We start from the raw sequence: 288358 nt of genomic DNA, 5'->3' as shown, positions 1-288358 counted from the left end.
GAGGCCAGCCCTAGTCCCGGGTGGCCGAACATGCACCCTTGGCCTGAGGGGGTTAAACCCAAGCCCACATGGTTCCGAGAGCTGCCAGAGAAAGAAGGGACCATGGAATCGGTAGGAGAGGTGGGTAGGGCGCCCCACCTTTCTCTCCTCAGGTCTCAGAGGGAGAGAGAGAGACAGAGAGATTGAGAGAGAGAGAAAGAGAGATCCCTGACCTCTGAATCGCTGCCTCCACCGCTGGTACCAACTCACACGCCATCCCGCTTCCGCCTACCACCCCCACGCCCGCCCCGGGGCCACTGCCACCACAGAGAGGAGGATTGCTGGTCACCTCCGTGCTGTCCCTTCCGGACCTGACGCAGGTGCAGGGGAAATGGTTCCGACAAGACATTACATGTCCCTCTGCATGACAATTGTCTTCTTCCAGTCTTGAATTCCACATGCCCTCCCCCAACATCCTCCTTTCTCATAAGCTCAGGAGAGGATGCAAGATGAAAATCTCTACCTTTGTGTGGAGAGACTCATTTTCCCGGGTTTCTGCCATGCACTCATATTCTTCAGTTGGGTATGATTTTCTCTTGCGAACCTGTCTTGTTAACGGTTTGGCAAGCCATAAGAAACTTAAGGGAAAGGGTGGAGTGGGATTCTCTCTCTGCCCTCAACTGCCTAGAACTGGGTCCGTCCCTCAGACCTCTCCAGTGGCAGCCCATACCCAGGCGCCCTCTCCCAGGACATCCCGGGGCAGGCTAGCCGGCAGCCCCACCCCACTCGCCACTGCCACGACCTTCGTCCTCCCTCGTGAGGCCTGGGCAGGACAGGGACCCTGGTGTGGGAGGCCTCCTGATCTCACGTCTGGCACACCCGTTGCCTGGCTGCTTCCTCCTCTGACGGGGCCCAGCACACACCCCAGGAGACTTGGCAGCCATCCGCAGGGCTATGTCCTCTTGACCTTGTCCCCACTGGAAGTGGCCTGGCCCAGGTAGGATGTTTGGCTGGTTGTCCAGCCTCCTCTGGAGAAAGCAGGTGAGCCGATCCAGCCATCCTGTCGCCCTCTGCCTGGCATCTCTGCACTCAAACAGAAGGCGTCACACGTGTCCTTCATCATTCTTTTCTCCCCAGAGCCATTTCCTGGGGTACTCTTAGTGTTACGTTAGTGTTAAGTTTGGTTTCCGGTTACTGTCAGTTTTAGGGTTTGGTTTACTTTTCGGGTTTGTGTTAGGTTTATATTTAGGTATATGTTTCTGGTTAGGGTTAAGTTTTTGGTTCTAGTTAGGGATAGGGTTATGATTCGCGTTAATGGTATGTTTGAGTTTAGGTTAGTGTTAGGGTTAGGGTTGACGTTAGTGTTATAGTTCATTGTCAGGTTTGGGTTAGATTTCAGGTTAGGGTTAGGGTTCAGTTAGCATAGGGTTATCATCTGGTTAGTGTAAGTGTTAGGGTTTCTGTTCCTATTGGGGTTAGGGTTATGGTTAGCATTAGGGTTATGGTTCTGGTTAGTGTTAGGGTTTGGGTTTGGTACAGATTTGTTTTACGTGTAGGGTTAGTTTTAGAGTTTAGGGTTAGGGTTAGGGTCAGTGGTCTGGTTCAGTTTAGCATTGGGGTTAGAGTTAGTGTTTGAGTTAGATTTAGGGTTATGGTTAGGTGTAGTGTTATTGTTAGTATTCGGGTTAATGTCAGGGTCAGAGCTTGGTTTTGATATCAGTTTAGGCTTAGGGTTCTGGTTGGGTTAGGCTTCGGGTTAGTGTTAGGTTTCGGGTTCGGGTTCGGGTTCTTGTTAGGGTTAGGATTCAGGTTAGCGTTCGGGTTAGTGTTAGGATTTGGGTTAGGCTGAGGTTAGGGTTAGTATTCGGATTAGGGTTATTATTAGGTTTCGGGTTCGAAAAATGCTCAGCTTTAGCTTTAGGTTTCTTGTTAGGGTTAGGGTTAGGGTTAGGGTTAGGGTTAGGTATGGGTTATGGTTAGGGTTAGGTTTACGTTTTGGTTTCCAATTAGGGTTAGGGTTCGATTTAGGTCTAGGATTAGGGTTAGGGTAGGGTGAGCGTTGGGTTTGGATTAGGGTTAGGGTTAGCATTAGGGTTAGAAATATGTTTAGAGTTCAAGTTATGGTTAGGCTTAGCAATAGGTTTCACGTTAGGGTAATGTTTAGTTTTAGTGTTAGGGCTAGTGTTCGAGTCAGGGTTAGGCTTAGGGTTCAGGTTCGTATTCTGGTTAGGGTTAGGGTTAGAGTCGGGCTAAGATTAAGTTTAGGGTTCGGGTTACATTTCAGGCTAGGATTGCTGATATGGTTAGGGTTAATTTTCATGTTAAGTTTAGGGTTATGTTTAAGGTCAGGGTTTTTTTGGGTTAGGGTTATGGCTAGGGTTCGAGTTCATTTTCTAGTTAGGGTTAGGGTTATGTTTTGCTTCGTTGGGACAGTTAGGATTAGGGTTACTGTTAAGGTTATGCTAAGGTTTAGGGTGAGGTTAGTGTTTGGATTAGGATTAGAGTTAAGGTTTGGGTTCTTGATGGTGTTAGTGTTAGAGTCGGATTAGGCTTTGTGTTTGTGATAGTTTTAGGGTTAGGGTTAAGGTTCAGGTTAGAGTCTGGGTTAAGTTTGGGGTTCAGATTATTGTTAGAGTTTGGGTTAGCTTTAGGCTTAGGGTTAGGGCTGGGGTTGGGGTTAGTTTTGGATAAGGGATAGGACTGGGTTCAGGTTGGGTTTGGGTTCGAGTTAAGGTTAGGTTTAGGATTCAGACTTGGGTTACAGTTAGGGTTATTTTTCGTGATAGACTTAATGTTATGGTTAGGGTTAGTGTTTGGGTTAGGGTTATTGTTAGGGTTAGGGTTAGGTTTTGGCTTAGAGTTCAAGTTAGGGTTATGTTTTGCTTCGGGTTAAGGTTGGGGTTAGCGTTAGTTTTAGTGTTAGGCTTAGTGTTTGGTTTAGGGTTATGGTTGCTGTTTAGTGTCAGTATCAGGTTAGGGTTCGGGTTAGCGTTTGAGTTAGGTTTAGGTTTTGGATTCGGGTTCGGGTTAGGGTTAGTGTTCACGTTAGGGTTAGTTTTATGGATAGGGCTGGGTTCTGGTTCGGTTTAGGTCTAGGGTTCTGTTTAGGGTTAGGGTTCTAATTCGTGTTCATGTTAGGGTTAAGATTAGGGTTATTGTGAGGTTTAGGCTTAGCTTTATTTTGAGGTTTGCCTTCGGATTAGGGTAAGGTTTAGGTTTCGGGTCAGGATAAGATTAGGTTTATGTTTAGTTCGGATTAGGTTTCGGGTTAGGGTTAAATTTGGTGCCAGGTTTAGGGTTCGGCTTAAGCTTAGGGCTAGCTTTAAGGTTAGGGTTGGGTTGGGTTAGGTTTACTGTTAGTGTTCATGTTAGGGTTAGGGTTATGTTTAGTCTTAGAGTTAGTGTTCATATTAGGTTTAGGGTTAGGGTTAGGGTTGGGGTAGGGTTAGTGTTAGGCTTAGGGCTAGGGCTGGATTATGTTTAGGGCTAGGGCTAGGTAAGGTGGTTTGTGTTTCAGTTAAGCTTAGGTTTAGCAATAAGGATATGATTAGGAATAGGGCTAGTGTTTGTGTTAGGACTGGTTTAGGGCTACAGCAAGGGCTAGAGATAGGGTTAGGGTTGGATTACATGTAGGGTTATGGAGAGAGTTAGGAGTAGGTGTAGTGTTAGTGTTATTGTTATGGCAAGAGTTATCGTTAGGGCTGGGTTTAGGGCTAAGTTTAGTTATTACATTTAGAGTTAAGATTCTCTTTAGGTTTATAACTAGATTCATTTTTATGGTTTGGGACGCGGCGGGTTTTGGGGTTATGGTTAGGGGTACGATTAGGGTTAGGTCTGACGTTAGTGCCGTCTGTGCCTTAGGGTGGGGACAATGGAAAGTGTAGGAACAGGCGTAGGGATTGGGTTTGGGTTAGAGTTAGGGTTATGCTAGGGTAAGAGTTACTGTTAGGGCTAGGGCTAGGACTAGGTTTTAAGTTACAGTTAGAGTTGGCTTAAGGTTACAGTTACAGTTAGTTTGCATATGATTAGGGTTAAGGTCAGGGAGAGTTTTAGGGATTGGAGTAGGTTTTGGTTTAGAGCTAAAGTTGGGTTCGGATTCATGATACACCACCAACCCTAGCCCTAAATCTAATGTTAACATTAATCCGAACGTGAAGCCTAATTCTCACCATAGCCCTAACCCTAACCCTAACCATAGCCCTAGTCATAACCTTATCCCTAACCTTAACCCTAAATCTAAACCTACAATTACCCCTACACTAAAACTACGGTTACCACTAACCCTAAACCTGATACCTACCGCAACACAACTCCAACCCCAACACTAACATTAGCAATAACAATAATTCAAGAATTAGCACTAAGCCTAAGCATAACCCTATCCCTAACACTAACCCTAGTCCTAGACTTAACCCTAACCCTGGCACTAGCCTTAGCCCTAACCCTAACCCTAACTGTAACCCTAACCCTAACACTTGCGCTAGATCTAGCCCGAACCCAACATACAGCTGAAACTAATCCTAGCCCTAGCCCTGGTCCTAAGACCCAGACTTTACAGTAGACATAACCCTAACTCTATGTCTAAACCTAGCCTTTGTCCAAACCTTAACCTTAACCCTAACACTATGCTAACTCTAGTACACTAACTCTAAACATTAAGGCTAACACTAAACTTAAATTTAATCCTAACAATAACCCTAACACTAATACAACCCTAGCCCTAACCCGAACCCTAACTCTCACCGTAACTCTAACCCAAACCTTATCCTTATCTCTAATCTTAAATCCAAGCCTAACACAACCCTAACCCCAAGCTACCCCGCCTTCTCTCTATAAAACTAACTCTAACCGTAACCAAAACCTAACCCTAACCCTATCCTTAAACCTGGGAACAGGTTTGTATAGGACAGGGAATCCAGAGTAGAGCTGAGCCAAATCATGTCTAGCACCCATTCATGGAAATAAATTCATACCCTATCTCCCTTCCCTCCATCTAGTAAGGATCACATAATACCTAAAATACATTTGGCACAGATTGCTGTTTGGAATCCTAAACCAAAATAGTACACATACCCTAATCTGAACCCTAAGCCTAACCTTAACCGTAACCCTAACCAGAACCTGAACCCTAATCCTAACCCTAAACTGAACGCAGCCTTAACCCCAACCCTACTCCTCCTTCTCTCCATAAACTATCTCTAACTCTACCCAAACCCTAACCCTAACCCTAATCCAATCCGAAGCCTAAGCCTAACCCTACCCCTAACAGTAATCATATGCAGAACCCTAACGCTAACACAAACAATAATATTAACCATACCACTAAGACGAGACATCACCCACACCTAACATTACCCTTAACTTTAACCCTAAACCTAACCCTAACTGTGACCTTATCCCTACCCCTACTCTTAAGCCAAACACTTAGCCTACCCCTACCCATAGCCCTAACCCTAATCCTACTCTAATGTTACCCATAGTCTTAAAATAACACTTAACCTAGACTTAATGCTAGCCCTAACCCTAAACCTGGCTCTAGCCCAAGCCCTATCCCTAACCTTAACCCTAAACCTAACACAAACCCCAGCACTACCCTAACCCTATCCCTAAGCCAACACTTACCACTACCCCAGACCCTAGTCATATCCCTAAACCTAACCCTAACACTAAAACTTAGTCTAACCCAACCGTAACTCTAACTGTAATCCTGGACAGACTCCTAACACAAACTATTGCCCTAACCCTAAGCCTATTCCTAACCCTAAGCCAAACCTAAACACTAAACATAATGATAACCTGAACACTAAACCTACTCTTAAACCTAACCCTAACCCTAATATCAGCCCTAAGCCTAAGGCAATTGCTAAGTCTAACACTAGGCTTAAACAAAATGCTAGCACTACACATAACACTAACCCTAAAGCTAGCACTAACCATAACCCTAACCCTAGCACTAGACTTAACCCTACACCTAACCCTAGCACTGCACACAAGCCCTAACCCTAACACAAATCCAAGCCCCAGACCTGACCCTAAACTTAGCCCCAGAAATGACCATATACCTAACCCTAACCCTAGCTCTAGGCCAAATTCTAAACCTAACCATAACTATAGACCTAGGTTTAGGCCTAATGATAACCCTAGCCCTTTCCAAAGCCCTGGCCCTAATGCTAACAGTAACACTAGCACTATCCCTAAACTTAGAACTAACACTAAGGCTAACCTTAACCATAGCCCTAAACCCAACACTAGCCCTAGTCCTAACCCTAACACTAAGCCTAGACATAAGACTAGCCTTAACCCTAACCCTAGCCATAAACCAAACACTAAGCTTAACTATAACTCTAACGCAGCACTAACATTAACCGTAGATCTAAAACTACCCTAACACAAACCCTTATACTAACCCACCTTAACCCTAGTCCCAAACCTATCCATAAATCTAGGCCTATTATCAGCCCTAACCCTAACCTGCACTCTAACCCTAATGCTAACTCTAACACTAAACCTACCCCTAACTCTCACCATAACCCTAACCCTAACCCTGACCCTAACCCTAAACCAAACACTAACCCAACACCTACCCCTACTACTACCCCACACCAAAACTTAACCCAACACTAACCCTAACCCTACCCCTAACCCTAACCAAACCTAACTCTAACTTTAACCCTAACCCTAACCTGAACCGTAATTCTCACCCTAACTCTAGGCTTAACTTTATCTTTAACCCTAACCTTAATGCAACCCTAACACTAACACCACCCATACACCAACCCCTCCCCTAAACCTAAACCTAACCAAACACCTACCTCTACCCCTAACAATATCCGTAACACCAAGCATAACCCAACCCTAATGCTAACTCTAACACTAATCTTAGCCCAAGTTCTAATCCTATCCCTAGCTTTAGTTCTAACACTAACCATAACACTAGTCATAACTCTAAGTCTAGCCCTGTCCCTAGCCCTAAACTTAACCATTATACGAACACTAACCCTAATCCAAAACCTAACCATAACCATAAACCTAATCCAACCCCACCCCTATCCTTACGCCTACCTCTAATCTTAAAACTTATGCTAACTGTAACTGTACCTTTTATGTAACCCTAAACCTAACCCTACCGGTGTGACTAACTCTAAACATATGCTTAGCTCTAAACCTAACCATAGCCATAAACCTAAAACTAACACTAAACCTAGCCCTAACCCTCGCCATAGCCATAAACCTAACCCTAAACCTAACCATAAACCTTACCCTAAACCTAAATCTACTTCTAACCATAGTGCTAAATCTAACGTAGACCCAAGTCTTGAACTAACCCTAGCCCTAAACCCAGCCCCAACCCTAATGCTAATCCTTGTCCTCACCTGACCCCTAACACTATCCCTTGCCTTAACACTAACCCTATTGTTATCCATAATCCTAAAACGAGCCCCAGCCCTAGATAACCTTAACTGTAACCCTAACCCTAAAACTGGGCCTAAAACTTAGCCTAACCCAGATCACTAACACTAACGCAGCCCTATGCCTAGTCCTAAATCTGACACTAAACCTAACAGTAAAACTGAACCTAACCCTAGTCTAAGCCCTAGACCAAGCCCTAGCCATAAACTTAACCCTAGACTTAGCTCTAGCCCTGGCCCTAATGTTAATCTTAATGCAATTCCCACAGCTTACCGTATCACTACACCGAACCTTAACTGTAACCCTACCCTTATCCCTAAAACTCTCTTTACCCAGACCCTAAGACTTAAGGTAACACGAACCATAACACTAACCCAACTCTAAAACCAAACCTAACTGTAACCCTAACCCTAACCTTAAGCCTAACAATAACCCAATCCCTAGTGATAACAATAACACTAATATTAAGCATAATCATAACCCTAAACTTAGCCCTACACCTAACCCTAACCCTATGTCTAACTGTAACCATAACCCTAAATCTTTGATAACCCCTACCCCTAAGTCTAACCCTAACCTTAACTCTAACACTAACCCTAACACTAACCCTACTCCTACCCCTAATACTACCCTGAACTTTGACATTAACTCTTTAACCCAACCACAAAACTAACCCCAACACTAATCCTAGCATTAACCCTAACCCAAACCCTTGCCCTAAACCTAGCACTAACCCTAACCCTAACCCTAGCCCTAACTCTAAAACCAGCCCTAGACCCAGCCTTAACCCTAACCCTAAACCTAAGACAAAACCAAACTCTAACCCTAATTGTACCCCAGACCTACCCCTAACCATAAACCTACCCTTAACCCTAACCATGGCTCTAGACCCTAATGCTACTCTAACACTAGCCGTAAACCTAAATCTAACCCTAAACTTATAACTAACCCTAACCCAATCCTTACAACTACCACTGACCTTAACCCGAACCCTATCCCTAAACCTATCCCTACACCTACTCCTCCACTAACCATAACCCTAATTGAAACCCTAGTCCCTCCATAACCATAGGCCAAACTCGAATGCAACCTTAACCCCAACCCTACCAATAAACATAAAACTAACCCTAACCCTAACCCAAACTTAACCCCAACTACATCCCTAATAATAACACTATTCCTAACAATAGCCATAATCCTAACCTTCGCCCCAGCCCTAATCCTAAACCTAGCCCTAGGCCTAAACTTACCCCTAACCCTAACACTAACATTAACCCTAACACTACCCCTACATGTACCGCTCTGTTAAACCTAACCTTAAGCCAAGCCTAACACTAACCTTAACCCCAGTCCTAGCACTAACACAAACCCTAACCCTAAGTCTAACTCTATCCCTACACCTACACCTCCCCTAATCCTAATCCAAACCCTACCCCAACCCTAAGCTTAAACCTAACCCTAATGCAAGCTTAACCCCAAACATAACACAAACGTTAACCATAAAACTAACATTAACTCTGTACCAAACCTAATCTTAACCATAAACCTTACCCTAACACTAATCCAAGTCCTTCACCTACACCTACTATTAACTCTAAACCTAACCCTAATCCAAATCGATCCCTAACCCCCCCACCTCTACACTTACCCCTAAACCTAACTCGAACTCTAACCCAGCTCTACACATAACGCTATCCCTAACGTTAACCATAACCCATTCGTACACCAACATTAATCCTAGCCATAGCCCTAAACATAAAACCAACAACAGCCCTAGCCCTAAACCTGACCTAGCACTAACCCTAGACCTAAACCTAACACTAAACCTAGCACTAACCATAGTCCTACCCTAACCATTGCACTAACACTCCATCGCCACCCTGAGCCCTAACTCTTACCCTAATCCAACCCCAACCCAACCTCTACCCTAAACCAAACCCTAACCCTAGCACTATCGTTCACAGTAACCATAACCCTAGCCGTAACCCTAACCCTAGCACTAACCCCATCTGTAAGGTTAACGTTAACCATTGACCTAGACCTAACACTAACCCAACCCTACACATGAAATTAACCATAGTCCTAGTCTTAACCATAAACCCAGGTCGAGCCCTAGCCCTAAATCTAGACCTATCCTTAACCCTAGCCATGGCCCTGACCTTAACCCTAACATTAACAATATCCATAACCCTAGCACAAACACTAATACTAACCCTGAACCTAAACAAACAGTAAAAAGCCATACCCATTCCCCACTATAAACCCATCCTCATACCCCTAACACTAACCCTACCCTTAACCCTAAACCTAGCCCTAACTGTGACCCTGCACTACACCTAACACTAAAGCAAATCCTTACCCTACTATAACTCCTAATCTTACCTTAATTCTAGCCCTAGCCCTACCCTCACCCTAGTGCTAGACCTAACCCTAACCCAAACCCTAAACCTAACTCTAGCCCTAGCCCTAGCCCTACCTTTAAGCCTAACACTAGTTCTAACCCTAACACAAACCGTGACACTACCTTATGCCAAACTCGACCATTACACCTGACTCTAACCCTAACCATATACCTAACCCTAACCCTCAAAGCTAGCCCTAACACAACACAAATCCTAGCCCTAGATGTGACCTTAAACTTAGCCCTAGCCCTAGCCATAACTCGAACCCTAACACTAACCCTAACCCTAATCATAAATCTAGACCTAGTCCTAGCACTAACGCTAACCCTAACCCTGTCCATAGCCCTGGCTCTAACCGTAACCCTAACCCTAAAACTACCCCTAAACGTAATCCTAAACCACCTCTAACAACAACCTTACCCATTACCCTAAGCCTAACATTAAGCCTAACTCTAACTCAGCCCTAGGCTAACCTTGACCCTAACACTTACCCTATTCTAAGCGACAGCCCTAACATTAGTTTGATCACTAACACTAACCGTAACTCTGTCCCTAAAAAAACCGAGCTTCAGCAATTGCCCTAGCCCTGCCTCTAAACTAAACTTACCTCTAACAATAAATCTACCACTAAAAGTAAACCTAACCATAGCTCTAGGACTAACCCTAAACCTAAAACTTATCCTAACTCTAAATCTAGCTCTAGGCCTAACCCCAACATTAGCTTAGAGGTGACCCTAACGCTAACACTAACCATCACCCAACACTAATCATAACCCAACACTAACCCTAACCCTAATGTTAACTCTGCCCTAATCCTAGCCCTAACCCTAATGCCAACACTAGCCCAAGTCCAAACCCTAACCTTAACCCTAGTCCTAATCCTACTCCTAAAGATGATACTAGCCCTAAACGTGACACTAACCCTAAGTCTATACATAACCCAAACCGTAACTCTAAATATAACCCTAACCTAACAGTAAACCTAGCTGTAGCCCTAAAATTGCCCCTACCCATAATGCTAACCATAACCCTAATCCTAGCCCTACTCTTAACCCTACTCCTAATGCTAGGCCAAACCCTAGCCTTCAGCATAATCCTAGCCTTAACCCTAACTCTAGCCCTAACGCTAATTCTCATGCTACCACCAGCCCTAACACTCATTGTAACGTTAACCCGAACCCAACCGTCACCCTAACCTTAAGCCTACCACTCCTCTAACTATAACCCTAACCCAACTCCTACCACTATACTATCCCTAATCCTAACCTAACCCTTACCCTACACCTATCCCTACCTCTACCCTTAACTGAAAACCGAAACAATCCCTAACCATAACCATAACATTAATCCTAACCCTAGCCTTTATCCTAAGCATACCCTAGCCCTAACATTATCCCTAACTTAGTCGTAACCCTAATGATAGCCCTAGCTCTAGCTCTAGTCCTAACCCTAACCCAAAACTAACCCTAACTCTAAACCCAAGACCAGCCCTAGCCCTAATCCTAACTGTAGCACTAAATCTAGACCTAACACTAACTGTAGCTATAAACTTAACCCAAACTCTAAGCTTAGACCTAAGGCTAATCCAAGGCCTAAACCTAGTCCTAACACTAACCCTTGTCCTAATAGTAACCCTAACGCTAGACCTCCCCCATAAATCTAGCACTAACACAACCATAACCTTAACCATAACCATAGATCGAACCCTAACCCTAGCCCTAACTCTAACCCTACCCTAAACCTAGCTGTAACTCTAACCCTTCCCCTAAACGTAAACATAAACGTAGCTCTAGTACTAACCCTAAACCTAACCCTGACCCTAAACCTAGTCATAGACCTAGGGATAAGCCAAACCCTAGACAGAAACCTGAGCCTAACCCGAGACCTACCTGTAACCATAACCGTGACTGTAACCATAAAAATAACCATAACCCTAGCCATAGGCTTAACTTCTACCCTAGCCGTAGACCTGACCCTAACCCTAACTCTAACCCAACAGTAGCCCTAAGCCTAATGCTAACCATGACCTAATCATAGCCCTAGCCCTAACCCCAACACAAGCCCTAGTCATAACCCTAACCCTAACCACGGATATAAATCTAGCTCTAAACCTAAGCCTAACCCTAAACATAGCCTTAACCCTAACCCTAAGCCTAGCCCTAACCCATACTGTAACCCTAACAGTAACCCTAGACCTAGCCCTAGAACTAACACTAACCCTAGCCTTATCCCTAGACATGGTGCTAACCTTAACCCTACCCTTAACCCTATGCCTAAAACTAGCCTTAACACTAATGCTAACCCTAACCCTAAGCCTAACTCTAGCTCTAACCCTAGCCCTAACCTTAACCTTAATGCTAACACTAACATTAGCCCTAGCCGAAACCCTAACCCTTCCCCAACCATAACCCTAACTCTAACCCAACTCTAACCTTACACCTAACTCTACCACTACTCCTACCCATCACCTTAACGCTTACCCTATTTTTTCCCCCAAAGCCACAGTAGATAGTTGTATGTTATAGCTGCACATCCTTCTAGTTGCTGTATGTGGGACGCAGCCTCAGCATGGCCGGAAATGTGGTGTGTCGGTGTGCACCTGGGATACAAAGCTGGGTCGCCAACATCGGATCCCTTGCACTTAGCCGCTAAGCCATAGGGCCGGCCCCACGCTTACCCTAAATATAAACCTAACCTTACACATAAACCTAAAGTTAACCCTGACCCTACCCATAACCCAAACTCTAACGCACACAACATTAACCTTAACACTAACCCTAATCCTAGCCATAGCCATAAGCCTAAAGCCAGCCCCAGCCCTAGCCCTAACCAGCATCCTATCACTAAACCTAGCCCTAACGCTAACCATAGCCATAAACCTAACTGAACTCTAACCCTAAACCTAAATTTAGCTCTAACCCTAGACCTAAAGCTAAGCCTTTCCCAAAACCTAATCCTAATGCTAACCATACACCTGACCATCATCCAAACACTAAACCTACCCCAAGCATAAACCTAACCATAACCTTAGCCCTAGCCCTAAGTCTAGCCCTAAGACTAACCAGAACTCTGTTCCTAACTCAACTCCAAGCCCTAACAGTAACCCTATCCCCAACCCCAACCAAAACCGCTACCCAAATCCCTATCCTAAGCCTAAAACAACCCTAAGCCTAAACCTAGGCCTATGCCAAATCCTAACCTTAAGTGTAACATTAACCTTAACTCTTGTCCTAGACCTAATTATAACCCAACCCTAAACCGGACCCTTACACTAGCCCTAACACTAACCATAACCACAGACCTATCCCTAGCCCTAAGTCTAACCCCAGTTCTAACCGGAAACCTGGCCCTAACCCTAACCTTATCCCTAACCGTAGCCACAACACTAATGCTAATCCTAACCCTAACCATGACCCTGAACCGATCTCTCCCATTCCCAACCAATAGCCCAACCATTAACCCTAAACCTAACAGTACCCCTGCCACTAAGTCTAACACAAACCATGACCCTAAACTGAACCATGATCCTAGACATAGCCCTAAACATAACGCTAGACCTAGACTTAACTCTAACCCTAACCCTAGCCCTAACCTATACCATGGCACTAACCCTAATGTTCAATCTAGCCCTAGCCATAACACTGACACTAAACCGAACTGTAGCCCAAAACCAACACCTACCACTATGTGTAACCCTAACCCTAAACGGAGTATTAATCCTAACACTAACCCAAATCCTATCCATAAACCTAACCCTAACCCTAGCCCTAGCGCTATCACTAACAACCTTAAAGCTAACACTAATCCTAACCCTAATCTGTAACCTAACCCTAACCATAGCACAGACTTAATCCTAATCCTGACTTTAACCCTAAAACTGAACCTAAGCCATAAGCCTAACCCTAAACCTCACCGAACCAGAACCCAAACACGAACCCAAACTCTTACCCAAACACAAACCTGAATCTGAACAATAACAAGAACCCTAACCTTGACATCAACACTAGGACTAAACAAAAACATAAACTTAACCTTAACCATAGCCCTCAACCTAACTCTAACCCTAGCCCTAATGTTAGCCCTAGACCTAGACCTAGACCAAGCCCTAAATATAACTGTAAACTTAAGGCTAACCCGAGCCAGAACACTAGGCCTAGACTCAGCTCTAGACCTAACACTAGCCCTAGACTAGCACTAATTCTAAATCTAGAGCTAACAGTAGCCCTAGCCCTAAACCTAGCACTAAACCTAATCCTAATCCTAATCCTAGCCCTGGACATAACCCCAGCCATAACACTTACCCTAACCCTAACACTAACCCTAACCATAACAATAAACTTAGCCATAAGCCTAGCCCGAGCAGTAACCCTAACTCTAACCCTCACCCTCACCCTAACCCTAGCCTTAACCCTAACACTAACCCTAGCCCTAAACCTAGCCCTAAACCTAACACTAATCACAGCCCTAACACACACCCTAAACCTATCCATAACACTGGCAATAAACCTAAACCTAGCAGTAACCCTAGCCTTAGCCCTAAACCCAAACATAGCCCTAGACCTAACCCTACCTGCAAACCTAAACCTAGCCATAACCCTAACCCTATCCCTAGCCATAAGCCTAATGATAAACCTAACCCTAGCCTTAGACCCAGCCCTAGCCCTAACCCTAACCCTAACCCTAACCTTAACCCTAACCAAAACTCTAAACCTAATGCTAACACTAACCCTAACCCACACACAATTGGTTTGATTTCAACACATGTGAAAGTTGTCACACACAATAGGTGTGATGTCATAACATAAAAATGTGAATTATGTCACAAAAAAGGTGAATGGTGTCACACATATCATTGGGTATGTTTTCAATCACAAATGTCATAAGTACACCATTGGTGTGACGTCAGACACAAAATGTGTGTGAAGGCTCACACCAACCTCGCTATGTCACAGATAATGGGAGTGGTGTCTCTAAGGAAAATGAGTGAATATTCACACATAGCAATGAGAGTTACACAAAACACACCAGTGCGATATGTCAGAGTAAAATGTGAGAGATTTCACAGAAACCTGGAAGTGACGTCATACATAATAGTGGGTGTCACATCACAGTTAAGAATATGACTGCCATCACACACAATGGGAGCGATATTACACAATTTGAGAGATGTGATCGTCTATATTATTGTTAGCACACTCATGTTGTGTGATGTCCCAAAATGGAGGTGATGTCCCACATAACGATTGGAGTGATGTCAGCCACAAAATGTGAAACATGTCACAATCCATTGGAACGATGTCAAACAATATGATAGTGATGCCACACTCAATTGGTGTGATATCATACATAATACTGGGAGTGACACCACACAAAATAATAGTTGATATATCATACGGGAATTAAGGTTAATGTCACACACAAATGTTGTGGTGTGACACACAATGAGGATGTTGTCACACAAACAATTGATGTGATGTCACCAAGAAGCATGTGGTCACGCCACGCAAAATAGTGGGAGTGATATCACATGCACACAGTGGGAGTGATGTCACCCTTTAAAATGTGAATTATGTCACTAGGGACATGTCACTGATGTCACATATAGTGGATGTAATGTCACACTATTGATGTGATGTCACACATAATGAGACTGAGGTCACACATAAACATGTGTGTAATATCACAAAGGGCATGTGACTGATGTCACACATATGTGGGAATGATGTCACACTATTGGTCTGATGTCATACAACGCAACAAGCGTGATATCACACATAACAGAAAGACGTCACCCAAAATATATGAGTGAAGTCACAGAAACACCATGGGAGTGATGTCACAACACTAGTAGAGTGATGTCCTCGAGAATTAATGTGAAATCACAGAATATTGGGAGTGACATGACACTTAAGAATAGCCATTTCATATGGTAAATTCGAGTGATGTCACACACAATCAGTGTGATGTCAACATATGTGAATGTTGTCACACACACACAATAGGTGTCATGTCATACATAAAAATGTGAATTATGTCACAAAAATGTGAATGGTGTCAGACATATCAATGTGTGTGTTTTCACAGACAAATGTGAGCACTATCACACATACGCCATTGGTGTGATGTCATACAGACATTGAGTGAGGTCAGACACACAAAGTGTGTGAAAGCACACACCAAGCTGGTGCTGTCATGGACACTTGGAGTGGTATCTCTAAGGAAAATGAGTGTGAATTCATACATAACAATGAGAGTTACATAAAACACACAATCGGGATATAAGTTAGACTAAATGGGAAAGACTTCACAGAAACCTGGGAGTGATTTCATACAAACTGTGGATGTCATATCAAAGTTAACAATATGGCTGCCCTCACACAACGGGAGTGATATCACACAATTTGAGAGATGTAACAGGCTAACCGAGTTTTATCCTGCTCAAAGTGTGTGATGTCTCAAAATGGGTGTGATGTCACACATAACAATTGGAATGATATCACACACAAAATGTGAGCAATGTCACACACTGTTGGAGTGATGTCAAACACATTATCAGAGTGATGTCACAATCAAGTGGTGTGATGTCATATATAATACTGGGAGTGACACCGCACATAATAATGGTTTGAGATCATATGACAATTAAAGTTGATGTCACTCACAATTGATGGGGTGTGACACGCAATGAGGATGTTGGCACACACAAAGGGCTGTGATGTCACCCATAAACAAGTGTGTCACATCACACATAACATTGGGTGTGATATCAAATTCACACAATGGGCGTGATGTCACAATTTACATGTAACTTATCTCAGAGAGCAGTGGGAGTTATGTCACTATTGATGTGATGTCACTCTTAACAATGGGTGTGATTTCATACATAAATATGTGAGTAATCTCACAAAGGACTCATGACTGATATCACACATAACCTGTTAATAGTCTACACTCAGGTTTCTATCTAATGTATCGAAAGAGCATTTCTGCTGAACTCAGCTTGCCAGTAGCTCTAGGGAACATACTCTGAGACTTTTTATACTTTTCACTAAAACTGGTACAGATTATCTGTAACATCCTTTCAATGAAAGTACAGTGTGAAGAAAAACTCCTTTTTTAAATCTGTTTATGATCGTCTTGAAAAGTCCCTTTTCAAAGGTTGCAGTTGGTGTCTTTCATTCAGGCTTTCTCTTACATGGAACGAAAGAATGTGCTCGTTGATTTCACTTTCCCAGTAGCTGTTGGGAATATCCTCCTATGAGAGGGCTTAAACTTTTCACTACACAAGGAAGAGAATATCTATAATATCCATTTATGAAAAGCACAGTGTGGAGAAAACTCTTGCTTGTACCTATTTAGCATTTGCACTGGAAAGTAATTTTTCAAACATTTCAGCTCACGACATTTACTCAGGCTCTCTCTCACAGTATAGGAGAGAATACTCTTACTGAGCAAATGTTGCCATTAGCTGTAAGTAAGATCTTTCGAAGAGAGCTTTTAAGCTTTTCACTACTGATTGGAGAAAATATCTATAACATCCATTGAAATAACATACACGGTGGAAAAACACTCATTTTAGTTGTTGAGGATCATCTTGATGAGTGAAATTTTCAATCATTGATTTTCATGGCCTGCACTCAGGCTTTCCCTCAAATATAATGAAAGAACACCTGTTCTGAACCCAACAGGCCTGTAGCTGTAAGTCAGCTCTTCCTTGGAGGGCTTTTAAACTTATGACTACAGCTGGGAGATAGTATCTGTAACATTCATAAAATGAAAGTCAAGTGTGCAGAAAATCTCTGCCTGGTATGTCTATAGCCTCCTGCAAATTGCCTTTTCCATCATTGTAGTTAACGACCGTAACTCAGGCTCTCTTTCCTATGTAAGGCAAGAAACTACTTGCTGAACTCAGCTGGCAAGGAGCTTTAAGCAAGATCCTCCTTTGAGAGCTTGTAAACTTGCACTGCAGCTGAAAGAGAATATCTGTAACATGCATTCCATGTAAGTTCTCTGTGGAGGAAAACGCTTCCTTTTAGCTTTTTAGGATCATATTGTAAAGTGCCTTTCATTTTTGCAGTTGATTGCATGCACTCAGGCTTCCTTCCTGATATAAGAGAAAACACCCCTGCTAAACCTACTTTGCCAGTGCTGTTGGGAACACCTTCTTAGGATAGTTTCTACTTTTCACCACAGCTCGGAAAGAAGCTGTATCACATCCATGCAATGAAAGCACACTATGAAGAAAACCTCCTCTTGTAAGCGTTTATGACCATGTTCTTAAGTGGCTTTAACTACACTGCAGTTCAATCTGTATTCAGGGTCTCACTAGCATATCATGATGACCATTATTGCTTATCACAGTTTGCCAGTATCTGATAGTAACATCGTCGTATGAGAGGATTTAAAATTTCAGTAACACTGGGAGAGTGTATCTATAACATCCATAAAACGAAAGTCCAGTATGTATAAAATTTCTTGCTTCTATCTGTATATGACTATCCTGATAATTGCCTTTATCAACATTGCAGTTAACTACCTTCAATCAGGAATTCTTCCCCATGTAAAGCAAGAAAGTTCTTGCTGACCTCTTCTTCCGAGTACTTTACAGGAGGATCTGCCTCTGAGAGATTTTAAACTTTCCACTGCAGTGGGGCGAGTATTAATCTAACATCCATTCCATGAACCTACTCTGTGGTGAGCACCTCTTAAAGTTAGCATTTTAGGATATGTTAAAGTGTCTTTTCCTCTTTGTCGCTCATTGCCTGCACTGAGGCTCCCTTCCCAACCGAAAGACAACTCACCACTGTTCAAACAAATTTGAAAGTAGCTGTTAGGAACAACGTCTTATGACAGCTTTCCAACTATCACTATAGGTGGTGCAGATGATCATTATCATACATTCAATAAAAGTTGACTGTTCAGAGCAAGTCCTGCTTGTAGGTCTTTAGGATCATCTTGAGAAGAGTCTTTTAATTACTGCAGTTCAATCTGCATTTGGGGTCTGAGTAGCATATTATGATGAACACTATTGATTAACACACGTGGTCAATATCATAGGTTACATCTTCATATGAGAGGTTTTTCAGTTTCACTGCAGCTAGAGGAGAGTATCTATAACATCCCTAAAATGAAAGTCAAGTGTGGAGAAAATCTCATCCTTGCATCTATATAGAATCTTCTTGCAAATTGCCTTTTCTCTTTTTGCAGTTAACGACCTTCACTCAGGCTCTCTCTCCCAAGACATGCAAGAAAATGTTTGCTGAACTCAGCATGCAAGTATCTCTGAGGAGGATTCTCCTCTGTGATCTATTAAACAATTCACTGCATCTGGGAAAGAATATCTCCAACATCCATTCCGTGAACATAATCTGTGCAGAAAAAGTCCTCCTTTTAGGTATTAGGATTATATGGTAAATTGCCTTTTCCTCTTTGCTGTTCATTGCCTGCAATGATGTTTCCTTCACTATATAGAGACAAAACACCACTGCTCAACCAATTTTGCCAGTAGCTGTAAGGAAGATCTTCGTATTAGAGATTTCAGAGTATTACTACGGGTTTTGCAGATTATATTTAACATCCATTCCATTGAAGTTGAATCTTCAGAGACACTCCTGATAGTAGCTGTTTAGGATCATCTGGAGAAGAGATAGTTAGTACACTACAGTTCAATCCACTTTCAGGCTCTCATGAACATATCATGACAAACATTATAACAACACATGTGGCCTATATCTGTACGTAACATCTTCATCTGAGATGTTTTAAATTTTCGGTACAGCTGGGAGAGGGTATCTATAACATCCATAAAATGAAAGTGAAATATGCAGAAAATCTGTGGCTTGTCTCTTTATGGGATCAGCCTGCATATTGCCTTTAGATCACTGCAGTTAACGACCTTCGCTCAGGCTCTCTATTCCATGTAATGCAAGAAAGTGTTTCTTAACTCACCTTTGGGAATCTTTAAGGACGATCTTCCTCTGAGAGCTTGTAAACTTTTCACTGCAGCTAGGAGAACCTGTTCATTACATCCATTCCATGTAAGTACTCTGTGTAGGAAAACACTTGCTTTTAGCTTCTTTGGATCATATTGTCAATTGCATTCTCATCTTTGAATTTCATTGCCTGCCCTCAAGCTTCCTCCCGGATGTAAAGAAAAAATGCCACTGCTAAACCTACTCTGCCAGTAACGATTAGGAACACCCTCCCATGAGAGTTTACATTTTTCACCACAGCTCAGAAAAAAGCTCTATCACATCCATTTAATGAAAGTACACCATGAAGATAAATTCTGCTTATAACTGTTTAGGGTCATCTTCATAAATGACTTCAAATACACTGCAGTTCAATCTGCATTCAGGGTCTCACTAGCATGTCATGACGAACACTATTGCTTAACACAGGTGACGAATATCTGTTAGTAACATCCTCATTGGAGAGGTTTTAAAATTTCAGTACGGTTGGTAGACAGTATATGTAACATCCATAAAATGAAATTTCACTTTGGAGACAATCTCTTGTTTATATATGTATAAGATTATCCTGAAAATTGCCATTTACATCATTGCTGTTAACGACCTACACATAGGAATTCTCTCCTTGTAATGCCAGAAAGTCCTTGCTGAACTAGCTTGCAAGTATCTTTAAGGAGCACCTTCCTCTGAGAGCTTTGAAACTTTCCATTGCGGCTGGGAGAGAATATCTATAACATCCATTCCATGAACATACTGTGTGGTGGAACAGTCCTCCTTTTAGTTTTTCAGATCACATAGAAAAGTGCCTTTTCCTCTTTGTAGTTCATGTCCTGCACTGAGGCTTCCTTCCCACACGAAAGACAAAATACCACTGCTCAACGATGTTGACCAGTAACTCTTTGAAACACTCCTAGGAGAGCTTTCAAACTATCACTACATGTGGTGCAGATTATCATTACCCTACATTCAACGAAAGTAGGCTCTTCAGAGAAACTCTGCTTACAGTTGTTTGGGATCATCTTGAGAAGAGACTTTGACTACACTGCAGTTCAGTCTGCCTTCAGGTTCTCAGTAACGTATCATGATGAACACTATTGCTTATCACAGTTGGCCAATATCTGTAAGTAACATCTTCATATGAGTGGTTTTCAAATGTCAGTACAGCTGGCAAAGGGTCTCTATAACATCCATCAATTGAAATTCAGGTGTGGAGAAAATATTTTGCGTATATCTGTACAGGACTATTCTGAAAATTGCCTTTTCCAACATTGCAGTAAATAACCTTCATCCGTGCTCTTTCTCACAAGTCAGGTAAAAAATGTTTGCCGAACTCAGCTTGGAAGTATCTTTAAGGTGGCTCTCCCTCTGAGAGCTTTTAAACTTTTCACTGCAGCGGGGAGCGAATATCAATAACATCCATTTCAGGAATGTACCCTGTGGAGAAAAATTCTTCCTTTTAGCTTTTTAGGATCATATGGTAAAGTGTCTTTTCCTCTTTGTCGTTCATTGCCTGCACTGAGCCTCCCTTCCCGATGGAAACACAAAACACTCCTGCTCAATGATCTTTGCCAGTAACCATCAGAGCATCTTCTTAGGAGACCTTTCGAATAATCACTACAGGTGGTGCAGATTATTGTTATGATCAACTCAAAGAAAGTTGAAGCTTCAGAGAAACTCCAGCTTGTGGCTGTTAAGGGTCATCTTCAGAAGAGACTTTTAATAGACTGCAGTTCAAACACTAGACAGGTTCCCACTAGCATCTCATGATGAATTATATTGCTTAAGACAGGTGGCCAATATCTGAAAGCAACGTCTTCATCTAAGGGGTTTTAAATTTCAGTAGTGCTGGGAGACAGTATCTATAACATCCATAATATGAAAGACAAGTTTGGTGAAAATCTCGTTCGTGTAACTGTGTACGTTCATCATGCAAATTGCCTTTTCCCTCATTGAATTTAATGGCCTTCACTCAGCTCTCTCTCCCAAGTAAAGCAAGAAAGCGTTTGTTGAACTCAGCTTGCAGGGTCCTTTAAGAATGAGCTTCTGAGAGCTTTTAAAATTTTCATTGCAGCTGGGAGAACTTATCTATAATATCCATTCCATGTAAGTACCATGTGGAGGAAAACACTTGCTATTAGCTTCATCAGATCATATTGTCAATTGCATTTTCATCTTTGCATTTCATTGCCTGCACTCACGTTTCCTCCCTGATTTAAAGAGAAAACACTACTGCTAAACCTACTCTTCCAGTAGCTGTTAGGAACACCTTCCTATGAGAGTTTCAACTTATCAACACACCTCAGAAAGAAGATCTATCAAATCTATTCAATGAAAGTATACCGTGAAGATAACCTCTTCTCTTACCTGTTTAGGATTATCTTCATGAATGACTTTAACGCACTGCAGTTAAGCCTGCATTTAGGGTATCATTAGCATATCATAATGAACACTATTGCTTAACACAGGTTGCCGATATCTGTTAGTAACATCTTCATATGAGAGGTTTTAAATTTTCAGTACAGCTGGAGAGAGTATCTATAACATCCATGAAATGAGATTTCATTGTGGAGAAAATCTCTTGGTTGTATCTGTATAGGAGTATCCTGAAAATTGCCTTTTCCACCATTGTAGTTAACGACCTGCACTTAGGAATTCGCTCCCAGGTAAGGCAAGAAAGATCTTGCTGAACTCAGATGGCAAGTGGCTTTCAGCAGATCTGCCTCTGCGAGCTTTTAAACTTTCCACTGCAGCTGGGACAGAATATCTATACCATACATTCCATGTAAGTACTCTGTGGAGGAACATACATAATTTTAGCTTTTTAAGATCATCTTGCAAAGTACCGTTTCATCTCTGCAGTTCACTGCCTGCACTCAGGCCTCCTCCACAACATAAAGACAAAACACCACTGTAAACCTATTTTACCAGTTGCTGCTAGGAACACATTCCTATGAGATGTTAAAATTGTTACCACAACCGGGAAGAAACTCTATCACATCCATTCAACGAAAGTACCGTGTGAAGAATATCTTTACGTGTCACTGTTTAGAATCATATACATGAGTGACATTAAAAACATTGTATTTCAGTCTACCTTCAGGGTCTCACTAGAATATCATTATCAACAATATTGTTTAACACAGGTTGCAAGTATCTATTAGGAATACCTTCATATGAGAGGTTTTAAAATTTCAGTACAGATAGGAGTATCTATAACATCTATAAAATGAAAGATCATTGTAGAGAAAATTTCTTGCTAATATCGGTATAGGACTAGCCTGAAAATTTCCTTTACATCCTTGCAGTGAACAACATTCACTTAGTAATTCTCTCCCTATTAAATGAAAGAAAGACATTGCTGAACTCAGATTGCAAGTAGCTTTCCGCTGGATCTGCCTCTGAGAGCTTTTAAACTTTCCACCGCAGCTGGGACACAATATCCATAACATCCAGTACATGAAAGTATGCTGTGCAGAAAAACTCTTCCTTGTAGATTTTTGGATGATGTGGTTCAGTACCTTTTCCTCTTTGTCGTTCATTGCCTACACTGAGGCTGTCTTCCCAATGGAATGACAAAACACCACTAAGCAACCAAGTTTGCCAGTAGTTTTCAGGATCATCTTACTAGGAGAGCTATCACTACAGGTGGTGCAGATTATCTTTACCATCCATTCGATGACAGTTGACTCTTCAGAGAAACTCCTCCTTGTAGCTTTTTAGGATCATCTTGAGAATTTGAATACACTGCAGTTCAAACTACATTCAGGGTCTCACTAGCATATCATCACGAACATTTTTGTTTAACACAGGTACCCAATAAGTGTAAGTAACATCTTCATATGAGAGGTTTGAAAACTTCAGTACACTTGAGAGATAGTATCTATAGCATCTGTAAAAGGAAAGATCAGTCTGGAGCAAAATTCTTCCTTGCATCTGTAGAAGACTATCCTGAAAATTGCCTCTCCCAACATTGTTGTTAATGACATTTACTTAAGAATTTTCTCCCTGGGGCCTGCCTGGTGGCGCAAATGGTTTTGTGTGCACGCTCCACTTTGGTGTCCTGAGGTTTTCAGTTTCCCAACGCTGGGCATGCACCAACGCACAGCTTGCCAGGACATGCTGTGATGGCGTCCCATATATAGTAGATGAAGATGGGCACAGATTTTATCTCAGGGCCAAACTTCCTCAGCAAAAAAGAGGAGGATCAACATCGGATGTTACCTCAGGGCTGATCTTCCTCACAAAAGAGAATTCTCTCCCATGTAATGCCAGCAAGTTCTTGCTTAACTCTGCTTGCAAGTACGTTTAAGGAGCATGTACCCCTGAGAGCTTTTAAACTTTAAACTGCAGCTGGGAGAGAATATCTATTGTATCCATCTAATGAACATACTCTGTGGAGAAAAACATTTCCATTTAGCTTTTGAGAGTCATAATGGAAAGTGCCTTTTCTTCCTTTTGGTTCGTTGCCTGCACTGAGTCTGCCTTCTCAATGGAAAGACAAAATACCACTACTCAGGCACTTTTGCCAGTAACAACTAAGGAAATGACTTCGTGCCCTGTCTCTCTTCCTTCCAGCAAATGAGGTCCATCCTTCCTTAACCAGGTTGGGGACATATTGCCATTTCAGGCCTTGAGAATGAATATCACATTCCTGTGAGAAGACAATTTCTGATCCCGGGTTATAAGTAGAGCTCTAGGAACAAGTTAGTAATTGAATTTCAATGATTACTGGAACTTAGCTGAACTATGTATAACACCTATTGTTGGAAATAACTTCATGTCCACTATCTCTTCCTTCCATCTCGTAAAGATCAGAAATCTAAAACAGGTATATAACAGAATGCAGTTTCAGGCCTTGAGATTGAATCTCATATTCCTTTGAGAGGGCACTTTCTGACCCAGGCTTGTTAGCAAATTTCTAGAAACGACTTTGTATATGAGTGGCAATCATCACTACATCTGAGCTCATCTGTATAAAATACCCATCCCTGGAAGTATCTTTGTGCTCACTCGCTCTTCCTTTCAGCTCGTGAGAATCACCTTCCTAAACCAGGTTTAGAACATAATGCTATTTTGGTAGTTGAGAGCAAATCTCACATTCCTCTGTGAAGACACTTACTGATAACTTCTTGTAAGTAGATGTCTAGGAACAAGTTTATATTGGAGCATCAATCAGTACTACAACTGAGTAAAATGATTTATAATAACCATTCCACGAAATAACTTCATGTAAAAACTCTCTTCCTTCTAGCACTAAGCATCACTAAAATAAACCAGTTTGGGACCATATTGCCTTGTTGGGCCCTGAGAAGGATTCTCGCATTCCTTTAAGAAGGCACTTTCTGATCCCAGAGTGGAAGTAGATGTCTAAGAACAAGTTTGTATATGAGTGGCAAGCGTTACTACAGCTGAGCTAAGCTGTGTATAATACCCATTCCTGAAAATAACTTTATGCCTCATCTCTCTTCCTTCCAACTCATAAGGATCACAAAGCTAAACCAGGTTTGGAACATATTGCCATGTCACTCCTTGAGATGGAATCTCATATTCCTTTGAGAAGGCACATTCTGATCCTGTCCAGAATGTTGATGTCTAGGAATAAGTATGTATATGAGTGTTAATCATTACTAGATCTGAGGTCAACTGTCTATAACAACCATTCCTGGTAATACTTTTTGCTTCATCTCTCCTTCTTCAATCTCATAAGGATCACAAATATAAACCAAGTTTCATGCATCATGCGATGCCATTTCAGGCCTTGAGAATGAATCTCACACTACTTTGAAGGTACTTTCTGATCCCTGCTTCTAAGTAGATGTCCAGGACAAGATTCTATATAAGTGGCAATCGTTACTACAACTGAACTATTCTTTGAATAACACCCAATCCCGAAAATAACTTCATGCCCAATCTATCTTCCTTCCAGCTCGTAAAGAAGACCTTCCTCAAGCAAGTTGGGAACATATTGCCATTTCAGACCTTGAGAAGAAATCTCACATTCCTTTGAGACAGCAGTTTCTGATCACAGCCTGCACGTAGACGTCTAGGATCAAGTTTGTATGTGATTGGCAATCACTTATAGAGCGGTGCTTCTCTCTTCCTTCCATCTCATAAGGATCACAAACCTAAATCAGCTTTGGAACATAATGCCATTTCAGGCCCTTGAGAACAAATCTCACACTCCTTTGAGAAAGCACTTTCTGATCCCGGCTTGTAAGTAAATGTCTAGTAACGAGTTTCTAAATGAGTGGCAAACATTACTACAGCTGAGCTAAACTATGTATCAGAACCATTCCTCAAAATAACTTCCTACCCCATCTCTCTTCCTTCCAGCTCTAAAGGATTACATTCCTAAGCAAAGGTTTGAATGTAATACCATGTCGGGCATTGAGAAGGAATCTCACGCTACCTTGAGAAGGAACTTTCTGATCCCAGCTTCTAAGTAGATCCCTAGAAACAAGTTTGTATATGAGTGGAATCATTACTACCACTGAGCTGAACTATGAATAACACCTATTCCTGAAAATAACTTCGTGCTGGTCTCTCTTCCTTCCAGATCATAAGGCCCACCTTCCTCAACCACGTTTGGAACATATTGCCATTTCCGGCCTTGAGAAGGAATCTCATATTCCTTTAAGAAGGCACTTTCTGATCACTGCTTCTAAGTATATGTCCAGGAAGAAGATTCTATATAAGTGGCAATCGTTAGTACAAATGAGCTATTCTATGAATAACATCAATTCCTGGAAAAAAACTTCATGCTCAAACTCTCTTACTTCCAGCTCGTAAGTACCACCTTCCTCGACCAAGTTTGGAACATATTGCTGTTTCAGACCTTCAGAAGGAATATCACATTTCTTTGAGAAGTTGCTCTCTGATCCTGGGGTTATGTAGATGTCTAGGAACAAGTTTGTATATGAGTGGCAATCATTACTACACATGAGTTAATCTATGTAGAAAACTCATTCATGAAAATGTCATTGTGCCCAATCTCTCTTCCTTGCATCCAGTAAGGATCACAAACCTAAACCAGGTTTGGGACATATTGCGATTTTGGGCCCTGAGAAGGAAAGTCACATTCCTTTGTGAAGGCCCTTTGTGTTCCCGACCTGTATGTAGGTAACTTGTTCTGTGAACAAGTTTGCATATGAGTGGCAATCATGACGACAGGAGCTAAAGTATGTATACCAGCCATTCCTGGAAATCACTTTGTGCCTAATCTCTCTTCCTTTATCTCATCAAGATCAGCTTGCTCAACCATTGTTGGAACATCATGGTATTTTGGGCCTTGAGAAGGAACCTCATAGGGTCCAGCCCCATGGCGTAGTGGTTAAGTGTGCACCCTCTTTTGCTGGTGGCTCGTATTCAGATACCGGGCAGACACCGACACACAGTTTGTCAGGCCATGCTGTGGTGGCATCCCACATAAAGTGGAGGAAGATTGGGACGAATGTTAGTTATGGGCCAGACTTCCTCAGCAAATAGAGGATGATTGGCATGGACGTTAGCTCAGGGCTGATCTTCTTCACAAAGAAAAAAGAGAAGGAACCTCATATTCCTTTCAGAAGGAACCTTCTTATCCTGGCTTCTAAGTAGAAGACTAGGAACAAGTATTGTTTGGCAATCATTAGTACAGCTGAGCTAAACTGTGACTAACAGCCATTCCTGGAAATAACTTCATGCCCAAACTCTCTTCATTCCGGCTCATAAGGACCACGTTCGTCAACCAGGTTTGGAATATAGTGCCCTCTCAGGCCTTTAGAAGAAATCTCATATTCTTTTGAGAACACACTCTCTGATACCAGCTTAGAAGTAGATATCTAAGAACAAGTTTGTATAGGCGTGTCTGTCATTACTACAGCTGACAAATTTGGTATAACACCCATTCCTGGAAATCACTTTGTGCCTAGTCTCTCTTTTTTCCATCTCGTAAGGATCACAAACCTAAACCTGATTTGGACCATAATGTCATTTCATTCCTAAAGAAGGAGTCTCACATTGCTTTCAGAAGGAATGTTCTGATCCTGACTTTTACGTAGATGTCTAGGAACAAGATTGTATATGATTGGCAATCATTACTACAGTTGAGGTGAACTTCACATAACACTCATTCCTGGAAGTAACTTTGTGCCTAATCTCTCTTCCTTCCATCTCATAAAGATCACAAACCTAAACCAAATTTCGAACATACTGTCATTTTGCACCTGGACAACAAAACACACATTCCCTTGAGAAGGCTCTAAGTAGATGTCTAGGAAAACGTTGCTATATGAGTTTCAATCATTAGTAGAGGTGAGCTTTATTTTGTATAACACCCATTCCCGGAAATAACTTTGCGCCTTATCTCGCTTCCTTCAATCACGTAAGGATCACAACCCAAAACGAGGTTTGGTAAATAATGTCAATTCGGCCATTGAGAACGAATCTCACATTTCTTTGAGAAGGCAATTTCTGATTCTGGCTTGTAAGTAAATGTCTAGGAGCAAGTTTGAATATGAGTGGCAATCATTACTACAGCAGAGATGAAATATATATCACCTATTCTTGAAAATAACTTGGTTCCCAATCTCTCTTCCTTCCAGCTTGTAAGCATCACCAACCTAAATGTTTTGGAACATATTGGCATTGGGACCCTGAGAAGGTATCTCACATTCCTATGAGAAGGCACTTTCTAATCCCAGCCTATATGTACATATGCAGGAACAAGTTTGTAAATGAGTGACAATCATTATTAAAGCGGATTTAAAAGGTTTATAACACCTAATCCCTGAAACAATTTTGTGCATAATCTCTCTTCCTCCCATGTTGTAAGGATCAGTTTGCTCACTCAGGAACATAATTTGGAAAATAATGCCATTTCTGGACCTGAGAATTAATCTTACATTCCTTTGAGAAGGAAATTTCTGATGCAGGCTTCTAAGTAGAAGTCCATGAGCAAGTTTATATATGAGTGGCAATCTTCCTACAGCTTAGCAAAAGTATGTGTAACGCCCATTCCTAGAAATAAATTTCTGCTTAGCCTCTCTTCTTTCCATCTTGTAATGGTGAAAAACCTGAACCCGGTTTGGAGCATAATGCCATTTTGTGCCCTGAGAACGAATCTCACACTTTTTGATAAGGCACTATCTGAACCCCCTTGAAAGTAACAGTTTAGGAACGAGTAGCTATATAAGTGGTAATTGTTAGTACAACTGAGCTAACCTATGTATAGCACCTGTGTATGGACATGACTTCATGCCGAATCTCCCTTCCTTCCAGCTGCTACAGATCTCCTTCCAAAAGCAGGCTTGTAAACAGGGCCATGTAGGACCTTGAGGCAGGATCACTCTCAAATGCCTTGGAGAACACAATTTCTTTTCCTGGTTTGAATGTACATGGTATGAAACACCTTGGTATGTGAGAGGAATTCATTACTACAGCTGAATTGAACTATGTATTACAACCATTCCTGATAGTAACTTCATGCCCAATCTGTCTTCCTTCCAGCTCCTAAGGATCGCCATCCCAAAGCAGGTTTTGCACAGGGCCATGTAGGTTCTTGAGAGAGAATCTCACGCACATGCCTTAGAGAAGGTACTTTCTTATTCCGTTTTGTAAGTAGATGGTAAGAAACATCTTTCTCTCTGAGTGGCATCACTACTACAACTGAGTTAAACTATGGATAACGCCAGTTCCTGAAACGAAGTTCAGGCCCAATATACCTTCCTTCCGTTACATGAGGATTGCCTTCCTAAGGAAAGTGTGGAACGAGGACCATGTAGTGCCTTGAGACAATCTCACTCACAAGCCATAGAGAGCACACTTAATGATAGCAGATTCTAAGTAGATGGTTAGGAACATGTTTGTATCTGAGTGGGATGAATTACTACAGCTGACCTAAACTAAGTATAACACCCATTCCTGGAAATGACTTAGTGCCCACTCTCCTTTCCTTCCAACTCCTAAGGATTGCCTTCTCAAAGCAGGTTTGGAAACAGGACTGTGCATTGTCTTGTGACAGCATCTCACTCATAAGTTATTGAGAGCGCATTTTCTCATACTACATTCTAAGTAGATGGCTAGAAGCGTGTTTGTATCTGAGTGGCAGGCATTACTACAGCTGAGGTAAACTAAGTATAACTCCCATTCCTGGAAATTACTATGTGCCCAATCTCCCTCCTTCCAGCTTCAAAGGATCACTTTCCTAAAGCAGGTATGGAAACAGGGCCTTGTAGTGCCTTGACACAGGATCACTCTCAAATGCCTTAGAGAACGGAATTTCTTATCCTGGGTTGGAAGTAGATGGCTAGAAATATCTTTGTTTGTGAGTGACAATCATTACTACAGCTGAGTTAAACTATGTATGACACCCATTCCTGAAAACAACTTGGTGCCCAATCTCCCTTTCTCCCAGCTCCTAATGATCCCCATCCAAAACTAGGTTGTGCACAGGGCCATGGAGGGCCTTGAGAGAGGATTTCACACACATGTCTTAGGGAAGGCACTTTCTTATCTCGACTTGTAAGTAGATGGAAAGGAACATCTTCCTATCTGAGTGACAATCACTACTGAAGCTGAGTTAAACTATGTATAACACCCATTCCTGGAAAACTCTTCTTGCCAGATCTCCCTTTCTTCCAGTGCAAAAGGATCGCCTTGCCAAAGCAGGTTTACACAGGCCCATGAAGGGCCTTGAGAGACAATCTCATCCACATGATTTAGAGAAAACACTTTCTTATCCTGGTTTGTATTTAGATAGCAAGAGACATCTTTGTATCTGAGTGGCAATCACTACTACAACTCGGATAAACTATGTATAGCACCCATTCCTGGAAGTAACTTCATGCCCCATTTCTTTTCCTTCCCACTCCTAAAGATCGCCTTCCCAAAATGGTTTTGCACAGGTCCACATAGCACCTTCAGAGAGAATCTCACTCACTTGCCTTAGACTGGGCACTTTCTTATCCTGGACAGTAAGTAGATGTTATGAAACATCTTTCTATCTTTGTGGCAATCACTACTAGAGCTGAGTGAAACGATGGATACCAGCCATTCCTGGAAGTAACTTCATGCCCAGTCTCCTTTCCTTCCAGCTGCTAAGGATGGCCTTCCCAAAGAAAGTTGTGCACAGCACCATGTAGGGCCTTGAGACAGAATCTCAGTCAAATTCCTTAGAGAAGGCACTTTCTTATCCTGGCTTTGTGAGAAGATGGTAAGAAACATCTTGGTATATGAGGGGCAATCACTACTACAGCTGAGTTAAACTATGGCTAACATTCATTCCTGGAAGTACCTTCATGCCCCATCTCCCTTCCTTCCACCTGCTAATGATCACCATCCGAAAGGAGGTTTGGAAACAGGGCCGTGGAGTTCCTAGGGACAGGAACACTCTCAAATTCCTTAGAGAACACACTTTCTTCTCTCTGTTTGTAAGTTGACAGAAAGAAACATCTTTGTATCCAAGTGTGAATCATTACTAGCTTTCGGGTTATGGTTCGTGTTAGAGTTTGTGTTAGGGATCGGGTTAGGTTTAGGGTTTGGGTTCGGGTTCCGGTTAGGGTTAAGATTAGGCTTAGGGTTCAGATTAGGCTTTGTGTACTGGTTTGGTTTAGGTTTATTGCTAGGGTTACATTTAGGATTGGGGTTAACGTTAGGCTTAGGATTCTGGTTAGTGTTAGGGTCGGGTTAGGCTTTGGGTGAGGGTTAGAGTTAGGGTTCAGGATTGAGTTAGGGTTAGGCTTAGGGTAAGTGTTACTGTTTCCTTAGAATTTGGGCTATCGTTGCCTTCCCATTAGGGTTAACGTTAGGGTTATGGTTCCGGTTAGGGTTTAGTTTAGGGTTAGTGTTAGGGTTAGGGGTGGGGTTAGGATTAGGGTTAGGGTTCTGGTTACGGTTGGAGTTAGGATTCGTGTACTCTTTTGGTTTAGGTTTAGGGTTAGAGTTAGCCCTCAGGTCAGTGGTCGGCTTAGCATTAGTTTAAGGTTTGTGCTAGGGTTCAGCTTAGGGTTAGGGTTAGGTTTGGTGGTCTGTTTAGTGTTACAGTTAGAGTTAGTGTTAGGGTTAGTGTTAGGGTTAGGGTTGGGGTTAGGATCGTGTCCGTCTTCAGGTTAGGGTTAGTGTGAGGGATCGGTTTAGGGTACGAGTTAGGGTTAGGGTTCATGTTAGGATTAGGGTTAGGTTTAGGGCTATGCTTGGGTTCGTGTTCGGGTTAGGGATAGGGTTCGGGTTATGGTTAGGGGTCAGGTTCGGGTTCGGATTAGATTTAGCATTAGTGTTCACGTTAGGGCTAGAGTTCGGGTTCTGGTTAGTGTTAGCATTAGGGTTAGGTTTCAGGTTAGGATTAGGGTTAGGCTTAGGGTTAATGTTAAGTTTGTGCTTAGGTTTAGAATTATGGTTCGATTTCGGGTTAGAGTTAGGGTTAGGATTCATTTTAGGGTAAGGGCTATGGTTTGAGTTAGCATTAAGTTTAGTTTTAGTGTTAGTATTTGGATTAGGGTTATGGTTATGTTTCAGGTTTGGTTTAGGGTTAGCTTTAGCGTTAGGGTTCACGTTAGGATTAGGATTACAGTTGCCTTCAGTTTAGGTTTGGAGTTAGGTTATGTATAGGGTTATGTTTAGTTTTCGGATTAATGTTACGATTAGGTTTTAGTTTCGGTTTAGGGTTAGCCTTAGCTTTAGGGTTCGGCTTAGTGTTAGGGTTAGGGTTAGGTTTGGATTCGGGTTAAGGTTAGGGTTAGAATTAGGGCCGGATTTAGGGTTATGGTTTGGTGTAGTGTTAGGTTTAAGGTTAGGTAAAGGGTTGGGGTTAGGGTTAGTATTGGGTTTAGTGTTAGAGTTAGTGTTCAGGTTAGTGTTAGGGTTAGGGTACAGCTTCAAGATCATGTTAGGGTTAGGGTTAGTGTTGAGCTAGGAGTCAGGTTAGGGTTAGGGTTACGGTTCAAGTTAGGGTTTCTTATAATGTTAGGGTTAATATTCATGTTAGGATAATGGTTAGCTGTAGGGTTAGGGTTGGGTTCATTTTAGGGTTAGATATGGGGTTCAGGTTAGATTTAGGTTTCAACTTCTTGTTCGGGTTAGTGTTAGTGTTACGTTTTGGGTTATGTTTAGGGTTAGGATTAGGGTTACAGTTATTGTTAGTGTTACATTTAGGGAGAGGTTAGTGATCTGATTATGGTTAGGGTTAGGGTTCGGGTTCCGGATTGTGTTAGGGTTTCGCTTATTGTCGGGTTCGGCTTCGTGTCAGGGTTAGGTTTTGAGTTCAGTTTAGCTAACAGTTAGGGTGAGGGTTAGCGTTAGCCTTTGGTTTCGGGTTACTATTAGGTTTGGGGTTGGGGTTAGGATTAGGCTTCGGTTTAGTGCTAGGGTTAGTGTTAGAGTTGGTTTGGGTTTGGGTTAGAGATTTTTAGGTTTAGGGGTAGGAATGGGTTAGGGTTAGGGTTCGGGTTTGGGTTAGGATTAGGGTTAGTGTTAGAGTTTGGGTTAGGGTTAGGCTTCGGGTTAGAGCTAGGGTTAGGGTTAGGGTTGGGTTGGGTTACAGATAGCATTAGGGTTCAAGTTTAGGTTAGGTTTAGGGTTATGGTTCGGGTTAGTGTTTGGGTTGCTGTTGGAGTTCGAGTTATGGTTAAGCTTAGGGTTAGGGCTAGGTTTACTCTTAGGCTTTGGTTGGGTTAGGGTTAGGGTTAGCGTTTGGGGAGTATGTTAAATAGGAGTGGTGACAGTCGGCATCCTTGTCTGGTTCCTGTTCTTAGAGGGATAGCTTTCAGTTTTTCACCATTGAGGATGATATTAGCTGTGGGTTTCTCCTATATGGTCTTTATTATGTTGAGGTACTTTCCTTCTATACCCATTTTATTCAGAGTTTTTATCATAAATGGATGCTGTATCTTGTCAAATGCTTTCTCTGCATCTATGCAAAGTGAAATAAGTCAGAGGGAGAAGGTTAAATACCGTATGATTTCCTTCATTAAGTAGTAGATAATAACAACAATAAACAAACAGTTAGGGACAGAGATTGGATTGGTGGTTACCAGAGGGGACGGGGGGAGGGAGGAAGGTGAAAGGGATAATTCGGTACATGTGTGTGGTGATGGGTTGTAATTAGTATTTTGGTGGTGAACATGATGTAATCTATGCAGAAATAGAAGTACAATGATGTACACCTGAAAGTTTTACAATGTTATAAACCAATGTTACTGCAATAAACAAAATAATAATAAAAAAAAAAGGGTTAGGGTTTGGGTTAGTGTTTGTGTCATGGTTAGTTTGGTTAGGGATAGCGATAATGTTCAGGTTATTGTTAGGGCTAGAGTTCTGTTTAGGTTTGGTTTTGGGTTAAGGTTAGGGTTCGGATTAGGTTTATGTTTAGCGTTAAGTTTAGGTTTCGGGTGAGGATTAAGGTTAGGGTTAAGGTTACAGTTAGGGTTAGTGTTAGGGTTAGGGTACAGGTTAGGTTTAGAGTCAGAGAAAGAGTTAGAGTAAGAGTTAGGGTTAGTTTTATGATACAACTTCAGGTTAGGGTTTTGATTAGGTTTCGTGTTAGGGTAAGCCTTACAGTTTGGGTTAGGGTTAGGTATAAGGTTAAGTTTAGTTTTAGGGTTAGTGTTGGGATTAGCGTGAGGGTTCCATTTCAGGTTAGGGATTGTTTATGGTGAGGGTTAGGCTCGGGTTAAGCTTCAGGTTAGGATTAGGGTTAGGGTACAGGTTGAAGTTTAGGGCTAGGGTTAGTGTTCCGGTACGAGTTAGTGTTAGGGTTAGGCCTAGGGTTAGTGGTAGAGTTGGGTGCAGGTTCAGGTTAGGGTTATGGATATGGTTACTGTTAGGGTTAGGTTTATGGTTATGGTTGGGTTCCGGTTAGGTTTAAGGTTAGGGTTCAGGTTAGGGTTAGGTTTAGGATTAGTGTTAGGTTTCAGGACAGGGTTATGGTTAAGGTTACCGTTAGGGTTACGCTTAGGCTCTGTTTGGTTTACAGTTAGGTTTAAGGTTAGGGGTCAGGTTAGGGTTCTGGTTAGTGTTAGTGTTAGGGTTCAAGTTAGGGTCTGGGTTAGGGTTCAGGTTAGGGTTTAGGGTTTGGGTTGTTGTAAAGCTAGGGTTAGGGGTCTGGTCAGTGTTACGGTCAGGGTCAGCACCCGTTTTCTTTGGGCTTAAAGTTAATCTTAGGGTTTAGGGTTAGGTTTCTTATTAGTGTTAGGGTCATTGTTGGGCTAGTGTTGGGGTTAGGCTTCGTTTTGGGGATCTAGGAAGTTTTAGGGTTAGGGTTGCCATTCGGATTAGTGATAAGGTTACTGCTATGGTTTGGGTTATGTTTAGGCCAATGTTTATGGCTAGGTTTAGGGGTGGGTTAGATTAGGGTTAGGGTTAGGGTTATGTTTTGGGTTAGATTTAGTGTTAGTTTTCAGGCTAGGGTTAGGGTTAGGGTTAGGTTTAGGGTTACGCTTAAGGTTAGGGTTAGTGCAAGAGTTAGGGTTCGGTTTTGGTTTAGGGTTATGGTTAGGTGTAAGATTAGAGTTAGTGGTCTGATTGGGGTTCTGGTTCCAGTTTGGGTTCGGGATTTGGGTTAGGGTTAGAGTTAGTGTAGGATTAGGCTTCGGGTTAGGGTTAGGGTTAGGGCTCGCGTTAGGATTAGGGTTAGTGTTAGGGTTAGAGTTCGGGTTCGGGTTTGGGTTACATTTAATGCTAGGATGGTGTCATGCTTTGGATTACAGTTACCATTTGGTTCAGGCTAGGGTTTGAGTTAGGATTATGCTTAGGGTAAGAATTCTGGTTAGGTTTAGGGTTAGTGTTCAGGTTAGGGTTTAGTTGGGTTAGAGCTAGTGTTTGCTTTAGGTTTAGGGTTAGTTTTAGGGTTAGGCTAAGGGTTCAGTTTAGAGTTATGTTAAGGTTAGTGTTCGGATTCGCGTTAGTAATTGGGTTCAAATGTGGTGTAGGGTTAGGTTTTGGGTTAGGGTTTGGGTTAGATTTAGGGTACCGGTTAGGGTTAGGGTTATGGTGCGGGTTAGTGTTAGGGTTAGGGTTTGGGTTAGGGTTTGAGTTAGGGTTAGCTTTAGTGTTAGGGTTCAGGTGTGTTAGGGTTAGCATTCTTGTTAGGGTTATTGGTAGGTAGAGTTTTAGGGTTAGGTTTGGGGTTAGGGTAAGGGTTCATGTTAAGTATACTGTTAGGATTAGGGTGGTTTCATGTTAGGATTAAGGTTGAGTTAGATTAATGGTTAGGATTAGGGTTATGGTTTAGGTTAGATTTAGGGATAGGGTGAGTGTTAAGGTTACGGTTCGGTTTCAGGTTACGTTTAGTGTTAGATTCAGGGTTTGGTTTCAGTTTAGGGCTAGGGTTGGGTTCACGTTAAGGTTCTGGTTAGGCTTATGGTTTTGCTTAGGTTTAGGTTTAGTGTTATTGTTAGTGGTCACATTTGGGTTAGGGTTAGGGTTCGGGTTCGGGATCCGGTTAGGGTTAGGGTTAGGCGTCTTGTTAGCATTAGCACTAGGGTTCAGGTTAGGTTTAACGTTATGATTAGGTTAAGGTTATTGTTAGGTTTATGCCTCAGGTTATGGATAGGTTAATGATTCATGTTAATGTTATGGTTAGTGTTAGGGTTAAGGTTAGGGTTGGGATTAAGGTTAGGTTTATTGTTGGTGTTAGGTTTCTGGTTAGTTAGGATTCAGCTACATGTTAGGTTAGTGTTCAGATTCAGTTTAGGGTTGGTGTTATGATCAGGTTAGGGTTAAGGTTAGTGATACTGTTGGGGTTAGAGTTAGCATTAGGGTTCTGTTTCGGGAGAGGCATTACTAATCTGGTTAGTGTTAGTGTTAGGGTTAGGATTCAGTTTCAGTTTACAGTTAGGATTGCATTCGAGTTAGGTATTAGGGACAGGGTTAGTGTTCGTGTTAGCTTTATGGTTTGGATTAGGTTTCCGTTTCAGTTTAGAGTTGGCATTCAGGCTCTAGTTAAGGTTAGGGTTAGGTTTTCAGTACTGTTTAGACTTAGCATTCAGGCACGAGTTAGCATTACTGTCCTGTTTACGCTAAGGGTGAGGGTTCTGGTAAAGGTTAGGTTTATCACTAGAGGTCGGTTCAGTTTGGGGTTACAGGTAGGCCAGGTCAGTGTTAGCTTTAGGCTATGTTTTGGGTTCTGTTTAGGATTAGGGTTAGGTTTCAGGTTCAGTTTAGATTTAGGGTTTTTTTGAGTTAGTGTTGTATTTAGGGTTAGGGTTCAGTTTAGGCTTAGTATTGGCATGCGGGTTAGTGTTAGTGTTAGGTTTAGAGTTAGGGTTAGGGTTTGAGTTATGGATAGGGTTTGGGTTCGGGGTTCGGTTACGGTTAAGGTTAGAGTTAACCCTAACCTTGGGCGCTTAGACGGCCCGGGCTTCACTACTCCAGAGAGGAGGCTGGGACCTGTCGCCTGAAGGGCACACCAAGGGTGGCCCCAGATCCTTAGGCCTCTGTCCTGCTGGGGCCAAACTCACTGCATTTCCATATGCCTGTCTCCGCACTTGTGACTCTACAGATGCTTTCCACTACCAGGATGGAATTGAAAAGTGCGGGGGGGTGGTGATGACATGATTTGGTCATTCCAGGAAGAAATGAGGCCCGGGACGATGAAGCTGGCTGAGGCAGAGCCTTGACCTCGCACCCCCGTCCGCCTTGGCAGCCAGGGCCAGACTACCACTTCCAAAGAAGGGAAGTGGCTGGCGAGCTGAGTGGGTGTGGGGTCATAGGAGGGAGACAACAGCTGAAGCCAAGTCAAGAAAGGCAGAGTTCCTTCTTCACCTGCACATGGCAGGTGCGAGAAAGCGCCCCAGTTGGTCAGAGACCAGCAGGCTGGTGAAGCGTTCAATGAGGACCCCCGAGGCCTGGTGGCCGTGCCTGCGCCATTGGCCTGACACATTGAACCCAAGCCCACAGGGGTCCCTGAGCGGCCAGAGAAAGATGGGCCCATGAGAGAGGTAGGCAACGTGGGTAGGTTGAGTCCACATCTCTCCTCAGGTCCCTGAGGGAGGAAGAGAGAGACACAGAGAAACAGAGAGAGAGAGAAATCTCTGAACTATGAGTCACTGCCTCCACCACTGGTTCCAACTCACACACCATCCCACTTCCCCCCGCCACCCCCATGTCCGCCCCAGGGCCAGCCCCACCACAGAGAGGTGTCTTCCTTGTCATTTCCATGCTGTCCCTTCGGGACCTGATGCCAGAGCAGGGGAAAACTTTCAGACAAAGCTTTCCATGTCCCTATCCATGAGAATGGTCTTCTTCCCCTCTCAAATCTGAAAACGTCACCCCCAACATCCTCCTTTGTCTTGAACTGAAGATAGTATTGAAGAGGAGAACTCTGCCATTGTGTTGAGAAACTCAGTTTCCTTGTTTCTCCCATCTACCCATGTTATTAAGCTTGAGGTTATTTTCTTCAGCTAACCTGTCCTGTTAATGATTTGGCCAGCAAAAAGAAATTGAAGGGAAAGTGTGGAAGGGGGCTCTCTCTCTGCCGCTGAGACCCCTGTGCTTGGTCCCTCCCTCAGACTTGGCCAGGGACAGCCCTTACCCAGAGGCCATCTCCCGGAGCATCCCAGAAAAGGCTCACCACAAGCCCCCACCCTCTCACCACTGTCAAGTCCATCGTCCTCCGTCGGGATGCCTGGGGAGTTCAGGGACCCGGGTGTGGGAGGCAGATAGATCCCAGGTTTGACACACTGGTTGCAAGGCAGCTTCCACCTCTGACAGTGTCCAGCACACACCCCAGAAAACTTGGCAGCAGGCCCCAGGGCTCTTTCCTCCAGAACATGTCCCCTTGGAAGTGGCCTGGCCGAGAAGTATGGGCCGGCCGGCCAGCCAGCTGACTTAGGACAAAGCAGGTGAGCTGAGCTATCCTTCCAGTTGCCCTGGGCTTGGCACTGGCGACCTCAGGAAGAGGGCCTCGCTGGTGCCCTTCTTCGTGGATTTCTCTCCAGAGCCATGTCCTGGGCACTAGGAAGGCCAGGCCCTCCCGACTCCAGAGAAGAGGCTGGGACCTGTTGCCAGAAGGGCTTTCCCAGTGTGGCCACAACTCCCCGTGCCTGCGGCCTGCTGGCGCCACACTCAAAGCTTTGTCATATGCCTATTTCAGGTCTTCTGACTCCACAGAGCCTCTCCTCCACCTGGCTGGAGTCGACAAGTGGAGGTGTGGGGTGAGGCCATGCTTTTGTTTTTCTAGGAAGAAATGAGGTCTGGCATGAAGCAGCTGGCCCAGGCAGAGCATTGACCTCGCACCCCAGTCCGCCTTTCGCTAACAGGGCCAGACCACCACTTCTAAAGAAGGGAAGCATCCAGCGAGCTGAGTGAAAGTGGTCGGATGGGAGAGAGACAACAGCTGAAACCAATTCAAGAATGGTGGTGTTCCTTCTTCCCCTTCACCTGGCTGACGCAAAAGAGTGCCCCACCAGGTCTGAACCTCACGGGTGGGCGGGGCCTTCACTGTGGACCCCTAAGTCCCGACGGCTGTGCATGCGCCCTTGGCCAGAGTGGTTGAACTCAAGCCGCAAGGCTCCCGGAGTGGCCAAAGAATGGCCCACGGGAGAGGTAGGTGAGGTGGGCAGGGTGCGCCTCCTCCCCTCCTCAGGTCCTCGACAAAGGGAGACACAGAGAGAGCCAGAGAGATGGAAAGACAGTGAGATCCCTGACCTCTCTAGATTTCAGGTTAGAGTTAGGGTTCACTTTAGCTTCGGGGTGTGATCAGGTTATTGTTAGGGTTAGTGTTACCTTTGGAGTTGGGGTTAGGGTTAGAGTTAGGATTAGGGTTCTGGGTAGGGTTAGGGTTTGGGCTTGGTACGGGTTTGTTTTACATGTAGGGTTAGGATTAGAATTTAGGGTTACAATTAGGGTTAGGATTAGGGTCAGTGGTCAGGTTCTGTTTAGTATTAGAGTTATTATTAGGTGTCGATTAGAGTTAGGGTTAGTGTTAGGTTTAGTGTTAGTGTTAATTTTCAGGTTAATGTAAGGGTTAGTGTTTGGTTTCAGTATCGGTTTAGGCTCAGGATTATGGTCGGGTCAGACTTCAGGTTAGGGTTCGGGTTAGGTTTATGTTTAGGGTTAGTATTTAGATTAGGGTTATGATTAGGTTTCGGGTTCGGGAATGTCTTAGCCTAGCGTTAGGTTTCTTCTTAAGGTTAGGGCTAGGTTTAGGTTTAGGGTTCAAGTTGGGTTCAGATTTTGGTTAGATTTAGGTTTAGGTTTTAGTTTCGGATTAGGGTTAGGGTTAACTTTAGGGTTCAATTCAGGGTTAGAGTTAGGGCTAGGGTTAGGGTTATGGTTGGGTTTGGATTAGGGTTTGGGTTAGGGTTAGTGTTAGCATTAGGGTTAGAATTATGATTAGAGTTTTGGTTAGGGTTAGGGTTAGCAATAGGGTTCAGGTTAGGGTAAGGTTTAGTTTTAGTGTTAGGGCTAGTGTTCGAATTAGGTTTAGGGTTAGGGTTCAGTTTCAGGATCTGGTTAGAGTTAGGGTTAGATTCGGGCTAGGATTAGGGTTATAGTTAGGATTAAGTTTCGGGTTAGGGCTCCTGGTAGGGTTAGGTTTAATGTTCATGTTATGTTTAGGGTTAGGTAACGTCAGGGTTGTTTCGTGTTAGTGTTAGGGCTGGGTCTCTGTTTTATGGTCCAGATAGAGTCAGGGTTATGTTTTGCTTTTTTGTCATGGTTAGGATTAGGGTTATGTTAACTTTTAGGGTGAAGTTCGTGTTTGGCTTAGGGTTAGCGTCAGGGTTTGGTGTCTCGATGAGGTTAGCATTACGGTTGGATTAGGCTTTGGGTTTGTGTTAGTTTTAGGGAAAGTGTTAAGGTTGGGTTTAGAGACAAGGTTAAGGTTCGGGTTCGGGTTAGGGTTAAGGTTATTGTTAGGGTTTGAGTTAGGTTTAAGCTTAGGTTTAGGGCTAGGTTTAGTTAGTTTGGGATTAGGGATAGGGTTGGGTTCAAGTTAGATTTGAGTTTGAGTTAGGGTTAGGTTTAGGATTCGGGTTCGGGTTATGGTTAAGGCTAGTTTTCATGTTAGAGTTAGCATTATGGTTACAGTTAGGGTTCATTTTGGAGTTAACGTTAGGGTTAGGGTTAGGTTTAGGGTTAGGGTTCAGTTTCAGGATCTGGTTAGAGTTAGGGTTAGATTCGGGCTAGGATTAGGGTTATAGTTAGGATTAAGTTTCGGGTTAGTGTGCTGGTAGGGTTAGGTTTAATGTTCGTGTTATGTTTAGGGTTAGGTAACGTCAGGGTTGTTTTCGTGTTAGTGTTAGGGCTGGGTTTCTGGTTCATGTTCCAGATAGAGTTAGGGTTATGTTTTGCTTTTTTGTCATGGTTAGGATTAGGGTTATGTTAATGTTTAGCGTGAAGTTAGTGTTTGGCTTAGGGTTAGGTTCAGGGTTTGGTGTCTCAATGGGGTTAGCGTTACGGTTGGATTAGGCTTTGGGTTTGTGTTAGTTTTAGGGAAAGTGTTAAGGTTGGGTTTAGAGACAAGTTTAAGGGTGGGGTTCGGGTTCGGGTTAGGGTTATTGTTAGTGTTTGGGTTAGGTTTAAGCTTAGGTTTAGGGCTAGGTTTAGAGTTAGTTTTGGATTAAGGATAGGGTTGGGTTCAGGTTGGATTTGAGTTTGAGTTATGGTTAGGTTTAGGATTCAGGTTCGGGTTATGGTTAAGGTTAGTTTTCATGTTAGAGTTAGCATTATGGTTACAGTTAGGGTTCATTTTGGAGTTAACGTTAGGGTTAGGGTTAGGTTTAGGCTTAGGGTTCAGGTTAGGGTTATGGTTAGAGTTAGTGTTCGTTTTAGGATCACAGTTAGATTGAGGGTTAGGGTTGAGTTCGGGTTAGAGTTAGGGTTAGTGTTATGTTTAGTGTTAGGGTTGGTGTTTGGTTTACGGTTATGCTTAGTGTTTGGTGTCAGTATCAGGTTAGGTTTACTGTTAGGGTTGAGGTTAGCATTTGAGTTAGGGTTAGGTTTCGGGTTTGGGTTAGTGTTCACCTTAGGGTTAGTTTTAGTTTTAGGGGTAAGGTTGGGTTCTGGTTCGGTTTAGGTGCAAGTTTCGGTTTAGGTTTACAGTTCCAGTTCATGTTCATCTAGGGTTAGGGTTAGGATTAGGGTTACTGTGAGGTTTAGGCTTAGGTTTACTGTGCGGTTTGTCTTCGGATTAGGGTTAGGTTTAGGTTTTGGGTCAGAATAAGACTAGGTTTAAGGTTACCATCAAATTAGGCTTTGGGTTAGGATTCCTTTTGGGCTCCTGGTTAGGGTTTGGGTTAGGGTTAGGCTTATGCGTAGGGCTAGGTTTATGGTTAGGGTTGGGTTGAGTTAGGGTTACTGTTAGGGTTCATGTTAGGGTTAAGGTTATGTTTAGTCTTAGAGTTAGTGTTCAGATTAAGGTTAGAGATAGCTTTCAGGTTCACGTTAAGGTTAAGATTATTGGTAGGGTTCTGGTTAGGCTTAGGACTAGGGTTCAGGTTAGAGTTGGTTTCGGGTCAGGGTTCGGGTGAAGATTAGGGTTAGTGTTAGTGTTAGGGTTAAGGTTGATTTTATGGTTAGGATTAGGGTCAGGGTATGGTTACGGATTCAAGATTGGATTAAAGTTAGGTTTAGGGTCGGGTTAATTTTAGAATTAGGGTTTGGGTTATGGATTGGTTTAGGGGTAGTGTTAAGGTTTGGGTTATCATTAAGGTTTGGGTTAGGGTTAGGATTGGTTGGCTTATGATTAGGGTTAGGCTTCATGTTCGCGTTAGTGTTAGGTTTAGGTTTAGGTTTAGAAGTAGTGTTCAGATTAGGGTTAGGTTTCAGGTTCAGGTTAGGGTCGGATTAGTGGTAGGGTTCGTGTTAGGGTAATGGCTAGGTTTCATGTTAGGGTTGTGTTTGGGTTAGGCTTAGGGTTCGGTTGAGCATTATGGTTAGTGTTAGAGTTAGGGTTAGGGTTGTGATTATGCTTAGGATAAGGTTTAGGATTCGGGTTAGGGCTAGGGTTAGGGTTCAGCTTAGGTTTAAGCTTAGAGTGTGGCTCAGTGTTAGGGCTAGTGTTCTGGTTAGGTTTAGGTTTAGGATCATGGTGAGGGTTCAGGTATAGTTTGTGGTTAACGTTAGGTTTCATGTTAGTGTAAAGTTTAGGGTTAGAATTAGGATTAGGGCTAAGGTTAGTATTAGGTTTGGGTTCGCTTAGGGTTAGCATTAGGGTTAGGGTTAGGTTTAGGGTTAAGTTTTGGGTTCGGGTACGGGTTAGGCTGAGGGTTACTGCTAAGGTTTGGGTTATGGTTAGGCTTAGAGTTAAGGCTAGGTTTAGTTTTAGGGTTGGGTTGGGTTAAGGTAAGGGTTAAGGTTCTGGTTAGGTTTATGGTTAGTATTAGTGTTAGGTTTCAGGATAGTGTCAGGCTGAGGGTTACTGTTAGGGTTAGGGTTAAGCTTATGTTTGGATTCCATTTAGGTCTAAGGTTTGTGTTCGGGTTAGGGTTTGTTTGAGGGTTAGTGTTAGGGTTAGATTTCAGGTTACAGTTAGGTATAGGTTTCAGGTTAGCGTTAGGGATTTGGGTTGGAGTTAGGGCTAGGGTTATGGGTATGGTTAATGTTAGGGTTAGGGTATGGGCACCAGTTTTATTTAGGGTTAGTGTTAGTGTCAGTGTTTAGGGTTATGGTAGGATTAGGGTTAGTGTTAAGGTTATGATTACGGTTCGGGTTCAAGTTACATTTAGCGTTAGGGTGGGGTTATGCTTTTGGTTATGGTTATGATTTGGTTTGGGTTAGGGTTAGGCTTAGGGATAGGGTTAATGTTAGGGTTAGGTCTAGTGGTCGGGTTAGGGGTTGGTTGTGTTAGGTGTAGGGTTTGGTTTAGGTTTAGGCTTAGTTCTAGTGTTAGAGTAAGTGTTCGGCTTAGGCTTAGATTGGGATTAGAGTTCTGGTTAGGGTTAGTATTTGGGTTTGGGTTCAGTTTAGGGTTAGCATTCAGGTTAGTGTTTGGGTTAGGGTTAGGGTACATGTTAGGCTTAGGGTTATGATGTGGGTTAGTGTTGTGGTTCGTGTTAGTGTTAGGGTTCATGTTCGAGTTTGATTTATGGTTCGTGTTTGCGTCAGGGATACAGTTCTCGTTAGGGTTTGGGTTAGGTTTAGTGTTTGGTATTGTGTTGTGTTTAGGGTGCGGGTTACTGTTAGTTTTAGGGCTTGTGTTAGGGTTAGGGGTAGATTTAATGTTATGTTTAGGTTTAGGGCCATTGCTAATGTTAGTGCTAAGGCTAGGATTAGTTCTAGAGCTTGGTGAATGTTTACGGTTCGCTCTAGAGCCAGGGTTAGGGTCAGGTCTAGGACTGGTTTAGGGTTAGGTCCAGAGCAAGGAGTAGACTTACTGTTACAATTAGGGTTAGGGTTATTGTTGGTTAGGGCTAAGGTTAGGGTTAGCGTAAATGTTAGGTTTATGGCCATTGCTAGGGTTAGTGCTAAGGCAAGGGTTAGATCTAGGACTTGGTGAAGTTTCATGCTTCCTTCTAGAGCCAGGGTTAGGGTCAGGTCTAGGACTGGTTTAGGGTTAGGTCCAGGGCAAAGAGTAGGCTTGGTGTTACAATTAGGGTTAGGCTTATTTTTGGTTATGGCTAAAGATAATGTTAGGGTTAGTGTAAGGGCTGGGTCATTTCTAGGGTTAATGTTAAGGTTAAGGTTATGTCTAAGGCTTCGTCAAGCATTAAAGTGTGGGCTAGGGCTAGCGTTAGCGTCATGTCTAAGACAATATGAGGGTTAGGATTAGGGTTAAGGTTATGTTTAAGGTGAGGTTTACCGTTTGGGTTAGGGTTAGTGTTGCTTAGGGCTAGGGTAGGGTTACTCTTAGGGCTAGGGCTGCGTTATGATTAGCTATGGATGGGTTATGATTACATATGGCTAGAATTAGTGTTATTGTTATTATTAGTGTTATGGTAGGTTGTTTGTGTCAGGGATGGGGCTGGTTTTGAGGTTATGTCTAGGGGTAGGATTAGGATTAGGTCTGACGTTAGTGTTGGGTGTGCCTTAGAGTTGGGACAATGGAAAGGGTAGTAGTAGGCATAGGGCTTTGGTTTGGCTTAGGAGGAGGGTTAGAGTTAGTGTTATGCTAGTGTTAAGGTTACTGTTAGGGCTAGGGCTAGGACTAGGGTTAAAGTTAGGGTTAGAGTTGGTTTAGGGTTACAGTTACACTGAGTGTTAGGGGTAGGCATACTATTAGGGTTAGTGCTAGGGCTAGTGTTAGGGTTTGTGATAAGCTTAGGCTTAGAGCTAAATTTGGGTTCATCTTAGCTAAAGTTGGGTTCATCCTAACCCTAAAAATAAATCTAGCCATAAACTTAAAGAGAAACCTAACCTTAAATATAATAATGAAACCTAACCTTAATCCCAGCCCTAATGATAACTCTTGCCATAACACTAACCCTAACACTACCCCCACACCTAAACTTCACCCTAACCCTACACGTAACCCAAGCGTAACCCTAACCCTAACCCTAACCATTGCTGTAGCCCTAAACCAGTCCTAACACAAAACCTAGCCCTATTTCTAATCCTATACCTACCGTTAAAGCTAAGCTTAACCGAAACTCAAACCACTTCCCCTATCACTAATAATAACCATAACACTAATCCTAGACCTATCTAATCATAACCCAGCATTAGCTAATCATAACCCAGCCCTAGCCTTAAGAGTAACCCTACCCTAGCCCTAAGCAACACTAACGTGACCCAAACGGTAAACCTCACCCTAAACCTAACCTTAACTCTAAACTTAACCGTCACATTGTCCTAGACGTGATGCTATTGCTAGCTCTAGCCCACACCTTAATGCTTGACCAAGCCTTAAACATAACCCTAACCTTAACATTAAGCCTAGCAATGGCCCTAACCCTTACACTAACCCTAACACTAACATTAGCCGTAACCAACACTAAGCCTAACCCTAATTGTAACATCAAGCCTACTCCTTGCCCTGGACCTAACCCTAAACCAGTCCTAGACCTGACCCTAACCCTGGATCTAGAAGGAAACGTAAACCTTCACCAAGCCCTAGATCTAAACCTTACCTTAGCATTAACCCTAGCAATGGCCATAAACCTAACATTTACCCTAACCCTAACCTTAGCCCTAACCAACAATAACCCTAACCCTAATTGTAACACCACTCCTACTGCTTGACCTGGACATAACCCAAAATCAGTCCTAGACCTGACCCTAACCCTGGCTCTAGAATGAACCATAAAAATTCACCAAGCCCTAGAACTAATCCTAACCTTAGCACTAACACTAGCAATGGCCCTAACCCTAAACATCACGCTAAATCTGTCCCTAACCCTAACACAAACCCTAAAACTAACATTAACTAGCACCCTAAGCGTAACAGAAAATCCAATTCTAAACCTAACACAAACCCTAACCGGAAATGTATCCCTGACTCGAACATGAACCTTAACTTTAACCCAAACATGAACCCTAACATTAACTCGAACCACAACATTAACCCACACTATAACCCTAAGCTTAAGACGTACCCTAACCCGAACACTAACTTGAATGCTAACCCTAAACTTAACCCAAACCCAACACTAACATTAAGCCGAACTCTAATCCTAATCTAACCCTAACCCGAACACTTATTCTAACCCTAGAACTAACCCTAAACCTAAACCAAACCCTAACCCTAACCCAACCATCTCCTAACCCAAACACTAGCCCTAACCCTAACAGTAACCTTCACCCTAACACTATCCTGAAACCTAACATTAATCCTAACCATAAGACTAACCAGAACCCTAACCCAACCCACCCGTAACCCAAACCTAGCCTTAACTCTAAGCCTAATCATAAACCAAACCCTAGCAGTAACCCTAACCCTAACCCGAACCCAAACCCTAACTAACTCTAAACCTAACCTGAACCCTAAATCTAACACGAAACCTAACCCTAACCCTAATCCAACCCAATCCTAATGCTAACCTTAGCCCTAACCCTAATTCTAACCCTAAACTGTACACTAACAAGGAAACCTATCATTAACTGTAACCCGTAACCTGAACCATAACCATGATACTAACATTAAACTAACTAGAACACTAGGCGTAACACTAAGCCACACTCTAAACATAACCCTGAGCTGAACCCTAACCCTAGCTATAAACCTAAGCCTAACCCTAACTCGAATCCAGAATCTAATCCTAAGCATAATCCCAATCCTAACCCTAACCCTAACACTAATCCTAACCATAAGCCTAACCAAAACCCTAACCCTTACCCTAACTCAACCGAATCCTAACCCTAAACCTAGCCTTAACTCTAAGCCTAACCATAACCCAAACCCTAGCAGTAACCCTAACCCTAACCCTAACCCGAACCCGAACGCTAAATCTAAACCTAACCCGAACCCTAAACCTAACCCTAACGCTAATGCTAACACTAATCCAACCCAATCCTAACCCTAACCTAGCACATTGGTGCTCATCTAGAGCGGGACTTGGCAAACTATAGCCTGTGGATCAGAAACCACATGACCCTCAAACCTGTAAGTCTGCTTCACACACAGCTGGAGGCCCTCACTGACCATCTGGCCAAGTGGCTTTCAGTGCAGAGATAAGGAAACAAAAGTCCAGAGAGGGGAGGAGACTAGCTTGAGGTCACAGAGCTGTCTAGGAGAAGGTGACGACCTCTTATATTACACTGGTGTCCTTTTCTCTCTCTCAATGGTGGGTAAAGACTGGGGGACTACGCCACCTCCTGCCAGCCTGAGAATGTTCAATGCTCTCTCAGCCCCAGGCATCCAGAGTCCCCAGAAAGGCCTCACTTCATTTCCCAATGACCAGGGAGCCTTAACATCCCCAAGGACACTCTTCCTGTCCAGGGTCAAGTTCTGCAGCTGGGTCCATGCTTGGTCAGATGCAGGAATTCCTCCTAGATGGCAACTCTGTCCAGTCTCTGTGCCAAGGCGGCAAGGTACACAGGGAGTCCACTCCAGCGTGGTTATTGTGAGGGACAGACGTGGAAGGGAACAAGGGATGAACAAGGGTGTCTAGAATTCTACCCTGATTCTAGATTCCCTGTTTCTGGGTCCTGTCCAAGATAACTTTCTGCAATAATGTAAACATTTTTCTGCACTACCAAATACACTCATTATTAGCCCCATGTTTTTATCAAGCACTTAAAATGTGGCTAGTGTGTGTGAGTGAGGAACTGAATTTCTCATGTAATTTAATTTTAAGTAATTCATTTATAAATAAATAATCACAGGGAGAACATTTTTGAAATATTTGAGAAAGGACTTCTTCAAATGCAGAAATGCATAAAAACAATGAGAACACTGGTAAAAATGGTCAAAATCAACTTTTCAGGAGTCTAGAAATTAATCAAGGGCTTGTAAGAATCTGAGGAAGGTTTAGTGAAGAAACATGGTGGAATCTTGATAACGGGAGCAAAATTTGTGGCATTAACTTGCACTATTCCCATCCTGCTCTCACAATATCCTCCATATCTTTGAAAACCATCAGTCTCAGAACCATGGTAGCTGAGACAACCAGCAGCCAAGCAGCCATAATGGGTTTGGAGCTCTGAAAAGACCCATCCCCACCGAACTGTCACTAGCTGACCTGTCTGGCAGCTTCCCGAAAAAGCCCCATGTTCAGGGCTTGAAGTTACTTGACTCAGAGCTTGCCCAGGGAGGAAAGTCTGTCCCCAGGGCACTTGCTAAAAATATTCAGGGCTAATTGTTTTCTATTGTAGTGGCCTGAGGGAGTGATACCAGCTGAGGCAGGCAAGAGGTGAGCCAAAAACTTAGAAGAAAAATTGGGGGAATGAGATGTCCACAGGGGGCTTTGAAAAGCTCCAGTGTATTTGCGGGCATCTAGAAGGCCACAAGGGCTCAGGGCTGTGGCACGCCCAGGAAAGACTTGAGAACATCTTAATCTCTCACCTCTAGTTGAAGGGTTGGCTTAATATCTGAAAACTTGACTATGTATTACACAACATTAATAGAATAAGGGCCAATACCACGCAATCTCGACCACATATACAGAAAAGAATTTCACAAAATACAACGCCCTTCATGTCTAAAAAAGAAAACACTCAACAATTTAGGAATAGAAAAAGCTTTCTCAACCTATAAACAGCATCAATGAAAAACCCACGGCTAACACCATATTCAGTGGTGAAAGACTGAAAATTTCCCCCTAAGACCAGGGACAAGACAATGATGTCTTCCCATATCTCGTATGTTAATCACAGGTACTAGAGGTTCTAATGAGGGCAATTAGGCGAGAAAAAGGACTAAAAGAAACCCAGACTGGAAGGGAATAGGTAAAACTATTTGTTTTGCAGATGAGAAGATATTGTATATAGAAAAACCTAAAAATACACTCCTCCCCACACATAATATGTGAATCGTATCCTAATAGGTGTATAAAAAATTTAAATTGCCCCATGTGGTTAGTGGCTCCACTATTGGAGAGCACAGTTAGACTGCTGATATTTGTTGAAAGTCTCCAGAAGAGGAGGAGGAGCAGGATGCTGGAGATTGGTGGCCCAAATTTTAATGCTTTTCTCATCCCCCGGAAACCTATGGAAGGGGATGTTAGGATTAGCTGACAGGGATGTGGGGCAGAATGGGCACAATGTAAGTGACTTCCACATCAATGATGTGTCACGGGAGCTCAGAGTCATCAGCCGCCAGCTCAGCCAATGCTTCCAATCTCCTCAACCTACATCAAGTCGGTGACCAGGCAGGAGTGGAATATGTCTCAAAGCTGGCTGCCTCTGTAGAGCTTGGTGACGTAGAACAAACGCAAGGGAGAGTGGGTGAGATGGAGGTCTCCCGGGGACCCAGGTGGCCACTGGAGCCAGTGAAAGATCACAGACCTTGGGGCAAGGGAGACCTGACTTCAAATCCTTGCTCTGTCCCTAACTCACTGTGTGACTTTAGGCACAATACTCCCCTTTCTGAGCTTCAGTTTACCCATGTGAGAAATGGGGAAGGCAGCTAGGACATCACCTCTGGACACTGAGAGAACCCAGACATGCAGGGAAAGCGAAGGGTTGAAACAATCACATAACAGATGAAAGTCAGATGGAGGAATGACGGTGCCCTCAGGGCAAGGAGAGAGGGGAGAGGGAGACCCCACCTGGTCCTGGGTGTCTCTCAGCAGGGTGGTGTACTCCGAGGATGTGGGCTCCGAGTTGCTGAGGTTCCAGCTGATGATGCGGAAATGTAGCTGGTGTTCTCTCTTGATGGATAAATTCTGCGCTGCAGAGTCTGGAGCCACCGAGAGGAAGAGCAGACAGGTGGAGACATTCAGCTCCCAGCACAGAGGTATGGTGGCCCACGGGGTCAGGGTGGTGGGTGCAGACAGCGTCCACACAGGTGGCTGCCCCATCCTTCTCAGGCCTGGGGAGAGAGGGATGTGGGGATTCTAGAGAGAGGTCCTGAAACCTCTGGGGGTGGGGGCCAGAACAGGAAGGGCGAAATGGGAGGACAGTGGGGAGACAGAGAGGGGTGGTCACAAAAGTAGTCATTAGGGTCAAATGCTCAGGGGAGGGTCTCACATGAGGGAGACCAGTCTGCAACTTGAGTAGAAGGGGCCCAGGCTGCTCTTCTTGAACAATGATCGAGCTGGGGAGGAAGGAGTAGGAGGAGGAGCAGGAGGGACAGGGGTTGGGGGAGGGGCTGGGTGGGACTTAACCCACCAGGAGCTGCTGGGACCAGGGTCTCACCAGGCTCTGCAGGACCCTCTCAGTGAAGTTGAACGTGGCCTAGCCGTTGCTCATGTGTGATGAATACCGGAGGGTGGAGATGGTTACGTTGACTGTGAGGGTCTTCAGGTTGTGCCCCAAAGCCGCAAGACGAGAGGGAGAGTGATGTCCATCTCTGAAAGCTGGCCTGAGACCAGACCAGAGTCCTTCACTCATTATAATCTGTCGTCTTCTGTCCCAGTGTCACCACCACCCACCCGTGTGGTCACCCAAGTCAGAACCAGCATATCTGCTCAGCTCCTCCTCCCTCCCAGTAACACCCATTCACCTTGCACACTGGTCCTCACATGCACTCCCTCTCTCCCTCCCTGTCCTAGCTCAGGTCTTAACTTCCTTCACCTGGACCAACACCTCAGCAGGCTCACTGGATGCTCTGTCTAAAGGATGTTCTACATGGACTACTAGAAGAATCTTTCTGAAATTAATACCTCACTATGGCCGCCACTGCTCTAGTACCACCCATGGTTCCCTATGGCCTTCAGTGTTTAGTTCAACCTTCTTGACCTGGCACTCAAGGCTCTACTCAATCTGGCTCCTGCTGAACTTTCAGTCTCATTTTATCCATCTACTGCGGGTTAAACATTATGCTTCATGCAAATGTTTCAATTCGTTTCAATTCTCCCCCTACGGCATGTTGTTTCTGGCCAGAGCCTTTGCTCATGGAATCCACTCTGCCAGGAAAACCCTTCATCCTCTATTTGCCAGGGTCCCTCCTACTCATTCTTAAAGACTTCATTCTGGTGAAACTTTCTCTAGCAAGCTCCTCCCCTCCAAATTATGCCAGGTGCCTCTCCCCGAAATATTCCACATTGTATTATAATGGTGTGTTTATTTCACAAGACTAGGGGCTCTCTGATGGCTGGCCTTAGAATGAATCGTTGGTATAATCTTTGTGATCAGCATGATTGCCCTAAAACCAGAATTTCACACCCTGGCTTCCCAGCTCCTGGATCACACCTGGCTCATGGGGAGTGGGGCCAGAGAGCTTCTCTTGGGAAGGAAAAGGGAACCCCCAGATACCTGTGGTGGCTTCTGGTGGAATAGGTGGTGATCAAGTATGCAGGGACGTGTTGGCCGGCTCGGGAGCTGTGGATAAGTCTGTCATCAGGGAGGGACAGGGTGGGAGGAGCACCCAGGCTCACACGGGCTCCAGCACTGGCTGTCTCAGGACCACCATTCACAGTTGAAGCATAAATGAGAGTGAGGGGATGGCTGACTCTGTGAACAGAAGGATGAGCAAGCCTGTGGATGAGAGGAGCCCAAGAGAGAGAGATAGGTGAACAAGAGTGACTGAACTCGGAGGAGAGACAGATAGGCAGAAAAATGGGCAGATGGATGGGATACCTGGAAAAGGAGGACCAAGGGCGGGACTTTAGGAGAATTAAAGTGAAAACCACGTGGGGTCAGAATGTGGTGGAGAACATGTCTGTGTCTAAGGCTTTCTCACACTGGGCTGGGACTCTCCACCAGAACCCAGGAGGGAGAGAAGGGATGAATTAGGGCACTTCCAGGTCCTTCCCTCACCAAGGACAGCAGGTGAAGGAGAAAAAGTGCTCCCAAACCCCAAATGCAGACGGGACACAGGAGATCAGGGCCAGGAATACTCACTGTTGGTAGTCGGGGCCACGGCTCCATAGGTGTAACCTGTGGAGAGAAGGCGAGAGGAGCTGAGCAAGAGTTGGGGTGAACATATAACATTAGGGGAGAGGAAGGATGTAGGGACCTTTGTGGGAACAGCAGAGGGGATAAGTGGAGGGGTGTTCAGGGGGAAGGCAATGAGATGGAAAGTGGCTGGACCCAGTGATCACACAGTGATGAGAAGACTGAACCCAGACCAGGAGGATAGAGTGATGGATCATAGCTCACTTTAGAGCAACGGAGGGAACACAGAACTCAGACTGGGAGAGACTGCGTGGCTGTAGCACAGCCCCTCACCACTGACATAGAGGCTGTCACAGTCCAGGGTGAAGGAGCCCAGGTGGGTGACGCGCTGAGTCTCATGTCTCAGCTCCCAGTAGAGTCACTCTCTGTCCAGCCCGGGAACTGCCGGGGTCAGAGTGGAAGGTGCAGATGATGTCCACTCCAGTGGCTGCCCCACCCTTCTCAAGCCTGGGGGAGGAAGATCATGGGGATGTGGAATACTGAGCAGGGGTCGTTCTGGGTGTGGAAAGCGAGAGAGGGGAAGGGAGGAAGGTGATGGAGATGCTGAAGGGGCTGCTCTGATGCCTGCAGGGGCTCTCCTAGGTGTCTCCCGTCTGAGACAACCCCCTCACAAGTAAGGCCTGACTTCTTTTAGGATGTGGAGGGGGGCATGTGAGTGGCAAAGAGGGGTGAACTCACAGACCTGGGTGAGGGGGCGCCTGCAGGTCTACACGGACAGCAGCGAATACAGTCAGTGCCCTGTGCCATCTGATACATGCAGGCAAGAAAGTACCTTTATGTTCTCTCGGTTCTACACTCCATGGTCTTTTCTTTCTACTTCTTTCCTACTCCACAGCCATCACTCAGGCCTAGGGAACAATCATCTTATTCCTAATCTTATTGCCAGCACCTCCCATCTTGCCTATTAAGTCTTCCTTCTTAACCATGAAGTCCATTTTAACCCACATGCTTAGACCAAACGCTAATCTTATCATCCTTCTACTCGCATCTCTCCAGAGTCTTCCCACTGGTCTTAGAACAGAGTTCAAAGTCACCTCTCATCTGGTCCTGCCTGTCCCCCCTCGCTGGTGAGGCTCACACCCCTCCCCCTGTGTTGACTCGGCCCAGCCATTCTTCTTCTCAATTCATGGACACACCAGGCTCTCTGCTTCAGGGGTGTCCTCATGCAGGTCCCTCTGCCTGAAACGCTCTCTTGAACACACTCCCATACCCTCACTCCAGTCTAACCCTCCGACCAGCTAAATCCAGTCCCAACTCCAGCTCTCAAGCTAAATATCAGTCCTTCTCAAGAGGGCTGCTCTGCCCCCTCAGGTGGATTCCCCTTGTGCCAAACTCCCACATCACTCTCATCATTAATTTTTCAAAATCCAAATTCCCAAATACAATGTAAATTCCATGGAGGTGGGATAAGGTTTCTGTGGTTCTCCAAGTCCACATGCATGTGGCCCAGGGCCTGGCTCATGAGATGAGGAACCATCCCGGTTTGTCTAGGACTGCCCTGGTTTGAACACTAAACGTCCTGTGTCCTGGAAAACCCCACTGTCCTGAAGAAACGAGGATGGTTGGTCCCCATTAATTATACACTCAGAGAATATCTATTGCATGACAAGCACATATTCCCCTCAAGAACATCACAGGAAAGCTGGAATGAAAAAGGCACACACATATACACACACAATTAGTAGAGGCCAACAACTAAATACAAAATTACTTAACAAGATTCTCTGCAACGTGAATCACCAGACCGTTATTTCAGAAAAGTTTCAGAAACAAGGTTAATACCCTTTAGAAGGCAAGGTGGAGAGGACAGTCTTTTTGGAGACTAGCACCCTTCCCTTCAATCTACAGTGTTGCTTAGTACTCCTCCAAATGATGTGAAATGTCATAAAGAAAAAAATGCTCAAAATAAATCTGGTTACTGGCAAATTCAATTTTAAATTTGTTATTAATACAAAGAAGTTCAAATCATCTTTTTCCCTGAATGTTCCTTTATTTCAAATTTATGTGGAGGATTTATAGGACTTTAGAAATCAAATTGAATGGGTCTAAGGAATGTTGCTGAGTATCCCTGCTAATATTTCATGGGATGTCTTCTAATACTACATACACACGCAAAACATTTCTGTATTTATATTTTATATAAATCCTGACTTTTGAGTATTATGCAATGCAAGTAAATCTATATTTTCTACTATAATACACATTTGCAGTTATTTATGTTTGTTTCATGTGTTTTTATTTGCATATAACTGTACTTATTGATATATTTACCACACAGAACCACACACAGCTTACCATCTTTCCATCCATCAAACATCAATAATTTTTCTCAAGATACTTTCACTCTCAGTGACTCCAGGTGGTGACAACCCGAGCACAGGAAAGCCCACTGGCAGGTCTTCTGCACAGCGGAGGCTGCCAGGAACCTGTTGGTACTAGGTCCACAGGGTACTCACCTGGTCACACAGAAATCCATGGATCAGCAAGGACAGGTGGACCCTGAGCCTGGTTTCACCTCAAACTTGAGCTCCACGGATGCTTTTCGTGTCTGAGGGGGGGAAAAAAAGCGCAAACAAGCTTTTGAGGCCTTTTATAGGGTGTTGGATGGAAAGGCCAACCCCATTCACTTTTGTTTTTTTGTATTTACTGATTTAACTGTAACTATTGGCTGTGGCTGGATTTTCCCGATTCCTCTCCAGCCACCTGCTGCTCCCCGAGATGGGAGAAAGCAGCTTCGTGCCTTGTGCACTTGAGTCGCTCAACTCACTTGGCTGGACAGAGACATTTTGGTGACTCTGGACCCTTTAAAAAAGCTTGTCATTTAGGGACCCTGTAAGTGACTCGCTGACTTGTCAACAATTTCCACATTTCATTCAGGGCTCGGGAGATTTCCAGACCCTGGAGCAGAATTCCAACCTCGGCACAACTGACATTTGGGGCCGGATAATTCTCTGTCGTGCCGTCCTGAGCCCTGGAGGACGCTGAGCAGCATTCCTGCCTCTCCCTCTAGATGCCAGGAGCGCCCCCATTCGTAACAACCCAAACATCGCCTCCAGAAGCGGCTAAAGCCCCCTGGGGACAAAATCACACGGAGGACGGTGACGGGGACGTTGAGGAGGGGACGGCGGCGCCCGGAGCCAGGAGGAACAGCAGCCTCGGGGGCCCTGAGCGAACAGCCCAGGGGAAACGGGGCTCCGGGGTGACGGAGGGACGCCGGGCCCTGACGGGGCTGCCCGCGGCTCAGGCCCCTCCCTGGACCGCAACTGGAGCCGGGACCGCCCGCCGCTCACCGAGCCCCGCCGCTGAGGGCGAACGTCCACGGGAATGCGGTCCGCGCCGAGAAGACGGAACACACCGCGCAGAACGCCGGCTCTATCCAGGCGCCCCCCGCGCTTCCGGTTCCCGTCTCGGGCGGCCGTTCGGGGAGGACGAACGTTTGGGGACTGTGGGTTGAGGGGGCGGGCGGGGAGAGGCCGTGCACCCCAGCCTCGGTGTAGGTGTCTCGTTTCTAGAGTGAGTGAGAAGCTGGAAAGCGGGCTGGGTCAGCATCAGGGACAGGGATAAAATCTAGGGGCGTGGCTGTGGGCGGGTACAAGGCTGTGAGTGACAGCAGGCCGGGAAGGCAGTTCTATGGGCGGGAATAAGGGTGCAAGCAGGGCAATGAGTCCCGGCCAGGCTGTGGGCGGAGGCAGGCAAGAACATTGTGGGCTGAGACCAGTTCCAGGGGCAGGAAGAGGCGGGGGTGTGGCTGGAATAATTCAGGCGGACTTCACAGGGGGAGGAAATCAGCTCCAGGGCCGTGGCTGGAGGCGAGGCTTTCCGTGGACCAATAGACTGTACAGGTAGCTGGATGCTGAACAGCTGTTCTTCATTCCTTTCCCCACCTTTACACAGCCTCATAGAATGATGTGTCCATATTTAGAATTCTAAATTTTTTGTGCGTTTGCTGTTCTTAATTTCGTTAAAAAATTGGATCATATATTCACATTTCTCTACAACTTGCTGTTCCAAGCCAGTAGATAAGGATATAACGCTATTTTAATTTTAAAAATCTGGGGGGAGGGAGGCCTACGTCATAGGTGCACGTATTGGAAAACTTCAAATATTCTCTCTCTACCACTGTCTCCCGGTACTTTTGCACAGAGATAAACATCCTTTCCTCCTCATCTTTCCAGACATACTGTGTATATGTGGGACTGTGTATATGTTCAAGCCCAAGAGGGATGTCCCCAAGCAAAACCTGAAGCCCAAGAATTGTCTCATGCATCAGAAGTTAATGAGAAGAGATTTAATTTTCTGGTGGAAGGAGATGAACCAGTGATGAATCCATAGGAAGACAAAAAAGAAACAAGAGAATTTTACCATTTAAAAAGTCAAAGGAAAAAGTGAGAAAGAAAATGTATTCATACTATCTGACGTAGCACATCTCTGGATAAGATTCATATGCTATAAAATGGTAAGCACTGATGTCATAAAACAGTAGACATTGAATTCTGATTTATCCTAATTCATTAAATAGTTATATTGGGCAAGGGGAATTATGTTTTTAACATAGGTAAGAACTCTTCATGCTGATTTTTTTAAGAGAAGAAATAAACTATAAATAGTCACAAGCTGAACAATGAAAAAGCTGTATGAGTAGCTAATTTAGAAATATAGATTTTAAACCAGAAAATTAAAGAAGTTGTTTTTGGAACCAGAGTCAAGAGTGGGGAAGGTAGCTTTTCATTATAAGCCTTGGAGTATTATTTGAGAGATGTGCGTATACATACACACACACGCACACACACGGAAGCCTGAATTTGTATTCCAAAGGGATCATCTAACTCTACAAAGAATTTGTAAAAAGGATTCACTTTACAAGAGTAGAACGTATTTTGAAAACTACAGACTTCAAGCATTAAAAAAGCTGTCATCATCCCGGTGGAAAAATGAATGGGGCATCACTTTCCAACCCACATGTTGATAAGCCTTTTACATACATTACTCTTGAGTATTCTCACAGCAACCCATAAGGAAGATGGTATTATCTATCTCCATTTTGCAGATGAGGAAATTGGTGACAGCATATTGCTAAAATTTTCATATAAGTTCTCAATAGATATTGTTTTATGTTAAAATTGTTTATTGAATTTTCTTTTCATTAATAAAATGATATGTGTCACTCTTAGAAATAAGCAAAGGCTGTGTAAAAACAATTTAGCAAAACTACAGTTTTCTTTTTTTTTTTAAAGATTTTATTTATTCATTTTTTCGCCCCAAAGCCCCACTAGATAGTTGCATGTCATAGGTTCACATCCTTCTAGTTGCTGTACGTGGGACTCGGCCTCGGGTTGGACGGAGAAGTGGTGCCTCGGGGCACGCCCGGGATCCGAACCCGGGCCGCCAGCATCAGAGCGCACGCACTTAACCGCCAAGCCACGGAGCCGGCCCTACAGTTTTCTTTTGATATAATTAAATATAACAATCACTTCATTATTTTTCTGCTGTCTGCCTCACATCTACGAAGATGTTTCCTATACCAAAGGGTTACTAGAAAACTTGACTAAAAATCAAGAATCAGGGAATGCCCATATTATGCAAGGTTCCTGAATACATGCAAAAAAAGACATTAGAACAATTTTTTGTACAAAAATCTTAGATCATTCATGAACTGATAACAACACAAATCATGATTAGGCAAGGTATTTCTGTAGAATGACAAATATTTAAACTTCAGACATTTAGAAAGGTAATTCATTACAGTAACTAATGTGTATAAGAATTTTTTCAAACTCACTAAGTGCCAGGAAATCATTTGACAAAATGCACTGCAATATTATTCACAATAACCAAGAGATGGAAACTACCTAATTGTACACCCGTGGGTGAAAGGATGAAGAAAATCTGGGGCATCTATACAATGGAATATTATTCAGCCTTAAAAAGGAAGGAAATCCTGTATTCAGAATTGCTTGCCTGGATAATTTCAGTAGCCATGTGTTTTCTTCCTTAATCCCCTCTGATCCATTCGCCAACCAGGAACCAGGGTGATCCTTTTACAATGTAAGCGCCACAACCTCTAATGGACCCCTAAAAGAGATTTTGGAGATGGACTGGCTGGGTACCAGCTGTGTGAGTTGGTCAATTATATAACCTCTAATGTTCCTCATCCATACAATACAGGTTAATAGTATTGTCTCCATGGCATTGTTGTGAGGATTCGATGAGTGAATACATGTCAGATGCCTAGAAAGTGCCTGGCACATGATAAGGCATCATGAAAAATTTAACTGTAATTATAACCAAATTAAATATTGTGATGGCCTATTAATTAAGTTGAACCATATGAAATTTCTAATATTCAACCATTTTGACCCATTATTATTGTTGAATAAATGATAAAAGTCTAGGCAGGTTTGTTAGAGTGAAAAAGAATTTGAAAATGAAAATATTATTAGAAAAAATGAGCTGAAATAGATTGCTTTGCAATTTACAAAGCAGTTTCTCATACTTTGTTTCATTTAATCTCTATAGAATGCTTTTCAGGGTATTATTACCACTGTCTCTGAAAGAGTAACTGACTTTCCCTAAATCACACCACATTAAATAACACAATTAGAGTGGAAACATCATTTCAAGTATAAATCACATATGATATTTTTTTCCCCTTCATAATATCATCGGTTGTCTCAAGAAAGTGATGAAATAATGCTGATTCATAGGAACTTAGTCTTAAAGAGAAATACTCTCAGATGATAAACACTATGTCTTTGAAACAGGGGTGTTGTAAGGAGAAACTTGGGACCCATGCTTTCTGGGTTTTCAAGTCCATGATTAGACTTCTGGTAAACAGCCAAAGAAGGGAAAGGGTGAATAATAGTCCAGAATGAAAAAGGTTTGACGTATATGTAACTTTATTGATAACCTCAAGATTCTCTTTTAGTTTATGGTCTGTGTCACCCTATTAGAATATAAATGCTCTTAGGGTAGATCACTGCTATCGTGCAGCAAGTGGTAGGCACTGAGTAAATATTTATTAAAGGAATGAAAGTGGCCTTGAATACATCTGCTCTTTACTCACCAGAGAACAGCCCCATAGCAGGCAAATGGCATCATTAACAAAATTTTAAAAATCATATCCTTATTAGCTCGTAACCATGGATACAAGGCTCCCATTTATTTCATACTTTCTAAATACAGAAGAATTCTGGTGTATTAGGGAGTGTTTCCACAGCCTTTCTGTAAAATAAAGCAAGACTTTTTGGCCCATTGATTGCTGTTTCCAGCAGGGCCCATCTCTATACTTACCTCTAAACAATGAACTATAGATTTGTTATCCCAATGAACAGTGATATGGTATGGAACTTGTTTTCTCAGTGTCATGCGAAAGTAGACATTTGATATGTCTTTAAGGGGTGATATGGATAATAATGTTGATGCAGAAGAAGACAACTAAAAATTGTCTCTGGTCTTTGTCAAGTGCATCTGGGTGAGGGGTATCTTGTTGTCACTGGATTTCAGAACTCAAAAAGACTCGTCCAACTCTTCATGTTACAGGTGAAGAAACTGAGGTCTAAAGAGGTTGAGAGATTTGACCAAGACTAACCCCTGGGACTAGAGAAAGATCCTCTGATTCTCAGCTGGCCACATTGTCATAAGATCTCCAGCTCCAAACAGCCACGTGAAGCAAGTCTGTTGATTTCCAGGCAGATATGATTTCCCTTCACGTTTTTACTTTTTCTCCCTTAGATGCCTGCTCTGCCCTGACAAGGAATTTATCTGATGTTTACGCTAAACTTAAGAAGAGGAAATGCTCCTGGCAAACACTTGTGATTTAGTGTGGCAATGGAGAGCACAGTCATGAAAAAATGAGAATGAAAAGAATAAGAGTTAAATAATATTAGAGAAGAAGAGAAAATCTATTATTTTAGTGGGACATAACTTATAAAATTTAGCACTGGTAAATAAGTGCAGTAATGTATAAGGAAGCTAGATTCCTATATGAAACATCAAAAATACTGTTACATGAGCAAGAATTAGTTTAAACATGTAAATAATTATACCATTCATAAGAGCAATGAATTATTTAAGATGAGTAGTTAAGGGCCGGCCCCGTGGCTTAGCGGTGAGGTGCGCACGCTCCGCTGCTGGCGGCCCTGGTTCGGAACCCGGGCGTGCACCGACGCGCTTCTCTGGCCACGCTGAGGCTGCGTCCCACATAAAGCAACTAGAAGGATGTGCAGCTGTGACATGCAACTATCTACTGGGACTTTGGGGGAAAAAATAAATAAATAAAAAAAAAAAAGATGAGTAGTTAAAATAATTGGAACTACACATTAGTTATATGAAGAAGATTATAGAGAGATACAAAGCATGTAAAAGCTCTGATTAAATGGAGAGATATACTATACTTGTGACCGATAACAGTGTTTCAAAGATATCAATTTTCCAAACATTATTCAGATTCCATGTGCTTCAAATCAACTTTTAAAATGATGTAGTGTTTGTTTTATAGACTAAAAGATATCCATTTGTAAAATAAAACACTGGACCATCAACTAACATTATTCACAAGTAAATCATTCCAAATGGATTATAAGGGCTAAAATTAAAAGTAAAAATCCTCCACGTATAACAGTGGTGGATGACAATATAGAAGAATATCCATAATCTTAAAATTAGTGAAGATATTCTTAATATATATGCTTAAAGATGTCTGGTTGAAAAGAGGAAGGAGAAAAAGTAAAATGGAAGGTGATATGGTCTCTGATTTTCTTTCAGTGACTTAATCTAGAGAAAAATATTCCAGTCTACGATATTGGATAAAGAAATAGAAATCTGTGATAATTACACAAATAATGAGAAGACATATATAAATGGTAGCATAATGTATCAGTTAGCTTCTGCTGTATAACAAACCAACCTAAAATTTGGTGGCTACAAATAAGAATAGTTTATTTTTTCTCAAGATTCTCTGGGCTAACTGGGCAGTTATTTTGATCTGGACCTATTGGTGGCTCAGCTGGGATTGGCTGGTCTAGGTTGGCCTTACTCACGTATCTGATTGTTGACTTGAAGTCACCTGGAGTAATAGAGATGTGCAGTCTATCTAGACTCATTCACATATTGATGGCCTCAGGCTTCCCAAGGGCAGACAGAGAAGGACAAGTACCAACAAAGAGCAAGTGTTTTTCATGCCTTTGTTTATGTCATTTGTTAATGTCCCATTGGCCAAAGCAAGTTACAAGGCCAAGTCTACCCAGAGTCAACGTGGGATGCTACGACCAAACAGACAGTAGGAGAAGACTAATGTGTCGCCATTTTCGCAATCTTTCACACATAATTTTAGAGGAGAATTAGTATGAATGTTTTTATATTTGTTCATTTGAATGCCCGAGGAAAATTGTACAAAGCCAAAACAAACATAAAGCAAAAAATTAAGTGGAGATGTAAGGTAAGTTTAGTTGGTACTTAAAGTGGATCTGCAAAAATGTGGTAGTTTATTTTTCAAGTGTAGGCAAGTTCTTGTGACCTATGAAAATAACTTACATTTCAATTATTTTCTCGCTGAATGTGTTTTATTCGTTAACACATTTGATGTGTTTCTCTCTGGCCTTAGGAAAATAACGTAGCACTTGGGAGCGAAGATACAGCCAAATAGCCCCACACTGGAGGCGAAGATGGAGCAGACATCCACGGCCACCATGACCTTGCCCTTGATGCTGTGGTAGACGGGGAGGAAGGTGACCAAGACACTACAGAACACCAGCATGCTGAACGTCAGGATCTTGGCTTCATTAAAGGTGTCAGGCAAGTTCCGGGCTAGGAAAGCCACAGTGAAGCTGCCCAGGGCCAAGGAGCCCAGGTATCCCAGGACACAGTAGAAAGCAGTGACCGAGCCCTTGCACATGATGAAGAATTGGCCGTGTTCAGAGTGTGCATCTGTGTCAATGAAGGGAGGATACGTTCCCAGCCAGATTCCACAGAGACTCAGCTGGATAAAGGAGCAGATGGGAATGATGAAGTTAGGATCTTCTGACACCAACCACTGCCTCATCCTTCTCCCTGGTGCAGTGACCTTGAAGGCCACAGCCGCAGTCATAGTTTTGGCCAACACAGTGGAAACAGCCACAGTAAATACAACTCCAAATGTGATTTGTTGAAGAATGCAGGTGGCTGTCTTGGGACGACCAAAGAAGAGTAAGGAGCAGAGGAAGCAGAGGGTGAGGGAGATGAGCAGGATCTAGCTGAGAGTCTGATTATTGGCCTTGACTATGGGAGTGTCTTGTTGCTTCACAAAGACCCCCAGCACCACAGCTGTGAGGACAGAAAAGCACAGAGCTGTGCAGGCCAGGGCCATCCCTAAGGGGTCCTCATAAGCCAGAAAGGTCACAGATTTTTGGAGGTAGCAATCACACCCTCTGTTGGCATACTGATGATCTGGACACTTCACACACTAATCCATGTCTGGGGAGAGATGCAAAGTGTCCTCAGCCCAGGTTCAGTCATTCTGTCTCATTCGCATGCCCCCAGAGAAGGCATTGGGTAAGTTTAGCCAATTGTCTTCCTTTGTTGCTCCAAGCACCAAATAACAGAATGCTCTGCAGAGAACCATTCCTAGTTAATACTGCCCATCTTATTTATGGTTAAGTAAACAAAGCTATTATCCTTCTCAGTATTTATCTTGCATATTCAGGAAAGCACTTTTTTCTCAGCAGAAAACCAAATGTCCTCCTTGTCTCTCTGAGCTATACTCTTGTAAGATATGGCCTAGATTTACTCATTCAATGAGCAAGCAGTTATTGGAAACCCTCCATGAGCCAGATAATATGCTACAATCTAGGGAAACAGAGATGACCAAGCCATAGACCTCACACCTCGGGAGTTTCAAAATGAGACCGTTTCTAACATCTAAAATGATCTCCAAAGCATTTCATCTTGATTTCACTTCCACCACTTCTGTTAAGATTTTAGTCACTTCTCTCCTATGTTATCATAAGATCCTTTTACTCTGGTTCCCTGCCCTTGTCCTGCATCTCAAGTGATACTTCTACATGTAAGTGGGATCATGTTTATCCTCCATTAAAAAATCCAACAAACTCTTGGGAAGACCAAAAATACTGTGTAACGTTGGTCTTGCCTACCTCTACTACCTTTGCTCTGATTTTTAAGATTCCCAAATCTTCATGTGGTTCTGAATCTGTTCCGTGCCCACTCATCCCTGCAGGTATCAATAGATGCTTTTTCCTTCTACAGGGGCATTGCTCCTTCCTCTTTATGTCCCTTTAAATTCTCTCACTTTTCACGTTTAGAAGTACAATCTGCCTGATAACGTTTTCTGTGGATGGTGTGAGTTAGGGTTGGCGAGTCATTGTCTTCTTCATGAAGACAGCCAATTTACCCAACATGGTTTATTGAAAAGGCTTTCATTTTCCCACTCCTCCTCAGTGTTTCCTTGTAAATCAGACGTGTATACGTGAGTCCCTATATGAGCAGCTTGTATCTGAACTTACCATTTGGTTCCGTTGATTTTCTTGTTTATCTTCTTGATGAACCTCCTCTATTGAGATGCTATAATACTTGATGTCCGGTAGAATAAGTCCTCCCACTCTATTCATTGTTTTCAAGATTTTCTTAGCTAAGTTTTTCCTTTATCATTTCCATAAGAATTGTATCAATTGTAATTTCCACAGAATGGGTCATCATTTTAGCTGCAATTTTGTGGAAGCTGTAGATTAATTTGGACAGTTTCGATATCTGTAGAATTTTGAGTCACGAATTTGATTTATCCCTCCACTTCTTTCAGTCTTCCTCCATTTTTCTAAATGCTGTTCTATAAATTTATGGAAAGAAATCTTTTGAAAGTCTCATTAAAGTTATTTCTAGGTACTTCATACTTTAAGATGTTGTAAATGTCATTTTTTTAAAGTTAAATTTTGAATGCTTATGACGGGTAGATGGAAGCAAAACTTTCTATATTAACCTTGCATTCAGCCACCGATAAACTCAGTTAATACCTTAATTTATATGGATTTTACATTTATACCATAATATCATCTGAAGATAACATCAATTTTATTTCTTCCTTTGCAGTAAATTATTCCTTTTATCTCTTTTCCTGCCAATATTGTATCAGGCAAGACCTCCAGCCTAACGGCTTATAGAGGCAGTGATGTTGAACATTTTTCTCTTATCCTTGCTTTCAACAGTGCACCATAAAGTTCCATTCTGTGAATACTGTGTATGGGAGTAAGAGAGTTTCCTTCTGTTCCTGATTTGGTAAGTGTTGTTTCTGTCGTTGTTGTTTGTTTTGAAATAGTAATAGGTGTTTAATTTTACTAGTTTTTCTTACAGTTATTAAGATTATTATTTCTCTTTTTTCAGAGATTAGTGTGCTGAATTACATTTCATGAACCTAATTGGGTCATGATATGTCCTTCTTATAAAATATGGCTAGATTTGGAACCTTGATTTGATTTGATTTTTTTTTAGGATAATTGAATTTAATCCAAGAATGAGAGTAGCCTGTAATTTCCTTTCCTGCAATGATTTTGTTAGATTTTGGTACCAATGTTAATCTCGTCTCTCAAAGTGAGTGAAAAAGTCTTCAGTTTTTCCTATTCTCTGAAAGAGTTTGAGTAGATGTATATTATTTTTTTCTTGAATATTTGGGCAGATTCATCAGCTTTGTACCAAATAAATAGCTTACAATAAAATTTTGTAGAAATGTTTTAAAGGATGGTCTCAATTTCTGTAATAGGTATGGCAATATTCAGCTTTTTCATTTTTTCTTGAGGCAGTTTGGTAACTTTTATTTGCCTAGAAATTTGTAAATTTCCTCTAAATTTTCATTGTATCAACATGATGTTATTTATGTTTTCTTCATGTTAAAAATTTTCCATATGATCTGCACAGATTACTCCCTTTTCAGCCTTGGTATTATTTTGTTGCAATTTTTCTCTTTCTTTGAACACTAGTACTAGGATTTTATTGAGCATATTTGTCATTTATTAGAATCTAATTTAATTTTATTTATCCTTTGATGTTTGTCTTTTATTTTGTTAACACTTCCTCTAGTAGTTATCATTTTGTGTTTTCTCTTTTCCTTGTGTTTACTTTTCTGCTTTTTTTCTAGTTTGTGATGAGTGCTTAGAACTTAGAAATTCAACCTTTCTTTATTTAAATATACACAATAATATATAAATATATATAATCTAGGATTATACATTTCTCTTTAAGGATAGATTTAATTCCACCCCATAAGATTTCATGAATAGTATTTTTAATTGGAAATACATTCTAATTTCCATCATAGTTTACTCATTAATCATCAGTTGTTTACAAGTGTATTTATTAATCTCCAAGCATGTAGGAATTGAAGTTAATGGATGTAGTGTTCTTTAGATGTGCATATGGAACATATACCAAAACTTACCACACGCCAAATGTGCACGTGGAAGCTTTATCCAAATTGACGATATGCCAGACTAGATCATCAATCTCAGTACATTTCAAAAAAATTGAAATGATACAAATGATGTTGTGAAATTAAGCTTCATATCAATCACAAAAATAAAATTAGAAAATGCCACCATTGAGGGGATTCCAGCATTGCACCGTTTAATATCATAAATCTGAGTAATTCCAAGATGTTAATTATTGTATGAAAAATCTACACTGATGGTTTTCTGTCCGTCTTCTACTTCATGACCCAACTCCCAAACCCACATTGTCTGTGTTCTACTCATGTTGAACCTTTTCTCAGCTCCCTAGAATATTAAATGCAGGTCTAATTTGCCAGTTTCTGCCATTTCTAAGAATTCCACCAAGAATTTAATGCACCTTCATTAGTCTGATATAATACTAATACTACTGCCTTTATGAAGAAGTCTATGACACTTCCCTCCCCACAAACATATATACTATCACTTATTTCATCCCATGGATCTCTGCATACCTATATTGCAGCCCTATGTCACCACCTTGAATTCACATCACTGCATGTTGTCTCCCCTACTCACCTGTGAACTCGAGGAGATCAGAAACCAAGCTGTACCATAAGCTTATTGTACACTATGGAAATACTTACTTCTTAAATCAAACACAACCTTTCTGAGCTCCTGCTCTGTGGCAAGAACAGCACCAGACATTGGAAAGATAAGGATTTGTCAATGTGATCTAAATGTAGCTTTAAAGAAGATGAAAAGTAAGGACTTACAAAACCATGTGTTAGATTCCATGAGATAGATTTAAGTTAGTTACTGTGGAGTGGTCGTAAAGGGTTTCCTTGAGATGATAATGCCTGTAATGATACTAAAATCAGACAAGCAAGCTAGTTCAAGGTAGAGAGAGAGAGTATCATTTTGGGAGGAAATATTATTGGCTATAAAAGTTAAATTACTAAATGGAGGAAGGCAACATTTGGACCCTGCAGTCCTCATCACAGCTTTTCCGTTTCTTTGGGAGAACGGTGCATACAAAAGAGAGGCGGAGAGCCAGCCCTGATAGCCTAGTGGTGAAAGTTCAGTGCTCACCACTTCGGTGGCCCATGTTGGTTTCCTGGACATGGAACCACACCATCTCTCTGTGAATTGCCATGCTATGGTGGTGGCTCACATAGAAGAACTAGAATGATTTACAACTAGGATATACAGCTATGTACTACAGTTTTGAGGACAATAATAAAAGAGCAAGATTGGTAACAGATGTTAGTTAGCTCAGGACAAATGTTTCCCTTTAAAAAAAAATAGAATTGGAGAATGTCACTGCAAGGCATATACTCACCTATCTCATTGGAAATCTCATTCTCTGGGCTGGGAATGCAAGCAAAACAACAGGCAGCATTGCTCTCTTGAGGGCTCTTCCTGAATCCCGGACTGCAACTCTCACTGCATGCAGAGTGTGGAGTTTGGAGAAAATCAGATAACACTTGGTAACAGCTGTGACTTTTACCTAATTTTCAAGTAACTAGAGTGTTTTAGATTATTGAACCTCAACAAACTTAATCTTGAAATACCTAAATCCAATTCATTGGTAAGACGCCATGCTTATTGTATGATATAAAACACTGGTACACCTCAGAAATACTGTGGGTTTGTTTCCAGAGCACCGCAATAAATCAAATAATGCAATAAAGTGAGTCACACCAATTTTTTGATTTCCTAGTGCATAAAGAAGTTATGTTTACACTATACTGTAGTGTACTAAGCGTGCAATAACATTATCTCTAGAAAACATGTACATAACTTAATTTAAAAAAAAAATTATTCCTGAAAATTACTAACCACTTTCTGAAACTTCAGCAACTTGCAATCTTTTCCTTATGAAGGTCAGGCTTCCATCTTGGATTGTTGGTAAATGAAAAAATTACTTCAGTTGGAAGTGAATTGTTAAATTCCCATATATGGCCCTTTATGAAGCTCTGAGGGGACACAAAACTCCAACAAGATTTTGATTATTCATTTGTGGTGTAAGTAATTGTAATTGAGTTCAACCCACCTCAGTAGTTCCCGTGTCCCACTCAATCACCTCCTCAGATAAAGACAATTCTTGACCACGTGGAGCATGTTGGGAATATTCTCCTACTTTCACCTTAAGTCCAAGACCTACTGGAAAATTCCCAAAGTTGAGAATGGTTTACTCTGAATCTGATTTTCCTTCATCAGCCAGATTCACTGAGTCACCAGCAGGATTGTTAAATTCTATGTTCCTCAGAAAGGGGTGCAGCTAGAAGAGACACATCATCCTGTGGTGAAGTGGGCCCGAGTGTTAAAGAGAAAAACCCTGAATTGGGGACAGCCTTTCATTGTCTGTAATCCTTGCTTCATAATGTACCTTTATTACAAGTGTCCAATGAAGTAAAGCAAATGAAATCATATGGAGAACTACAATATCATAATGTTTCTAAAATATCAGTTAGTTTCAAGAGAAAAATGCCTAAAGACAAGAATATCAAGATGATCAGTGGTGATAGGATTCAGACAAATCTTGAGTACAAAGTCCAATCTAGCCATCCTCATGCACTCTCTGAATTTTCCCAGACCATCAATCTGCATAATGATGTTAGTGATACCTAAAGTTGTTGCAGAATTAAATGAGATCATTTATCTAAAGTATTCACTATGATGTTCAGCACCAGATAGGCACATAAAGGACAAGTTCTCTTCTTCTTGTCATTGAGGAGCTTCATGGGAGAAGACAAGATATTCCCTATTGAAACGTTAGGCAGGCAGGATGTTGGGATCCTTTGTAACACAAAGAATTGATATTGACTCATAGCTCACTTCCTCGTTGCCACTAGAACCTTCTTGTAGATGACTTACTACCCAGGACTAGATATAGCTCCTAGAGAGTGAAACAAGTATAGAAACTCTTGTGCTTTTCTTGGAGAAAGAATCCTAACTGCTTGGTTTGAGCACCTGTGGAACCATAAGAAAGTCATTTTTATGAGTGTACATTCTGTTAAGTCGAAGAGACTTTACCTGCCAGGGACAAAACACCAAACCTTCCCCACTTCTATTGGTTGCATTTCTGTATGTTGAAGAAGCAGCTTGTGAAGGTTCCAGGCCACAGCATACACAGCATTTTACATACTGTAACTCCATTCAGTCATGCTTGTGTCAAAAATCTGCCAAGGCAGCCATCCTAAGTAGGCATTAGGTGGACAATTCTCCATTGTTTTACAGTAAAACTCAGAAATCGTGCAAGGAATAAAAGGAAACCACAACATAGTGAGGTAAATGTCTTCTGGATATTTGGAAGGGTTAACTGTCTGGATAAAATTTTCAAAGCCAGGGACCTCACTACGGTGGTGTGAAAAAATGAGAGTCCCATGGAATGAGTCAAGAATGAAATCTCTCTCACTGTGGATAAAATTCCACTCTGATGTCGTGACCCAGACTTTCCATATCACTAAATACTCCCAAGTAGAAAATCTCAAGCTTATGAGAGAGTTGGTATCACCACAAATGATAACCACATTCCCTTCTGTTTCCTATACTTGCAAATCCTATGGCCATGTCTTTGAGTAATATGACCTTTCAGTCACAGGAATCATTTCCACAAAGGCTGCACAGATTCCATTCCGGTCCATGTCTCCTCTCAAGTCTGAGAGAAACTCAACACCTTTCTTGTCTTCCGAGATGAGCAGCCCCACCCAGATCCAACTGAAATGAAGCAACAAAGAGTCCATGCCAAAGGCAAGAGATGTGTCCCTGGGGGCCATCTAATAGAGAAATGGAAACTGTTCATCATCATTCAGGGTAAGATCAAAAGGACCATAGGTAAGCTAAAAGGAAAAGATAATTGGAAGCAATATGAGGAAGGGAATTGGCAAAAATCACACTCTCAGTCCTGAAGGCTGTTCAGCAACACCTGGATTGGTAGAAGGGGACAATTACTCATTTCATTTTCCAATCATTTTGCACTCCCTGAAAGCTTTCTATAAAGTAAGATCAGTCAGAGTTCCAGGAAACTGCTTTGTCTCCTTCCCCCTCAACCTTCTCTCTACTCCAAATAAAAGAAATGTCATACTCCGTCGAGGTCCTTTACACGGACCCTTTGAGATCATATCCTTTGAGAGATGCACAAACCCAGTCTCCTCCTCTCTTCATTTTTAAACCCCTGACAATAGCACCAAAGGAGACATGGTTTCATTTCTCCCCATCCCACCCAGTCTTACCTGTAGAAATTTGTACAGTTCCAGCAGTGTTCCAATCTGGGCAGAAATTGCCCAGATGTTTCCTGTAAGGACCGCTAGAGACTTACTCTCTCTCCTGCAGTCGTAATTAGGGATGTCCTTGCCCAACCCTGAGAGCCAAATCAGGGAACTTTCCAATGTCCTCCTTTCACTGGGCAGGGCATTATAGAGATCAAATCCCAGAGACATGTTGGGCAAGATATGAGGGTTCCTGTTGATTTCCTCAATGGCAAAAACCAAGGCCAGAACATACTGGTAGTTCTTGTACTGAAACCTGCATAGAGGGATAAGGATCCTTAGGGAAAATACTCAAAATGATTTCCTTCAAATGCAATACAATGACTTTATTAAAATGAATTTGCTATTGACTCGAATGTCTGTGGCAACAGATGGCACTCCTGAAGTCTTAGAATTTATAACTAAAGAAAATATCATGACTCCAGCTGTGGAACTTCCTTACTGAATTCCACACTCATGAAAGAAACTGGTTAAATACACAGAAGAAAGTACAATGAATGAAAAAACAGATCACATTCAGAGTAGATTTGTAAATGGCTCTTTGGTTCAGGATCCAAAATGCTTGTTTATATGAGCACACCATTAAATCTTTCCTAGAAGAGCAACAATATTAGCATGATATTGGAGAAAGCCCTGGGGAGGAAGAATAATTGCAACTGAAAGATACATGACAAGCATAGACGCATGACATGTGCACGATGAGAATGGTGCAACAGAAGGCTGTCAATCAAATTGCCTAACCTCTGTCCCCTCAAACTTGTGCGTCTGCCACCATCAAAACCAGGAAACTAAGGTGAACTTCAGAGATCCAATGAAGGAGGAATCATCAATAGGCAGGAACAATTGAAAGAATCAAGAAGGACTGAAAGAACTAGGAACACTTAGGAGTCTAAGAGAGAGAGCATTGTAAAGTTTAAAAAACTTCTCATCCATTTCTTATTTTAAAAATGTAAAATTAAAATTAATCATTAACATCTTTAACGGTACCTATTCCTGATAGCCCATATTGTCTTCTTCTTTTCTACAGACTTTCTAAACACAAATAACACCTAAGCCAAAGAAAATTCTCTGCATTTCTATTGCCTGGGATTTGTAATGGCATCAAGAATAAAATAGAGCAGTCACTTGTACTTATTTCAAGTGTTCTATTATTTGAGGATTGATTAGTACCCTAGTTCATGCTCACTGCTTGTTAATGCTCCCCGTGGGCTTGTGAAGAATAGGTGTTCTTCACTTGTTGGGTATAGGGTTCGATGTGTATCCATTAAATCCAACTTGCTAATTTGTTTTTCAAACACTCTATTATTAGATATATGTTATTCTTTGTCTCAGAGGAAAGTTGAAATTCTTCACTATGATGATATATTATGTCTACCTCTCCTCTGCCTCTGACTCCCTCTCCTGGACTTCCTCCTCTTCCTCCGATTTTTTCTTCTTGTCTTCTCCTTCTTCTCTTCTTCCTTCTCCTCCTTCCTTTCCTAGTTGAGGCTATATTACCTTCACATGACATCGTGTGTAGTATAACGACTATATCTTCATGTTAAGTTGAACTTATATACCATTGGGGATTAACCACTTAATTCCTAATGTTGCTTTTCTCCTCATCTGTTTTATCTCATATTATTATAGCTACCCTGGGTTGATTTTTGATTGATATTTTCCTAGCATATCTTTCTATCTTCTATTCTGTTTTGAATTTCTAGTTTTCCATGTTTTTTAGTTTTCACAAGTCTTGTAAACAAAATACAGCTAAATTTATCATTGTCGCCTCAAATTTAACAATCTGTATTTAACTCGAGAATTTATTCCATTTACTTTTGTTGTGATTATTTATATCCTTCTTTTGCTCCCACTATCTATATGTTTTCCTTCTATTTTTTCCACAAGTTTTATTATGTTATTTCCCTTTAAAATTTATTGATTTATACTTGTTTTCCATATTCTATTGTATCTCCTCTATTTGGGTGAGAGTTATATTCTCTACTTCTATTTTACCACCAGCCCACATTGCCTGAAGTGGATATAGTTTCTCATCTCCTGAGAAATTTATAGACCCTTTAACTTTCAGTTTTACCCTCATGACTCACTTGTTTTTGTTGTACAGTACTTTATTTCTCCTTTTTCTTTACTTTCTCTCATTATCTCCATATCGAAATTATCTTTCATGTTTTTTAGTTCCTTGTCTTTCTATGCTGCATTCTATTTCCTTCAGAATTCAAATTTGGTTTTCTATTTGCTTTTCTGTTGTAGAACCCATCTATGAAGTTTTAAAACTCAACAGTTATGTATTTTTCCTCTCTTAAAGTTCTATAAGGCGTTTTGCCAAATATGTCATATCATTTCTAGAGTCTCCTGTTTGATTTTGTTATTCCATTTTTTGTTGTTCCATTTTTTATACACAGTTATTTTATATCTTGAAGTTGGTAAGTCTAACAGTGAAGGTTTTAGTGTTTAAATCTATTGTTTTACTTTTAATTTTCTTATGTCTTATGACTCTTATCGACAATGACATGTATTCCTTATTTGTTTAGAGAACTTTGATTATAAGCTCATATTTGTCTGATTTTAATGTGTACAGAATGTAAGGCTTTAGTTTAGATTCTTTCCTCCAGAGAAGAATGTCACTGGTTTCTGCTCACAATCATGTGAGATGACACCAAGCTAAGTGCCTTTTTTGTGTGACTCACAACTCATCTGTGACTCCCAGATTCATTCCCTCAAGTCACTGGTGACTCAAACACAAATCCTTTCATTAGAGGATCATACTGGCCTTTGACCACTGGGTGAATCCAAATTTGTCTAGTGCTTACAATGTCCTTCTTCTGTCCTTTGAGACTTGGCTTACCTCATGTGAACTCAAGAATGCAATAACATTTTATTTTATGGAAGATAGTGTTATGTGGAGGGAAACCCCTTTGAGGTATCTAGTCCTTCATACTCCTAGTATTTCATTCTTTTGGATACTTCTTTGCATTTCTTTCTTTTAATAAAAATTCTTTCTTTAACTTGAAAAGAAAATAAAATTTAAAAGCAAACGTGTGAGCTTGGGGGTATAGAAATAATTTACATGTTATTCAACAAAATAAGTTTAAGATATAGAAAATTTTACAGTAATGTATGTATGGATTAGGTACATTTAACTGAAACTAAGAACCTCTATTTAGAACATATTTAATCAAATTTTAGGAGAAGAATCATTGAGATGCACACTCCAGGAACATTCTGTTTCTGTGAGGTGCACACATACTACACATATACCTGATCGTCATGTGACAAGCCATGATATGGCCAACTTTAGTTCAACTTAGTTCAGGTGTGATATGATCAATTAAACTTGGAGAAGGGAGAGTGTCCAGAATGTCCAGAAGCCCCATGTGTTTCCAATGTTAGAGCCTTAAATACTGAGAACAAGGAAGAATCGTGCAGGTGTTGTATAAGTAAATTGCAATGTCTAAAGAGCAGAGAACAGCATCCACATTAAACTTATTGCAGATTGTGTCACATTTTGAAAATAAAGCACTCCTTTCAGAAGAAAAATGAAGAACGTTTTTGTGTCAGTTGGGGCCTCCAAATTCTGAGGTGGAGTTAGGAGTACAAGAAGATTATTGTGGCATAACACCTGTGAAAAATCAAAGGATTGGGTACAGGCAGCCTGCACACTCAGGTACGGATTTTACTGCCTCTGAAATGAAAAAAATAAGGAATGTTAGGCAGAGGAGCTTTGAATCACAATGTGGAGATGGTAGTCTCCACCCGAGACCTACTAAATCAGAATGTTTGGGGCGGGGTACAGCAAACCTTCTGTGTTTTAACAAGCCTTCCAGATAATTCAGATCCATAAACAAGTTTCAGGTTGAGGGGTTTCAAAAAAAGCACCGTACCAAAGAAGTGAACACTGAAAAATTAGAACAATTGTCTCAGTATTTTGTGTTAATGTGATTTTTAAAAAATACAAAACACAAACTACTTTAAAGAATGTGCATAAAATTTAAAACCATCTTGAACCAAGAGCTTAATCTATACTGGATTAGGAGAAAAGAGACACTGGATTTGGAGAAAAAGAAAAGAAGTAAAATACTAATTAATTTTTCATCTAACATTGAGGAGGCAGAGAGGCAAGATTTCAGATTCTGGGTTCTTCTTATTTCTCAAATTAAAAATATTATAAAATAAGGGCCCGCCTGGTGGCATAGTGGTTAAGTTTGCACGCTCTGCTTTGGTGGTCTAGGGTTCGTGGCTTCGGATCACAGGTGCGCACCTCTGCACCGCTCATCAAGCCATGCTGTGGTGGTGTCCCATATAAAGTAGAGGAAGATGGTCATGGATGTTAGCTCAGGACCAATTTTCCTCAGCAGAAAAAAAAATTCTAAAATAGAATGTGAAAAAGATGTATATATCCAACATCGTGGAGAAAAGTTTAATAAGGAAAATTACTTTAAATGGAGCAAAACAAGGAAAAAAGCAAAGTACACAATTTAAAAATAGAACCACAGAGATAATGCTACATATAGCAGTTATACTATACTGAAGTTACTTAAATCACTTTTTCAATATTGTATATTACTCTACATTCCACGAAGACATAGGAAACTAACACTGAACCTAGATGCTGAAAGAAAGGGGATTGTCAGTGATATTCCATACACGTGCTCACAAAAGTAAAGCCACAACTAATATGCAACTTTTATATATGAATGTGTATAATGGTACACATATCTGAAGGCAAAATATTTAGGGACTAAAAGGTGGTTAGCAGTCAAAATGTATATGTTCAATTATAGTATCATATATTTAAAAAAGGATTTTAAAAATATGAAGTAAAGTGAACCTAACTACAACCAAAGCAAGAGTATTCAATTAACTTCTCAGTATTTGTCCAAAAAAAAGTCAATATAGGAATCATATATATTGTTAACCTTGATTTATCATTAAATATGTTTGGAGCATACACACACACGTGCCTGCATATAAATACCAAACATCCTACTCCAAAGCAAAGAAAGCATATTATTATAAAATTAGGTCCTATCCTTGCAAGCAATTTCGACATAGCAATCAATTCCTGAAGCCGCCAGAAGAGAGATAAATGGCCAACCACAGACATTCTGACTCAGTAGCTCATCAGAGGAACGGGCAGATTTGAAATCCAGTTCATTAACCAACTTGCACGCAAAATGTTCATTAACTGCCAACATATCTTAAACAAATCAGAAAATTTATAAGCCAATAAAGACTCTCATGAATAACTGTTTGGTCAAGCAGGAAATCAAACCAATGATTAGGAAGGAGTGGTGATGATTTGTAATTGGTATTTGAGTAGCGAACACGATGTAATCTATGCAGAAATAGATGCATAATGATATACACCTAAAATTTATACAATGTTGTAAACCAATGTTACTGCAATAAACAAAAATTAATAAAGAAATAAAGAAATAAATGAAGCATTAGAGAGGAGCCCTGGAGAGTGAGGAGAGAGAAAGGAAGAAGATAAGAAAACTGTCTGCTCTGTGAGAAAATATCTGAGCAAGGGAGGGGGAGAGACAGGGGGAGGAAAGGGGGAGGGAGAATCCCCCTCTGCCCTTTCCCTGCAGGTTCTTAGGGCTGGCCAAATCATTAACAAGACAGGTTGTCTGGATAAAGTCAGACCCAGCTGAAGAACATGTGTCCATGGGGGAAACCCGGGAAACTGAGTCTCCCCACACAATAGCAGAGATTCTCATCTTGCATCCTCTCCCGAGCTAATGACAAATGTGAATGTCGTGGGTGGGCCTGTGGAATGGGAGAGGGGAGGAAGTCTATTGTCATGCAGAGGGACAGGTAAAGACATCTCTGAACCTTTTCCCCTGCACTGGGGTCAGGTCCGGAAGGGACGGCACAGATGCTACCAGGAACTGGCCTCTCTGTGGTGGGGCTGGCACCGGGACAAGCGTGGGGGTGATGGGTGGAAGTGGGATGGCCTTTGAGTTGGCACCAGCCAGAGGTGGAGGCAGAGACTCAGAGGTCAAGGATCTCTCTCTCTCTCTGCATTTCTCTCTCTGTCTCTGTCTCTGTCTGTCTCTCTCTCTCTCCCAGGGACTTGAGGAGAGTAAGGTGGTGCCACCTGCCCACTTCGACTACCTCTCCCATGGGCCCTTCATCCTCTGGCTTCTCCGGGAGCCCTGTGGGCTTGGGTTCAACCCCCCATACCCCCGCACAAGCCATGGGTGCATGCGCAACCACCAGGGCCTAGGGCTGGCCTCGGGGGTCCTCAGTGAAGGACCCGCCCTCCCTCCAGGCTCTGACCGCTGGCGCCACCCAGCTGCAGCTATTCCATTGCTGCCCTTCTTGACTTGGCTTCAGCTGTTGTCTCCCTCCCATCCCCCATTTGCAATCAGCTGGCCGGCCGCTCCTCTTCTTTGGAAACAATGGTCTGGACTTGGTGGCCAAAGGCCAACTGAGGTACCAGGTCAAGGCTCTGCCTCGGCCAGCTGCTTTTTCCTGGGCCTCATTTCTTCGTGGAAAGGCAAAACCACGGCCTTACCTCACGCCCGTACTTCTCGACTCCAGCCAGGTGGAGGAATGGCTCTGTGGAATCAGAAGTGCCGAGACAGGCTTATGGCCAAGCATTGAGTTTGGCCCCAGCTGGCCGCCGGCTTGGGGAACCGCTGCCACATGGGCAGGCCCTTCCGGCGACGGGTCCCAGCATCATCTCTGGAGTCAGGAGGGCCTGTCCTTCCTAGTGCCCAGGCCACAGCTCTGAGGAGAAGTCCACGATGGAGGTCACGCGTGAGGCCCTCGGCCTGAGGGCACTGGTGCCACGCCGAGGGGGACTGGAAGGCTGGCTCGGCTCGCCTGCTTTGTCCAAAGGAGGCTGTCCAAACAGCCCAACAGACCACCTGGGCCAGGTCCCTTTCAAGTGGACAAGATCTGAGGGAAAGGGCCCTGGGGCCTGCCGCCAAGTCTCCTGGGGCGTGTGCTGGGCCCCCTCAAAGGAGGAAGCAACCCGGCAATCTGTGTGCCAGACCTTAGATCTGGCAGCCTGACACACCCAGCTCCCTTCCCTGCCCAACCCAAGCCTGCCTCCATCGACTCCATGGAGGACAATGGTGTTGGCAGTGCGAGCGGAGATAGTCGTTAGAGACTTCACTTGGAGTTGTAGTCAAAGAGCATAACATAAGAGCACCGAGCTTGCGCTCTGCCATTTAACCGCTTTGTGCAGAGTCCTGTGACTCTTTGGCTCCCCTCCTGGCTCCCTCCATAGTTGGCATTGTCTGCACGGAGGAGCCCAGCTCGTTACAATCGAATTGTTGAAGTCTCTAGAAGCCGGCTGAAGGATAAGACTGGCCAGAAAGGACATCAGCAAGCAGTGTGCTCCAAAAGTGGGTGGCAGAATCACTCAGAAGAAGAAAAAAACCTTTCCGTTTAACCTGTATTCTCTTTATCTTCTCTCCCTTTCTTTTCCTTTCCTTGGATGGCACAAAGCCTGTCCACCCTCATGGTGGTTGTTTTTCTCCTCAGAGCCCCAGGACAGAGCTGTATCTCTTAGTTGTAGGTCAACCCATGGGGGTTCTTTTCCTGGAGTCCCACGGCAGTTTATTCATATCTTTCATTCAAATTATTTCTGTAGTGTAATTTATCTGTTTAGACACATCTGTCTTCCTTGCAGACCCCCAACATTGTAAGACCTTTGGTGACATGGTAGATACTTAAGGACTTGAGTGAATCAGTGAAGATCTTTTGTTGAATAAGATCTACATAAATACAATACCTACTCAGTACACGAATGCAAGCACTTGAGAGAGAGTTTGGTGTCTGCTGAAGCAGGCTGTGGACCAGTTTAGGGGCTCAGTGCCAAAGTGAACCAATTGATTTAGAACAAAGGAAGGAGATAATTAACTTCAATTTCACAATTCATGGAGAACAGGAGCAGGCTATCTAGGTGTGACTCAGGACTTGATCATTCTTGTTGCATCTTTGGAAAACCCAGTCCTTTTTCTTTCTATGGAAATGTGACTGGCCAAGAGAGTGAACAGAGGACTGGCTTTTAGAAAGGCAATTTTGTCACAGGAAGTCCGGAAGGAAAATATATGGAAGGAGAGCTGCTAGAAACATGGCAGAAACGTTTTGTGTAGAAAGTATAAAATTTGGGTTTACATGCTGGCGGATGAATTGTAACCCAACATTTCTCCATTATAGATTCGAGCAGCTTTCAAATATCTAGGTATACAAAAGGATTAGAAAGGAAATTAGATCCAACTGAAAGGAATTTAGGATGGAACAATGAAATGAAGCTGAAGTAAGCCAGAGCACTGAAAAGTGTTTCAGTAAGACGTGCAGTTTCTAAAGGCAATCGGCAATGTATCCATCAGGTTTAAAGTAGAAAGGGAAATGGGAACAACTCTCTATCATCTCATGTCCAGGAGATGAAAAGCAACAGTCTCTCAGAGAAGACAATTATTTCTTTCCAACCGGTCAAACCAGCCACCTGGGCCAGGCCCCTTTCAAGTGGACGAGTTCCGGAGGAGAGAACCCCAGGGCCTGCCGCCAAGTCTCCTGGGGCGTGTGCTGGGCCCCCTGAGAGGAGGAAGCAGCCTGGCAACCTGTGTGCCAGACCTGAGATCTGGCGGCCTCCCACACCCGGTTCCCTGTCCTGCTGCGTCCTCCCAAGGGAGGACGATGGACTTGGCAGTGGCGAGTGGAGCGGGGCTGGCTGTGAATCTTTCCTGGGATGCTCCAGGAGAGGGCGCCGGGGGATGGGCTGCCACTGGCCAGGTCTGAGGCAATGAGCCAGCTCAGGGCTGTCAGCGGCAGCGGAGACGGAAAGAGAAACCCCTCCGCCTCTTCCCTGAAGCTTCTTATGGCTGGCCAAATCCTTAACAAGACAGGTGAGCTGGAGAAAATAATACCCAGCTTAAGAACACGTGTACATGGGGGAAACTGCATCTCTCAACACAATGGCAGAGATTCTCCTCCTATCTTCAGCTACAGACAAAGAAGAATGTTGGGGTTGTGGTTTGGGCATGTGAGACTGGCAGAAGACAATTCCCATGGAGAGGGACATGTAGAAGATTGTCTGAACCGTTTCCCCTGCACTGGGGTCAGCTCCAGATGGGATGGCATGGAGGTGACCATGAAGGGGCCTCTCTGTGGTGTGGCTGAAAACACTACTGCTAAACCTACTCTGCCAGTAGCTGTTAGGAACACCTTCCTATGAGAGTTTCAACATTTCAACACACCTCGGAAAGAAGCTTTACCAAATCCATTCAATGAAAGTATACCGTGAAGAAGACCTCGTCTTGTACCTGCTTAGGATTGTGTTCATGAATGACTTTAAAGGCACTGCATTTCAGTCTGCATTTAGGGAATCATTAGCATATCATGATGAACACTATTGCTTAACACAGTTTGCCAATATCTGTTAGGAACATTTTCATATGAGAGGTTTTAAATTTTCAGTACAGCTGGAGAGAGTATCTATAACATCCATGAAATGAGAGTTCAGTGTGGAGAAAATCTCTTGGTTGTATCTGTATAGGAGTATCCTGAAAATTGCCTTTTCCACCATTGCAGTTAACGACCTGCACTTAGGAATTCGCTCCCAGGTAAGGCAAGAAAGATCTTGCTGAACTCAGATGGCAAGTTGCTTTCAGCAGATCTGCCTCTGCGAGCTTTTAAACTTTCCACTGCAGCTGGGACAGAATATCTATACCATACATTCCATGTAAGTACTCTGTGGAGGAACATACGTCCTTTTAGCTTTTTAAGATCATCTTACAAAGTGCCTTTTCATCTCTGAAGTTCATTGCCTGCACTCAGGTCTCCTCCACAACGTAAAGACAAAACACCACTGTAAACCTATTTTGCCAGTGGCTGCTAGGAGCACATTCCTATGAGATGTTAAAATTGTCACCACAAAAGGGGAATAAACTCCTTCACATCCATTCAACGAAAGTACCGTGTGAAGAATATCTTTACTTCGCGCTGTTTAGAATCATATTCATGAGTGATATTAAAAACATTGTAGTTCAGTCTACGTTCAGGGTCTCACTAGCATATCATTATCAACACTATTGTTTACCACAGATAGCAAATATCTGTTGGGAATACCTTCATATGTGAGGTTTTAAAATTTCAGTACAGATGGGAGTATCTATAACATTTATAAAATGAAAGCTCATTGTAGAGAAAATTTCTTGCTAATATCAGTATAGGACTATCCTGAAAATTTCCTTTCCATCCTTGCAGTTAACATTCACTTAGTAATTCTCTCCCCATTTAATGAAAGAAAGACCTTGCTGAACTCAGATTGCAAGTAGCTTTCTGCAGGATCTGCCTCTGAGAGCTTTTAAACTTTCCACCGCAGCTGGGACACAATATCCATAACATCCAGTACATGAACGTACGCTGTGCAGAAAAATTCTTCCTTGTAGATTTTTGGATGATGTGGTTCAGTACCTTTTCCTCTTTGCCGTTCATTGCCTGCACTGAGGCTGTCTTCCCAATAGAATGACAAAACACCACTAAGCAACCAAGTTTGCCAGTAGTTTTCAGGATCATCTTACTAGGAGAACTATCACTACCGGTGGTGCAGATTATCCTTACCATCCATTCAATGACAGTTGACTCTTGAAAGAAACTCCTCCTTGTAGCTGTTTAGGATCATCTTGAGAATTTGAATACACTGCAGTTCAAACTACATTCAGGGTCTCACCGGCATTTCATGACAATCATTTTTGTTTAACACAGGTACCCAATAAGTGTAAGTAACATCTTCATATGAGAGGTTTTAAAGTTACAGTACACTTGGGAGATAGTATCTATAGCATCTGTAAAAGGAAAGGTCAGTCTGGAGCAAAATTCTTGCTTGCATCTGTAGAAGACTATCCTGAAAATTGCCTCTCCCAACATTGCTGTTAATGACTTTTACTTAAGAATTTTCTCCCTGGGGCCTGCCTGATGGCACAAACAGTTTCGTGTGCACTCTCCACTTTGGTGTCCTGGGGTTTTCAGTTTCCCATCCCTGGGCACGCAACAACGCACAGCTTGCCAGGACATGCTGTGGTGGCGTCCGATATAAAGTAGAGGAAGATGGGCACAGATGTTATCTCAGGGCCAATCTTCCTCAGCAAAAAAGAGGAGGATCAGCATCGGATGTTGCCTCAGGGTTGATCTTCCTCACAAAAAAAAAAAAAGAGAATTCTCTCCCATGTAATGCCAGCAAGTTCTTGCTTAACTCTGCTTACAAGAACGTTTAAGGAGCATGTACCCCTGAGAGCTTTTAAACTTTAAACTGCAGCTGGGAGATAATATCTATTGTATCCATCTAATGAACATACTCTGTGGAGAAAAACATTTCCCTTTAGTTTTTGAGGGTCATAATGGAAAGTGCCTTTTCTTCCTTTTGGTTCGTTGCCTGCACTGAGGCTGCCTTCTCAATGAAAAGACAAAATACCACTGCTCAGGCACTTTTGCCAGTAACAACTAAGGAAATGACTTCGTGCCCTCTCTCTCTTCCTTCCAGCAAATGAAATCCACCTTCCTTAACCAGGTTGGGGACATATTTCCATTTCAGGCCTTGAGAAGGAATATCACATTCCTTTGAGAAGGCAATTTCTGATCCCGGGTTCTAAGTAGAGCTCTAGGAACAAGTTAGTAATTGAATTTCAATGATTACTGGAACTTAGCTGAACTATGTATAACACCCATTGTTGGAAATAACTTCATGCCCACTATCTCTTCCTTCCATCTCTTAAAGATCAGAAACCTAAAACAGGTATATAACAGAATGCAGTTTCAGGCCTTGAGATTGAATCTCATATTCCTTTGAGAGGGCACTTTTTGACCCAGGCTTGTTAGCAAATGTCTAGAAACGACTTTGTATATGAGTGGCAATCATCACTACAGCTGAGCTCATCTGTATAAAATACCCATACCTGGAAGTATCTTTGTGCTCACTTGCTCTTCATTTCAGCTAGTGAGAATCACCTTCCTAAACCAGGTTTAGAACATAATGCTATTTTGGTCATTGAGAGCAAATCTCACATTCCTCTGTGAAGACACTTACTGATAACTTCTTGTAAGTAGATGTCTAGGAACAAGTTTATATTGGAGCATCAATCAGTACTACAACTGAGTAAAATGATTTATAATACCCATTCCACGAAATAATTTCATGTAAAAACTCTCTTCCTTCTAGCACTAAACATCACTAAACTAAACAAGTTTGGGACAATATTGCCTTGTTGGGCCCTGAGAAGGATTCTCACATTCCTTTGAGAAGGCACTTTCTGATCCCAGAGTGGAAGTAGATGTCTAGGAACAAGTTTGTATATGAGTGGCAAGCGTTACTACATCTAAGCTAAGCTGTGTATAATACCCATTCCTGAAAATAACTTTGTGCCTCATCTCTCTTCCTTCCAACTCATAAAGATCACAAAGCTAAACCAGGTTTGGAACATATTGCCATGTCACTCCTTGAGATGGAATCTCATATTCCTTTGAGAAGGCACATTCAGATCCTGTCCAGAATGTTGAAGTCTAGGAATAAGTATGTATATCTGTGTTAATCATTACTAGATTACTAGCTCAACTGTCTATAGCAACCATTCCTGGTAATACTTTTTGCCTCATCTCTCCTCCTTCAATCTCATAAGGATCACAAATATAAACCAGGTTTCATGCATCATACCATGCCATTTCAGGCCTTGAGAATGAATCTCACACTACTTTGAAGGCACTTTCTGATCCCTGCTTCTAAGTAGATGTCCAGGACAAGATTCCATATAAGTGGCAATCGTTACTACAACTGAACTATTCTTTGAATAACACCCAATCCTGAAAATAACTTCATGCCAAATCTATCTTCATTCCAGCTCGTAATGAAGACCTTCCTCAACCAAGTTGGGAACATATTGCCATTTCAGACCTTCAGAAGAAATCTCACATTCCTTTGAGACAGCAGTTTCTGATCACAGCCTGCACATAGACGTCTAGGATCAAGTTTGTATGTGACTGGCAATCACTAATAGATCTGTGCTTCACTCTTCCTTCCATTTCGTACGAATCACAAACCTAAATCAGATTTGGAACATAATGCCATTTCAGGCCCTTGCTAACAAATCTCACACTCCTTTGAGAAAGCACTTTCTGATCCTGGTTTGTAAGTAAATGTCTAGTAATGAGTTTCTAAATGCGTGGCAATCATTACTACAGCTGAGCTAAACTATGTATCAGAACCATTCCTCAAAATAACTTCCTACCCCATCTCTCTTCCATCCAGCTCTAAAGGATTACATTCCTAAGTAAGGTTTTGAATGTAATACCATGTCGGGCATTGAGAATGAATCTCACGCTACCTTGAGAATGAACTTTCTGATCCCAGCTTCTAAGTAGATCCCTAGAAACAAGTTTATATACGAGTGGAATCATTACTACAACTGAGCTGAACTATGAATAACACCTATTCCTGAAAATAACTTCGTGCCAGTCTCTCTTCCTTCCAGATCATAAGGCCCACTTTCCTCAACCACGTTTGGAACATATTGCCATTTCCGGCCTTGAGAAGGAATCTCATATTCCTTTAAGAAGGCACTTTCTGATCACTGCTTCTAAGTATATGTCCAGGAAGAAGATTCTATATAAGTGGCAATTGTTAGTACAACTGAGCTATTCTATGAATAACATCATTTCCTGGAAAAAAACCTCATGCTCAATCTCTCTTACTTCCAGCTCGGAAGTACGACCTTCCTCGACCAAGTTTGGAACATATTGCTGTTTCAGACCTTCAGAAGGAATATCACATTTCTTTGAGAAGTTGCTCTCTGATCCTGGGGTTATGTAGATGTCTAGGAACAAGTTTGTATATGAGTGGCAATCATTACTACACCTGAGTTAATCTATGTAGAAAACTCATTCATGGAAATGTCACTGTGCCCAATCTCTCTTCCTTCCATCCAGTAAAGATCACAAACCTAAACCAGGTTTGGGACATATTGCGATTTTGGGCCTTGCGAAGGAAAGTCACATTCCTTTGCGAAGGCCCTTTGTGTTCCTGACCTGTATGTAGGAAACTTGTTCTGTGAACAAGTTTGCATATGAGTGGCAATCATGACGACAGGAGCTAAAGTGTGTATACCAGCCATTCCTGGAAATCACTTTGTGCCTAATCTCTCTTCCTTTATTTCATCAGGATCAGCCTGCTAAACCATTGTTGGAACATCATGGTATTTTGGGCCTTAGAAGGAACCTCACAATGTCCAGCCCCATGGCATAGTGGTTAAGTGTGCACCCTCTGTTGCTGGTGGCCTGCGTTCAGATACCGGGCACACACCGACACACAGTTTGTCAGGCCATGCTGTGGTGGCATCCCACATAAAGTGGAGGAAGATTGGGATCGATGTTAGGTCTGGGCCAGACTTCCCCAGCAAATAGAGGAAGATTGGCATGGACGTTAGCTCAGGGCTGAACTTAGTCACAAAGAAAAAAGAGAAGGAACCTCATATTCCTTTCAGAAGGAACCTTCTTATCCTAGCTTCTAAGTAGAAGTGTAGGAACAAGTTTTGTTTGGCAATCATTACTACAGCTGTGCTAAACTGTGACTAACAGCCATTCCTGGAAATAACTTCATGCCCAAACTATCTTCATTCTGGCTCGTAAGGACCACCTTAGTCAACCAGGTTTGGAACATAGTGCCCTCTCAGGCCTTTAGAAGGAATCTCACATTCTTTTGAGAACACACTTTCTGATACCAGCTTCTAAGTAGATATTTAGGAACAAGTTGGTATAGGCGTGACTGTCATTACTACAGCTGACAAACTTGGTATAACACCCATTCCTGGAAATCACTTTGTGCCTAGTCTCTCTTATTCCATCTCGTAAGGATTACAAACCTAAACCTGATTTGGACCATAATGCCATTTCAGTCTTTAAGAAGGAGTCTCACATTGCTTTCAGAAGGAAATTTCTGAACCTGGCTTTTACGTAGATGTATAGGAACAAGTTTGTATATGATTGGCAATCATTACTACAGTTGAGGTGAACTTCACATAACACCCATTCCTGGAAGTAACTTTGTGCCTAATCTCTCTTCCTTCCATCTCATAAAGATCACAAACCTAAACCAGATTTCAAACATACTGTCATTTTGCACCTGGACAACAAAACTCACATTACCTTGAGAAGGGTCTAAGTAGACGTCTAGGAAAACGTTGCTATATGAGTTTCAATCATTAGTAGAGGTGAGATTTATTTTGTATAACACCCATTCCCGGAAATAACTTTGTGCCTTATCTCGCTTCCTTCAATCACGTAAGGATCACAACCTAAAACGAGGTTTGGTAAATAATGCCAATTCAGCCATTGAGAACAAATCTCACATTTCTTTGAGATGGCAATTTCTGATCCTGGCTTGTAAGTAAATATCTAGGAGCAAGATTGAATATGAGTGGCAATCATTACTACAGCATAGATGAAATATATATCACCTATTCTTGAAAATAACTTGGTGCCCAATCTCTCTTCCTTCCAGCTTGTAAGCATCACCAACCTAAATGTTTTGGAACATATTGGCACTCGGACTCTGAGAAGGTATCTCACATTCCTATGAGAAGGCACTTTCTAATCCCAGCCTATATGTACATATGCAGGAACAAGTTTGTAAATGAGTGACAATCATTATTAAAGCGGAGTTAAAAGGTGTATAACACCTAATCCCTGAAACAATTTTGTGCATAATCTCTCTTCCTCCCATGTTGTAAGGATCACTTTGATCACCCAGGAACATAATTTGGAACATAATGTCGTTTCTGGACCTGAGAATTAATCTCACATTCCTTTGAGAAGGAAATTTCTGATGCAGGCTTCTAAGTAGAAGTCCATGAACAAGTTTGTATATGAGTGGGAATCTTCCTACGGCTTAGCAAAAGCATGTGTAACGCCCATTCCTAGAAATAAATTTGTGCTTAACCTCTCTTCTTTCCATCTTGTAATGGTGAGAAATGTGAACCCGGTTTGGTGCACAATGCTATTTTGTACCCTGAGAACGAATCTCATACTCCTTTGATAAGGCACTTTCTGAACCCCCTTGTAAGTAACAGTCTAGGAACGAGTAGCTATATGAGTGGTAATCGTTAGTACAACTGAGCTAACCTATGTATAGCACCTGTTTATGGACATGACGTCATGCCCAATCTCCCTTCCTTCCAGCTGCTACAGATCTCCTTCCAAAAGCAGGCTTGTAAACAGGGCCATGTAGGGCCTTGAGGCAGGATCACTCTCAAATGCCTTGGAGAACACAATTTCTTTTCCAGGTTTGAATGTAGACGGTATGAAACACCTTGGTATCTGAGAGGCATTCATTACTATAGCTGATTGAACTGTGTATTACAACCATTCCTGATAGTAACTTCATGCCCAATCTGTCTTCCTTCCAGATCCCAAGGATCGCCTTCCCAAAGCAAGTTTTGCACAGGGCCATGTAGGGCCTTGAGAGAGAATCTCACGCACATGCCTTAGAGAAGGAACTTTCTTATCCCAGTTTGTAAGTAGATGGTAAGAAACATCTTTCTATCTGAGGGGCATCACTACTACAGCTGAGTTAAACTATGGATAACGCCAGTTCCTGGAACGAAGTTCAGGCCCAATATCCCTTCCTTCCGTTACATGAGGATTGCCTTCCTAAGGAAGGTATGGAAGGAGGACCATGTAGTGCCTTGAGACAATCTCACTCACAAACCATAGAGAACACACTTAATGATAGCAGATTCTAAGTAGATGGTTAGGAACATGTTTGTATCTGAGTGGCAAGAATTGCTACAGCTGAGCTAAACTAAGTATAACACCCATTTCTGGAAATGACTTAGTGCCCACTCTCCTTTCCTTCCAACTCTTAAGGATTGCCTTCTCAAAGCAGGTTTGGAAACAGGACTGTGTATTGTCTTGTGACAGCATGTCACTCATAAGCCATTGAGAGCGCGTTTTCTCATACTACATTCTAAGTAGATGGCTAGAAGCATGTTTGTCTCTGAGTGACAGGCATTACTACAGCTGAGCTAAACTAAGTATAACTCCCATTCCTGGAAATTACTATGTGCCCAATCTCCCTCCTTCCAGCTCCAAAGGATCACTTTCCCAAAGCAGGTATGGAAACAGGGCCATGTAGGGACTTGACACAGGATCACTCTCAAATGCCTTAGAGAACGGAATTTCTTATCCTTAGTTTGAAGTAGATGGTTTGAACCATCTTTGTTTGTGAGTGGCAAACATTACTACAGCTGAGTTAACCTGTGTATAAGACCCATTCCTGGAAACAACTTGGTGCCCAATCTCCCTTTCTCCCAGCTCCTAAAGATCGCCATCCAAAACCAGGTTGTGCACAGGGCCATGGAGTGTATTGAGAGAGGATTTCACACACATGTCTTAGGGAAGGCACTTTCTTATCTCGACTTGTAAGGAGATGGAAAGAAACATCTTCCTATCTGAGTGGCAATCACTACTGAAGCTGAGTTAAACTATATATAACACCCATTCCTGGAAAAAACTTGTTGCCAGATCTCCCTTCCTTCCAGTGCAAAAGGATCGCCTTGCCAACGTAGGTTTACACAGGCCCATGAAGGGCCTTGAGAGACAATCTCATCCACATGATTTAGAGAAAGCACTTTCTTATCCTGGTTTGTATTTAGATGGTAAGAGACATCTTTGTATCTGAGTGGCAATCACTACTACAACTCGGATAAACTATGTATAGCACCCATTCCCTGGAAGTAACTTCATGCCCCATCTCTTTTCCTTCCCACTCCTAAAGATCGCCTTCCCAAAATGGTTTTGCACAGGTCCACATAGCACCTTCAGAGAGAATGTCACTCACTTGCCTTAGACCGGGCACTTTCTTATCCTGGACAGTAAGTAGATGTTATGAAACATCTTTCTATCTTTATGGCAATCACTACTAGAGCTGAGTGAAACGATGGATACCAGCCATTCCTGGAAGTAACTTCATGCCCAATCTCCTTTCCTTCCAGCTCCTAAGGATGGCCTTCCCAAAGAAAGTTGTGCACAGCACCATGTAGGGCCTTGAGACAGAATCTCAGTCAAATTCCTTAGAGAAGGCACTTTCTTATCCTGGCTTTGTGAGAAGATGGTAAGAAACATCTTGGTATCTGAGGGGCAATCACTACTACAGCTGAGTTAAACTATGGCTAACATCCATTCCTGGAAGTACCTTCATGCCCAATCTCCCTTCCTCCCACCTGCTAATGATCACCATCCGAAAGGAGGTTTGGAAACAGGGCCGTGGAGTTCCTAGGGACAGGGACACTCTCAAATTCCTTAGAGAACACACTTTCTTCTCTCGGTTTGCAAGTTGACAGAAAGAAACATCTTTGTATCCACGTGTGAATCATTAATAGCTTTCGGGTTAAGGTTCGTGTTAGAGTTTGGGTTAGGGATCGGGTTAGGTTTAGGGTCAGGATTAGGGTTTGGGTTCGGGTTCGGGTTAGGGTTAAGGTTAGGCTTAGGGTTCAGGTTAGGGTTTGTGTACTGGCTTGGTTTAAGTTTAGGGTTAGTGTTGGGGTTAGGGCTAGGGACAGGGTTAGGGTCAGGCTTAGGTTTAGGGTTAGCTTTCGGGTTCGGGTTCAGGTTAGGGTTAGGGGTAGTGTTGAGTTCCGCTTAGGGTTAGGGTCAGGGTGCAGGTTAAATTTCAGGCTGGTTTATGGCTAGGGTTACATTTAGGATTGGGGTTAATGTTAGGCTTAGGATTCTGGTTAGTGTTAGGGTCGGGTTAGGCTTTGGGTGAGGGTTAGATTTAGGGTTCGGGATTGAGTTATGGTTAGGCTTAGGGTAAGTGTTACTGTTTGCTTAGAATTAGGGCTATCGTTGCCTTCCCATTAGGGTTAACGTTCGGGTTATTGTTAGGGTTAGGGTTATGGTTCCGGTTAGGGGTTAGTGTTAGGGTTAGGATTGGGGTTAGGGTTAGGGTTAGGGTTCTGGTTAGGGTTGGAGTTGGGGTTCGTGTAAGCTTTTGGTTTAGGTTTAGGGTTAGAGTTAGCCCTCAGGTCAGTGGTCGGGTTAGCTTTAGTTTAAGGTTTGTGCTAGGGTTCAGCTTAGGGTTAGAGCTAGGTTTAGTGGTCTGGTTAGTGTTAGAGTTAGAGTTAGTGTTAGGGTTAGTGTTAGTGTTAGGATCGGGTCCGTCTTCAGGTTAGGGTTAGTGTTAGGTATCGGTTTAGGGTACGAGTTAGGGTTAGGGTTCGTGTTAGGATTAGGGTTAGGTTTAGGGCTATGGTTGGGTTCGTGTTCGTGTTAGGGATAGGGTTCGGGTTATGGTTAGGGGTCAGGTTCGGGTTCGGATTAGATTTAGCATTAGTGTTCACGTGAGGGCTAGGGTTCGGGTTCTGGTTAGTGTTAGCATTAGGGTTAGGTTTCAGGTTAGGATTAGCATTAGGTTTAGGGTTAATGTTAAGTTTAGACTTAGGTTTAGTATTATGGTTCGCTTTCGGGTTAGAGTTAGGGTTAGGATTCATGTTAGGGTAAGGGCTATGGTTTGGGTTAGCATTAAGTTTAGTTTTAGTGTTAGTATTTGGATTAGGGTTATGGTTATGTTTCAGGTTTGGTTTAGGGTTAGCTTTAGCGTTAGGGTTCACATTAGGGTTAGGATTGTGGTTGCCTTCAGTTTAGGGTTGGAGTTGTGTTATGTATAGGGTTATGTTTAGTGTTCAGATTAATGTTACGATTAGGTTTCAGTTTCGGTTTAGGATTAACCTTAGCTTTAGGGTTTGGGTTAGTGCTAGGGTTAGGGGTAGGGTTGGATTCGGGTTAGGGTTAGGGTTAGAATTAGAGCTGGATTTAGGGTTATGGTTCGGTGTAGTGTTAGGTTTAAGGTTAGGTCAAAGGTTGGGGTCAGGGTTAGGATTGGGTTTAGTGTTAGAGTTAGTGTTCAGGTTAGTGTTAGGGTTAGGGTTCAGCTACAAGATCACGTTAGGGTTAGGGTTAGTGTCGAGCTAGGAGTCATGTTAGGGTTAGGGTTACGGTTCAGGTTAGGGTTTCTGATAATGTTAGGGTAATATTCGTGTTAGGATAATGGTTAGCTTTAGGGTTGGGTTCATGTTAGTGTTAGATATGGGGTTCAGGTTAGGTTTAGATTTCAACTTCTTGTTCGGGTTATTGTTACGTTTCGGGTTATGTTTAGGGTTTGGATTAGGGTTACAGTTATTGTTAGTGTTACATTTAGGGAGTGGTTAGTGTTCGGATTAGGGTTAGGGTTCGGGTTCTGGATTGTGTTAGGGTTTTGTTTATTGTCGGGTTCGGCTTCGTGTCAGGGTTAGGTTTTGAGTTCAGTTTAGTTAATGGTTAGGGTGAGTGTTAGGGTTAGACTTTGGTTTCGGGTTACTATTAGAGTTGGGGTTGGGGTTAGGATTAGGCTTCGGTTTAGTGCTAGGGTTAGGGTTAGGGTTGGTTTGGGTTAGGGTTAGAGATTGTTATGGTTAGGCGTGGGACTGGGTTAGGGTTAGGGTTCGGGTTTGGGTTAGGATTAGGGTTAGTGTTAGAGTTTGGATTAGGGTTAGGCTTCGGGTTAGAGCTAGGGTTAAGGTTAGGGTTGGGTTGGGTTACAGATAGCATTAGGGTTCAAGTTTAGGTTAGGGTTAGGGTTCGTTTAGGGTTACGGTTCGGGTTAGTGTTAGGGTTGCTGTTAGAGTTCGAGTTATGGTTAGGGTTAGGGTTAGGGTTAGGTTTACTCTTAGGTTTTGGTTGGGTTAGGGTTAGGGTTAGGGTTTGGGTTAGTGTTTGTGTCATGGTTAGTTTGGTTAGGGTTAGGGATAGCGATAGTGTTAAGTTTAGTGTTAGGGCTAGAGTTCGGTTTAGGTTTGGTTTTTGGTTAAGATTAGGGTTCGGATTAGGTGTATGTTTAGTGTTAAGTTTAGGTTTTGGGTGAGGATTAAGGTTAGGGTTAAGGTTAAAGTTAGAGTTAGTGTTAGGGTTAGGGTACAGGTTAGGTTTAGAGTTAGAGTAAGAGTTAGAGTAAGAGTTAGGGTTAGTTTTATGATTCAACTTCAGGTTAGGGTTTTGATTAGGTTTCGTGTTAGGGTAAGCCTTACAGTTTGGGTTAGGGTTAGGTATAAGGTCAAGTTTAGTTTTAGGGTTAGTGTTGGGATTAGCGTGAGGGTTCAATTTCAGGTTAGGGATTGTTTATGGTGAGGGTTAGGCTCGGGTTAAGCTTTGTAAGTAGATGGTAAGAAACATCTTTCTATCTGAGGGGCATCACTACTACAGCTGAGTTAAACTATGGATAACGCCAGTTCCTGGAACGAAGTTCAGGCCCAATATCCCTTCCTTCCGTTACATGAGGATTGCCTTCCTAAGGAAGGTGTGGAAGGAGGACCATGTAGTGCCTTGAGACAATCTCACTCACAAGCCATAGAGAACACACTTAATGATAGCAGATTCTAAGTAGATGGTTAGGAACATGTTTGTATCTGAGTGGCAAGAATTGCTACAGCTGAGCTAAACTAAGTATAACACCCATTTCTGGAAATGACTTAGTGCCCACTCTCCCTTCCTTCCAACTCTTAAGGATTGCCTTCTCAAAGCAGGTTTGGAAACAGGACTGTGTATTGTCTTGTGACAGCATGTCACTCATAAGCCATTGAGAGCGCGTTTTCTCATACTACATTCTAAGTAGATGGCTAGAAGCATGTTTGTATCTGAGTGACAGGCATTACTACAGCTGAGCTAAACTAAGTATAACTCCCATTCCTGGAAATTACTATGTGCCCAATCTCCCTCCTTCCAGCTCCAAAGGATCACTTTCCCAAAGCAGGTATGGAAACAGGGCCATGTAGGGACTTGACACAGGATCACTCTCAAATGCCTTAGAGAACGGAATTTCTTATCCTTAGTTTGAAGTAGATGGTTAAAACCATCTTTGTTTGTGAGTGGCAAACATTACTACAGCTGAGTTAAACTGTGTATAAGACCCATTCCTGGAAACAACTTGGTGCCCAATCTCCCTTTCTCCCAGCTCCTAAAGATCGCCATCCAAAACCAGGTTGTGCACAGGGCCATGGAGTGTATTGAGAGAGGATTTCACACACATGTCTTAGGGAAGGCACTTTCTTATCTCGACTTGTAAGGAGATGGAAAGAAACATCTTCCTATCTGAGTGGCAATCACTACTGAAGCTGAGTTAAACTATATATAACACCCATTCCTGGAAAAAAACTTGTTGCCAGATCTCCCTTCATTCCAGTGCAAAAGGATCGCCTTGCCAACGTAGGTTTACACAGGCCCATGAAGGGCCTTGAGAGACAATCTCATCCACATGATTTAGAGAAAGCACTTTCTTATCCTGGTTTGTATTTAGATGGTAAGAGACATCTTTGTATCTGAGTGGCAATCACTACTACAACTCGGATAAACTATGTATAGCACCCATTCCCTGGAAGTAACTTCATGCCCCATCTCTTTTCCTTCCCACTCCTAAAGATCGCCTTCCCAAAATGGTTTTGCACAGGTCCACATAGCACCTTCAGAGAGAATGTCACTCACTTGCCTTAGACCGGGCACTTTCTTATCCTGGACAGTAAGTAGATGTTATGAAACATCTTTCTATCTTTATGGCAATCACTACTAGAGCTGAGTGAAACGATGGATACCAGCCATTCCTGGAAGTAACTTCATGCCCAAACTCCTTTCCTTCCAGCTCCTAAGGGTGGCCTTCCCAAAGAAAGTTGTGCACAGCACCATGTAGGGCCTTGAGACAGAATCTCAGTCAAATTCCTTAGAGAAGGCACTTTCTTATCCTGGCTTTGTGTGAAGATGGTAAGAAACATCTTGGTATCTGAGGGGCAATCACTACTACAGCTGAGTTAAACTATGGCTAACATCCATTCCTGGAAGTACCTTCATGCCCAATCTCCCTTCCTCCCACCTGCTAATGATCACCATCCGAAAGGAGGTTTGGAAACAGGGCCGTGGAGTTCCTAGGGACAGGGACACTCTCAAATTCCTTAGAGAACACACTTTCTTCTCTCGGTTTGTAAGTTGACAGAAAGAAACATCTTTGTATCCAAGTGTGAATCATTACTAGCTTTCGGGTTAAGGTTCGTGTTAGAGTTTGGGTTAGGGATCGGGTTAGGTTTAGGGTCAGGATTAGGGTTTGGGTTCGGGTTCGGGTTAGGGTTAAGGTTAGGCTTAGGGTTCAGGTTAGGGTTTGTGTACTGGCTTTTTTTAAGTTTAGGGTTAGGGTTGGAGTTAGGTCTAGGGACAGGGTTAGGGTCAGGCTTAGGTTTAGGGTTAGCTTTCTGGTTCAGGTTCGGGTTAGGGTTAGGGTTATTGTTAGGGTTAGTGTTGAGTTCCGCTTAGGGTTAGAATCAGGGTGCAGGTTAAATTTCAGGCTGGTTTATGGCTAGGGTTACATTTAGGATTGGGGTTAATGTTAGGCTTAGGATTCTGGTTAGTGTTAGGGTCGGGTTAGGCTTTGGGTGAGGGTTAGATTTAGGTTTCGGGATTGAGTTATGGTTAGGCTTAGGGTAAGTGTTACTGTTTGCTTAGAATTAGGGCTATCGTTGCCTTCCCATTAGGGTTAACGTTCGGGTTATTGTTAGGGTTAGGGTTATGGTTCCGGTTAGGGGTTAGTGTTAGGGTTAGGGTTGGGGTTAGGGTTAGGGTTAGGGTTCTGGTTAGGGTTGGAGTTGGGGTTCGTGTAAGCTTTTGGTTTAGGTTTAGGATTAGATTTAGCCCTCAGGTCAGTGGTCGGGTTAGCTTTAGTTTAAGGTTTGTGCTAGGGTTCAGCTTAGGATTAGGGCTAGGTTTAGTGGTCTGGTTAGTATTAGAGTTAGAGTTAGTGTTAGGGTTAGTGTTAGTGTTAGGATCGGGTCTGTCTTCAGGTTAGGGTTAGTGTTAGGTATCGGTTTAGGGTACGAGTTAGGGTTAGGGTTCGTGTTAGGATTAGGGTTAGGTTTAGGGCTATGGTTGGGTTCGTGTTCGTGTTAGGGATAGGGTTCGGGTTATGGTTAGGGGTCAGGTTCGGGTTCGGATTAGATTTAGCATTAGTGTTCACGTGAGGGCTAGGGTTCGGGTTCTGGTTAGTGTTAGCATTAGGGTTAGGTTTCAGGTTAGGATTAGCATTAGGTTTAGGGTTAATGTTAAGTTTAGACTTAGGTTTAGTATTATGGTTCGCTTTCGGGTTAGAGTTAGGGTTAGGATTCATGTTAGGGTAAGGGCTATGGTTTGGGTTAGCATTAAGTTTAGTTTTAGTGTTAGTATTTGGATTAGGGTTATGGTTATGTTTCAGGTTTGGTTTAGGGTTAGCTTTAGCGTTAGGGTTCACATTAGGGTTAGGATTGTGGTTGCCTTCAGTTTAGGGTTGGAGTTGTGTTATGTATAGGGTTATGTTTAGTGTTCAGATTAATGTTACGATTAGGTTTCAGTTTCGGTTTAGGATTAACCTTAGCTTTAGGGTTTGGGTTAGTGCTAGGGTTAGGGGTAGGGTTGGATTCGGGTTAGGGTTAGGGTTAGAATTAGAGCTGGATTTAGGGTTATGGTTCGGTGTAGTGTTAGGTTTAAGGTTAGGTCAAAGGTTGGGGTCAGGGTTAGGATTGGGTTTAGTGTTAGAGTTAGTGTTCAGGTTAGTGTTAGGGTTAGGGTTCAGCTACAAGATCACGTTAGGGTTAGGGTTAGTGTCGAGCTAGGAGTCATGTTAGGGTTAGGGTTACGGTTCAGGTTAGGTTTTCTGATAATGTTAGGGTTAATATTCGTGTTAGGATAATGGTTAGCTTTAGGGTTGGGTTCATGTTAGTGTTAGATATGGGGTTCAGGTTAGGTTTAGATTTCAACTTCTTGTTCGGGTTATTGTTACGTTTCGGGTTATGTTTAGGGTTTGGATTAGGGTTACAGTTATTGTTAGTGTTACATTTAGGGAGTGGTTAGGGTTAGGGTTCGGGTTCTGGATTGTGTTAGGGTTTTGTTCATTGTCGGGTTCGGCTTCGTGTCAGGGTTAGGTTTTGAGTTCAGTTTACTTAATGGTTAGGGTGAGTGTTAGGGTTAGACTTTGGTTTCGGGTTACTATTAGAGTTGGGGTTGGGGTTAGGATTAGGCTTCGGTTTAGTGCTAGGGTTAGGGTTAGGGTTGGTTTGGGTTAGGGTTAGAGATTGTTATGGTTAGGCGTAGGACTGTGTTAGGGATAGGGTTCGGGTTTGGGTTAGGATTAGGGTTAGTGTTAGAGTTTGGATTAGGGTTAGGCTTCGGGTTAGAGCTAGGGTTAAGATTAGGGTTGGGTTGGGTTACAGATAGCATTAGGGTTCAAGTTTAGGTTAGGGTTAGGGTTCGTTTAGGGTTACGGTTCGGGTTAGTGTTAGGGTTGCTGTTAGAGTTCGAGTTATGGTTAGGCTTAGGGTTAGGGTTAGGTTTACTCTTAGGTTTTGGTTGGGTTAGGGTTAGGGTTAGGGTTTGGGTTAGTGTTTGTGTCATGGTTAGTTTGGTTAGGGTTAGGGATAGCGATAGTGTTAAGTTTAGTGTTAGGGCTAGAGTTCGGTTTAGGTTTGGTTTTGGGTTAAGATTAGGGTTCGGATTAGGTATATGTTTAGTGTTAAGTTTAGGTTTTGGGTGAGGATTAAGGTTAGGGTTAAGGTTAAAGTTAGAGTTAGTGTTAGGGTTAGGGTACAGGTTAGGTTTAGAGTTAGAGTAAGAGTTAGAGTAAGAGTTAGGGTTAGTTTTATGATTCAACTTCAGGTTAGGGTTTTGATTAGGTTTCGTGTTAGGGTAAGCCTTACAGTTTGGGTTAGGGTTAGGTATAAGGTCAAGTTTAGTTTTAGGGTTAGTGTTTGGATTAGAGTGAGGGTTCAATTTCAGGTTAGGGATTGGTTACGGTTAGGGTTAGTGTCGGGTTATGCTTCAGGTTAGGATTAGGGTTAGGGTACAGGTTAAGTTTAGGGCTAGGGTTAGTATTCCGGTACGAGTTAGTGTTACGGTTAGGCCTAGGGTTAGTGTTAGAGTTGGCTGCGGTTGCGGGTTAGGTTTAGGGATATGGTTACTCTTAGGGTTAGGTTTATGGTTATGGTTGGGTTCCGGTTAGGTTTAGGGTTAGGGTTCAGGTTAGGGTTAGGTTTATGTTTAGTGTTAGGTTTCAGGACAGCTTTATGGTTAATGTTGCTGTTAGGGTTACGCTTAGGCTCTGTTTGGGTTACAGTTAGGGTTAAGGTTAGGGGTCAGTTTAGGGTTCTGGTTAGTGTTAGTGTTAGGGTTCAGGTTAGGGTCTGGGTTAGGGTTTAGGGTTTGGGTTGTTGTAAAGCTAGGGTTAGGGGTCTGGTCAGTGTTACGGTCAGGGCCAGCACCCGTTTTCTTTAGGCTTAAAGTTAGTTTTAGGGTTTAGGGTTAGGTTTATTATTAGTGTTAGGGTTATTGTTGGGCTAGGGTTGGGGATAGGCTTCGTTTTAGGGATCTAGGAAGTTTTAGGGTTAGGGTTGCCGTTCGGATTAGTGATAGGGTTACTGCTACGGTTTGGGTTCTGGTTAGGCTAAGGTTTATGGCTAGGTTTAGGGTTGGGTTAGGGTTAGGGTTAGGGTTAGGGTTAGGGTTTGGGTTAGGGTTAGTGTTAGTTTTCAGGCTAGGGTTAGGGTTAGGGTTAGTTTTAGGGTTACTCTTAAGCTTAGGGTTAGTGTTCGGTTTTGGCTTAGGGTTATGGTTAGGTGTAGGATTAGAATTAGTGGTCTGATTGGGGTTCTGGTTCCAGTTTGGGTTCGGGATTTGGGTTAGGTTTAGAGTTAGGGTAGTATTAGGCTTCGGGTTAGGGTTAGGGTTAGGGTTCGCGTTAGGGTTAGGGTTAGTGTTAGGGTTAGAGTTCGGGTTCGGGTTTGGGTTACATTTAATGCTAGGATGGCGTCATGCTTTGGATTACAGTTACCATTTGGTTCAGCTTAGAGTTTGAGTTAGGATTATGCTTAGGATCAGAGTTCTGGGTATGTTTAGGGTTAGTGTTCGGGTTAGGGTTTGGTTGGGTTAGAGCTAGTGTTTGCTTTAGGTTTAGGGTTAGTTTTAGGGTTAGGCTAAGGGTTCAGTTTAGAGTTATGTTAGGGTTAGGGTTCGGATTCGCGTTAGTAATTGGGTTCAAATGTGGTTTAGGCTTAGGTTTTGGGTTAGGGTTTGGGTTAGATTTAGGGTACCGGTTAGGGTTAGGGTTATGGTGCGGGTTAGTGTTAGGGTTAGGGTTTGAGTTAGGGTTAGCTTTAGTGTTAGGGTTCAGGTGGGTTAGGGTTAGCATTCTTGTTAGGGTTATTGGTAGGTAGAGTTTTAGGGTTATGTTTGGGGTTAGGGTAAGGGTTCTTGTTAAGTATACTGTTAGGATTAAGGTTAGCTTTCATGTTAGGATTAGGGTTGAGTTAGACTAATGATTAGGATTAGGGTTATGGTTTAGGTTAGGATTAGGGATAGGGTGAGTGTTAAGGTTAGGGTTCGGTTTCAGGTTACGTTTAGTGTTAGTTTCAGGGTTTGGTTTCAGGTTAGGGCTAGGGTTGGGTTCACGGTAGGGTTCTGGTTAGGCTTATGGTTTTGCTTAGGTTTAGGTTTAGTGTTATAGTTAGTGTTCACATTTGGGTTAGGGTTAGGGTTCGGGTTCGGGATCCAGGTAGAGTTAGGGTTACGGTTAGGCTTCTTGTTAGTGTTAGCACTAGGGTTCAGGTTAGGTTTAGCGTTACGATTAGGTTTAGGGTTAATGTTATGGTTAGGTTTATGACTCAGGTTATGCATAGGTTAATGATACATGTTAATGTTATGGTTAGTGTTAGGGTTAAGGTTAGGGTTGGGATTAAGGTTAGGTTTATTGTTGGTGTTAGGTTTCTGGTTAGGGTTAGGGTTAGGATTCAGCTACATGTTAGGTTAGTGTTCGGATTCAGTTTAGGGTTAGGGTTATGATCAGGTTAGGGTTAAGGTTAGTGTTACTGTTGAAGTTAGAGTTAGCATTAGGGTTATGTTTAGGGCGAGGCATTACTATTCTGGTTAGTGTTAGTGTTAGGGTTAGGATTCAGTTGTAGTTTACAGTTAGGATTGCATTCGGGTTAGGTATTAGGGACAGGCTTAGTGTTCGGGTTAGCTTTATGGTTTGGGTTAGGTTTCCATTTCAGTTTAGAGTTGGCATTCAGGCTCTAGTTAAGGTGAGGGTTAGGTTTTCAGTACCATTTAGACTTAGCATTCAGGCACGGGTTAGCATTACTGTTCTGTTTACGCTAAGGGTGAGGGTTCTGGTAAAGGTTAGTGTTATCGCTAGAGGTCGGTTCAGTTTGGGGTTACAGGTAGGCCGGGTCAGTGTTAGCTCTAGGCTATGTTTTGGGTTCTGTTTAGGGTTAAGGTTAGGTTTCAGGTTCAGTTTTGATTTAGGGTTTTTTTTTTGAGTTAGTGTTGTATTTAGGGTTAGGGTTCAGTTTAGGCTTAGTATTATCATGTGGGTTAGTGTTAGTGTTAGGTTTAGAATTAGGGTTTGGGTTTGAGTTATGGATAGGGTTTGGGTTCGGAGTTTGGTTACGGTTAAGGTTAGGGCTAACCCTAACCTTGGGCACTTAGATGGCCCGGGCTTCACTAATCCAGAGAGGAGGCTGGGACCTGTCACCTGAAGGGCACACCAAGGGTGGCCCCAGATCCTAAGGCCTCCATCCTGCTGTGGCCAAACTAAGTGCCTTGCCATATGTCTGTCTCCGCACTTGTGACTCTACAGATGCTTTCCACTACCTGACTGGAATTGAAAAGTGTGTGGGGGGGTGGTGATGACATGGTTTGGTCATTTTGGGAAGAAATGAGGCCCAGGACGAAGAAGCTGGCTGAGGCAGAGCCTTGACCTTGCACCCCAGTCTGCCTTGGCAGCCAGGGCTAGACTACCACTTCCAAAGAAGGGAAGCGGCTGGTGAGCTGAGTGGGTGTGGGGTGATAGGAGGGAGACAACAGCTGAAGCTAAGTCAAGAAAGGCAGCGTTCCTTCTTCACCTGCACGTGGCAGGTGTGAGAGAGCACCCCAGTTGGTCAGAGACCAGCAGGCAGGTGAAGCGTTCAATGAGGACCCCCGAGGCCTGGTGGCCGTGCCTGTGCCATTGGCCTGACACATTGAACCCAAGCCTGCAGGGCTCCCTGAGCGGCCAGAGAAAGATGGGCCCATGAGAGAGGTAGGCAAGGTGGGTAGGTGGAGTCCACATCTCTACTCAGGTCCCTGAGGGAGAAAGAGAGAGACACAGAGAAACAGAGAGAGAGAGAGATCTCTGAACTATGAGTCACTGCCTCCACCACTGGTGCCAACTCACAAACCATCCCACTTCTCCCTGCCACCCCCATGTCCAACCCTGGGCCAGCCCCACCACAGAGAGGTTGGTTCCTTGTCATTTCCATGCTGTCGCTTCGGGACCTGATGCCAGAACAGGGGAAAACTTTCAAACAAATATTTCCATGTCCCTATCCATGAGAATGGTCTTCTTCCCCTCTCAAATCTGAAAACCTCACCCCCAACATCCTCCTTTCTCTTGAACTGAAGATCGTATTGAAGAGGAGAATTCTGCCATTGTGTTGAGAGACTCAGTTTCCTTGTTTCTCCCATCTACCCATGTTATTAAACTTGAGGTTATTTTCTTCAGCTAACCTGTCCTGTTAATGATTTGGCCAGCCAAAAGAAATTTAAGGGAAATTGTGGAAGGGGGTTCTCTCTCTGCCGCTGATTCCCTGAGCTGGGTCCCTCCCTCAGAGTTGGCCAGGGACAGCCAATACCCAGAGGCCATCTCCCGGGGCATCCCTGGAAAGGCTCACTGGCAGCCCCCACTCTCACACCACTGTCAAGTCCATCGTCCTCCCTCGGGATGCCTGGGCAGTTCACTGACCCGGGCGTGGGAGGCAGAGATCGATCTCAGGTCTGACACACTGGTTGCAAGGCAGCTCCACTTCTGACAGTGTCCAGCACACACCCCAGAAAACTTGGCAGCAGGCTCCAGGGATCTTTCCTCCAGAACATGTCCCCTTGGAAGGGGCCTGGCCAAGAAGTATGGGCCAGCCGGCCAGCCAGCTGACTTAGGACAAAGCAGGCGAGCCGAGCCATCCTTCCAGTTGCCCTGGGCTTGGCACTGGCCACCTCAGGAAGAGGGCCTCGCTGGTGCCCTTCATCGTGGATTTCTCCCCAGAGCCATGTCCTGGGCACTAGGAAGGCCAGGCCCTCCCGACTCCAAATAAGAGGCTGGGAACTGTTGCCAGAAGGGCTTTCCCAGTGTGGCCCCGGCTCCCTGTGCCTGCGGCTTGCTGGGGCCACACTCACTGCTTTGCCATATGCCTGTTTCAGTTCTTCTGACTCCACAGAGGCTCTCCTCCACTTGGCTGGAGTCGACAAGTGCAGTCGTAGGGTGAGGCCATGGTTTTGTTTTTCTAGGAAGAAATGAGGCCCAGCATGAAGCATCTGGGCCAGGCAGAGCCTTGTCCTCGCACCCCAGTCCACCTTTCGCTAACAGGGCCAGACCACCACTTCTAAAGAAGGGAAGCATCCAGCGAGCTGAGTGAAAGTGATTGGATGGGAGGGAGACAACAGCTGAAAACTAGTCAAGAATGGTGGTGTTCCTTCTTCCCCTTCACCTGGCTGACGCAAAAGAGTGCCCACCTGGTCTGAGCCTCACGGGTGGGCGTGGCCTTCACTGTGGACCCCCTAAGGCCCGACGGCTGTGCATGCGCCCTTGGCCTGAGTTGTTGAAATCAAGCCGCAAGTCTCCCGGAGTGGTCAGACAAAGAATGGCCCATGGGAGTGGTAGGTGAGGTGGGCAAGGTGTGCCTCCCCCCTCTCCTCAGGTCCTCGACAAAGGGAGACACCGAGAGAGCCAGAGAGATGGAAAGAGAGCGAGATCCCTGACCTCTCTAGATTTCAGGTTAGAGTTAAGTTTCACTTTAGCTTCAGGGTGTGATCAGGTTATTGTTAGGGTTAGTGTTACCTTTGGAGTTGGGGTTAGGGTTAGGGTTAGGATTAGGGTTCTGGGTAGGGTTAGGGTTTGGGCTTGGTACGGGTTTGTTTTACATGTAGGGTTAGGTTTAGAATTTAGGGTTACAATTAGGGTTAGGATTAGGGTCAGTGATCGGGTTCTGTTTAGTGTTAGATTTACTATTAGGTTTCAAGTAGAGTTAGGGTTAGTGTTAGGTTTAGTGTTAGTGTTAGTTTTCAGGTTAGCGTCAGGGTTAGTGTTTGGTTTCGGTATCGGTTTAGGCTCAGGGTTATGGTCGGGTTAGGCTTCAGGTTAGGGTTCGGGTTAGGTTTATGTTTAGGGTTAGTATTTAGATTAGGGTTGTGATTAGGTTTCGGTTTCAGGAAAGTCTTAGCCTAGTGTTAGGTTTCTTGTTAGGGTTAGGGTTAGAGTTAGGACTAGTTTTAGGTTTAGTGTTCAAGTTAGGTTTAGATTTTGGTTAGATTTAGGGTTAAGTTTTAGTTTCGGATTAGGGTTAGGATTAAATTTAGGGTTCAATTCAGGGTTAGAGTTAGGGCTAGGGTTAGGGTTATGGTTGGGTTTTGATTAGGGTTCGGGTTAGGGTTAGTGTTAGCATTAGGGTTAGAATTATGATTAGAGTTTTGGTTAGGGTTAGGGTTAGCAATAGGGTTCAGGTTAGGGTAAGGTTTGGTTTTAGTGTTAGGGCTAGTGTTCGAATTAGGTTTAGGGTTAGGATTCGGTTTCAGGATCTGGTTAGAGTTAGGGTTAGATTCGGGCTAGGATTAGGGTTATAGTTAGGATTAAGTTTCGGGTTAGGGCTGCTGGTATGGTTAGGTTTAACGTTCGTGTTATGTTTAGGGTTAAATAACGTCAGGGTTGTTTTCGTGTTAGTGTTCGGGCTGGGTTTCGGGTTCATGTTCCAGATAGATTTAGGGTTATGTTTTGCTTTTGTGTCATGGTTAGGATTAGGGTTACTGTTAAGGTTATGTTAACGTTTAAGTTGAGGTTAGTGTTTGGCTTAGGGTTAGGGTCAGGGTTTGGTTTCTCAATGGGTTTAGTGTTACGGTTGGGTTAGGCTTTGGGTTTGTGTCAGTTTTAGGGAAAGTGTTAAGGTTGGGTTTAGAGACAAGGTTATGGTTGGGGTTCGGGTTCGGGTTCGGGTTATTTTTAGGGTTTGGGTTAGGTTTAAGCTTAGGTTTAGGGCTAGGTTTAGAGTTAGTTTTGGATTAGGGATAGGGCTGGGTTCAGTTTGGATTTGAGTTTGAGTTAGGGTTAGATTTAGGATTCGGTTTCGGGTTATGGTTAAGGTTAGTTTTCATGTTAGAGTTAGCATTATGGTTACAGTTAGGGTTCATTTTGGAGTTAACGTTAGGGTTAAGGTTGTCTTCAGGTTAGGGTTATGGTTAGAGTTAATATTCAGTTTAGGATCACAGTTAGATTGAGGGTAAGGGTTGGGTTCAGGTTAGAGTTAGGGTTAGCGTTATGTTTAGTGTTAGGATTAGTGTTTGGTTTACGGTTATGGTTAGTGTTTGGTGTCAGTATCAGGTTAGGTTTACTGTTAGGGTTCAGGTTAGCGTTTGAGTTAGGGTTAGGTTTCGGGTTTGTGTTAGGGTTAGGGTTAGTGTTCACCTTAGTGTTAGGGTTAGTTTTAGGGGTAGGGTTGGGTTCTGGTTCGGTTTAGGTGCAAGATTCGGTTTAGGGTTACAGTTCAAGTTCATGTTCATCTAGGGTTAGGGTTAAGATTAGGGTTACTGTGAGGTTTAGGCTTAGGTTTACTGTGAGGTTTGTCTTCGGGTTAGGATTAGGTTTAGGTTTTGGGTCAGGATAAGATTAGGTTTAAGGTTAGCGTCAAATTAGGCTTTGGGTTAGGATTACTTTTGGGGTCCGGGTTAGGGTTTGGGTTAGGGTTAGGCTTATGCTTAGGGCTAGGTTTAGGGTTAGGGTTGGGTTGAGTTAGGGTTACTGTTAGAGTTCATGTTAGGGTTAGGGTTATGTTTAGTCTTAGAGTTAGTGTTCAGATTAGGGTTAGAGTTAGCTTTCAGGTTCACGTTAAGGTTAAGATTAGTGGTAGTGTTCTGGTTAGAGTTAGGACTAGGGTTCAGGTTAGAGTTGGTTTCAGGTTAGGGTTAGGGTTAGGGTTAGGGTTCGAGTGAAGATTAGGGTTAGTGTTAGTGTTAGGGTTAAGGTTGATTTTATGGTTAGGATTAGGGTCAGAGTATGGTTACGGATTCAAGATTGGATTAAAGTTACGTTTAGGGTCGGGTTAATTTTAGGATTAGGGTTTGTGTTATGGATTGGTTTAGGGGTAGTGTTAAGGTTAGGGTTATCATTAAGGTTTGGGTTAGGGTTAGGATTAGTTGGCTTATGATTAGGGTTAGGCTTCATGTTAGCGTTAGTGTTAGGTTTAAGTTTAGGTTTAGAATTAGTGTTCAGATTAGGGTTAGGTTTCGGGTTCAGGTTAGGGTCCGATTAGCTGTAGGGTTCGTGTTAGGGTAATGGCTATGTTTCATGTTAGAGTTGGGTTTGGGTTAGGCTTAGGCTTGGGGTTCAGTTGAGCGTTATGGTTAGGGTTAGGATTAGGGTTGTGATTATGCTTAGGATTAGGTTTAGGATTTGGGTTAGTGTTAGGGTTAGGATTCAGCTTAGGTTTAAGCTTAGAGTGTGGCTTAGTGTTAGGGCTAGTGTTCTGGTTAGGTTTAGTTTTAGGATCATGGTGAGGGTTCAGGTACAGTTTGTGGTTAACGTTAGGTTTCATGTTAGTGTAAAGTTTAGGGTTAGAATTAGGGTTAGGGCTAAGGTTAGTTTTAGGTTTGGGTTCGCTTAGGGTTAGGGTTAGTTTTAAGGTTAAGTTTTGGGTTCGGGTACAGGTTAGGCTGAGGGTTACTGCTAGGGTTTGGGTTATGGTTAGGCTTAGAGTTAAGTCTAGGTTTAGTTTTAGGGTTGGGTTGGGTTAGGGTAAGGGTTAAGGTTCTGGTTAGGTTTATGGTTAGTATTAGTGTTAGGTTTCAGGATAGTGTCAGGCTGAGGGTTACTGTTAGGGTTAGGGTTAAGCTTATGTTTGGATTCCATTTAGGTCTAAGGTTTGTGTTCGGGTTAGGGTTTGTTTGCGGGTTAGTGTTAGGGTTAGATTTCAGGTTACAGTTAGGTTTAGGTTTCAGGTTAACATTAGGGTTGGGGTTGAGGTTAGGGCTAGGGTTATGGGTATGGTTAATGTTAGGGTTTGGGTACGGGCACTAGCTTTATTTAGAGTTAGTGTTAGTGTCAGTGTTTAGGGTTTTTGTAGGATTAGGGTTAGTGTTAAGGTTATGCTTACAGTTCGGGTTCAGGTTACATTTAGCTTTAGGGTGGGATTATGCTATGGGTTATGGTTACGATTTGGTTTGGGTTAGGGTTAGGCTTAGGGATAGGGTTCATGATAAGGTTATGGCTAGTGGTCGGGTTAGGGGTTGGTTGGGTTAGGTCTAGTGTTTGGTTTAGGTTTAGGCTTAGTTCTAGGGTTAGAGTAAGTGCTCAGGTTAGGGTTAGATTAGGATTAGAGTTCTGGTTAGGGTTAGTATTTGGGTCTGGGTTCAGTTTAGGGTTAGCATTCAGGTTAGTGTTCGGGTTAGGGTTAGGGTACATGTTAGGCTTAGGGTTATGATGTGGGTTAGTGTTGTGGTTCGTGTTAGTGTTGGGATTCATTTTCGAGTTTGAGTTATGGTTCGTGTTTGCGTCAGGGATACAGTTCTGGTTAGGGTTTGGGTTAGGTTTAGTGTTTGGTTTTGGGTTGGGTTTAGGGTGCGGATTACTGTTAGTTTTAGGATTTGTGTTAGGGTTAGGGATAGATTTAGTGTTATGTTTAGGGTTAGGGCCATTGCTAATGTTAGTGCTAAGGCTAGGGTTAGTTCTAGAGTTTGGTGAATGTTTATGGTTTGCTCTAGAGCCAGGGTTAGGGTCATGTCTAGGACTGGTTTAGGGTTAGGTCTAGAGCAAGGATTAGGCTTGGTGTTACAATTAGGGTTAGGGTTATTGTTTGTTAGGGCTAAGGTTAGGGTTAGGGTAAATGTTAGGTTTATGGCCATTGCTAGGGCTAGCGCTAAGGTAAGGGTTAGCTCTAGGGCTTGGTGAAGTTTCATGCTTCCTTCTAGAGCCAGGGTTAGGGTCAGGTCTAGGACTGGTTTAGGGTTAGGTCCAGGGCAAAGAGTAAGCTTGGTGTTACAATTAGGGTTAGGCTTATTGTTGGTTACGGCTAAGGTTAGTGTTAGGGTTAGTGTAAGGGTTAGGGTCATTGCTAGGGTTAATGTTAAGGTTTGGGTTATGGCTAAGGCTTGGTCAAGCATTAAGATGTGGGCTAGGGCTAGCGTTAGCATCCGGTCTAAGACAATATGAGGGTTAGGATTAGGGTTAAGGTTATGTTTAGGGTGAGGTTTACCGTTTGGGTTAGGGTTAGTGTTGCTTATGACTTGGGTAGAGTTACTCTTATGGTTAGGGCTGGGTTATGATTAGCTAGGGATGGGTTATGATTACATAGGGCTAGGATTAGTGTTATGGTTATTATTAGTGTTAGGGGAGGTTGTTTGAGTCAGAGATGGGGCTGGTTTTGAGGTTATGGTTAGGGGTAGGATTAGGATTAGGTCTGACGTTAGTGTTGGGTGTGCCTTAGAGTTGGGACAATGGAAAGGGTAGTAGTAGGCAAAGGGCTTTGGTTTGGATTAGGAGGAGAGTTAGAGTTAGTGTTATGCTAGTGTTAGGGTTACTGTTAGGGCTGGGGCTAGGACTAGGGTTAAAGTTAGGGTAAGAGTTGGCTTAGGGTTACAGTTACACTCAGTGTTAGGGGTAGACATACGATTAGGGTTAGTGCTAGGGCTAGTGTTAGGGTTTGCGATAAGCTTAGGCTTAGAGCTAAAGTTGGGTTCATCCTACCTAAAGTTGGGTTCATCCTAACCCTAAAAATAAATCTAGCCATAAACTTAAAGAGAAACCTAACCTTAAATATAATAATGAAACCTAGCCTTAATCCCAGCCCTAACGATAACTCTTGCCATAACACTAACCCTAACACTACCCCCACACCTAACCTTCACCCTAATCCTACGCATAACCCAAGCGTAACCCTAACCCTAACCATTGCTGTAGCCCTAAACCAGTCCTAACGCAAAACCTAGCCCTATTTATAATCCTATACCTGCCGCTAAACCTAATCTTAACTGAAACTCAAACCACCTCCTCTATCACTAATAATAACCATAACACTAATCCTAGCCCTATCTAATCATAACCCAGCATTAGCTAATCATAACCCAGCCCTAGCCTTAAGAGTAACCTTACCCTAGCCCTAAGCAACACTAACCCTGACCCAAATGGTAAACCTCACCCTAAACATAACCTTAACACTAAACTTAACCCTCACATTGTCCTAGACATGATGCTAATGCTAGCCCTAGCCCAAACCTTAATCCTTGACCAAACCTTAAACATAAACCTAACCTTAACATTACCCCTAGCAATGGCACTAACCCTTACACAAACCCTAACACTAACCTTAGCCGTAACCAACAATAAGCTTAACCCTAATTGTAACACCAAGCCTACTCATTGCCCTGGACCTAACCCTAAACCAGTCCTAGACCTGACCCTAACCCTGGATCTAGAAGGAAACAAAAACCTTCACCAAGCCCTAGATCTAACCCTTGCCTTAGCATTAACACTAGCAATGGCCATAACTCTAACATTTACCCTAACCCTAACCTTAGCTCTAACCAACAATAACCCTAACCCTAATGGTAACACCAAGCCTACTGCTTACCCTGGACATAACCCAAAATCAGTCCTAGACCTTATCCTAACCCTGGCTCTAGAACGAACCGTAAAAATTCACCAAGCCCTAGAACTAATCCTAACCTTAGCACTAACACTAGCAATGGCGCTAACACTAAACATCACACTAAATCTGTCCCTAACCTTAACACAAACCCTAAAACTAATAATAACACGCACACTAAGCCTAACACAAAACCCAATTCTAAACCTAACCCAAACCCTAACCAGAAATGTATTCCTGACCCGAACATGAACCTTAACTTTAACCCAAACATGAACCCTAACATTAACCCGAACCACAACACTAACCCACACTATAACCCTAAGCCTAACACGTACCCCAACACTAACCCGAACACAAACTTGAATGCTAAACCTAAACTGAACCCAAACCCAACACTAACACTAAGCCGAACTCTAATCCTAATCTAACCCTAACCCGAACACTTACTCTAACCCTAGAGCTAACCCTAAACCTAAACCAAACCCTAGTCCTAACCCAACCAAACCCTAACTCGAGCACTAGCCCTAACCCTAACCGTAACCTTCACCCTAACACTATCTTGAAACCTAACACTAATCCTAACCATAAGCCTAACCATAACCCTAACCCTTACCCTAACCCAACCCACCTGTAACCCTAAACCTAGCCTTAACTCTAAGCCTAATAATAAACCAAATCCTAGCAGTAACCCTAACCCTAACACAAACCCGAAACCTAACCGTAACCCTAATGCTAACACTAATCCAACCCAATCCTAACGCTAACCTTAGCCTAACCCTAATTCTAACCCTAAACTGTACACTAACATGAAACCTATCGTTAACCGTAACGCGTAACCTGAATCCCTAACAATGATACTAACATTAAACTAACTAGAACACTAGGTGTAACACTAAGCTGCACTCTAAACTTAACCCTGAGCTGAACCCTAACCCTAGCTCTAACCCTAAGCCTAACACTACCCGGAATCCAGATCTAATCCTAAGCATAATCCCAATCCTAACCCTAGCACTAATCCTAACCATAAGCCTAACCAAAACCCTAACCCAACCGAATCGTAACCCTAAACCTAGCCTTAACTCTAAGCCTAACCATAACCCAAACCCTAGCAGTAACCCTAACCCTAAGCCGAACTCGAAGCCTAAATCTAAACCTAACCTGAACCCTAAACCTAACCCTAACCCTATTGCTAACACTAATCTAACCCAATCCTAACCCTAACCTTAGCCCTAACCCTAATTCTAACACTAAACTGTGCACTAATATGAAACCTAATGTTAACTGTAACACGTACCTGAACCCTAACCATGATACTAAACTTAAACTTAACTAGAACACTAGCCTTAACACTAAGCCGCACTCTAAACTTAACCCTAAGCTGACCCTAACCCTAGCCCTAACCCTAAGCATAACCCTAACCCGAATCCTAAACCTAATCCTAAACATAAGCCCAATCCTAACTCTAACCCTAACACTCAAACGAATCCTAACCCTAACCCAAACGCAACCCTAACTTGAAACTTAGCCATTACCCTAACACGAACCCTACCGCTAATCCTAACCCTAACCTGAACCGGAAAACTAATCCTGACCCTAATGTAAACACTAACTCTAAGACTAAACATAACCCTAAGGCTAACATGAACCCTAACAGTAACCCTAACCCAACCCAACCCTAAGCCTAAACCTAGCCCTAAGCATAAGCCTAACCCTAACCCAAACCCTAAACCGAACCACAAAAGTAACTCTAACCCGAAGCCTAATCCGACACTAAACTTAAACCTAATCTTATCCCGACCCAAAACCGAAACCTAACCCTAATCCGAAGGCAAACCTCGCAATAAACCTAAGCCTAAACCTCAGAGTAACCCTAATCCTAACCCTAATTCTAACATGAACATGAACCGGAAAGCTAACCCTAAACCGAACCCTAGCCCTAAACCGAACCAGAACCCAACCCTACCCCTAAAACTAACCCTAACCCTAAGGTGAACACTAACCCTAACCCTAATCCTAACCATAACCCTAACCTAACCCTAACCTTGACTCCAACTCCACCCTTAACCCTTTCCCTAAAACTAACACAAACCCAAAGTCTAATGCGACCGTAACCCTAAATCCATCGAGAACTCAAACCCTAAACCTAACCCTAAACCAAACACTAATCTCACCATAAACGTGAACATAACCCTAACAGTAACCCTAATCCTAACCATGACAAAAAAAACAAAACATAACCCTAACCCTATCTGCAACATGAACCCGAAACATAGCCCTAACTCTAACCCAAAAACAACCCTAAGTTTACCTAACTGTAAACATCGCAAGAAAATTAACCCTAACATTACCAGCAGCACTAACCCGAACCGTAACCCTAAATATAACCCTAATCCTAGCCCGACCCTAACTCTAATTCTCACCTGATCCTGAAACCGAACCCTAAACCTAACCCTAACTCAAACACTAGCCCTAACACTAAAAATAACATTAACCTAACCTGAACCCAATTGCTAACCCTAACCCTAACCCTAACCCGAACTCTAACCATAATTCTAACCCTAATGTTAACACTAACCCTAACCGAAACACTAATCCAAACCCAATCATAACCCTAACCCTAACTCTAACCCTAAATTGAACCCTAATGTTAACCCTAACCCTAATCCAAAACAAAACCTAACACTAACCTTAACCATAATCTGAACTCAACCTTATCCCTAAACCTAAACCTAGCCCTAACTCTAAACCTAACACTAACAAGAAACCTAATGCTAAAGCTAAGACTTTCTCGAACCCGAAACCTAATCATAACCCTAATCTAATACTAACCCTAAACATAAACCTAACACGAACCCTAAACTGAATCCTAACCAGAACAAGAACCCTAACACTAACCTGAAGCCTAACCTGACCATAACCCTGAGCCTAAACCGATACCGAAACCAAACAATAACCCTGACCCTAACCCAAAAACTAACACTAACACTAATCCTAACTCTAACTCGAAAGCTAATACTAACTCTAACACTAAACTGAACCCGACCACTGACCCTAATCCTAACCCTAAATTCTAAACCAAACCCTACATGTAAAACAAACCCGTACCAAGCCCAAACCCTAACCTTAACCCTAACGCTAACCCTAACCCTAACCCCAACGGTAATACTAACCCTAACAATAACCTGATCATACCCCAAAGCTAAACGGAACCATAACTCTAACCTGAAATCTAGAGATATCAGGGATCTCTCTCTCTCTCCATCTCTCTGGCTGTCACTGTGTCTCCCTCTCTCGGGGCCCTCAGGCAAGGAGGGAAGGCGCACCCTGCCCACCTCACCTACCTCTCCCATGGGCCATTCTTTGGACTCTCCCGGAGCACTGCGGCTTGAGTTCAACCACTCAGGCCAAGCGCGCATGCACAGCAGTTGGGCCTCAGGCGTCCACAGTGAAGGCCCTGTCCGCCAGTGAGACTCAGACCAGGTGGGGCGCTCTCTTGTGCCGGCCAGATGAAGGTGAAGAAGGATCATCACCCTTCTTGACTTGACTTCAGCTGTTGTCTCCCTCCCATCCGACCACTTTCACTCAGCTCACTGGATGCTTCCCTTCTTTGGAAGTGGTGGTCTGGCCCTGGTAGCCAAAGGCGGACTGGGGTGCGAGGTCAAGCCTCTGCCTGGGCCCGCTGCTTCATGCCGGGCCTTATTTCTTCCTGGAAAGACAAAACCATGGCCTCACTCCATGCTTGCACTTGTCGACTCCAGCCAGGTGGAGGAGAGGCTCTGTGGAATCAGAAGGAGCGAAACAGGTATATGGCAAAGCAGTGAGTGTGGCCCCAGCAGGCTGCAGGCCCAGGGAGCTGGGGCCACACTGGGAAAGCCCTTCTGGCAACAGGTCCCAGGCTCTTCTCTGGAGTCAGGAGGGCCTGGCCTTCCTAGTGCCCAGGCCATGGTTCTGGGGAGAAATCCACCATGAAGGGCACCAGTGAGGCCCTCTCCTTGAGGTGGCCAGTGCCAAGCCCAGGGAAACTGGAAGGATGGCTCAGCTCGCCTGCTTTGTCCCAAGTCAACCAGCTGGCTTGCCAGCCCATATTCCTCGGCCAAGCCCCTTCCAAGGGAACAAGTTCTGGAGGACAGAGCCCTGGGGCCTGCTGCCAAGTTTTCTGGGGTGTGTGCTAGACAATGTCAGAAATGGAAGCGGCCTTGTTACTTGTGTGCCAGACCTGGGAATTGGCTGCCTCCCACACCCGGGTCCCTGAACTGCCTGGGCCTCCCAAGGGAGGATGATGGACTTGGCAGTGGCGAGAGGGTGAGGGCTGGCAATAAGCATTTCCTGGGATGCCCTGGGAGATAGCCTCTGGGTAAGGGCTTTCCTTGGTCAGGTCTGAGGGAGGGACCCAGCTCAGGGCTCTCAGTGGCAGAGAGAGAACTTCCTTCTGCCATTTCCGTTATATTTCTTATGGTTGGCCAAATCATTAACAGGACAGGTTAGCTGGAGAAAATAATCTCAAGCTTATTAACATGGGTAGATGGGAGAAACAAGGGAAACTGAGTCTCTGAACACAATGGCAGAGATTCTCCTCTTCAATACTATCTTCAGTTCAAGATAAAGGAGGATGTTGGGGGTGAGGTTTTCAGATTTGAGAGGAGAAGAAGACCATTCTCATGGATAGGGACATGGAAAACCTTTGAAAGTTTTCCCCTGCTCTGGCATCAGGTCCCGAAGGGACAGCATGGAAGTGACAAGGAACCAACTTCTCTGTAGTGGGGCTGACCCAGGGTTGGACATGGGGGTGGCGGGGGGAAGTGGGATGGTGTGTGAGTTGGCACCAGTGGTGGAGGCAGTGACTCATAGTTCAGAGATCTCTCTCTCTCTCTCTGTTTCTCTGTGTCTCTCTCTTTCTCCCTCAGGGACCTGAGGAGAGATGTGGACTCAACATGCCCACCTTGCCTACCTCTCTCATGGGCCCATCTTTCTCTGGCCGCTCAGGGACCCCTGTGGGCTTGGGTTCAATGTGTCAGGCCAATGGCGCAGGCACGGCCACCAGGCCTCGGGGGTCCTCATTGAACGCTTCACCAGCCTGCTGGTCTCTGACCAACTGGAGCGCTCTCTCGCACCTGCCATGTGCAGGTGAAGAAGGAACACTGCCTTTATTGACTTGGCTTCAGCTGTTGTCTCCCTCCTATCACCACACACCCACTCAGGTCACCAGTAGCTTCCCTTCTTTGGAAGTGGAAGTCTGGCCCTGGCTGCCAAGGCGGACTGGGGTGTGAGGTCAAGGTTTTGCCAAAGCCAGCTTCTTCGTCCTGGGCCTCATTTCGTCCTGGAATGACCAAACTAATGGCCTCACCCCACGTCTGTACTTTTCAACTCCAGCCAGGTAGAGGAAAGCCAATGTAGAGTCACAAGTGCAGAGACAGGCATATGGCAAGGCACTGAGTTTGGCCACAGCAGGACGGAGGCCTAAGGATCTGGGGCCACCCTTGGAGTGCCCTTCAGGCAACAGTTCCCAGCCTCTTCTCTGGAGGCTGGTGAAGCCCTGGTCCTCCAAGTGCCCAAGGTTGGGTTAATCCTAACCTTAAACCTTACCAGAACCCAGAACCCAAATCATATCCATAACTCAAACGTTAACCCTAACTCTAAACGTAACACTAACACTAACCCGCATGCTAATACTAAGCCTAAACTGAACCCTAACCCTAACTACAACCCTAACTGAAACAAAACCCTAAATCTAAACTGAACCTGAAACCTAACCCTAACACTAAAGAAAGCCCAAACCATAGCCTAAACCTAACACTGACCCGAGCTGCCCATAACTCCAAACTGAACCGAACTCTAACGATAAACCTAACCCTTACCAGAACCCCCACCATTAGCGTAAACAGAACAGTAACACTAACCCATGCCTGCATGCTAATTCTAAACAGTACCGAAAACCTAACCCTAACCATAACTAGAGCCTGAATGCTAAATCTAAACTGAAACAGAACCCTAACCCATACCATAAAGCTAATCTGAAAAATAAGCCTGTCCCTAATACCTAATCGGAATACAATCCTAACTGTAAACTGAAACTGAATCCTAACCCTAACGCTAACACTGACACGAATACTATGCCTTGCCCTAAACAGAACCCTAATGCTAACTCTAACCCCAACAGTAACACTAACCCTAACCCTAACCTGATCATATGACTAAACTTAAACTGAATCTGAACACTAACCTAAAATGTAGGTGAATCCTCATCCTAACCCTAACCAGAACCCTGACACCAACAATAAACCTAACCTTAATTCCAATCCTAACCCTAACACTAACTCTAACATTAACGCGAATCATTAACCTATCCATAACTTGAGCTGTAAACCAAACCATAAGTCTAAACCTAAACGTGACCATAATGCTAAAGCTAACCTGAATCCTAGTGCTAACCCTAACAAGAAGCCTAACACTAACACTAAACCTAACCAGATCCAGAACCGGAACCCTAAGCCTAACCCTAACCCTAACCCTCATCTGAAAACTAACTATAACACTAAACCTATACCTAACCCAAACCATAAGCTTAACCAGAACTCTAACGCAAACACAACCCTAGCCCTAATCCTGAACCCAAACCCAGAATCTAACACTAAATATAACCTGAGACTGAACCCTAACCTTAACCCTAACCCTATCCTTAAACCTAACCTAAACCACAACAGGAACGCTAACCCTAACCCACCTGAACACTAACAATAAAGATAACCCTATCCCAAACCCTAAACGGAACCCTAACCCTAACACTAACCTGCACCATAAACCTAACAATAACCGGTAACCTAAATCTAACCCATACCCTAACGCAACCTAACCCTAAACTGCATTCGAGCACAATTACTACCCAGAACCCAAACCCTAACTCTAACATACCTCTAACCTGAACCCTGGCTTAACCCTAAACCTAACCATAAACATAAAGTAAACACTAGCTCTAACCCAACTAAACTCTACCCGAGCACTAACCCTAATCTAACCAGCACACTAACCCTAAGCATAATGCTAACCCAAACACTAAACTGAACCAAATGATAACCTTAACCCAAAGCATGAGCCCATCCTACAGTTAAATGTAACCCAAACACGAACACGAACTAAAACCCTAACACTAATCCTAATCCTGATGCGAAGCCTAACCCTAACCCTAACCCGAAGCCTAATCCTACCCTAACTCTAACCCTAACCTGAATCATGAGCCCGAACTGGAACCAGAACTGCAATCAGACCACTAACTCTAACCCTACACCTAACCATAAACCTAAGCCAAAACCGAACCCTAACCCTTGCACTAACCCTAACCTTATGAGTAACCCTAAAACTAACCCTAACCCTAACCCTAGCCTGAAAACTAACACTAACCCTAACCCGAACCATGACCCTAACCCTAACCCTAACCCTAATCTAACCCAACCCTAAACCTAGCCATAAACCTTAGCCTAACCATAACCCAAAACATAGCAGTAACCCTATCACTAATTCGAACCCCAACCCTAAGCCTAAAACTTCCTAGATCCCCAAAACGAATCCTAACCCCAACCCTAGCCCAAGCACTAACCCTAACACTAATCATAAACCTAACCCTAAACCATAAGACTAACTTTAAGCCTAAAGAAAACTGGTGCTGGCCCTAATCTTAACACTGACCAGAGCCCTAACCCTACCTTTAACCACAACCCCAACCCTAAACCCTAACCTGAACCCTAACCCAGACCCTAACCTGAACCCTAACACTAACACTAACCAGAACCCTAACCTTAAAACTAACTGTAACCCAAACAGAGCCTAGGCATAACCCTAACGATAACCCTAACCCTAACCCTGTCCTGAAACCTAACACTAATCCTAACCCTAAACATAACCCTAATCCTAACCTGAACCCTAACCCTAAACCTAACTGGAACCCAACCATAACCATAAACCTAAACCTAAGAGTAACCATATCCCTAACCCTAACCCGTACCCACAAACAACTCTAACACTAACCCTAGGCCTAACCCTAACACTAACTTGTACCGGAACACTAACTCTAACACTAAACTTAACCCGTACCCTAACCCTAATCCTAACCTGAAGCCTAACCCGACCCTAACCCTAACCATAACCAATCCCTAACCTGAAACCTAACTCTCACGCTAATCCAAACACTAACCTTAAAACTAAACTTAACCTCATACCTAACCCTAACCCAAACTGTAACGCTTACCTAACATGAAACCTAATCCAAAGCCTAACCTGAAGTTGAATCATAAAACTAACCCTAACTCTTACTCTAACACTTACTCTAACTCTAAACCTAACCTGTACCCGAACCCTAACACAAACCCTAACTGTAACCTTAAACCTAACTTTAATCCTCACCTGAAACCTAAACTTAGAGGTAAACATAAACCTAATCCGAACTCTAACCCTAACCCAAAACCAAACATAAACCGAACTCTAGCCCTAACACACACTTGAATACTATCGCTATCCCTAACCCTAACCAGAAACTGAAACCTAACCATGACACAAACACTAACCCAAACCCTAACCCTAACCGTAACCCAACCAAACCCTAAGAGTAAACCTAGCCCTAACCCTAAGCCTCACCCTAACTCAAACTCTAACAGCAACCCGAACAGTAACCCAAACCATAACCCTAACATGAACCCTAACCCTAACTTAAACTTGAACTCTAATGCTATCCGTAACTCAACCCAACCCTAACCCTAACCCTAGAGCTAACCTGAAGCCTAACCCTAACCCAAACCCTAACACTAAACCTAATCCTAACCCAAACTTGAACCCTAACCCTAACCCAGTCCTACCCCTAACCTTAACAAATTCTAACCCTAACCCAAACCAACCCTAACCCTAAACCTAGCACTAAACCGAAGCCTAATCCTAACCCCAATCCTAATAGTATCCTGAAGCCAAACTCTAACCCTCACCCTCACCCTAACCTTTAACTAAACCGAACCCAAACCCTAACCCTGACACGAAGCAGAACCCGACAATAACTGAAACCCTAACACAATCCAGAACCCGAACCCTAACCCTAACCCTAATCCGAACACTAACCTTTCCCTAAATGTAACACTAACAATAACTGTAACCCTAATCCTAACACTGAACATAACCCGAAACGTAGCACTAACCCTAACCCGAACAAGAACTTGAACCCTAAAACTAACCTGAACCCCAGATGTAACCCTAACCAGAACCCAACATTAACCCTAGAGCTAACCATTATCCTAACATGAATATTAACCCTAACACTATCAGAAACCCTAACCTGAACTGTAACCCTAACACTACCTTGACTCGTAGTCCGACACTAACCCAACCCTAAGATGAACTTGAAGCTGAACCCTAACCCTAACACTAACCTGAACACTAACTCTAACACTAAACCCAATCCTAACCTTAACCTAACCTTAAACCTAACACTACACTGAACCATAACCCTAAATCCAACCCTAACCCTAAACTAACCCGAACCCTAAAGCTAAGGCTAACCCTAAACCGAAAGTGTAACCTAATTGTAACATTAATCCGAACACTAAACATAACCCTATACATAACCCAACTCCTAACCCTAAAGTCAAACGAACCGTAATCTTAACCCTAACGTGAAGCTTATGGCTAAAGCTAACCCTAAACCAAACCTGAAACCTAACCATAACCCTCATCTAAATACTAACACTAAAACTAAACTTAATGCTAACCCAAACCATAGCCCTTACCGTAACATGAATCCTAACCCTAACTCTAACACGAAATCGAACCATAATACTAACCTTAATCCTAAAATTAACATTAACCCTAACCCTAACCCCAATCCTAACCTGAAACCTAACCCTAATGCTAACACTAACCCAAACCTGAACCCTAGCCCTAACATGAACACTAACATTAAATCTAATCCGAACACGAACCAGACGGCTAAACATATCCCTAACCCTATCACTAACCCAAACACGAACCCAACCATACCTCTAAACCTAACTCGAAGCCTAACCCTAACTCGTAAAGTAAACCGATCCCTAAGCCTAACCCTAACCTGAAGACCGACCCGACCCTAACCCTAACACTAACACTAACTGTAACTTTAACACTAACCAGACCACTAAACCTAACCCTAACCTGAACCATAACAAAAGCTTAAACTAAAGCTAACCCGAACACTGACCTGAAGGCTAAATCTAACCCTAAACCTAAACCAAAACAGTACACGAACCCTAACTCCAACCTAACTAGATCCCTAACCCTAATCCTAACCCCAATCCTAACCCTAACTAACCCTAAACTAAACCCTAACCTGAACCATAACCCTAACCCTAACCTGAACCCTAACAATAACCCGGACGTTAACCCTAATGAGAAGGCAATGATAACCCTAATTCTTAGCAACCAGGAACACTTACCATAAGCCTAACCATAACTCAATCCTGAACCCTAACTCTAACCCTCACCCAAAGCCTAACCCGACCCTAACACTAACCAGAATCCCAAGCTTAACCTTTATGCCAATGCTAAATGTAACCCTAACCATGAACCAGCCTGAACTCCAACCTGCACCCTGACCCTAAGTGTAAGCGGAACCAAACCATAACCCTAACACTAACCCTAACAGTAACCCTAACCCTAACCCGAACCCGAAAGCTAACCCTAAACCTAAACCTGACCCTAACCCTAATCCTAACCCTAGCACTAACCCTAACCCTAAACATAAATCTCTAAATCATGTGAGTGAGATTGTCTCTCAAGGCCCTTCATGGGCCTGTGTAAACCTGCTTTGGCACGGCGATCCTTATGCGCTGGAAGGAAGGGAGATCTGACAAGATGTTTTTTCCAGGAATGGGTGTTATATATAGTTTAACTCAGCTTCAGTAGTGATTGCCATTCAGATAGAGAGATGTTTCTTTCCATCTACTTACAAGCCTAGATAAGAAAGTGCTTCCCTAAGACATGTGTGTGAAATCCTCTCTCAAGGCCCTCCATGGCCCTGTGCACAACCTGGTTTTGGATGGCGATCTTTAGGAGCTGGGAGAAAAGGAGATTGGGCACCAATTGATTCCAGGAATGGGTTTTATACATAGTTTAACTCAGCTGTAGTAATGATTGCCACTCACAAACAAAGATGTTTCTAACCATCTACTTCCAACCCAGGATAAGAAATTCCGTTCTCTAAGGCATTTGAGAGTGATCATGTGTCAAGGACTTACACGGCCCTGTTTCCATACCTGCTTTGGGAAAGTGATCCTTTGGAGCTGGAAGGAGGGAGATTGGGCACATAGTAATTTCCAGGAATGGGAGTTATACTTAGTTTAGCTCAGCTGTACTAATGCCTGCCATTCAGATGCAAACATGCTTCTAGTCATCTACTTAGAATGTAGTATGAGAAAACGCGCTCTCAATGGCTTATGAGTGAGATGCTGTCACAAGACAATACACAGTCGTGTTTCCAAACCTGCTTTGAGAAGGCGATCCTTAGGAGCTGGAAGGAAGGGAGATTGGGTACTAAGTCATCTCCAGGAATGGGTGTTATACTTAGTTTAGCTCAGCTGTAGCAATTCTTGCCACTCAGATACAAACATGTTCCTAACCATCTACTTAGAATCTGCTATCAAGTGTGCTCTCTATGGCTTGTGAATGAGATTGTCTCAAGGCACTACATGGTCCTCGTTCCATACCTTCCTTGGGAAGGCGATCCTCATGTAACAGAAGGAAGGGATATTGGGCCTGAACTTCGTTCCAGGAACTGGCATTATCCATAGTTTAACTCAGCTGTAGTAGTGATGCCCCTCAGATAGAAAGATGTTTCTTACCATCTACTTACAAAACAGCATAAAAAAGTTCCTTCTCTAAGACATGTGCGTGAGATTCTCTCTCAAGGCCCTACATGGCCCTGTGCAAAACCTGCTTTGGGAAGGCGATCCTTGGGACCTGGAAGGAAAACAGATTGGGCATGAAGTTACTATCAGGAATGGTTGTAATACATAGTTCAGTTCAGCTGTAGTAATCAATGCCTCTCAGATACCAAGGTGTTTCATACCGTCTACATTCAAACCCAGAAAAGAAATTGTGTTCTCCAAGGCATTTGAGAGTGATCCTGCTTCAAAGCCCTACATGGCCCTGTTTACAAGCCTGCTTTTGGAAGGAGATCTGTAGCAGCTGAAAGGAAGGGAGATTGGGCATGATGTCATGTCCATAAACAGGTGCTATACATAGGTTAGCTCAGTTGTACTAACGATTACCACTCATATAGCTACTCGTTCCTAGACTATTACTTACAAGGTGGTTCAGAAAGTGCCTTATCAAAGGAGTATGAGATTCGTTCTCAGGGCACAAAATGGCATTATGCTCCAAACCGGGTTCAGGTTTTTCACCATTACAAGATGGAAAGAAGAGAGGTTAGGCACAAATTTATTTCCAGGAATGGGCGTTACACATACTTTTGCTAAGGTGTAGGAAGATTCCCACTCATATACAAACTTGCTCATGGACTTCTACTTAGAAGCCTGCATCAGAAATTTTCTTCTCAAAAGAATGTAAGATTAATTCTCAGGTCCAGAAATGGCATCATTTTCCAAGTTATGTTCCTGGGTGAGCAAAGTGATCCTTACAACATGGGAGGAAAAGAGATTACGCACAAAGTTGTTTCAGGGATTAGGTGTTATACACATTTTAACTCCACTTTAATAATGATTGTCACTCATTTACAAACTTGTTCCTGCATATCTACATATAGGCTGGGAATAGAAAGTGCCTTCTCATAGGAAAGTGAGATACCTTCTCAGGGTCCGAATGCCAATATGTTCCAAAACATTTAGGTTGGTGATGCTTACGAGCTGGAAGGAAGAGAGATTAGGCACCAAGTTATTTTCAAGAATAGGTGACATATATTTCATTTATGCTGTAGTAATGATTGCCACTCACATTCAAACTTGCTCCTAGACATTTACTTACAAGCCAGGATCAGAAATTGCCTTCTCAAAGAAATGTGAGATTCGTTCTCAATGGCCGAATTGGCATTATTTACCAAACTTCGTTTTGACTTGTGATCCTTACGTGATTGAAGTAAGCGAGATAAGGCACAAAGTTATTTCCAGGAATGGGTATTATACAAAAGAAAACTCACCTCTACTAATGATTGAAACTCGTATAACAACGTTATCCTAAACATCTACTTAGAAGCCAGGATTAGAAAGAGCCTTCTCAAGGGAATGGGAGTTTTGTTGTCCAGGTGCGAAATGACAGTATCTTCGAAATCTGGTTTAGGTTTCTGATCTTTATGAGATGGAAGGAAGAGACATTAGGCACAAAGTTACTTCCAGGAATGGGTGTTATGTGAAGTTCACCTCAACTGTAGTAATGATTGCCAATCATATACAAACTTGTTCCTAGACATCTATGTAAAAGCCAGGATCAGAACATTCCTTCTGAAAGCAATGTGAGACTCCTTCTTAAGGACTGAAATGGCATTATGGTCCATATCAGGTTTACGTTTGTGATCCTTACGAGATGGAAAGAAGAGAGACTAGGCACAAAGTGATTTCCAGGAATGGGTGTTATACCAAGTTTGTGAGCTGTAGTAATGACAGTCACGCCTATACAAACTTGTTCCTAGATGTCTACTTAGAAGCTGGTATCAGAGAGGGTGTTCTCAAAAGAATGTGAGATTCCATCTAAAGGCCTGAGAAGGCACTATGTTCCAAACCTGGCTGACTAAGGTGGTCCTTGCGATCCAGAATGAAGAAAGTTTGGGCATGAAGTTATTTCTAGGAATGGCTGTTATACATACTTTAGCGCCTGTCATCATGATTGCCACTCATATGCAAACTTGTTCATAGAAATCTACATACAGGTCGGGAACACAAAGGTCCTTCACAAAGGAATGTGACATTCCTTCTCAGGGCCCCAAATCGCAATATGTCCCCAACCTGGCTTAGGTTTGTGATCCTTACTGGATGGAAGGAAGAGAGATTGGGCACAATGACATTTCCATAAATGAGTTTTCTACATAGATTAACTCAGGTGTAGTAATGATTGCCACTCATATACAAACTTGTTCCTAGACATCTACATCACCCCAGGATCAGAAAGTGACTTGTCAAAGGAATGTGATATTCCTTCTGAAGGCCTGAGCAATATGTTCCAAACTTGGCGAGGAAGGTGGTACTTACGAACTGGAAGTAAGAGAGATTGAGCATGAAGTTTTTTTCCAGGAATTGATGTTATTCATAGAATAGCTCAGTTGTACTAACGACTGCCACTTATATAGAATCTTGTTCCTGGACATATACTTAGAAGCAGTGATCAGAAAGTGCCTTCTTAAAGGAATATGAGATTTCTTCTCAAGGCCGGAAATGGCAATATGTTCCAAACGTGGTTGAAGAAGGTGGGCCTTATGATCTGGAAGGAAGAGAGACCGGCACAAAGTTATTTTCAGGAATAGGTGTTATTCATAGTTCAGCTCAGTTGTAGTAATGATTCCACTCATATACAAACTTGTTTCTAGGGATCTACTTAGAAGTTGGGATCAGAAAGTTCATTCTCAAGGTAAGGTGAGAACCCTTCTCAAGGCCCGACATGGTATTACATTCAAAACCTTGCTTAGGAATGTAATCCTTTAGAGCTGGAAGGAAGAGAGATGGGGTAGGAAGTTATTTTGAGTAATGGTTCTTATACATAGTTTAGCTCAGCTGTAGTAATGATTACCACGCATTTAGAAACTCGTTACTAGACATTTACTTACAAGCCGGGATCAGAAAGTCTCTCTCAAAGGAGTGTGAGATTTGTTTTCAAGGGCCTGAAATGGCATTATGTTCCAAACCTGATTGAGGTTTGTGATCTTTACGAGATGGAAGGAAGAGAGAAGCACAGCTTTATTAGTGATTGCCAGTCACATACAAACTTGATCCTAGACGTCTACGTGCAGGCTGTGATCAGAAACTGCTGTCTCAAAGGAATGTGAGATTTCTTCTCAAGGTCTGAAATGGCAATATGTTCCCAACTTGCTTGAGGAAGGTCTTCATTACAAGCTGGAAGGAGGATAGATTTGGCATTAAGTTATTTTCAGGATTGGGTGTTAGTCAAAGAATAGTTCAGTTGTAGTAACAATTGCCACTTATATGGAATCTTGTCCTGGACATCTACTTAGAAGCAAGGATCAGAAAGTGCCTTCAAAGTAGTGTGAGATTCATTCTCAAGGCCTGAAATGGCATGATGCGTGAAACTTGGTTTATATTTGTGATCCTTATGAGATTGAAGAAGGAGAGATGAGGCAAAAAGTATTACCAGGAATGGTTGTTACAGACAGTTAAGCTCAGATCTAGTAATGATTAACACTCATATACATACTTATTCCTAGACATCAACATTCTGGACAGGATCAGAATGTGCCTTCTCAAAGAAATATGAGATTCCATCTCAAGGAGTGACATGGCAATATGTTCCAAACCTGGTTTAGCTTTATGATCCTTATGAGTTGGAAGGAAGAGAGATGAGGCACAAAGTTATTTTCAGGAATGGGTATTATATACAGCTTAGCTCAGCTGTCATAACGCTTGCCACTCATATACAAATTGTTCTTAGACATCTACTTCCACTCTGGGATCAGAAAGTGCCTTCTCAAAGGAATGCGAGACTCCTTCTCAGGGCCCAACAAGGCAATATGGTCCAAAACTGGTTTAGTTTAGTGATGTTTAGTGCTAGAAGGACGAGAGTTTTTACATGAAGTTATTTTGAGGAATGTGTATTATAAATCATTTTATTCAGCTGTAGTACTGATTGATGCTCCAATATAAACTTGTTCCTAGACATCTACTTACAAGAAGTTATCAGTAAGTGTCTTCACAGAGGAATGTGAGATTTGCTCTCAACGACCAAAATAGTATTATGTTCTAAACCTGGTTTAGGAAGATGATTCTCACGATCTGAAAGGAAGAGTGAGTGAGCACAAAGATACTTCCAGGGATGGGTACTTTATACAGATGAGCTCAGCTGTAGTGATGATTGCCACTCAAATACTAACTTGTTCCTTGACATCTACTTACATATTGGGATGAGAAATTGCATTCTCAAAGGAATGTGATATTCCCTCCTAAGGCTTGAAATAACAATATATTCAAAACCTGTTTTAGGAATGTAAACCTTCAGAACTGGAAGGAAGAGAGATTGGGCATGAAGATATTTCCAGAAATGGCTGTTAACCATAGATTAGCTCAGCTGTATTAATGATTGCCGCTCATATAAAAAGTCGTTTCTAGACATTTGCATACAAGCCTGGGTCAGAAAGTGCCCTCTCAAAGGAATATGAGATTCAATCTCAAGGCCAGAAACTGCATTCTGTTATATACCTACTTTAGGTTTCTGATCTTTACGAGATGGAAGGAAGAGATAGTGGGCATGAAGTTATTTCCAACGATGGGTGTTATACATAGTTCAGCTAAGTTCCAGTAATCATTAAAATTCAATTACTAACTTGTACCTAGAGTTCTACTTAGAACCCGGGATCAGAAATTGCCTTCTCAAAGGAATGGGATATTCCTTCTCAAAGCCTGAAACGGCAATATGTCCCCAACCTGGTTAAAAAAGGTGGACCTCATTTGCTGGAAGGAAGAGAGACAGGGCACGAAGTTCTTTCCTTAGTTGTTACTGGCAAAAGTGCCTGAGCAGTGGTATTTTGTCTTTCCATTGAGAAGGCAGCCTCAGTGCAGGCAACGAACCGAAAGGAAGAAAAGACACTTTCTATTATGACCCTCAAAAACTAAATGGAAAAGTTTTTCTCCACAGAATATGTTCATTAGATGGATACTATAGATATTCTCTCCCAGCTGCAGTGGAAAGTTTAAAAGCTCTCAGGTGTAGATGCTCCTTAAACGTACTCGCAAGCAGAATTAAGCTAGAACTTGCTGGCATTACATGGGAGAAAATTCTTTTTTTTTTTTTGTGAGGAAGATAAGCCCTGAGGTAATATCCGATGCTGATCCTCCTCTTTTTTGCTGAGGAAGTTTGGCCCTGAGCTAACATCTTTGCCCATCTTCCTCTACTTTATATGGGACGCCACCACAGCATGTCCTGGCAAGCAGTGCGTTGGTGTGCCCAGGGTTGGGAAACTGAAAACCCCAGTCCCCCAAAGTGGATCTTGCACACGAAACTGTTTGCACCACCGGGCAGGCGCCAGGGAGAAAATTCTTAAGTAAATGTCGTTAACAGCAATGTTGGGAGAGGCAAGTTTCAGAATAGTCCTGTACAGATACACGCAAAAGATTTTCTCCACACCTGAATTTCAATTGATGGATGTTATAGAGACCCTTTGCCAGCTTACTGACATTTGAAAACCACTCATATGAAGATGTTACTTACAGATATTGGCCAACTGTGATAAGCAATAATGTTCATCATGATACGTTACTGAGAATCTGAAGGCAGACTGAACTGCAGTGTAGTCAGTCTCTTCTCAAGATGATCCCAAACAGCTGTAAGCAGAGTTTCTCTGAAGAGTCCACTTTCGTTGAACGTAGGGTAATGATAATCTGCACCACATGTAGTGATAGTTTGAAAGTTCTCCTAGGAGTGTTTCAAAGAGTTACTGGTTAACTTCGTTGAACAGTGGTATTTTGTCTTTCGTGTGGGAAGGAAGCCTCAGTGCAGGACATGAACTACAAAGAGGAAAAGGCACTTTACTATGTGATCCGAAAAACTAAAAGGAAGACTTTTCCACCACACAGTATGTTCATGGAATGGATGTTATAGATATTCTCAACCAGCTACAATGGAAAGTTTAAAAGCTCTCAGAGGAAGGTGCTCTTTAAAGATACTTGCAAGAAAGTTCAGCAAGGACTTTCTGGTATTACAAGGAGAGAATCCCTATGTGTAGGTCGTTAACAGCAATGATGTAAAAGGCAATTTTTAGGATAATCCTACACAGATATAAACAAGATATTGTCTTCAACGTGGAATTTCATTTTATGGATGTTACATATATTGTCTCCCAGCCGTACTGAAATTTTAAAACCTCTCCAATGAGGATGTTACTAACAGATGTTCGTCACCTGTGTGAGCAATAGTGTTCGTCATGACATGCTAGTGAGACCCTGAACGCAGATTGAACTGCAGTGTATTTGAAGTCACTTATGAAGATGACCCTAAACAGTTATAAGCAGAAGTTATCTTCACGGTGTACTTTCATTAAATGGATGTGATAGAGCTTTTTTCTGAGCTGTGGTGAAAAGTATAAACTCTCATGGGAAGGTGTTCCTAATCGCTACTGGCAGAGTAGGTTTAGCAGTGGTGTTTTTTCTTTACATCGGGAAGGAAGCCTGAGGGCAAGCAATGAAATTCAAAGATGAGAATGCAATTGACAATATGATCCAAAGAAGTTAAAAGCAAGTGTTTTCCTCCACAGAGTACTTACATGGAATGGATGTAATGAATAGGTTCTCCTAGCTGCAGTGAAAAGTTTACAAGCTCTCAGAGGAAGATCGTCCTTGAAGATTCCTGCAAGGCGAGTTAAGAAACACTTTCTTGCATTACATGGGATAGAGAGCCTGAGCGACGGTCGTTAACTGCAGTGATCTAAAGGCAATATGCAGGCTGATCCCATAAAGAGACAAGCCACAGATTTTCTGCATATTTCACTTTCATTTTATGGATGGTATAGATACCCTCTCCCTGCTGTACCGAAATTTTAAAACATCTCAGATGAAGATGTTACTTACAGATATAGGCCACATGTGTTAAGCTATAATGTTTGTCATGATATGCTCATGAGAGCCTGAAAGTGGATTGAACTGTATTGTATTAAATATCTCTTCTCCAGATGATCCTAAACAGCTACTATCAGGAGTTTCTCTGAAGATTCAACTTGAATGGAATGGATGTTATATATAATCAGCAAAACCTGTAGTAATACTTTGAAATCTCTCATACGAAGATTTTCCTTACAGCTACTGGCAAAATTGGTTGAGCAGTGGTGTTTTGTCTCTATATAGTGAAGGAAACATCATTGCAGGCAATGAAAAGCAAAGAGGAAAAGGCAATTTACCAAAAGATCCTACTACCTAAAAGGAGGACTTTTTCTGCACAGAGTATGTTTACGGAATGGATGTTGGAGATAGTCTCTCCCAGATGCAGTGAAATGTTTAATAGATCTCAGAGGAAAATCCTCCTCAGAGATACTTGCATGCTGAGTTCAGCAAACGTTTTCTTGCATGTACTGGGAGAGAGAGCCTGAGTGAATGTCGTTAACTGCAAAGAGGGAAATGGCAATTTGCAAGAAGATTCTATATAGATGCAAGGATGAGATTTTCTCCACACTTGACTTTCATTTTAGGGATGTTATAGATACTCTCTTCTAGCTGCAATGAAACTGAAAAACCTCACATATGAAGATGTAATCTATGATATTGGCCACCTGTGTTAATCAATAGTGTTCATCATAATATGCTACTCAGACCCCGAATGAGGATTGAACTGCAGTAATTAAAAGACTCTTCTCAAGATGATCCTAAACACCTACAAGCAGGAGTTGCTCTGAACAGACAGTCAACTTTTATTGAATGGATGGTAATGATCATCTGCACCACCTGTAGTGATAGTTGGAAAGCTGTCATAAGACGTTGTTCCTACCAGCTACTTTCAAACTTGTTTGAGCAATGGTGAGTTGTCTTTCAGTTGGGAAGGGAGCCTCAGTGCAGGCAATGAGCGACAAAGAGGAAAAGGCACTTTAACATATCCTAAAATGCTAACTTTAAGAGTTTCTCACCACAGAGTAGGTTCATGGAATGGATGTTAGAGTAATACTCGCCCTACTGCAATGGAAAGTTTAAAGGCTCTCAGAGGTAGATCCTCCTGTCAAGTACTTGGAAGAAGAGGTCAGCAAGAACTTTCTTGCTTCACATGGGGAAGAATTCCTGATTGAAGGTGGTTAACTGCAATGTTGATAAAGGCAATTATCAGGATAGTCGTATACAGATAGAATCAAGAAATTTTATACATACTGGACTTTCGATTTATGGATGTTATAGATATACTCTCCCAGTGGTAATGAAATTTTAAATCTTCTCATATGAAGATGTTACTATCAGATACTGGCAAGCTGTGATAAGCAATAATGGTCATCATGATATGCTAGTGAGACCCTGAATACAGATTGAACTGCAGTGTAGTTAAAGCCCCTTAAGAACATGAGCATAAACGCTTACAAGAGGAGGTGTTCTTCATGGTGTACTTTCATTGAATGGATGTGATACAGCTTCTTTCCGAGCTGTGGTGAAATATGGAAACTCTCCTAGGAAGGTGTTCCCAACAGCCACTGGCAAAGTAGGTTTAGCAGGGGTGTTTTCTTTTATATCAGGAAGGAAACCTGAATACATACAATCAACTGCAAAGATGAAAGGCACTTTACAATATGATCCTAAAAGGCTAAAAGGAAGTGTTTTCCTCCACAGAGATCTTACATGGAAGGGATGTTACAGATATTCTCTTGCAGCTACAGTGCAAGTTTACAAGCTCTCAGAGGAGGATCCTGCTTAAAGCACCTTGCCAGCTGAGTTCAGCAAGTAGTTTCTTGCATTACATAGGAAAGAGAGCCAGAGTGACGGTCGTTAACTACAATGATGGAAAAGGCAATTTGCAGGAGGATCCTATAGACATACCAGGCAGAGATTTTCTGCACACTTGACTTTCATTTTATGGATGTTACTGATACTTTCTCCCAGGTGTAGTGACAAGTTTAAAAGCCCTCAAGGAAGAGCTGACTTACAGCTACAGGGCTGTTGAGTTCAGAACGGGTGTTCTTTCACTATATTTGAGGGAAAGCCTGAGTGCAGGCCATGAAGATCAATGATTGAAAAGTTCACTCATCAAGATGATCCTCAACAACTAAAATGAGTTTTTTTCCACCATGTATGTTATTTCAATGGATGTTATAAGTACTTTTTCCCAGCAGGAGTGAAATGGATCAAAGCTCTCATGGGAAGATCTTACTTACAGCTAATGGCAGCCTTTGCTCAGTAAGAACATTCTCTCCTATAATGTGAGAGAGAGCCTGAGTAAATGTCGTGAGCTGCAATGTTTGAAAAAGTACTTTTCAGTGCAGATGTTAAACAGGTACAAGCAAGAGTTTTTCTCCACACTGTGTTTTTCATAAATAGATATTAGAGATATTCTCTTCCTTGTGTAGTGAAAAGTTTAAGCCCTCTCATAGGAAGATGCTCCCTAACAGCTACTGGCAAACCAAGCTCAACAAGCACATTCTTTCGTTCCATGTAAGAGAAAGCCTGAATGAAAGAAGCAAACTGCAACCTTTGAAAAGGGACTTTTCAAGACGATCATAAAGAGATAAAAAAAGGAGTTTTTCTTCACACTGTACTTTCATTGAATGGATGTTACAGATAAGCTGTACCAGTTGTAGTGAAAAGTATAAAATGTCTCATTAGAGTGTGTTCCCTACAGCTATTGGCAAGCTGAGTTCAGCAGAAGTGCTCTTTCAATACATTGGATAGAAACCTGAGTGTAGACTATTAACAGCATATTTGTGATATCAGTCATGTGTCCTTAGTGAGATTACTCATATATTTATGTGTGACACCACTCCCACTGCTATCTGTGACATCAGTGACATGTAACTTGTAACATCACACCCATTGTGTTCACGTGATATCACACCCAATGTTATGCGTCTTGTGACACACTTGTTTATGGGTGACATCATACCCCTTGTATGTGTGACAACATCCTCCTTGCGTGTCACATCTCATCAATGGTAAGTGACATCAACCTTGTCATATGATATCAAACCATTAGTATGTGTGTTGTCACTCCCAGTATTATGTATGACATCACACCAATTGAGTGTGGCATCACTCTGATAGTGTTTGACATCACTCCAATGGTGTGTTACATGGTTAACTTTTTGTGTCTGACATCACTCCAATCGTTATGTGTGACATCACACCCATTTTGGAACATCACACACTTTGAGCAGGATAAAACTAGGTTAGCCTGTCACATCTCTCAAATTGTGTGATATCACTCCCGTTGTGTGAGAGCAGTCATATTGTTAACTTTGATATGACATCCATAGTTTTGTATGAAATCACTCCCAGATTTCTGTGAAGTCTTGCGCATTTTACTCTGACTTATATCCCTACTGTGTATTTCATGTAACTCTCATTGTTATGTATGAATTCACACTCATTTTCCTTAGAGATACCACTCCAAATGTCCATGACAGCACCAGATTGGTGTGTGCTTTCACACACTTTGTGTGTCTGACCTCACTCAATGTCTGTATGACATCACACCAATGGTGTATGTGTGATAGTGCTCACCTTTGTGTGTGAAAACACACACATTGATATGTCTGGCACCATTCACATTTTTATGACATAATTCACATTTTTATGTAGAACATCACACCTATTGTGTGTATGACAACATTCACATGTCGAAATCACACCGATTGTGTGTGATATCACTCAAATTTACCATAAGAAATGGGTATTGTTAAGTGTCATGTCACATCCAATATTCTGTGTGATGTCACATTAATTCTCGAGGACATCATTCTACTAGTGTTGTGACATCACTTCCATGGTGTTTCTGTGACTTCACTCATATATTTTGGGTGACATCTTTCTGTTATGTGTGATATCACGCCTGTTGTGTTGTATGACATCAGACCAACAGTGTGACATCACTCCCGCATATGTGTGACATCAGTCACATGTCCTTTGTGATATTACTCACATGTTTATGTGTGACCTCAGTCTCATTATGTGTGACATCACATCAATAGTGTGACATTACACCCGCTATGTGTGACATCATTGACATGTCCTTAGTGACATAATTCACATTTTAAAGGGTGACATCACTCCCATTGTGTGCATGTGATATCACTCCCAGTATTTTGCGTGGCGTGACCACATGCTTCTTGGTGACATCACATCAATTGTTTGAGTGTGACAACATCCTCATTGTGTGTCACACCACAACATTTGTATGTGACATTAACCTTAATTCCCGTATGCTATATCAATCATTATTATGTGTGGTGTCACTCTCAGTATTATGAATGTCATCATACCAATTGATTGTGGCATCACTCTGATAGTGTTGACATCATTCCAATTGAGTGTGACGTAGTTCACATTTTGCGTGTGACATCATTCCAATTGTTATATGGGACATCACACAACATGAGTGTGCTAACAATAGGATAGACGGTCACATCTCTCAAATTGTGTACTATCACTCCCATTGTGTGTGATGATAGTCATGTTCTTAACTGTGATGTGACACCCACTGTTATGTATGTGACACCCACAGGTTTCTGTGAACTCTCTCACATTTTACTCTGACATATCGCACTGGTGTGTTTTGTCTAACTCTCATTGTTATGTGTGAATATTCACTCATTTTCCTTAGAGACACCACTCCCGTTGTCTGTGACATCACCAGGTCGGTGTGAGCCTTCACACACATTGTGTGTCTGACATACACCAATGGTGTACTTGTGACAGTGCTCACATTTGTGATTGAAAACATATCCAATGATATGTTTGACACCATTCACTTTTTTGTGACATAAGACAAGACACTTTTTATGTATGACATCACACCTATTATGAGCGTGACAACATACTCAGATGTTGACATCACACCAATTCGTGTGACATGAATGTAATTTAGCATATGAAATCGCTATTGTTACGTGTGATGTTACTCCTAATATTCTGTGTGACATCACACTAATTCTTGAGGACATCACTCTACTACTGTTGTGCCATCACTCTCATGGTGTTTCTGTGACATCACTCATATATTTGAAGTGACATGTCTCTGTTATTTGAGACAACATTCCCGTTGTTTTTATGACATCACACCAATAGTGTCACATCATTGACACACATGTGTGATGTCAATCACGAGTCCTCTGCTGTATTACTCACCTGTTTCTGTGTGACATCATATGAATGGTGTGACAACACTCTCACTGATATGTGTGACATCATCGTGTCCCTTTTGACACAACTCACATTTATTGTGTGACATCAATCCCACTGTGTGCATGGGATATCACTCCCATTGTTATGCGTGACATGACACACGGTTATGTGTGACACCACACCACTTGTGTGTGTGACAACATCCTCATCTTGTGTCACATCACATCAATTTTGTGTTTCACCAACCTTAATTAGGATAGGATATTCCAACTGTCGTTATGTTGTTGTCACTCCCAGTATTATGTATGACATCACACCAATTGAGTGTGGTATCACTCTGATAGTGTGTTTGACATCACTCCAACGTTGTGCTTGCGACATCATTCACATTTTGTGTGCGACATCACTGCAATTGTTATGTGTGACATCACTCCCTTTTTTGGACATCACAAACCTTTATTGTAATAACACTACGATAGCCAGTCACATCTCACAAATTGATATCACTCCCATTGCATGTGACGGCAGTCTTATTGTTCAGTGTGATGTGACATCCACTCTTATGTATGAAATATCACCTAGGTGTCTGTGAAATCTCTCACATTTTACTCTGACTTTAATCCCACATGTGTGTATTGTGTAACTCTCATTATATGTGAATTCACACTCATTTTCCTAAGAGACACCACTCCCGTTGTCTGTGACTTCACCAGGTTGGTGTGTGTCTTCACACACATTGTGTGTTTGACATCACTCAATGTGTGTGTGACATCACACCAATGGTGTATGTGTGACAAGACTCACATTTGTGTGGGAAAACACACCCATTGATATGTGTGACACCAGTCACATTTTTTGTGATATAATTCACATTTTTATGTATGACATCACACCTATTGTGTGTGACAACTTTCACATATGTTGAAATCAAACCAATTGTGTGTGGGTTAGCGTTAGTGTTAGCATTAGGTTTAGAGTTTTGGTTAGGGTTAAGGTTAGGGATAGAGTTAGGGTTAGGGTTAGGGCTAGGGCTGGGTCTAAGGCTAGGGTTAGGTTTAGCACTAGGCTTATTAACCCAAGATATAGGGTTAGCGTTATGGCTAGCGTTAGGCTTGCAAGTAGGGTTAGGTATAGGGCTATGTTTAGGTTTAGGGCTAAGGCTAGGGTGAGGGCTAGGTTTAGGGTTATTGCCACGGTTACGGATAGGTCTAGGGTGTGGGTTGGGACTATTATTAGGGTTAGGTTTAGTAACGGTTTAGGGCTAGGGTTAGTGTTAGGGTTAGGGCTAGGGTTAGGGTGAGGGTGAGGGTTAGAGTTAGGGTTACTGCTAGGGCTAGGCTTATGGCTAAGTTTAGTGTTATGGTTAGGGTTAGGGTAAGGGTTATGGCTGGGGTTATGTCCAAGGCTAGGTTTAGGATTAGGTTTAGTGCTAGGTTTAGTGCTAGGGCTACTGTTAGTTCTAGACTTAGAGTTAGGGCTAGTCTAGCACTAGTGTTAGGTCTAGAGCTAAGTGTAGGCCTACTGTTGTGGCTAGGGTTAGCCTTAAGTTTGCAGTTATATTTAGGGCTTGGTCTAGGTCTAGGTCTAGGGCTAGCATTAGGGCTAAGGTTAGAGTTAGGTTGAGGGCTATGGTTAAGGTTAAGTTTATGTTTACGGTTAGTCCTAGTGTTGGGGTCAAGGTTAGGGTTCTTGTTAGTGTTCAGATTCAGGTTTGGGTTCGAGTAAGGGTTTGGGTTCGTGTTTGGGTTCTGGTTCGGTGAGGTTTAGGGTTAGGCTTATGGGTTAGGATCAGTTTTAGGGTTAGAGTGAGGGTTAAAATCAGGATTAGGATTAAGTCTGTGCTATGCTTAGGGTTAGGTTACAGATTAGCGTTAGGATTCGTGTTAGCTTTAAGGTTATGTTAGTCATAGCGCTAGGTCTAGGGTTAGGGTTAGGTTTATGGATAGGATTTTGGTTAGCCTTAGGATTAATACTCTGTTTAGGGTTAGGGTTACACATAGTGTTAGGTGTTGGTTTTGTGCTACAGTTCGGTTTAGTGTTAGTGTTATGGCTAGGGCTAGATTGAGCATTAGGGTTAGTTCCATGGTTCAGGTTAGGGCTAGGTTTAGGGTTAGAGTTAGGTCTAGGTCTAGCGTTATGTTTAGGGCTATGGCTAGGATCATGGTTCAGTTTAGGGTCAGGGTTTGTTTTAGACTTAGTGGCAGGGGTACTGTTAGGTTTAGGCTTAACGGTTGGGCTCTTGGTTGGGAATGGGAGAGATCGGTTTAGGGTCATGGTTAGGGTTAGGATTAACATTACTGTTGTGGCTACGGTTAGGGATAAGGTTAGGGGTAGGTCCAGGGTTCGGGTTAGGACTGGGGTTACACTTAGGGCTTGTGATAGTCTGTGGTTAGGGTTAGTGTTAGGGCTAGTGTAAGGGTCCGGTTTAGGGCTGGGTTAGAATTAGGTCTACGACAAGTGTTAAGGTTAACGTTACACTTAAGGTTAGGATTTGGCATAGGCCTAGGTTTAGGCTTAGGGTTGTTTTAGGCTTAGGTTTGGGATATGGGTAGCAGTTTTGGTTGGGGTTGGGGATAGGGTTGCTGTTAGGGCTTGGGGTTGGTTTAGGAACAGAGTTCTGGTTACTCTTAGTGTTAGGCTTAAGGCTCGGGCTAGGGTTAGAGTTAGGGTTACTCTTGGGATAGGTTTAGTGTTTGGGTGAGGGTCAGGTGTATGGTTAGCATTAGGATTAGGTTTTGGGAAAGGCTTAGGTTTAGGTCTAGGGTTAGAGCTAAGCTTAGGTTTAGGGTTAGAGTTCAGTTAGGTTTATGGCTATGGTTAGCGTTAGGGCTAGGTTTAGTGCTAGGATGCTGGTTAGGGCTAGAGCTGTGGCTGGCTTTAAGCTTATTGCTATGGCTAGGATTAGGGTTAGTGTTAGGTTTAAAGTTGCGTGCGTAAGAGTTTGGGTTATGGGTAGGGTCAGGGTTAACTTTAGGTTTATGTGTAATGTTAGGTTTATATTTAGGGTAACCGTGGGTTCGGCCCCATGTCTTAGCGGTTAAGTGCGTGGGATCCGCTGTTGGCGACCCAGCTTTGTATCCCAGGAACACACCGACACACTGCATTTCCGGCCATGCTGAGGCTGCGTCCCATATACAGCAACTAGAAGGATGTGCAGCTATAACATACAACTATCTACTGTGGCTTTGGGGGAAAAAATAACGTAAGTGTTAAGGTGAAGGGTAGGAGTAGTGGTAGAGTTAGGGGTAAGGTTAGAGTTTGGTTAGAGTTAGGGTTATGGTTGGTGTAGGGTTAGGATTTGGGTTAGGGCTACTCTTAGTGTTAGCATTAAGGTTAAAGCTAGGGCTAGGGTTATGGCTAGATTTAGGCTTAGGGTTAGGGTTAGCATTAGTGTTAAGGCTAGTGTTAGACATAGGGGTAGGGGTAGGGTTAAGATTAGCACTAGGTCTAGGGATAAGGCTAAGATTAGTGTTAGTTCTAGGGCTAGGTCTAGGGTTACTCTTGGGGTTACAGTATGGGTTAGGGTTAGGCTTAGGGTTAGGGTGTGGGTTAGGGTTAAGGCTATGTTTAGGTTTAGGCTTAGATTTAGAGCTAGATTTCTATCCGTGGTTAGGGTTAGGGTTAGGACTAGGGCTTGTGTTGGGGTTAGGGCTAGGTCTATGATTAGGTCATGGTTAGCATTAGGCTTAGGGCTACTGTTGGGTTAGAGTTAGCGTTAGGGTTGTGGTTAGGGTCAGGTCTACGGCTAGGGTAGAAGTTAAGCCTATGGCTAGGGTTATGGTTAGTTTTATAGTTACAGTTACGGTTATGGTTAGAGGTAGGTCTCGGGTTAGGCTCAGGTCTCTGTCTAGGGTTTGGGTTAGCCTTAGGTCTATGGCTAAGTTTAGGGTCAGGGTTAGGTTTAGGGTTAGTACTAGAGCTACTTTTAGGTTTATGTTTAGGGGAAGGGTTAGAGTTACAGTAGGTTTAGGGTAGGGTTAGAGTTAGGGCTAGGGTTAGGGTTAGATCTATGGTTATGGTTAAGGTTATGGTTGTGTTAGGTTTAGATTTAGTGCTAGATTTACGGGGAGGTCTAGCATTAAGCTTACTGTTAGGAGAAGGGTTAGTGTTAGGGCTAGGTTTAGGCCTTGGATTAGCCTTAGGTTTAAGCTTAGGGTTTGGGTTAGGTTTATAGTTACAGTTAGGGTTAGGTCTAAAGTTAGTGCTACAGTTAGGATTAGGGCTGGGGCTGGTCTTCGGTTTAGGGTTAGGTTTAGGGCAAGGGTTAGGATTACTGTAGGGTTAGAGTTAGTTTTGGGCTAGGGTTAAGACTAGAGCTAGTGTTAGGACTATCATTAGGGTTTCGACTATGTTAGGGATAGTATTAGGGCTAGGGCTATGCTTAGGATAAAGGCTAGGGTTAGGATTAAGGTTATGGTTATGGTTAGGGATTGTTTCGGTTTTCAGTTAAATGTAGGGGTAGGGGTAGGTTAATGGTTAAGTTAGGATTCAGTCTAGTATAGTGGTAAGAGTTGGGTTAGGGTTAGAGTTAGAGGAGTGGTAGGCTTAGGGGTAGGGTGATGGTTGGGTTCGGGTTAACATTACGATGAGTGTTAGGTCTGGTTGTAGCATGAGTGTTAGCCTTAGGACTAGAGTTAGGCTTTGGGTTAGGATTATGCTGAGGGCTAGGGTTGGGCCTAGCATAAGGAGTAAGGTTAAGAGTAGGGTTAAGATTAAGGTTATGGTTAGCATTATGGGTCGGGGCAATTTTAGAGCTACAGCTAGAGTTAGTGGTAGGTTAGGGTTATATTTAGGGCTGGAGTCTCGGTTACGTATAGACTTAGGCTTAGTATCAGGTTTAGGGCTAGTATCATGGTTAGGAGTAGTATTAGGAATAGGGTTAGGGTTAGGGATTGGACATGGGCTAGTGTTGGCATTAGGGTTAAGGCTAGGATTATGGCAGAGTTAACATTAGGGGTAGGGTTAGTGTTGGGTTATGATTAGTGTTGGGTGATGGTTAGTGTTAGCATTAGGGTCACCTCTAGGCTAGGCTTGGGTTTAGGCCTAGAGCTAGAGTTAGAGTTAGGATAAGTTTTAGGTTTAGGGTTAGTCCTAGTGCTAGGGTTAGTTTTACTTTTAACGGTAGAGTTATTGTTATAGATAAGTTTAGTTTAGGGGCAGGGCTAGGGCAATTGCTGGGGCTCGGGTTTTGTTAGGGACAGAGTTACGGTTAGTGTTAGTGATCAAACTAAGTTTAGGGCTGTGGCTTAGACTAGGGTAAACGTTAGGGTCAAGGTTAGCCTAGGACTGAGTTAGAGTTAGGGTTAATGTTAGGCTTAGGGGAATGGGTAGGGCTGGGGTTAGAGATGGTTAAGATTAGGTTAACGTTTGTTTTAAGGTTAGGGTTAGTGATAGGGCTAGTGTTAGGGTTACGGTTAGAGCGAGGTCTATGGACACGGTTAGGGTTAGTGTTAATGCTAGGACTAGGTCTAGATATATGATTAGAGTTAAGGTTAGAGCTAGGGTTAGTGTTAGGGTTCGAGTTATAGCTAGGGTTAGGGCTAAGTTTAGGGTCACATCTAGGGCTAGGATTTGTGTTGGGTTAGGGCTCGTGTTGAGGGTTAGTGTTAGGGATATGGTTAGGGTTAAAGTCAGGTGTAAGGGTAGAGTTTGGCATAGGGTAGTGTTAGGGTTTGTGTTAGGTTTAGGACTCGTGTTAGTCTTAAAAGTAGGGCTAGGTCTAGGGATAGGGTTAAGCTTAGTGTTAGGGTTAGTGTTAGGACTAGCACTAGCATGAGGGTAGGGCTAGGGCTAGAATTAAGGTAAGATTAGGAGTTATGGTAGGGTAAGGATTTGGTTTATGGTTAGGTGTAGTGCAGGGTCACGGTTAGGGCTAGTTTTAGGGTTAAGGGTAGGGTTAGTGTTAGGGGTATGGTGATGGGTCTATAGTGGGGAATGGAGATGGCTTTTTACTGTTTGGTTGGGTTCGGGGTTAGCATTAGTGTTTGTGCTAGGGTTATGGATAGTGTTATTGTTAGGGTTAAGGTCAGGGCCATGGTTAGGGTTAAGGATAGGTCTAGATTTAGGGCTAAGGCTAGGCCTGGGTTTAGGTTTAGGACTAGGACTATGGTTAATTTCATGTGTAGGGCTCGTTTAGTGTTAGGTCTAGGGCAATGGTTAATGTTAAAGTTACAGATGGGGTTAGAGCTTGGGTTAGGGTTACGGCTAGGGTTATGATTACTGTGAGCGATAGTGCTAGGGTTAGGGTTAGGTTTAGGGTTGAGGTTGGGTTGGGGTTGGGTTAGGGTGAGAGTTACGGCTCAGGGTGACGATGGAGTGTTAGTGCAATGGTTAGGGTAGGACTATGGTTAGTGCTAGGTTTAGTGTCATGTTTAGGGCTACGGTTATTGCTAGCTCAGGTTTCGGGCTAGGGCTGTTGTTGGTTTTATGTTTAGGGCTATGGCTAGGATTAAGGAAGGGGTACGAATGGGTTAGGGTTAACATTAGGGGTAGCGTTAGGGGTAGAGCTGGGTTAAGGTTCACGTTATGTTTAGGAGTAAGGGTTGTGGTGGGGGGGTTAGGGGTCGGTTTGGATTAGGGTTAGGTTTAGAGTTAATAGTAGGTGTAGTTGAAGGACTTGGATTAGTGTTAGGGTAAGGTTTAGGGTTAAGGTTAGGTTTGGTACAGAGTTAATGTTAGTTTTATGGTTAACGTTAGGGTCATGTTTGGGGTTAAGCTTGCATTAGTGTTAGGTTTAAGCTTAGAGTTGGGGTAGGGTTTGGATTAGGATTAGGGGAGGTGTAGGCGTATGGGTAGAGTTAGGCTTAGGGTTAGGGTTTGTGTTAGTGCTAGGACTGGGGTTAAGGTTAGTGTTTGTCTTGGCTTAAGGTTAGGTTTAGCAGAGCAGTACGTGTATGGATAGTGGTAGATTTAATATTAGTGTTAGGGTTAGGGGTAACTTTAGGGCTAGGGCTAGGTTTAGGGTTAGGGCTGGGTCCAAGGCTAGGATTATGACTAGTGTTAGGAATACTGTTATTATTAGGGATGGAGTTGGAGTTAAGTTTGGTTTAGGGTTAGGGTTAGTTTTAGGGTTAGTGGTAGGGTTGGGGTTAGGGTTGCATTCGAGTTTCGCCTATGGTTATGGACGGGCTAGGGTTTCGATTAGGGTTATGGTTAGGGGAGGAGTAGGTGTAGGGATAGGTTTAGGGTTAGTGTTCGGGTTAAGGTCAGTGGTAGTTGTAAGGATTGGGTTATGGTTAGTTTTAGGGTTAGGGTTTGATTTAGGTTTACGGCTAGTATTAGAGTTGGCATTAGGTTCTAGAGCCATGGTTAGGGTTAAGGGTAGGTTTATGGTTAGGGGTAGGTCTGGGGTACAATTAGGGTTAGGGTTTGGGTTTGTCTTAGGTTTAGGGTTAGGGTTAAGGCTGGGTCTATGGCTGGCTTTAGGGTTAGGGCTAGGGTTAGGGTTAGGGTTAGTGCTAGGTTTAGAGCAAGGGTTTGGGTTAGGGTTAATGCTAGGATTAGTGTTGGGGTTAGGTTTGTGGTTGGATTAAAGTGTTAATGTTAAGGTTCAGGGTAGTATCAGGTGTAGGCATAGGGTTAGTGTTAGGGTTAGCGTTATAGTTAGGGAGAGGGTTAGACTTAGGGGCAGGAGTTAGCTAAGATTTAGGGTTATGGTTACAGTTAGGCATAGGGTTAGGGTTAGGTGTAGGGGTAGGTTTACGGTTATGAATATGCTTAAGATTAGTTCTAGTGTTATCACTAGGGATTGGGTTATTGTTAGGCTTAAGGTAGGGTTAGGATTACAGTTAGGTTTGGGTTTAGTGTTGGGTTAGGGTTAGGGTTCCTGTTACCTTAAGTCTTAGGGTCTGGGTAAAGAGTGTTTTAGGGATAAGGGTAGGGTTACAGTTAAGGTTAGGGGTAGTGATACGGTTAGCTGTGGGAATTGCATTAAGATTAACATTAGGGCTAGGGCTAGATTTAGGGCTGGGGTTAAGTTTATGGCTAAGGCTTGGTCTAGGGCATAGACTAGGGTTAGGTTCAGTGTTACTGTTAAGTTTAGTGTCAGATTTAGGACTAGGCATAAGGCTGCATTAGTGTTAGTGTTCGGGGTTGGGCTAAGTTTTAGGCCCAGTTTTAGGGTTAGGGTTAGAGTTAAAGTTAGGTCTAGGGCTGGGGCTCGTTTTAAGATTATGGATAACATTAGGGTTAGCGTTAAGGCTAGGGACAGTGTTAGGGGTCAGGTGAGGACAAGGATTAGGGTCATGGTTGGGGCTGGGTTTAAGGCTAGGTTTAGTTCAAGACTTGGGTCAAGGTTAGAGTTAGGTTAATGGTTAGAAGTAGATTTAGGTTTAGGGTAAGTGTTATGGTTAGGGTTAGGGTTAGTGCTAGGGTTAGGTTTATGGCTATGGCGAGGGTTAGGGTTAGGTTTAGTGTTAGTTTTAGGTTTATGGCTATGGTTAGGTTTAGAGCTACGCATTTGTTTAGGGTTCATCACAGTGGTAGGGTTAGGGTTAGGTTTAGGGTTACATAACAGGGTACAGTTACAGTTAGCATAAGTTTTAACATTAGAGGTAGGCGTAAGGATAGGGGTGGGGTTGGATTAGGGTTATGGTTATGGTTAGGTTTGGGGTTAGGGTTAGGGTTCATTTAATGGTGAAGTTTATGGCTAGGGACAAGGTTAGGTTTAGAGTTATGACTAGTGTTATGTTTAGTGTTAGAACTAGGGCCTTTGGTTAGGATTAGAACTTGGGCTAAGATTAGTGTTAGAGTTAGCATTAGGGTTGGGTTATGCTTGGTGTTACGGAAATTGTTGGGGTAGGGGTAGGTGTTTGGTTAGGTTTAGGTTTAGGGGAGGCGTAAGGGTAGTGTTAGGGTTAGGGTTGCATTAGGGTTAGGGTTAAAGATAAGGTTAAGCCTAGAGCTAGGGTGAGAATTAAGGTTCAGGTTAGGGTTATGGTTAAAGTTAGAGTTAGGTTTGGTTAGGGTTAGGGGTAGGGTTAGGGTTAGTGTTGGGTTAGGTTTAGGGGTGGGGTAGTAGTAGGTGTAGGTGTTGGGTTAGTGTTTGGCTTAGGGTTAGGGTTAGGGTTAGGGTTAGGGTCATGGTGAGAGTTAAGGGTAGGTTTAGTGTTAGAGTTAGCATTAGGGCTAGAGTTCAGGTTAGGGCAAGGGTTAGGGTTAGGGATGACAATAGGCCTAGATTTATGGATAGGCTTAGGACTAAGGTTAGGGTGGGTTAGTAGAAGAGTTCGGGTTAAGGGTAGTTTTAGATCTATGGTTAAGGTTAGTGTTGCGTTAGAGTTATAGTTAAGCTTAGTGTTTGGTTTAGGGCTAGGGTTTGTGTTAAGGCTAGTCTTATGTCTAGGCTTAGTGTTAGGTTTAGGACTAGGGCTAGTGTTGGGTTTAGGGCTATGGTTAAGGTTAGCCTTAGTGTTAGTACTAAGTTTAGGGTTAGTGCTAGTGTTAGAGTTAGCGTTAGGGCCAGGGCTATGGAAAGGGTTAGGGTTATTATTAGGTCTAAGCCTAGGTCTATAGTTATGGTTAGTTTTAGAATTTGGCCTAAGGTTAGGGTTAGGGTTAGGGATATGGTCATGTCTGGGGCTAAGTTTAGGGTCAGGTCTGGGGCTTGGATTTGTGTTAGGGTTAGGGATTGTGTGGAGTGCTACGGTTAGGTGTAGGGTTAAGTCTAGTGCTAGGGTTAGGTTTATGGTTAGTGCTAGCTTTAGGGTTAGTGTATGTGTAGTGCTAGCAATTTGGTTAAACCTAGTGTTAGACTTAGCAATTGGGTTAGGCTTAGGGCTGATATTAGGGTTAGGGTTAGGTTTAAGAGTAAGTTTAGTGTTAAGGTTATCATTATGTTTAGTGTTTAGGTTTGACTTCTGGTTAGGAATAGGCTTAGGGTTAGGACAAGAGTTTGTGTTAGGATTCTGTCCAGGATTACGGTTAGAGTTACGGTTGGGTTAGACTAAGTTTTAGTGTTAGGGTTAGGTTTAGGGCTATGACTAGGGTCTGGGGTAGTGGTAAGTGTTGGCTTAGGGATAGGGTTAGGGTTTGGGTTAGGGTAGGGCTAGAGTTTGTGTTAGGTTTAGGGTTAAGGTTAGGGATAGGGCTTGGGCTAGAGCCAGGTTTAGGGTTAGGGCTGGCATTAGGTCTAAGTTAAGCGTTATTTTAAGGCTATGGGTAACATTAGAGTAGGATTAGGGTTAGGGCTATGGGTAGGGGTAGGCTAAGTGTTTGGGTTAAGAGTGGGGGTAGGGAAAAGATCACAGTTAGGGTTAGGTTTAGGGTTAAAGTTAGGGGTAATGTTAGGGATGGGTGATGTCTAGTCTTAGTGTTATGGTTAATATTATTGTTTGTGCTAGCGTTAGGGTTCTGCATATGATTAGTGTTAGGCGTAGGGTTAGGCTTAGGCTTTGGATTGGATTAGGGTTAGGGTTAGGGTTTGGGTAGAGTTAGAGTTAGTTTATGGAGAGATGGAGGGGTAGGGTTGGGGTTAAGGCTGCATTCAGTTTAGGGTTAAGATTAGGGTTCAGGTTCTGGTTAGGGTTAGGGTTAAGGTTAGGCTTAGAGTTCAGATTAGGGTTCGTGTAATGTTTTGGTTTAAGATTCCAAACAGTAATCTGTGCCAAATGTTTTTTTAGGTATTATGTGATCCTTACTAGCTGGAAGGAAGGGAGATAGGGTATGAATTTATTTCCAGGAATGGGTGCTAGACATCATTTGACTCAGCTCTACTCTGGATTCCCTGTCCTATACAAACCTGTTCCCAGGTTTAATGATAGGGTTACGGTTAGGTTTTGGTTACGGTTAAAGTTAGTTTTATAGAGAGAAGGAGGGGTAGGGTTGGGCTTAGGGTTTCGTTAGGCTTGGATTTAAGATTAGGGATAAGGATAAGTTTTGGGTTAGAGTTACGATGAGGGTTAGGGTTAGGGTTAGGGCTAGGGTGGTATTAGTGTTAGGGTTATTGTTAGGATTAAATTTAAGTTTAGTGTTAGCCTTAATGTTAAGAGTTAGTGTACTAGAGTTAGCATAGTTTTAAGGTTAGGGTTAAGATTTGGGCAAGGGTTAGGTTTAGACATAGAATTAGGGTTATGGCTAGTGTAAGGTCTGGGTTTTAGGGTTAGGGCTAGGATTAGTTTCAGCTGTAGGTTGGGTTAGGGCTTGATCTAGGGTATGTGTTAGGGTTAGGGTTACAGTTAGGGTTAGGTTTAGGGCTAGGGCTAGTGCCAGGGTTAGGGTTAAGTCTAGGAATAGGGTTAGTGTTAGGGATAGGGCGAGGCTTAGGCTTAGTGCTAATTCTTGAATTATTGTTATTGTTAATGTTAGTGTTTGGGTTTGAGTTGTGTTGTGGTAAGGGTTAGTGGTAACCCTAGGTTTAGTGTAGGGGTAATTGTAGGTTTAGATTTAGGGTTAGAGTTAGGGATAAGGTTATGTCTAAGGCTATGGTTAGGGTTAGGGTTAGGGTTAGGGTTAGGGCTATGATGAGAATTAGGCTTCACGTTTGGATTAATGTTAAAATTACTTTTAGGGATAGGGTTGGGGTTTGTATCATGAACCCTAACCCAACTTTAGCTCTAACCCTAAACCACTCCAAGCCCTAAAACTCCCCCTAGCCCTAACCCTAATCATATGCACACCCACTGTAACTGTAACCCTAAGCCAACTCTAACCCTATCTTAAAACCTAGTCCTAGCCGTAGCCCTAACAGTAACACTAACACTAGCATAACCCTAACTCTTACCCTAGTGTTAACCCAAACAAAAACCCTACGACTATTCCTACACTTTCTGTTGTCCTCACCCTAAGGCACACACGACACTAACGTCAGACCTAACCCTAATCATACCCCTAGCCCTAACATCAAAACCTGCCCCGTCCCAAAACATAAAAATAAATCTAATTATAAACCTAAAGAGAATCCTAACTCTAAATGTAATAACTAAACTTAGCCCTAAGCCCAGCCCTAACGATAATTATTGCCATAACACTAACACTATCACTACACTTACTCCTGACTGTCAACGTAACCCTACATGTAATCCAACACTAACTCTATCTGTAGCCCTTGCTGTAGCCCTAAACCAGTCCTAACACAAACACCAGCCCTATTCCTAATCGTATCCTTACTGCTAAACGTAATCTTAACTGAAACACAAACCACCTCATCTAACTCTAATAATAACCATAACATTAATCCTAGCCCTAGCCCTAAACATAACCCAGCCCTAGCCCTAACCCTAAGCCTAACCCTACCCCATCCCCTAACCCCAACCCTAATCTGAACACTAACTCTAAGACTAAACATAACCCTAACCCTAAGATGAACACTAACAGTAAACATAACCCAATCCAACCCTAACCTTAAAGCTACCCTAAACATAAGCCGAACCCTAAACAAAACCCTAAATCGGGCCCCAAATTTAACCCTAACCGGAAGCCTAATCCGACGCTAAACATAAAACTAATCTTATCCTGACCCGAAACCTAAACCTTACCCTAATCAGAAGACAAACCTCAAAATAAAGCTAAGCCTAAACCTCAAAATAAGCCTAATCCTAACCCTAACATGAACACGAATCAGAACCCTAACCCTAAACAGAACCTTAGACCTAAATCGAACCAGAACCCAACCCTATCCATAAAACTAACCCTAACCCTAAGGTGAACACTAACCCTAACCCGAACCCGAATCCAAACCCTAACACTAACTCAAACGCTAACCCGAACCCTAACAATAAACCTAACGTGATACTGACACCAAACGCTAACTATAACACTAACCCTAACACTAAAACTAACGCTAACCCTAACCCTAACCCGAACCAAAACATAACCCTAACTTGAAATCTAAGCCAAAACCTAATCCTAACCCTAACAATAACCCTAACCCAAACACTAACCGTAACCATAACGCTAAGTCTAACACGAAAAATAACCCTAACCGTAACCCGAATCTGAATCCTAAACCTAACCCTAACTCGAACCCAAACCCAATCTGAACCAAGCCCTATCCCTTATCCAAAACTAATCCCAACCCCAACCCTAACCCTAAGCCTAAAGCTAACCCCAACTCTAACAATAACCTGAACCCCAAACTTAACCCAGACTCTAACCCGAAACTTAAAACTACCACAAACACAAAGCCAAATCTGACCCTGACACTAACACCATCAAGAACCCAAACCTTAAATCTAATCCTAATCCAAACACTAACCTCACTCTAAACCTTAACAGTAACCCTAATCCTAACCGTCCCAACAAAGCAAAACATAACCCTAACCCTAACCAGAAAATGAACTCGAACCCTAACCATATCCCTAACCCAAAAACAACCCTGACCTTAAACATAACCCTAAACTTAACGTGAAAATTTACCGTACCCATATCAACAATCCTAGCCTGAAATGTAACCCTAACCCTAAACCTAATCTTAGCCCGACTCTAACACTAACAATAACCAGAACACGAACCTGAACCCTAAGCCTAACCCTGACTGGAACACTAACCCTAACACTAAAACTAAACATTACCCTAACGTGAACCCTATTGATAAGCCTAACCATAACCTGAACTCTAAACATATTTCTAACCCTAATTCTACCCCTAACCCTAATCCAAACCCAACGCTAACCATAACTCTAACCCTAACCCTAGACCTAAATCAAACCCTAACGCTAACCATAACCCTAATCGGAAACCAAAACGTAAACCTAACCCTAACCATAACTCAAACCCAACCCTAACCCTAACCCTAACCCTAGCCCTAACCCTAACAAGAAACCTAAAGCTAAAGCTCAGCATTTTTCGAACCTGAAACCTAATAATAACCCTAATCCGAATATTAACCCTAACCTCAGCCTAACCCAAATCCTAACACTAACCCGAACGCTAACCTGAATTCTAACACTAACAAGAACCCGAAACGGAACCCGAACCCTAACCCAACCACAACCCTAAGCCTAAACTGATATCAAAACCAAGCCCTGACAATGACATTAACCCAAAAACTAACACTAACACTACACCTAACCCTAACGCTAAATCTAACTCGAACCCTAACACTAACCCCAACACTAAACTGAACCTGACCACTGACCCTAACCCTAAGCCTAACCCTAACCTCTAAAACTAATCCTACACGTAAAACAAATCTGTACCAAACCCAAACAATAACACTAAACAGAACCATAACCCTAACCCCAATAGTAACAGAAACCCTAACACTTACACTAACCAGATGATAACCCTATGCCAACTGAACCCTAACCCTAACCTGAAATCTAACCCAAACCTGGCAATCAACCACAACACTAACCTCAACCCTAACCTTAACACTAACCTAAACTCAAACATACCATTAACGTGAATCATGACCCTATTCCTAACCAGAACCATAAACCTAACCCTAACCAGAAACATATACCTAAATATAAACCTAACACTAACCAGAAAACTAAACCAAACCCTAAAACTGACAGTAACCGGAAACCAAACATAACACTAACGTAACACTAAGAGTACCCCAGGAAATGGCTCTGGGGAGAAAAGCATGATGAAGGACACGTGTGACACCTTCTGTTTGAGTGCAGAGGTGCCAGGCAGAGGGCGACAGGATGGCTGGATCGGCTCACCTGCTTTCTCCAAAGGAGGAGAGACAACCAGCCAAACATCCTACCCAGGTCAGGCCACTTCCAGAGGGGACAAGGTCAAGAGGACATAGCCCTGGGGATGGCCGCCAAGTCTCCTGGGGCATGTGCTGGGTCCCGTCAGAGGAGAAAGCAGCCTGACAACAGGTGTGCCAGACGTGAGATCAGGAGGCCTCTCACACCCGGGTCCCTGTCCTGCCCAGGCCTCACGAGGGAGGAAGAGGGTCATGGCAGGGGCGAGTGGGGTGGGGTTGCCAGCTGGCCTGCCTCAGGATGTCCCAGGAGAGGGTGCCTGGGGATGAGCTGCCCCTGAGATGTCTGAGGGACCGACCCAGCTACAGGCAGTCGGGGGCAGAGAGAGAATCCCACTCCGCCCTTTCCCTTAAGTTTCTTATAGCTTGCCAAACCGTTAACAAGAGAGGTTCACAAGAGAAAATCATACAGAACTGAAGAATATGAGTGCATGGCAGAAACCCAGGAAAATGAGTCTCTCCACACAAAGGCAGAGATTCTCATCTTGCATCCTCTCCTGAGCTTATGAGAAAGGAGGATGTTGGGGGAGGACATGTGGAAGTCAAGACAGGAAGAAGACAATTGTCATGCAGAGGGACATGTAATGTCTTGTAGGAACCGTTTCCCCCGCACCGGGGTCAGGTCCAGAAGGGACAGCACGGAGGTGACCAGCAACCCGCCTCTCTGTGGTGGCGCTGGCCCCGGGGAGGGCGTGGGAGTGGTAGGTGGAAGTGGGATGGTGTGTGAGTTGGTACCAGCAGTGGAGGCAGCTATTCAGAGGTCAGGGATCTCTCTTTCTCTCTTTCTCAATCTCTCTGTCTCTCTCTCTCTTCTCTCCCTCGGAGACCTGAGGAGAGAAAGGTGGGGCACCCTACCCACCTCGCCTACATATCCCATGGTCCCTTTTTTCTCTGGCAGCTCTCGGAACCATGCGGGCTTGGATTCAAGACCCTCAGGCCAAGGATGCATGCTTGGCCACCCGGGACTAGGGCTGGCCTCGGGGGTCCTCAGTGAAGGCCTCATCCTACCGCCAGGATCTGACTGGCTGGGGCATCCCTCGGCGACTACCAGCTGCAGCTGAAGGAACCCTGCCCTTCTTGACTTGGCTGCAGCTGCTGTCTCCCTCACCTCCCACAATTCCTCAGAGATAGCAGGCCACATCACTTCCTTGGAAGGGTGGATCTGCCCAGGGTGGCCACAGTCAGACTGGGGTAAGAGCTCAAGGTTCTTCCTAGGCCAGTTGCTTTGTCCCGGGGCTCATTTCATTCTGGAAAGACAAAGCCATGGCCTCACCCCACGCCTAGACTTGACGACTGCAGCCAGGTGGAGGAAAGGCTCTGTGGAGACAAAAGGGCCGAGGCAGGCATATGGCAAAGCAGGAAGTGCGGCGCCAGCAGCCCATAGGCGTTTGGGAGCCTATGCCACACTGGGCAAGCCCTTCTGGGGACAGTTCCCAGCCTCGTCTCTGGCGTCGGGAAGGCTTCGCCTTCCTAGTGCCCAGGCCATGGCTCTGGGGAGAAATCCGAGATGGAGGACACCCATGAGGCCCTCTGTCTGAGGTCTCCGGTGTCATGCCCAGGGCCACTGCATGCCTGGCTCGGCTTGTCTGCTTTCTCCAAAGCAGTCTGGCCAAACAGCTGAACCTGGCACCTGTGCCAGGCCCCATCTGAGGGGACAAGTTCCAGAGGGTATAGCCCTGGGGACGTCTGCCAAGTTTCCTGGGGCGTGTGCTGGGCCCCGTCAGAGGAGGAAGCAGCCCAGGAAGCGGTGTGCCAGACCAGCAATCAGGTGGCCTCCCACACCCAGGTCCCTGTCCTGCCCAAGAATCCAAAGGGAGGACGATGGTCTTCGCAGTAGCGAGAGGGGTGGGGCGCGTGCTGAGCCTGCACTTGGATGCCCTGGCAGAGGGCGCCGGGGAATGGGCTGCCCCAGGCCAGGTCTGAGGGACCAACCCAGATAGGGGCTGTTGGGGGCAGAGAGAGAATCCAGCTCCGCCATTTCCCTTCAGCTTCTCATGGCTGGCCAAATCATTAACAAGACAGGTTCGCTGGCGCAAATCAGACCTAGCTGAAGAACATGTGTCCATGGGAGAAACGCAGGAAACTGAGTCTCTGCACACAATGGCAGAGATTCTCACCTTGCATCATCTCCTGAGCTAATGACAAAAGTGGATGTCGTGGGTGGGCCTGTGGGATGGAAGAGGGGAGGGAGACGATTGTCATGGAGAGGGACATGTAAAGGCTTGTCTGTACAGTTTCCCCTGCACTGGGGTCAGGAACGGAAGGGAAGGCATGGAGGTGTCCAGCAACCGGCCTCTCTGTGGTGGGGATGCCCCCTGGGCAGGCGAGGGGGTGGTGGGTGCAATGGGATGGCTTGTGAGTAGGCACCAGCCAGCGGTGGAGGCAGCGACTCAGAGGTCATGGATCTCTCACTCTCTCCCTCTCTCTCTCCCCCTCGGGGACCTGAGGAAAGGAAGGTCGCGCGCCCTGCCCTCCTCATCTAACTCCCCCATGGGCCCTTCTTTCTCTGCCAGCTCCGGGACCCCTGAGAGCTTGGGATCAGGCCCCCACACCCCCGCACAGGCCAAGGGCGCATGCGCAACTGCTGGGGCCTAGGGCTTGCCACGTGGGTCCTCAGTGAAGGCACTGCCGTGCCGCCAGGCTCTGACCGGCGGGGGCGGACCTCTGGTGCCAACCCGTTGCAGCTGTTCCATTGCTGTTCTTCTGTACTTGGTTTCAGCTGTTGTCTCCCTCCCCTCCCCCACTCCCACTCACATGGAAGACTGCTTCCCTTCCTTGGAAGCATTGCTCTGGGCCTGATGGCCACAGGCGTACTGGGCTTCAAGCTCAAGGCTCTGCCTGGGCCAGCTGCTTCGTCCAGGGGCTCATTTCTTCCTGGAAAGACAAAGCCATGGCCTCATCCCACTCCTGCACTTTGTGACTGCAGCCAGGCCAGGTGTAGGAAAGGCTCTGTGGTGTCAGAAGGGCTGAGACAGGTAGATGGCACCGCAGCGCTATGGAGCCAGGGCCAAACTGGGCGAGCCCTTCCGGCAACAAGTCCCAGACTCCTCCCTGGAGTCGGGAAGGCCTGGCCTTCCTGGTGCCCAGACCACGGCTCTGGGGAGAAATCCGCCATGGAGGGCACGGGTGAGGCCCTCTGCCTGAGGTCGCAGGTGTCACATCCATGGCCACTGCAAGCCTGGCTCGGCTTGCCTGCTTTCTTCAAAGGAGGTTGGCCAACCAGCCGAACCTGGCACCTGGACCAGGCCCCTTCCAAGGGGACGACCTCTGGAGGACATAGCCCTGGGTATGGCTGCCAAGTCTCCTGGGGTGTGTGCTGGGCCCCCGTCAGAGGAGGAAGCAGCCTGGCAAGCAGTGTGTCAGACCTGAGATCTGGCGGCCTCCCACACCCGGGTCCCTGTCCTGCCCAGGCCTTCCGAGGGAGGACGATGGTCGTGGCAGTGGATAGTGTGGTGGGGCTGGCGTCGAGCCTGCCCTTGGATGCTCTGGGAGAGGGCGCCAGGGGATGAGCTGCCCCTGGCCAGGTCTGAGGGACCAACCAAGCTCAGGGCTGCTGGAGACCAACCACAGCATGTCCACAGCACTCTCTGCAGATCCAGGCACCAGGTGAGCACCTGCCATGGCTGATCCCATTATTCCCTACAAGATCAACATGAAATTTATCTCCCCCCCCCCACTTTTCAGAAGAGCAAAGTGAGGCTCAGAGAGATGCGGAGATTTGCCCAAGGTACACAGCTGGCAGAGGACAGAGTCACCACTGTGCTGAGGAGGGAGTGGCTACTCACCTAGTAAACAGCTGGTCAAGGACCCGGTGGGATGTGTCTGAGGCCGAGTAGTTGATCATGAAGGTGGTGAAACTCTAGATGTTCCTACTCAGGAAAGCTGGTGCAATGGACTCTGTCAGCTTCTCCATCATGACTGCCTGGATGCCACGCATCCTGCAGTCTTCATTTAAATTCACAGTGGACTCACCCTGACATGGGGGGAGAGGAGGAGGAACATACAGTCAGTGACATCATGGTGAACCACCAGGCGGACTGAGGTGACTTTCTATCCTCCTGTGTAGCTTGTGGGGAGGAGTGGAAGTCCAGATTCCTTTGGGAGTGGGACTTTGGGGCACTGTAGTGAGAAAATTCTGGGGAAGCGGGTCTCAGGGGAATCTCAGATTTGAGTCTGGATTTTACTACTGCCTTGATCATCTCAGGGCCATGGGTGTGAAGACCCCTCTGCACCCACACTCACCTCAGAGCAGCCCTGGTCATTGATGGACTGGTGCACCTGTGTCCACTCCAGGGAGATGGCAAACTGGAAATCCACCAGGAACCACCAGCTCCTCGACCATCTCCTGGGTGCAGCTCTGCAGTGACAGTGCCCAGCAGTCAGGCCAGGAGGGATCAGGGGACTGCCTGGACTTTGCCACAGTGGGAAACCCTACCACAGATGAGGCACAGAGGGGCATCTGCATACACTCCACCAGGGAAGGAATGCGAGGACACCTTGAGGGCCCAGCATTCACATGCGGATAGAGGAGCTTGGTCCCCAACACTCACCTTCCTCTCCTGCAGCCAAGATCTTGAGCATGAACATGACACACTGTCAGACTCCCACCAACAGGCTTCCTGTTCCTACTCAGGCTGGATCCTCCTCATCTCCAGCTTCCCTAACTCCACCTCCCCCCCACACACACAATGAGGGTCAAGGGGTGTGGGGCTGTCCTTTTGGGATCACGGTTCTGGCCTGACCTAGAGTGGCCTGCCCTGGCTTACACTGTTACCTCATGGTTCCTCCTGCCAAAAGGCCACACACATTCGAGGTGAGGGTTGAGCCAATGTCTAAAGCGACTTAACACGCTCTCATTCTGGGCTTTCCGGGGGCCAGAGCCTTGGAAAGTCACGGGACAACACGAGAACTTCCTGCTGTGTCAAGTGTCTCCACTCAAATGAACTGGACAAGAGGCTGTGATTACAATGTGGGTGCCTGGTAACCAGAGTTCTAAGTTCTGTTGGGCGCTGTCACCAAGGAAGTGAGGTCATTTCTTCAAGGTTCCATTACATAGCCTTTTCCTTCAATGAGATCCACCCTAATCACCCGCTAGCCTGTTGGCTGCTCTCCCTCCTTGCCCGTGTCATCTCCATCACTGTAGACAAATACTCATCACCACCCTCCCCACAGTTCCTTGGGAGTGGATCCAGGCCCCAGCATTGAGGAGACAGAGCTGAGGTCAGATCTCTTTTTTCCTACCAGTTCTGTGTCCTGGAAAAGCTGTTGTGCCTCTCAAGATCTCCCCAGTCTCCCAAGCTGCACAATGAGGGTTGGGCTAAAAGCAGCTTCCTAGAGACCTCTTCAGGTGTATATGTAATAATACGTACAACGCCTATGAGCTGGTGTCACATGTGTCTAATGAACACACTTAGAGATGGAGGAAGTACAAAGAGTAGGACATCACATAGAATACCAGTCAGAAATTCTCTAGGTCCCAGATATGTGATCTTTGGTAAGTTACTGCCGCTCTGAGCCTCATTTTCAGGTCTGCATCCTGAAGGGGTTGAAATTAGAGGAAAATAAGACATTGTGATCCACTGGCATTAAGCCTTCCATGGTCCCCTGTTTTACTCAGTATCAGTCCCAAGAGCCTCATGTTGGCCTATGTGGTGGGATCCTTCAAAATGTTCCCATTGCTCCCTGCCTCCTTGAGTGCACATCCTTATGTCATCACTAAGTGGTCAGTACCTGGCTTCTGAACAACAGAACACAGCCAAGGTGATAGGATGTCATTTCCAAGTTTTAATTACAAAACGTCTGTCACTTCCCAATTACTGGTTTACTTAGGTTCCCTACTTACCTCTCTCCTTGTGTTTCCATCTCTCTCTCTCTCTCTCTCTCTTGCTCGTTCTTACTCTCGCTCTTGCTCTCTATCAAATCACCAGAACTGAGAGAGCAAGTGCTGATGTTTTCAGTTGCACTATGTAGAGGCTCCATAGGAGAGAACTGAGGGAGTGTCCAGCCAACAGACAGACAGGAGCTCAAACTCTCAGTCCAAATGGATCCTGACAAAACCCATGTGAGTGATCTTGGGTGGGAATCCTCCCCCATTGGAGCCCTGTTGAGACCACAGCCCCTTCTAAACAGAGACTTTGAGGCAGAGGCACCCAGCTAAGCCATGCCTGATGCTTGGCTAAAAGAAATTGTGAGATGTTAAATATTTGTACTTTATAGGTGGCAGGTTTTGGAGTAAAGTTGTCACAGAGGAACAGAAAGTAACAGTCTACCATGTCCCAGGATCCAGCCTGATCACCCGCCTCTCTCCACTCCTCTCTCTTCTCAGGCTCCTTCCAGCCACACTGGCCGCATTTCTGACCTTCTCTGGTCAAACTTGCTTCTTCCTGTGAGTCTCTGCACCAGGGAGCCTTCTCCTTGACACACTAACTCTTCCCAGACATAGGCAGGGGTGTTTACACTTGTCATTCTGGTCACAGCAAAGGTCAGGGAAGCCTTTCAGAACCTCCTAGCACAGTCTCTACCATCACAGATCTCACATCCAGAAGAGCATTACATGATTTCCTCCTCCTTCCTCCCATTCAGATAAAATGAGTGCATGAGGAAGGGCTGTCTGCTTTTGCTGAAGCAGAGGCAACTCCTTCTGGTTATAGCAGGCACACGACTGTCTCTTCTAGGCCAAATTTTCGGACCACGAGTCCATTGTTTAAGGAAACCGTCATTCCCTCTCTTTCATGGGTCTGTTTTACCCAAGAACACAGTGAGCCATCCCCTCTCCCTGTGCTGCATCACCGTAAACCCACAGCCAGAAGATAAGCACCAGGTTAAAACACCACCAGATCCTGAACCCAGTCACTGCTGAGACTCACCCATCAATGTTGTCATTCAATGGTGACTCCTGAGGACACCTTTCCCCTGAGACCCACTCCCAGCATGTCCTCATCTTCTTATAGCAATACTGAGATTTCCTCAGAGTCCTCCCAACCCGGGCAAGAAACATTCTGAAATGTTCTCTGTATTAATTTTCAGGGACTGGAGAAATAGGTAGATATAATTTGAGCGTGTATGTGCAGTAGTTTCTACGCATGTATTCTATTTTTCAGACAGATAAAATAGTGTGGCTACTCAATGCACCAAGAAAATGGATAACTGATCAAATTTTTTCATGATGTGAAGTCTTTAGAGAGTAAATGTCATGGTTAAGAACACAGAGTATGGAGCTAACTCCTCACGTCAAAATTCCAGCTCAATCCCTTATTAGATACTTGTATTGCCTGAGTTATTTACCTGATTGGTGCCTCAGTTTCTTCATATCTCAGTTGACAATAATGAGCAGCATACCTACTTTGTAGGTTTATGGAGAATAATAAAGGAGTTAATGTTTGAAAAATGCTTGGAACACCTAGTGTATTACCAGTGCTGTCCCTATATATTAGAAATAAAATTTAGAAATTCTTCTGACACTGCCTGTGAGCCCCAGAGGGTGAGACTGTTGCCTGGACGTATGTAGAAAGCACTCCATGACATACGATGAATAAATGAGTGAACAACATTGGCGAATGCATTACCAATGTGACTTATATCACCCTACAGGCATACCCAAGCCGAACCACACACAGACATTCCTGCACTGTCCTGCATCACATTCCCTGGAGGAATCACTGGGGCTTCTTGGACCCTGGTAACCGTGCACACTAAAGGTTCTTTTCTGTCAGCAAATCCCAGTCTTTGTCCTATTGCTGCAGCTCACAGGGTCTGCGCTGTGATCTTTGTCTTCACTAGAGGGAGAAGTGCCATCCACAGAGCTGGGCACACACAGAGCCTGAGCCTTGGAGAAAATGATTCCCTGGCCCTGGGGCAGGTAAAAGAGCGCAGGGACAGAGTGGGATTTGGGGAAAATCCTCCAGGTGTTGTCACAAGGGATGGAGGCAGGGGATGTGTCAGCAAGGACTGGTCTGGTTGGTGGGCCTTGGTGGTTAAATAGTAGGGGGGCTGGGAAGTTTCGTAGGTTCTAGCATAATACAATCAATATGACAATCATGAAATCAAAATCAGCCTAATTAAGGCCAAATTAACCCAATGTCAGCTGTTCCCTGACTCTCTAATCCAGTAGTGACTTATAATAAGGGTATTCGTGATCTATCATCTCCTTTCATTGATTGGCTAGAGTAATTATTCTTTACATAGCCTGTCTATTTTTACATAGTAAAGAAAAAGTGAGTTTTAAAACAACCCTCCTTGGAAAAGTCTCCCTAACATATTGAATTAATAACAGAAACCACGACAGGAAATTCACCACATATCTTGAGCTTTATTCTCTGGTTTTAGATCTTCCTAACTGGTAATTTACCTACACTTCTGCCTTCTTTCTTGAGATTAGTCCACTTAGGATTAAGTAAGAGTGCAACCTCATAACGTGAGAAGTGGTGGGACTCTAGGAAGAGGTTTGTTTCATTCTGTCAGTGTGTGTGTGTGCGCGTGTGTGTGGGGGTGTATGAGACTTTTTGCTGCATCTGGCAGTGTGGGCCAGTGTAGACTCCTTTTCTAGGGAAAAATTTTCCCTAATCACTTTCTCTGGACATTCTTTTCAATGATGGCTTCGCCAACACTGTCCAATAGTAACATTAAGCACTCTATATTATGGAATTTAAATACTTTTTAGTAGCCAGATTTTAAAAAATGAAAACAAACAAGAAAAACTAACTTTAATAGTATATTTTAACCCACTATAACCTAGATATTATCAATGTGGGTGCAGTCTATACAAAATTTAATAATGAGTGAGTTTACATTTTTTTTCTGTGTTTCATAAATCCAGTGTGTACTTTCCACTTACAGTACAATCTCCATCTGTAAGTCGAGTTTTTTCAGACATACATTCTCTGCATTGAGATTTAATGTTTACGTTTGTCAAATAAGAGTTACTAGGAGTGGTGTGGATGATAATTTCACTACTGATTTAAGCACTAAGGGAGCTATGAACACCAACTGGTCAATGGGTTAATCAAATGAATAGTCATATAGTATAGAAGAATGGTATGATTTGGGATTTAGAAAAAGACTGGGGACTGTGGGTCCTGACAGAGAGCACCAAGGATTTTGTTGTTGAGAGAGACAAGGACAAAAAGAGAATGAAGTCATACACATAAGTGTCTAACAACATGGGGGAGAAGAAATGACCTGCCATAGTCCTGAGTTTTGACCTCGTGGTTTCTCTTCTTGACCCAAATCTCTTTGATGATGTCCCAGGACAAAGGTCAGATTAATCCCCACAGGGAGAGAGGGAGGGTAGAAGTACAAGGCATCTGACATAATTGTCCTGGGAAGGCAGGCTTCATTTATAACTCTGATCCACTTTCAAAATTTATTTTTATAGGGTAAGAGGAGAAGAAGTATGATGGTCAAATCATCACAGAGGAAGTGACAAGATTGTGGAAAGCAATCTAAACCACAGCCTGGTTTGAGCATCTCCATCTCTTTGAGGATGTCCAGTTACATATTCAAGAGGCCAGTTACTAGAATCACATCCTATCCTGGTAATGAGGTCAGATGCCATCAAAGGGAGGAAACCTTGGAGCAGCCCCAACAACTCTGCTGGCAGAAGAGACTGCAAGGTCTCCAGGTCTGCAGAGTGCAGGAGAACTGTTAAGTGCTTTGGACCTTCCCAAAGCCCTGCTGAATCTTGCACCTAGTTGCACAAGTGTATCCCTGCCAGGTGAGCTCGCAGGTGTTCTGAACTCCAGTCCCATGCCCACCCCTGCCTGGTCTCCAGATTCGGCAGAGATAATCCCAGGATATGGTCTGTACATCCCACAGCTCTTTTGCAAACGTCTTCTGGTGACTGAGGAAGATATCAGGAAACAGGAAGGGAAAGTGAAGACGGCAAGAGACAGACTGGCGGTAGCACTGATGCAGACAGACTCGCTAGCGAGGCAGGGAGAGTGAGGGGCTAAGAAGGACAGCCCGACAAACACGATGAAGAAAACAGAAGACGGCGCAGATGACATGGAGCTCAGACTACATTAATGCCCCTTCAGGGGTCCTGATGATTTCTTTCTTTGAGCTCTTGAAACTTTAATATATACCAATAATTTCCTTTTCTTTGACTCCTTTGCATGACAGAGAAGATACAGACAGTGATCCTTCGGAGGTGAGATATTGGGTTTCAGGTGAGGAGAGAAAGGAAATCTTTCCTTCTCATTTTGTTCTCTCATTTTCGTTTACTGAGTGTTATCTATTTGTATTTTAAGACCAAGAGTTATCACAGTCAGGGGATTCTTTAGAGTTTTGTCCTCACAGTCACAGAGAAAACATACTTAGTCCAAATGGATTGTCCTTTTTGTGTAATATTGCAATAGATTCCAACATAATATTTCACAAAAGAGCTGTTATATCTGTCTTTTCAAAAAAGACATCTACTTCTGGGTCTCTATTTTTCTGGTATTTGTTGCATGTTGAATCACAGTTGCATATAATGAAATACTGGCTTGTCCCGTTTTTTAGATTTATATGTGTTGGAAATTTGATTCATGAAAATTGATATGCCATTGTGGTAACATGTTGTCAGGAGAATGACTGTTTTCAGCATCACAAGTCACACAATAAGCCAGTGTGTTGGGATTTGTCTATTTGCCTGATCGAGTATGTTGCACTCTTCAAATCCTCTTTATCATTACTTACTTTTGTCCCACAGATTTATCAGTTTCTGAGAGCAATGTGTTAAACAATAATAGAGTATCTTAGTATTTATATCTTCCCTAAAAAATGAGTTACCTTTATCTAAATTTTCTCTCCTCTATTCTTCCATGTGGTAATCATCTGGAATTTTCGTTTGAATGTTTTTAATGCCTTGTTTTAAAACTAATACTAAATTAGACAGACGGTTTTTTCCTTTCCTCATGACTCCTGCTATGTTTTCCTGGGTTCACATTTCTTCTTCCTGATGTACATTCTTTACCGGTTCTTTCACTGCACGCCTGTGGAAGGTCAACTTTGAATCTCTTTGTAAGTCAGAAAAAGTCTTTCTTTCTTTGACACATAGTTTGAATAGGTGTTTAATTTAGCTTTGTAGTAATTTTTTTCCTTCTTTGTCAAGTTATTTAATATTTCTGAGCCTCCACATCTTTAGCTTAAAATGGAAATAAATCCCTAAAATTGTGACTTGTAACTGAGATAATATATGCAGAGTTTTCCAGTCATGTTACTTAGCAGAAATTAGTCAATAATGATAACTATTATCAATCATTATAATGATATTATAATAATTATTATATAATAATATATTAATGTATAAGAATGATTATACATTAATTTATAATTATAATGTACAATATATAATGTATAATGTATGCAATGTATAATAATAATATATTAATATTATTAATCATTAGAATCTTCATGGTGTGCATTCTCGGAGAATGACTACTTCAGATTGAGAATTTGAAGCTCATACACAAAAAGTCTGAGAGAGTGCCATGACTTTGACTTTAGTTCTCAGCCCTTGGGTATCTTCACCTGTGGTCGTCTGCACAGTGTGTACAGATAATGTAATCTGTTCCAACAGACACACTGCAGAACAGTGCAGCCTGCCTCATGCCTGGGATGCTCTGGGCTGCTTGTTGGGCAGCCTCTGCTGTGAGGCTAGTTGGACTCTGTACAGAGAAAGATGAAAAAAGACTCTTTCTTTTCCCTCAGATTTCTCCTGCCGAATATTATTCACGTTTACATCCAGAGTCGACACTCTCTTTCCAGAGCCTTGGTCTTTCTCTGGGATTCAGGCTTCCCAGACACCTAGTCATTTCAGCTCCCAAGGCCCAAGGGGACTGCAGAATCATGTCTCACCCACTCCTCCCATCTTGGCCTGTTTCCCGTTACGGAGGACCCATGAGTGGGGAGAGGAGCGATCAAGGGAGATTGATCTGGAAGTCCTGGTGAATCTGAGCTTCAGAGAATGAAGCAGAAAAGGGGAAGTTGAGACTGCCAGGCCTTCAGTGGGGGAGGAATATGGAGGAACCGAGAGGGGTGTGATGGCTGCACAGAGTGAAGGGGAGGGATGTTCCAAATTTTCCTAAGAAGGGAAACCTTGCACTGAAGTGGGCATTCGACTTTACATGATGGCAACGTCTGTGCTGGTTTCACCAATTCTGGTGTCCCTGAGGGATGAACTAGTGTGACACCACAGGACAGAAGTTGCAGTCACTTTCAGGACTTAAGGAAGGTGAAACCTTTCAGCTTAGTCCCCTGTGAGCCAGTCAGGGGCCAATTCTAGAAAGGCTCAGAACCTGCATCCATCCAATGTGGTTTTGTTCTGTTCCAGTTAAGCTCCTCTGGAGCCCTGCTGGGCAAAAGGGATCTCAGATATACTCAGATCTAGTCATCACAGCTTCCGTAGGTCACCATGAGGCAGGTAATAGCCCAGGTGTCGTCAGTGGAGATCATAGTTGCCCTCCTTCTTCCACCAGCAGACAGTGACTTGTGAGGTGAGGAGAGCACATCAGAATGGTCCAGTCAGCTGCCCAGTATGGGAGCCTCCAGGGGAAGGAGATGCCAAAGCCACAGAGACCCGATCCCTCCTGTGTCTCCCTCTTCCTTTTTTCCACTTAATTTTCACCCTCAGTCCTTCTTTCCTTCCCTTTTCCCTCGTTTGGCGCTCTCTCTCTCTCTTTCCCCTACATGTTCTAGCTTAATTGAGGTATTCACGACATACAGAAAACTGCATACATTTAAAGTGAACAATTTGATACATTTTGATTATAACTTATTGAACCATCACCACAATCAAGAAAAGGAACGCTATCTTCCCCAAATTTCCTCATGCTCATTTTAATTCCTCCTTCCCTGCCGTTTGCCAACACATTCTCATTCCCAGGCAACGAGTGATCTGGTATATGTCCCTATAGATTTTCCTGTATTTTACAAAAATGATTATAAATGGGATCATATAGTATGTACTCATTTTTTACAGGCTTCTTTCACTCAGCATAATTATTTTGACATTTATGCTTGTCATTGCATGTACTATGAATTCATTCATATCCCCAACCATTCCCTGGCAGCACTGTGCACACGCCCGAGCACTTCCCATATTGGTGTGAGCCAATAATAATGCTGCATCCCCCAAAGTAGGAATGCGCCTTGGTGCAATTCTGGTAGGGGTTCGGGGCAGCCATGGACCGGCACATGAATGCTTTCCTGGATGGTTGGAAAGCGCATCATGTCACTGCAGTCCCAATGATTGACCAATGCTCAGAACCCATGAAGAAGCCCCACCCACCAAGCACAGAGACTGGCATGAGCATAAGAAAAAGCAGCAGCAGATATACGTGCACATATCTGCTTTCGCAGGTGACACAAATACCCATAGTAGTGCTGCGGTCTCACAACTGTGTACGTGCCTCCATGTGGCGGCAGCTCTGAGCCAAGTGGGGATGCTTTCCCAGCGAGTGGAACACCCACTGTACCCACACAACTTCCAGCATATGGGGTGGTATCAGAAACACAGCTCATGCTTTCCTCATAGTGGTAGCAGGTGGAATCTGCGAGCTGATACTACCACAAATACACAGGAAAGAGTTTAGTTCATCAAACAGCATAAGAAACTACAGTAACAATTCAGAGCAGAAGGAAATGACAAATCTCCAGAAACGATACTTGAAGTCACAGAAATTTACAATCTAAATGACAAAGTTAAATATAACTGTCATAAAGTAACTCACCAAATTACAAGAGTGTTCAGACAGTTTGATGAATTCAAGAATAAAATTAATGAGGAAAAGGAATACTTCATCAAAGAGACTGAAACAATTAAAAAAAACAAGCAGAAATTCTGGATATGAATAACATAATTAAAAAGATAAAAAAGAATCTAGAATCCTTAAAAAATAAAGCTGATATTATGGATGAAAGAATTAGTGATTTACAGGAGAGAAAAATAGAAATACTTCCAGTGGACCAGGAGAGAGAACTCTAATTTTTAAAAAAGGAAGGAATTTCTGTAGAAATATATGACTCAATTATAAAAGCAACATAAAAATTATATGTATTCCAGATGGAGAAAAGAGGGAGAAAGGAGCAGAGAGCTTGTTCAAAGAAAAAACAGCTGAGAACTTCCCAAACCTGGGGAAGAACCAGACTTACAAGTACATGAAGCCAAGAGAATGCCTAATAACAGCAATGCTAAAAGACCTTCTCCAAGGCATATAATAGTAAATTTGGTAAAAGCCAATGACAAAGAAAAAATATTAAGGGAAGCAAGAGAGAAGAAAATAACCTACAAAGGAACCCCTATCAGGCTTTCAGCATATTTCTTGGCAGAAACTTTACAGGCAAGGAAAGAATGGAATGATATATTACAAATACTGTATCAGCCAAGAATACACTATCCAGTGAAATGATCCTTATGATAAAATGGAGAAATAAAAGTTTTCCCAGATAAACAAAGGCTGAGGGAGTTCAACGCCACTAGATCTCCCATACAAGCAATGATCAAGAACATCCTCATACTAGAAATAAAAAGATGGCAAATGTCTACAAATCTTTGACCAGAATGATAAATAGACAGACAAAATCAGAAAGCTACAGCTTTGTTTCACAACAGGGTAGCAAATACTTAATTATAACTTAGAAGAAGAAGGGAAGGAAAGCATCAAAAGTAACTATAAACACTTCAACTTAGTCACAAACGCACAACACAAAAATGAATAACATGTGACAACAATAACTAAGCAGGGGAAGAGGAAAGGGATGGAACCTGCTTAGACTAATGGAGATAAGAGCCTATCAGAAGATGGACTATCTCATCTATGAGATCTTCATACAAACCTCGCAGTAACCAGCAAAGAAAAAGTCAGAACACAGCCATAGATCATAAAAAAAGAGAAAACCTCCACAGAAAACCCCCAAAGTGAAATGGTAGTCAGAAACACAAAGGAAGAGAAACAATGGAAATATAGATTAGGTGGGATTAAGCCCTCATGTATCAATAATCACTCTAAATGTAAATCGATTGAATTCTCCAATCAACAGACACAGAGTGGGGAGGTGGATTAGAAAACAAGACCCAACAATACCCTGCCTCCAGGAAACACATCTCAGCTCTAAAAACAAACAGGCTCAGAATGAAGGGATGGGAGACAATACTCCAAGCAAATGGCACATAAAAGAAAGTAGGTGTTTCCATACTTATATCAGACAAAGCAGACTTCAAGATAAAAAAGACTATGAGAGACAAAGAGGGTCGGTATATAATGATAAAGGGGACTTTCCACCAAGAGGACATAAAACTTATAAAGATGTATGCACCTAACACAGCAGCACAAAAGAATCTAAAGCAGCTATTAATAGACCCACAGGGAGAATTTAACCGCAACACAATAATAGCAGGTGACCTGAACACCCCACTTACATCCATGGATAGATCATGCAGAAAAAGGCAACAAGTCAATAGTGGAATTAAATGAAACATATGATCAGACAACTTGATCGATATACATAGAGCATACCCTCCCAAAACAGCAGAAAACTCATTCTTCTTAAGTGTACATGGAACATTCTCAGAGATAGACCATATGTTGTGAAACAAGACAAGCCTGAATAAATTTAAGATTGAAATCATATCAAGCTTCTTTTCTCACCACAATGCTATGACACTTGAAATCAACTATGAGAAAAAAGATAGGGAAGTCACAAATATGTGGAGACTAAAGAACACATGACTGAAGAACCATTGGATCAATGAACAAATCAAAGAAGAAATCAAAAAATACCTGAAGACAAACAAAAATGAAAAGACAACAAAACAACTCTTATGGGATGCAGCAAAAGCAGTTCTAAAAAGGAAATTCATAGCAATGCAAGCACAGCTCAACAAACAAGCAAAATACCAAATAAGTAACCTTAAACTACACCTAATAGAACCAGAAAATGAAGAATAAATGAAGCTCAAAGTCAGCAGAATGAGGTAAATAATAAAAATTAGAGCAGAAATAAATGAAATAGAGACTAAAAAAAGAGTAGAAATGATCAATGAAACAAAGAGCTGGTTCTTTGAGAAGACTGAAACAAAATTGACAGACACTTAGCCAGACTTACTAAGAAAAAAAGAGAGGAGGCTCAAAGACATAAAATTAGAAATGAAAGAGGAGAAATTACAACAGATACCACAGAAATCCAAAGGACAATAAGAGAATACACTGAACAACTTGCATACCACCAAAGTGGATAACCAAAAAGAAATAGATAAATTCTTAGATTCACACAACCTTCCAAAACTGAATCAAGAAGAAATAGAGGAAATGAACAGACCAATCACATGTAAAGAGAACGAAATGGTCATCAAAAACCTCCCAAATAACAAAAGTCCAGGACCGGATGTCTTCTCTGGAGAATTCTACACAATATTCAAACCAGATTTAATACCTATGCTTCTCAAACTATTTCAAACAGTTGAAGAAGGTGGAACACTTCCTAATTCATTCTATGAGGCCAATATCACACTGACAGCAAAAGCAGGCAAGGATAGCACAAAGAAGGAATATTACAGGCCAATATTTCTGATGAACACAGATGCAAAAATCCTCAACTAAATATCAGCAAATCGAATACAGCAATATATTAAAAGGATCATATACCATGATCCAGTGGAATTCATACCAGGGATACAGGGATGGTTCAACATCTGCAAATCAATCAATGTGATACACCACATTAACAAAATGAGGAATAAAAATCATATGATCCTCTCCATAGATGCAGAGAAAGGATTTGACAAGATCCAACACCCATTTATGATAAAAACTCTCAATAAAATGGGTATAGAAGGAACGTACCTCAACAGAATAAAGGCCATATATCACAAACCCACTGCCAACATCATATTTAATGGTGAGAAACTTAACGCCATTCCTCTGAGAACAGGAAGAAGACAAAGGTGCTCACTATCGCCACTCCCATTCAACATAGTACTGGAGGTTTGGCCAGAGCAATTAGGCTGGAAAAAGAAATAAAAGGAATCCAAATTGGAAAGGAAGAAATGAAACTCTTGCTGTTTGCAGATGACATGATTATAAATATAGAAAACCCTAAAGAATCCATCAGAAAACTATTAGAAATAATCAAAAACTACAGCAAAGTTGCAGCGTACAAAATCAACTTACAAAAAGCAGTTACATTTCTATACTCTAATAATGAGCTAACAGAAAGAGAACTCAAGAATACAATCCCATTTACAATTGCAACAAAAAGAAAAAAGTGTCTAGGGATAAATTTAACCAAAGAAGTTAAAGACCTATACAATGAAAACTGTAAGACATTATTGCAAGAAATCAGTGATGACCTGAAGTAATGGGAAGATATTCCATGCACATGGATTGGAACAATAAAGACAGTTAAAATGTCCATATTACCTAAAGTAATCTACAGATTCAATGCAATCCCAATCAGAATCCCAATGACATTCTTCATAGAAATAGAACACAGAATCCTAAAATGTATACGGAATAACAAAAGACCTTGAACAGACAAAGCAATCCTGAGAAGAAAGAACAAAGCAGGAGGCATCACAATCCTAACTTGAAAATATATTACATAGGTATAGTAATCAAAATGGCATGGGGCTGGCACAAAAGCAGACTCATAGATCAATGGAACAGACCTGAAAGCCCAGAAAGAAAACCACACATCTGTGGTCAGTTAATCTCTGACAAAGGAGCCAAGATCATACAATGGAGAAAGGAATGTCTCTTCAATAAATGCTGTTGGGAAAAGTGGACAGCCACATGCAAAAGAATGAAAGGAGATCATTATCTTCCACCGTACACAAAAATTAAATTGAAATGGATAAAAGACTTGACTCTAACACTTGAAACCATAAAACTCCTAGAAGAAAATATACACAGTACAGTTTTTGACATCGGTCTTAGTAGCATCTTTTCCAATACCATGTCTACTCAGGCAAGGGAAAGAAAAGAAAAAATATACAAATGGGACTACATGAGACTAAAAGGCTTCTTCAAGGCAAAGGAAATTATGAACAAAACAAAAAGACAGTGCCGGCCCCGTTGTTTAGTGGTTAAGTGCACGCGAACCGCTACTGGCTGCCCAGGTTCGGATCCCAGATGCGCACAGACGCACCGCTTGATTGGCCATGCTGAGGTCGTGTCCCACATACAGCAATTAGAAGGATGTGCAACTATGACATACAACTATCAACTGGGACTTTGGAGGGAAAAATAAAAGAGGAGGGTTGGCAATTGATGTTAGCTCAGAGCCGGTCTTCCTCAGAAAAAGAGAGGAGGATTAGCACAGATGTTAGCTCAGGGCTGATCTTCCTCACACACACACACAAAAAAAACGAAAAGGCAGACCACTAACTGGGAGAAAATATTTGCAAATCATATATCTGACAAGGAGTTAATCTCCAAAATATATAAACAACACATACAACCCAACAACAAAAAAACAGGTAATCCAATCTAAAAATGGGCAGAGGATATGAACAGACATTTTTCCAAAGACGATATACAGACGGCCAACAGACACATGAAAAGATGTATATCATCACTAATTATTAGGGATATTCAAATCAAAACCACAATGAGTGATCACCTTACACCTGTCAGAATGGCTATAAATCCCAAGACAAAAAATAACAAATGTTGGAGAGGATAAGGAGAAAAGGTCACCCTCACACACTGCTGGTGGGACTGCAAACTGGTGCAACCACCAGGGAAAACAGTATGGAGATTTCTCAAAAAATTAAAAATAGAAATACCATACCTTCCAGCTATCCCACTACTGGGTATTTATCCAAAGAAATTTAAATCAACAATTCAAAGAGATTTATGCACCCCTGTGTTCATTGCAGCATTATTCACAATAGCGAAGACATGGAAACAATCCAAGTGCCCTGCTACAGATGAACAGATAAAGAAAATATGGTATGTATTATATACAATGCACTACTACTCAGCTAGAAAAAAAGACAAGATCTTCCAGTTTGCAACAACCTGGATGGACCTTGAGGGTATGATGATAAGCGAAATAAGCCAGAAAAAGACACTTAGCATTATTTCACTCATATGTAGAAGATAAACATACACAGGGATAAAGAGAACAGATTAGTGGTTACCAGAGGGGAAGGGGGCTCGGTGTTGAGTGAAAGAGTTAAAGGTGCACATATGCATGGTGATGGATAAAAGTTAGACTACCGCTGGTAAGCACGATGCATTCTATACAGAAATTCACAAATAATAATGAACACCCGAAATTACACAATGTTAAAACCCTTTATAATTTCAATAGAACAATTAAAAACGAAAAAAATGTAATTCATTCCTCTTTATGGGTGAATAGTATCTCACTGTGGGGATAAACCATACTTTCTGTATCCGTTCACCCATAGATGGACATTTGGGTTGTTTTCCATTTTTATCTACTATATATAGGTTGTTATCAACATGTGTGTACAAGTCTGTGTATAGACATACGTGTTTATTTCCCTTGGATGGATTCCTAGGAGAGGAATTCCTGGGTAGACATATGTAATTTTTAAAGACGCATCCAAGCTATTTTTCACGAGCACTCGATCAGAGTTTCAGTGAGTTGACATCTTCAACAACACTTGCTATAGTCAGTCTTTTTAATTTTAGCCATTTTCAAGTGTGGTGGAATCTCATGATGACTGTCGCTTACATTTCCCCAATGACTCATGTGGTGAAGGAGAAGGCAAGCCACGCACAGATTGGGAGAAAACATCTGCAAAACATATCTCTAGAAAAGGACGTGTGTTTATAATATATAAAGAGCTCTTACAACCCACTCGTAAGAAGACAAGCAACACGTCATGGCTTACCAAGACACAGCAGATCAGGTCTGTGATGAGCATCAGGAGTCCCGCCAAGCAGATGAGGATGAGGGCCCAGAAGGGGAGGTCTGGGGAGACATGTGGTGGGATGAGCCACGTCCTGTCATCACCCCAGGACTCCTGGTGACCCCACTGTGCCTCAACCGTCCTTGACAAGGGTTGGCCAACTTTCCTCATCATCCAAGACCCTGTGCACATGGTTTTCTTCGATGAGGAACAGCATCATGATACACTGCCCCTACCATGGGCTGAGGCTTCCTACAGGTTTGCCTGGCTTCTCAGTCAAGGCATCATCTCTGTTGGGAGAATATTCTGGAAGTGAATGAAATGGAGAATGCATGTGAGTGTGTTTCACTCTTTTTAATAAAACTTTTTAGACACAGCAAAATAAAGGGAACAGTCTCATAAACATCCATCATCTAGATTTAACAATGTATATTCCCTCTAATTAAAACAATATTGAATCAATGTATAAATTATTAACACTTGCCACCCTTGATTCATCCCATGTTTTCAATGAAATATTAAAACCAAGTAGACATCATGATGTTTCACACCATTTATTTTCCATCTCTAAAAAGTGAGCACACTTTGCTACAAAATACAAGACCATTATCACAGAACAAAACTGTAATAAATTAAACCAAATTCATACCTCTGGGCACAGTGGACTGAATTTGGGATGGACTTTCTTATGACAGCCGGGGGCAGAATGGGTCATCACTGTTGGCAAGCCTACGGGACCTCTCTAAATTTGTAAAATCCAACACAAAAGTGTTCTTCCGTGCCTAGAAACACATCATCCCCTTCTCCTTTATCTATTTGCTTAATATTAATGTTCTAGGATTAACCTACAATGTAATTTCCTGCAGGAAGTCTTCTCTGATTTTCGCCTGCAAGTATGAGTTTGTTCACATTAAATAATTGATAAGTTTCAATTCTCTATTCTTGTTATTGCCAGCTACAACATAAACTCGAGGAGGGTAGGACACACAACACCCAGTGGGCATGGGGGGAGGGGTGCAGGTCCCCCTACTTGTAGCTCGCAGACCTTGGGGCAAGGGAGACCTGATGTTAAAACCTGGCTCTGCCCCTAACTCACTGTGTGACCCTAGGCACAATACTCCCCTTTCTGAGCTTCAGTTTAACCATGTGAGAAATGGGCAAGGCAGCTAGGACATCACTTCTGGACACTAAGAGAACCCAGACATGCAGGGAAAGTGAAGGGTTGAAACAATCATGTAACAGATGTAAGTCAGACAGAGGAATGACGCTGCCCTCAGGACAAAGAGAGACGTGAGAGGGGAGACTCCACATGGTCCTGGGTGTGTCTCAGCAGGGCGGTGTACTCTGAAGATGTGGGATCCAGGTTGCTGAGGTTCCCGACGATGATGCGGAAATGTAGCTGGTGCTCTCTCTGGATGGACAAACTCTGGGCTGCAGAGCCAGGAGCCACCGAGAGGAAGAGCAGACAGGTGGAGACTCTCAGCTCACAGCACAGAGGCATGGTGGCCCACGAGGTCAGGGTGGTGGGTGCAGACGGCGTCACACTGGTGGCTGCCCCATCCTTCTCAGGCCTGGGGAGAGAGGGATGTGGGGACTCTAGAGAGAGGTCCTGAAACCTCTGGGGGTGGGGGCCAGAAGAGGAAGGAGGAAATGGGAGGACAGTGGGGAGACAAGGAGGGGTGGTCACAAAAGTGGTCATTAGGGGCAAGTGCTCAGGGGAGGGTCGCACCTGAGGGAGACCAGTCTGCAGCTCGAGTAGAATGGGCCCAGGATGCTTTTCTTGAACAAGGATCCAGCTGGGGGGGAAGGAGGAGGAGGAGGAGCAGGAGGGACAGGGGTTGGGTGAAGGGCTGGGTGGGATTTAACCCACCAGGAGCTGCTGGGACCAGGGCCTTACCAGGCTCTGCAGGATCCTCTCAGTGGAGTTGAATGTGGCTGAGCTGTTGCTCCTGTCTGATGAATACGGGAGGGTGGAGATGGTGACGTTGACTCTGAGGGTCTTCAGGTTGTGCCCCAAAGCTGCAAGATGAGATGTAGAGCGATGGCCATCACTTAGAGCTGGCCTAAGACCATACCAGAGTCCTGCACTCATTATAATCTGTCCTCTTCTGTCCCAGTGGCACCACCAGCCACCCATGTGGTCACCCAAGTCAGAACCAGCATATATGCTCAGCTCCTCCTTCCTCCCAGTAACACCAATTCCAGTTGCACACTGGTCCTCACCTACACTCCATCCCTGTCACAGCTCAGGTCTTAACTTCCTTCACCCAGACCAACACCCCAGCAGGCTCACTGGATGCTCTATCTAAAGGATGTTATACATGGACCACTAGAAGAACTTTCTGAAATGAATACCTCACTAAGGCCACCACTGCTCTAGTACCACCCATGGCTCCTTATGGCCTTCAGTGTTTAGTTCAACCTTCTTGACCTGGCACTCAAGGCTCTACTCAATCTGGCTCCTGCTGACCTTTCAGTATCATTTTATCCATCTACTGCGGGTTAAACTTCATGCTTCATGCAACCCAAATTCATTTAAATTCTCCCCTTACGGCATGTTGTTTCTGGCTGGAGCCTTTGCTCATGGAATCCACTCTGCCAGGAAAACCCTTCACCCTCTATTGGCCAGGGTCCCTCCTATTCATTCTTAAAGACTCCATTCTGGTGAAATTTTCTCTAGCAAGCTCTTCCCCTCCAAATTATGCTAGGTGCCTCTCCTCGAAACATCCCACATTGTATTATAGTGGTGTGTTAATTTCACAAGACTAGGGGCTCTCTGAGTGCTGGCCTTAGACAAAATCGTTGGTATAATCTTTGTGATCAGAATGATTGCCCTAAACCAGAATTTCACACCCTGGCTTCCCAGCTCCTGGATCACAATTGGCTGGTGGAGGAGTGGGGTTGGAGAGCTTCCCTTGGGAAGGAAAAGGTGTCCCCAGATACCTGTGGTGGCTTCTCGTGGCACAGGTGATGATCAAGTATGCAGGGACGTGGTGGCTGGCTCGGGAGCTGTGGCGATGGCTGTCTTCAGGGAGGGATAGAGTGGGAGGAGACCCCAGGCTCACCCGGGCTCCAGCAGTGGCTGTCCCAGGACCACCATTCACAGATGAAGCATAAATGAGAGTGATCGGACGGGTGACTGTGTGAGTAGAGAGATGAGCAAGCCTGTGGATGAGAGGAGCCCAAGAGAGAGAAATAGGTGAACAAGAGAGACTGAACTCTGAGGAGAGACAGATGGATGGGCAGAAAACTGGACAGACGGATGGGATACATGGAAAAGGAGGACCAAGGGTGGCGCTTTAGCAGAATTAAAGTGAAAATTACATGGGGTCAGAATGTGGTGGAGAACATGTCACTGTCTAAGGCTTTGTCACCCTGGCCTGGGACTCTCCACCAGAACACGGGACGGAGAGAAGGGATGAATTAGGGCCCTTCCAGGTCCTTCCCTCACCAAGGACAGCAGGTGTAGGAGAACATGTGCTCCCCATCCCCAAATGCGGACGGGACCCAGGAGATGAGGGCCAGGAATACTCACTGGTTGTAGTCGGGGCCACGGCTCCATAGGTGTAACCTGTGGAGAGAAGGTGAGAGGAGCTGAGCAAGAGTTGGGGTGATCATAAAGGATTAAGGAGAGGGAGGATGTAGGGACCTTTGTGGGAAAAGCAGAGAGGAAAACAGAAGGGAAGAGGGGAGGGGTGTTGAGGGGGGAGGCAACGAGATGGAAGGTGGCTGGACCCAGTGATCACACAGTGATTCCAAGAGTGAACCCAGCCTGGGAGGATAGAGAGATGGATCACAGCTCACTTTAGAGCAAAGGAGGCAACACAGAACTCCGACTGGGAGAGACAGCATGGCTGTAGCACAGCCCCTCACCAGTGACTTAGAGGCTGTCCCCGTCCAGGGTGAAGGAACCCAGGTGGGAGAAGCCCTGGGTCTCATGGCTCAACTCCCAGTAGAGTCACTCTGTGTCCAGCCCCGGACCTGCACGGGTCAGAGTGGAAGTTGCAGATGATGTCCACCCCAGTGGCTGCCCCACCCTTCTCAATCCTGGGGGACTAAGAACATTGGGAAGTGGAATACTGAGCAGGGGTCCTTCTGGGTGTGGAAGGTGAGAGAGGGGAAGGGAGGAGGCTGAGGGAGATGCTGAAGGGGCTGCTCTGATGCCTGCAGGGGCTCTTCTAGGTGTCTCCCGTGTGAGACAACCCCCTCACAAGTAAGGCCTGACTTCCTTTAGGATGTGGAGGGGGGCATGTGAGTGGCAAAGAGGGGTGAACACACAGACCTGGGCAAGGGGTCACCTGCAGGTTTGCACGGACAGCAGCAAGGAGCACAGTCAGTTCCCTGTGACATCTGGCACATGCAGGTGTGGGAGATCAAGATTTGGCCACCTTGAAATCTATCTCTTTACCTTGGTTGTTTTCTCTAGGGACATTTGACCTCCCCCACTAACTGCCTAAAGAATTTGACATGGTGGCTTCTTCCTAGAACAGATCTATCATGATGGCTGCATAGATAACGTAGGGTAAATATTACAATAGGAAAGGCACCAACAAGCCCCTCTTATCAGAAGTTCTGTCTCTCTGGTCGCATTCTCTGGATGACCCTGCGAAGAGTTGCCAGACAATCATTTACATTTATAAGGGAAATCTCCATTTGTAAAGGTATCTCCCTCTCTGTTTGGAGAAGAGAGGGGGATGAGCTCATTTCTAGTGACTTATCAATGTGGAAGGTGAGTCCTTGAGCTACATAATAAACCTTACTCTTGTTTACTGTGCTTTAGTGGTAATCTCCTGTAACTGACTCCCCCACCCCCAAAATCCTCCTTTGTCATTCGCTAAAAATGATATTTAAGACGAGAATTTCTGCTATTGTGTTGAGAAACGCAGTGTCCCTGCTTTCTCCCATGTATACATGTTATTAAACTTGGTATTATTTTCTCTTACTAACCTGTCTCGTTGATTATTTGGCCAGCCAGAAGAACCTTAAGGGAAAGGGCAGAGGGAGAGTCTCCCTCTTCCCCTGACAGTTTTGGCGTAGACTGCAGGTTCCACACTGGCTGGCAAGTTGCCTTCTCTGGCTGGAAGACCTGCCTTCTCCCTGGACTACTGCAGATGGTGAGATACGGGAACGCCTGACGAAAGCCGGCAAAAAGGTAAGACTTCTTACCACGTCAGCCTCCCGGAATCTCTATCTGCGGAGTCCGGCGGAAGGAAATGGTGAGAATTTTTTCTCATTCTAAATTTAGATTGGCAGGAAAAAATATTTGGGAAACTATTTTCTTGGGTTTTTAGTGACTCTTCGTTTAAATTTGGTAGAGTACTCTTGGTTTTGATATTGATCCCTTTTCCTCCCAGAGTAGTCTCTGTCTTGTTCTGTGTCCTGAGAACTTGCCTTTGTGACCAGTGAGAATCTTCTCCTTGGTCTCCACCATACGGAAGGTGCATTTACTGGGGTTCACCTTGGTGGCCAGTCGAGTAGCCTGGGGTTCCGAACTGTCTCTTTGTCCGGCCGTGCCAAGCTCTCAGGGGAGTTTGTCATAAAAGGCCCAGTCCATAAGGGCTTTTGTTGTCTTTACCTTCGTTGCTTGTTAGTGCTGGAAAAATCCCATTCCAGTATCGCCTGCCCAGTGTCACAGATTAGCCAGTCTGTGACTGGAGGCGTCCCACACTATTGTGGGAGACCGGAGACACCGTTTTCACTACACCATCCTTACCGCCTGTGCAACGAAGGTCTTTACTTTCTCTGAATATCTTTGGGAGTGAATTCTGTGGATCATGGGGGCTACATCATCTGCGCCCTCACCAGAGACGCCTCTTGCATCCATGGTAGATTTATTCTAAGCGTGGAAAGTTACCTCCGGGTCTTTCCTTAAAAAGGCTTATTGGTTTGAGTCACTATTAGAATAAATATGCAAATGAAGATCTTACTCGTCAATGGCCAGACGACGGATCCTTTAAATTGGAAAAACTTCTAAATTAGGAGGAAAAAAATTGTTTTGAGAGCTCTCACATAATTATTTATTTGGTACCTAAGAAAAGGCCAGATAAAGGAAGGAAAACATTTAACTAGCCTTAAGACCTTGACTCAGGTTACAATTGAATCGAGAACATGTAAAAGAGTAAGTGTTGATAAGATTATAAAGGTTGAATTGTTTGAGCTAATTTTATATAAAGAGGTTACATCAACTTTGCCTGAGCATGTTTTAAAATGTCTGACTGGAAATGCTTCTGTTGTCCAAAATTAAAAGACCAAGACCTATTGATAAAAATCATAATGATAACTATGTTTAAAGATATAAGAGGTGATAAAATTTACATAAAATTTTGTAGAAAAAAATTGATGTTATTTCTATTACAGAACTGGTTAACGAAAATAGTAATTTAAATGATGGCTAATTTTATCTAATGTCTTATGAAGTCTTGTAGGCAATCTAAATATTTATTGGGAATAAGTAACTAAATAGTTGTGAAAAAGATGAATGTTAGATGAACTTTAAACAATAATTATGTGTTATGGTGCTTACAGCTTCCAAACTCTTTTTGGTGACTTAAAACTTTAGAGTTTTGCTGAATTTTATGATAAAAATTCTCTGAGTAGATCATTTCTAAATAAAATAAGATATTAGACATTGATTGCTAAATGTACATTTGTCTACTTTTGGCTTTTCATTACAGGAAAACTAAAAGGTGTTTTGGGTCTATTGGTAAACATGTGTTTTATTAAAAGATTGTACTATAAAGTAGCATGTTTCTAGAAATGATGAAGTGTTCATAAATTTGCCAAGCCACAAGACACTAATGTAAAAGAAAGTTTAAAATCGTTTGCTTGATTTTTATTTACAAATTGGGGTTTCTAAGAGTTAAAATTTCTAATTAGTGTATGTGATTGAAGCTACTAAAAATTAAGAAAAATATGTCTGTGTACAAGGAAAATAAGATATATAAAGAAAGAACAAAGAATGGAAATATTTTGTTTGGTTAAAAAAGATAAATTTGTCCTCAAGTACTAGGAGGGAAAAGAAAGACATGAGACAAATTCTGAATGTAAAAAAAAAAACTATAGAAGATTTGTAGAGAGAATTCTGGAAAAAGAGTTTTATACATAGTCAAGTTGGTTAAGATTAAAATGAATATAATTAAGTAAATGAGTTTTAATATCAAAAGTAAGCTGGTACAAAATTATAATTTGGTCTTATTTCTCTTAAAAGGATGATTTTCTTAAACTTGATAAAGAGGTTACAAATGATTTTTCTTTATCTTTGAATAAGTCTACCTAAAAGACAAAAAAAAAAAAATGTTAAAATAATTTCCTACGTTCAAAAGACTGAGGTCTCTCTATTAAGGCTTTTTGGACTGTTAATACTCTGTTTGCTTTGATTGTTTATATTTGTGACAAGCTCCCCAAAATTCATATCTTAAATAAAGTCTTTTTTTTACTTTTTTCTTTGAGAATTTTCAAAGGGCCCTGGAACTTCTCAAAGAAATTTGCTCTCTTCCTATAAAGAAAAAGATACTAAACTTATTAGGCTGATTCAGTATGTTAAATTACATAAAAAACATTGTCAGACAAGTGATGATAAGCCTGCTTAGGTGGTATTTTGTGGGCAAATGTTATTGACATAGGCGTTTTAAAATTATATAACATTACTGAAATTCTGATCTGTCCTGGTTATCAGTCATAATTCTGGTTATTATTATTTTAAAATGTTGTATGTCACAAAATTAACCAAATTTCTCTGTCAATTGCCATTTTGAAGTCTTGTTCTTTACAGACTTATTTCTTTACTCTAATGCTTTTACAAAATGTTTCAACTTCAGAAAAATTCATAGAAAGGACTCTGACATTTACACTAGAGTACAGGTTTCTGACAAACCTTCTGATCATAAAACTGAACTGGGTAAAAAAATTATAGAAATCTGATGGAGAGACTGATAACTCCATGAAGCTGCTAACCAAAAGATTGAGATCAAGAATAGATTACACAGGACTGAATGAACTGATAAGTATGACTATAATTTTTATGATTGTTCATTTGAAGTATTCTTAAATTTTTAATGTTTTGTTTTTTCAGATTTAAAAGAAAACTTTTTCTCTTTTCTCCTGAGCTAGCTATGATTTATAACAATTTAGTAAATGATACTTTTGTAAGTAAAATTAAAATATTTATCTTTTTCTCTCTACCTGACCCCTCGAATTTAAAAACTCTTAGTAAGTAAATATTGTCGTTTTCATGACAATATAGTTATTTACATAAGTTCAATAAAAATCTGTTCTCCTTATAACAGGACACAATTAAAAACACTGGTTCTATTACCAAGGTTGTGACTAGAACATCATATTTGCAATATAACCATACAACATTTGAAGAATAAAGATTGGACTTTATAGAATAAAGCCACCTAGAACTATTGGCCTGGTACCTTATGTTCCAAGCAACACTTACCAAGATAAGTAAAGAATGTCACTTATCTGACAGATACAAAGAATCCCGAAACATTTTGAGAGAACCTCAGAAAAAAATAATTCACCCAAATCTGTAAGTATTACAGGTGAAGTCTGATGACAAACTACTTGACTTGGCTTTCTTGGCCTCAAGAGGCCTTTAAAGTTCAATCTGAGATTCCTTATTAAAAATTCCAGCAAAGCAGATTTAAAAGAGCCTATGTGATCAATTACTATTCTTGCTGTACTTATGTAAATAATTAAGCCAACTTTATTAGAACTAGACTTATTTTGCAATCTAGTTAGTTTTAATTTGGCTATTTTAATAAAAATGAGGGTGAATTTAGAAAAAAAATTATATTTCAATAAAAACTATAGTATACATTTGCTGATATTAGATCCTAGTTTTGTTAATTGTCTTTTGAGGTTTTTGTTTTATATCTGTTGACGGGACTAGATGCTGATTTCTTCTAGTCTCCTAAAATATCTGGCTACAGATGTCCAAACTAACGTTTTTGCTAACGTTTTTGATTTTTTCCATCATTTTCATTTGAAATCACTAAAAACTGAACCTGCCATTTTTCCTGAAGCCTTACAAACTAAAGCTGATAGACTTGATACAAACTTAAGAAATTACTTAATGACATCATCAGAGACATTTTAAACTACAAAAGATGCTTTGACGCTGACATCTAAAATTCTTCTTCACTGGCTGTCCTCTAAACTCAAAAACTGCTTTACAACGTGCTCTAACCATTAACCTTGTTTTTCTTTCGTTTACACAGAAATGCTTCTTATTAAATACTTGATTGCTTGCTTCCACAATATAGGTTTAACCTTGAGAGCCCACCTACATGACCACCTTCTAAAATGAACTTAATTGAACTGATCTATTATCAGGACTAAAACATGTGTTCAGTGAGATGAAACAATCTACCAACTCAGCTTCTGGACTATAAAACTTCTTTAAGTTTCAAAAAGATTGTAAAACTTATAGTTTCAAAGGCGGGACTGTGGGACATCAAGATTTGGCCACCCTGAAATCTATCTCTTTACCTTGGTTGTTTTCTCTAGGGACATTTGACCTCCCCCACTAACTGCCTAAAAAATTTGACACGGTGGCTCCTTCCTAGAACAGATCTATCATGATGGCTGCAAAGATAACGTAGGGTAAATATTACAATAGAAAAGTCACCGACAAGCCCCTCTTATCAGAAGTTCTGACCATCTGGCCACATTCTCTGGATGACCCTGCGAAGAGTTGCCAGACAATCATTTACATTTATAAGGGAAATCTCCATTTGTAAAGATATCTCCCTCTCTGTTTAGAGAAGAGAGGGGGATGAGCTCATTTCTTATCAATGTGGAAAGTGAGTCCTTGAGCTACATAATAAACCTTACTCTTGTTTACTGTGCTTTAGTGATAATCTCCTGTAACTGACTCCCCCCACCCCCAAAATCCTCCTTTGTCATTAGCTAAAAATGATATTTAAGACGAGAATTTCTGCTATTGTGTTGAGAAACGCAGTGTCCCTGCTTTCTCCCATGTATACATGTTATTAAACTTGGTATTATTTTCTCCTACTAACCTGTCTCGTTGATTATTTGGCCAGCCAGAAGAACCTTAAGGGAAAGGGCAGAGGGAGATTCTCCCTCTTCCCCCGACACAGGTAAGAAAGTACCGTTATGTTCTCTCGGTTCTACACTCCAAGATATTTTCTTTCTACTTATTTCCTACTCCACAGCCATCACCCAGGCCTAGGGAACAATCATCTTATTCCTAATCTTATTCCCAGCACCTCCCATTTTGCCTCTTAAGTCTTCATTCATAACCGTGAAGTCCATTTTAACCCCGGTGCTTAGACCAAACGCTAATTACATAATCCTTCTACTCGCATCTCTCCAGAGTCTTCCCACTGGTCTTAGAACAGAGTCCCATGTCACCCCTGATCTGGTCCAGCCTATTTCCCCCTCGCTTGTGTGGCTCACACCCCTCCCCCTCTGTTGACTCGGCTCAGCCATCCCTCTTCTCAGTTCATGGACACATCAGGCTCTCTGCTTCAGGGGTGTCCTCATGCGGGTCCCTCTGCCGGAAACGCTCTCTTGAACACACTCACACACCCTCATCCAGTCTAACCCTCCAACTAGCTAAATCCAGGCCCAACTCTAGCTCTCAAGCTAAATATCAGTCCTTCTCAAGAGGACTTCCCTGGCCCCTCCGGTTGATTCTCCTTGTGACAGACTCCCACATCACTCTCATCATTAACTGTCTAAAATCCAAATACAATATAAATTCCATGGAGGTGGGACAAGGTCTCTCTGGTTCTCCAGGTCTCCATGCATGTGTCCCAGGGCCTGGCTCATGAGATGAGGAACCATCCCGGTTTGTCTAGGACTGCCCTAGTTTGAACACTAAACGTCCTGTGTCCTGGAAAACCCCTTTGTCCTGAATAATCGAGGATGGTTTGTCACCATAAATTATACACTCAGAGACTATCTATTGCATGACAAGCACACATTCCCCTCAAGAATGTCACAAGAATGTTAGAATGAAAAAGGCACACACACACACAATTAGTAGAAGCCAACAACTAAATACAAAATTACTTAACAAGATTCTCTGCAACGTGAATCACCAGACCGTTATTTTAGAAAAGTTTCAAGAAACAAAGTTAATTCCCTTTAGAAGGCAAGGTGGTGAGGACAGTCTTTTTGGAGACTAGTGCCCTTCCCTTCATTCTACAGTGTTGCTTAGTATTCCTCTAAATGATTTGAAATGTCATAAAGAAAAAAATGCTCAAAATAAATCTTGCTACTGGCATATTCACTTTTAAATTTGTTATTAATGCAAAGAAGTTCCAATGATCTTTTTCCCTGAATGCTCCTCTATTTCCAATTTTTGTGGAGGATTTATAGGACTTTAGAAGTCAAACTGAATGGTTCTAAGGAATGTTGCTGAGTATCCCTGCTAATATTTAATAGGATGTCTTCTAATACTACATACACATGCAAAACATTTCTGTATTTATAATATATATAAATCCTGACTTTTGAGTATTATGCAATGCAAGTAAATCTATATTTTCTACTATAATACACATTTGCAGTTATTTAGGTTTGTTTCATATGTTCTTATTTGCATATAACTGTACTTACTGAAATATTTACCACACAGAACCACACACAGTTTACCATCTTTCCCTTGAATATAATCCATCAGACATCAATAATTTTTCTCAAGATACCCTCACTCTCAGTGAGTCCATGTGGTGACAACTCGAGTCCAGGAAACTCCAGTGACAGGTCTTCTGCACAGCGGAGGCTGCCAGAACCTCTTGGTACCAAGTCCTCAGGGTACTCACTTGGTCAAACAGAAATCCATGGATCAGCGAAGACAGGTGGACCCTGAGACTGATTTCACCTCAAACTTGAGCTCCACGGATGCTTTTCGTGTCTGAGGGGGGAAAAAAAAGGCAAACAAACATTTGAGGCCTTATATAGGGTGTTGCATGGAAAGGCCACCCCATTCACTCTTCTTTTTTTGTATTTACTGATTTAACTGTAACTGTAGGCTGTGACTGGATTTTCCCGATTCCTATCCAGCCACCTGCTCCCCGAGATGGGAGAAAGCAGCTTCGTGCTGTGTGCACTTGAGTCGCTCAACTCACTTGGCTGGACAGAGACTTTTTGGTGATTCTGGACCCTTTAAACAAGCTTGTCATTTAGGGACCCTTTTAGTGACTCGCTGACTTGTCAACAATTTCCACACGTCATTCAGGGCTCAGGAGATTTTCAGGCCCTGGAACAGGTCTCTCAACCTTGGCACCACTGACATTTGGGGCCGGCTAAATCTCTGTCTGGCTGTCCTGGGCCCTGGAGGATGCTGAGCAGCATTCCTGCCTCCCCCTCTAGACGCCAGGAGCACCCCCATTTGTAACAACACAAACACCGCCTGCAGACGCGGATAAGCCCTCTGGGAACAAAATCACATGGAGGACTGTCACGGGGACTCTGAGGAGGGGACTGCGGCGCCCGGAACCTGGAGGAACAGCAGCCCCGGGGACCCTGAGTGAACAGCCCTGGGGAAAGGGGGCTGCAGGGGGACGGAGTGACGCCGGTCACTGACGGGGCTGCCTGCAGCCCTGGTCCCTCCCTGGACCCCTACCTGAGCCGGGACCGCCCACCGCTCACCGTGCCCCGCCCCTGAGACCAAATGTCCACGAGAATCCGATCTGCGCCTAGAAGACGGAACACACCGCGAAGCCCCCTTGCTCGATCCATGGCGCCGCCCGCGCTTCCACTTCCGGTCTCGGGCGGGCATTGGGGAGGACAGAAGTTCGGGGAGGACGGACGTTTGGGGGCTCCGGGTTGAGGCGGCGTGCGGGGTGGGGAAGGGCCACGCACCCCAGCCTCGGGGGAAATGTCTAGTTTCTAGAGTGAGTTAGAGGCCGGGTCTCGAGCTGGGTCAGCACCAGGGACAGGGAACAGGTCTAGGGGCTGGGCTGTGGGTGGAAATCAGCTCTAGTGGCGGAAATGTGGGTGGGGACAAGGGTGTGGGCGGAGACCAGGCTGTGGACGGAGCCAGGCCCGAACGTTGTGGGCGGAGACCAATTCCAGGGGGAGGAAGAGGCGGGGCTCGGGCTGAAATAAGTTAGGCCGACTTCACAGGGGGAGGAAATGAGCTAAAAAGGGCAGGGCTGGAGGTGAGGCTTTCCCTGGACCCTTAACTGTAAAGGTGGCTGGATGTTGAACAGCTTTTCTTCATTCCTTTCCCCACCTTTACACAGACTCATAGAATGATGTGCCCATATTTAAAATTATAAATTGTTTGTGCGGGTTTGCTTTTCTTAATTTCGTTTAAAAATTGGATCATATATTCACATTTCTCTACAACATGCTGTCCCAAGCCAGTAGATCAGGATATAACGCTATTTTAATTTTAAAAATCTGGGGGGATGGAGGCCACTGCCTCGTAGATACACGTATAGGAAAACTTCAAAGAGTGTTGCAAAGTCACTAAAATATTCTCACTCTACCACTGTCTCCCAGTCCTTTTGCACAGAGATAAACATCCTTTTCTCCTCTATCCTTCCAGACATACTGTGCATATGTGGGCCTGTGTATATGTTGAAGCCCAAGAGGGATGTCCCCAAGCAAAACCTGAAGCACATCAATTGTCTCATGCATCAGAAGTTGCTGGAAAGAGATTTGAGTTTCCTGTGGAAGGAGATGAACCAGTGATGAATCCAGAGGAAGACAACAAAGAAACAAGGGAATTTTCCCATTTAAAAGGTCAAAGGAAAAAGTGAGAAAGAAAATGTATTAATAATATCTGATGTAGCACATCTCTGGATAAGATTCATATGCTATAAAATGGTAAACATTTATAAAACAGTAGACATTGAATTTTGATTTATCCTAATTCACTAAATAGTTATATTGGGCAAGGGGAATTATGTTTTTAACATATGTAAGAGCACTTCATGCTGATTGTTTCAGAGAAGAAGGAAAGTATAAATAGTCAAAAGCTGAAAAATGAAAATGCTGTATGAGTAGCTAATTTAGAAATATAGATTTTCAACCAGAAAATTAAACAAGTTGTTTTTGGAACCAGAGTCAAGAGTGGGGAAGGTAGCTTTTCAATATAAGGCTTGAAGTATTATTTGAGAGATGTGCGTATAGACACACACACACGGGAGCCTGAATTTGTATTCCAAAGGGATCATCTAACTCTACAAAGAATTTGTAAAAGGATTCACTTTACACAGTAGAACATATTTTGAAAACTACAGACTTCAAGCGTAAAAAAAGCTGTCATCATCCTGGCGGAAAAATGAATGGGGCATCACTTTCCCACCACCATGGTGATAAGCATTTTACGTACATTACTCTTGATTATATTCACAGCAACCCATAAGGAAGATGGTATTATCTATCTCCATTTTGCAGATGAGGAAATTTGTGACAGCATATTGCTAAAATTTTCATATAAATTCTCAATAGATATTGTTTTATATTAAAATTGTTTATTGAATGTTCTTATCATTAATAAAATGATATGTGCCATTCTTATAAATAAGTAAAGGGTGTGTACAAACAATTTAGCAAAGCGACAGTTTTATATCCTTTTGATATAATTAAATATAACTATCATTTTTATTATTTTTCTGCTCTCTGCCTCACATCTAGGAAGATACTTCCTATCCTAAAGGCTTACTAGAAAACTCTACTAAAAATCAAGAATCAGGGAATACCCATATTATGCCAGGTTCCTGAATACATGAAAAAAAAAACATTATAACAAATTTTTGTACAAAAATCTTAGATCATTCATGAACTGATAACAACACAAATCATGATTAGGCAAGGTATTTCTGTAGAATGACAAATATTTAAACTTTAGACATTTAGAAATGTAGTTCATTACAGTAACTAATGTGTATAAGAAGAATTTTTTCAAACTCCCTAAGTGCCAGGAAATCATTTGACAAAATACACTGCAATATTATTCACAATAGCCAAGAGATGGAAACTACCTAATTGTGAATCTGTGGGTGAAAGGATGAAGAAAATCTGGGACATCTATACAATGAAATATTATTCAGCTTTAAAAAGGAAGGAAATCGTGTATTCAGAATTACTTTACTGGATCATTTCAGTAGCCACGTGCTTTCTGCTTAGTCCCCTCTGGTCTATTGGCCAAAGTGATACCAGGGTGATCCTTTTACGATGTAGGCGCCACGACCACTAGTGGATCTCTAAATGAGATTTTGGAGGTGGACTGCCTGGGTACAAGCTGTGTGACCTTGGACAATTATATAACCTCTAATATTACTCATCCATACAAGAGAGGTTAATAGTATTGTCGCCATAGCTTTGATGTGAGGATTAAATGAGTGAATACATGTCAAATGCCCAGAATGTGCCTGGCACATGGTAAGGCAACAAGAAAAATTTAACTGTAATTATAACCAAATTAAATATTGTGATGCCCTATTAATTAAGCTGAACCATATGAAATTTCTAATAGTCAAGCATTTTGACCTATTATTATTGTTGAATAAATTATAAAACTCAGTCTAGGCAGGTTGTGTAGAGTCAAAATGGATTGGATAAATGAAAATATTGGTAGAAAAAATAAGCTTAAATAGATTGCTTTGCAATTTACAAAGCAGTTTCTTATAATTTGTTTCATATAATGTCTATAGAATGCTTTTCAAGGTATTATTACCACTGTCTCTGAAGGAGTTACTGACTTGCCCCAAATCACACCACATTATATAAAACAATTAGAGTAGACACATCATTTGGAGTATAAATTCAATATGATATTTTGTTTTCCCTTCATAACATCATCCGTCATCTCAAGAAAGTGATGAAATAATGCTGATTCATAGGAACTTAGTCTTAAAGAGACATACACTCAGATGATAAACACTACGTCTTTGAAACAGGGGTGTTGTGAGAAGAAACTTGGGACCAATGCTTTCTGAGGTTTCAAGTCCATGCTTAGAGTTATGGGAATCATTCAAAGAAGGGAAAGGGTGAAAAATAGTCCAGAATGAAAAAAGTTTGACGTATATGTAACTTTATTGATCACCTCAAGATTCTCTTTTTATTTATGGTCTGTGTCAACCTACTAGAATGTAAATGCTCTTAGGGTAGATCACTGCTATCTTGCAGCAAGTGGTAGGCGCTGAGTAAATATTTATTAAAGGAATGAAAGTGGCCTTGAATACATCTGCTCTTTACTCACCAGAGAACAGCCCCATAGCAGGCAAATGGCATCATTAACAAAATTTTAAAAATCATGTCCTTATTGGTTCGTAACCATGGATTCAAGGATCCCATTTATTTCATACTTTCTAAGTACAGAAGAATTCTGGTATATTAGGGAATGTTTCCACAGCCTCACTGTAAAATAAAGCAAGCTTTTTTGGCCCATTGATTGCTGTTTCCAGCAGGGCCCATCTCTATACTTACCTCTAAACAATTAACTATAGATTTGTTATCCCAATGAACAGTGACTTGGTACGGAACCTGTTTTATCAGTGTCATGCAAAAGTAGATATTTGATATGTCTTTAAGTGGTGATATGGATAATAATGTTGATGCGGAAGAAAACTAAAAACTCTCTCTGGTTTTTGTCAAGTGCATGTGGGTGAAGGGTATCTTGTTGTCACTGGATTTCAGAACTCAAAAAGACTCGTCCAACTCTTCATGTTACAGGTGAAGAAAATGAGGTCTAAAGAGGGTGAGACATTTGACCAAGACTAATTACTGAGACTAGAGAGAGATCCTCTGATTCTCAGCTGGCCACATTGTCATAAGATCTCCAGTTCCAAACAGGCAAGAGAATCAAGTCTGTTGATTTCCAGCTAAAAATGATTCCCCTTCACTTTTATACTTTCTCTCTGTTAGATGACTGGTCTGACCTGACAAGGAACTTATCTGAGGTTTACACTACACTTAAGAAGACAAAATGCTCCTGGCAAACACTAGTGTGATTCAGTGTGGCACTGGAAAGCACAGTCATGAAAAAATGAGAATCAAATAATAAGAGGTAAATAATATTAGAGAAGAAGAGAAAATCTATTATTTTAGTGGGACATAACTTATAAAGTTTAGAACTGGTAAATAAGTGGAGTAATGCGAAAGGAAGCTAGATTCCTATATGAAACATCAAAAATACCGTTATATGAGCAAGAATTAGTTTGAACATGTAAATAATTATTCCACTCATAAGAGCAATGAATTCTTTAAGATAAGTAGTTAAAATAATTAGAACTACACATTAGTTATATGAAGATTATAAAGAGATACAAAGCTTGTAAAAGCTCTGATTAAATGGAAAGATATACTATACTTGTGACTGAAAACAGTGTTTCAAAGATATCAGTTTTCCAAACATTATTCAGTATCCATATACTTCAAATCATCCTTTAAATTGATGTAGTGATTTTTTTTTATAAACTAAATGATATCCATTTGTAAAATAAAACACTGGAACATCAACTAACATTATTCACAAGTAAATCATTCCAAATGGATTATAGGGCTACAATTAATAGTAAACCCCCACGTATAACAGTGCTGGATGAAAATATAGAAGAATATGCATAATCTTAAAATTAATGAAGATAATCTTAATATATATGCTTAAAAATGTCTACTTGAAAAGAAGAAGGCGAAAAAGTAAAGTAGAACATGATATGGTCTCTGATTTTCTTTCAGAGACTTAATCTAGAGAAGAATATTCCAGTCTACGATATTGGATAAAGAAATAGAAATCTGTGATAATTACACAAATAATAAGAGGGCATATTTAAATGGTAGCATAATGTATCAGTTAGCTTCTGATGTGTAACAAACCATCCTAAAATTTGGTGACTTCAAATAAGAACAGTTTATTTTTTCTCAAGATTCTGTGGGTTAAATGGGCAGTTATTTTGATCTGGACCTATTGGTGGCTCAGCTGGGATTGGATGGTCTTGGTCGGACTTACTCACATACCTGATTGTTGACTTGAAGCCACCTGGAGTGATGCAGATGTGCAGTCTATCTAGACTCATTCACATATTGATGGCCTCAGGCTTCCCAAGGGCAGGCAGAGAAGGACAAGTACCAATAATGAGCAAGTGTTTTTCAAGCCTTTGCTCATGTCATTGGCTAATGTCCCATTGGCCAAAGCAAGTTACAAGGCCAAGTCTACCCAGAGTCAACGTGGGATGCTATGGCCAAACAGACAGAGGGAGAGGACTAATGTGTGGTCATTTTCGCAATCTCTCCCACATAATTTTAGAGGAGAATTAGTATGAATGTTGGTGTATTTGTTCATTTGAATGCCCGAGGAAAATTGTACAAAGCCAAAAGAAACGTAAAGCAAATAGTTAACTGGAGATGTAAAGTAAGTTAATTGGTACTTAAAGTGGGTCTGGAAAAATGTGATAGTTGATTTTTCAAGTGTATGCAAGTTCTTGTGACCTATGAAAATAACTTACATTTCGATTATTTTCTCCCTAAATGTGTTTTATTCCTTAACACTTTTGATGTGTTTTATCTCTGGCTTTAGGAAAATAACGTAGCACTTGGGAGCAAATATGCAGCCTAATAGATCCACATTGGAGGCCAAGATGGAGCAGAACTCCACGGCCACCATGACCTTGTCCTTGGTACTGTGGTAGAGAGGCAGGAAGGTGACCCAGAAACTGCAGAACACCAGCATGCTGAACGTCAGGAACTTGGCTTCATTAAAGGTGACCGGCAGGTTCCGGGCCAGGAAAGCCACAGTGAAGCTGCCTAGGGCCAAGGAACCCAGGTGTCCCAGGACACAGTAGAAGGTAGTGACCTAGCCCTTGTTGCACACGATGAGGATGTGGCCGTGTTCAGAGTGTGCATCTGTGTCAATGAAGGGAGGAGGGGTTCCCAGCCAGGTCCCACAGAGACTCAGCTGGATAAAGGAGTAGATGGGAATGATGAAGTTAGGTGCCCCTGACACCAAACATTGTCACATCCTTCTCCCTGGTGTGCTGACCTGGAAGGCCAAAACCACAATCATATTTTTGGCCAAGACACTGGAAACAGCCACAGTAAAAACAACTCCAAACGTGATCTGTTGAAAAATGCAGGTGGCTGTGTTGGCACGACCAATGAAGAGAAGGAGCATAGGATGAGGGAGATGAGCAGGATGTAGCTGAGAGTCCGATTATTGGCATTGACTATGGGAGTTTCTTGGTGCTTCACAAAGACACCCAGGACCACAGCTGTTATGACAGAAAAGCACAGAGCTGTGCAGGCCAGGGCCATCCCCAAGGGGTCCTCATAAGCCAGAAATGTCACAGCTTTTTGGAGGCAGCGATCTCGGTCTCTGTTGGCGTTCTGATGATCTGGACACTTCACACACTGATCCATGTCTGGGGAGAGATGCAAAGTGTCCTCAGCTCAGGTTCAGTCACTCTCTTATTCGCATGCTCCCAAAGAAGGCATTGGGTAAGTTTAGCCAATTGTCTTCCATTGTTGCTCCAGGCACCAAATGACAGAATGCTCTGCAGAGAACCGTTACCATTTAATACTGCCCATCTTCTTTATAGTTAAGTAAACAAAGCTATTATCCTTCTCAGTATTTATCTTGCATATTCATGAAAGCCCTTTTTTCTCAGAAAAAAAACAAAAGTCATCCCTGTCTCTCTGAGCTATACCTCTGTAAGCTATGGCCAAGGTTTATTCATTCAATGAGAAAGCAGTAATTGGAGAACTTCCATGAGGCAGATAATATGCTACATTCTAGGGAAACAGAGATGACCAAGTCATAGACCTCACTCCCAGGAAGGTTCAAAATGAGACCCTTTCTACCATCTAAAATGATCTCCAGTACATTTCATCTTGATTTCACTTCCACCACTTCTGTTAAAATTTTAGTCACCTCTTTCCTATGTTATCACAAGAACTTTCTACTCTGGTTCCCTGACCTTGTCCTGCATCACAAGTGATAGTTCTACATGTAAGTGGGATCATGTTTATCCTCCATTAAAAAATCCCACAGACTCTTGGGAAGACCAAAAAGACTGTATAACCTTGGTCTTGCCTACCTCTACTACCTCTGCTCTGATTTTTAAGATTCCCAAATCTTCCTGTGGTTCTGAAACTGTTCCGTGCCCACTCATCCCTGCAGGCATCAATACATGCTTTTTCCTTCTACAAGGGCATTGCTCCTTCCTCTTTAAGTCCCTTTAAAATCTCTAACTTTTCACGTTTAGTACTACAATCTGCCTGATAATGATTTCTGTGGATGGTGTCAGTTAGGGGTGGCGAGTCATTGTCTTCTCCATGAAGACAGCCAATTTACCCAACATAGTTTATTGAAAAGTCTTTCATTTTCCCACTCCTCCTCAGTGTTTCCTTGTAAATCAGTCGTCTGTACATGAGTCCCCATATAAGCAGTCTGTATCTGAACTTACCATTTGGTTCCGTTGCTTTTCTTGTTTATCCTCTTGACGAACCTCCTCTATTGTGATGCTACCATACTTGATGTCAGGTAGAGTAAGTCCTCCCACTCTATCCTTTGTCTTCAAGATTTTCTTAGCTAAGTTTTTCCTTTATGATTTCCATAAGAATTTTATCAATTGTAATTTCCACAGAACAGGTCAGCATTTTAACTGCAATTTTGTGGATGCTGTAGAATAGTTTGGACAGTTTTCATATCTGTAGAATTTTAAGTCTGTTCAGTCATGAACTTGGTTTATCCTTCCACTTCTTTCAGTCTTCCTCTATTTTTGCAAATGCCATTCTATAACTTTACGGACAGAAATCTTTTGAAACTCTCATTAAAGTTATTTCTACATCCTTCATACTTTTAAGATGTTGTAAATGTCATTTTTTAAAATTTAACATTTGAATGACTTATGAGTGGTAGATGGAAGCAAAGCTTTGTATATTAACCTTGTATTCAGCCACCGCTAAACTCAGTTAATACATTAATTTATACGGACTTTACCTTTATACCATAATATCATCTGAAGATAACATCAACTTTTTACTTCTTCCGTTGAAGTGTGCTGAATTACATTGCATGAACCTAATTTGGTCATGATATGTCCTTCTTATAAAATATAGCTAGATTTTGAAGGTTGATTTGATTTGATTTTTTTTTTAGGCTAAATGAATTTAATCAAAGAAAGAGAGTGGCCTGTAATTTCCTTTCCTGCAATGAATTTGTTAGATTTTGGTACCAATGTTAAGCTAGTCTCTCAAAGTGAGTTAAAAAGTTTTCTGTTTTTCCTATTCTCTGGAAGAGTTTGAGTAGATGTGTATTATTTCTTTCTTGAATATTTGGTAGGATTCATCAGTTTTGTACCAAATAAATAGCCTACAATAATATTTTGTAGGAATATTTTAAAGTATGGTCTCAATTTCTCTAATAGATATGACATTATTCAGATTTTTCAATTTTTCTTGAGACAGTTTGGTAACTTTTATTTGCCTGGAAATTTGTTAATTTCCTCTAAATTTTCATTGTATCAACATGATGTTATTTATGTTTTCTTCATGTTAAAAATTTTCCATATGATCTGCACAGATTACTCCCTTTTAAGCCTTCGTATTTTTTTGTTGCGATTTTTCTCTTTTTTGAACACTAGTACTAGGATTTTATTGAGTATATTTGTCATTTATTAGAATCTAATTTAGTTTTATTTATCCTTTCGATGTTTGTCTTTTATTTTGTGAAATCTTCCTCTAATATTTATCATTTTGTGTGTTCTATTTTCTTTGTGTTTAATTTTCTGCTTTTTTCCAGCTTGTGATGAATGCTTAGAACTGAGAACTTCAACTTTTCTATATTATACACAATAATATATAAATATATATAATCTAGGATTATACATTTCTCTCTAAGAATAGTTTTAATTCCACCCCATAAGATTTGATGAATTGTATTTTTAATTGGAAATACATTCTAATTTCCATTGTAGTTTACTCATTAATCATGGGTTGTTTACAAATGTATTTGTTAACCTCCAAGCATGTAGAAATTGAAGTTAGTGGACTTAGTGTTCTTTAGATGGGCATATGGAACATATTCCCAAAATTACCATGTGCCAAATGTGCACATGGAAGCTTTATCCAAATTGACTATATGCAAGACTATATCATCAATCTCAGTACATGTCAAAAAAAATTGAAATGATACAAAAGATGTTGTGAAATTAAGCTTCATATCAATCACAAAAATAAAATGAGAAAATGCCACCATTGAGGGGATACCAGCATTGCACCATTTAATATCATAAAATATGAGTAATACCAAGATGTTAATTATGATATGAAAAATCTTCAGTGTTGGTTTTCTGTCCCTCTTCTACTTCATGACCCAACTCCCAAACCCACATTGTCTGGGTTCTAGTCATGTTGAACCTTTTCTCAGCTCCCGAGAATATTAAATGCAGGACTAATTTGCCATTTTTTGCCATGTCTAAGAATTCTACCAAGAATTTATTCCACCTTCATTAGTCTGATACAGTACTAGTGCTACTGACTCTATGGAGAAGTCCATGACAATTCCCCACCCACAAACATATATACTATCACTTATTTCATCCCATGGGTCTCTGCGTACCAATATTGCAGCCCTATGTCTCCACCTTGAATTCTCCTCACTGTCTGTTGTCTCCCCTACTCACCTGTGAAGTCTAGGACATCAGAGACCAAGATGTATGTACTCATTGAAGAAAGCTGTACCGTAAGCACATTGCATACCATGAAAATACTTACTTCTTAAATCAAACGCAACATTTCTGAGCTCCTGCTCTGTGCCAAGAACAGCACCAGACACTGGAAAAATAAGGATTTGTTCAATGTGATCTAAACGTAGCTTTAAAGAAGCTTAAAAGTAAGGACTTACAATACCATGTGTTAGAATCCATGCGAGAGATTTAAGTTAGGTTACTGTAGAGTGGTCAGAAAGGGTTTCCTTGAGATGATAATGCCTGCAATGATGCTAAAATGAGTCAAGCAAGCTAGTTCAAGGTAGAGAGAGAGTGTATCATTTTGGGTGGAAATGATAAAAAAAGTTGGCTTTTTTGGCTATAAAAGTTAAATTACTAAATGGAGGAAGGAAACATTTTGACCCTGCAGTCCTCATCAGAGCTTTTCCGTTTCTTTGGGAGAACGGTGCATACAAAACAGAGGTGGAGAGCCAGCCCTGATTCCCTAGTGGTGAAAGTTCAGTGCTCACCGCTTCGGTGTTCCAGGTTGGTTTCCTGGCCATGGAACCACACCATCTCTTTGTGAATTGCCATGCTGTGGTGGTAGCTCACATAGAAGAACTAGAATGATTTACAACTAGGATATACAACTATGTAGTAGAGTTTTCGGGCCAATAATAAAAGAGGAAGATTGGCAACAGATGTTAGTTATCTCAGGACAAATGATTCACTTCAAAAAAAAAATAGAAGTGGAGAAAATCGCTGCAAGGCATATACTCCCCTATCTCATTGGAAATCTCATTCTGTGGACAGGAAATACAGTCAAAACAACAGGCAGCCTTGCTCTCCTGAGGGCTCTACCTGAATCCCAGACTGCAACTCTCACTGCATACAGAGTGTGGAGTCTGGAGAAAATCAGATACCACTTGGTAACAGCTGTGACTTTTACCTAATTTTCCAGTAACTAGAGTGTTTTAGAGTATTGGGCCTTAACAAACTGGAGATTGAAATCTCTAAATGAAATTCATAGGTTGGATGCCATGCTTACTGTATGATATATTACACTGGTAAACCTCAGACGTATTGTGGGTTTGTTTCCTGAGCATCGCAAAAAATCAGATACTTCACTAAAGCGAGTCACAACAAGTTTTTGATTTCCTAGTGCATAAAGAAGTTATGTTTACACTATACTGTAGTGTACTAAATGTGCAAAACATTATCTCTAAAAAACATGTACATAACATTTTTTTAAAAAAATTTATTCCTAAAAATTACTAACCACCTTCTGAACCTTCAGCAACTTGCAATCTTTTTGCTTGTGAAGGTCTTGCTTAGATCTTGGATTATTTGTAAAAGAAAAAAGTACTTAAGTTGGAAGTGAATTGTTAAATTCCCATATGTGGCCCTTTATGAAGCTCTGAGGGGGCACAAAACCCCAACGACATTTTGGTTATTCATGTGTGGTATGAGTAATTGTGATTGGGTTCAACACATCTCAGTAATTCCTGTGGCCCACTCAATCACCTCCTCAGATAAAGACAATTCCTGACCATGTGGAGCATGTGGTGAATATTCTCCTTCTTTCAACTTCAGTCCAAGACCTTCTGGAAAATTCCAAAAGTTGAGAAAGGTGTACTCTGAATCTGATTTTCCTTCTTTCGCCAAATTCACTGAGTCACCAGCAAGGATGTTAAATTCTATGTTCCTCAGAAAGGGGTGCAGCTAAAAGAGACATATCATTCTGTGGTGAACTGGGCCCGGGTGTTAAAGAGAAAAATGCTGAATTGGGAAAAGCCTTTCATTGTCTGTAATCCTTGATTCATAATGTAACTTACAAGTATCCAATGAAGTAAAGCAAATGAAAGCATATGGAGAACTACAATATCATAATGTTTCTAATATATCAGTTAGTTTCAAGAGAAAATGCCCAAAGACAAGAATATCAAGACGATCAGTGGTGATAGGATTCAGACAAATCTCAAGTACAAAGTCCAATCTAGCCAAGCTCATGCACTCTCTGAATTTTCCCAGACCATCAATCTGCAAAATGATGTTAGCTATACCTAAAGTGATTGCAGAATTAAATGAGATCATTTACATGAAGTATTCACCATGATGTTCAGCACCAGATAGGCACGGAAAGGACAAGTTGTCTTCTTGTCATTAAGGAGGTGCATGGGAGAAGGCTGGATAATCCCTATTGAAACATTAGGCATGCAGGATGTTGGGGTCCTTTGTAACGCAAAGCATTGATATAGACTCATAGCCCACTTCCTCCTTTCCACTAGAGCCTTCTTGATGACTTACAACCCAAGACTAGGTTTACCTCCTAGGGAGTGAAACAAGTACAGAAACTCCTGTGCTTTTCTTGGACAAAGAATCCTAACTGCTTGGTTTGAACACCTGTGGAGCCCCATAAGAACGTCACTTTTACGAGTGTACATGCTGTTATGCAGAAGAGACTTTACCTGCCAGGTAGAAATTACCAGATCTTACCCTCTTCCAATTGGCTGAATTTCTGCACGTGGAAGAAGCATCTCATGAAGGCTTTGTCTCCCTCCCCCTCAACCTTCTCTCTACTCCAAAGAAAGGAAATGTCATACCCCATCAAGGTCCTGTACACGTACCCTTTGAGATCATATCCTTTGAGACACGCACAAACCCAGTCTCCTCATCTCCTCCTATTTAGGCACCTGAGAATGACACCAAAGGAGACATGGTTTCATCTCTCCCCATCCCACCCAGCTTTACCTGTGGAAATTTGTACAGTTCCAACAGTGCTCCAATCTGGGCAGAAATTGCCAATGTGGTTCCTGTAAGGACCTCTAGAGACTTGCTCTCTCTCCTGCAGTCTTAATTAGGGATGTCCTTGCCCAACCCTGAGAGCCAAATCAGGGAACTCTCCAATGTCCTCTGTTCACTGGGCAGGGCATTATAGAGATCAAATCCCAGAGACATTTTGGGCAAAATATGAGGGTTCCCGTTGATTTCCTCAATGGCAAAAACCAAGGCCAGAACATACTGGTAGTTCTTGTACTGAAACCTGCATAGAGGGGTAGGGATCCTTAGGGAAAATACTCAAAATGATTTCCTTCAAATGCAATACAATGACTTCATTAAAAGGAATTTGCTATTGACTCGAACGTCTGTGGCAACAGATGGCTCTCCTGAAGCCTTATAATTTATAAGTAAAGAAAATAACCTGACTCTAGCTGTGGAAGGTCCTTTGTGAATTCCACACTCGTGAAGGAAACTGGTTCAGTACACAAAAGAAAGTACAATGAATGGAAAAACAGATCACATTCAGAGTAGATTTGTAAATAGCTCTTTGGTACAGGAGGCAAAATGTTTGTTTTTATGAGCACACCATTAACTCCTTCTTAGAAGAGCATCAATATTAGCATGAGATTGGAGATAGCCCTGGGGAGGAAGAATAATCGCAACTGAAATACACGTGACAAGCATAGACGCATGACGTGTGCAGGTTGAGAATGGTGCAACAGAAAGCTGTCAATCAAATTGCCTAAGCCTCTGCCCCCTCAAACCTGTACATCTGCCACCATCAAAAACTAGGAAACTAAGGTGAACTTCAGAGATCCAATGAAGGAGGAATCATCAACAGGAAGGAACAATTGAAAGAATCTAGATGGAATCAAAGGACTAGAAACACTTAGGAATCTAAGAGACACAGCATTGTAAAGTTTAGAAAGCTTTTCATTGATTTCTTATTTAAAAAATATTAAATTAAAATTAATCATTAACATCTTTAAAGGTACCTATTCCTGATAGCCCATATTGTCTTCATCTTTTCTACAGACTTTCGACACACAAATAACTCCTAAGAGTAAGAAAATTCTTTGCATCTCTATTGCCTGGGATCTGTAAGACCATCAAGAATAAAATAGAACAGTCACTTGTACTTATTTCAAGTGTTCTATTATTTGAGGATTGATTAGTACCCTAGTTCATGCTCACTGCTTGTTAATGCTTCACATGTGCTTCTGAAGAATAGGTGTTCTTCACTTGTTGGGTATAGGGTTCGATGTGTATCCACTAAATCAAACTTGGTAATTTGTTTTTCAAATACTCTATTTATAGATATATGTTATTCTTTGTCTCAGAGGAAAGTTGAAATTCTTCACTATGAAGATATATTATTTCTACTTCTCCCCTTCCTCTGCCTCCGTCTCCTCTACTTGCCCATCCTACTCCTTCTTTTTCTTCTTGTCTTCTTCTCCTTCTCCTTCTCCTCCTTCCTTTCCTAGTTGAGGATATATTATCTTCTCATGACATCGTGTGTAGTATAACAACGACTATATGTTCACGATCAGTTAAACTTATATACCAGTGAGAATTAAACACTTAATTCCTAATGATGCTTTTTTCCTCATCTGTTTTATCTCATATTATTTTAGCGACCTTGCGTTGGTTTTTGATTGGTATTTTCCTAGCATATCTTTATATCTTCTATTCTATTTTGAATTTCTAGTTTTCCATGTTTTTTATTTTTCACAAGTCCTGTAAACATGACACAGCTACATCAGTCATTGTTCCATCAAATTTAACAATCTGTATTTAACTAGAGAATTTATTCCATTTACATTTGTTGTGATTATTTATATCCCTGTTTTGTCCCCACTATCTATATGTTTTCCTTCTATATTTCCACAAGTTTTATTATGTTATTTCCCTTTAAAATTTATTGATTTATACTTGATTTCCATATTCTATTGTATCTCCTCTATTTGGGTGAGAGTTATATTCTCTACTTCTATTTTACCACCAGCCCAGATTGCCTGAAGTGGATATAATTTCTCATATCCTGAGAAATTTATAGAGCCTTTAACTTTCAGTTTTACCCTCATGACTCATTTTTGTTGTACAGTATTTTATTTCTCCTTTTTCTTTACTCTCTCTCATCATCTCCATATCTACCTTATCTGTCATGTTTTCTAGTTCCTTGTCTTTCTCTGCTGCATTCTGTTTCCTTCAGAATTCAAATTTAGTTTTGTATTCTCTCTTCTGTTGTAGAACCTATCTATGGAGTTTTAAAACTCAACAGTTATGTCTTTTTCATATCTAAAAGTTCTATAAAGCCCTTTGCCAAATATGTCAGATCATTACTAGAGTCTCCTGTTTGATTATGTTATTCCAATTTTTCTGGTTCCATTTTCTATAAACAGTTTATACACAGTTATTTTATATCTTGAAGTTGGTAAATCTCATATTTGAGGTTTCACTGTTTATATCTATTGTTTTATTTTTAATTTTCTTATGTGTTGATGACACTTATCGACAATGGCATGTATTCTATATTTGTTTGGTGAACTTTGATTATGAGCTCATTTTTGTATGATTTTAATGTGTACAGAATGTAAGGCTTTAGTTTAGATCTTTTCCTCCAGAGAAGAATGTCACTGGTTTTGGCTCAGTGTCGTGTGAGCTGACACGAAGCTAAGTGACATTTTTGTGTGACTCACAACTAATCTGTGACTCCCAGATTCATTCCCTCAAGTCACTTGTGACACAAAGACAAATCGTTTCATTAGAGGATCGTACTGACCTTTGACCACTGGGTGAATCCAAATTTGTCTAGTGCTTACAGTTTCCTTCTTCTGTCCTTTGAGATTTGGCTTACTTCATGTGAACTCAAGAATGCAATAAAATTATATTTTATGGAAGATATTGTTATGTGGAGGGAAACCTCTTCAAGGTATCTAGTCCTCCATATTCATAGTATTTCATTCTTTTGGGTACTCCTTTGGATTCCTTTCATGTAATAGAAATTCGTTATTTCATTTGAAAAGAAAATAAATGTTAAAATCAAATGTGTGTGCTTGGGGGCATAGAAATAATTTACATGCTATTCAACAAAATATGTTTATGATATAAAACACTTTACAGACCAGTAATGTATGTATGGATTAGGTACATTAAACTTAAACTGAGAACCTTTATTTAGAACATATTTAATCAAACTTTAGGAGAAGAATCATTGAGAGACACACTTAAGGACCATTCTGTTTCTGTGAGGTGCACACATACTATACATATACCTGATGGTCATGTGACAAGCCATGATATGGCCAAATGTAATTCAACTTAGTTCAGAAGTGATATGATCAATTAAACTTGAAGAAGGTATTGTGTCCAGAATGTCCAAAAGCCCCATGTATTTCCAATATTAGAGCGTTAAATGCTGAGAACAAGGAAGAATGGTGCAGGTGTTGTAAAAATACATTGCAATCTCTAAAGAGCAGAGAGCAGCATCCATATTAAAATTATTGCAGATTGTGTGAGTTTTCTGAAAATAAAGCACCCCTTTCTGAGGAAAAATGAATAACTTTTGCATGTCAGTCGGGGCCTCCAATTGCTGAGGTGGAGTTAAGAGTACAAGAAGTTTATTGTGGCATAACACCTGTGAAGAATCAAATGATTGTGGAGGGACAGCCCTCACACTGAGACACGGATTTTACTGCCTGTGAAATGAAAAAAAATAAGGAATATTAGGAAGGGGAACTTCCAATCACAATATGGAGATGTTAGTCCTTCGGCCCCACCCGAAACCTACAGAATCAGAATATCTGGGGTGGGGTCCAGCACTCCTTCTGTGTTTTAATAAGCCATGCAGATCATTCAGATCCTTAATCAAGTTTGAGGGTGACGGGTTTCAAAAAAAAGCACCACACTTAAGAATTGAATACTGAGAAAGTAAAACCATTGTCTAAGTACTTTGTGTTAATGTGATTTATAAAAAATGCAAAATACAGACAACTTTAAAGAATGTGCATAAAATTTAAAACCATCTTGACCCAAGTGCTTAATCTATACCTAGAGACACTGGATTTGGAGAAAAAGAAAAGAAGTAAAATACTAATTAATTTTTCATCTAACATTGAGGAGGCAATGAGACAAGACTTCAGATTCTGGGTTCTTCTTATTTCTCAAATTAAAAATATTGTAAAATAGAGTCCAGCCTTGTGGCGTAGTGGTTAAGTTTGCATGCTCTGCTTTGGTGGCCAAGGGTTCATGGGTTCGGATCACTGGTGCGGACCTATGCTGCGCTCATCAAGCCATGCTGTGGTGGTATCCCATATAAAGTAGAGGAAGATGGGCATGGATGTTAGCCCAGGGCCAATTTTCCTCAGAAAACAAAATCTAAAATAGAATGTGAAAAAGTTCTATATATCCAACACAGTGAAGAAAAGTTTAATAAAAAAAATTACTTTAAATGGAGCAAAACTAGGAAAAAAGAAAAAAAGCGAAATACAAAAAAATAGAACCACAGAGATAATGCTACGTATATCAGTTATACTATACTAAAGTTACTTAAATCAATTTTTCAATATTGAATGTTACTCTACATTCCACGAAGACGTAGGAAACTAACACTGAACATAGATGCTGAAAGAAAGGAAATTGTCAGTAATAGTCCATACACGTGCTCACAAAAGTAAAGCCACAACTAATATGAAACTTTTATATATGAATGTGTATAATGGTACACATATTTGAAGGCAAAAGATTTAGGGTCTAAAAGGTGGTTAGCAGTCAAAAAGTATATGTTCAATCATATATTAAAAAAAGGATTTTAAAAATATGAAGTAAAGTGAACCTAACTACAACCAAAGTAAGACTATTCAACTAACTTCTCAGTCTTTGTACAAAAAAAAGTCAATACAGGAATCGTATATATTGTTAATCTTGATTTATCATTAATTATTTTTGGAGTACACACACATACATATGCCTGCATATAAGTCTCAAACATCCTACTCTGAAGGAAAGAAATAATATTATTATAAAATTAGGTCCTATCCTCGTCCAGCAAGCAATTTCTACATAGTAATCATTTCCTGAAGCCACCAGAAGAGAGATACATGGCCAACCACAGAAATTCTGACTCAATAGCTCATCAGAGGAACAGGCAGATTTGAAATCCAGTTCCTTAACCAACTTGCACGCAAAAATGCTCATTAACTGCCAACGTATCTTAAACAAATCAGACAATTTATAAGCCACTAATCACTCTCATGAATAACTCTTTGGTGAAACAGGAAATGAAACCAATGATTAGAAAACAGTAGCAAGGAGCCCTGGAGAGAGAGGAGAGAGAAAGGAAGAAGTGAAGAAAACTGTGTGTTCTGAGAGAAAATATCTGACCATTAAATATCTTGAATAGTAAATAAAAATGAAAGTGAGTGAATTAAACTCTCAACTCAAAACAAGGAGAACGGAGAAAGAAATCATAAAAAAGTAATTTGGAAAAAGAGACTGAAGCAGAATTAAGAGTATAAAATAAATATAAAATAAGTCCAGAGGAAAAGTAATCAGTCACTCTGATTCTTTGGGAAGCTCAATAAAATAGACATCATTCAGACAAGTCTGATAAAGAAAAACTATTTGGGGAAGACAAATATCAACAACATTAGGTGAGAAAATGTGACCAGGAGCGAAGTCAGAGAAAATGTTGTGCATCTGCACATGGAGATGCCTTTTGGGATCTCAGTAATAAAGCTGTTTTTTTAAATGAAACTGGAATTACTCAAACTGGCTCAAATAGAAAATAGAAAGTTATACAAATGTTCTTTATGGGTTCCAGATAGTTTTTAAGAAAGAAAACTACAAATATATGGTGGGTTGGATGTATTTACAGATGAATTATTTCTAAAACTTAAGAATAGATATTTACTCTACCAGGAAACTCTTCCAGAATATAGAATAAGAAGGTTTATCTCTATTAATTATGAAGTTAACATGAGCCTGTTACCAGCATCAAAAAGAAGATGTGAGCAAGGAATCATCTTAAACAAACTTTAGAAATTAGATAAACTTTTAATATCCTCACATTTAATGTCCTCACCTTTCTGCCAGGAAAAAAACACAATAAGCTCATGAAGTATGTAAAGCATTTGATAAAATTCAGGTTCCACTTCTCTAAAACACATTCTTTTTGTAGGACACTTCCTTAACATGCTTTTGTAAAAATAACTAACACCAAAACAAAAGCCCTCTCGAGTCCTTGCTTAAAGCAAATACATTAAATCACAACTACAGACGGGTGAGGGGTAGGCACACAGGATCACCCTCACCCAGGGGCTCCTCTGTACAGGCTAGGATTCTCCCCCCAACAGATCTGAAGTTAGAGCAGTATACAGCGGCAGATGAGGCAGAAGGAAGGGCAGAGACGGTGGAGTATGTTGGTGGAGAGTGCTGTCTCATAAGCTTCCAACCCTAAAAATTGGACACTAAAAGGAAGAAAACTGGAAAATATAAAAACACTGTTCTTCTCTTTGAAGTAAGCAACAAAGTCAGTGGGACGAGACAGAGATAATAATGGACAGTTCTGGGAAGGTGGGGATGCCGGGGAAAGACAGGACAGGTGATACAGAGCGCCTTGGTGTATCCATCTACAGATCCCATAGGCATCATTCGTCATAATAATCAAGCAGAATGTAAATAAAGAGGCACTTACCGCTGCAAAGTGACACCCTTGCTAGGCTTCTTGATCCCTCTGTGTAAGAAATAAGTATAAAGGGGGAAAAACCCACCAATAACCACATCTCCATCCTTGTATGCACTGGGTTACATTCTCAAAAAGCTGTCAGGATAAGCAAAATGATACACAAAGAGAGGAAACTGCAGCAACAGAAGAAGAAAATCAAAAGGAACATCTTAGAAGCCTCTGCAAAGCCCTGTGTCTGCGTGAGGTGTGAGGCAGCAGAAGCAGACGTGGAACATGCAGCCTAAGGAGATATCTACACATGTCACGTATAGTAACACACACACATGCACACACATATGTGTATATGTGGTTTTTGTGGACTGAAAAAGCAATTCTACATGTCCTCTGACTCCTTTCAGCAGTCTCTTCCTCTCCCCTGGTGAGATCCAGACCCCACTCTGCTGCGGGGCTCTGCATCTGACGTCCTGTGTCCAGTTGAAAAACACCAGTTGGAAAACATGTTTGAGGAACATCCTCTCCAGCCTTAGGCACTATGATTTCATCCACGTCCATGGATAGTAAGGCTCCAGGGACCACCTCCTCTTGTGCAGAATGGGTCCCAAACCTTTGTCAACAAGCTATCCACATGAATGCCATTTGTGATGTTGCAAAATAACTGCATCAGAGGATGTGATACGAAGTGTAAGGTGAAAGGTTCAGAAAGTATCCATGTCAGTCAGGGCTCAGCCAAGGATGTTCCAGCATCTCTCCTTCCAAAGTCAAAGATAGGCAGGGGCAGCTTCATACACCCAGGGCCGAGGGCAGCCACAGGACATTCCATGTGGGACCCATGCAGGGATGCACACCAATCATGAGTGCAGAAACACCACAAGCACATGAGTCCCTGCCTGGGGAAGCAATAGTCAGGCTGAATTCAGAAAATTCCAAATCCATAGCTCAAGATCAATGCAGAAATAAAGCTACATTTTTAATTCTTAAAAATCTTCCTCCTTTCCTCTTCCTCAGTTCTTTTAACCTTGTTAATGCCAGGGATCAATATGGTGTGATCATCCACTTCCGCACCTTTGGCATTAGTTTCCTCCACTATTTATGCTGTTATGAGAATATGGGACTATGTGGGAAATTCCTTTATTTTTTCATCCTAAATTGGAGGATACAAGCTGGAACACACCTATGTTCCCATCACCTCAAACATCAATGACAAGGGCCACATCTATACATCTATCTGGCCCTGGAGCACAGGGCACTTTTATGGCAGGAAAATGATTATTCTGTATGATACTGTAATGGTGGGCACAGGATACATTCCCCAAAACCCACAGAATGTTCAAGACAAAGAGTGAACCCTAACGTAAACTATAGTTCTTAGTTAACAATAACGTATTGATGGTGCTCAGGGCAAGCTACCACAGGAGGCACCACTCTGGTATGCAGATTGTTTTGAGCTGAAGACAATAAGGACTCAGAGAACTCAGGAAGAATATTTGAGTTTCCCCTCCCAAACTGCCTAAAGTATTTAAAATGAAAGATCTGTTTCAGGAAGGAGTCATTATCATGATGGCTGTAAAGATAATGTAGGATAGAGGTTACAATAGGAAAGGCACCAAGCCTCTTTTATCAAAAACTCTGTCTCTCCCTGACCACATTATCTATAGATGACATTGAAAAGAATTGTTTTCCTGGCCTCTGAAGTCCCAGACCACTACCCACCCCCAACACTTTCCTCGCCTTTAGCTGCAATACTTAAGCGGGCAGCTTAGACAGAGGGACGAGTTGCTCATTTCTGAGTTTCTCCCATGTATACATGTTATTAAACTTGGTATTATTTTCTCCTGCTAACCTGTCTTGTTAATTATTTGATCAGCCATAACAACCTTAAGGAAAAGGGCAGAGGGTGATTCTTTCTTTTCCCCCGACAGTATCAATCTTGGTTCCTGAATTATAGCTGATATGCCACGCTAATGCAAGATGTTAATAATAATGGAAACCGTGCGTGTGAGCAGGGAGGCGGAGTATATGGGGACTCTATACTTTCATCTCAATTTTTCCGTAAATCTAAAACAGTTCCAAAAACATAACATCTATTAAATATTCTGTTTACCAATCTGGTAGCCACTGGCCATATGTCATTATTGAGCATTTAAAATATGAGTAGTCCAAATTGAGATATGTTATGAGTGTAAAATATACATGGATTTTAAAAAAATTTGTATGACAGAGTGAATATAGAACATCTCAAAGATAATGTTTAAACTGATTATATATTGAGATCATAATATTTCTTGACATACTGGGTTAAGTAAAATATATTATTAAGATAAAAATATTAAAGTTACATGACTACTGAGCTGGGAATTGCAAAATGCATCCAATACATACAGACATGAGACTCTGGCTGAGACAAGGGCTTCTAGATTTTGCAACCGCCACATAAACTTATGACTTACCACACTGAAACCCACCTCCTCTGACTTGAGACAACTCTACTGTTATGGGTTGAGTTGGTCCCCCCAAAATGTGGAAACATATACAGAAACATGTATAGTGAACAGAAATGCTACTGATTTTGATGTTGATTTTGTATCCTTTACTGATTTCATTGATTAGATCTTAGTTTTTTGGAAAAAAACGTCATGATGTCATCTGCAAATTGAGACAATTTTAATTTTACTTTTCATATTCTGATGTCTTTTATTTTCTTTTTCTTCCCTGATTGCTCTGGCTAGCACTTCCAGTACTATGTTGAATAGGAGTCGTGAGTGTGGGCCCCTGACAATCTGTAAGAACCTGTTTTAGCTCCAAGTCCACCTAACAGTCCATCTCAGGACAGAGTTTGTCTTATTCAACCAAATAAAAATTCACAAACGCTAATTTCACCTCTCACCTTACCATACCAGGATTGGGCACTCAGACCCATTCAAACTACAGCTTAGTGGTCCCCAGGCCTCAAAGATCCCCTCCGCTCAGTCCTTACATCAAACACACAACTCCAGTTTCCTGCCAACTGCTGGCACACACACATTCTACATTAAGATAGTACCACTTGCCACACAATTCATCCTGGTGAGAGCCATGTTCCACATCCCACTTGCAAGCCTGTGTTCACCTTCTGTTGCTGATCTCGGTCCACTTCCAGTGCACGTCTTGGTTCACTGCTGGTGCAGTCACAAGTGCTCCATTGACGGCCTGACTCTGAACCACCAGGAAGTCCAGCATCTAGTCTGTTGAAAAGATGCCAGGACAGCGGCTAAGATTTTGAGATCCATGGTCTCCCTACCTATACCCCTTGTCTGAAGTCTAGCACACTCTTACCCTTAACCTCACGATGACAAGTCAAAGGATTTTGTGGAAACCCTCCAGGTTGGGCAACAGCTGGACCTGGGACTTTTGGGTCGCTAGAATAACCCAAAGCTGATCCCTTGTTGGGTGGAGGAAGTGAGAATTTGGGCTCAGGGTTTCATTGTCTTTGAAGAAGTCTAGCCTAATGCTATGTATGCCAATCGAATATATAGTGGGTTTTTTTCTTCTTTGTATGTGTAGATGTATTAGTTCTAGATGTATCATGTTGTCATGTCCTTCCTTGGCACAGCCACGTTAAGTTTCCATCTAGATATTAACATACAAAGACATATTGCAACCATGTAACCTCTTTTTCCATTCTTGCAGACAAAATTCCTCTATGAAATATCTATTTACAAACCATAGTTAAGTGTTTCCATACATCCATTTCCTCAGACAAAAATAATATTGGGGCCTGCCCATATGGCGTAGTGGTCAAGTCTCCGCGTTCTGATTTCGTGGCCCTAGGTTCACTGGTTCTGATCCCGAGCACAGGCCTATGCACCACCCAACATTTACTGTATCACTCCTCAAGCCATTCTTGAGGAGTGGTGCATCCCACAGAGAAAAATTAGAGGAGATTTGGCTCAGATGTTAGCTCAGGGGCATTCTTCTTCCCTAAGTGATGATAATGTGGATATCAATGTTGATGGAGAAGTAGATAACTGAAAATTCACTCTTGTCTTTGTCAAGTGCATCTGGGTAAAGGGTACCTTGGAATCATAGGACATTAAAACTCAAAAACACTTTTCAAGCTCTTCATAATGAAGATGAAGAAAATCTAAAGAGGTTAAATTATTTGACCAAGATTAATTCCTGGAACTAGAGTGAGATCCTTTAATTCTCAGAAGGTACATTGTCATAACATCTCTAGCACTAAATAACCAAGAGAGGGAAGTGTGTTGACTTCCAGGTAGAAAAGGTTCCCCTTCACATTTTTGTTTTCTCTCTCTTAGATGATTGCTTTGCCCTGACAAAGAATTTATCTGGTGTTTATGCTACACTTCAGAAGAGGAAAATGCTCCTGGCAAACATTATTGTGATTCAGTGTGGCACCAGAGAGCCCAGTCATTTAAAAATGAGAATAGAAAGAATAATGTAAATAATATTAGAGAAGAAGAGAAAAATCTATTATTTTAGTGGGAAATAACTTATAAAATATGGAATTTTAAATAAGTTGACTAATGTGAAAAGATACTAGATAACCATATAAAAAATAGCTTTATATTAGCAAGAACAATTTTAAACCTATAAGTAATTATTCTAATCTTAGGAGAAATAAAATATTTAAAGTAATTGGATTTATGCAACATGATGCCATGTGTAGTTATATAATTTATAAGTTATGTAAGATAAATGAAGAAGATTATAAAGATATACCAAAGGACATAAAAGCTCTGAAGAAATGGAGAGATATACTACAATTATGAATGAAAATAATATCCATTTTTCAAGCATCATTCAGATTCACTGTATTTAAAATCAACTTTTAAATTGATACAGTAATTGTTTTATAGACAATAAGATATCCCTTTGCAAAATAAAACACTGGATCATCGACTAACATTTTTCACAAGTAAATCACTCCAAATAGATTATAAGGGCTAAAATTAAAATTAGAAATGCTCAGTGCATAACAGTGGTGGATGACAATACAGGAGAATATCGATGATCGTAAAATTAGTAAAGTTATTCTTAATATATATTCTTAAAGATGTGTTGTTGTCATTTACTAGTGTCCAATTGACCAAAGCAAGTTAAAAGGCCAAGTCCACACAGAGTCAAAGTGGGAGGGTTCTACCAAAACACACAGATGGAGGGAGAGAACTGATGTGTGGGCATTTATGTAAGATACCACAGATAATTTTAGAGAAAAATTAATCTGAGGTAATATTCATATTTGTGTATTTGTGCATTTGAATGCCCGAGGATCATTGTACAAAGCCAAAAGATATGTAAAGCAATAAATTAATTTGAGATGTAAGTTAAATTTTCTTGGTATTTTTTTTGTGTGTGAGGAAGATCAACCTTGAGCTAACATCCATGCTAATCCTCCTCTGTTTGCTGAGGAAGACCGGCTCTGAGCTAGCATCTATTGCCAATCCTCCTCCTTTTTTTCCCCAAAGCTCCAGTAGATAGTTGCATGTCATAGTTGCACATGCTTCTGGTTGCTGTATATGGGACACGGCCTCAGCATAGCCAAACATGCGGTGCGTCGGTGCACACCCGGCATCTGAACCCGGGCCTCCAGTAGCGGAGCGCACGCACTTAACCGCTAAGCCAAGGGGCTGGCCCTTTACTTGGTACTTAAAGTCTGCTTGCAAAAATTTGGTAGTTTATTTTTCAGGTGTATACAGATTCTGGCGAAAAAATATATATATTGATTACTTTCGCCTGAACCAGTTGTATTCCTTAAACCTCTTGATGGGTTTCTCTCTGGCCTTAGGAAGTTAATGTAGCACTTGGGGGCAAAGATGCAGCCTAATAGCTCCACACTGGAGAACAAGATGACAGGCTCTTCACGGCCACCATTATCTTGCCCTTGGTGTAGTGGCAGACGGGGAGGAAAGTGACCCAGATGCTGCAGAACACCAGCATGCTGAACGTCAGGAACTTGGCTTCATTAAAGTTCTCAGGCAGGTTCCAGGCCAGGAAAGCCACAGTGAAGCTGCCCAGGGCCAAGGAGCACAGGGATCCCAGGACACAGTAGAAGGCAGTGACTGAGTCCTTGTTGCACACGATGATGATGTGGCCATGTTCAGAGTGTGCATCTGTGTCAATGAAGAAGAAGAGGTTGGAGCGTCTCGGTGCTTCACAAAAACCCCAGGGACCACTGCTGTGACAACAGAGAAACAAGGAGCTGTGCAAGCCAGAGTCTTCCCTAAAGAATCTTCAAATGCCAGAAATGTCACAACTTTCAGCAGGCTGCGATTTCGCTCATTGTTTGCATACTGGCTTCCTGGACGCCCTATACATTGCTCTCTATTCGAAAAGGAAAGGAAAGTCTTGGTGTTTCAGTCAGCCACTCTTCCATATTCCCAAGACAAAAAACAAAATCTCATTGTCATTATAGGGCCCACAGCCCACACCATATTTGGTTGTGAGACACAAAGTTGCAGAGACTTACGTTAATAATATTCACATTAAACAGTCCTGTCCTATGTCAGAATGCTTTTAGTTCAAGTAAGTGATAATCCACCTCCAAAAGTTCCAAGTTTGGGTCTTGTGCTAGTTGGATGTGTCCATAAACTTGTGGGTTTAGGGGCGAATATTTTCGGTGGTGGGGATTTTGCAACACACCAGTGAGGTACTGGGAAAGTGAAGCAGGGAAAGGACGGCGGAGCATCAGGGACATCAAGTGCTTTACCACTGTGCTCAACTAAAGCTCAATCGCTCTGTGGGGCACTGTGAGACAAGAATAACACATGGGAACAAGTCATCTCAGCTGAGGATGAGGCAGCTGCAACACATACACAGGCATGCCCATCAGCCATCATTCAAGGGCTGCACCCTGGGCTATGAATTTGTATTTGGCAAACTTTTCCTGTAAAGTGACAGAGGACAAATATTTTAGGCTTTGTGGGCCATAGGGTCTCTGCCACAACTACTCAACTCTGACCTCGGAGCATGAAGCAGCCATTCTTATTGTTGAAAGTGGGCATTCTTTTCTCGTCCTTATTTCTACAAATAATATTAGAACAATGCAATTACCGTAATTACAGCTTTTCTTTTTGACTCACTTTTCTATATAAATCTTGTTTCTCGATTTTTCTAACTCGATCTTTGTTTCATAAAAAATGTAGTAAAATTTGTAACTTTCAAAGTAATTTCCTTTGATAAAGTGGTTTGAACTGCGTTAAAGCTAAAAATTATTTAGGAAAGGATACAGACTTTTGTAATATTCAGACATTTCATTTGGGAAATTTAATGGCGCTAAATTTATTCATTTTCTTTTGAATTTCTCAAACACATTTTTAGCCAAAATTAAAACTATACTTCGCATAGCATACAGTAACTACCTACTCAGTACACTTCCTCCATTATGCCTAGCTATTAGAACCCCAATTTTGAGTGAACTAAGCCAATTGTGACAGATCTAAGCTAATTTTTGCAAGAGTGTGCTCCACCTCACTTGTAGGTTATGCGCCACGGACATAAATCAATGACAATCTGATTGTATGGTCTCTTTCTTGCACTAAATTAAACGTGCATCAAATAGGATGCTATAGCCGATTCTTCCTCTTTCTTTCCCATGTGGATGATGAGCAGTGGCAGACAATTGTAAAAATAAAATCCAACACACTAAGCATATTGCAGCAAAAGTTATATGGAGACTGAGTCTTTGTTATCAAAAGGTTGATAGAAAAAAGAAAACTTTGCATCTGTCTATTTCTGAAATTCTTGTAACAAATAACAAATGTCATGATTTAAGGCCACTATGAGGTTCTCTATCACTTTCAGCTGAACACATTCTAATTAATGTACTTTGTTCATTACATTTTACTGTTTTTGTGAGTGAGAAATGAGATTTTAATACTGCATTATCAAACACTTTACTATTGATATGTAGGAAAATCATTACAAATTGAAACATTATTTTATCTTTTATCTTTTATTTATTTATTTATTTATTTATTTATTTATTTATTTATTTATCTTTTGATTGAGGAAGATTAACCCTGAGCTATCATCTGTGCCAGTCTTCCCCTATTTTGTATGTGAGTTGTTGCCACAGCATGGCTGCCGAGTGGTGTAGGTCTATGCCTAGGATTTGAACCCATGAACCCAGGCCACCAAAGTGGAGCACGCTGAATTTTAACCACTACACCACAGTGCTGGCCTGTTATATTATTTTAGATCCCCCTAATTCATTAGATATTGAATGAGTGAATGAAATAGTTGAAAATAAAGAAGAAATGTGATGCTATTGGTTAATCCCAGACCCTTTACATTTTATTTGGAGACAAAGAAGCTCTGAGAGAAAGTGATTGTAATTATGTAATTTTGCCAGTTCATACCTGTCTGATTACATTTTTCTCTCTCTCGGCAAATACACATTCAAAGCAGCAGGTAGCTCTCTTCCTGAGGGATTTTCCTGAATCCTGGCTGACAGAACATCCTACACCCATAGAGGGGAGTTTGAAAGAAGAGAATTATTGATAATACTGAACAATACTATATAATTGGATGATATTTTATTATTTTATAATATTGAATAATTGATAATATTGTTTAAATTATCTCACAAACTATCCTAAAGATCACCTCTAAGATGTGACATGGTTGATGCACCCAGGGAAAGCAAAATAAAATCAAGGTCAATCTGCAGAAAAGAGTTCCCAACGTGAAGATACATAATGATTTAAAAACTTTTCCATCTCAATGACTAGGACACTTATTTGTTTTAAGCAAATGGGGCATTTGAACATGAATCATATTTGTTATTGTCAAATGTGATTCTGAATATGCTATTCCTGGATTACTTTTTTGAACTATAAGCAGATTTTACCTTAATAATAAATAATATTTAAATTCATACAATACATTTACATGAGAATTTTTTGATTAGTACAAATTGCAATTATTGAATTTATTTAGTAATATATTTAATATCAGGTAGATTCTACACCGAAGACACATGTACAGGCTTGAATGATATAATACAGCATCTTGAGGGATGGCTTTCAAGACTGAGTTTTAAAGTGAAATCCCATGAAGAGGAAGAATGTAGTTCCTGGAAGAGCAAAAGGAATCTTTTTTTCTGACGGTGAATTTTTCTACAAGGATGTATAAAGGTGGGATGAAGAAATGGAAATATGAGGAATATTAATAAAATATTGAAATATTGAAAAAGAAACCTCAATGTCAATTATTTTGATTCTAGTTAAAGAGAATAAAATCTGTTATCTGGAAGAAAACCATATGGCCAAAGACAATTTGAATTGTATCTACAAGTCATCAAAAGTCTAGCTTGTCAGCATCTGTTATGTCTTCGAGGCACAATCCATGCAGAGCAATAAATTTGCAAGCAATGAGATTGACACTTTTTCAGCTGAAATGGGAAGTTAAATCATCAATTTTTTATCAGCTCATCCTATTAAATTGGTAGCCTCACTGTCCTGCCTGTAGTATATAAAGCATTTAAAAATTCAGGAATATCTCCTTAGTTAAAAGTGTCCTTTCAATATCTCTAGGACAGTAAGAAAACTTATATCAATTGATTGGGATTTTGTTATGAGTTAAATAATTTCACCGTTGTTTTCATATGTGGTCTCCATCTTGTGATGCAGATGAAGAATTAATCCAAGATTGAGTTTTCTGCAACCTTTTTGAATCCCACAGCTCAGTCTATCAGCTCCTCATGTATAATGAAACCTTGACCACGTGGATCTGGGGGAACAAACTACCTTACTTTCACCTGAAGTCCAAGGCCTTTAGGAAAATCATATAGTTCAGAATTTCATGCTGTGACACAGAGTTTCTTTTCTCATCCAGTGACACATGAACTCCAGTGCTGTTTTGTTTTTTTTCATTTGTATTTATTTATTTATATTTTATTGATGTTTTAATAGTTTTTAACATTGTGAAATTTTGGGTTGTACATTTTTGTTTGTCCATCACCATATATATGTCTCCTTTCACCGCTTGTGCCCACCAACATTGCCCTTGGTAACCAAAATACAATTTTCTCTGTCCATGTGTTGGTTTATATTCCACATATGAGTGAGATCATACAGTGTTTGTCTGTCTATTTCTGGCTTACTTCACTTAACATAATACTCTCCAGGCCCATCCATATTATTTCAAATGGGACGATTTTGTCTTTTTTTTTGGCTGAGCAGTATTCCATTGCGTATATATACCACATTTTTGATCCAGTCGTCAGTCGAGGGACACTTAGGTTGCTTCCACATCTTTGCTATGGTGAATAATGCTGCAATGAACATAGGGGTGCCTAAGCCTCTTTGGATTGTTGATTTCAGGTTCGTTGGATAGATTCCCAGTAGTGGGATGGCTAGATCATAGGGCATCTCTATTTTTAATTCTTTAAGTAATATCCATACCGTTTTCCATAGAGGCTGCACCAGTTTGCATTCCCACCAGCTGTGTATGAGGGTTCCTGCTTCTCCACATCCTCTCCAACATTTGTTGTTTTCTGTCTTGGTGATTATAGCCATTCTAACGGGTGTGAGTTGATATCTTAGTGTTGTTTTGATTTGCATTTCCCTGATGATTAGTGATGTTGAACATCTTTTCATGTGCCTATTGGCCATCTGTATATCTTCTTTGGAGAAGTGTCTGTTCATTTCCTCTGCCCATTTTTTGATCAGGTTGTTTGTTTTTTTGTTGTCCAGTTGTGTGAGTTCTTTATATTTTATGGAGATCAATCCCTTGTCAGATATATGTTTTGCAAATATTCTCCCCCAGCTGGTGGGTTGTCTGTTCATCTTGATTCTGGTTTTCTTTGTCTTGTAGAAGCTCTTTAATCTGATAAAGTCTCACTTGTTTATTTTTTCTTTAGTTTCCCTAGTCTGGGTAGGCATGTCATCCAAAAAGATTCCTTTATAACCAATGTCAAATAGTGTGTTGCCTATATTTTCATCTATGAGTTTTATAGTTTCAGGTCTCACCTTCAGGTCTTTGATCCATTTTGAGTTAATTTTTGTGACTGGCGATAGCAGATAGTCCACTTTCTTTCTTTTGTGTGTGGCTGTCCAGTTTTCCCAACACCATTTATTGAAGAGACTTTCCTTTCTCCATTGTATAGTCTTAGCACCTTTGTCGAAAATTAGCTGTCCGTATATGTGTGGTTTTTTTTCTGGGCTTTCAATTCTGTTCCATTGATCTATGTGTCTGTTTTTGTACCTGTACCATGCTGTTTTGATTACTATTGCTTTGTAGTATGTTTTGAAATCAGGGATTGTGATGCCTCCTGTTTTGCTTTTTTTTCTTAGATTGCTTTAGCTATTCGGGATCTTTTACTGCTCCATATGAATTTTAGTATTCTTTTTCTATTTCCATGAAGAATGTCATTGGGATTCTGATTGGGATTGCATTGAATCTGTAGATTGCTTTAGGAAATATAGACATTTTAACTAGTTTTATTCTTTCAATCCACATGCATGGGACATCTTTCCATTTCTTTATGTCATCATCGATTTCTTTCAATAATGTGTTGTAGTTCTCATTGTATAGGTCTTTCACCTCCTTGGTAAGATTTATACCTAGGTATTTTATTCTTTGTGATGCAATTGTAAATGGTATTATCTTTTTGAGCTCTCTTTCTGTTAGTTCGTTATTAGCATACAGAAAGGCAACTGATTTTTGTAGGTTGAATTTGTACCCTACAACTTTGCTGTAGTTGTTGATTATTTCTAATAGTTTTCCAACGGATTCTTTAGGGTTTTCTACATATAAAATCATGTCATTTGCAAACACTGAGAGTTTCACTTCTTTGTTACCTATTTGGATTCCTTTTATTCCTTTTACTTGCCTAATTGCTTTGGCCAAACCCTCCAGTACTATGTTGAACAGGAGTGGTGAGAGTGGGCAGCCATGCCTCATTCCTGTTCTCAGAGGAATGGCTTTCATTCTTTCTCCATTGAGTATGATGTTGGCTGTGGCTTTGTCATAAATAGCTTTTATTATGTTGAGGTACTTTCTTTGTATTCCCATTTTGTTGAGAGTTTTTATCATAAATGGATGTTTTATCTTGTCAAATGCCTTCTATGCATCTATTGAGGTGACCATGTGGTATTTATTCTTTGTTTTGTTGATGTGATGTATCTCGTTGATTGATTTGCAGATGTTGGACCATCCCTGCGTCCCTGGTATAAATCCCACTTGATCATGGTGTGTGATCTTTTTAATGTAGTCCTGTATTCAGTGTGCCAATATTTTGTTGAGGATTTTTGCATCTATGTTCATCAGCAATATTGGCCTGTGATTTTCTTTCTTTGTACAGTCTTTGTCTGGCTTTGATATCAGGGTGATGTTGGCCTCGTAGAATGATTTAAGAAGTGTTCCATCTTCCTCTATTTTTTTGGAATAATTTGACAAGGATGGGCATTATATCTTCTTTGAATGTTTGGTAAAATTCACTGGAGAAGCCATCTGGTTCAGGACTTTTATGTTTTGGGAGGTTTATGATTACTATTTCAATCTCTTTACTTGTGATTGGTCTATTCAGATTCTCCATTTCTTCTTGGTTTACTTTTGGGAGCTTGTATGAGTCTAAGAATTTATCCATTTCTTCTAGATTGTCCAATTTGTTGGCATATAATTTCTCATCGTATTCTCTTATAATCCTCTGTATTTCCATGGTATCCATTGTAATTTCTCTTCTCTCGTTTCTAATTTTATTTACTTGAGCCTTTTCCCTTTTTTCTTAGTAAACCTGGCTAAGGGTTTGTTGATTTTGTTTATCTTCCAAAAGAACCAACTCTTTGATTCATTAATCCTTTCTACTGTTTTTTTGGTCTCAATTTCATTTATTTCTGCTCTGATTTTTGTTATTTCTCTCCTTCTGCTGACTTTGGGCTTTGTTTGTTCTTCTTTTTCTAGTTCTGTTAGGTGTAATTTAAGATTGCTTTTTGGGCTTTCTCTTGTTTGTTAAGGTTGGCTTGGATCGCTATGAGTTTCACTCTCAGGACCACTTTTGCTGCATACTATATGGTTTGGTATGGCATATTTTCGTTTTCGTTTGTTTCCAGGTAGTTTTTGATTTCTCCTTTAATTTCATCGATGATCCATTGGTTGTTCAGTAGCATGTTGTTTAATCTCCACATTTTTGTCACTTTCCCAGTTTTTATTTTCATGGTTCATTTCCAGTTTCATAGCATTATGGTCTGAAAAGATGCTTGTTATGATTTCAATCTTCATAAATTTATTGAGGCTTGCTTTGTTTCCCAAAATATGGTCTATCCTTGAGAATGTTCCATGCACACTTGAGAAGAGTGTACAGTCAGCTGTTTTTGGATGGAGTGCTCTGTGTATGTCTAGGTCCACCTCATCCAGTTTTTCATTTAAGTTTACTATTACTTTCTTGACTTTTTGTCTAGATGATCTATCCATTGATGTAAGTGGGGTATTAAGATTCCCTGTTATTATCGTGTTGTTGTTAATGTCTCCTTTTAAGTTTGTTAGTAGTTGCTTTATGTACCTTGGTGTTCCTAGGTTGGGTGCATATACTTTTATAAGTCATATGTCTTCTTGGTGGAGTGTCCCTTTTATCATTATATATTGCCCTTCTTTGTCTCTCTTAACCTGTTTTATCTTGAAGTCTACTTTGTCTGATATGAGTATGGCAGCACCTGCTTTCTTTTGTTTGCCATTAGCTTGAAGTATCATCTTCCATCCTTTCACTCTGAGGATGTGCTTGTCTTTATAGCTGAGATGTGTTTCCTGGAAGCAGCATATTATTGTGTCTTGCTTTTTAATCCATCCTGCCACTGTATCTTTTGATTGGAGAGTTCAATCCATTTACATTTAGGGTAATTATTGATATATAATGGCTTAATTTTGCTGTTTTGTCACTTATTTTCCGGTTCTTTTGCATTTCCTTTGTTTCTTGTCCCATTTGTTTCGGACTGCCATTTCAGTTTGGTTGTTCTGTCTTATGACTCTTCTAGTTTTCTCTTTGTTTATCATATGTGATTTTGTTTTGTTTATTTGTTTAGTGGTTACTTTGAGGTTCGTGTAAAAAATCTTGTGTATGAGATAGTCCATTATCTGATGGCTTCTTATTTCCTTATACTAAGTCAATTCAATCACTTTCTTCTTCCCATTCTAAGTCATTCTTGTTATACCTTATTCTGTCTTGTGTTGTGGGTGTGTGTTTACAGTGATGAGGTTAAATTTATTTTTGGTGAATTCCTTCCTTTGATCTTTGATTTTGGTTTTAAGTGGTTGTTAACATATTCCGGTAAAGACTTACTATTTTTCTGAGTTTGTCTACGTATATTTTTCCTTGCTCCAAGCTTTGTATTCCCTTTCTCTTCTTTTTTTCAGGCCTGAGGGCCTTCTTGAGTATTTCTTGTAGTGGGGATCTCGTGGCCATGAACTCCCTTAGTTTTTGTTTATCTGGGAGAGTTACTAGTTCTCCATCATATTTGAAGAATATTTTTGGTTGATAGAGTATTCTTGGCTGAAAGTTTTTGTCTTTCAGTATTTTGAATATATCATTCCAGTCTCACTTAGCCTGTAAAGTTTCTGTTGAGAAATAGACTGAGAGGCTGATGGGAGTTCCTTTGTACGTTATTTTTTGTTCTTATCTAGCTGTCCTTAATATTGTTTCTTTGTCATTGACTTTGGCCAGGCTTACCACTAGGTGTCGCGGAGTGGGCCTTTGCCTGTTGATGTATTTAGGTGATCTGTTGGCTTTGCTTGCTTGTATTTCCTGCTCCTTCCCCAGATTTGGGAAATTCTCAGCTATTATTTCCTTGAATAGGCTCTCTGTTCCTCTTTCGCTCTCTTCTCCCTCAGGAATACCTATAATTCTTATGATACATTTACTAATAGAGTCAGATATTTCTCGGAGACTTTCTTCATTTCCTTTCAGTCTTAGTTCTTTCTCCTCTTGCATCTGGAGCATATCTGTATTTCTATCCTCTATAATGCTAATTCTTTCCTCCATATTGTCAGCTCTGTTCTTTAAAGATTCCAGATTCTACTTTATCTCCTCCATTGTGTTCTTCATCTCCATCAGCTCTGATTGGTTTTTCTTTATGATTTCAATCTCTTGTGTGAAGAAACTCCTAAGCTCATTGAATTGTTTGTCTGTGTTGTCTTGTATTTCATTGAGTGTTTTTATGATAGCTATTTTGAAATCTCTGTCGTTTAGGATATGAATTTCTGTGTCATCATGGTTGGTTTCTGGGTGCTTGTCATTTTCCTTATGGTGTGGTGATTTTACTTATCTTTGAATTGTGGTTCTTGTATTGGCTTTGTTTTTCCTCATCCTGGAAATATCTGGTTGCAATTTCCACCGTGCCACTGTGTGGGGGTAAAGGGCTGTGTAATCTGAGCCCCCTGCATTTTGCAGTGGCTGTTCCCTGTGATTCACAGGTCGCTTGGTGTGGTCTGGTCTGCTGGGCTGCAGGGTCCGGTTTGTGGGGAGGGGGGGCTCTCTCTTTTGCCCACTGTGTCCCTGGCATAGGGGGCTTCTCATTCACCCCTCGTTATCCACTCTCTGGGCTGCTCAGATGTTGATGGTACCCCATAGCAGTTCTGATTCCTCTGTGTGGGAGTTTCCCATTGGCTGAGAAAGCCCGAAGAGCTATGGTTTCCCAGTAGAGGGCCGCCCCTCCCCCCTCTCTGGGAACCCCAAGGACTGGTATTGCTGATCTGATGGGGAGGGAGAGGAGATTTCCTTACCTGTCCCCACTTCCTTGCAGGGCCCAGTATGGTCCACTGTCAGAAGTGCGGCAGTTTGGATCTTTCTGATCTTGCTTTTCACTGTCTAGGATTTTGTTGTTGGTCTGTGACTGTTCCTTTAGTTGTATCTTATCGGGGGAGGAGTTTAAGGGAAAGCTCACTCCGCCATGACGCTGACCTCACTCTCCAGTGCTGTTTTTAAATTGGGTGTTTTTTAGGCATTTGTGGAGCTGAAAGGGAGACTAATTTGGGAAATGAAATGAGCATGGAAATTGGAGGCAGAAAACCCAGATACGAACTGGTGGGGATGCCCACCAATTCGATTTTTTCCCCTCTATATTAATCATCCTAGGAATAAGTTCAATTTAGGGTGTGTTTACTCTTCTGCATGATTAAGGAAGAAGGCATCCTTGTCTGCCCTCAGAGAGCACATGGTGATTTGTTTAAACCATTCCTGAAGATTCCATGTCCAGGGAGTGCTGTAGGGCTAAACCTGAGCTGCACCCAGAGCAATGAGGTTTGCTTTAGGAGTTTCCTTGAACTCAAGAAGAGATAAGAAAGAAAGACATCTTGCTTCTTACTACCTTTGAACAAAATATTTTATTAAATGAGAGAGAAGAGATGAAAGCTCCTAGTAAACAATATTCATGCATTAATTGATATAATTTATATGTATATGTATAACTAATATTTATATAAAATATAACTATATATGGTTATATATACACATAAATAAATATATATTCACAATAAATGCGTGTATTTAGATCTGACATGACATTCACTTCCTTGTACCTGAAAGCAAGAGTTTCAAGACACATTATTCATAGATTTTGGATTTATGAAAGTCTAAGTTCCTCTAAGTAGAATTGATAAGGACTTGGGGAAATTAAAACATATTTCAAAGTATTGGCGTTCTCATCTGTAAAAAGGGGATCAAACTCCTTGCTTCCAAAAGTCATTTTAAATTTCAATGAGGAAAAATTTATTTAGCTATCATTAGCCTTTCTAGAAAAATGCAGGAAGTTCAAATAAATTGTCTTTCCCCAGAGACATTTAAGATATCATGGGATAGGGCCAGAACTACAGTTTGCAAATCACTGAGTTTTAAAATTCCCTAAGATGAATTGTCATTAAGTCTTATCTTAAAAACTTACCTCTCACAGTGAAAGTTTTTAATTGATTATTTCTAGTTAAAAGAGTTGACACTGTTGCCAATTAGACCCTACAATCATTAGAGATTTACTTGCAACCTGTAAGAAAGAACAACAATTTATTATGCTCAAGTGACTGCTGATCTGTTACAATGTCACAATCACAATTCTGTACTCAAATAAAATAACACTCTGATCCTTAAAAAACAATAATGGTAATCATATTTAAGGGAGAAGTTTTACCTGCTAAGGGAGAAACATGAGCTGGCCTGTATCCATTATGGACAACAATTCTGCTTTCATAAAAAGCATTTCAGGGAGGGATCAGGCCACCACATCCACAATATGATAGGTGTAGTAGCTGGATCTAGACATGGTCATGTCTAATTTGTCCTTTGGCAGAGACTCCAGGGAGGCATTGAGCGGATACTCCAAAATTTTCCACATTCAGTACCTGCAAATGAGCAGTTGAAAATTTCAAGCCATAAGTTGGTAAAGAAAAAGTCTTCTGGGTATTTAGAGGGGCTAACTGTCCATAGAGAGTGTTTAAATCCAGATATCTCAAAGATCTGGTGTGCAACGGAAAGACATCCATAGTAAGTATCTAAAAAGTGGTAAAGTGGAAAAAAAGAAGCATTCCATTGTGGTGTAGTGATGCACACCTTCCAATTGGTTAAGTAGTACTTTCCTGCAATGCTCACACTTATTTATATACTTGTCTCACCATACATGGTAAACATATTGACTGATGAGCCTGATTCTGGCTATGTAGGTCCAATCTTTTGAAGTGTATGTCCTCTTGGTCACAGGTATCTTAGTCACAGGCAGGCACTGTTCATAGTCACCTCTCATCTAAGTTCCCAGAGGACTGCTCACTTTTTATATCAACTGACACTAAGATTCCCACCCAAGTCCAGCAAAAATGTATCAACAATGAAGCCCTTCTGAAGACTAAAGATATGACCTTGGAAGCCATCTGATAAAGAGGAAAACTAGTCCTTACCTTTCAGTACAGGATCATAATCTCCATAGGTTATCTGAATCAAAAGAGAAAAAATGTTCCATTTTGAGTCTCTGGAAGCAAAATAAAGAGAATTTCAGCAAAATTCATATGATCAGGTAGCTAAACTTATATTCTTGGTGCTAACACTGTGAATATGAAGCAATATTATCTGATGGTACATGTGATTGAGGGGGAGCTTGGCTTTGAAGCCAGACTGCCTGGGTTCAAATTCTGACTCTAATATGACTAACTTAACCATCTTGAGAAGGTTATATAACCTCTATCCATCTTAGTTTCTATGTTTCTAAAGATTCCCATAATAATGGTACCTTTTCGTTTATTTTATTAGGATTAATTTTGTGACTAATTTGTAAAGCAGTTGACGAATGTAAAATGCTTTTAAGTACATATTTACATACAAAATTTTACTAACTATAAGATAAATAACTAAGGTGTGGTTATTTGAGAATATCTAGCTTCCATTCCTTTGAGAGAATTTGGGCAACCACATTTCCAGAAGCTACTGTGGTCTGCTTTAGCCAATGATGCTAGCCTCTGGCTACTTCATCTCTTCTCAGCTTCACACACCAAAATAATGTGTCCACCATATCAAGAACTATCTGTGGTAGGTATTTTCCTATTAGGGAGACATGAAAACCCACTTTCTTCTTTTCCACTTGACTGGCCAAAGATCTTCACCAAGGAGGAAAACTTCTGTCCCTCCAGCTCCATCCCCCCACCATGCTCATACCTGTGGTATTTGTAGAGCTCCAACAGCATCCGTATCTGAGCAGAGAATGCTGGTGTGGTTATTGCAGTGACAGCCACAATCTTGATCTGTGCCTGGCAGGTGTAATTAGGGATCTTCCGGCCCCGTCTTAATGATCACCTCATGGTGCTCTCTAACGTGCTGACTTCATTGTGGAAGAAATTGTAGACATGGAAACCCAGAGACAGGTTGGGGAGCAGCTGGGGACTCCCGTTGATCTCCTTGAAGGCAAAAACAAAGACCAGGACATAACGATAGTTTTTGTAGTTCGACCTGTATCAAGGCAATAGTATTAGAAATAAAGATCAAGTCATACACTTCAGGAGTAACTCTTGTGGGAAAACAAGGAGGAAAAGCATGGCATTTTGACTCAAGCAACTTGTTCATTCCAGAGAAATTACTGTCTCTTCATGACTTTGGATTCCAAAGCACATGCACAGGTGTTCACAAAGCCTTGGAAGATCCAGCACTACTGCTCTGCACTCAAAAGACATAGATCAATGTCCTAAAATGAGTTACTTGGAAGGGTGCTTAAGGGGAAAAGACCAACTTACATATTTATTTACAAGTCAAGCACTATTTCATGCAGTGACAGCAACATGAGGTTGATCATGGCCAAGTGTTGATATAACAGGATGAAGCAAAAGTTCACGATCCATACAAAGAAACTAGGTAGGACAGGGATGTGCAGAAGAAAAGCTTGGAGGAAGGGCAAGTCGAAAATAGAATGGTGTCATCAAAACTTTTGCAATATACCTTTCTAAAACTGCCTGCCTCACAGACTTAGGAAAAACATACTACCAGAAGCAGGGAAACTGCATCATAATAAATAAGGAGATAGTCTTAGGGAGAAAACAAAGAGAAAGGCAATTTATGACTCTATGTTTTTCTAAAAGAGTAAAAATTATTCAGAGTCCAAGGAGCAGTGTAAACTTGCAGCTTTTCATCTATTTCTTTACAGATTAGAAAGCCATCATAGGCAGTGAGCTTTAGAGTTTATCTTTGGGTTGATTACGCTCTTGCACATCTAAGTTCAATCCAATGTTAATTTTCAAACAATTTAATTGAGAAGGTACAACACACAATTCCAGAAGATTGCACAATAGGACATAGGCTTTTGTTGCTCTAATATTAAAGTATTTTCACTGGTGAATATAGCTTTAAAAAACAAAATGTTGGGATACTGTAATTCTGAGTCACCCAGAGACACTCAGATTGGATTAAAAGAGGACTTGTATTCATTTCCTATTGCTACTCTGGGAATCTACCACAGATTTAGAGGCTTAAAACAACACAAATCTATTATCTTGTACTTTGGTAGGTCAGAAATCTAAAATGAGTCTCACTGGTGAAAATCAAATTGTCAGCAGGACTGCATTACTCCTGGAGGCTCTAGGGAAGAGTCCTATTTCCTTGCACATTCTGGCTTCTAGAGTCTGCCCACTTTCCTAGGTAATAGCCTCGTATCACTTCAATCTCTGTTTTCATTGTCATAACTCCTTCTCTGACTCTGACTTTCTTGACTTACCCTTTTACATGTAAGGACCCTTGTGATTATATTGGACCCATCCAGATAATTCAGAATTATCTCCTCATCTCAAGAACATTTACTTTATCACATTTGCAAAGTCTCCTTTCTATGTTAGATAGTATATTCACAGATTTGAAGGATTAGGACTTGGTCACCTTTGGGGGCACATTCCACCTACCTCAGGACCCAGCTACATGCTTTCCAAAACTTGAAGCAAAACATAGAAGAGATTAAAGTAGATAGAAATGATATTCCATTTAAATATGAACCAAAAAAAAGCATGGGTGTCCTTGTTAATATCTAATAAAATCAGAGTTCAAAGCAAAAACATGTGCAATATCAAAGGTGGTGACCATATGTCACATGTGACATATGTGATGACAATATGTGGTGAAAGGAAGAAAAGATCGAGTGCTAACAGTCAATATATATATCCCCCCAAAGTAAGATAAAGCTATTAATTATAAACCCATGTACATAAGTACATATATGTACAACCAGATTTGGAGATTTAACACATCCTCCAGATTAAAGACAATAAAAAATATGCAAAGATATGGAAGAGTTAAGCTTAACAGATATTTACATAAAAATGCAAATAACGCTGGTATATTATGAACACCAAAGAATATAAATACATTTGACAATGCACTGGGCCATCAAGTAAGCCTTTGAACATTGAAATTATACTCAGTGCATTCTGTGACCACAGTATCATTAGGGTAGCAATTAATAAAAGGACATCTGTAAAATTCTAATACATATATATAATATATTATATACATATTATATATATATGTTAAACACTTGATCTTTGATAAGTACTAGGGATCTAATGTACACCATGACTATAGTTAACAACACTGTATGATACATATGAAACATGTTAAGAGATAAAACCTGAGTTCTCATCACAAGGAAAAAAATATTCTTTTCTTTTTTTGCTTTTTCTTTTTATTATATTTATATGAGATGATAGATGCTAACTAAACTTATTGTGGTCATCATTTTACCAAATATATAAGTCAAACCCTTATGCTGTACACCTTAAATTTATACAGTGATGAACGTCAATTACATCTCATAAAAACTGGAAAAACATCTTTTTCAGAGAATACTCCAAATTATTTTAGACCATAAAGGATACTGAGTAAATGCATTTTGAAGAAAAATGAATATCATCTTAATAAAAAGTTCGTTTTTGAATTATCTATATATTTTGATGAATCTTGCTCTTAGCACTAACTTCTAGCAAATGTATGGTTTGCCCAAGGATTCTCTCCCCTCCCACATTATGTGTCAGGAGCAGGATGGCATGTGGGTCACTGCAGTGGGATCTTGGTGTTTTTTGCCTGCAACTTGTATCCTTTAGGCTTTCAGAAATTAATCACTAATGGAGATTATTCCAAGGTAGGTGAAAATAAAAGATGCTTATTTCTGTCTTCTGTTTGGAAGGAAAATATTCCAGAAGGGAAAAAGAAATGAAGCCACAAATAATTATTAAAGGAAAAGAAAGGAGCTGATGATTCACAGTTTATGGGAGATTCTCAACACAACTTTTATATTCAACTCTCATAACTGTCAGAGGGATTCACACACACACATGAACTTACAAGTAAAATGTGACATCTTTGCTTGGACGAATCACAAAGAAATTTCTGCTGCATTTCTGAATCCTGAGTCAATGTATAGAAGGGAGAAAACCCACTGACCACCAAGTCCCCTTCCTTGTAGACACTGGGCCTTATGTAATCAAAGACGTCCAAATAACTCATCATGCACATGGAATATGGAAATTTCCCAAGGAGGGGCAGAAGAAGTAGAAAGAACATCTCAGCTGACTCACCAGTTTGAGGCAAGGCCTCTAGTCAGTTGTGACTGGGGGAGCAGAGCTGGAAGGAGACCTGCAGTGTAGCCCTCTGCAGGGAAATTTTACTCCTGTGCAGGGTACACGTGTCTAAAAGTGCTCTGCCATTCAAGACCATGGAAAGAAGATCTGTTATTGATCAGAACTAGGGCATTTTCAGAAGTGATATATACTGGCTCAGACCTTCCTTCAATGTCCTGTGGATCAGAATTGCTTCTGGTCTCTTCTCTCTGTCACTCCCCCAGTCCAGGCCTAATTAGTCACTGGTCTCATAAAGGAGCTCTGGGGTCCCCGTGGCCCTGGGTCTCTGCACCAGTCACTTTCTGCCTTGGTAAGGACAAAGGTGAAAAATCTGTTTGGGTAACATCTTCCACTGCATCAGGGCTGGGGGTCATCAAGGCTCTGGGAACTACTCCATCCTGAGATGATTAGATTTTTTCTTTCCCAGGCAAACATTCTGTTTCTTGCAATTGACTGAGAGGTGTTGCATCCAGCAAAACACAGTATCAGAAAGAGCTGGTATTGCAATCAGCAAAAACAGCCCAGCATGATTCCTGTGATACCCAAGGAGGAGGTCATTGACCATGCCTTGGGTAACCCTCAAGGGTACTTTACAGCCTATATCGCCAACCTCACACTTAGGTCTATGTGACCATTGTCTGAAGAACTGCTCAGTTCAGGGAATAGATATCCATTTTCCAGTTCATATCAGTTTGGCATGAGATAAAGTCTAAAATCACATATATTTACACCTAACCTATTCCTTAGACCTACGTCCTATGCCAGGACTCCAGCACTTAGTTACTACATGTTCCAGTATCTTCCATTTAAAGTCAGTCTCTCCTAAACCCAAAGTCTCTCTCAACAGATATTTTGCCATTTATCTGCTAATCTTCAAGGCAAATATTTGCAAGGATTGCTAGTATACTAATATTCCTCTTTCTCTAGTCCCATTCTTTTCAACCAACTTCAATCAGGTCTGTCCAAGTATGTCACTCAATCTGCTCTTCTCAAGGACATCAGCAACTTCTATGAGGCCCAAATCAGTGGTTATTTTTTACCCCTATTTTACTTCACCACACAGCATCATTTGACCCGGCTGACTGCTCTATCCTTAGGACACTACTTTCTAAGTGTTTTCATTTTTCTAAGTTCTCCATATTGTTCCTACCTCATGTGTAACTCTCTCCTGATCTCCTGTACTGTAGCCTCTTTATTTTATTCACCTTTAAATGCTTGATATTTTTTTGCATGGATCTTGTGTTTGCTCCATTTAAGAGTATTTTTATTCCACCTCCAACAATGAATATATTTGCTATATTCTAAAGTTTTGTTGTTTTACCTTCTACTTTTAGATCTAAAATCCACTGTGAATTGATTTTTATGTACGTTGCAAAGTAGGAGTTAAGATTCATTTTTGAATAAAAACATCCAACTAGTGGAGCACTACTGATTAAAAAGACAGTCCTCTGTCTACTTCTCTGCAGTGGTGTCTTTGACATAAATCAGAGTTCCATATGTCAGCATGTCTGTTTATGGACTCTATGCTCAGTTCCATATTTTGTATCACAATGCCAGGCAGTGTTAATTACTGTAGCTTTATGGTAAGTCTTGATATCTGGCAGTGTATATCCTCCAAAATACTTCTTCCTTAAAGAACACCTTGGAAATTCTTGATCCTCTTCATTTCCTTATAAGTTTTATCATCAGATTATCAGTTTCTACCTATCATCCTGCCAAGATTTTGATTGAGATTATTTGGAATCTATAAATCAATGAGGGACAATGTCCTTAAATAAGTGATCCTAGCAATGCATGATGTTGGTATTTCTCTCCATTTATTTATATTTTCTTTAATTTCTCAGAAGCATTTGGTACTTTTATTTGGAGAGGCCTTGCACATCTCTTTAGATTTAATTCTATTTCACAGTAGTAAATGTTGTTGATCCAGCCCTTGTCATTGTATGACACATGTCTCTAATCTTCTTTATTCTGTAATTTCTATTTGCTTTTCTTTCTGCTTCAGTTTTGGGTATGTTTTATTTTCTCAAATTTTTAGCCTCTCATCTGCTATTAAATTCATAAATCAGTATATATTGGCTCAGTGCTCCCCTCAAAGTCACTATGAATCAGAGTAGCATTTTATAAATGCTCCAAGTTTCTTTGAAAGCAAAGTGTATTCTCTTACGTTTGGTTATAGAATACATGCCCAGTAACTCAAGCTAATTTTGTTTTTGGATATAGTATTACATTCAGATTTTTCCCTCAAACTTATTTAGTGATAGAGGTGTATTGAAGTCTTCTACTACGGGTATAGATCAACAAATTATTTTTTGTTATCCTGTCATTTTTTCTTTATATATTTGGATGTAATGTAAATAAGTACATACAGGATTAGGTCTTTTCTTGTGAATTGTTCCTTTATATAATGTGGCCTTATTTTTTCATAGCAAAGTATTTCAGTACATTAATAAATGATCAAACATTTCTTCTGATAGACCAGGCACTCTTCCAAATGCCTTATGAATATTAACTTAGGGAGTGCTAAATATAAACTTAAGAAGTGTGTACTAGTATCATCCCCACTTTAGATATGAGAAAACTGGCATGTCACTTGCCTGAGCTCTCTGGCTAGCAAGTGGTAGAGCCCGGATTTGAGCCCAGTGTCTCTGAGTGCCATAAGTGGTGGACCATCATGGAAACAGTAGTATATTTTCTAGATTCTTCTTTCAGGACTGTCACTCGTTCTTGTAGCTGCAGAAAGTCTTCTAAGAGCTCATCCTGCCAACCTCTCTGGGAATTTCCTTGGGCCAAAGGAAAGTGCCACACCTAAGATTATGACCACTCCCAATGGCAGCCCACTTCCAATGACTGGTTCACGGGGGGATACAAAGGCCCAATTCCTCTGCCTCAATTTGAGAAAGCCCTGAAGGGCCACCTCAGCTCCAGAGCTCCCACTGGGATAAACTCTTGTCTCCGTTTTTAACTTATCATAGTTCAACCTCTTCTTCTGCCAATCTCAGTTCTCTTCTTTACAGATGGTTACCTCAAGCAAGTAACAAACTTTTTATGCCAAAGTTTATTCATCTGTATAATGTGAACCATGAGAGTGCCTACTTCACAGACTTGTATTAAATATTCAATCAGCTACAATATGTAAAGCATTTATGAGACTCCCAGCATATAGGAAACATTATATATTACATCTTTTATTGTGAATTAATTTAAATCCATTGTAGGATTATACTGAGAAAAATGAGCCACACACAAAAAAGAGTAAATATTGTATGATTCTATTTGTATGAGTTACAAGAACAGTCAAAAAATAATCTGTGATAGGAAAAATAATCAGAACAGTGGTTGCATCTAAACTCAGATTGTGGAGAAGGGGTGAGGCAGGAGCAAGGATTGACCGAGAAGGGACATGAAGGAACTTTATGGGGTGAGGAGAACGTTCTATATCTTGAAAAGAGTATGCATTACATAGGTGTATGCATTTGTCAAAATGCATTAAGTTCTACACCTAAGATCTATGAGTTGTGCTATATTTAACATATACCTCAATTTAAATCAGATTCATTTTCCTAAGTGAAAGAAGCCAGAGACAAAAAGCCATTTATTGTATATTCCATAGTACGCCATTTGGGGAAAAGCAAAATTGTAGTGAAGGACAACAAATCAATGTTTCTTGGGGCAAAGAATAAGAAAGGGGGATGACTACAAAAGGGCAGCAGAAAGGAATTTGGGAGAGATGGAATTGTCCTATCAAGACTGTTCATGTGTGTATCATGTTCGATCACGACTATGTTGATGGATACACAACTCTATGCATTTGCCAAGACCCATAGAACTGTACACCTCAGAGTGGATATAACTGTAGGTTAAAAACTTTAATACACCAGGTAGTGAAGGGAACATAAAATGGAAAACAAGCTATAACAAATGAATCAAAATGTTGTGGAAAAGGAATAACACAGCCACAATGAAAGCTATGAAAAGGAAACCAAATTTACTTTGGAAAACTAGGTTTTACCAGATCCTGTAAGCCTGGATCAAAAGAAGTGACCAGAAATCATGTACTCTAGTTCATACATAATGTTTCTCAGAATGGTATGGGTTAGCAATTCTGAAACTAGTTTATGCATATACTAGATCTGAAAAACTAAGTAAATATATTGTAGATGATGAGAGCCAGTGTATCACAGTCAAAGAAAGATGTTATAAACAAGGAAAGAGAGAAGGCTAGCTCTTATTCAACTCCAACTGAGGCGTTTGGTTGGAATAAGAGCTACCGTTATCAATTCCTGCTTTTTACGGATGGATGGGTAGATAAAGAGAGAGAGAGAGAGAGATAATGTGTGTATGTAGAGGATAGTATAGATTCATATCTTTCCAAGCTCTGTCAGCTCAGAAGACATAGAAGAACGACATTCCAGTAATAATGAGAATACCTATCAACCACCCAGAAATTGGTTTCTAAGATACTATTCTAAAGAAACGGAAGAAACCAGGGCTCTCTGGAGGAATAGTGGATTCCAGGGCTATGGTAGAGGAAATACAACCTGATCCTGAAATATCACTGAAGGATATTCTAGTGGAAAATAAAGATTCACAAAAAGAAGCCCCTAAAATCTGCTTAAAAATCCCCCCTCAGCTCTTTGAATAGCACCTAACTTGTGCATGTGCAGGGAATGAATTTAGGAGACTTAGAAGAGAAAAGCCACTGAAAACTGAATATTGTGCAGAAATTTCGGAGATCACACATGCCAGGATTTGAAGGTTGGTTTTTGGAGTCATCTGGAGTGGAATGAACTTGATAAAAAAAAAAAAGACCTGGCTTTCAATTATGACCCTAGAAATGTCACAGCCTGAGAGTCAGTGCCACACACTAACAGTAAGATCTACATCTCGGGAGTCAGTGCAAAACTGAAATAAATATGTCATCTTAGGTTCTCCTTCAGAGGCTCAGCGTGATGCATTCGTACTGGAAACCAAATCTTTAGAGGAAGGAAACATGATTAAGAGCTTCTACAAGGTATTGTTCACAAGATCCAGCACACAATAAAAGATTAATAGACATGCAGAGCAGCATGAAAATGCTCTCAATTATGAACATATAAATCAGTAGAAGCAGACCCAGAGACAATCCAGATACCGGAGTTAGCAGAGAAGGATTTCAAAATAACTATGAATGAAAGAAACATGGACAATTGTAGAAAATGAAAGACAAACTAGAAATCTTTAAAACAACCAAAAGAAAAGGACATGTTTCATTCAAAAGAGCAATAAGAAGTCTGGTAACTTTTCAAAAGAAACTGTGGAAGCAAGAAGACATGAATGACATCTGACAGCTAAAGGGTTGAATGGGAGGGAAAAAAAAAAACCTGCCTATTTAACATTCTTTGATTTAAGAAAAATATTCTTCAAAAATGTAGACAATTTAAAGATATTTTCCAAAGGCAGTTTCAAAAAACAAGCTAAAACAATTAAACAACAGCAGAACTGAAATTCAAGAAACTCTAAAGAGAGTTTTCAGGCTGAAGGAAAACAATTACACCCAAAGACACATACTGTTAGGAATGATCATCGGCAGGAAACAAAATGTAAGTTTTTATAATGAATATTGACTTACTAAAACAATCCTGTATACTTTTACAACTTTTACGTAAGTCTAAACATTTTCAAAATAAAATGTGTTTAAAAACACGTTGAGCTGATACCCGAAAACTAGCGATGATGGAATCCCTTCCAAGGGAATCCCCACTCCACCCCCCAAGACGAGAGATTATGGAGCCCCAGCAAATGGTGCTCACAATCTTCATCCAACAGCAGATGTGACAGAAGCCCTAGCGAGACACCACCTGTTCTTTCCAAAACTAGAGGCAACCGGAACTCAGATAACATCTGTCATCCGCAAACACAAATGCTGGGGCCTGAGCAAGCAAGACCTACATCCCCTCAAAACTAGAAATTATGAGACTCCAGCAAGAACCCCCTAGTAACTTCCAATTCTAGAAATGACAGCAGCCCCATAAGTCACACACTTACCTGCTCCTCAACACTAGAAAATGGGAAGCCACAGCCCAGTGACCCACCCAATCTATGCCAACAATATCGACAAGGGCAGACCCAGAAAGAGAGACTTCTGATCTCCCCCAACACTAGAAGAAAGGAGTTCTATAAAGACCCCTCCAGAGCCCCCTGACTAAAGATAAGTCGAATCTCATGCAATTATCCCAATCCTCTCCCTGAATTAGAGACAATGGCCCTCCATCCAGTGACCGCTCCATGTCACCGCAACACTTGAGAAGTGTGAGCCCCATACAAGCAGTGGTCCTCCAGCGTCCAAGCACCAGAGTGGAACCGCACTCTCATACCTCCCAGTTATCCCCAACATCACGAGGACACCATCAAATGATCTAAGCTTCAGCAAGTGATCTTCTATATTCCTGCAAGATTAGAGATGTTGGAAACCCCAAAAAGCATCTTAAAACCCCCTATACACCAAGAAGAAGGGAGCCCCAACAAATACCACACCATTTTAACCAAAACAAACGCCAGCTTGCCTCTTTACTCCTCAGACTAGATATGAGTATACCCAGCGAAGAGTAACCCAGTGTCCCCGCCCAGAAAAGAAATGACCAGAGTCTCCCTAGGCAACACACCAGGCTCTCCAATGTAAGTGTCAAACAGATCCCAGCTGCCAGCTCGTCAGCGTCCTCTTGCTATGTAGATGTCTCTGTCCCCAACTGTAGTGGAGAGATGGAGCCCCATCTAATATCCCTTGCCCTGGGGAATGTTGAGGACCCAGTCTCAGAATAAGGAACACAGAAGTTGTCCTTACAAGCCACCAAACACCCCCAAGCTCCCCTTCTACAGAAGGTGACAGGAGCCCAGGAAGCAGACTTTCCCCCACCATTTTCTACTCCAGCAAACCCCTCTTATCTGTTGCACATCCTGCTGACCATTAGAATATCCTTTACTGCTTAAAGAGTCACTAGGAGCCAAGGAAGGCTGGAGCTGGGGGAGAGGCTGAGAATGATAGAGAGGGGAGAGGAGCAAGAGTAAGGGAAAGATGAGACTTTCCATGTTGGCCCAAACACAGCCATGAATTCCAGAGGTCCCAATCAGCTCCAATCAAACCAGGTTCTCAGGGGTGAGCTGGAGCAGAAGAAAAGGAATTCTAGATTGATGAGGATAGATCGCCTGGAGGAAAGGTGGGTGTGTAGGCTAGCAGCCAACATAGCCACCTATGCTACTTTCCACCTGTATTTAGGCCCTGTGCAGTCTCCTCTCACATCCGATTAGCTGTGAATTGTCATGAACACAAATGATCAATACTGTGCTGCAGAAATGACAGTGTCTCACATCTGAGGCTACATCCTAAAACACACTGAAGCTTCCTCCTTGGTCTCGTTGATTGCTCCCTCTCTAGGGGAAGCCATCCACCATGCAATGAGGATGCTCAAGTAGCCCTGTGGAGAGGTCCACGTGGAGAGGAATCAACTTGTCAGCACCAATTGCTCACCATTCAGTGAGCCACCTGGGAAGCTCATCCAACCTCAGTCAAATTTTGAACTTCAATGACTATGTATGCTAGCATGTTTAGGAGTTAAGTATACTGCTGTCTGCAACCTACTTGAAAATGCATTAAACAGAGATGGATTCTTGGGTCATAAATGGATGGAGGTGGCAAAGTAAATATAGTAAATTGTAACTGATGGAATGTAGGTGTGGGCTGTCTTCATTAGGGCTGCCATAGGAAAGTACCACAGACCGGGTGGCTTAAACAGCAGAAACTTTCTTTCTCATAATTCTGGAGGCTGGAAGTCCAAGATCAAGGTGCCTGCAGGATTGGTTTCTCCTAAGTCCTCTCTCGTTTTCTTCCAGATGTCCATCCTTCTGCTGCCTCTTCACGTGGTCATCCCTCTGTGCATCTGTGCCCCTGGCATCTCTTGGTCTATATGTCCTAATCTCCTCTTATAAGGACAGTGATCAGATTGGATTAATGTCCACCCTAATGGCCCTATTTTATCTCAGTTGTTTTCTTTTAAGTCACAGCATCCAAATAAAATCACAATAAGAGGTACTAGGGATTAGCGGTTCAACACATGATTGTTGCGGGGACAGAATTCTGTCCATAACTTGACTATTCAACTCTTTCAAATTATCTCCATGCCTGAACATTTTTCCTAAGAAAGTGGGTGCATGTGATGTTCTAAGGCAGGAAAGAAAAAATGAATTGTTAACAAAAAAATTAAGTTGGAACCCCCAGTTGTTCTGTGGAATAGGGATTATCATCGATTTAATATAAATATTAAAGCTGTGAAAGTCCTAGAAAAAAATCAAGGGATAAGTATTTTATATAGACTCTCAGAGAAAAGATGGTCTTTTAAAAGTATAACATAAAACAAGAAACGAACTTAACATGTTTGATTTCCTTTAAAAAATCTGCATGGCAGTCGTTGCATGGCAGCACCGACTAGAGGCAAAGACGAAAAAAAAGAAAAGAGGAGAATGTTGGCAACTCATCACAAAAATCTAATTTATTAACATTAAGGAACACTTACCAACCAAAAACGAACAAGAATCCGTTGGAGAAATGGACCAATTACAAAGAACAGTTCACAGGAAACACAGAATGCTCTCAGTATAAGAGATGATTCTCAACTTCACCCACCAAAGGAAAAATACAAAGTAAAACACCATGATTCTTGTTTTTATTTATCAGATTAGGAACCTTTACTGTTTGTTTAATATGTTGATCTATTAGGATGTAAAGAAAGTGGCACTCTCATACCACAGTGAAGAGGGGGTGAATTTGAACAACCTCCGCCCCCGGACATGAGGACCTTGACAGTCAGAGAGAGCCCAGCTGAGCCCAGGACTTGGCGGGAAAGAGCCGAACTGTGGCAGTGAACTCGGAGAAAGTCTAAACCAGACGGAGAGAGACGAACCCGATTGCTGAGCCAAGGAGCGGCGGGGAGAGGCGGAGGGAGCCTAGGCAGGCGGAAAGAGCCGAAGAGAAATGGAAAGAGCCGAAGATGTGAAGACACAGCGGAGGCCAGGCGGAAGGGCCCGAAGCGTGGTTGGAGGAGCCAAGCCCAGCCGAAAAGCGGCGAGAGGTGGCGGAGAGAGCCGAGCCCAGGGGCCCCTGAGAAGAGCTGAGAGGTCGTGGGCGGCGGACAGAGGACAGGCTGGCTGCGCCGCAGAAGGAAGCGGAGGCGAGGACGGCGGAGAATGAAGGTGACAGCGCTGGATGGGAGCCCGGAGCCTCCCACGCGCCCAAGCTGCCCCAAGTGCCCCGCAGGAGGGTCGTCGACCCGGTCCCCGCTGCCCTCCTCCCCGCTCCTCCGGCCCCGCCGCCGCCCACGGCGCGGGGCTGTCTGGCCGGACAGTGGCGTGTCCTCCGCCCACGACGAGGACGCGCGTGTCCCCACGGCTGGATCCTCCAGACGTGATGGCTGCATGGAGTCTGGTGCCGATGTCCGCTGCAGGGACTGACCCTGGGGGTGCAGAGTCTGACCCGCACTGAGCCCGGTACCCAGCCCGTGGGGAAGGCCGCTGGGGGGCAGTGACCACGCTGGCTGACCAGAGGTCTGGGAAGAGGCTCCCATCCTAGACCGAGGCTGGAATGCGAACTGTGGGCCCCTCCTGACCTTCTCCCCACTTCCAACACCAGCGCCAGGCTCTCATTCAGGGCTCTTGTTTGTGTCCAGCAGAGGATTTTTAGAGCGATCGCTCACGGAGCCTCTGGGAGGACAAGGACGGGCTGGAGCCCCACTGACGCTGCTTCTATTAGCTGTTGTCCAAATCCATTGTCATCAGAGCATTGCTCCCACCTCCTGGTTCAGAGTCTGTGTGGATGCTTCTGATCCACAAAACTGTTACACTGGCTGCAGTGTGGAGGCTGCAAATGGACGTATATGGCATTTTCTGCTTTTGAATCAGGAAGCTGGTGTTGTCTCCCCCCAGGATCACAAAGTGAGAGAAGCCAACAAACCTAGGATAGGGGTTCAGTGGCTGAGAAACCAAGAAGGATGACAGATGTCTACTAGGAGGCCCTGTACTTGACGTTTTTTAAGAGGAATCACTGGAGACCACATGTGTCAACAACCTTGGGAATTTCCACTCTAATTGTTTATGTTAAAGTTGCTGCAGCTGGAAAGCATGTATTGGACTTGGCAGTCTTCAGCGAGGTGACCACTACTGGTCCCAACCTCTGCCTTTTAGGGCCCTTGCTAAAGGCTCCACCAGTGTTTACATTGAGGAGACCTGGTGCCTAAGCAGACCTGAGCTGACTGGATGGCAGTGAATACGAAGGGTGATGGGAGACATTGATGTTAGGCCACTGAAGGTGAGAGTGGGACCAGCAAAAGGTGGACCAGAGCAACCCAAATATCATCATCTGATGAATGTATAAACACAATGTGATCCGTATCTCTGTACACTGTATGTTCTTCAGCCATAAAGATATGAAGGACACGTGCTACACCATGGATGCACCTTGAAGACCATCTGCTAATTGAAAGCATCTAGTCAAAGAAGACTACTTATTATATGATTCCATTTACATGAAATGTCAAATATGGGCAAATCTGTACAGACAGGAAGTAAATTTGTGGTTGTTTAAGGTTGGGGGTGGGAGAAGGAGGTGCATGGGTAATACTCAATTATTTCTATTTGGTTCTTATTACAATTTCTATTTATTGATATTCTGTGTGAATTGAGACATCATTCACTTTATTTTCATTGGTCCTTTGTCCCTACTTTCCATTAGCCCTTTGAGCGTATATAAGAGAGTTGTTTTAAAGTCTTTGTCTCATGAGTCCAATGCCTGGGCGTCCTCAGGAAACACTAATGTCAGTTTCCATTTTATTCATATGAACCGGCTATACTTTCCTCCAGCTTCATATCATTTGTAATTTTGTAGTGGTAACTGGACATTTTGTGTACTAGAATGTGGTCGTTGTGAGAATCAGATTCTTCTCTCTCTCCAGGTTTTGCTGTTGTGGCTTTTTAGGAGCTGCAATAATCCTTTTTTTTAGTGACTTTTCAAAGTATTTTTGCAAAGACTATGTTCTTTGATGTGTGTGGTCACTGAAATCTCTTTTCAGTTATCTTAACAATCAGCAAGTGACCTGACAGAGATTTCTTTAAATGCAAGGATCCAAAAGAACACATTTTAACAAAAGAAAAACTTAAAATATCTCCAGTCTTTTTTTTTTTTGTGAGGAAGATCAGCCCTGAGCTAATATCCATTGCCAATCCTCCTCTTTTTTTTTTTTTTTTTTGCTGAGGAAGACTGACCCTTGGCTAACATCCATGCTCATCTTCCTCTACTTTATATGGGACGCCATCACAGCATGGCTTGACAAGCGATGCATTGGTGTGCACCCGGGATCTGACCCTGCGAACCCTGAGCAGCCAAAGCAGAGCGTGTGCACTTAACTGCTTGCGCCACTGGGCCGGCCCCAAAATATCTCCAGTCTTTGCAGCTGGGCCCCCTGTAGCTCTTCCTTAGAATTTACCCCCTACCTGCATGGAACCCACATATCTGCCAGAGATGAAACTCAGGTCTTCTTAGTTCTTCTCTGAGCACCCGTCCATCCTGGGCATGCACATTACACTCCAGCTTCCCTGGTAGATGCAGTGGCCATTCTAAGCCTTGATTCCCCAATAAACTTCCTACTCAGATGCCTCTTTTCCAGATTTTTATGTATCACTCCTGCCCCAGCCATCATCCCTCACCCAGACATCTACCAGTAACATAGACCTTTAAATCTTTCATCAGACAATGACACCACCTGGAAAGCCCCTCCTGCCTGAGGGGGAGAAATACTTGTCACCTTCTGCGCTGGTCCCTCAGGGACCAAAAAGACAGATCACTACCACCCAGTCACACAATCACCATATTTGAAGAAGCATGTTAGTATTTGTCATCTGTCATGAGGGAGCCATGCAAGGAATCTTGGCTCCCATCCTCTCACATCCTCCGCTGTACCAGGGTATGGCAGCGGGTAGGCATTAACCAAAAACACCACAGTGCTTTCTTACCCAAATTCAGCCACGTTTTCCTTCATTAATCATTCCTCTGGATGCTGTAAGATTTTTATTATAATTCAGAGTTCTGAAACACTTGATTCTGTCAGTTTTGTCCAACTGAACGGTTGCTTCAGTGGAGAGAATGATTCTGTGAGCACATTAATTTGCCTTTGTTGTTAACGGAACTGGGGAAATGTTTTGATATGTCACTTTGTCCTTATTCTCCTTCATGTTTATTTTGTTTGGTGGTTGGTTCTCAAAAATTCTTCTTTCATTTCATAGACTTTCTCTTCCATATGAATTTAAGAATCACCAACACGATTTCAAAAAAAGTTATTTTTAAGTTTATTATGTTGAATCAAGTACTTTTGAGGAAAACAACTCCTCCAATATTGTTATTGAAAACAACTCCTCTGATATTGTTACCATTCATATCTGCCTGAGCCAGCTCCCAACCTCAACTTGAGGGTAGAGGATGTAGTCGGTTGAATAACGCCTCCCAAAGATTCAAGTTCACCCAGAACCTCAGAATATGACTTTATTTGCAAACAGGGTCTTTGCAGATGTGATTAAAGATCCGCAGATGAACTCATACTGGATTTAGGGTGAGCCCTCAATTCAATGACTGGTGTCCTAATAAAAGGACAGGACACAGAGACATGGAGGGAAGAAGATCACGTGAAAAACATAGGTATAATTTGGAGATCTGCTGCCACAAGACAGGGAAGCAGGTACCACAAGGAGCTGGAAGAAGTGAGAGAGGATTCTCTGCTGTTGATAAACTGAATCAATTGTAGGGCTCCCCTTTGTTCTCACTCAAACCATCAGATCCTAATAGTACCTTGTCTTAAAAATTCTGATTATTACGTGGCTTATCATATGGATGTCCTGAAGATCATGGACCACGCCCGATGTCATCATTTAAATTTCTCATGTCCACACTTATCACATATGAACACCTTCGTTTTTCAATGTAACTCATTGAAATCATGGTCTACATCTAAGAATTCGTCAAGAATAAATTAAAGGTATGGGAAAGAAAACCCAACTAAAGTTAACTTAAAATAATTTAACAGAATATAAGAGGGAAGAAAACATGCAATGAGGGAAGAAATCAGCTCATGGTAACGAGACTTCAGGAGTAGATTGTGTCCAGGCACTGAGATGCAGCATACAAATGAGGGGACAGGTTTTGTCCTGACAGTCCACCAAGCCCACCCCTACTCTGCTGTCCACCCAGGTGGCCTCAGACCCTGTCAGTGGCTCCTACACTGTGACCTCTCTCAGCTCCACTCCCCAGTTCTCTATGTCTGGCAGGTAAGAACCCCATGTATACCCAGCTCTACCTCCTGTTAGATAAAGGGTCCTGTGCCTGGATCCTATTGGACCAGAGAGGGCCATTTGACACCCTCTGTCCCAGGACATCAAACGGCTTGGAATATGCAGATTAGCTCACACTGAAGAATTAGAACAGCCTAATCCTAGGGAGGAGTCAGCCCCACACCAAAGCTGTGGGCTCCAGGAGGGAGCCATCGTTGTGTCAAATCCAGAGGCCATTGTCAGGAGGCACAAGGCACAGCTGTCCACCTCCACTCACTCTCTGCACTTCTGTTTCTCAATCACTATGAACTTCTGAAATAGGCTTCCTTCCCCATGGATGCTAAGACTGCTCTATCAAAGCTCTTCAAGAAAGTCCAGAAAATTCCAGATCCTTCCAAAACTACATCAGTCCTTTTCCATCCTGACCCAGTAAAAGAGTCATACAATCTTACTTCTGTAACTTTACCCATTTTGCCACCAAATATTGTTCATCACATGTTTATTGAATAATTATGGTGTGACCTACTCTGTCAGCAGGTGGACAAGTATCGTTGACTCAGGACCTAGTGTCAAGGTGAAGGCAGGGAGCCTGCTGCCAAGATTCACTCAGTGCAAAATGCTCCCAAACAACATTTTCCTTGTTAAGAATCTAAGGTGAACTCTATTTGAAAAAAATCACCGAGGTTATTTTAGGTAACAGATAAGGCTGTAACAGGTAGACTAAGGGCTAGTTAAATTATATGAAAATGGCTTGTATTTGAGTTAGCATTTGGCAAAGATAAGGATACAACTTATGTTAGAACGAGATATAAAAGCAAGCTTAGTAAAGTAAGACTTTTATGGAATCAAATTAATTTAACGTTAAACAACGTTAAGGCTCTTTACAATAGGTATCATCTTTTCCTGATTGCAAGTATTCTAAAAAAATATAACTAAAAATACTAAATGATCCCTTAGTCCAAATTACCTTTAATATACAAGTGAATAAGAATCATGGTAAGCAGAAAGTGCAGTATACAAGGACAAGTAAAGATCTCCTTTCCTGTCACATGAAACCCGATCTTTCACCCACACAACTGTCGACCCTTCACATTTATATCTTTCAAAAGAGTTTAATAAAGTACAATTATAAAACGACAAAGCATCACGGTCCATAGCAAGAAGAGAGGTTGACATTAAATGAGGCGAATGAAACTGGGGACTGTTCATGGGGAACCACTTCCCCAGGGCCACAATTCTTGGTTTCTTCAGCATGACCTTCTCCTATTTTCCATCAGGTCCCAGAACATCGTTCCTGGCTCCTTGCTCTCTCTGCCTCCCTGTCAAACCTGTCTGCCCTCAGGGCCTCAGTCAGTCTTTCCTTTGCTTTTTTCAATTTCTGACTCTGTCTCCGGATGTCTACATAAGTTACGGGCTGTGTGTAGAGTGGTTGAGGGAGACTGAGACCCACTCCTGGGATCACCTCTGCCCAGTCTGAAGACTGTGTGGCACTGGGGTTGAGGCTGGTGTTTAGAGACCCAGCACCAACACAGCCCAGGGATTCACCTGGGCCACTGGTGCAATTATATTTAAGGTATTTGTGATATAGAAAGTACTTAAAATTTCTCCTTCACTGCAGCAGGCCCGGAGTCCCTGCAGTCTCCTGTATGCACAGACTTACTGAGGGTTCTGCAAGGTCTCCTCCCGTTGACTGTACCTGACCTCATTGCCAGGGTGGAAAGTTATCCTTGTAACTGGTCTCTTGATAATGCAGCTGGTGAGTCTTATAGGAAGTACATACCTTTCACGATGTCTCCACTTGCTCTTGGTTAAATGGACCTGTCTTTTCTTCTCTGAATTCAGCGGCATCATATTTCTTTTGAGCTTCCTCTTTGAAAACAACATGAAATGTGAAATCTGAATGAAATGGGGGATGCAGACTGCCAGCCATGGAGAATGTTCTCACCTCATTTGGATCTTCCATCCTCCTGTATCCTGGATTAATATCTCTCAAACTGCCCTGTGCATCACAATCATCTGGAGAGTTGTTAAAACACAGATTGCTGGACCTCCACCCAAGGAGCCTTGGGGAGGTCTAAGAATTTGCACTTCTCGTTGTTCCCTGATGATGCTGATGCTGCTGGCACAGGCACCACACACTGAGAACTAGATCCTTGGACATCAAGATGATATGAGTCAAGGGCAGAGAGGACTATGAAAACTAGATGGTCGTGTGCCCAGAGCATAGTAATTTAGTGCCTCATCTCTAATGAAATCACGTTCCCCTCAGCAATTTAATGCTCACTTCACTTGCACACTCAAGTCCCATCTTCACTCAAATATTCTCCTGTTCATAAGTAAATAACTCTCACATACCATATTCCCATCACACAGTCCTATCCACTGTAAATAACCATTTTTCCTCCCCTGACTCTTCCTCTCTCCTCCTACTCCTTCCTGTTAATCTGGGCTACACCATCTGACTAAACACAATTGACGCTTCTTAGAAGTCAATCCTGCTCTCACATTTGTTCCACTTCCACACCCTCTTCTAGGCCATCGCATCCATTTCCCTGGCTTCAGATACCAGTAATGAACTAGAAATGCCCATAGAGTCAGCACAGATCTGGCTTCAACCTTGAGACCCAAATACCCATCTGCCCACTCACCACATCAGTGATAACTCGATGACTCAGCTTGCAGTTAGCAGGTCCCAAGTTGAACAAACCAGTTCTCCAAATAATCACCCGTATCTCAGGGTCCCCTAATCTCACTTGTTTGTACTGATATCCTGTCTACACCTGAGTGTCATTCTGGACACCCTGCCACTCCACACTTGTACATCAATGAACCATCCGTCCTCCCTCCTGAATCCACCTAAAAATTCTCCATTTTTGAATAATTCTTGAGCACCTTTCAGATTTCATACAAAATGCCATTTCCACAGAGTGGCATTTCCTGATCCAGCCATCAAAATTAATGTCACAGTGTCTCTGTTAATTTTTAAAATTTTTAATTGTACGTGTATTATCATTTCTTTCTCTCATAGTGTTTTTCTCACTGAATTGGATACTCCATGAAGTGAAGACTAATGTGGACTGTAATGTTTTACACTACCGTATTCACTCATTGCTGTGCCCTTAGAAGGTACTCAATATATTTATTGAAAGAAATTATTCAAACTCCAATAAATACTTTCTAAAATTTTCAAACAAATTCACTCGACTGAAGTTATACAAGGATATAACATGTTTTGTGGTATACTGCAATAAATTATCACTAATATTGCAAATCCTTTCTGTCTGTAATTTATTTTAAGACTCTAGCCACAATAATCTATTTGAAATGTAAACCTAATCAGTGCATCTTTCCTTTACAATCTCTCATTTCTGTCTTCAGATACTCTTTTTTTCTGTGTGTGTGAGGAAGATCGGCCCTGAGCTAACATCTGCCAATCCTCTCTTTTTTTTTTGCTGAGGAAGACTGGCCCTGGGCTAACATCCATGCCCACCTTCCTCTATTTCATATGAGATGCCGCCACAGCATGACTTGACAAGAGGTGCGTTGGTGCACCCCGGGATCCGAACCGGCGAACCCTGGGCTGCCTCAGCAGAGCGCACGCACTTTATTGCTTGCGCCATCAGGCCAGCCCCTCAGATACTTTTTAACAGTGAAGTCATAAATCTCGTTTCATCCCTGTTGTCTTGCCATAATGATTAATACCATCCCTTTCATTCTCCAACATGTCCCAGTTTGGAGGGAAAGTTATTTGATCCTCCCATTTAAAGAGCACCTATTATAAGCCAAGTTATGTACTAAAACCCATGATCCAGAATTTAACTTAAAAAGTCACTGCCCCTGTTTATTTTAATCTTAGTGAAAGGGATGAGTTAATAAAGAGACAAATGAATGTGTAATATAGTGTTAGGTATAATTAGATCCTGTAACAAACAGTAAGGGCTACGCAGAGATACAGAGACAGAGGGAGGGATGGAGGAAGAACAGTAAAGAGGGATAAAGGGAAAGAAATTACCTACAATTATTTCATTTATTTATTTATTTTGTGAGGAAGATCAGCCCTGAGGTAACATCCATGCCAATACTCCTCTTTTTTTTGCTGAGGAAGACTTGCCCTGTGCTATCATCTGTGCCCATCTTCCTCAACTTTATATGGGATCCCGCCACAGCTTTGCCTGACAAGTGGTGCCTTAGTGCGTGCCCAGGATCTGAACCCAGGCCGCCAGCAGAGGAGCATGCGCACTTAACCGCTACGGCATGGGGCCACCCACCTACAATTATTGATGATGAAGAGATTATGGAAGGACTAACTGATAAGGTGATATTTGAGCACAGAACTGAATATTTTTTAAAAAATACCAATCACATTGTGGGTAAAAAATTTTCCAGAGATGGGAACAATGTGAAAGGTGCAGGGTTGAATACTAATTCCACTTCCCAGTGATTTTGTTGGTTAAAACAAAACAAAACCAATGTCTGGCCTATTAACCCAAGAAAGCTCCCTCTACAGAAAAGTACAATACCTTGAACATTACCTAACAAACATTAACACCTAAGAAACAACTTTCAGTAAGGTTTGTTCTTGTTTTAAGAGCTACTGCCTGCTCACTTAAAGAGGTTTCACAGAAGGACAAAGTGTAGAAATGGACATTCTTGCCGTCCATATGGATTCCACGCTTACCAGAATAGGCTGGCTTGGAAAACAGAACAATGCAGGTTCCTCCATGGCTGCAAAGTTGTCCTGCTGACCCCACTCCTGATGCACAGACAGCCTGTGGATTGCTGGGAAATGCAGGGACTTCTGCCTCTGATTCCCCTTTTATGGAGGAAGGGAGTGGATAATCCAATCAATGGATGATCCAGAGGAGACATCCCGTCTCTTATCAATGGGATTTGAGAGATTCCTAAAGATTTATACCCAAACACATAAATGTTGGATTATTGACACTGTCAGATACTGTTGGTAGATGAAAAAATTTAATACAATTTGTGGGGAGGTGGTATTTGCAGTTTCTATCAATATTTTAATGTTTCCTTTTTCTTCCACTATGGATACCTTCTGTAAAATTAGAAATGGAAGTGTATATGCACAGAATGTCCATACAACTTATGTTTTAATAGGAAAAAATAGAGACTGTGTAAACGTTTATCAATAAAAGAATGTCCAAAATTTTTATTAAAAAGTCTCTAGAAAATAGCACACAGTCATTAAAAAGAAATTAGTATTTTGTGCATTAACATCTCAGGTAATTTCCAGTAAACTTGTAATTATTTCAACAATCTTACTCTTTCTCTTCCCTTTGACTTGTATAATTAATGTTCCTTTACTCTCTCTACTTCACTGATGTTGATTTAACTCTTTTATTATTCCATTAATTCCTCTATAAACTTATTAGTTGAAATCATATAGAAATCTTTGTTTAATTACACTAATGGTTAAATCCTGAATCCTAAATAAAGTCTAATATGAATAATTACTTTTACCATCTCCCCCAAATGCTAATACCTTCAACACTTTCAATTCTATTTTTAACCTTCCTGACATTTGTATTACTGTTTTCATGTATTTTATTCTACATATATTTTAATCTCCATGAGAGATTTCTAGAATTACTTCACAAAATAAAATTCATTTATATTTATTTATAAATTATCCTTTCCTTTCCTCTTCAGTCCTTCCTGCATTCCTGGTTTTCAACCTGGGATCATATTCCTTTGGATGTGATAACTCACTGCAGTATTTTGTCTAATTCAAGGCTACTAACAATGAAAAGTTTCACTTTAAGTTTTTCTAGAACATTGTAATTTGGGGCACTATTGCTGCTGGGTGTAGAATTCTGGTTTGACATGAGATTTCTTTTAGCATTTTAAAAATGCTGCTCTGTTGATGTCTATCTTATTTTCTTTATGGGTAGAAATCACCAATTGGCCTTTTTCTTGCTTATTTGGTCTCTCTAGTCCCTAAAATCCTTTACATTAACTTTGGATTTTAGACCATAGTTTATTTCATTAATATTTCCTGTATATGCACTCTGCTTAGGGTATCTTGAATTAATTGAACCTATGGATTGATGTCTTTCATCAACTGGGAACATCCTTGTGTATTTTCACTTCTGATATCAATTCCTCCCCACGTTCTCTCTACTGCCCTTTTAATCACACCCCATGTTTCTTCTAATCCTACCCTGAATTTTCCAATGTCATTGACCCTATGGTTTTCTTGAGAGATTTGCTCTTGAACTGTCTTCCACTTTAGTAAACTAGCCTTTTGCTGGACTCAATTCCTTCTTAATTACTTAAATTCTTAATTTCAATTCTAACATAAACACAATATATAACTTAAATTTTTTTAAAAAAGAGATAGCAGAGCAGTTTGACAATAAGGAGAAAATGATTTCCTTTTGATACAATAAAACTTAAATAGATGGGAGAAAATTATATATTGGATCATATTAAGATATATGAAGAGCCAGTATTCATTTAAATTCACCAGTAAGACAGAGTGGGTGGAAAACCTGAATATCTAGTTCTTTGCACTGATGTGGACTACATTTTGAAATGATAATATTTAGATTTCTTGGGTTTAATAAAAATGTTATAAAATCCAGTTTCATCTGTTTGTATTTACTTCTTTAACATGTGTTCTGGAAAATTTAAATGACATAGGTCACGTTGTGATGTCTCTGTTGCTCTTGTTTGGATAGAGCCATGATGTGATGGTTAACTTTAGCTGTCAACTTGACTACACTCAGGGATACCCAGAAAGACTGCGAAGCATTATTTCTGGGTGTGCCTGTGAGGATGTTTCTGGAAGAGATTAGCATTTAATTCCATAGTCTACATAAACAAACCCACCCTCACTAGTGTGTGTGGGCATCATCTAATCTGTTGAGGGCTCACTAGAACAAAAAGCAAAGAAAGGCTGAATCCACTATCTCCTCCTGACCTGGGATGTCCCTCCTTTCCTGCCCGTGGACATCAGATGTCCTGGTTCTAAGGCGTTCAGACTTTGACAGAATTATATCACTGTTTTTTCTGATTCTCCAGCTTGCAGATGGCAGATTGTGGAACTTCTCAACATCCATAACCTTGTGAGCCAATTGCTACAATAAATCTCCACTTCTATATGTTTATATATATTCTATGATTCTATTTCTCTAGAGAATCCTGACTAACACACATGGATAACAAAGTGTATATTAAGTGCAGCTGGAGGAAATTTCCCAAGGCGTAGGTGGCTCCCCCAACCCCCAGGAGGAAGCAATTCATCCCATCTAGGCAACAGGCATGAGCACGTGCACACACACACACACACAAAAAGACAAGTAATTTGAAAATGTGCTCAAGCTTAAACTCTCAGTCTCTGCCTTATCGTTCATCACAGCAGTGATTTCTACATGGCATGTTATACATCCTTTTCCATTTATGATCTCTTTCCTCTCACTAAGACTAAATCAAACAGGGGCAGTCAGTCTGTTTAGTTATTTTGTAGATCACGGGTTTTATACTAGAGCTTTGCATGTAGTAAGTGCTTTACAAATAGAATGAGCAAATAGTTTTCCCTCCAAACTGGAACATATCAGGTAATGAAAAGGGTAGTATTAATATTTATGATAAGACAACAGGAGAAATATGTGCTGAAGATAGAAATGGAGGATTTAAAATTTAAGATAAACCGATCACTTTTGCATTTTAAACAGATCATTGTAACTAGAGTCTCGTGATTGTATTACCAGGAGAAAGGATTTGGAATCTTAAGCTACTCTTGCTAATTTATTGCAGTGTACCACTATAAAGGTGGTATATTTGCACAAGAGTAGTTAAGTGGAGGGGCCGGCCCCGTGGCTTAGCAGTTAAGTGCATGCTCTGCTGCTGGTGGCTGTGGTTCGGATCCTGGGTGCACACCAATGCACTGCTTCTCTGGCCATGCTGAGGCCGTGTCCCACATACAGCAACTAGAAGGATGTGCAACTATGACATACAACTCTCTGCTGGGGCTTTGGGGAAAAAAAGGAGGAGGACTGGCAATAGATGTCAACTCAGAGCCAGTCTTCCTCAGCAAAAAGAGGAGGATTAGCATTGATGTTAGCTCAAGGCTGATCTACCTTGGAAAAAAAAAGAAGATTAGTTAAGTGGATGGATTTAAAATATTTCATGAAGCAAAGTTTTAGTGTTTGAATTTTATATGTATATAAATATAAAATATATATTGTGCACATAATATATGTGAGACCTTTTTGTGTGCAAAGCCATATGTGAACACTATTGTGGGAAAATTTGGAAAATCCATATTAGTCTTGTCTTCATGGAATATCTAATTTAGTGAGAAAGAACCAAATCTTGAAAGAAATAGATAAAAATGCACATAGAACTAAAATAGAAAAAAAATCAACAAAGAGGAAAAATGAGGTTTTGTAATTTAGGTTACTAGAGCAAGAGAGTTCACTGTGTGGAAATGCTAATTTGTAGGAGACCTGAAAGTTGATTAGAAATAAATCAGAAGTGGATAAACTGTAGGTAGATTCAGAAGGGTGGATGGATGGTTCATTGATCTGTGAGTGTGGGGTGGCAGGGTGTCCAGAGTGACAGCCAGGGGTAGACAGGTTATTAGCACAAATAAGTGAGTTTGGGGACACTGAGAGAGAAGCAAATTATTTAGGGAAGCGATTTGTTCAACTTGGGACCTGGTCATTGTGAGTTGAGTCATCACTGATGTGGTGAGTGGGCAGGTAGATAAATGGGTCTGGGGATCAGAGTTAGGTCTCTGTTGATTCTTTGGATATGTTTGGCTCATTAGTGGTATTTGAAGCCAGGGAAATGGATGGGGTTGCCCCAGAAGGAGGGTGCAGATGGGGAACAGTTGTCAGAGCAGTGCTGACTTCTGGGAAGCATCAGTCGTTGTGGGGTGGTCATAAAGAGAAGCCAGGAAGTTGCTCAGGAAGTTTAGACAGGCAAGAACAGGACAGTGTATGGTGGTGAATCCCAAGGACAAATGGTCTTTTAAAAGGACATTGGAGTCCGCAATGTCACATGCTACTGCAGAGCGTGTCAGATCAATCATGAAAAGTCCCTAGTGGATTAGTAAGAGACACGGCTTGTGAGGTTAACAAGAGAAGCATCTGCAGAACCTGAGTGGGATTGGGTGGGCACTGTGGAAACAGAGACATTGGGATATATGTGAACTTTTCACAATGGATCCCTGGCAGGAGGAGGAGAGGAGGGGTGTGGAGGGTGAGGAGTATTAAGAATGCTGGATGAAAGACTGGTTTGTAGATGGTAGAGATTTGTGCATATTTGAAACTTGAGGGATGATTCCAATAGGGAAGTTATGGAAAGCACAACAAATATTGAGGGCATAATGTCCTTGAAATGGAAGGAAAAGATAAAAATCAGAGTGGTTTCAGCCAAGAAATCAATTTCTTTGCATATAACAACAGAAAAGGTGTGAGAAATGAATTTCTCATGAGGAATATTTGCAGATCTGATGACTAGAGAGTGAAATAGTTCTTGTCTGGGGGTTAACAATTTATCTGTGAAATATGGACGAGGTCAGAATATAGAGATTTATGGAACTCAAGAAATGGAAAGAATTGAGTAGAGCATTCAGGAAGCATTAGAATAATGCATACAGGTCCATTGGTTGCTGTTGATTCTTTGTTGGGATACACAGACTTCTGGTGCATTCTCTGTTCAGTGCAAGTGTCAACATGGCATGGCAGGTATTTGAAATCATCTAAAGTGTGCAGGGTGGATATGATGGCAATAAAGAATCTGGGAGTATGGTCAGTGGATGATTGAAATGATGGACTGTGGCAACTGAGCTTAATAGACAGGAGTATGAGAAGAAAAGAAAGAGAGGCTTGTGAAGATATTCCTGCTGGAGTAATCTAGTTTATTAAAGAATGATTATTTAGATTGGATTTCTTTGTGTAAGAACTGGAAATGTGGAAATTTGTGTTGGGAATATGGTGTTTCTGAATTACTGATTTGCGAGCAGGAGAATTTTGGGTGAAGATAGGATCGGGGTGTGGAAGTGAATGACTAGGGATGGAATAGTGAATAATGTCATTAGAGATGAGGCACTAAAAGGAGCTATGGAGTCCTTGGAACTTGTGTGTCCCAATAACAGTGGGCTGTGGGGCACCAGCATGTGTGTATTTGACCATGACAGAGAGAGGAGGAGAGGAACGTCCTGAAGCAAGATGGCGGACGGCAGCTGGTCTGGATTTGACACTGGATAATGACCTTGAGCTTTCTGTCCTTGTCTCACATCAGCTTGATGGTGTCACTGAATCCTGTTCTCCACGTGTGGTCCCTGTACCAGCAGCATCAACATCACCTCTTAGAAATGAAAATTCGCCATTCCTTCCCCAGACCTACTAAGGTTGAGGTCCAGCAATCTGAGTTTTAAAAACCCTCCAATGATTGCGATGCACTGTGGGATGTGAGACACGTCTCCAGGGATAGAAGGAAGGTGGAATATCCACGTGAGCGGAGAACGTTCTCCGTGGATGGTAATCTTCATCCTCCATTTTGTTCAAATTTCACATTTTATTTTGTTTTGAAAATGAAAGATCAAAAGATATGCCCCGACATCGTAGTGGAAACTGTAAGACCATGAAACTAAGCACAATCAGAAAACTGAAGTTCTATGCACCCTGAAGCCTAAGGAGCTGCATATTCCAGAGGCCAGTTACTGCAATAACTTCCCAACCTGGCGATGAGATCAGAGGCAGTCAGTGGGATGAGACCTTGGAGAAGCCGCAGCAAGTCTGTGGATACAATAGACTGAAGGGACTCCAGGCCTGCAGCAGTGAAGGAGAACTCTTAAGATCTTTGGAGTCACAAATATCTTTGAAACAGTCACACAGGCTGGTCCATGTGAATCCCTGGACCATGTAGGGGCCGAGGGGTCTGCACACCAGCCCTGATCCCACCCAGGCCCACTGTCCATATTGGGCAGAGGTGAGTCCAGGAATGGGTCTGGATCACTCACAGACACTCTGCAGGCAACAGGCATCTTCTAGAGATATCAGGAGACAGACACAGAAAGTGAAGAAAAGCATGCGAGAGACTGTGGTCTCGAGGACAGACGAGATTGCCGGGTAGGCAGACAGAGCAAGGAGCCAAGAAAGGCATCCTGAAAACACAGTGAGGAGAGCAGCTTCAGTGCTGAAGAAAAGGTGAGTGGTGCCGTTGAGAAATTCCGCATGAGACAGGCTTGACTCTCACAGCATCTCTTTGTAACGTCCATCATGATCTTGACCTTTCATGGTAAACCTCAATATTTACTTATTTGAGTATACTTGCTGAGTTTTTTCCTTTTTATATTAAAATTTATAGGACAATTGAAACTGAGGAATTAGTGTTTTGAACTTACATTTGTTTTTTTCTAGAACTTACACTCAATGAAGAGATGATACATACTTGAATGAGATTTGTCTTTTAATGTATATTAAATCCGATTCCATACATTTTTATTGTCATTTTGCTTTTTTTTTTTTTTTTTTTTGCTGAGGAAGATTCACGGAGATAACATTTGTTGTCAGTCTTCCTCTACTTTCTATGCAGGTCACCGTCACGGCATGGCTGCTAATGAGTATTGCATGTCCGAGCCTGGTAACTGGACCTGGGCCACCAAAGCACAACATGCCAAACTTAACCCCTCGGCCAGGGGCCAGCACTATGATTTTGCATCTAATTATAACATAAAATCCATCAATCTTTTTCTTCATTGTCACCTGGTCATTCAGACATAGGTGATTTCTATATCATGAATTAAGTATCTCTTCTCTGTTACCTGGCAAATTTGTGTAGTTTTGATTTTGGAATCTAAACAATGAGCATACCCCCTGGGGACATTATGTTCCACTCAGAGAACCTTGCAGCAGGCTCATTGCCTTCCTTCCCACATTAGATCTAGAGTCGTGGAAATGAGTTTGCCTTGCACACAGCACAGAATACATAGGAATTACTCAACAAACATGGGATAAGTGAACAATTGGTGGCATCATCAGGTCATTCACAGAAGCCAGACTGAGAGAGAACTTCCTTAGGTCAGCAAGGAGAAGTATTCCTTTATATTTGTGATGTTTTAATTTGTAACATTGCAATGTGAACACCAAGTATACTACTTTTACCAAAAGTGTGTTCTGAAGGTTTTCAAAAATCTCGAAATCTCAGAGTAGAGATAAATCAATCTCTGTGAACCTGTTACTTGCTTCAAAGATTGTCAACTCGTATACCATCTGACTTTGCTTATCCTCACACCAAGACTCTAAGAATTAACCAGCTGAGATGGCTGAGAGAACATCATTTCAGCTGTAAATATTTCAGTTTCTCTTACAGCTGAGGGATTTTTTGAACACAAACACAATAACGTTATCACATACAAAAATAAAAATGTCATTCGGATAATCAGCTATCTAGTCAGTATCTAAAGTCTCCCAGATTTGTCAAGGTTAATTCTTGGTTTTACATTTTATTTGAGTCAGGATCTTAATGAAACCCTTCTTTTGCAATTGGTCGATCTGTTTCTGAAGTCACTTTTAATCTCTTAGTAGTTCATGCATCTTGGGATTTGGGTGGGATATGAGTGTGTGTGTTTGTGTGTCTACACGGATGTGTGAATTCTTTCTTTCCAGGATGACAGGGCCCTGGAAAGAAGGGCCTGCTCTCTGGGAACCAGGATTTCTACTCTGCTTCTGGCTGAACTGAAAAGGCCTCCCTGGGTGACACTTGCAGCCTTCAGAATGGATGGGGAAAAAGTATCAAGGAAGTCAATACAATGGCCCTTGTCTTACAGGGTGTTTCCAGGGCATGATGTTCAAAACGCTGGGTGGTAACACTTTAGCTCCTGGTCGTGGGGTGGGTTCTTGGGGTGAGCTCTCAGCAATGTCTGTTCACCACTCACGCGGGGAGCATTTCAGTATTTTAATTGGTAAGGTTGTGTCTGTTGTGTCTGTGGTGTTTAAGATTGGTGATATTCCCCTGCTGGACCCACTTCTATACCTGCCCCTCTCCTGCCTCATCTTTCAAAACTCCCTACAGGAAAGTTTCACATCCCTGTAACACAAATCCACATAACCACAGCACAGACTGGAGAAAAGAACACAGATGTCCCAGGGGCTATGTGCTCTATGCGCTCAGGCCCAACTGTCCCTTTGGGACAAGTCAGCAACAACACGACTGAGTGTGTAAACTAGTGATTGTCTGAGACCATGGACCTCAGAAACACACGGGCCCAGATGTCACCCTGGGGAGAAAGGGACAGTGTGGGTCATTCAGTGGACAGGATTAAGGTCTATTGTCCTGGCAAACCAGAGCTCGCCCCTGATCCATCAGGCACAGTCGGGGAGGAATGGCCACAATGTACCTGACAGAGAGGCTGGGGGCCTTCTAGCGAATTTCTGCATAAAGAGAATCATAAAAGGATGTGCGGGGATGCTATAAATCCTAGTTCACAGAGAGCAGTGAGGTTTATGGAACAAAGTCTGATTGTACCTTTAAAAGCTGCATCTTGAATCTTTCCCTCTGGATAAGAAACAAGCAGGAAAAGGACTTCCAAGTGCATGGGGCAGGATACTAGGAGGATTCCAATCGAGGTGAAGGGTGAACAGGGAGCCCTAGAGGTGGCCTGAGGTGGATGTCCTTTCGGCCCTTAGTCCATCTGCATAGGGTCTTCCTCTGGCCTTGTCCCTTCCACAGGCAAACTTTTCTCTTTCTACTTTTTTTCCTCATTTAGTGTAGATGCAAATCGAGAGACTGATTAGAAAATGGCAAGTTCCAATATCTGATCAGAAGAAACCTCAACAAGAGAAGCAAAAAAATTCCTTCTTCCTTGAAAGCTGTAGAAAGACAGCCACTATCCTAGGGAAGGACATGGTCCTGGTAAGTGCTATTTGAAAAACACCCACATTTCAGTGGTTGTTGCTCTGCCTGGGAAAGTCCCTCCAACCTCTACTTCCAGGGAGATCTGAGGGGCTGTCTCTGCTCCTGTCCCAGGCGAACAACACTGAAATGCACCTGTCTTCTGAGGAAGGGGACTTCAGGGTGTCATTCAGTAGCCAGGGAGGAGACTGGTCCTCCCCCCTCCCTTCTGCCACATACAATAAGCTGTAACCATACACGAGTTCTTAATTAAAGGAGGAAAGTGAGATTCTGTGTCTTGTTTACATGAGCATAAGCAGTGAAAGAACCACACCACAACACCCAGGCTGTGACAGAAGCAGGATATAATGTAAGAGTCAAATCTACCATTTACTATTAAAGAAATGATATCGCTCCTCACCAATGGGTTAACAGTCTCTGGGGTGCAGATGTCAGGGAGTTGGAATGGGTGGGGCCCTCCCTCTGGGGCTTTAGGGGAAACCAGGGAAAGTCTTAGGATGTCCTCCTTCACTCAGATGGGAAGAGCTGCCCCGGTGCACCCCAAGGGCGCCAGTGTCCCCGCTGCTCAGGAGGAGCTGAACTTGTGGTCTCCAGAATGTTATGGCTCCTTGCCAAGGGCACGGTGGCTGAAGAGAAGAAACAGACTATTTTGGGGTGTCTCCCTGAGATTCACGGCACACCTCCCTGCCCCCCTTCACTCTGATCCAAACCCTGTGCCGAGTGCACAGTCCATCAACAGCACTCCGTTTGTCCCTGATGCGGGAGGCATCATTTAGCATCACCCATTTCAGAGGAGGCAACCGAGTCCCAGAGAGGAGAGGGGAGCAGACTTTACAGGCCTGGTTAGCAGTGGAGCTGGGATCCAGGCCCATGCTTAGCCCGAAGATATACTGAGCCCCTGGATTCAGTCGCTGCTGGTCCCAACACTCACTAGCCCCTGAACTGGAGGATGGCCAGTTCTTTCTCTTGAAGAGGCGCATTTTGCTCGCCTTCTGGTGTATGTGCTCCAGCCGGCAGGAGAGGCAGTATCTACAGGATGGAGCGGCCTGTGAGCTACCAGGAGCCGCACCTCAGGTGTCCCTCCCAGAGCCTGTGGGCAGCTGAGTCCCGGTGCTCCATGGGTTACCATGCATTGAGGTCTGGGGCTGATCAGGGAGCCAGGCCACACGCTCTGAAGCCAGCCATCAGAGAGAGTCTGGCCTGCCCTCACCCAACTCCTGTACCCTCACCTCTCATCAACACCCAAATCGCTCTTCAGGCTGCAGGTCATACTTATTTGCAGACTGCTGGAGCAGCTGGATCCTCCTGATGACTTTGCATTTCTGGGAGGAAGGACAGGGTGCAGACAGGGCTTGGGTGGGGAAACCTGCCAGGGACTTGTGGGGAGTGAGGATCACTCCTCACTCGGGATCCCTCCTACTTTCCCACTCAATTCAGGACTTGCCTGTCCTCACAGTTGGCTTGAATTAGTTCCTCATCCAGGAAGGTGTCCTTGATGCCAGCCCCTCCCGCACCCGCCAACGTGATGGGATTCCCAACTTTGTGGATCTAACTCATCCAATAAATGTAAGACCCGAGGGATGAGGACACGAAACATCTTGCCACGTGAGGTCTGTGATTTACACTTCCCCACCCTCCCCACAGCTGCTCACCTCATGCCATTTCTGGGGTTCACCAGATTTCCTTGGAAAGGAGACAGCGAATGTCCATCAGAAACAGCCCCCCAAGCCCATAACCAGCCCCTTCCCACCCCTTCACAGGCTGCAGGACTGTCAGTGCCCAGCAGAGGGCAGAACTTCCACAAACAGAACTTGACACTGGGCCAGGCTCTGGGCTCCAGAACAGGAGGGACAGGGGAGCTGAAGCCAGAGTCCTTGTAGCCCACCCATTTCTGATGACAGACGAGAAGACTGAGGTCTCAGGCAAGAAGTGACAACTGGACCACAGATGTGCTTCCTGACTTGCAGGGACTGATGGCACTCCCCCACGGGCAGGGCCTGATGGGGAGGCTGAGTGCAGCTCAGACAGAGCCTCCTGCAGCTCTGCAGGCAGGCAGCTCTGAGCTTCCCCAGGCTGGGGAGCCTCGTGGGTGGCTTACGTGGAGCCTCCGTTCCCGCATCGCTAAGATGAGCCTGACTACCCAGCTCCCAGGGGTGGCCGTGGGGCTCTCATGAGAGGAGGTTTGCCAGGTACTGAGAGCTCAGGGGCCAGTGCAGCGCTTTCTCATCCCAAACCTCAGGTTCCTGCTCCATGGCCCACCTCCATGTTCACTCACTTCCAGATCATCCTCCATCCCAATGTTCAGCAGCTTCAGGTGATAGAGGTACATGCCCAGGAAGGAGATGACACACTGTGAAATCAGGGTGGGAGGGGTGATGAATCCCACCTCTCATGTGCCCCCATGGACTCTCCCCCAAATCACTTCACCCCATCCTCCTGCCCACCACAGTCTCCCACAGAGAGCAGCCTAGGACCCTCAGCAGCCTCCTCCCAGTTGCCCCCTCCAGGACCACCCAACGTCCCCTGTCAGCTACCAGGGGCGGCTTTTGGCAAATCCCAGGTTGTGCGATCCCTGCCACTCCACCCCCAAATCCGTCCTCGGCCCAGCCATTCCAGGACTCCTCCTGGTCACTTCCAGGGCAGGTATTTCAAGCTCTGGGGCTCTAGGAGCTGGGCTGGAGGAGGAGGGACCCCTCTCTTGGGTAGGCCTCCAGCCATGAGGGAGGAGACCCCCTCCTCTGACACCTGGACCCTCCCCCTCAGGCCCCCTCACCTGCTGCTACCTCTCCTGGGCTCCCTGGGGGTCCATCTCCAGGGTGGCCCTCACAGAGGTCACATCCTGCAGGGTCCAGGACAGGCTCCGGAGGCCATGCTCCCTTCCCCGAGTCTCCCAGGCCCCTGATCTTGGACCCTGGACATCTGGTGTCTATGGTTGCTCCCATTCTAGAGTGCTCTGATTCTAGTCAATCCCAGCTCCAACACTCCCTCCTCTGTGCCTTCAGGCCTTCCCAGACGCTTAAGCCTCTCTCCTCATCAGGAAAGTGTGAGGAGTACTCCCCATGCCTCTCAGGGTCCCCTGAGGACTGAGTGTCATCTGACTGTCACCAGTACCCTCCCCTCGCCCCTCGAGGAGGAGCACAAAGCTCCTGCACATTCCTCTCCCCCTTGTACTTCATCCCCCCTGTGAGGCCTGCACCACAGATCATCTCCCTCCATTTCCCAGATGAGGAGACCGAGGCCCACAGAGGGGCGATGACTTGCTCAGGGGCCCACAGAGGAGAGACCGCTCCCCCTCCCAGCCAGAGGTCCTGTCCCCCGGCCTTCACTCCTCCTCCATACACACGTCTGACCAAGGTCCTGTCCTCTGGACTCTCGGGGTGTGTCTAGGTGCTTAGTCAGGCTGAGGCATGGATGGGGAGGCAAAAGGTGTCTCAGGGGGCATATCCAAGTGGCTTCTGCCTGTCCCAGCCCCTGGGATTTTCTGACTCCAGGCTGGACCTGAGGCCATGCCAAATGCCTCAGCTCCCTACAATCCCCTCAGGCTTGTCCCTGCACAGAACTCCTCCTTCATTCACTCAGGAAGGGGACCCTTTTCAGCCACATCTGAGTGACAGTGTTGGGGGTGACCAGGGTGCTGTGTAATGGTGACATTTGCATCCTTTTTTACTTGGAAACTTCTAATGTCCTGCTAGGAAGGTCCACTCAGAATCTGTAGGTTCCCCGATAATTCTTATTGCCATCTGGGGAGTATCCTTGTCAACAAGGCACCAGGGTAGACTCTCACTGGGTTGTCAGCAATGACCACTATCGGGATAGAGTGCAGAGTCCCAGAGAGCACACAGTTCTGTCCCAGATCCACCATACGTTCCAAGGCTGGGCAGCCCGTGTGTCCACCTGGCCTGTGTGACCACACAGTGCCCGTCCCTGGGGCAGGCAGGGTGCTCTTCCCTGCGAGGTGCAGTGAAGACCGAAGGAGCAGCAGGGGCCTGGCTTCCTGAGGACAGCCTGGGCTGCTTTAGGAAGAAAGGAACCCCCACCCACTCCATCCACCCACTAGCCTGGAGGATGAGGGCCAGCTGATGGGCCCGCATGGAAACCAGAGACCTGCTCATTCTGCCAGCTCCTCACCTCCTGGAACAGTCCAACCAACACCACTCTACGCCATGACAAAGGCCTCCTACCCCAAACAGTCCCCACCTGCCCCTGCAGCTCACGCCCCCCGCTTCTTGTCAATCTTGACAAGACACACCGTTATTTCTCAGGTAACCTTAAGTGAAAAACTTACGAGAGAACATCCTGCCTGGTCCCTCCTCTCCCTTCACCTTCCCTCCTTCCAGATCTCGAGCCTCCACTCACCTCCATGAGCAGTTTCCTCCTCTCCCACTGGTCCATTCTGCACAAGGTTTTAAATTTTTGGCAGTTCCTCCTGAGGAGGGAAAAAAGGAATGAAACACTGTGGAGTGGTTTAAAGGTAAATCTCTTTTGTTTGAAAACGCAGAATTATACAGACAGCCTGGATGAACGTTTTCAATGTGTCCTCTGAGCCCAGAGGTCTCTGGGACTGAGGAGGGGTCTCTCCTGTTGCCACCTGGGGCCTTCAATCTCTTATCTACTGAACAAACCTGTTTTAAAGTGTTTTGATTTCAGGTGGATAGAGAGTTCTGTTGCTGCAAAGCAAACACTTGAAAATCTTCAATTTGGTTCAAGCCAGGGTCTGGCACTTCGGGAAACTGATTCCTGAAGCAGAACCACTGGCCTAAGTTTCCACAAAGTCTCCATGCCTCCCAACCAAGTCAAACCCTGTCCCCGGGGTTCATTGTCTCCCAGGAGGTCCCAGCTTACTGGAGGGCAATGGCAGCCCTGTGGGGGGTGTCTGGTCCACACAGGTGGTGCCTCTCATGGAGAGAGGTCTACCCACCTGGACACCCGTCTCCATGTCTTTTTTAAATGCTGAATGGAGGGGCTCTGCATTGCCCAGAGGATGGCATGGAGTGAAGACAAGTTCCTCAGGCCGTGGCACGTCTGGGGAAGGGAAGAGAATGTGTTGTGAGGGGGAGCTGGTGCCCTGCTTCCTCTGGCTTCTGTCCCCTCATGGATGTCTCCTGTCCTGGATGAGACAGAGGCTCAGGAAACCCGGGAAGAGCACAGCTGGACCCTGATGAGGAACACTCCCAGGGAGGAGGATTTTAGCTCAAGCCAAGGAAGGAGCCCAGGATGGGGTGAGCTTCCTACCACTGGGACCAGGAGTCAGGTCATCGAGGCCCTGGCAGGAGGAGCCTAAGGATTGTGCGAAGGCTCAGACCACAGACTTCAATCCTGAGAACTGAGTAAGGAGAAGGAACTGTTCCCATGACTCTAGAGAGGGGTTCCCAGAGCCTCCAACATCTTACCTTCGCCACCTGGATCCAGAGCTCCACCACCTTGACCCTCTCCTGGGCCGTCATGCTCGGGTCACCAAGGCAGGTGGTGATGACATATTTGACCACTCTGCTAAAGTGGGTCATGGTGGCATGGATAGTGGGTGCAAGGTGCTCATTGGCCCTGTTGTGCCACTGGGACCAGATGGAGTCCAAGAAGTCATGGGGTATCACTTTCTTGAAGAGCTCCTGGGGAGGACAGGGAGTGTCACGCAGCCCTGCCACAGCCCAGCTCAGCGTCTGCAGCCCCCAGTTCCAGGCCAGGTCAGTGATGAGAGCTGGAGTTCAGGATGCTGAGAAGGCGGCCTGAGGCTTGTGGGAGTCCCTGGGTGTTGCCTGTGTCCCCTGAGGGTACCCAGCACAGGATGACTCAGGACCCGATACTGTGGCCCAGGGAAGTGGCATTTGCTCACCGCCCAGTCTCACTTCGTCCAAGCACCAGAACTTGGTTCCTGCTTGACCATCTGTAGGGGCATCTTCCACCCATTCTGATCATCCTGGGGTCTGACTCCTCTTTCAGATGCACATTCCCCCAAGGGAGCAACAACCACGGGCTTTGATTTTCTGCCATGTAGTCATGTACACATGAGGTGCCTAATAAGTGCTGAGCCTGTTGAGGCCTCCTGGGCAAATGAGTGAACTACCCAAGGACCAGACAATACTTCAGTGTGCTCCCCTCCCTCACCAAAGCACAGACTCTGCCCAACTTCCTCTCTGCTCCACCTCATCCATCTGTACAGCCACTCTGCATGGCAGCTGCTCTCAGTGTCCATCTCTACTGTCCACATGAGGACAGCAAAGGCTTGGGAGTTAAGAAGGCTGCTCAGGTTACATGAGGGTAAGCAGGGAAGCTGGACCGAGATCATGGGATTCTGGATCAGGAAATGGCAGGTGTGGGGCAGCTCATGGCACAGGGAAGGCCGGCCCCACCTGCCCTGAGAGCCCCACTGCTCACCACATCCATCAGTGTCAACTGCTCTGCCACCAGCCAGGGAGGGAACTCCAAGAAGTCAGCCTTCTCCTCCCTCAGAAGGTTCTTGGTGGTCACGTCCCGGGGCAGGTGGGTTCTGGGGCTGGATCTGGCTCTGCTGTTATCTCTCCAGGTGGAAGGAGGATTCTCCCTGGAGCCAATGGTCCATCTGACTCCTGCTCAGGAGCTGGCACTGGGGCTGGAACTGATGTTGGTGGTGGCTCTGGCCCTGGAGGGACTGATGGAGGTTACACTGGCTCCAGCTCTGACAGACGTGGTGGAACTAGAGCTGGAGCTGGATCTAGCCATGGAGCTGGCCCTTGCTCTGGCTCTGGAGCTGGGGGGAGCTCTTGAGATGGTACTGCAGCAGGAGAAAGAAACAGTGTCATTCAGGTAGCTGACTTCCCCTGTGCCTGTCAAAGACAGAAAAGACCCCACTGCCTTGAAGGGAACAAAGCCTCTGAACACTCAGCAAGTTTTCTTCCCAGACTGCTGTCACCTCACCTTCCAGCTCTGCCTCAATGAGCCGTTGATGCTCCAGCTGGACCTGGAGAAGGTAAGCGTGGCCCTGCAGCCCTGAGCCAGGCAAGCTGACATGCAGAGAGGCCAGCTTCACCCTGAAGCAGGGATAGTGGAGGGGCTCCCAGAAATCCTGCCCTGGGTCCAGGCAGGTTCATACCAGAGAAGAGATGGCACTGGGGGAGGCAAGTGAGCAACAGAGTCAGAGGCCTGGCCTTTCCTTCCACACTTCTCCCCCAAGGCACCTGGCTTGGGACTGGGCCCCTATGCCTGCCCCTTCCCATCCAAGGGAGAGCCCCACGGCAGCAGTGGTCCCTGTGAGGCTATCCTGGCAGTGGCAGGTCTCCTTATACAGCAGGTTGAACACAGATTCTGTCGTGACTCTCTTCTTGCTGACACTCTTCTCCCAAAGGGCTGGGACACAGCCCAGCCCAGCCCTCCATGCACTTGTACAACTGGACTGAGCACTGAGGCAGATTTGTGAGCAGGTTTCTCACACATCTCCTGTCTTGGGCCTGGAGGTTGATTTCAGGAGAGGTGGATGTGGGGAGGCAGATTTTGATGGGTCTGTGGTGGGAATGGGTCTCTTGGGGACAACTCAGCCAAGCCACCCCTCGGATTCCCAGGGGTCCTGACACCCATCCAAGCTCTTTGAGTCCTGCCCTCTTGGATTGGAAGCCACCAGACCTCGGCCTTCCCATGGAAATCAAAAGATGCATGAGATGTGGGTTCTGAAAGGCCCGCCCCAGCCACAGCCCCCATCTCTCCCTCCACACCTTGTTCTGTAGAGACAGGAAGCCGTTCTTCGGGACCCAAAGACCACTCACGTTTTCAGATGGTCCTGTGCTCTCCCCTCCTGGCTGGAATAAGGAAAGATGTCTCTAGATTGAATAAATAATTGAAAGCATGATTTTTCCAAACAATCATAATATTGACCATGTATAACTGATGGAGTTAAAAACTAATGACAAGGGAACTTCTCTTTTAGAGTAGAGAGGACAGGAAAGCACTCGCTGCAAAACTGGACAAAACCAGATAAATTATAGATATATTTTTAGAGCATCAGAGAACTTCAGAATCAACCAACTAAAATTCCAGAAAGAAGAAAAAGTTTTTTATGTGAGCCCTGCAGGCGTTTTCTGATTCTGGGTGGTTGCCGAGGATCTGGCTTGCTCATTCAGATCCTCAGCTAAGGAAGAGAAACTAGTCAAACTTGTAGTGATTCTGCAAGACTGGTGTGGCAGATGAAACCTGAGAGCTTTCAGACACACAACCTCTCTTTCTCACAGCACTTGTGCTAAGTTTCAATGCCACACAGGAATCTGGGGAACTAGGCCAAAAGCTTCCACAAAACAAAATGGAACCTCCAGAAGTGGTGGAAGTCGCCTAAGTCCAACATACCGCTAGTCTGACCTTCAGGGAATTTCCCTTATTGTGAAGCGATATCAGGTAGGAGGCTGGAGAGCTGTGCTGAGATGTCTGAAGGGTGTAGCTGAATTGTCTATGGGCTCCCAAACTTGAGGAGACAGAAATCTACCAGACTTAGAACCAGACACCTGTGTAGGGGAGGGGAGCACAGCAAACAGGAACAGGGAAAGTGGAAGGGCTGGGTTTACTAAAAGTGAGACCCAGCCCCAAATCTGTTCAAGGTCTGATTGGACTCAGGTGCTCCAACCTCACTCTTTCTCAATGAGGGAAAATAAAGTCATGTGGAACCTCTTGAGTTATGTTACACAGACCTTCCAAAGACATGGTGAGAGGATGGAGAAGGCAAGCCACAGACTGGGAGAAGACCTTTGCAAATCACATATCTGACAGGACTATAAGGAACGCTCAAAACTCGGCAATAAGAAAATCCTAGTTTATAATGGGCACAGTTTCGGACACTTCACCAAAGAAGATACACAGATGACAAATAAGCACATGAAAAGATGCTCAACATCATTAATCGTGAGAAAGATGTACATAAAAACCACATTGAGATCCTGCTATGTACCTATTAGAATGACTAGAATTAAAGAAGTTGAGCATACCAAGTGTTAATGAGGATGGAAAGTAACTGGAACACTCCTACATTGCTGGTGGGAACACAAAGTGGTTCAGCCTCTTTGGAAAACAGTTTTATTTGTTTATTTACTTTTTTGTGAGGAAGATCAGCCCTGAGCTAACATCCATGTTAATCCTCCTCTTTTTGCTGAGGAAGACCAGCTCTGAGCTAACATCTATTGCCAATACTCCTCATTTTTTTTTCTCTCCAAAGCCCCAGTACATAGTTGTATATCATAGTTGCACATTCTTCTAGTTGCTGTATGTGGGACTCGGCCTCAGCATGGCTGGAGAAGCTGTGCGTCAGTGTGCACCCGTGATCCGAACCCGGGTTGCCAATAGTGGAGCAGACGCACTTAACCATTAAGGCACGGGGCCGACCCCTGAGAAAACAGTTTTAAAGTGGAGTTTGTTATGCTGCTGTAACAAATTAGCACAAATTTCATGGCTTAAAACAACTCAGATTTATAGTTTTACAGTTCTGTAGGTTAGCAGTCTGACATGGGTCTCCTTGGGCTAAAATCAAGGTGTTGGCAGAACTAGGTTCTTTTGGGGGGACTATAAAGGTTAATCCATTTCCTAGCCCTTTAAAGCTTCTAGAGACCACCACATTCCTTAGCCTATGGCGCCCCTCCGCCACCCTCAAAACCAAGAACTCTGCATCTCTCTGGCCCTGCTTCCCTTGTTGCATCTTTTTTCTATTCTACTGCTTCTCTTTCCCTTTTAAGGGCCTTTGTGATGCACTGAGCCCACCTGAATAATCCAGGGTAATCTCCCTATTTTAAAGGTAGTTGTTCAGCAACCTTAATTCCATCTGCAATTTTAATTCACCTTTGCCAATTAAACTAAAGTATTCCCAGGTTCAGAGATCAGGACATCTTTGTGGACCATGACTTTGCTACCACAAACAGTTTTTAAAATAAAGTTAAACATACACATACCATGTGACCCAGCAATTTCACTTCTAGGTGCTTACCCAGGAGAAGACCAATGTTCACACAAAAACTTGTTTGCAAAGATTTATAGTAGTTTTATTCATAGTCAAAAAAGACAAAACCGAAAATAACTGAAACCTCCTTTAACTGGTGGGTGGATAAACTGTAGTACATTCATAAAATGAATACCACATTCAGCAATAAAAGAGAAGGAACTGCTGATACAGTCAACAACATGGATGAACACTCAAATATACGTATTGCGCTAAATGAAAGAAACAAGGCTCAAAACACTGAATACTGTAGGATTCCATTTATATGATATTCTAGAAAAGACGAACCATAGGGCAAGACAACAGATCATTAGCCACCAGGGGTTAAGGGTGCGGGAAGAGTTGACTACAAAAGAGAAGCTCAAGGGAGTTCTGGGTGCTGGAACAGTTCTGTATCTTGATTTTGGTAGTTGCACAACTCTATGCATTTGTCAAAACTTACGTACAAAGAGGAAAACAAATACATCATTTCTCACCCATCAGATTGGCAAAAAATTAAAAATCTGACAATGCTGATCTGACAATTCCCAGGGCAAGGATGACTCAGACACCGTTGGCGGGAATGGAAATTGTTAAAACTTCAGAGGGTGATTTGGCTGCAGCTCGTCAAGTTGCAGATGCACATCAGCCTCTGGCCCAGCAATCCACTCACAGGCAGGTGTCCATTCTAAGGAGTCAACGTGTGCTCGAGGAGACACACACACACAAGTATAGTCATTAAACATGGTAGGGGAATGAATTAATTGTGGTTAGTAGTTATTTAAAAAAGAAAGAAAAAAATGCATATGGGAAAGAATCAACCCTGCTGGCTACATATATGATCTGGGAAGGTAACTCCCTTCATAATTCCCAGATATGTACTTAATAGTACATATCACAGACAGCACTGTACTAGGAATCTGGAGACAAGCATCTGAGAATTTAGTTCCAACTCTGCCACTAAGTAGCAGTCAGACTACGAATGACTTAACTTGAGAAACTTCACTTTCCATTTCCTGGAAAATGAAGAGATTAGGCTCTACTACCACTAAAATTATTTCCAACTCCACAATTCTATGATTCAATAAGTCAACAATCAAAAATTATATTCCAATTTACCTATGTTGAGAAACTGGTTTTCCCAGACACCCTGAAATCAGAAACTATCAGGGAAATAGGACATCTTAAAATATTGATACATAAAATGGCACAAATTTATTGGTACATCTATGACTAGCTGTTTAATCAAGATCGTAACTCAGAAAGAGTATATAAACAGTGAAAACCACCATATTGACTTGGGTCACCCTCAGGTAACACATATGTCCTCTCCCATTTTAACATTCCAAAACAAATTCACAATACTAATGAGTCAATCTTGTCAAGTTCAGGTCTATCGAGCCAAAAGTCATTCATGTATATGGCAAGATTTACTTCATTTTTTTAACAAAGTTAAAATGATGAATGGCTTTTTGTATTTTTGCCTGTTTCATCTATAAAGATATTACATTACAATTTAATAGCTTCAGCCTGCTACAATAATTTAAAGAGCCTTTTGAAGCTTGTAATATGCTACGTCCAACAGGATCTAGTAAAAAAATCAGTAGTTCACAATCCGAAAAAGCTCATTTATATTCATTACCAACAATACTTACACTTCAAAGACACTAATAAGTAACATATCATTTGTTCCTACTGCAGAATTTAATAGGTTGTTAAATTCTCGTATCATCCAAAAGCATAATTAGGATGCTATCATTAAAATGTATTTTTTTAATCAGAAATATTAAAACTAATGATTAAACTAAATGATTAACTAAATATTAAAACTAATGGCAACTAACGACCTGTTTTATTTCCCTATGGTTTATCTTTTCTAGAATATCATATAAATGAAATCCTACCGTATTTGGCCTTTTGACTTTTCATCCTATCAGTCAAATCAAAATTTGAAAATTCCTGTTCTATGAGCTTTCCAAATCTAAATTCTTACAATTGTAAATGAATATGGAGACAAAACACACACTACATACTACTTCTAAAAACCTCCTCCTTATCCGATTTTAATTCTATCACCAACTGCCAAGAAAAGTCTTTCCATTGATACCAAAATTCCCTACACATTATGTCAATCATCAATTGATCAGTCATCAGTCTATATTAACAGAATGTGAGTTATTATTAGGAAGCTACATAATTTGCACCAAAGATTATTTAAAGCTCCTTTCATTAAATGCAGTTTACAATAACTCACAGGCTTCAAAGTTCGCCTTGCAAATATACAGTCAATTATCAGAAACTATTAATGGGATTAGGCTTTTCTATAAAAGTGGTCCCAAGGAAGTAGGAATATTTATTTGTTTAAAGAACGCAATGAGGAGCCCAATAGCCTGAACAGAGTCAGACAGAGGAGCGCTGACCACAGGCCATCTTATGAAGGGCCGTGTTCACCGGGAGATATCCCAACCTGGCCTAGACAGGGTCCCGGGTGGCAGGAACTCAAGAGCTCGTGCAGAGGGCAGGCGACTCCCTGCCGCTCCCTGCACCTCCACTGGGTGGGCAGGAGGCCCCGCTGTGGTGGGGCCCCGCCAAGGCAGAGGGACCAGCCTGCCAGGCGGCGCTCCTCTGCTCCTCCAAGGGACAAAGTTGGGCTCCCCCGCCTGGAGCAGCCCACCAACAGCCCCGGCCCCCGCCCCCGACACTGCGCTCCCGCCATCTGCAGCGGACATCTCCACACCAAGCCCGCTGCCCACCGCCTACCTCGGCGCCGCTCCTGGCCAGCGTTCCGCCACACTACAGAAAGGAGAGCTCCCCAGCGCTGAAAATCTTGGAGGAAGGATCCAGAAATGACCAATCCCACCACACAAACCTCCGAGGCAGCCACGTCCACACCAAGGACCTCGCCTCCAGTGCACTCGCTCCAGGGCTCTTCAACTCGCCAGCCCCTCTGCTGCTTTGAGCGCCCGTCCTGCGCATGCTCGGGCGTCACCGAGGATAAAATGGGAAGCGCTGGGGTGGGCGCAGGGAGGATTTGGGGACTGAGGTGTCCCTGAGAGGGAGAGTAGGAGCGGGCTGTCCCTCTGCAGCTCTTGACTCTGCTCTTCCTGGGTGACCCTCAGCTCCTGGAGAAGATCTACCTTCCCTTGAGGCGGCTCCTCCTGTCCTGAGAAGTGTGTCACATTAACTAACATTTGTTTCAAAAAGAATGATGACATCCTTAACACCTGATGTGTCGTGACCCCAGAAGAATTCTCTGCTTCCCCAGACAACTAGACAGCGAGCAGCTGGGGCCGTGTTCTGACCCAGGAAGGAAGGATGCTGAGGGCACAGCTGTCTCCCCTCTGCCGGCTCCTTCCCCTGATTTGTTGCCCTGATGGGGCTATAGCGTTGGGGACTCGTGCAGGTGACAATGCTCAAGTGTTTGCCAATGGTATTACGTTTCTTATGATTTAGTAGTTAAAACGGGAAGCTAGCTGTCAGTTTTTCTGACGATTTCACTCGCAGAAATGTCTTTGGACAAAGAAGTTTGTTTGCTTAATTTCTGATTTTTATAATCAATAACAATAATTAAAATACTTATTTTCTTAATCTCATTGGCATGCTAAAACAAACAAGTCACTTGGTTTTCACCAAATTGGCCACATTTTCATTAAAACATTGGGAGTATCACTGTTTGAGGTAAAGAAAGCATTTGGGAAGAACAATTACCCTTAGATAATATCTTCCCAGATAAAGGTACAAACACATAGTTATGAGTCATTTTGAGGGGCCTGGGAAATCCAGTTTGAGTTCTACAATGGATCATCTGAAGGTTAAATTAGTAATTATCTGAGGAATTTGCAAGTAAATGTTCATGTCACCTTCATCAAATAGGTCTGGTGATTTAAATGAAGGTTGAGCTTAATGATAAAAGTTTTCAAGAGACTGAGAAATATTAAGTAAATGTACTAAAAACAAAAAGGTGCAAATCAAAGTAAAGCCTGCCATTATCCTCTTTAAAACAGAGTCACAGTAGCACTATTGTCAAGGTATGAGAAGGAATAGAAATGCTTTATAAAGTCAATTCTTCACTTCCAAAGGACCTAACGTGACATTCTAGAAGTCTCCATAGTCTTTCACTCATATAGATTAAAATTGCTCAATTTATATTTTAAAGAGTAATGAATCTGAGGGCAAAATATTCAAGGTCAATGTTTAATTGTTTTTCATTGTTGCAAAGTACATGGGTATAAAGTGTGGCTGAAATCCTTGGTCTTGGAGAATAAAAATATATAGAACTTATTTATCACTCTCACAGCATGTCCTGACTTAATCCTACAAATGTCCCAAGAGTAAAACCTCAGTGAATTCCGTTCTGTTCTTCGATATGACACCTTTCATCCATAATGAATATTCTCAAATTAGGCTCTAGCTAGTAATTATGTTCCTGATGCAAATATGCAATAAAGAAGAATCCATGTGTGATTAAATTTGACTCAAGAGGACTACTTAGAACCGAAATTTGTTTTTTGCTTTGTTTTTCTTTATCGATTTCTTTCTTTCTCCTCAGTGGAGTCGACAGATAGATGACACAGAAAGCTGAGAGACTGGAGGGCAGAGTCTTGAAGAATGTGGGATTTCCCAATCTTCCAGATATTTTTTACCCTTAAAATTCTACGATTTTTCTATTTATATAGGGGTTCATTTTTTTTCATTATTCTAATAGTGATCATAATAGTGAGACTAACAAAACTTAGCACTTGTGGAACATTTTTCATCATAAAAATTTACGTTATTCTGACAATTATTAATATATTAAAAAGCCACTAAGAACTAATCTGATGCTCAGAGGATTTTTAGGGTAGTGAGACTGTTCTGTGCATAATGGTGGCTACATGTCACTGTATGTGTGTCAAAACCCATGGAACTGTACAACACAAAGTGTGACCCTTAAACTAGAGACTGTAGTTCATAACAACGTTTCAATATTGTTCATTCATTATAACAAACGTATCACACTAATGCAAGGTGTTAATAATAGGGGAGATGGGGCTTGGGAGAGAGGAGAGAGGCAGTGCGGTGGGTGTATGGAGCTCTATGTACTATCTGTTCAATTCTCTGTAAATCTAAAACTGTACTTTTAAGAATAAAGTTTTTTAAAGTTTTTTTGAAAGGCACCGAAAGGTACGCTAACACTGTAGGGCATCTATTTTGTGCAGAAGGGCAAGGAAGAAGTTGAAATGATTTAAAAAGTTCACCTTGTGAAGGTTTGAATTGTGGTGTGTTTCTGAAGCCTTAGACAAGGGCAGGACATAGAATTTGAGACATGGATGAAATAAAGGAGAAGGAAGACATCAGAGTGATCAGACCTGATCAATTAAATTTAGGACAAATTACTAAATTGGATGGATTTGTTTTTATTTTCTTTGCTTTTTAGAAACCTTACACCTTTCTATGAAAGCCACACGTGCACAGTATCAACAGGTGTGTTTCCTACCGAGCGGCACCTGCTTCTCTCCCTCGGCATTTTCTATTCCTTTCCCCCTCCTCTCACTACCTCTGACTGATGGTCGCTGTTTCTATCTCCTTCCTTACTCTACCCCTCTCCTGTTTATTTTTTTTTTCTTTTTTTATCTTTATGTTTTCTTTCTCCTCTAACACATCAGACTAACCATAACCTTCCTGGTCATTGTTTAGTTCCACTGAAAGATCTCAGTGGTTTCCATCAAGAAATGACAGATCAGTGTTCCGGGAAACATTTCTCTATTTCAGCTACTTCACCCTCAATCTGAAGCAGGAAAATTTCTTGAATGTTGAATCAATTTTTTATATTTTTTTCTTTTTCCAATCCAAATTTCAGAGCTCCTGGTCATATTGGAAAAATTCCTGGAGACGGCTGCCTGGAGTTGAGTCATAGGAGTTCTTCCTATGGCCATAAAGGGGAATCCTTATTTTGGCCATGGGGCCTCAGGAGAAGCCCTCGTGAGAGAGCAATATTTGCTAACCCTATGTTGTACCTAGGACTGGCTTCTCTTAAGACAGTGGTTCCTGAACTCCAGTGTGCATTAGAACCGTGTGGAGGTCCCCTACAACACAGAGTGCTGAGCCCATCCCAGAGTTTGTGATCCAGTAGGATGGGGGGACCCGAGAATTTACGTCTCTGACCGTTTCCCAGGTGATGCTGCTGACCAGCCACACATTGAGAACCACTGGCTTAGAAACCCTAGGTTTCAAAGGATGCTTTGCTTGAGCAGACAGCCAAAAGTATCAAAATCGTAATCAAGATTCACCAACAACTTGAATGTGTTGACATTTGGATCTAGAGGCTCCTGAATTTTCAGGGGCTAAAGCAAACATTATTCTGAGTTCAGGGTTTGTGACTCTCCTAAGTGTCACACAATTCCTTTGCTTGCTTCCCTTGAGCCCTACCTGGCTAAGCAAGAACATTAAAAACAAAGCCAGCTTTGACTATTTAATCCTCAGTCAATTAAGACATTTTTGAGTAAGGTTTTTTTTGACAGAATAGCCAACTTTATCTACACTATTGGAAACGAATTATTACTGATAACAATGGCTATTTACTAAAGTCCTAATATGTCTCAAGCCCTTTATATACTTTTATTTCTCTGCTTCTCAGAACCCTACGGGATTCTAGGTGTGTTTACTCTTTCTCCACAACTCCTCTAAGGAACCCCCCAGAGCACACTCATAATTGACTTCACCATGCCTTCTCTCATTTAATTTAACAGTAGATTAAAATTACAGAAGAAACTTGAAGGGATCTTGAGCCCCAACAGGAGAAGGTCTAAAGTCTATCCAGGACAAATGGCTTAATGTTTGTTTCTGAGAAGTTTCCAGGGACAAAGACTCCACAACCTCCAGAAACCAGTTCTGTTGATTATTAATATCTCTAATCAATGATATACATTAATTGTTTTTTATTTATTGGTTGATTGTCTGCTATATTACTTTGCCATATAATAAAATTTTTCTTTGTGTTATTTAAATAATTTTCACTTTATATCCACTTTTATATTTAGCCTTCTCTGGACTTCCTCATACATTGAAGATGGTAATTGTCACCTATTAACATTTTCCTCTTCAGTTTAGATAACCTCAAATTCTTTACTGTGTTAAAAATATTTAATAAATGTAGTGCTTTTTTCCTCCAGTTCTTCTCTAGGTTCAACTTATTGGGTAGTATAGCGGAAAGATGACCTCAGAGGTCCTGTGTGGTTAAGAATCTTCTTTGTATTGTGTTCAATGTGAATAAAATCTCTATTAGTTTTGTGTTGAGTCTAATCTGGAATCTGAACCTTTTCTTCCTTCCTCCCTCTATTGTCTGGAATAGTTAATATTCCCAGACCTAGAGTTTTGCTTGTGGAAAGTGTTTGTTGTTTTTGTTGGTTAGTTGGCTTGACGTTTTAACAATTCAATTTATTTAGTAGATATGCGAGTTTTCCTATTTTATGTTATTTTTTTGTGTCAGTTTCAGTATATTTTTTTTTATAAAGTGAATTTTGACCTTTGTTGTCTAATTCGCAGTCCTAAGTATTTCACAAAATGGTGTGTCTCGTTAAGATCTAAGCACTCTGTAGAGAATACTTCTTATTTGATTTCTAATACTGGTGATTTGTGTTTCATTTCTTTTTTTTTTCCTTAATCAGTTTTGCTAGTGGTTTATTAACTTTATTAATATTTTTAAAAATAACTTTTAGCCTGATTTGTTTCTGTAGTATTTTTCTTTTTCCTTAATTCTTTATTATTGTTTCCATTCTGTACTTTTTCCAGTGTGATTCTCTTTTAATTCTTAAGACAGAAGCTGAGATTATGGATTTCCTGTCTTTCTTCCATACTCATACATTCATTTAAGGCTACACACCATTGCCTTCTAAGCACAGATGTAGCTGGTATCTCTTGTCTTCTCTAGTGTATTTCTAAACTTTGTGCTGCAAGCCACGTCTGTCCCATAGGATATCCAGCCCATGAGCCTGCAACAATGCCAGCCTTCGTGTGTCTCCATCCCTCTACCTGAAGCTATATTCTGTCCAGTGTCACCATCTCATATGATTGCAGCCCACGTCTGACCTTTTGTGTTGTCAAGGTTTTCTCTCCCCTCTGTCCATACCACCTTTCAAAAGTCTCCATTCCTTGTTCTTGTAGCCCATGGCAACCCATATGAGTCTCCATTCCATCTCTCTAAAACCCATGTCAGACACCTAATTTCATTCTCTCACGTACTTGCAGCAGGTATCTTTCCTCGAGTGTCTCTATCTCCTGTGCCCTCATTTGAAACCAGACCTCACATGTCTCTCTCACTCCATGTGTCTGCATCCCTTTCCATCCTTGAGTGTGCCTGTCAGCTGTGCTTCAGCCCATGCCAGCTCGTGTTTGTCTACGATCTCTATGCCTCCAGCCCATCTAGACAACCAGTGTTTTCATCTATTGTTCCTCTAGGCCCTGTCTGAACTCGTGTGTTTCCTTACCCTGTACCTGTAGCCCATGTGTTCCTCAAGTATTTTCACCCAGTGTCCCACACTTGGGTGTCATTCACCTGTTAAAGGATATCATGGTTCCTTCTAGGTTTTGGTCATTGTGAATAAAGTTGCTTTTTATATGTTCTTAGGGGTCTGTGTGTGGATGTATATTTTCACGGTAGTTGGAGAAATACACTGGTGCACAATTGGTGCATGATATAGTGACACTATACTTAGCTTCACAAGAATTAGCAAGATGTCTTCTTAAGAGGTTATACTATGTGTATTCCCATCAGCAATGAATGAGATTTCCTATTGTCCCACATCCTCACCAGTAATTGGTATTGTCAATTTTTGGTTTTTACCTATTCTACTAGAAGAGTAGAGTATCTCATTGGTGTTTTAATTTGCTTTTTCTTAATGCACAATGGATTTTATTTTCCAATAATTCCTTGTTGTTGAGCAATTTATATTTGCTTATTTCCCATATATATATATAGTTTTTTGGTAACTTGTCTATTCATATTTTGGTCTATTTATTTTAATTTGGGGGGTTTGTTTTCTTGTTGCAGCGTTTGACTTGTTCTTTGAATAATTTGCATGCAAGTCTTTCTGCAGATATGTTTTACAAATGTCTTAGTAAGGAGTTTGTATTTCCATTCTGTGAATGCTGTCTTTCCCAGATTGGAGAGTTTAAATTTAACCAAGTCCACATGATCAATTCTTTTCTTCATGGATTGTGCTTTTTGTGTTGTATATGAAAACAAATCATCAAACTATAAATCATGAAGATTTTCTCTGATTTCCCAGCATGAATTTTATAGTTTTGTATTTTATATTTAAGTTGATGAGTGATTTTGAGTACATTTATTTCTAAGGTGCAAAATTTGTGTCTTTGTTGATTTATTTCCATAGGGTCGTCCTTTTGTATCATCACCATGCTTGATGATGACTAGAGACTAAAAGACTAAAGACTAAAAATCTATTATGTTTTATGTTGGAGTGCATTTATTGTCATGACCAAGATCAAGTTGTCTGTACTTGCAGAGGTCTATGTGTGGACTCTCCATGTTTTTTCATTTACCTCTGTGTCTATTCATTTTAAAATATCACTGTCTCTTGATTATTGTAGTATTGTAAAATATCACAGTCTCTTGACTTTATAATTAATCTTGAAATTGAGAAGTGTGAGTTCATCAATTTGTTCTTCATCAGGATTGTCTATCTGACAAAGAAAGTCTGTATGTCTGTGTTATATCCAATGCTGAAAACTAACAAGCTTAAATAAGCTTTTATTTACCAAATATTATTTCATGTCATGTTAATTGGAAAAACATTTGGATTTAGAAATAACTTTTCTAATCACTTACTTCAAGTTAATTGAATAGAGCTCTTAATTTTCACCATACCCTCCAGAGGTAAAATACCGTGCACATATAACATACATGGGAACCCTCATACATTGCTGGTGGGAACACAAACTGGTGCAGCCACTAGGGAAAAATGATGGGGGTTTCTCAAAAAATTAAAAATAAAAATACCATAAGATCCAGCTATTCTACCTCTGCATATTTATCCAAAGGATATGAAGTCAGTAATTCAAAAAAATGTATGCACCCCTATGTTCTTCACAGCATTATTCACAATAGCCAACACTGAGTAGCAACTCAAGTACTTATCAATGGATGAAAGAATAAAGATGTGATATATATACATATATACCATGAAATACTACTCAGCCATAAAGAAGACAACCTCATGCCATTTGTGACAATATGGATGGACATTGACGGTATTATACTAAGCGAAACAAGTCAGATAGAGAAAGAAAAATACTGATTGATTTCACTCATATGTGGAAAATAAACAAACACATAGATAAGGAGTACAGATTGTGGTTACCAGAGGGAAAGAGAGAAAGGTGTAAAGGGGCACATAGGTATGGTGATAGATGAAAACAAGACTATTGGTTGTGAACATGCTCTAGTCTATACAGAACTGAAATATAGTAATGTAGACCTGAAATTTACACTTATAAGCTATATGACCTCAATAAAATTAACAAGAAATTTATTTTTAAATATAGCAAGACCCACTTTACACCTGGGCTGCAGGCAGCCCACACACTCATTGAATTACACAGAGAGGCAGTTTCCCAGGTGAGTCCTGTCTGTTTTGCCACCATCAGAACCTCCTGATGAAGAACACAGGCCCAAGGATGCTGAGGCATGTGGGACCCCTGGAGCAGGGAATGGTCTGAGAGTGTGTGACACAAAGTATCTGTGCAGTGCATACTGGGTAGTGAGTTTGTGCTTCTCTTCAAGGTATGCCTTTGATCATAATCTGCAGATAACTCAAGGAAAATCACTGGTAGTCTTGTTAAATGGAAAATTCTCATGTCCCAACTTCAATGCTGCTGAGTTAGAATTCCAGGGAAGGGGACACTGGACTTGTGCAGTTATTACCGTGTAGACTGAAGTCTGAGAAGCACTGCTGCTTGCGTCCAGCTGTAGCCACTGCCCGAGGTCAAAGCTCCACAACTTTGTGAGGCCTGAGACGGATCCCAGGGGATATTTCTGTCTGTCCTCTGCAGAGGGGCGGCCACCTTACCTCTTCCCGCAGACTCGCTTCCCTAACTGGCTTCCTTGTGCCTTTCTTAGTCCTTTTCTTTACCTTCAGAGATAACTGGGAGAGGCAAGATAGAGATACAAATTTGACTAAATCTAACTTTTAAGTAATCTTTAAAAAATTGTACAGCGTTCAGAGGTAATATTTAATTTTCTTTTGGGTTGTTTTTTGTCTTTGTGCCTTTTGTTGTTTTAAAGTATTTTGTGTTATTGGCTGGGAAGATAGCATGAGATTAACATCAGCTTTATATGGAGGCGTAAACCAGGAAAGCACTTTATATTTGTCACACGGAATAAAGAATCACATTTGTGTAATGATGTATAAAGGAATTTGGTTGTTTTATTACTTGTTTTTTCTTCTTTTTGACATAATAAAGTCACAGTTTCTTCTTGGTGGACTGAGCAGGACTATTGATGTCTGATCTATAAGTGAAGAGTTAATAGAAGGACATTGTTACTATTCAGAAATCTCTCCCTCACCAACTTTTCCTAAATGGTAGCATGGGTGTTAGAGTTAAGAATTTTGATTTTTCCCCCATTGGATTATAGAGAGAAATATAGTGATTAGAGACTTAACTTGGAGTTGTAGTCAAAGAGCATAACATAAGAGCACTGAGCTTGGGCTCTGCCATTTATCAGCTTTGTAACCTGAGTGAGTTTTCTAGCCACTGTACCCAGTCTCTTCATCTGTAAAATGGTGAGAAGAACAACGTCTACTACATCAGGATATTTTGAGGGATGTAGGAGTTCAGGTATGTTCAAGCACAGTAGTAACATTCAGATTGCCGTGCCTGGTTCAGTAGAAGTGTTTGCTGCTGTTATTATAATTATCATTATTTCATCTCCTTATCTTCCTCATGAGTTCCCTGTAAAACCAACAATGATCCACAGTGTCAACAGTTTTATTCTAGGTCCTTACTTAAAAGCCTGCAAAGGGAGCCTTGTGCTTATAACCTCCTGTTTTATCCCAGCCTCTGGATGGATGCATTGACCTTTTTCTTCTTTGCACTAGGCACTGAATGGGGGCCCACACCCAACCCTGCATGTCCTCCTTTTAGTATCCGATACTTTTGAAACACTGCTTAGTGTTTACTTGGTGGACTATAATCCCTGACATGAGAAACTCATGGGAGATAAGATGTAGGAAATATTGTTCCATGTAGGTCTCTGAGTTTATCATAATGCAGAGTACAGTTGATCAAGGGCCAAGGTAGAGTTCCTTAATGCAAAGATCTTCAGAGATGAGGGTGTTCTAATGTGACACCACCTGAAAATAAAGGAAGAACATAAAAGCATATGTAGTTTTACAAGGAAAAGCACACAACTAAAAGAATTGATCTCATTAAATACACTATTCTATTTGTTTATGTATCAAATTACTGATAGGAAATAGCCACGTGTAGAGATAGTAGAATTAATCGATTTCATAGAGAATTCTTTTTAACAGTTGTTCATATCTTGTGTTTTACATCATCGATTAGGGTAATGATTTCAACTTTTCCTGTCCTAATGTCTTTATCTTTCTCAATTTTTCCAAGAGATATATTTATATTATCCTCTAAAATTCTAGGGCAATTTAAAAAAAGTTATGAAACATTTTAAGTTGTTGATATTGTGTATTGGAGGAACACTAGATTGCAAGTGAATTAGTGATAATTAGAGTTTTAGTTTGGTGAAAGATGGTAGTTGGAAATGATACCACGATGTTTGTAACCCAGTTTGTTCTTCATTTTTTGATGTAGGTTTCAACATGACAGAGCAAGTAATTTTTAATATAATAACTTGTCTCATTTTAAAATATGTGTTCTTGGAGAGGGTGATGAGGTAGGTAGAAAATAGTTTAATGTAGTGACTTGATTTTCTCCAGTTGATCTGTTATAAACCCAACAGCCATATAGCATCCTTTTGTCCAAATGACCTGATGGCACTTTCTTGACTTTTCTTACTGTGACTCTAGCAATCTGAGGTCACACTATCTTCTCCCTCCTAGTCATGTTTTCAGTAGTAAGAGTGACATTGTCAATAATATAGTGACAACTTTGCACACAGTCTACTATTTACTAAAATATATATATCAATTGTAAACTTTGATAATATAATTGTTAAGTTTCAACTATTTGCAGTACACTTAACAACTGATTGTTACACATTATTGTGTAGTGACATCATGGTTAAAATCATTATTTGCAACATGTGACCCTTTTCAATTTTATTTTAAAGGAAAGGGTTCAAGAACTCTTTTCTTCTTGAAGAAGAACGATTTGCATTTCCATCTTAGAAAATTGAGAACTTGTTTTTTGTCATTTTTTTTTGTCTTCAGCTCTTCTATGTATTGGTTACTAATTCACATGTCCAGTTTCTTCAGATTCATGGTGCTACCTCCTCTGCCTTTTTCATGGCCCTCACCTTAATTTTTCCATAATCCTTTCCGTGAAAGAGGTTTCTCTCCACCTTCATAGATCCAGGAAGGAACCGACCCTCCTTTATATGAACTTGGAGACAGATGCCAAGGTGAAGCCTTGGTGCCCCTCCCCACCAGTGAATTGCAGAAGGGCTGCAGATACCTGTGAATCTTTTGCTCCCCTCCTGGCTCCCTACACAGTTGGCATTGTCTCCAGGGAGGAGCCCAGCTTGGTACAATCAAATTTTTGAAGTCTATAGAAGCCTGCTGAAAGATAAGACTGGTTAGAAAGGACATCAGCAAGCAGTGTGCTCCAAAAGTTGGTGGCAGAAACATTAAGAAGACGAAAACCTTTCCGTTTATCTTGTTTTCTCTTTATCTTCTCTCCCTTCATTTTCCTTTACTTAGATGGTACAAAGCCTGTCCACCCCCCATGGTGCTTGTTTTTTTCCTCAAAGCCCCAGTACATTGCTATATATCTTAGTTGTATGTCAACCCATGATGGCTCTTTTCCTGGAGTCCCATGGCATTTTATTCATATCTCTTTCATTCAAATTATTTCTGTAGTGTAATTTATCTGTTTATACATATCTGTCTTACTTGCAGACTGCCAACATTTCAAGACCTTTGGGCACATAGTATATACTTAAGTATTTGAGTAAATAAATGCAGCTCTTTTGTTGAATAAGATCTAAATAAATAAAATACCTATTCAGCACATGAAAGCAAGCATTTGAGAGACAGTTTTGTGGCTGCTAAAACAGACTGTGGATCAGTTTAGGGACTCAGTGCCAAAGTTACTCAATAGATTTAGATAAAATAAAAGACAAAATTAACTTTAGTTTTAAAATTCATGGAGAACAGGAGCAGGATATCTAGGTGTGAATCAGGACTTGATCATTCTTGTTGCATCTTTGGAAAATCCAGTCCTTTATGTTTCTATGAAAATGTCACTGGTCAAGAGAATGAACAGAGGACTGATTTTTAGAAAGGCAATTTGGTCACAGGAAGTCCTGGAGGAAAATATATGGAAGGAGAGCTGGTAGAAACATGGCAGAAACGTTTTGTGTATAAACCCTAAAGATTGGGTTTACATGCTGTCTGAAAGTACTGTAACCCAACTTTTCTCCAATATAGATTTGAGCAGCTTTTAAATATCTAGCTATACAAAAGGACTACAAAGGATAATAGATAAAACTTAAAGGAGTTTAGGATGGAACAATGTAATGAAGCTGAAGTAAGCCAGCTCACTGAAAAGTGTTTCGGGAGGACCTGCAGTTTTCTTTCTTTTTTTTTTCCTTCTTTTTATTTATTTTTTCCCCCAAAGCCCCAGTAGATAATTGTATGTCATAGATGCACATCCTTCTAGTTGCTGTACATGGGACGTGACCTCAGCATGGCTGGAGAAGTGGTGCGTCGGTGCTCGCCCGGGATCCGAACCCTGGCCGTAAGTAGCGGAGTGCATGCACTTAAACACAAAGCCACGGGGCTGGCTCGGAAGGACCTGCAGTTTTTAAAGGTAGTTGGAAATGTATCCCTCAGGTTTAAAGTAGAAAGCGTAATGGGAGCAATTCTCTATCATCTCATGTCCATGAGATTAAAAGCAACAGTCTCTCAGAGAAGCAAAACTTTTCTGGTCTCTAATGTCTCAAAAAGTGTTTTGAATGGTGCCTAATGAAAGAGATTCTGTATGACATAATGTAAATACGGTATCATCAACTCATTTCCAAATTTAGTTCAAACATTTTAGGACACGTTCAATTGAGGTAATGCAGAATTCTATGAGGGACCAAGGAAGAGGCCGACAGCATTCTCTCTCAGCTTTTCACTTGACCAAGTGAGAAAATGTTCTTGAACAGATTGACCACGTCTCCTCAAGGCAATGCTCCATTTTCAATTTTTCTTTTTGTAAACTCAGCCTGCGTTTCCCATTATATATGCAAGCTAAAGCCTGTCTGTAGACATCCTTCGTTGGCAATGAGGAGCAGATCCATACTATTAAGTAATCAAATAAGTAGAACATCTGGTTGGCCCCTTTTAGGAAAATGACAGGTTAAAGCCCACCTTCATTGGTGGAAGGACATGGTATACCAGAATTAAAATATCTACCACTTATTATGCAGCTAATCATAAGTCATGCTATTTAAATGAAACTGAATGAATTCTTCTTCTATTAAGTTGACTAGATTTTAGTCAAACTGATGTGTAATTTTATATAGGTGCATTTTTACTTAAAATGTAAAACTCTTTAGAGACCACTTCATTCAGTTTTAGAGGCATATTTTGTATATTTTGGTGATTTTATTTATTTTCCTTCATAGCGGAGAGGCACATATTACTCTTTTTCTTGCTGCCCTCTCTCTCCAAGATAAAACTCATCCAAGTTTATTTTGTTTTATAAGGCATAGGCTTATATTGTGATGATAAAGAGCTCATTTCTGAAACATATTTGGAACTGTAGGGAGCCCAGAATTTTAGATTGTGCTCAGAATTTTGTGAGGTAACTTCAAAAAAGATGGAACATTTAAAATTTTGCCAAGAAAGTTTTCTTTTACTTTTCTTTACAGTAATTAAAAAAAAAAGTTTAGTTTCTTAATTCTTCAGATGGGTGCGTGTAGGAGTTGGCAGGATTATATGTACCCTTGAGAGATCTCTCTCTGAGTTACTCTTTCAAAACAACCATCCTGAGAAGGCACCATGGCTTGGCGGTTAGGTGATCACACTCCGCTGTTAGTGGCCCTGGTCCAAATCCCGGGCGCGAACCGACACACTGGCTTCTCTGGCCATGCTGAGGCCGCATCCTACATACAGCAACTAGAAGGATGTTAAGCTATGACATACAACTACCTATTTGACCTTTGGGGAAAACAAATAAATAAATAAAATTAAAAAAAAAAAGTAATTAAAAAAAACACCATCCTACTTCATGAATATTTAATGGAGACACTGTCAGTCCCAGAGATGCTGAGAGAAGCAGTTCCCAAAGCTCCAGCAGGTCCTGGGAGAGGAGAGCGATGGTAATCAGTGTCATCAGAGTTTGGATGAGCAGTAGTCATTCTCTGGATGTTAGAACTGAGTGGAGTTTTCAAGCACAGCCCAGTGACTCTAGACCTGAGCCCTGCTCAGAAGCCAGTTGACCTGTCATTCACTCTGAGCATGGTGTCTTCCCTCTGCTCGTGCCCCTTTTTTTCATTTATCATGCTTCTCTTGACTCTTTCTCTTTTCTACACCTACTTTCTTCTTTTTCTCTCTTTCTTACTTTTACTCTATTATATTCCTTCTCCTTAGCATTTTTTTCTTCCTTGTCTTATGGTTCTCATTCATTTTCTTTTTATTTTGTAGTACAGTTACTCTGTACATCACTTTCATCTTAAAATATTGACCCTCTACAATTCTGAGACTTCAGTTAGCTATTTTGAAGAGAGTATTTTGATAAAATTCTCTTAGATGTTATAACATGCTGATTCAAGGAGATAAAAACTATCACAAAAGGGATGAGGATGGAGAATGAATTCAGTTCAGGTAGCCATGGAATTAGACAGAGGGAAACTGAGAGCTTAGGCGTGGGTGTTCAAAATATTTCCTGATACGTCTTTGCAGTTCATTGTTGTGGTAAGCTGCACACAGTCTTATTTACTGCTGGAGCCCAGAAGTTTGCTCCTCTGGGCAGATCAGCAGGTCTCGGCCTATAGAAAAGAAGCTAGGAAACACTGCATGCATTTCTAATGTAAAGAACTGTTAATGTTCCACCAGGAGACCCTTTGGGCTCTTCCCTGCACTATCTGAATATAAAAAGAGGAAGAGAAGCTTTTCTCCATCTGCACAAAACCAGGACTTTATCTTGAGTTGGAGAGAGTTTGCATGTGACTGAAACCAAAAGTTTTCCTGAGTTTGGATTTGTTTTAATAGGATCTATTGGCTGGCTTTGATGTTAAAGGTCTTTATTCAAAATTGGCTACCTCTAGTTCTAAGTTCAGAGTGGAGATTTGTCAGTATAAGAGAGAAGAGTCCCTTTTGGATTAACTCAGTGAAATATAGTATTTGGAAAAATGGTTATATTTGAAGGCCACTTGTTAATATTCTGTCGCCACAATGACATCTGTAGGTAAGTGACTACTTCATGCTATTCCCGATGATTTCTGTTTGAAAGACACACCCTGAGCTTGATAATTAAATGGCAAGCAATAGAATATATTGGAGCATATGAGGAAGTCATTTGGGGTATATCTAATTCGGACTGAGTTTGTTTTTCCAAAAGGGCCTGTCACGTGCATTGTGTATCTGCTTTGCCGTGTCTCAAAGAGAAGAGCAAATGCCCTTAACATAAGGATGCAACTTCCCCTTCATTGACATTGCCTTAAGGATAAACATTTCTCCCTAGGCTTGGATTTTACTGCTGCACTCATCCTGTGACAACCCAGCTCCAGACAACAGACCTGCCACCAGCCATGCCCAACGAGACAGCAGACCTGCTCCACGCTGTTTCCATTTATAGCTATTCTGCCAGGGCAACCTAGCAGGGCGATCTTGTGGCTATTGTAAAAGGGACATTACAATCGTATGTGATACTTGATCTTTGACGGTATATAACCACTCTGTACACCCCACTTCTTCGGTGCCCTTCCTTCTTTATGGAAGGAAGGCTCAGGGTCATGGTCCTCAAAAGTTAGCTCATAATAAATTCACCCCAATTTTGATTTATACATTGGTTATGGATTATTTATGTAGACATTTGTTGGTGTAGTCGTGGCAAGATTTCAGAGAAACCCACCAAAGACCACCTGGAATCTACACTGAACTGGCATTTGGTACCAAAAGGAGCCCATTGTGCTCCCCAGATCACTGCATTCTTCAGGTGACCCAAGTGAGTTCTCCTGAAACCTGGACCTCTTTATTTTAAGTCGAGGGTCCAGAGTTTATTTGAGCTGTTTTCAAGGCTTAAGACTAGGTGCCTTAAGGGGGTACTGATACATTCCCTAGGTCAGAGGAACCTAGGGAGTAATTCCTAAGAAAGAGAAATGTAGAGAGAATTTGCTAAACCAGAGGAGCCTAGGGGGAACTTTTGGAGTGAATGGGGCAGGGTAACTTTTTAATATGGCTTAAAATTGGGAAGAATTATGTTTACAAAGTGTGAACAAAACTGCTTTATAGAGAAATGAGAGACTGAATCTGTTCAGCTCCAAAGAAAAGGGACATTGCTCCTCCCGACCTTTTGGGAATTCTCAAGCAACTGAGAATCTCATCGGGGGTGTCAGAGACAAACCCCACGACTTGTAACCCTCCTTCCTATAGCAAGGTCCACTATCATTCATGTTAATTTATCACAGGTTAGTCCGGGGACGTGCACGAGAGGGTTAGTCACCCACACTCCAAAACCACACAGCAGTACCTAGACTGCGGGCGGGAGAAACCAAGGCCTGTAAGAAAGTGATTACGACCTTTCTTTAGGGAGTAACACTCACAAGCAACACACTCCTGACCCACTACACAGTCCCTAGAAATTGTTCAGACTTTGTAGCAAAATAAAAGAAAAGGAAAGTGGGAAATTGAGTTTGCTTGACCATTCCAGGCTGGGCTGCCTGGCCTCTGAACCCAGGAGACTTGCGCAAGTGCTAAGACAGCAGGGGGCCTAAGACTGAAAGAAAAAAGAAATTGGAAGGAAGCTTTTTGGAGATGGAAACTGCTAAATTTTCTAAAACAGCGGCTATAAAATCTTGGTTGCGTCTGTCTGTTCTTTATGTGCGTGTCTCTACATGTTTGTTATATGTGCACGGTATTTTACCTCCAGAGGTTATGGTCAAAATCAAGAGGTCTATTCAATTAACTTGAAATAAGCACTCACAAAAGTTAGTTCTAAGTCGAAATGTTTTTCCAGTTAACGTGATATGAAATAATCTTTGGTAAATAAACGCTTATTTAAGCTTGTTAGTTTTCAGCATTGGATATAATGCAGATATGCAGCTTTTATTCGTCAAATAAACTGATGTTATTTCTACTACAAAACTGGTCTCAAAAATAATAAATGATGGCTAATATTATCTAATGTCTCATAAAGTCTTGTAGGCAATCTAAATAATTATTGAGGGGCCGGCCCCATGGCTTGGCGGTTAAGTGCATGCGCTCAGATGCTGGTGGCCCATGTTCGGATCCAGGGGGTGCACTGAGGCACAACTTCTCCGGCCATCCTGAGGCAGAGTCCCAAATATAGCAACTAAAATGGTCTGCAGCTATGACATACAACTATCTACTGGGGTTTTGGGGGAAAAAATAAATAAATAAAATCTTTAAAACATAATAAATAAATAATTATTGAGAACAGGTAACTAAATAGATGAGTATTAAGTGAACTTTAAACAATAATCATATGTTATAATGTATATAGCTTCTAAACTCTTTTTGGTGACTTAAAAATTTAGGATTTTGTTAAATTTTATGATAAAAATTCATTGAGTATCTAGATCGTTTCCAAATAAGATGAGATATTAGACACTGTTAAATATAGGTTTATCTACTTTTGGCTAATTACAGAAAAACTACAAGGTGTTTTGGGTCTATTGGTAAACATGTCTTGTGTTTTATTTAAAAGATTGTACTATAAAGTAACATGTTTCCAAAATTATAGAATGTGTCCATATAAATTTGTCAAGCCACAAAATGCTAATGTAAAAGAAATGTTATAATTGCTTACTTAGTTTTTTACTTAAAAATTAAGGTTTCCAAGAGTTAAAAATTTCTAATATGTGATTAAGCTACTAAAAACTTAAGAAAAATATGTTTGTATTCAAGGAGAGTAAGATGTGAGTTTTCATTAAGAAGATATAAAAAATGGAAATATTTTTGTTTGGTTAGGAAAGATAAATTTGCCCCGAAAAGTAGTAGAAGGAAATAAAAGGAGTGTATGGCACAAATTCTGACTGTAAACAAAAAGTTATAGAAGGTTTGCTGAAGAGAAACCCTGAGGAGTTTTATACATGGTCGAGTTGGCTAAGATTAATCTAAATCCAACTAAGTAAATGATTTTTAATATCAAATGTAAGCTGGTACAAAATTCAAATTTGGTCTTCTTCCTTTTAAAAGGATAATTTTATTCTACTCTTTTTTTTCCCCAAAGCCCAAGTAGATAGTTGTACATCATAGTTGCACATCCTTCTAGTTGCTGTATGTGGGACGTAGCCTCAGCATGGCCAGAGAAACAGTGTGGTGAGTCAGTGCGCACCTGGGATCCGAACCCAGGGCCGCCAGCAGCAGAAGGCACGCATCCAACCGCTAAGCAACAGGGCTGGCCCTATTCTACTCTTAATCTTCTCTTGATAGAGGTTATTACTTAAAAAGATTTTTCTTTACATTTGAGTTAAGTTTATCTAAAGAACACAGATCTGTTTTGTTAAGGTGATTTCCTATGTTCAAAAAACTGAGGTTTCTCTATTATGCTTTTTTTGACTGTTTAAATGTTGTTTGTTAATTAAGCCTGGTTTCACTGCGACAAGAACAGGAACTCCTTGATCTTGTCTGACCAAATGTTTAAAACCTCTCTGTATTTTTGACAATCTCCCCAAAATTCATATCCTAAATAAAGTGTTTCTTATAACTTTTTCTTTGAGAATTTTCAAAGATCCCTGGCAATTCTCAAGTAAATTTGATCTCTTCCTATAAAGAGGGAGATACTAAACAAATTAGGCTTGTTAAGTATGCTAAATTGCATGGGAAGCATTACCAAGTAAATGATAAATCTTCTTAGGTTACACTGCATAGGTAAATATTACCCACTATTTTAACCCTACTATCTTGCTTCCAACATTACAAGAGGAAGGACCACGACTGCATTCTATTTAATTTGGTTTACAGATGGGTCTTACTTAAATGATAAGCAATATATTACCAAGCTGGATATGCTGTCCAGCCTTGAGAATCCCTGTGTGGGGTAAGAAGGAGAATCCTCCTCTGCCCTTTCCCTTAAGGTTCTTATGGCTGGCCAAATAATTAACAAGACAGGTTAGCAGGAGAAAATAATACCAAGCATAATAATATGTATACATGGGAGAAACCTGGGACACTGCATTTCTCAACACAATAGCAGAAATTCTCATCTTAAATACCGTCTTTACGTAAAGACAGAGGAGGATGTTGGGGGTGGAGGGTGTCAGTTACAGGAGATGACCACTAAAGCACGGTAAACAAGAGTAAGGCTATTATGCAGATTTAAGGCCTCACCTTCCACATTGATAAGCTTCTAGAAATGACGTCATCCCACCTCTTCCCAATACAGAGAGAGAGATACCTTTACATATGGAGATTTCCCTTATAAATGTAAATGTTTGTCTGGCAACTCCTCACAGGGCCATCCAGAGAATGTGGCCAGAGAGACAGAACTTCTGATAAGATGGGCTTGTTGATGCCTTTCTTATTGTAACATCTATTTTACATTATATTACAGCCATCAGATAGAAGAGCTGTTGCAGGAAGGAGATACTATGTCAAATTCTTTAGGCAGTTAATGGGGGAGGTCAAATGTCCGTCAGAGAAAACAATCGAGGTAAAGAGATATATTTCAGGGTGGCCAAATCCTGATCTCGCACACCTGCTAATTCCTATAACTCTGCTAACCCAATAAAATACTTCTTTCCACAGGCTTGAAAGAAATCGCCACGGAAGAAGAGAAACAGATATAGCAGTCAAAAAGGGGAAATTTTATCACCCCTTCACAGATGTGGCTTGCACCCAGTAAACAAACCCATAGTACTGTGGGGAGACAGGGAAAATTCCCCTCTGCCTTTTCCCTTAAGGTTCTTATGGCTGGCCAAATAACCAACAAGACAGGTTAGCAGGAGAAAATAATACCAAGTTTAATAACATGTATACATGGGAGAAACTCAGAAATGAGCAACTCGTCCCTCTGTCTAAGCTGCTTGCTTAAGTATTGTAGCTAAAGAGGAGGAAGGTGTTGGAGGTGGGTAGTGGTCTGGGACTTCAGAACGCAAGAAGACAATTCTTTTCAGTGTCATCTATAGATAATGTGGTCAGCGAGAGATAGAGATTTTTGATAAAAGGGGCTTGGTGGCCCTCCCATTGTAAGATCTATTTTACATTATCATTACAGCAATCATGATAGAAGATCTGTTCCTGGAAGGAGCCACCATGTCAAATTCTTTAGGCAGTTAGTGGGGGAGGTCAAATGTCCTTCAGAGAAAACAATCAAGGTAAAGAGATGTATTTCAGGGTGGCCAAATCTTGATCCCCCACAGTCCCGCCTTTGAAACTAAAAGTTTCACAGTCCTTTTGAAACTTAAAGAAGTTTCATAGTCCAGAACCTGAGTTAGTAGATTGTTGCATCTCACTGAACATATTTCTTAGTCCTGATAATAGATCAGTTCAATTCAGTTCATTTTAGAAGCTGGTGATGCAGGTGGGCTCTCAAGGTTACACCTATATTGTGGAAGCAAGCAATCAAGTATTTAATAGAAGCATTTTTATGTAAAGAAAAGAAAAACAAGGTTAATGGTTGGAGCAAGTTGTAAAGCAGTTTCTGAGTTTACAGGACAGCCAGTTAAGAAGATTTTTAGATGTCAGCATCAAAGCATCTTTTATAGTTTAAAATGTCTCTGATGATGTAGTCAGGTCATCTCTCAAGTTTATATCAAGTCCATTGGCTTCAGTTTGCAAGGCTTCAGGAAAAAGGGCAGGTTTAATTCTCAGTGATTCCAAATGAAAATGATGGAAAAAATGAAAAACATTAGTTTGGAGATCTGTAGCCAGATATTTTAGGAGACTAGAAGAAATCAGGATCCAGTCCAGTCAACAGATATAAAACACAAACCTCAAAAGACAATTCACAAAACTTGAATCTAATATCCGCAAATATACACTATAGTTTTTACTGAAATATAATTTTTCTCTCTAAAATAACCCTCATTTTTATCAAAGATAGACAAATTTAGACTAACTAGTTTGTAAAATAAGTCTAGTTCCAATAGAGTTGGCCCAATTATTTACATAAGTACATCAATAATAGCACTTGATCATATAAGCTCTTTTAAATCTGCTTTGCTGGAACTTTTTATAAGGAATCTCAGATTGAACTTTAAAGGCCTCTTGAGGACATGAAAGCCAAGCCAAGGATTTTCTCATCAGACTTTGCCTGCAATACCTACAGATTTGGGTGCATTCCTCTCTTCTGAGATTCCCCCAAAATATTTCGAGGTTCTTTGTACCTTCTAATTAAGTGACATTCTTTACTTATTCAGTAAATGCTGCTTGGAACATTGAACATAAGGCACTAATCCAATATTTCCACATGGCTTTATTCCATAAAGTCCAATGTTCATTCCTCAAATCTTTATGGCTATATCGCAAATATGATGTTCCAGTAACAACTTTGGTAATATAACCAGTGTTTCCAATTGTGTCCTGTTGTAAGGAGAACAGATTCTTATTGAAATTATGCAAATAACTATATTGCCATGAAAACAACAATACTTACTAAAATTTTTTAATTCTGGAGGGATCAGGTAGAGAGAAAAAGAGAAATATTTTAATATTGCTTATAAAAGTATCATTTACCAAATTTCTATAAGTTATAGCTAGCTCAGGTGAAAAGAGAAAAAGTTTTCCTTAAATCTGAAAAAAGAAAACATTAAAAATTCAGCAATACTTCAAATGAAAAATCATAAAAGTTATAATAATCCTTATCAGTTCATTCAGTCCTGTGTAATCCATTTTTGATCTCAATCTTTTTGTTAGTGGCTTCATGAAGTCATCAGTTTCTCCAAGAGATTTCTCTAATTTCTTACCCAGTTCAGTTTTATGATCAGCAAGTTTATCAGAAGCCTGTACTCCAGTGTAACTGTCACAGTCCTTTCCATGAATTTTTCTGAAGTTGAAACATTTTGCAAAAGCATTAGAGCAAAGAAATAAGTCTGTAAACAAGACCTCAAAATGGCAATTGACAAAGAAATTTGGTTAATTTTGTGACATACAACACTTTAAAATAATAATAACCAGAATTATTACTGATAACCAAGACAGATCAGAATTTCAGTAATGTTATACAATTTTAAAACTCCTATATCAATAACATTTACCCACAAAATACCACTTAAGCAGGTTTATCATCACTTGTCTGACAATGCTTCCCATGTAGTTTAACATACTGAATAAGCCTAATAAGTTTAGTATCTTCCTCCTTCTAGGAAGAGAGCAAATATCTCCACACTATGATGAGAACAAGACAACATCTGTTGTAGACAGCTGCCCCAAGACTCCGGACCAGGCCTGTATTCTCAAACTTAGATCCACTCATTTAAACCTTTGTTATGCTTAAACTGTATACCTATTTTATAATTTGATGGTGCTCAGGGCAATCTACCCCAGGAGGCACCACTCTGGTATGCGGATTATTTCAAGCTGAAGAAAATAAGGACTCAGAGAACTCAGGAAGAATATTTGAGTTTCCCCTCGCAAACTGCCTAAAGAATTTAAAACAAAAGATCTGTTTCAAGAAAGAGTTGTTATCATGATGGCTGTAAAGATAATTAGGATAGAGGTTACAATAGGAAAGGCAATAAGCCTCTTTTATCAAAAACTCTGTCTCTCCCTGACCACATTATCTATAGATGACCCTGAAAAGAATTGTCTTCCTGCCCTCTGAAGTCCCAGGCCACTACCCACCCCTAACACGCTCCTCGCCTTTAGTTGCAATACTTAAGCAAGCAGCTTAGATAGTGGGACGAGTTGCTCATTTCTGAGTTTCTCCCATGTATACATGTTATTAAACTTGGTATTATTTTCTCCTGCTAACCTGTCCTGTTAATTATTTGACCAGCCATAAGAACCTTAAGGAAAATGGCAGAGGGAGATTTTCCTTCTTCCCCTGACAAATTGTTACAGTTAAGATTTTCAGAATACTATCATACTTAAGGAAAGTGATTGATTTGGAACAGACTGGTATTAAAGTCCAGGCATTTATCAGGAGGCTCCTAATATAACTTAATGGTTATATAGAACAAATCTCTGGCCTAGACTACTGGCCTGATGGCTAAAACACTGCACCCGATCTTCCCTTAAATGCAAGGAAGGATTCACAGTGACAACTGCTGCCAACACTCCTATGCTTAAGGCCAGATGGGCTCATTCAGTGTTCCCCTGGTAGCTCCACCAAGCAGCTAGCTATATTTGTTCCTTTTTTAGGGCTAAATGATGTCACATCACATACAGAAGCCCTTAATGACAGTCAAGCAGGAATTGCCTTATTAAATACTAAGTAGTCTTTAATAAAAAGACTGTCCTTCAAAATAGAATGGCCTTAGATATTTTAACTACATCCAAGGTAGTACCTGTACAATCATTCAAACTGAATGTGGTGATTTCATACCTCACGAGTCTTCCAACGTGTCATCTCTGTTAAAGCACATGAAAAAGCAGGTGAATGCCATAAGCGATCCTGCGTTCAGTCTTGAATTTTTTGGTTTGCTCCCTTCTGGTACTGGTTCCTTTTTTCGATCTGGATTGTAATTCCTTTTTCTATTATTTCTTGGAATTCTTGTATTAGTCATAATATTTAAACTAATTGCTGTTTTCTTTACTCAATGCTGTAAGACTGTCATGTAAGCTAGAGTAATGAAAGCTGAGGTGGTCGATTGATCTTATAACCTTGGACAAACTTGCTTTTTTGAGAAGGACTGGGCCTAAGAACTCATTTTAAACTAATCTTTTCAAAGATGTTAAATTATTAAAATTGTTACTGTACTTGTTCTATAATTGTGAATAGCATAAATACAAGGAGTCATAAAAAGCACATATGCAGTGTTTGTGCAACAACCTAAAATTAATCCAAAACCGAAGAAATGCTTCCTCTATTAGTATATATATATATATATATATACCTCTGCGCTTGTCCACTATATCCAATTAATTCCCCCCAAGGTGGACAACTGGGCAAATAAATGAGACAAAATCCTGGCACCAAGGGACATGAGAGACCCAGGGCAGGCAGCACCCACTCTGGGGCCGAAAGACAATATTTTTTGATCATCAATGCTTTTTATCAAAAGATTATAGATCAAAAGGGAGAAAATGATAAATAAATGGCAAGCAATAGGCTATATTGGAGCATATGAGGAAGCCGTTTGTGTTAAAACTAATCCAGCCTGAGTTTATTTTTCCAGAAAGGCCTGTCACCTGCTGCATGTATCTGCTTTGCCATGTCCCAAAGAGAAGAGTAAATGCCCTTAAGATAAGAATGTAACTTCCCCCTCATTGGCATTTCCTTAAGGATAAGCATTTCTCCCTCGGCTGGGATTTGACTGCTGCACTGATCCTGTGACACCCAGCTCCAGACAACAGACCTGACACCAGCCACACCCTCCCCACTGGCAGAGCAATCTGGCAGGGCGATCTTGTGGCTATTGTGAAAGGGACATTGTAATTTGATGTGATACATGCTATTTGATGGTATATAACCGATCTCTACACTCCAATTCTTTGGTGCCCTTTCTCTTTAGGGAAAGAAGGCCCTGGGCCATGGTCCTCCAAATTTGGCTCATAATAAACTCACCTCAATTTTGATTTATAGATTGATTATAGATTATTTACGTCGACATGTTTTACAAGTAATATCTTGAAAGGAAAAAACAATAAAGCAGCAGCCCTGCATTACACATGAAAGTTGTGCTCCCCCTGGAGGGAAAATGAGGATACACCATTGGTCGAGTACTTGATATTATAATCCACTGGTGCCTTTCAAAAATATAGCTATTATTGTAAGAGTAAAGATATCCTTAAGAATACTGTCACAAAACAGGTTTTCCCACCTTCTTTTTGTCAGAGATGAGACCGACATCAGCCCGGGGCACTTGAAGAGGTATGGTGGACTCAGCTAAGGGTTATTTAATTACTGCGAGTTAATTAGCCAATAGCGAATAAGATGCAGAATGATTAAAAAGAAGTAAAGGGACATAAAGTTGGAAATAATTAAGAAAAATAGTGCCTTCAAAATATCCTCTCATTATTTTTATAGCATTTGTTTTGAGGCATGACTAGGATAGTATGTTAGATTTTTCTAATCCTTATCTCCAGGGCATATATTACTGAGTTTTTCATTAAATATGATAATGTCAAAGAAAACCTTGACAAAAGTATTCTGTACTATCAACAAGGACAAAATATGTACAACATTGCTCTATATATTAATATTACAGCTGTAATAGTCAAAATATATATTCATGTGTGTAAAATTATAATGATTTTCTATTTTTCTCGGGCTGTGAACCATGGTAAAATATATAGTAATAAGCAGAAAACCTGATGAACTAGATGATTTAAAACACCTGATGTTACAGCTAGGCCATTCAAGGGTGAAATAAATCAATTTCAATTTCACACCTTCTCCTTTCCTTGTAGCCAGTGAAGTGTCTGGAAGACCGAAAACACATAAAATTAATTGAGAGTTAACAATATTTGGAAGCAGTTGAGGTTAAACCCTCAACAATGGTGGCCTTACTTCTGGAGCCATTGACTCTTTGTCATAAGTTTATTGTATAGACGAGTTCTATTCCTAGATGATTTGTGTATGTATCATAGAAGAGAGACAGGGCAGGAGAATTAACTATCACTCTACACCGCTTCCTTTACTGTATTACCTCATGCAATTCTTACAGTAATCCTTTAAAGTAACTATTATAATTCACATTTAACTGATAAAGAAAACAATTTTTAGGGGCCTGCCTGGTGGCACAAGCAGTTAATTGCGCGCATTCTGCTGCACCAGCCTGGGGTTCACCGGTTCTGATCCTGGGCACGTGCCAGTGCACCGCTTGGCAAACCATACTGTGGTGGCATCCCGTATAAAGTGGAGGAAGATGGGCACGGATGTTAGCCCAGGGTCAGTCTTCCTCAGCAAAAAATGATGAGGATTGGCAGATGTTAGCACAGGGCTGTTCTTCCTCACAAAAAAAAAAAAAAAAAGACCATGTTTACAAAATTGATCAAGGGTAAAAGGGAAGATCTGAACATCAGTCTGTTGGGTTTTATGCCTCATATTCTCTCCACTGTGATAAAAATGGTGCTTCAACATGGGTACTCACCATCTGGCTATTTAATACCGGCTCCTGCCAACAGCATTGGATGAGATGAGAGGAGAAGTTTATTTCCAAAGTTATTCTATTATATTTAAACTATACTATTTATGAGTCAAACGTCAAGTCATATTTTAGAGGCATAGAGAACAACTGATTACTTCACGTACACATATTCCAGTTTTACTATAACTTTTGTGTGCCACATTCTGTCAAATTTGTGTCAACTTGACCAACTTTAGTGCTTCACTGTTCTTTTTTAAAAAACTTACAATTTCATTTTCCATGTAAAGCACCTTGCTGTTTTCTTCCTAGTCACTAGATGGCAGTTCTGTATCTCTGTAAATTACCACTGCAGCAGGAAATGAGATGTCTTAAACCAATTTGTTCTGTACAAATGATGGACATAGGAGGACTTCTGGTCCATCAAGGCTGCCTGTGTTATTCCGTGGCTGTAACGGGGATGTCCAGGACTGCTTAGGCAGGCATGAAGCAGAGTCAGAAAGAATACTCTAAGTTCTTCTTCAGATGTGAGTTCAGGCACTTACCATCTCACCTGAGCACACTAGAGTTTATTTAATGTGTTCTGACTCTTACTCTCTCTGTGTACTTAATAAGTCTGGGAGCTCCATACCCCTAGAAAAAACAAATGACACATAAAGCTTTTTCTCAACTAAATGGAGTTGAGGGCTATGGTGTTGCCCGAGAGTCTGATGCTTAAAGCAAACGCAGCTGGTGCTCATATGGAGGGAAAGAGCGTCAGCTACTCCTAGAGGGCTTTTATTGATGCTCCTATGGAATGAGCAAGTTTAAAATAAAATCACATGGCTTAAACCTCACTAACTGATTATTTTATTTTCAAGTAATATGCTGTGAAAATCTGCTATGTCTAAAAAACTATTTCATAAAACTGAAACAATTCTCTCTTTTATTCTCTGGTATTTGAAATACTATTAAAACTGTAAATCCTTTAACATTCTACAATATGCAAATAGGCAAATATCAATTATATTCTCAAAAAATGTTTGCTCCCATGTTAAAGATTAATATATGGTAGCAAAATGGGTTACCACCCAGTTTTTAACTAATTTTTTGCTTTTGAAATTACATATAAAATTTGTGTTTTGAAGTATTTTCCTAAAATTCAGCATCTTTCTGATATAAATGGACTAGTTGAAAGGTAACTAGAATGAAATTTGATCTTTAAAACTCTAGCTTTGTGTAAGAATTGATAATATCAGGCAGTTGAAGGTTGGGTCTCTCCACATTATGATATTTATTAATTGTGAATAGCCAGATCTATTACAAAGTGCTGAATAATAAAAAGAAATTAAACAATATCAGCACTCTCTTACCCCACACGTCCAGTTTATATGCAAATAAACTCTCAAAGGTCAGAAACATGTTTATGATTTCGGATAACTGGTAAAACACTATCTCATTCAAGTTTTAACCTCATTTGAAATTGACTTAAAACTCTTCTCTTACGATCCTGCTCTGATCAGTGCCTTCTGGTCCCCTCAATGTCTCATTTGATTTCAAACCTATCTGAGGAATTGAATATTCTTTTCCATTTGTTCTCTTTAAGGTATCTGTGATAGTACTTTTTATACAGTGACCACTTGGTATAATTTATTATTCATTTCAGAAACAACTTGGGCCGGCCTCGTGGCTTAGCAGTTAAGTGTGCACGTGGCGCTACTGACAGCCTGAGTTCAGATCTCGGGCTCACACTGACGTACCGCTTCTCTGGCCATGCTGAGGCTGCATCCCACATATAGCACCTAGAAGTAGGTGCAACTATGACATACAACTATCTAATGGGCGTGTGGGGGAAATAAAAGGAGGAGGATTGGCAATAGATGTTAGCTCAGATCTGGTCTTCCTCAGCAAAGATAAAGAGGAGGATTAGCATGGATGTTAGCTCAGAGCTGATCTTCCTCACACACAAAAAAAGAAACATCTTTATTTAGGAACAAATCAAGGAAACAGATGTGAGGAATGTAGGGTCACCTAGTTGATGGTGCCTTATTTTTTTTAATGTTTTGTTTATTGCAGTAACATTGGTTTATAACATTGTATAAATATCAGGTGTACATCATTATACTTCTATTTCTGCATAGATTACATCATGTTCACCATAGTGGCTGCACCAGTTTGTACTCCCACCAGCAGTGTATGAGACTACCCTTCTCTCCACATCCTCTCCAACTCATGTTGTTTCCTGTCTTGTTAATTATAGCCATTCTGATGGGCATGAGGAGATATCTCATTGTAGTTTTAATTTGCATTTCCCTGATAGTTAATGATTTTGAACATCTTTTCATGTGTCTGTTGGCCATCTGTATATCTTCTTTGGAGAAATGTCTGTTCAGGTCTTTTGCCCATTTTTTAATTGGGTTGGTAGTTTTTTTGTTGTTGAGATGCATGAGTTCTTTATATATTTTGGAGATTAAGCCCTTATCACATGTATCATTTGCAAATATCTTCTCCCAATTGTTAGGTTGCCTTTTCATTTTGTTAATGGTTTCCTTTGTTGTGCAGAAGCTTTTTAGTTTGATGTAGTCCCATTTGTTTATTTTTTCTATTGTTTCTCTTGCCCGGTCAGACATGGTGCTTAAAAATATGTTGCTAAGTCCAATGTGGAAGAGTGTACTGCCTATGTTTTCTTCTAGAAGTTTCATAGTTTCAGGTCTTACATTCAAGTCTTTAATGCATTTGGAGTTAATTTTTGTGTATGGTGTACGGTAAGGATCTACTCTCATTTTTTTGCATGTGGCTATCCAGTTTTCCCAACACCATTTGTTGAAGAGACTTTCTTTTCTCCATTGTATGTTCTTGGCTCCTTTGTCAAAGATTAGCTGTCCATAGATGTGTGGGTTTATTTCCGGGCTTTCGATTCTATTCCATTGATCTATGTGTCTGTTTTTGTGCCAGTACCATGCTGTTTTGGTTACTATAGCTTTGTAGTATATTTTGAAATCAGGGAGTGTGATACCTCCACTTTTGCTCTTTTTTCTCAGGATTCCTCTAGCTATTCGGGGTCTTTTGTTTTTCCATATAAATTTTAGGATTCTTTGTTCTATTTCTGTGAAAATTGTTGTTGGAACTTTGATAAGGATTGCATTGAATCTATAGATTGCTTTAGGAAGTATGGACATCTTAACTATGCTAATTCTTCCAATCCAAGGGGACGGAATATCTTTCCATTTCTTTGTGTCTTCTTCAATTTCTTTCAGCAATGTTTTATAGTTTTCCGTGTACATCTCTTTCACCTCTTTGGTTAAGTTTATTCCTAGGTATTCTATTCTTTTTGTAGCAATTGTAAAAGGTATCCTATTCTTTTTGTTGCAATTGTAAATGGGGTTGTATTCCTTTTTTTTTTTTTTGAGGAGATCAGCCCTGTGCTAACATCTGCCAATCCTCCCCCTCCTTTTTTTTTTTGCTGAGGAAAACTGGCCCTAGGCTAACATCCATGCCCAT

General features: G+C 41.9%; 1 long non-coding RNA gene across 1 annotated transcript; it reads right to left on the bottom strand.

Annotated features, from left to right (window-relative positions):
• Positions 1-52016: 52016 nt before the first annotated feature.
• On the bottom strand, positions 52017-55478 carry LOC131402127 (uncharacterized). Its single transcript, XR_009218298.1, has 3 exons — positions 55402-55478; positions 54568-54659; positions 52017-52093 (listed from the first exon to the last, which is right to left on the bottom strand). It is a non-coding gene; the product is annotated as an uncharacterized LOC131402127 (long non-coding RNA).
• Positions 55479-288358: the final 232880 nt, after the last annotated feature.

Source organism: Diceros bicornis, assembly GCF_020826845.1.
Source record: "Diceros bicornis minor isolate mBicDic1 chromosome 30 unlocalized genomic scaffold, mDicBic1.mat.cur SUPER_30_unloc_2, whole genome shotgun sequence".
NCBI classification, from domain to species: Eukaryota; Metazoa; Chordata; class Mammalia; order Perissodactyla; family Rhinocerotidae; genus Diceros; species Diceros bicornis.
This window is presented reverse-complemented; position numbering and strand designations above follow the sequence as displayed.